General features: G+C 45.8%; 3 protein-coding genes across 5 annotated transcripts; 2 read left to right on the forward strand and 1 right to left on the reverse strand.

Annotated features, from left to right (window-relative positions):
* Nucleotides 1-1,407: 1,407 nt before the first annotated feature.
* Nucleotides 1,408-135,189, forward strand: Trpc7 (transient receptor potential cation channel subfamily C member 7). Its single transcript, XM_052727609.1, is given in 14 exon segments — nt 1,408-1,760; nt 8,987-9,764; nt 45,497-45,679; nt 73,805-73,969; nt 82,814-83,030; nt 94,773-95,006; nt 102,492-102,595; nt 102,597-102,737; nt 102,739-102,758; nt 118,399-118,594; nt 124,111-124,332; nt 125,134-125,214; nt 132,124-132,199; nt 134,321-135,189. Coding segments are annotated over 14 exon segments (2,589 nt in total). The 5' UTR covers nt 1,408-1,758; the 3' UTR covers nt 134,491-135,189.
* Nucleotides 135,190-154,200: 19,011 nt separating this feature from the next.
* On the forward strand, nt 154,201-158,238 carry Smim32 (small integral membrane protein 32). Its single transcript, XM_052727086.1, has one exon. It carries the CDS (start codon nt 154,960-154,962, stop codon nt 155,269-155,271), a length of 312 nt encoding a protein of 103 aa, XP_052583046.1. The 5' UTR covers nt 154,201-154,959; the 3' UTR covers nt 155,272-158,238.
* Nucleotides 158,239-166,206: 7,968 nt separating this feature from the next.
* Nucleotides 166,207-208,565, reverse strand: Smad5 (SMAD family member 5). Of its 3 annotated transcripts, none has more exons than XM_052727083.1 (8): nt 208,436-208,565; nt 202,554-202,729; nt 189,435-190,004; nt 184,163-184,414; nt 182,967-183,086; nt 175,616-175,837; nt 172,836-173,092; nt 166,207-171,442 (listed from the first exon to the last, which is right to left on the reverse strand). In XM_052727083.1, the coding sequence occupies exons 3-8, from the start codon at nt 189,835-189,837 to the stop codon at nt 171,299-171,301; spliced, it is 1,398 nt and encodes a 465-aa protein (XP_052583043.1). In that variant the 5' UTR covers nt 189,838-190,004; nt 202,554-202,729; nt 208,436-208,565; the 3' UTR covers nt 166,207-171,298. The 3 variants fall into 3 exon arrangements, with proteins under 3 accessions (XP_052583043.1, XP_052583044.1, XP_052583045.1); XM_052727084.1 differs by lacking the exon at nt 208,436-208,565 and adding an exon at nt 207,773-207,873; XM_052727085.1 differs by lacking the exon at nt 202,554-202,729 and having other exon boundaries at nt 208,436-208,564.
* Between the last annotated feature and the right edge of the window lie 13,940 nt (nt 208,566-222,505).

Consider the following 222,505-nt stretch of genomic DNA (forward strand, 5'->3'; position numbering starts at 1 on the left):
ATGATGATGAGGATGTATCACAGTGATACATCCAACTTTGTGGTTGTGTAAGACATTTCTGCTAGCTTCACATATATTGTTCTATGCATCAGTAATATTAAAGAGTTAATAAAATTAGCATTTTATTCAAATGATTAAGCCTACTTGTTTGAGTATAATGAAAAATTAAAATCCTATATCCTTTAGAATCATAAATATTTTAAAGAAAAATATCCTAATTTTAAGAAAAATTTCTTTTAGAAAAGTATTTTATTTAAGAAAACCATCATTAATATTGGAAAGTTTGTGTGGAGGCTTACAGAATAAAATTAATTTGTCATCAATCTTAGGAAGTTTTTCCTAGAGGAATTCCCTAACTTCTTTTGAACAAAGAAGGGAGAGAAATATTTAAATGTGTCTACTACTGCAGGAAATGCCAACTCTCTTGGGTACTTTGCATATGTTATTTCAGTTAATTATCACCATAACAATTGATAAAGGGCACCATTAACCCCACTATCACCCACAATTTGCATATGAAGGAGCTAAGATTCAAGGAGTTAACTATTTATTATATTCAAGGTCATATAGTTAATAAGTAAATTAACATCCTAGGGTCTTTCTCCACACATCTCCAGAGAAAATGCTAGTGGCATATTGATGAGTCAGTGTGATCTGATTTGCATATAAAGCTAGAATGGAAGTGTGCAAAACCCACTAGAAGCCAACATTTTCATCTTATGTGTTGCACTTGCACATAAAGGCACTTTTTATAGGGTGGCAGTTATTACTGATCCTTGAGTTCGTTTCAGAGAATAAACACCCTGAGTCAGCAGCCAAAATAGACCCTGGAAACTGCCATGGCATTTCAGGTAAGGATATTTCTCTCCCATGATGTCATCAAGATACCTTGGTGTTTAAGAATCAACCACTGGAAAGAATGAGGACTATCAGAGAAATGGACTTGTACACTGGGAATTTCCTTTCAAAATATGGGAAGTTACATATAAAGTTAGTCATCGTAAAGTGTCTTTTACCAATGTCAGAAATACTAAAAGATCAAAAAACAAGGGTCAAGTTAGAGAATGCACCACTCTCAGAAGAGAAAGTGGGTGTGTCTTTAGGATTACAAAAGGTTTTAGTTTTCTTCTTAATCCCCACCCCACCTGTGTACATACCTACAAACCAGCAGGTAGAAGTCAACCCATTCCCCAAGTTTCACTTCTTTAAGCCCATGAAGACTCTTCATTTTGCTTTACATAACTGAAGTGGGGTGTGGTGTGTGTGTGTGTGTGTGTGTGTGTGTGTGTGTGTGTATGAGTGTATGTGTGAGTGAGTGAGTGTGTGTGTTACGCACTGTTCTAGGAGGAGGGGCAGGAAGAAACCCTGAGGGGGGCCGTGGTAGAAAAACAGAGTTACTCTCTCCCTTTCAAAGCTACGTCTGGAAAAGGGGTGGGGACTATACCAGCCCATCATCACGCTGCATGCCAGTCTCACACACGGATGCTTCTCCTCCACATTCTCTGGGAAATTTCCCCCAGATTAGGAAAAGGACAGGAAGGCAAACCGGCCACAAAAGGCGAGTTTTCACCATTACCGCACAAAGGAAAGCAGAGTGCGCTTCCACACAGCAACTCCGCTCTCTGGAGCAGCTCTTGACTTCAGCACCACGGAGAGCGGCACCTCCTCCTCGGCCACCCATGGGGAGCCAGATCCCCGCGACTCAGCGCAGGATTTGGGTCATCTAGAGGAGGGACAAGCCTGCGTGTTCTACTCTCGATGTAAGTGGCTATGATGGTTGGTTTATATTGATTTTTTCAGTAGAGACTGCTTTCTCCCTGAAACATGGACTTGAACTTTTATTTATTAGCCTTTCGGAGACATTGCTTAGATTTGAGGATCTAAGTCTGGAGCTGAAATCTTATCTACTGAGTTGGTAGAATATTTCCCCCTTTATCGAATGTCTAAGTTTACAAGCCATTTAGAAATAGGAAACCCAGCCTGGTATCCTGACCCTTTCATGCTGGAGTAGTACAGTTCTATTCCTAGAAGAGAGCATGTGTGTTGTCTCAGCTTCTGCACGACTGAGAGCGTCTCTGGTTTGATTTTAATATAAATATGGAGTTGGGAGGAGAACCATAGCTACATTATAAGAGACTATCACCATTAAAAAACTACAGGTGGTGATTTTTAAAAAGGTTGTTTTTTTCTGTTTTCTTTCTTTCTTTTATTTTTTTTTTTCTTGTTACAAGTAAGGTCCTGGCGGTACGTTTCCTTTAGGCATTTATTTCAAATAACAAATATGCTTTTAATAAAAAGAGATGTAAATCTGGGCAGGGCTTTGGGCATAAGCTTTGACACTAGAGATCACAGAGTCTCCCATTTAAGTTCAAGCTGTAAATTCACTTATGTAAGGCTGAGTAGCTATAACCAAGATGCTGTGCCATTAATTGTCATTTAATGGATTCAGGGTAGATCTGGAAAAGGCAATAATGACTGACCCTGTCTGGTCACAGTCAGTAAATTTTTGCCTCAGAATGCCACCTGCTGGTTGGTCCTCTTTCTAAAGCATTGGGCACACATCAAATTTATGAATGAATTCACATAAAATCCAGAATATCTATTATGGATATCAAACAAATCCACTCCATAAAATCAACCATACAGTAACTTCCCAAGCTTCTATGTCACAGTGCAATTTCATATTGACTTCCCCAAACATTTGCTCTTTAGCTTAAAAGTATGTAGACCAGCCAACTCCTTTAGGCAGTAATTAACCCAGAAAAAAAAATCAGAACTATGTGGTACCTCATTGTGGCTAATTTCAGAATGCATGTGGTATCTTGGATGAGAACTACCAGGAACTGTTGCTTATGATAAACAGTCATCCCCCTCTTCTGGTAAACAAGTCATGGGTTTCTCTTTTGGTTCCTTCCAGACTCTTCTCACAGAGGCAGAGGAACCCACAGAAGATTGTGCACATTTATTTCATTCCAAAACTAGTTTTAACATTATTATTTGAGCTGGTTATTTCAGCTCTACCTGGAACTGTGTAAAATATGAGACAAACATCTAGTTTCATATCCTCTGCAGTCAAATAGGAAAATGAGGATTTAAAAAAAAAGACAAAGACAACAGGCAAAGTACTAGTTGATTGCTAATCCATTTTGTAGATACTAGGAATAAGTTCTTCCCAAATGATGTTATTTTTGTGAAAATGAATTACTGATGGAAGCATTTGACATTCAGGAATACTAGATGATATTTTCCAATCCAAGACAAAATGGAAACCCATCCCTTCTTAGCAGAACTGTAGAGTAGACCTTATTATAAGTAGCATGAACAACAGGGGTGGTCTGCTTGTCCCTTGTAAGGCCTGGCTGCAAAATAGATGAACTCACATACACAGTGGAGTAACTAAGCAGGTATCTGTTTTCTTTTACTCAGTATTCAAACTTCACTCTCACTAACTTAGGCCCAAACCCAAATGCCTTAGATCCATAATGAATGCACTAAGTTTGATGATATTCAATGACACATGAAGACTTACTGGCTACAACGGAATTTATATGCATTTTTTTCACCTCAACTTCAACATGTTGGGAAGATGAAACTCAGAAATAAGTGGGATACCTTTGGAAATCCACAACAAATTTCAGGAGTATGATGAAAAATGGCAATGTTTCAGTTTTCTGTTCTAGTCATTCAGAATTTAATAGATAGAACTTTTGATATTATCTGCTTCTTCTATCAAACCATTAATGTCATTTACAGCAGAGCTAGTCCCTTGGAGCTCATTTCCTTCAGAATTGGTACCTTATTTTTGGAGTTCTCAGTGAGAAACAAGAAATAATAACTATAGGACTATCTGGGTCCTGTATATGTAAGATAGTGGATACTGATAGCCATCAATACCATAGCTTTATCATTTAAAAAAAATAAAGACCAGTCCAGATCAAGTATTTGAGAAGTGACCTATCTGACTATACACCACGTCCTATATATTGGGAACACTGGATACCAGGTACACATGCACTATAAATGAGTAATCCCTTGCCAACAAGGTTCCTGCACCCTAATAGGAATGTTTACATACTGAATAAACATAGAAAAATGCAAGAGGCATGTGTATGATAACAGCATACCAGCTGAATGCAAGAACTAGAAATCCAACAGAGCACACACCTAACAGAGGGTGCCGTGTCCACACCTTGAATACCTTAGGATATGCAGCTAATGCATATCCCAGCTAATGTACTGAAGCCTCATTTCCTCATTTGCTAAATGGGGATGGAAATAGCACCTATATAATATCATACTTTCTTAGAACTTAAAATGTTGATTCTTGTAAAGTGATCAGCCTAAAGGCTAACATGTGGTTAATACTGATGTATATTAATTGTTATGATTGAACAGTCATTTAGGAAGATAGCTAAGCTTATCATATGATAATTTACAACAGTAATTTATATGAAGCACTTAACATGGTAATTGGCACATGGTAAATGTATGTGTGTTTACCATCTCTATAGTTCACAGCCATTTGAAACAATAGCTGATTGTATCAGCATAGATTAAGTGTACCTGTGCATAAGGTTTTGATCATCATCGTCTCTAAACTGTCTAGGACACTTGCTACAAGTGTTACTTAATTCTCGGTGAATACTGACAAAAGCACTGGTTTCGGAGAAGACTCCATGGTATTGGCTCGTTCCTCACTTTGTGGACTAAAACCCAGAGCATGTTCATTAGGAGAGGAAGCACAGACCCAAGCTGGCTTCCATGGGCGCCTGATCTGAATTCTGGATTTTGTTTGGTTCTGCATCCAGCTGGGGACTGTTACAGACTGAATTGATTTCAGGCTTGGATGATCTGTACAGAGACCTTTGGTGCATGTAGCAATGTTAGAAAGGAAGAAAAAAGACAACATATCTCTCAAAAGACCTTCTTAAGTGCCTTTTCTTCATTGGTAATTAAGATCAACCCTAACTCCAAATCCATACCCATGTGCAGCTGGACTTAGTTAGGGTGCAAGACTGCTACCTTCATGGTTTACTCACATCTGGCTTCCTTCAGACTGGCTGATGCATTGGTAAGAGCAGCTTGATAAAAATAGTTTACTGATCATTCCTCTTCTCAGATGGTTTTGTCTCCTCTGGAGTTCTTCTCAATGACACCAGTGTCAATGTATGCATTCTGGAAAATGAAAACCACAGTATCTTAGCTGAGATGTTCCGATCACTCATCTCAATAACATGTGTAGATAAGAGGCATCTATGTGCAAAGTTCATTTTTAAGGAACACATTAAAGACAACCAGATGCCAGCTGCACTGAGGGGCAGCCCTTTCCCTCATCAGCCCTACACCTGGGATGGGCTCCAGCGGGACAACACATTGAGTTCTCAAGCTTGAGCCCGACCACCAGCCACTGAGGGCTGAGTGACTTTGTGATAGGTTGTCTTTTGTGGATGTTGTCCAACCCACCTGGTACCATGTCTCAAAGTCTGAATACTGCAGTATCAAGATTAAATGGCAAAGACATGGAAGTTAAATATACTCATAAGTGTACAGAGGTTTAAAAAGACCATCATGAAAAGGGTGCTAGGACAGGGGTCAGTGAGGTTTAAGGGCTCTACCAGTATTTGAGTCCTTTCCAGGTCTGCTATGAAGCCCTCCTGTTGGAAGTGATCACACTGAGTAGCACATCCCATGTTATATGTTGCTAGCAATACATGATCAGAAGCCTCATAAGATCTCATTTTTAATTCCAATTTCAACTAGAAAAAGAAGAGAACTGATGATTTTTGAACATCCAAATGCACCTCAAAGCTGAGGCTTTAAAGGCTGTGAAAGACAGGATTGTTTATCACCTTATATCAGCTTTCAAGGTCATTTGGAAAAATGCATGGCTACCAAGGACAGCAAGGCTGTCAAATCTCAGCCATGCACTCACATACATGTTCACATGTGCATGCCCCACCTCTCTCTCACATACACAGACTATAATTATTATAGAAACATCATATGCTACCAATCCTTATTGCCCTGAGATTCAGACTTTTTATTTCACCTAATTTAGTCTGTTCACTTAAAAGATGAGCACATTAATGTTTTGACTTTTTTCTTCTGTTTTGTTTTGATAATGAGAAAAATGAACAGAAGGCATGTGAGTGTTCCTTAAGTTTGTAGGCTTTGATGTCTACAATATTCATAGTCTGACTTTAGATTGGGTATTTCTGTGTTCCCTGCAAAGTGCTCTCTGCTCTGACTTGGTTCAGTGGTTATTCCATTTCCTTTGAATTTACTCCCCAAGGCTTCTGGCTATATAATAGCTTGGTACCCTTGACCTTGTAGTCTGAACTACTGTCCCTCTTAGACATACCTCTAATGGAATGGGGAGAGAGAATCAAGTGTCATGCTTTCTTTTTTGAAGACAGCTGCTACTTCAACCCTAACACATAGCTCACATGTTCTTCCTAGGACGGCTCTGCCCAGGGTTGAGTTGTGATGACTAAGTCCGGACAGATGCTCCTGAGAGGGACAGAAATGTATCTTGGAACAGGCTGCATAATTCTATGAGAAAATTACTCTTCTGTGGTTTCAATTTTCACAATGTCTGTGTGTTTGTGTGCCCAGATGACAGGCCCCGAAAGCAAGCTCATTCAAGCCTGGACGAGGGTCAGGAGAGACAAAGGAGGTGACAGTTCTCCCTCTCCTGAAGTGTATGTAGTAATAAACCTGCACACTACTATTTGTGACTCCCTCTCTTGTGGAATGACTGCCCTGGGATCCCCTCCTAGGATCTGCCTTTTGCATGAGGGAGCAGCCTTCTCTGTAAAATGATGGCACTTTGGGAAGAAAGGGCTCAGAAGAAGCTTGTAAACTTGAACCATGACACTCTTTCCCCTGCATTCTTTTACCAAAGCACACTTTAGAATGAGGCAGCTTGGATTCTCTTCCTGAATCAGCAGGGCTCACCAGCCAGGATGGATAGCCTGGAGCTGTCTCAGAGGGGGTTTCCCATGACTACAGATGAAAGAGCTGCCCCACCTTGTGGTACAGTGGCTTTCCCAAGGGGAGTGTGACCCAGTTCCAGGCAGGATTTAGCATACCAAGCTCTGACCCCCAGTGCTCTACAGCAGAGACCAGGCCCCAAGGAGCTGGAGCAGGTCATAGGTTAAATGAGCAGGAAAATAACAGAGCTCAAAATTCCAAAGTCTGCCCAGTCACTAAACATCAAGTTTGATTTAAAAGCTTATTTCTTCAGACAGCTTGAGTGAAGAACCAAGCATTCTGCATGCTGCAGACACCATAACAACAAGATGGTTCTCTGGGACCGTGGGAAACGCTTGGGTACTCACTCTGAAACAGATACTCTTTGGGTTATGCTATCCTGAATCATTTAGACAAGATGAGTGAGAACAGATAGGAAAAAGAGAAATCAGGCAGGAATAACTGGGGCGGGGGGGGGGGGGGGACAGGAAAATTCAGTGGTGGCCTGGAGGTACATGTGGTCTAACCCCTCTATTTTACATAATCTGGTACCTAGAAACTGGGTACCCATTCAAGGTCCTGAGGCCAGCTGGAAAGGCCTGATTTGAGTTCGAATTACATTATGGCTGTGTCTTTCTAGTTTGTTATCTTAAATTTTTGTCAAGGGCCAGTGAGACGGCTCAGCAGATAAGGCCTTTCTCAGCAAGCCTGACAACTTGAGAGTCTGATGCCTGGGACTCACACGGTAGGAGAAAAGCCAACTCCTTCAAGTTATCCTGTCCTCCAAACGTGTGATCCCTCCCCCACCACCACCACCCCACACACAAATAAATAGACAAAAGTAAAGAAAAGGCAAAAATCCTTGGCAAACTCTTAGGTGACTTGGCAAAGCCAAGAGGCCAGTGCCATGTGAAAGTCAAAGATGGATGTTCAAGTCCTCTTCTGTCAGCACATCTGAGGATAAAATGCCTTTGCTGTTGCTTTGATGGAGGAACTCCACAAGCTGGTGTACTTATGTACTCTTAGCACTGCCCCTGGGACATGATAGGTTCTCAGACAATGTTACCCACTACTACCAGCAGATTCGTATTAACTTCTGCTCTGTGCTACAAGGGAAAGAGCGACTTAGAAGTAAGCATGGCATGTAAGCTGAGCTGTTTCTTCTCCTGCAAGATTGAATGCAGGTTGAACTGAATCCAGTCTTAAGGAGATGTGGCTGACTTCCCTAGGAGGCTGATCCCTGGCTTTCACAAGAGGCAAGATCTCCAGTCCTGCTTCCAGGCACACCTTGCCTTTGAGTAGGTGCCTGATTCTCCTGAGGACCAGTGGACAAGGCCCACATAGAGATTGTCAGCAAATGTAGGAACAGTCCTGTGTGTCAGACCTCAGTGGAGGGTGAGAAATGGGAACTAAAGGCAGCATTAACCATGAGGCTGGTTCCACTGTACCACCCATCGAATCTAGGCACAGCAAGAGGCAGGAAAGGGCAGATGAGGCCAGTCGTGAGAAGGCTCTAGGCTCTACAGGCACCTTACACCCACACTGTGGCACACGAAACTCTGTCCACACTGTACAGGTAAGAAAACAAGAACGCAGAGGGGTTGGGGGACCTGCTCTGCTTTACACAGACGGGAATAAAATGGACAATCCACCTATTTCCCCACAGCCCTACTGCACACACACACACACACACACACACACACACACACACACACACACACACACACCACTTCCTGTCACAGGGCTTCTCAATCTGCTTTTCCACCTTACCCCACCCCTCTAATCCCAGGGACAGTAAGTCAGTCAGTATTCTTCCAGCTGAAAACAAAACAAAACAAAATACAAAACAAACAAGAACAGTACTTCAGGCAATTCAGCTAGTCTTGATGTCAGTGTTAAAGACAGTGTCTAGCAGGATTCCAATCACGATATTCTTAACTCAGTTTTTGTTTGTCCTTCCGAAGTCCCCAGATCCCCAGAGAAGTAACCAAGCTTCTTTGCCCTCGTCCTTCAGGTTGGGGAGCAGCACCTTCAAAAACATGCAGCGCAGGCACACCACCTTGAGGGAGAAGGGGCGCCGCCAGGCCATCCGGGGTCCTGCCTACATGTTCAACGAGAAGGGCACCAGCCTGACACCTGAGGAGGAGCGCTTCCTGGACTCGGCTGAATATGGCAACATACCAGTGGTCAGGAAAATGCTGGAGGAGTCCAAGACCCTCAATTTCAACTGTGTGGACTATATGGGACAGAACGCACTGCAGCTGGCCGTGGGTAATGAGCACCTGGAGGTCACGGAACTGCTGCTGAAGAAGGAGAACCTGGCACGTGTGGGCGATGCGCTGCTGCTGGCCATCAGCAAGGGCTACGTGCGCATTGTGGAGGCCATCCTCAACCATCCAGCCTTCGCGCAGGGTCAGCGCCTGACGCTCAGCCCGCTGGAGCAGGAGCTGCGGGACGATGACTTCTACGCCTATGACGAGGATGGCACGCGCTTCTCCCACGATATCACGCCCATCATCCTGGCGGCGCACTGTCAGGAGTATGAGATCGTGCACATCCTGCTGCTCAAGGGTGCGCGCATCGAGCGGCCTCATGACTACTTCTGCAAGTGCAATGAATGCACCGAGAAGCAGCGCAAGGACTCCTTCAGCCACTCGCGCTCACGCATGAATGCCTACAAAGGACTGGCCAGCGCTGCCTACCTGTCCCTGTCTAGTGAAGACCCTGTCCTCACTGCGCTGGAGCTAAGCAATGAGTTAGCCAGACTGGCCAACATTGAAACTGAATTCAAGGTAACCCTCCACTCACCATCCTGTGGGCAGGTGGCCTGGGGGCCCTACCACGTGTACCCAATAGCAAAATGGGTTGTGCGCCCATCTAAAGCGGGGTGAAAGACCTTGGGTTCTTGTCTTTGGGGTTCACAGTGGGGAAGGGTGGGTCATACAATCGGCTTCAGAATGACCATGAAAAGAATTTCAGCTTTTGAAAGGATTTTGAGATAGAATCTTGTTGTGTATACCAGGATAGCTTCCTAATTCCCCTGTCTCAGTCTCCGTGGGACTAGGCTTGCAAGTATGTGCTACCATACCAGGCAGGGTCAGTCTTTCTTAAATCCAGTGACATCCGGCTGTTGTTCTGTCAATCAGCTGTGGCAGAGGCACATGAGAGAGAAAATCAAACTCTTCTTAGATAAAGGTTGAGTTGGTCACTCCAGTGAATTAGGTCCAGGGTTGTCCCAGAATTCAGCCACCTTGAGAACACCTTGGCCTACTAGGCCAGCTCCGGAAGTTGGAGACCCGCCCCCAACGGCTATTCCTGAAGAGTAAACTTTCACTTTTACTGTCAACTGACATTCGCCCTAATAGAGAAGATTGGGCCCAGGTGTAAGAATTTCTTTTGACAGAATGTTTAATAAGAAGGGCAAACATTCATTACGTACTTGCTGCATGCGAATTACTCACCTGGCTTACCTATGAAACCTTGTTTAACCTCAACAACCACGTGTCAAGGGTACAGCACCCTATTTTGCATGACAGCACAGGGCTGAAAGCACACAGCCAAGGGAGCAGCAGACCCCAAACCCGACTCCTAACCACTGCAGCTAGCAAGCACCGAGCCTCGTCCACGGTCTCGGCTTCCCAGTTTTACTTGCTTTACAGAAACGATGAAGGGGGTGTGGCCAGTAGAGTGGAAACCACAGCTAGACTCAGTCTATCTCATTTTGTCACTTGCTAAGAGCATACTGTGTGCTGGGTGCCATGGGAATACAAGGGGGTGTCACACACAGAGCTGGCAATCAAGCTGAGGAAAGATGTCACATACAAGTGAATAATTCATTGTCCGAAAGAGGTGTCCCTGCATGGGGTACAATGAAGTGGTCCAGAATGAGTCTCGCCTCAGGCAAGGGAGCCTCTGGCCAGGCTGCTCAGGCAGGAGTCAAGGAGGGGCTGCAGTAGGACTGGGCCCAGATGAGACAGGTGAAGGTGAGAGCTAGAATGGTCCAGAGGAGGGAGGGGCCAGAGAAGAAGTTCCCTGTGACTGTGCTTCCTGGACGGGGTGGGGGGGTGGGGGGGGACACAGGGACGGAGGGGGGGGACGACGACAAAGAGGTATGGTGTGGGGATGAATGTGGGCGGAGCAGAGCCCACAGGACCCTGCTCATCAGTCTGAGCACTTCACATGTTATCCTGTAGGAAATAAAAAGCCACTAAAAACTTACGGTTAAGGGACTACAACGATGACAGCTAGAGATTTGGAAATTTGTTTGACAGGAAAGAAAGATGAATTAGAGGGTGCAGATGGAACTGGAGACAGAGGCAATCTGGTTATGCAATGTGAGACTAAAGACGCCTGTCTGCTGGGAGAAGCTTGTCCCACAAGCCAGGGGTAGCTGAGCTCTTCTAATAGGAGGTGAAGGCCCCAGGCTGTGACAAGGCCACGGGCCGTGACAACGGAGTCCTGTAATTGTGCTTATTTTATTCCATCTGCTCCAACTCAGCCCTGTCCACTGGACCGGAGCTACTTCCAAGATCCTAGATTGCTCTTGGCCTCATTTGGACAGAGGTGCAGAACCCAAAGAAGCTCCGAAGAAACAGCTGTTGCCTCTTTCCTTGTCTGTCCAGTAACCTCGGTCTCCTGAGGCCAAGGACAGCCCAGCAAAGGCCGGTGGAGCTTTGCTTGTTGCCCAGCATTGAGTGTGGCAGGAACGGCTAAGCCAATTAACTCAGTTATTAATTCTGGCCAAAGGTGGAAAAGCAGGCAAAAAAAAATGTTATTGGATCAGATTATCTGGATAATTGCATGGTTCTCTACTTATCTCACACCTGAGAGTGTGCCGACCTAAATAAAGCAATGCTAGACAAACATTTGGAAATACATCTGAGGCATTTGTTTCTATTAGTGAAATCTGAAGTCTGGCATACTTCAATATACATAATGTCCAAATTTGGAAGATTTTTGAAAACATCTTTTGAAAGCAAATAAGGTATTTGATCTCAAAAATAAATAGTGAAAATTGTGGACAATTAAGAAAGGCTATGAACAGTGAGAAACATTTTCTACAGTAGTGGTTCACTCTGAGTGAAGAACTAGCTGAAGGACATTTACTGGCTATTAACACCCTCCTAGTTAGCGCATGTGAAATAATGCATTTCAGAATGCAGATAAATGGCCCATTATAAACTAACCTAACTGATCCTTTAGAACTTACTACTCATTCACCCGCCTCTGCACATGCATTCCCCAGCACCATAAATCTCAGAGAGCAGCTTCGCAGAAAGTCTGATTGCAACAAGAGGAAAAAGAACATGTAAGCTCATTCTGCAAAGCCGTTGATGAGTCTGTTCTGTTTTCAAGGGACTACGTGTTGCTGTTTAGGTAGCCACTTTATAAATATGACCAGATGTCACCAATTACATAGAGATATCAGAGGATCACTGAAAATATGTCATATGTCACCCTTCATGTCCTTTAAAACATTCTAGAGTGACTTCTAGAAACATTATACTTAATGAGCCTGAATTCAGTTGCCTTGGCTGTTGTTTTTGGAGTCTTGTAATTTATTAACAGAATCAAGTATAGTAATGAATAAGAAGTATAACCAATGTCAAGGTCTCAGAGTAAATTGTAGTTGAAGTCAGATGCAACAAGCCATTATTTTGGTGAGGATGTATGTAATCACACAGCCACTCAAGGATTGTCTTAAGTCTACTTATCTTGGATCTAGAAAGGTATTAACTTGATAGAGTCACTAGAGCCAATAGTTCCTCAGATGGGACCTAGTGAATTAGTAGGCATTCTGGAAATACTTGGTGAAGAGAATGAAGGAATTCCCCAAAGGAAAAATCATTCTAGCTACTGAGGCATATGATTACTTGGTATGTGGTTTAACCTTCTCATACGTGTGCATTTATTTAATGGAGGCATTTGATATGCATTGTAAATTTGGGTAGTTCTAACAAAGGCTACAAGCTTGGTGGGTATTCTAGTTTACATTCTGTTGCTGTGATAAACATGATGACCAGAAGCAATGTGGGGAGAACAGGGCTGTATCAGCTTACTGGTCACAGTCTGTTATAAAAGGGAAGCCAAGACAGGAACTCGAGGCAGGAACCAGGGTCAGGAACTGAAGCAGAGACCCTGGAGGAATCTTGCTTCTGGCTTGCTCTCCCTGGCTTTCTTAGCTACCTTTTTATACAGCCCAGGAGGCTTGATGCCACTCCCAGTGGGCTGGACCCTCCCACATCTATCGTCAATCATGAAAATGCCCCACAGACACGCCCACATGCCAATCTGATGGACACAATTCTTCAAGTGAGGTTCCCTCTTCCCAGTTACTCTAATTTGTGTCAAGTGACAAAAACTAACCAGCCAGCACAGTGGAGGAATAAAGCCCACACACTAAATAACTGGGGACTGACTATATGCTATCCCGTGTGGCGCGGGGAAGGCAAAAGGTGTAGGTGTGAGTGTGTGTGTGTGTGTGTGTGTGTGTGTGTGTGTGTGTGTGTGTGTGTGTATGTGTGTGTGTGTTTTCCTGGCTTTCCTTAAACTGGGTCTTGGAGACAGTGTTGCCTGATGGAGTGGGGTGCAGGGAGGAGATGATCACTGAATGACGTCAAAGCTTTGGAAGGAAGGGAGGCAGTGTGGATACCAGGACCCTCTTGCTCCTTCACTTTTTGCTACCATTTAGGAGCATCTACGTTCCTAAGTGGCCTGTCAATGTGTCTGTCACTTAGTGTTTGGCGGTCCTGAAGATGGGCAAAGGCGACACTAAGGAAGCTTTTCCTTTTGGTACAGTGCCAGCTCGGAGGCATCCCATGCTTCAGCCTAGAGCTCAGCAGGGAAGAGTAGGAGGCAAGGAGATCAAACCATAGCCTCATCTTGTTAGAGTGTTAATGACCTTTCGGTGCATCAATGGATTCTTAACCACACGTATTATGAAAAACAGATGATGAATTATGTATCGATGTTTGTGCTGTCATTTTAAGATCCCTTTTAAAAAAACTTCTCTGGGCCTAAAATACCTCAAATTAAAAATGCAAATAATGATAAATCAGGCCGATTTACCACCTGCTGTGATGCAGGCGAGCCCACTGTGGAAGGTAAGGATGTTGAGATGATAGTCTGCAATCTGCTGGGAAACTTCTCAAAGGGACAAGGAAAAGAAGGAAGCACTGTCTGTCTCCTGATGCTGAGAGTCCAGAGGACATTTAAACTGTGGCCAACTGGAGCCTGGGATCCTAGAAGCTGAGTAAAGGCCCAGCCTGGGCCCGAGGCAGAGAGGAAAGCTGAGCAAGCCTCCAGTGTTTGAGTCAATTTCTCACATGCTTTGGATTTTTAAATTGTATAAACCAACACCCTAGGAAAACACATTTCCTTGAAGCTGGCTGGTAGTATAAACAGATGTCTGTTTAATATGCAGGGAACAGCTTGAAAATTGTTTCGTTTTCCACTGGGGAAATATTTTTTTAAGCTGTGAAGGCTGCAGGTGTTAAAGGGAAGGTGTTCTTTGGGGGTGGGCTATGTGTGGAGGAGAATCTGGCAGAAAAGTTCCCAAAGTGCTTGCTTTTGTATCATCCCCGATACCCCTGGGGATCTGAGGTGCCACACCAGCCCTGTGCAAGAACATCTGATAATGTACAATCTGAGCAGAGAGGAGAAAGATCTCAGGTGTCTGTCTATCAACACGCTGCCCCTCAGTAAACACAGACAGGTGTGGTCCCACACGCTGTAAGGGTAGACCCAGCATATTTAGGGAAGGTGCAGTCTGAATGTGCTTGTCTGTTAGCACTCTACTCCTGGGAGTGCTCATAGCCCCCTGTACTTGAGAGCAAGATCTAGGGAGTGGCTTAGTGTGAGAAATAAGAAAAAGATAACTAACTCCCTTAGGTGGTGGTCTTTGTCCATTTTACTATCTGAGTGTCTGGAGGAGCAGTTCCACAGAGCATGAGCTAATGAGGTAGCATCACAGGCAATCAGCCACTCAGTGTGCCTTTTAATGACAGTTGTTCACTCACTGGCTCATGAACGGCACCTAAAGTTAGAAGCCACTGCTCTTCTAGGTTTGTGATGTCGGGGCATCAGGGACAGGAGAGTGTGTGGGTGGGTGACAGGTATTTGATTAAGACAAAGGAGGCCACTCCACTTGGGAGAGTATAGGAAGGGAGGCTCCAGTGGGCACCCAGAGGGCCATGCTTTACTTCTTCAGTGCAGAGTAAGAGCCAAGAACTCGGTCCTGAAGTCAGACTGACCCACCTTCTATGTTCCACTAATCACAGTGTTTCCAGCACCATCTGAAAGTTCATTTTCTTTTCTGAAAATGAGTGGGGGAAGGACTGGACACTTGTCGGGTGGATGCTGACTTCGCCACCTAAGCAGTCCCTCTCACTCTGAAATGTCCACTTCATGATCATCAATCTGCAAAAACGTCAGATACCTCATCCCACTTATTGTCCAGAAAATCCTCACACCCATTAGTTGCTCACCAAATATGACCTCAGTGACAAGTAAACAAGCTGAGGGAATTCACTTCCCCTGAGGAGCTGGCAGTGTGGGGGAGGGCTCAGTAACATCAGAACATACGACATAAAGCTGTCTGCAGAGAGCCTGACACAGTGGCCGTGATAAAGGAGGTTCCCTGTGGCTTCCTGCTGGCTCAGCACCACAGCTCTTCCTTCCAGTGAACACAGCTCACATTTCAGCACCTCCTCTTAGAGGGTCTCCCCAGTTTTAGATAAGCCTCCCACCCCCTTAGCAGATCTTTGCAGAACAAGAAAAAAAAATCTAGGCTATACATGTGAGCTTCATGATTAGAAATGAGCCAAGGGAATATTTTCAATTGGAAAAGTTCAGACCACTGAAATTGGGTAAGCTAAGAGTGCTGCTAAAATATTACTGTGAAAAGAAATTATGTGGGCTGGAAAAAGACAGCAAAGAGGAGGGAGGCGGAAGTGGGCAGGCAGCACCCCTACCAAACACACATAGATTATTTTTTGAAAAATATCTCCATGGAAAATATTCATCTCTCTCTCTTTCTCTCTCTCTCTCTGTGTCTCTCTCTGTCTCTGTCTCTGTCTCTGTCTCTCTCTCTCTCTCTCATACACACACACACACACACACACACACACACACACACACACACACACACACACATCATTTCCCTCAGAAGTGCAACTGTCAGTCTGAAATATCAGAGATCTAAAGAAAATGGCGACGGTTCTTCAAGGAAATCAGCCAGTGAGAAGTGACACAAATTAAATCAAATGGATACACAAAGAGTTTTCTCTGAAAAGCAAAGGTCACAACACCATGTAAAAGGATCATCTTATCTGCACAGACTGTCAGGATGGAGGCACGTGTTTTATTAGCAGTTGATTATTAGTGTTTTGTTAGCAGTCGATGCACATTTACATTAGATGTAAAAAAGCACATGCTGGATGGAAAAGAGACAGGATCTAGAGACTCAGGGATGACCTGTAGTTACTCTTTGAAAACTCAGCCTCTGTTCCTGAGTCTGAGGCACAGGCTATAGGCTGGGGGGCAGAGATAAAATGATGGCATTGTCTGGGGAAGAGATGGGCATGCTTCCAAGAGTCACAAAAATAAGCCCAGCATTCCAAACTGTAAAGTGAGACTTGGTTAGTTAACTTGGTGGGGCAGCTGACTCTGTGTTGGGAGATGGTGCATGTTTAAAAATTTCTCCCAGAAGGCAATGCTTAACTAAAACCCAAGAGCATGAAAAAGAGTAATGGGAGACTAGAAGAGGAAAAGCGTTCCCAGACCAGAAAAGGCCATGAGCTAGCACACCACAGAGAAGAATAAAGAGGCTCGTTCCAAGAATGTTAACATCTTGGAATGAAGCTACTATGAGTTAAGGGAGATGAAGCAGGTGACAGGGATGCTGATGAGAACCACTGGGGCCCATGATGATGATGAGGCAGGTAACAGGGATGCTGATGAGAACCACTGGGGTCATGGTCAGAGCTGGGCCTGGCTGTCAGGTGGACAGTGAACCAATGGACAGACACTTCAGTAGGTGAGTGATTGGTTCATATCTGTAGCTCGGAAGGATCCAATCTTCTTGATGTAGAAAAGAGGTATGGGAGAACAGGCTGGAAAGTATTAGGAGACTGCCATTGATAGACACACTGTTTCCTGGAAGAGGGTGAATAGCATATGAGTGAAGTATGACCAGCACACCTCAGTGAGCAGGTGAGTCATCACAGACAGAAGAGCCACACAATGGAGGACATGGCTGCCTCTTGGACATCTTTGTCAGGAGTTTTTCAGGGCCATGCTTTGGTCCCTGGGACCTCTCACTGCTGGGAGAGGCACAGGGAAGGGAGGCAGAGTAGAGTCAGCTCCTTGGCTTCTCCTCCAAGACAGAAACCCCACAGAGCAGGGAGCAGGCTGCCAGGACGGGGGAGAGCTGTGTTCCACAGCCGGCCACACTGGTGGGAAGCACGGGGATCATGGGCCTAGGAGAGAGGAGGCTCAGAAGTGATGGCTCCAGAACAGGGACTTTAATCCACGCATTTTAATCTTCCCGCTGGATCTTTCCATCTCTCGGGACACTTTGTCCCTCTGCTGCTTTCCTGGAGCAAACAAGCTTTTTGTTGAAGGAAGGTTTGAACCTTATCTCTGATTTGTGTTAACCCACAGCTTGTACTAGACTACTGCAGCCTGAGAACCAGCCTCTAGCAGCACAGCGCTCGAAGGAGATCCACAGAGTCAGTGAGGGGGTAAGGGAAAAGACACACACACTCTCTTGACTTCCTTCTGACTTCTTTATTCTTCTACTTTTATTTTTCCTCTGCATCCTTCCTGGTGATTTCCTTCTCTCATTCTTTATCTTTTCCTTTTACTCTCTTGATGTTTTCCTTCAAACTCACTTTATTTTTTTTCCTTTACAGCTTATATACCCAAGCAAAATCTTTCAAGCAATATAAAAATTACAATGTGGTTACAATCTATCTTTCAAGTGAATCATTACAATGAACACAAGTGAAAAAACAGCATGTTTTCCCTTACATGATTAAACATTTTACGTATTACAGGTGAAAAACAAGTTGTCCCAAGAACCCGCATATATTCATTTTTGGTTGTGAGCCTAGCCTTTAACGGCTAAGCCATCTCTCCAGCCCCCACATATACTCATGTCCAAGCAACTTGTTATAGATTAACAGAATGTGAGCAAGCAAGGTATTTTTCTCAGTCAGTTCTTTTACTGGCAGGCTGCATTTTGTGGTTACAAAGAAAGGATCAATTATTTTATTATTTATTGCAAAAGGTAACATTATAAGAAATCTAAGAAGAATCACAAATCTAAACTTTTATATATGAAGAAGAACCAGTCAGCTTTACTTTAAACCTTTGGCGTGCATACCCATCATCAACACTTTTTATATCAGGAAGAGGAGGGCAGAAATGGGCACAAGGAATTAATCATCATCCCATCCTAGCAAGAAAGGCAGGTCAGCTAATGATAACTGGGCTGCTTTGTTTTTGATCCCTGACCTTAATGAGTCCTTCACTCAGTTATGTGCCTTTCCAAAACTTTGGATTGTCTTCTTGGGTTTTTCATCTCAAAGCTATTTGACAAAAACATCTTAGTCTAATTTTAAGTTATTTTCAAAGCTTTGTTTCAGCTATGATGCACTCTGAAACCTGTGAACACTTCTCCCAACATAAGGTTAAAAGAATTTAAGCTAGTTAGACTAACTGGGACTCAACTGTTTTTTGTTTTTTGTTTTTTTTAATCATTAACCGAAGCCACAGTCTATACGGCTCCTCAATAGAAACTCGTGTCTTCTAGCTGTGTATCACTTCCTTGTTTTATTTTTTATCCTCTGAAGCCTCTGCTTTATCAGGGGCAGAGGCAATATTTAATCTCACCTTTACCTATGTTAATTTTTCCACTAAACTAACCTCTGCCATAATCCTTTACTATATTTATTAAAACCCTCAATCATCAAAGTCCTATTTGAACTAACACTATTATTGTATAAAATCATTGCTTCAGTTCAGCAGCACAGCTTAGGAGGAAATCATCTTCATAACAATCCCCAGGTAAAAATGCCCAGTAGAACAGGATATTTCCAAGAGATGATCACACCGCACTCAGGGCAGTGGGGATTCCCCACACCATTCACACCACACCATTCATACCACACCATTCACACCACACCATTCACACCACACCATTCACACCGTGCCAGATCCCAGAGGAAAACAGCAGCAGCAAACAAGCAAAGACACAGCAGTAGCAAGAGACATTCTGGGGCCTGGGCTCTCGGGGCCTCGCCTGCCTGAGATTCACCATCAGGATTTGGTGAACCGATGCCCTGAAGTCAATTGCCACCTGCTACTCCTCTGGCAGTAGACATGCATTCCTTCCTTCCTTGGTGGGGGTGGGGGGGTGGTGAAAATTGCAAGCCAACAGGAGACTGAGCAGAGAAAGGCCTTTCTGGACACCCAGCAGCTTCCTTGAACACTCAGTTGAGCCTGAGTCTTCCATGCTGCCCTAGCCTAGTGCCCAAAACACTTTGGTTTACAAGAGAAGTTTATTAAACCGTACTACTGAGGCTAGCAGTCCAAAACACGGTGTGAGTAGAGGCTTCCTGTCACTTGTCACTGGTAGCTGCTACCAATTCTTAGCTTGTCCCTACATCACTCACATCCCTGCTACTGTTGTCACAGGGAAAGTTCCCTGTGTGCTTCTGTGTCTCTTTTCTTCTTAAAGGTATGCCATAATTGTGGAGTGCAGGCTCACCCTTCTGTAGTAGAGCTTCATTATAATTAGTTCTACCTGCAACTACCTCATTACAAAGTAAGGTCACATGTTCATGGTCCAGGAAGGATGTAAATTGGGGGAATGTGAAATTCAACTTCATACACTGGGGAAAGACCAGGCTGAGATGAACTAGAGGAGGCCAAGACCTAGAATCCAGGCTGAGCTTCACAGGAGGGCAGAGAGAGGCAAGTCAGCAGCACTCCTGGGAAGCCAGAGCCAGTTCCAAATTAGGATGTCAGTCTGAAGGAAACAGAGGGCTACTTTCTGATGCTTTCTGTCAACCAAGCCAAATTATGAGAATTTCATAAAAGCGCGCGCGTGTGTGTGTGTGTGTGTGTGTGTGTGTGTATGCCTGTGTGTGTGTGTGTGTATGCGTATGTACATGCATGTCTATGTGTATATGCATATGTGTGTACATGTGTGTATGTGTGTGCACGTATATGTACGTGTGTGCGTGTGTGTGTGCGTGTGCGTGTGTGTGTGTGTGTGTGTGTGTGTGTGTGTGTGTGTGTGTGTGTATGTGTGTGTTAGGGAAGAGGGATGGTAAAGGTGAGACCAAAGCTGGCAGAAGCAGTAAAAAGAAACTTGGTTCCAAGGCACTGACCCTCACAAGAGTGAGGAAGTCATTTTCTGGTTTGAACTTGGAGATAATAAAATAAAACACTATTCATTATAGAAATGTTTAGAAACATGGAAAAGTAGGCGGAACCAAGAGTCACAATTAATCCTACCATCTAAAAATACATAGTTTGATATTTTCAACCCAGGTTGGTACAAATACCCTGTGCTTGACTCCCTTCATCCTGAGCATTATTCCCCTCCCCAAATAAACACCTTCGACTTTGAAACCAGAGTAGCAGAAGGATAAGACAACATGGGAACCCAGGAGTGATGAAGACCGGAGTGGGAACCATCTTTCTTTTGGTGACCAGCTGTGAGACATAGAGCAAAGCTTAATGACACTCCTGGGCCTTGGTTCCTACTCTGTTCTTTCTAGACTCCCTCCTCACCCCAAGTGCAAAGATCTGAATGACTACGATGAACCCCACTAACCAAACGCCGTAAACATACTTGTTGCTCCTACTTTGCTCCCATTTGCTATTTTCTCATCCTCCCCAAAGATCTCCCTTCCAGTGTTTACACAGGCAGGGCACCCATAGCTCTCGTGTGTTTGAGAAACACATCTCTTGTATCCACTACATTCCTTCTGTCTGTCCACTTTCTAGTGTAACAGTCTCTGTGCCTGCAGTCTGTCCTCTGTCCATTCCCATGCTCAGTAAACAATCCCTTCCTGTTTCACCCCGAGAACACTTTCTCCCAGGCTGACACCTGTCTCTGCAGAGATGAATGGTACATGCCTTCATGTCGCTGCCGAGATGAAATGGTACATGCCATTTTGGTCTATCACAAGGACCACAGCTAACATTCTTACAATAAAAGAAGTATGCTAAATTTAGTTTTTAAAGTTTCATGGACACTGGAGCCTTCAAAAATAAGTTCCTATTCTTTCCTGCCTCATAGCACTCCAACATCAGGACACAGACATGAGCTAGTCACTTAAGAACTATGTCCTTTGTGTCTACCTGAAACAAATCAGAGAAAAATGAAGACACCATGGCTTTGATTTGGCGTTTAAAGTCTGTGTATGAGAACTCCCTACCTGGGATCTGATGGGCAGTTGAGTAACCGTTTTCCCCACCTGTTTCCTTCATGTTCTCTACTAGACCCTGCCTTGATCCCTGAACTCCCACAGAAATGCTTAGGTTGGGAAGCTATTGGACTGTCCAGATTTGTTTTTGGTGATGGTGATGTTTAAGTTTTCTAGGGACTGATGTTTATTGAGTGATGACCTACTGAGGGAACAGAAAAGACATCTGTTTTTAGGCATGTTCTGTGGCATGTGGAGAAATGTGGCCAAATATATGGCCAAGACCTATAGCAATAGGCTGAGGAGGCAACCCAGCAAGGCTCTCTAAACTCCTTTTGGCTTCTGTGTACACCACCATTCTGCTCCTGGCTCTGAGGCGGGGGTGGCGGGTCAGTCATAAAGCCTCTCTATAACTATTCTCATTATAGACCGGAAAGGAGTAAGTAAGAGAAACCTTCCTGGTTGTGAGTACTTTGGGGGAACGCCTTCTGAGACATAAAATCTGTTAAATGTGTCTGGGGAACTTTTGTAAATGCTTGGCTTTGAAATAGCTTGAAGGTATAGTCTTGCTCAAAAAGACATCTTTCCCTGTCTCCTAAAGTCCTAAATATTCTCTCCTACCCTGTTTTTTCATGGACTTAGCGGTCATGTTTGTCTTCAGTCCAAATGAAGCTTCCTTTTATATAGAGAGGGAGTTTCTAACAGATTTTACTTTTTCTAAACAAATGGTGTCCTAGCATCATCCATTAAATAATCTGCCCTCCGACTTCACTGCCGTCATCATCATACACCAATTCCCAAGTTGCACATGCTTGTTTCTGGGCTTTCTAGTACATTCTAGTATTCCCTCTAGCTGTCACTCCATCCATTCCTCCACTATTTCACCCTAGGAATTTGATTTTTGACCAGTTACTGTGGTGATATAGTGTGTATCCTAAAAAAATTTACCTGAAGATCAGAGAACACTTCAGGTAAATTTTATTAGGGTACACAATATGTTACCACATTTCCCCTTTTTTGTCTAAAATAATAAAAGAAGGTTATAACTAATATAAGAAAAACTATACACAATAAGTATATACAATATATACAGTCAAGAATTACATTAACAATGTCCAGTCCATTAACATTTGACAGATTCAGAGAAAATACTCTAAATAAAAATATTTTATCCTATTTTGGTGAATCTAAAGTGTACCCAATTCACATTCTATCCTAACTTGTATTAACCCAAAACTGTCTTTTGATGTCTTTCAAACTTATACACTTTACACCTCTTTAGTGAGTTTCTTTTCTGAATTTGTTAACAAGGAAAACTATAATTATAACTATCTAATCTTCAACTCTGTCAGAGACCCAAGAAGGAAATAATATTACCTAAGTAAGCAGGAAGTACAAACAAGCGACTTTCAAAAAATGTGAGAAATGATAGAAACAGCTGGCTGCCTGGACAGTCACCCAAGATTTCTCTGCAATGTTGGGGCATCATCTTCAGTCTACAGGCCTAGCATATCTGACAGACTCATCAGTGAAGCAAGATTTTTTTTTTTCATTTTTCTTTATTAAGAAATTTTCTACTCACTCTACATGCCACCCACAGATCCTACCTCTTCCCTCCTCCCACCCCCCAGCCCTCTCTCCCAAGCCGCCCCACATCCCCACATCTCCCAAATCAAAATCTCCCATGGGGAGTCAGCAGAGCCCAGCACACTGAGCCTAGGCAGGCCCAAGCCCCTTCCCACTGCACCAAGGCTGCGCAACGCGTCACACCCCAGGCACCGGATTCCCAGAAGCCTGCCCATGCACCAGGGATGGATCCCAATCCCCCTGCCTGAGTGCCCCTCAAACAGTTTGAGCCAAACAACCATCTTCCATATCCAGAGGGCCTAGTCCAGTCCCATGGGGGCACCACAGCCACAGCCACTACTCTACAGTTTATGAGGTGAAGCAAGATTTTCTAAAGGGCCTTCCTACCTTGCCTTGGCAAGGTTTGGCAGTCCTTTCTTTTATGTCCTGCTTGTCCATTTGGACAGCATACAGTTGTAGTAGGTTCCTTATTGTTGTTCCCTTTGGGGGCGGGGCCAAGTAGGTGCAGAGTCAAACCACACAGACTCCAGGAGAATGTCAAAACAACAAGCTCTGTTTATTCAGGAAGAGGTAAGCCTTATACACCCTCTACCCCACACTGGGGGGAGGTCTGATGAATATGCATCAGCTGGTGTGACATGGCTGCCTCTCATTGGTCCAGGTCATCTCCTGATCATGTTTCAGCTGTTGTTGCTAAGACCATCAGGCAGACCCAGGCTGGCTCTCAGAAAGTATCTTATTTACTTGTTTGGGCCATCTGGCCCTCAAGCCCGAGAGGGATGAGTCATCCCACATATCCACCCCTTTTTATTATTTTATAGGACATGCTCAGTGGGAGCTAGGGTGCATTGCCCTAACCTTGTTGACCCCACCTCAGGAGAGCTCAGCATAATGAACTGTGCCTGTCTTAGACTGGCTTGCCAAACAAGCTCGTATCCATCATTGACTACCAGCCCTGGAAGAGCATCAATCCTGGAGAGCTGTCCGGGTGGTGGGCTTTAGGCAGAAGCCTTCTGTATCTCAGTGAGCCATATGTGCATTATCTCTCTAGGAGGACTCTGATCTAGGTGTCTGAGTGCCAATAAAACCTGTAGGGTCACCTTTGTGGCCACCTTCTGTTGGTGAACCTGTTGCAGAAGATATTTGAACAAGAGAAGGATTAGTCAAAATTTCAATCTCAAGGACATGGATGGGACCCCAGTCATTTTATCACTCTCAGATACCTAGATCAGAGTCCTCCTAGAGAGATAATGCATACATGGCTCACTGAGATACACAAGGCTACTGCCTAAAGCCCACCACCCGGACAGCTCTCCAGGATTGATGCTCTTCCAGGGCTGGTAGTCAATGACGGATACGAGCTTGTTTGGCAAGCCAGTCTAAGACAGACACAGTTCATTATGCTGAGCTCTCCTGAGGTGGGGTCAACAAGGTTAGGGCAATGCATCCTAGCTCCCACTGAGCATGTCCTATAAAATAATAAAAAGGGGTGGATATGTGGGATGACTCATCCCTCACGGGCTTGAGGGCCAGACGGCCCAAACAAGTAAAAAAGATACTTTCTGAGAGCCAGCCTGGGTCTGCCTGATGGTCTTAGCAACAACAGCTAAAACATGATCTGGAGATGACCTGGACCAAAGAGAGGCAGCCATGTCACACCAACAGATACATATTCATCAGACCTCCCCCAAGGGTGGGGTGGAGGGTATATAAGGCTTACCTCTTCCTGAATAAACAGAGCTTGTTGTTTTGACATTCTCCTGGAGTCTGTGTGGTTTGACTCTGCGCCTACTTGGCCCCCGCCCCCAAAGGGAACAACAGCAAAGGACCCTGCTACATACTGTCAGCAGTTGAGGCTAAGGCAATTTCTTGTCCAGTGGCTAAATTTTGCCACAATGAAAGTAAACTCCATATAGAGTTTCTTTGATGCCCATTATCTTCTCTGAAGTTGAATGGTGCTACCAGGAGCAGACATGTCTCATAGTCATAAAAAATATCTATTAAAACATCTTAAATGCCATATTCTGTATATCTCTGAAGTGTTTGAAGATGACCTATCTAAAATATATCTCTGTTTGACCTTGAAAACATACCTAATATGAGTACAAATTTGATTGTAATAGGTGTCTAATTACCAACCAGCATTTCTTTATATCCTAATTAGTTGGTAATAATAACTTTCAAGGAATAGAAATTTGCATTACATTGTTAAATGAGCTGTATAGGTACAATACCTTGAACAAGATTAGAAGTGTATATACTACAGTATGTCCTAACAAAATTAATCTCAAATTTGTATCAGTGTAAAAAATTTGTATACAATATACAAAAATCCAATCTATTGCAAAATATTTAAAACTGGTAGTTGCTTTTTTAAAGTAGATTCAATAATCTACTTTTTATCTATCATATCTATATTCTCTTTTTTTCTTTTCAGAGTAGATTTGATAATATACCCTTTTTCCTATCATTTCTCTGTCTTTTTTTTTTCAGAGTAGATTCAATAATCTACCACTTATATCTATATTCTCTTTTTTTCTTTTCAGAGTAGATTCAGTAATTTACCCTTTTATCCTATTATTTTTATATCCCTTTTTTTTCAGAGTAGATTCAATAATCTATCTTTTTATCCTATAATTTCTATATAATACATTTCTATATCAAATTACCAAGTTGGAGGATCTAGTGGTGGTGATGGGGGGTGGTGATGGTAGTTTTAGATGCATAAATTTGTCTTCTACAATTGTGTCAGGAATATATAAACAATTTATGATCCTGTCTTTTTCTCGAGTACTATAACTTTGGCACACACACCCCCCCTCAAGTTAGGACATCACTCAATAAGTATCAGTTCTTAGGAAACTTTGCCATCAGCATCAACAGAACCGAATCTGTGTCAGTCCAATGGCTTCCCAGGGACTGAAGCAGGGTCAACTCCATGAAAGAGGGGTCACCTGAGAAAATACCAACAAAGGAAGACAGCAGAGGAAATAGTTTCTCATCTGTATATCTCACTGCAGGTAGGGAGTTCTCAGACACAAGTGTTAAACAGCAGATGAAGCTGTTTCACTTCAAATCAAACTATCCACTTCATTTTCTTTAGGTTTGTTTTCAGTATTTCACTATTACTACAGAGTTTGGATTTTGGACTATATGCAGATAAGAAGTCATGTTTTTATGTAGCCCATGAATCATGAGAAGCTGGTAAATGCCACATCAGCCCCTGGATACAAAAGAGTCCATTTTACGCCAATCAAGAAATCAGAACTGCAATTGACTGAAAAGTAAAAACTCTATGCTACTCAAATGTAACAAGCCAGAATTCTCGTTTGGTATTGATGAACTTCACATCTTTCTTTTTTCTATTTATAAACCATGTAATTAGAATCAACTGTACATGTCATACAATCAAACACAGATTAGGAACAAGGTACCCTGAAATAAGTGTACCTCAAAATCCTCAAAACTGGAGAAAAGAAAAGGGGTTCACTTTTCCATTTATTGAGTAAAATTGCAGTTGCCTCCACCTGCACTGTCCTCCCACTGCAGTTACAGTTCCTCCACCTGCACTGTCCTCCCAGTGCAGTTACAGTTCCTCCACCTGCACTGTCCTCCCAGTGCAGTTACAGTTCCTCCACCTGCACTCTCCTCCCACTGCAGTTACAGTTCCTCCACCTGCACTGTCCTCCCACTGCAGTTACAGTTCCTCCACCTGCACTGTCCTCCCAGTGCAGTTACAGCTCCTCCACCTGCACTCTCCTCCCAGTGCAGTTACAGCTCCTCCACCTGCACTCTCCTCCCACTGCAGTTACAGTTCCTCCACCTGCACTGTCCTCCCACTGCAGTTACAGTTCCTCCACCTGCACTGTCCTCCCACTGCAGTTACAGTTCCTCCACCTGCACTGTCCTCCCAGTGCAGTTACAGTTCCTCCACCTGCACTGTCCTCCCAGTGCAGTTACAGTTCCTCCACCTGCACTGTCCTCCCAGTGCAGTTACAGTTCCTCCACCTGCACTGTCCTCCCAGTGCAGTTACAGTTCCTCCACCTGCACTCTCCTCCCACTGCAGTTACAGTTCCTCCACCTGCACTGTCCTCCCACTGCAGTTACAGTTCCTCCACCTGCACTGTCCTCCCACTGCAGTTACAGCTCCTCCCCCTGCACTGTCCTCCCACTGCAGTTACAGTTCCTCCACCTGCACTGTCCTCCCAGTGCAGTTACAGTTCCTCCACCTGCACTGTCTTCCCACTGCAGTTACAGTTCCTCCACCTGCACTGTCCTCCCACTGCAGTTACAGTTCCTCCACCTGCACTGTCCTCCCACTGCAGTTACAGTTCCTCCACCTGCCCCCTCCTCCCACTGCAGTTACAGTTCCTCCACCTGCACTGTCCTCCCACTGCAGTTACAGTTCCTCCACCTGCACTGTCCTCCCAGTGCAGTTATAGTCCTCCACCTGCACTGTCCTCCCACTGCAGTTACAGTTCCTCCACCTGCACTGTCCTCCCAGTGCAGTTACAGTTCCTCCACCTGCAGTGTCCTCCCAGTGCAGTTACAGCTCCTCCACCTGCACTCTCCTCCCACTGCAGTTACAGTTCCTCCACCTGCAGTGTCCTCCCAGTGCAGTTACAGCTCCTCCACCTGCACTCTCCTCCCACTGCAGTTACAGTTCCTCCACCTGCACTCTCCTCCCACTGCAGTTACAGTTCCTCCACCTGCACTGTCCTCCCACTGCAGTTACAGCTCCTCCACCTGCACTGTCCTCCCAGTGCAGTTACAGTTCCTCCACCTGTACTGTCCTCCTAGTGCAGTTACAGTTCCTCCACCTGCACTGTCCTCCCACTGCAGTTACAGTTCCTCCACCTGCACTGTCCTCCCACTGCAGTTACAGTTCCTCCACCTGCACTGTCCTCCCACTGCAGTTACAGTTCCTCCACCTGCACTGTCCTCCCACTGCAGTTACAGTTCCTCCACCTGCACTGTCCTCCCACTGCAGTTACAGTTCCTCCACCTGCACTGTCCTCCCACTGCAGTTACAGTTCCTCCACCTGCACTGTCCTCCCACTGCAGTTACAGTTCCTCCACCTGCACTGTCCTCCCACTGCAGTTACAGTTCCTCCACCTGCACTGTCCTCCCACTGCAGTTACAGTTCCTCCACCTGCACTCTCCTCCCCTGCTCTTACACTGCTAGTGGCCGGGTGGTGATGCCACAAGCTCGGGTCATAATAGAGGCAGTGGTAGAAGATTCAAAAGCTGTTTCAAAAACTAATAGTATTTCTAGTCTCCCAAAATTACAGTGACCTAAGAATGATGGCGGTCCAAACAGAAAAGGGCTGCCCAAATGCTGAGTCGTGTATTCGTGTACTACATCACTCTGCTCTTACACCACCCTCACCTCTATAGTGTGACATTCACAATACTCAGTGGCTTCCCAGGCTCCTAGGAAAGATTGCTAATTACTGATGGCAAAGAAGATCCTCCCTCTTTCCCACTCCCTTCCTCTCCTTCTCCCCTTCTTCTGCCCTCCCTGTCAATTTTGTCACCTCCTTCCTGTCCTTCTCTTTCTCCGCTGCCTGTCATCCCTCACCTGCTTGAACCTGACAGGCAGGAGCCATCAGTCTCTTCTTGGGCACATCAGCCTACAGCCACCAGTGGTCAGCATGATGGGGTTTGGTGATTTGTCTGTTAGGAGCTCTCCACAGCTTCTCCTGCATGTTGTGTGACAAGGCTAGTTTGGGCCTTTTCCTGTTGTGCCTAAGACTGCTGGAACAGTCTCTGGGACTGCTGGGAACAATGTCTCTTCTCAGGTGTTTATTGGATTGGAAGTTCATTCTCCAAAGTGTCCACTCAACACTTTGGCACAGCACATTAGAAACTTGATGTTTTATGGGCTTAAAGCAGATATTTTAACATAAACATGGAAATGAGCTCCAGAAAATGTGCAAGAATAGAAAAAAATTCCAATGAGGCTGAAAACATCAGGAGCCAGAACTGAATCCTTTAAATAGTAGCTCCCCTCAGCAGACAGATTGGAAATCCCAGAACTGAATCCTTTAAATAGTAGCTCCCCTCTGCAGATGGGTTGGAAATCAGACCTGAAGCAGTGCTGGGTCTGTTCTTCACTCGCACATGCCATACAAGTTTTACTGAGTGCTCACATGGTAGTTGCACTTCAGACATTACTGCAGGGAACTGAACAGCTTGGAATCTTGTGGTCAAACTCTCCCAGGTCATGCCACATGTGACAAGTGATGTTAAGTCATAAAGGAGTGGGACAAGGTGTGGACAGGGAGACAACTCCAGGAGATCAGTTAAGAACCAGGTTCTGTCACATGACCTTGACAGAGTCCTTCCATTGATCAGCTTCTTATCCTCATTCTGAAGGGCCATGTTCTTGGGCTACATCATCCCTTAATAACCCCCAATGCTTGGCGCCTTTTCTGCTACTAATTTCTGTAGAACATTATCATACAGAACACATGCACACACAACTTTGTGAATTATAGAGGATTAAACCCAAAATACTAGGCAGCTATAGATAGTTTCTTAACTGAAATGGAAGAAGAAACTATTGTTCCCATTTTACAGATAAGGAACTATCTAAGTAGTTAAAACATTCATAGGCAAAGGGTAGCTTCCCTCTTTGTGCCAAGTCCTGTAGCAGGGACTAAAGATACAGAAGGAATGAGATCTGGGCTCTGTCCTCTAAACAAGGGAAGAGGCTGAAGGGTAAGGAGAAGTCACAGGATGGTTCACGGTAAGGGGAAAAAAGAACCAAGAAAGCACAAGACCGACAGTGAACTGGCTAAGCCAGCAAAGGCTTCAGTGATCTGAAAGGAAAGGAAAGTGTGAAGATGAGCGTGTGAGTGTGTGAGTGAGTGTGTGCAGAGGCAGAGTGGGCTCATAGGATTTGGGACACAGGTGTGTCTGGAGGAAAGTTTGGTTTCTGAATAGGGGCTGATGGTAGTAAGGTATGTCAAGGCATACCAGGACACTGAGTTTCCCTTGTACTCTGGTGTCTGGGTAGATGAACCTGTGGTTGGTAAACTGGCCAATCAGCAAGCTAGCACATAAGCCAACACGTAAATGATGAGGGCGCAAATCAAGACCATGACAGTGGGTATGGGTTCAGCGGTCACAGGGAAGAGACATTTTGGTTTGGATCCATAGGTCTTCGTAAGAAACTGGCAGAGATAGGATGAGCCTAGAACACCAGCTCTGGAGGCCAAGCAGGTGGACACAGAAAGCAAATGAGGCCTGAGGAATCCACAGAAGAACCATGTTGAGTTCAGGGTGTGTAGACTTTGAGTTTTCTGCTTGGTTGGTTTGAAAGTGATAGTCTAGTCAGCTCCTTACATTTCAGGCTGGGTCTGAAGATAAAAGCCTGGGAATAAAAGCTCACAGGTAAGAGCCAAAGCTGTGGAGTTCTAGGAAATCATGCCACGGGCTCATTCTCTTAGTTTACAGAACAGATATAACATTTATTTCTGTGTTATCCACTCATTAATTAGACAAGTCAGTTTGCAACAAACACTAGAATCTTACTTTTCTGATCACTTATAAGCACACTACACACACACACACACCCCCCACACACACCACACCACACCACACATATACCACATACCACACACACACATACCACATACACACACATCCTGTGTATTCCAGAACTTCTGGACAGTCACTGCATCCATCTATACCCAGGATAACTGCCCTTCTTAACAACAGCTCTGTTTCAAGGCTTAAACCAAATGTTCCCTGAATGGTCTCAGATCAAGTCAAGGGTCCACACACTAACACCTACTACCCCCAACTTCTCACAAACAAAGATATTCTCTCTCTCTCTCTCTCTCTCTCTCTCTCTCTCTCTCTCTCTCTCTCTCTCTCTCTCTCTCTCTCTCTTCTTTCTGTCTCTCTCTGTCTGTCTCTTTCTGTCTCTGTCTCTCTCCCTCCCTCCCTCCACCCCTCTCTCAATCTCTCTCATATGTATGAATGTTTTCCTCATGAAGTCCAGGCACCACATCACACACTATGGACTGGAGTTACAGACAGTTGTGATCAGTCATATTGGTGCTAGAAATAGAACCCAGGTTCTCTGCAAGAGCAGCCAGTTCTCTTGATCTTTGAACCATTCCTCCAGCCCCTACAAACAAAGATTCTTTTTTTTTTTTTTTTTTTTTGGTTTTTTCGAGACAGGGTTTCTCTGTGTAGCTTTGCGCCTCTCCTGGAACTCACTTGGTAGCCCAGGCTGGCCTCAAACTCACAGAGATCCGCCTGGCTCTGCCTCCCGAGTGCTGGGATTAAAGGCGTGTGCCACCACCGCCCGGCCCAAACAAAGATTCTTAAGCCAGACTGTATATGTTCAATCAGTTCATTATTTTACAAGTCCTATAGGATGTCATTCCTGGGCTGGAATATACAAATGAATAAATTTGATTTGTTAAGTGTCAAAACACAGAGCAATAGGCCAGAGTTACTTAAATGCAAAGAAGGAGCTGCTGTAGGAGCCCAGGGCATGAAATGGAGGGCTTCTCCAAGGATGCAGGGCAGACATCCTGGAGTTATCCTTTGGCGAGTTGTGAGAAGGGCAGGGTCTTAGCAGTGGCGAGGAGGAATGCAGGACACAGAGAGTGACAGTGCAGAGGAGGCGCAGTGAGGCCCTCAGCCGGGAAATCACAGCCCTCATTTGCCTAACCTGATTCTTTGCTCTTTGTTTTATCATCAGGAGGTTCCGCATGTTTTAATTGCTACTTTGCCATCCAGCTATTAGTCCTTCTTAATCAATAGCATTTTCAGCAATCACAAGCAATTTCCAAATGTGCTTCTATACATATACTGCACCTAATGACTTCACAACAAATCTCATGCTCATTTCTTATTCTGAATCTATAATCAGGGAAGTCATGACATAATACTCTCTCAGGCTGTCACCTGGGTCATGACCTAATGCTCTCTCAGGCTGTTACCTAGCAATGCCAATTTCAAATTAGTGCCTCCCTGAACCATTTTAACAAGGTACAGTTAGTATATGGCACATAGGCCATATTTGCTCTAAACTTTTGGGTTTTCTTTTAATTTATCTGAAAAAAGTCTCAATTTGTCAGATTCAAGGCACAAACAACTGCAGCCCTAGCTAGGAAAGCAACACAGGTGAGTTCCCATCTCCACAGGGACTTAGTGTTCAGCACATGCATTCCAAAGCAAAACAGGAAGGGTTTAAAAACCATAACACAGCCAAAGATTTTTTTTCTGGTTATACTAAGTGACACATTATTAATATAAAAATGCATTTGTGTGGAAGAAAAATCATTTATAATCGTATCAGCTGTCAGCATGGTTAGGAAAGTCCCTCCCCAGTGTTAGGTCTCAAGCACATCACACTCTGAGCTCTGTGCTCTGCACTTTCAATCTTAGAACAGAGATGTTTCCCAGGCATTTCCTGAATCCACACCACCGCTGCGACCTGATGATCCTGCTGCTTCCCACCCCATCACTCAGACAGTCACACCTAAGCTCAAATCGGAGACAAGACCCTGCGGGTAGGGCACCATTGAGGCTTCTCAGGGAATAAGACCTCTCTGTGGTCCAGTTTCTGTTTGCTTGCCCTTGTCTGCCTTGCAGCACAGCCTGCTGCAGATTCCTGTGCTGTGCTTTTCTGCCTCGGTGCGTCTGTTCACCCCATGCCCTCAGCCTGGCTTCCTCCACCTCTAAAACTGGGTGACTAATTTCTCCTTCTGGGCTCAACCCTCTACTCTTACTTCATCCAGGGTGTCTTCCTTGACTACCCAAACATGACAGAACCCATCTCTGATGAGGATATGCCAAATCACAGTCTATCTTTATCTGTCAGCTATTGCCACATAAGACTGTGTAACTGCCACCTCCAAACTCAGTCCTCTGCAAATGAACATTATCCCATGTTTACAAGTCGGGGGGAGGGGTGTCTTCTGGGTCCATGGTGGATAGCAGTGGGTGATGCTTAGTGTTGAGGGACTAAGACACAGCTCCATGCTGTCACCCTCAACAACCTGAGACATTTGCTTAGATTTGAGGGACCTTGACTCAGCCTAAACTGGGGTTTGTTGCTTCAACACTGTAAAGAAGTTCAGGATTAGCCAGTTCAGTGAAGCAGGGCTGGCAGTTTTATCAAAGATAGTTTAATACAGGCTTAAGCATGAGTGTTAAGGAAGGGAAGACCCTCAGAAAGAAAGACACACCTAAGCAGAGGCGTTGGCTTCCTGAGAGAGTACAAGCAAAATCAAGACAACCCACGTGTGTGTATAGGCTCCTATGGAAAACACTAAGCAATCAATTGCCTTAGTGTTAGCCATGTATACATCTTTGGGCACTCTTGAAGTACATCTCAAAAGCTTGCTAAGAATCCCCCTACCCACCTTATGTCAGGAGAAATGGATAAGGTGGCTTCAGAAATGCCTTGGGTGGAATTATAATTTAATAGAGTGACATATGAGGGGTTAAGTATAGGTCCTTTCCCTGTAAATAGGGCCTCTGAGAGATGCAGAGACAAGAGCAGGTTTGTGGCTGGACAGAGGAGAAAAGCCTCGGGCAACTGTTAATTAGACTGCGATTCTGTTCTGCTGCTGGGCAAAGCCTCAGCCGGATTCCAGAGTGGGGGCTTCTTGCTCTATTTTCATGTCCCCTAGACCTCCCCACCTTTCTATTCTGCCCCAAGACCTAGGGCACATCATTCTCTTGGAAGCAATCAGCTGCTTGGAGGGATAAAGGAGAAGGCCTGGTGTCCCCAGGCCTAGGTTGGAACCCCCAGATTGTCGTTCCCACCCTCCTGTTGTCCCCACTGACCACAGTTGGTGTCAGTGGGAAAGGAGGGGGCTTCTCCTGAGACTGGAAGGGGGTTTCTAAGTGCTGCTGAAGCCCCAAACCTCAGAGTCACCTTGACTCTCCTTTCCCTATGCTCTGTATCCAACCCATCAGCAAACTCTCAGAGCATCATGCACAGACTTCTGGAGCTCTACACACCCTAACTCCTGGACTGCTTTTCCTGGCCCTGGCCACCTTCACCTCTCCTCTAGGTGACCGGAATAGCACCCTAATTGGTTCTTCTGCTTCTGCTCCTGCTCCTTGCAATTCACTCCATCCTAGCCACCAGACTGATCTCTTCAGTGCATGAATCAGATGGTGCCCGAGGTCTTCCAATGACTTCCATCTCCCCAGAGGAAGAAGAGGACAGTCCTCAGAAGCCATCTGCTCACGGCTGCTCTCCTGGCCTCAACTCTTCTTTTGCTCACTTTGCCCCAGTCACTGCCCCTCGAGCTCTTCCTCACCAACCCCTGACACTCTCCCTTTTTGCTCTGCACTCTTCTCTGGAGACCATCTGGAACATATCACAAATTTGCATCGCTCTCTCCGCCCCCTGCCCCTTCACTCTTCATTCAAAATCACCTCCTCAGGGAGCTCCTGCCTCACCATCTGGATAAAACAGTGACCTCCCTAGGCAGCCTTCCTCCTCTGTCCTCCCACCCCCCACCCCCTACCCCCCAACCCTCCATGAAATGCAAGCTCCACAAGAGTAGTGACTACTTGCTTTGCTTATAGTTGCATCTCAAAGACTTAGCGCAGCCCCTGGCACGGCATAGGTACTTAGAGGCTCTTTGCTCAGTGGCTATTTAACACTCATCACATATATTAAAATCATCTACCAGTGTAACCACCTCACTCCCCCTTGTAGCTCCAGTGCGAGACAGCTCAGTGAGCACACACTTTCTAAGGGGAGGTTCCTGGAAGTCACTCAGCCTTTGGGGTAGCACATTCTTACCCAGTTTCTACATCTTACCAATAGTGTTTGTTGGAAAGGAAAAGTTTTTCCAAGGATTACTACAGGCTGAGTGTAGACTTGAGCTCCAATTTCACAAGCAAGAGAGCCCACCATCTAACTCAGCCCAGGGCTCCCACTGGCATCATTGGCTTTGGGCCAGCAACCTCACAAGGGAAAGACATGCCTGACCCACTCTCCATGATGTCTTGGGGTCCCAGCTAGTCCCGGCACCACAGACTCATGATTCACCTCTGATGATTAAATGAATGAATGAGAGAAGCTGCCATCTTCTGTGGTAGAGCCTGTGGGTGCATGTGGCTTGGGTGTGCTTAATGACTGGAAGCTTCGGAAGGAACCAGGAGGGGGCTCTTTTATTTGGCAGTATCTGCAACTCTATCCTCTGTTTCAGCTACAACAGGACAAAGAGACCCCAGAACTGTGCTTGTTGGAAGCCATGTGCTGTGACTGTGACTCCTCTGGGACTGAGTTGGCATAGGTGATGTTGCCACACTGTGCTAGGCTATGTCTCTGTGTCCTGAGGAATGAGCTGAAGGTCCTCTGAGCCACTACAGGGGACTCTGCAAGCCTCTTGCTTACCTGCTGAGTCCCATAACTTTCACCATGCACACAGGATGTGGGTGGGCGGGGACCCATTACAGAGAAAGGATGAGTCATGAGATCACAAAAGGCGTGGGGAGTGAACGCAGTGGGCAGAGTATCATCTAACTCTCTACCTTTCTCCTGCCCTTCAGGGCAGTGGGTGAGGTTTGGGAGCACATACCATGGCAGTTTTATGGGAGACTTGGGACCTTGGGAAAAATAAAAACATCTTATTTCCTTAGGGACAACTCCATCTGTCACACAGGTCAACGCACATCCTACTAAACCAAGTATGAAGTAAATTCATCCATCAGCTCTTCCAGTCTCACCTCCCAGCCTCCCCCGGGTCTGTTAACACACGGCCCTGACTTAGTTCCAGCACCGCTGCCCTAACAGCAGGCCCTCATTGTTCACTTCCTTTTCACCTGTGAAGACCCTGCACATTCCTCCTTCCTCTGCCTCAGAGTGGTGCTGGGTTTAGAGCACGTGCTAGGCCAGTCAGTGCTATTACCGGATGAGTCCTCACCTGTACTAGGATACCAACACCTGAGTTTGAATCCTAGCTGGAATCAAGTCTCTAGACTTCAGTTCCCCAGCCAGGAAACAGAAAGGTCAATAGGACCTATACCCCAGGTTTCCCATGAGAATGTGACAAGCTGAATATGTATGGCAGCCCAAGGCTTGCACATGGTAAGCATTCAATAAATGATAACTAATAGTAATGACACTTGCAATAACTGTACCTCTTAATATTCTGTTTCTCGTAGTCTCTTGTATATGACTATAGTAGAATATTACAGATTGGATGAATTACAAAGAAAAGAAATTAACTGAAGGTGGGGAAGTCCAATGTTTAGGCGTCTGCATCTAGTGAGAGTCTTTTCCTGCTTTATCCCGCAGTGGGAGGTGGAAGTACAGGAAAATTAAAAAGATGAGAGAATTCATCTTGTATTCATTCACCTTTAGCTCTTGTCATAATGAACCCACTCCCCTGATAATGACTCTAGTCCAGTCACCAGGTCAGGGTCTCCTGACTTAGTTACTTCTTATCAGGCCCTAATGCTGCTGCACTGGGAGTTAAGTTTCCAAGATGTGAGCTTTGGGCGACACGGTCAAGCCATGCAATTCAAGCCAATCATGCTTAGGCCAACCCCAGGTGGAGGCAGGCTGTGAGGATAGAGGACCCTTTGGGAGTTTCTTGTTTCAACTTACAATCCAACCAGATATCCTCAGTCACAGCTTAGAAGAAGCATTCTGTCAGAGTGTGGAGACATATGTTTACCAGAGGAGAGTGTTTGCACAGTGGGGTGTGGGGTGTGTGTGTGTGTGTGTGTGTGTGTGTGTGTGTGTGTGTGTGCAAGTGCATGAATGCACAATAAAGGGCTGCCAGGACAAAGAAGTGGTCAAGGAGGGACAGTTGGCTGCAGGGACTGGGTAAGGTGCATCCAGGTCTGGTATCACTGCAGTAGAAGCAGCAGGGCAGGGCAGGGCACTAGGGAGAGGCCCTGCTGAGGACTCCACAACAGAAAACCGAGCAGCATCCTTGCTCTGGGTAGATTTGAGGAGTATGTGGGCCCCTACAGACACAGGAGCAAACATGATGTGCTGAGCAATACACAGTCCATGCACATGACCAGACCCTGGTCAGAGTCACTAACATCTTGCACAGCTTACATAGGGCTCAATGCCCTCTCCCAACAGGGCTTTGAAAGCCTCTCTCTCTAGAATGTTCACCCCTGCTATGTCTTGTACCTGCCTCAGCGCCCCCTAGCTTCTGCTCATCTGCAGGTCTCAGCTCATACTCTGCCTCCCCCTTGAAAGTCCCTGCTGTCTGCAGGTCAGTGGCATGCCCAGCTCTGTCCCAGGGCAGCTCCAGCACCTTATGATCTTCATTTGGTTGCTTGTAACTTGCATGCATGGGCTATGTTTTATTTAGATCTGTATTCCCAGAACCTGGCACACCATGGCTAATTAAATATACTTGCAGAATTAGTGGGTGTGACACCTGAGTTTCCCAAACAGTCCTGGAGTTGTTTTCTTGAAACACAGCTCTGTCCCTCTCTCAGCAAGCCTCTGACTCTGACAAAGGACCTGTTAAAAAGATCATCAAGCACAGTAATCTGGAACTTCACAGATGTGTCGCTGTGCTGAGCCCCCTCACAATGTCAGCAGCTGCAAACTAAGTAAACTAAAATCCAGGTGGGAAACCAAAGTGTCCAGAGAGGCCTTCGTCAGCGCTGTCTGGTGTGGAAGCAGTACCCCATGCCCAGGGTCCTGCATCAGAGTGTGAGTCATCTGAACTCTGCCCCATCCCCATGCTCCAAGCTTCTGTCCTCTGCTTGTAACGCAGAGTGAAGCTCCAGGAGTGAATCCAACGCAGGCGTTTGTAGCTCCATTCAAAGAGGTACTGGAAGAGCTACACCAAGGTAGTTATGTATCCATGCTGAGGTTCCCTGCAGGCTCCAGAGCATTACAATGTTGGCCAATTCTTGTCACTTGCTGTATTAAGTGATTTACCCAGAATCCCTACTTCAGCTTGCTTTTTGCAAAAAAAAAAAAAAAAAAAAAAAAAAAAAAAAACAAGCAAACAAAATAAAACAAAAACCAATAAAGTACAAGTGTTGAAGGAGCTCTACCTTGATGAGCTTTGTAGCAACATGGGCTTACTGATATGGTGAAGGAGAATGAAACAATTAATTGTGTGAATGAAAGCAAAACCATGGAATAAAGCTTTTCAATTTTCACTGTAATAATGAGCACCAGACTTGGGTTCTCGCCGAGCATTTCACATCCGTCAGATGATTTCAGTTATAACGATAAAAACTCAGCCATGCATGCTAAATCTTAGCATACACATCCATCAAGCAAGCGAGATGTATGCAGAAGGAAATGCACTAGGGCAGGTGCAACCTGGAGTCCTGTGTTAGCTATAGAGCCCTGTGTGTGTCCCGCATGCCCGGTGTGGAGAGCCCTGTGTGTGTCCCACATGCCCGGTGTGGAGAGCCCTGTGTGTGTCCTGCATGCCCGGTGTGGAGACCCACAGAGGTTTCCTAGTGAGAACTTACTCAGGGCCAGAGAATCTGAGCTTGCTTTACCCAACAGGGTTGCACAAGGAGATGATTTGACCACCGACGTGTTTACCAGGTATTTGGAAGGGTCTACACTTGGCTGTATGGTGTGCTTTGATCTTGCAAGGGGGACTTCTTTTGCCTCTCCCCTTGGCATATTATAAAAAGCCCTTTTCAATAAAGGACGAAGCTGTTGGGTATTGATCCAGGCCCTCCCGAAGCTATCCTGTGTTTCTGTCTTTCTTCTCGGTCTCTCTTTCTGTCTGATATTTCCTCATTCCTCTCTCTTCCACCTAAGAACCCTTCAAAAGGTGAGAGCTAGACCCCCACAGACCTTTAAGTTATTAAGAAGGGGGACCCATGGGAGCCCACAGAGGCTATCTAGTGAGGACTTACTCGGGGTCAGAGAATCTGGGCTTGCTTTACCCAACAGGGCTACATAAGGAGATGACTTGGCCATGGGCGTGGTTACCAGGTGTTTGGAAGGGTCTACACTTGGCTATACGGTGTGCTTTGATCTTGCAAGGGGGAGATCTTTTGCCTCTCCCATTGGCATGTTATAAAAAGACTTTTGAATAAACCTTTAAAGCTGCTGAATATTGATCCAGACCCTCAGGAAGCTATCCTGTGTTTCTGTCTTTCTTCTCGTTGGCTAGGTCTCTCTTTCTATCTAATATTTTCTTATCCCTCTCTCCTCCTCCTAAGAGTCCTTCAAAAGATGGGAAAGGTTGGAGCTGGACTCCCACAGCCCAGTACCACACTGCCTGTTTCTCCTGTCTTGGCTCACAGAATCCTCACACCATCATGTTAGGAGTCTTCTCTGTCAGCCCCAGGGGAAACAGTGTCTTCACAGCCACTTAGAAACTGCATCTGACACTTCAGGGCCCTACCAAGTTCCCCAGCCCATCCTCACACCTGCTTTCTTCATCTCCAGTACTTCCCACTCCATTAGCTGGAACACACCCTTCAGTAAAGTCCTGTTCCTTTTTCTGAAGAGGATCCCCCTAAGGACACAGCTGCCTAGTAGCCCTCTCAACTAGGACAGCTTTTGCCCCTGACGATGTTCACAGCACTGGTCCTGGGGTTGAAGCTGGTACCCCTGGCTGCCCCTTGCCACACCTGGGCCTTACTCTGCCCCTCATCCCAGGACTGTCCATTTTTGAATGACACTTCATCAGATCATCTCACCCATTATTCGTCATTGTCGTTACCGTAGGATCGCCCACAGTCACTTGCCCATGGTGTCAGTTACTGCTGTTTACAGCCTTGCTGTCTCAGCGTGAATGCATCATCACCCTTGCAGCACTCTGACTGGGTTCTGTGAACTCTCTTCTTCCAGTGGTCTTAACCTCACCCTCTCCTAGTCACCATGAGCAACCTGTGCTATTCATATGTCATAATCAATAAACATAAACCCTTCACAATCAACGCACCGCACACCATATTCTGACTGCGACTTCCGGTGTTTCCATGTCCCTTAAGTCCCCAACTCCACCATGTCTTGCTTGGGAACTCCAGACTCTGATGTAGTTATCTTCCCCCGTCCCTCTAAAGTCTCCTCTTCACTTACTCCAGCTTCGCTTCCACAAGCTGTCGTTAAAACTGCCCTTTATATATTCCTCAGCTCCTTTGCCCTCTGGGCTTTCTGTTTGGAAAAAAACGACTTTCTGTCTACTCTGTGTAGGCACCCGAGAAGGTGAATGCATCACATTAGCTGACCTCATCTTAAATTTATTACCATAAGCCTCAAATGAGCTCTTTTGTAGTGTTTGTTTGTTTTCATTGCTTGTTCGGTAGGGCCTTGTTTCTTAGCTGCTCTCTAACTGCCTATGCAGCCACAGGCTAGCCTTAAACTCTGCTCCCTCCTACCTGCACCCCAAGTGCCCCTGATCCATTCATTCCCTGTTCTCCCCAAACTGTACCTGACCTCACATCAACCTACCACCTCCCTTACTAGCTCTAAGCTAGTCGCTTTTGTTTATATTTAACTTGAAAGGGAGGGAGGGAGGGAGGAAGGGAGGGAGGGAGGGAGGGAGGGAGGGAGGGAGGAAGGAAGGAAGTTACTTTACTTTGCTGTTGCTGTGACAAAGATTCACTCTGGCTTACAGTTCCAGAAGGACATCATGAGTGGCGGCTGGCAGGACACAGCAGCAGGCAGGAAGGACATGCTGTCAGGAGCGAGAGGGAGTCTGTGCTGCATACTGCATCCATATTCAGGAAGTGGAATATGAGCAGAACCTGGGGCTGGGCTACAATGCCACAAGGCCCCAACCCTAGTGACTGAGTCCTCCAGTGAGTTCTGTCTCCTAAGGTGCCCACCACCACCACCACCAGCCAGGATTGAGTGTTCAAACAAACAAGTCTGTGGGGGACATTTCTCATTCAAACCACAAGGAGGGATGAAGGCAGGGATGGGGAGGGGGAGAAATGATTCCCTCGACCCTACTTCTCATGGCAGCCGTTTATCCCTCTTCTCTCCTTCGTAACTCTAAAGAGCCATCTGTCCCAATGGCTGCAGCACTTCCTTTCTCAACACTCTGTGGCTACACCCCTCATGAGCTGTTCCATCAGGTGCCCATGAACCCCAACCACTAACTTCAGGAATGAAATCCCAATCCTCTTATTAGGGTTAATGAGACTTCATGGGAGAGCGGGGCCTGTGTGATGACATGGTACCATGTCTAAAGCACTTCTGCTGTAACTGATGCTACAACCATCTCAGAACCAGCTGCATGTCAAGAACAAAAGCTCCTTCCAGGCATCCAGCATGCACATCTCTGCTAACTGATTTCCCTTTTCTGCTCTAGAGGAAGCTTTCAGTAAATATTCCCTCCCCATCACTAGGTCCCTGAAGGGAAGCATGTGGGAGTATATTTGAAGTCCACACTCTTTTGAAATTCAATTTCTAAGATTTCCATTGAGGAATGAGTGTTAATTATCCTGAAATGTGTGGGCGTCTCCACAGCATCGACCTGAGAAAGTCACTTCACTTTTGCCCTATCTGGTAATGAGCTTCTCTTGTTTTCTTTCCTGATTTTTACCTGTCAATCACTTTGACAAGTTGGAGTTCTTCAATAAAATCAAGAAAACTAATAACTTGCTAAAACGGATGCTGTTAAAACAGTAATCTGAGCACCAGAAGTTTACCACATCAATACGCTTTGTTGCATGGTTTCTGTTCGCTATCTGTGTTGGGACCAGAAATTCACCTATAGATTTAACCCAATATCACTAAAAAAATCCCCACATAGTTTCCTAAACATATGAATAAGTTTGCTATTAAGTTTATGTAAAAGAGGAAAGAATTTAAAAAGCAATATTTAAATATATGACAAAGCTAAGGGATTCAGAGTGCCAAGCCTTGGCATTTAATATAAAGCTACAAAAATAAAAACAAAGGATCCATGAAAGGACAGGCCATATAAAATGGGATGCTTATTCCAGAATTAAATTACTAATCCAACAGGAGCTTGTCACATCCTCAGCCACCCAGTCCTCAGTATTTACTCTAATGGGTAAAAACTTGAGTTCACACAAAAACTCGTACACTGACATTTACAACAGCTTTGTTCTTATTTGCCAAAGGCTGGGAACAACCCATGGTTCATTGAGTGAGTAGAGAGACAAACTGTGGTACCACCATACAGATTCAAAACAGAAAGAAAGGAACTTTTAATACACGTGACAACATCGATGATCTGGAAAGAGACTATGCTGAGGGAAAGAGGCTGATCTCAAAGGGTTATATACTATGTTTCCCATTTATACGCCATTCTACAAAAGGCAAAACTCTGGGGCCTCCTTCTTGTCTGGCACAGACACAGTTCATGGTCCAAAGAAACACAGCTGCATGCAGTCATCCAAAGCATGAGTGTCAAGACAGCTCACCAGCATCCACCAGTCCCCACAAGGTCCAAACCCCTTCCTCATCACTTTTCTAAAGAGCAGACTCGAGTGTTCCCTAACAGGAGACGCAGCAAAACAGGTCCAGGCCTACATAGCAGCTCACTAAGATTCCAGCAAGGTCCACACCTGGATAACCCACCTTTATGGACAGCAGAGTCTTTGAAAAGAATGCCATCTGTCCCGAGGCACCAAGGGACACTGTCTTCATTTCTTATCCTACTGCAGCGGTAAAATGCAACAAAGAAACTCAATAGAGAGCGGGTTTGCTATGGCTCACAGGTCATCATGGTGGAGAGGTCAAAGTACTGAGAGCCATGACACTAGATAAAGGAGGTGGCCTGGGACTGGACATTTCTTTAAGACATTCTAAAATAAGACATAATGAAAATAAATCAACACAGGATGCAGAAAGTCGTTATTTGGGAATAAACAACATATGGCGGTAAGGCAGGCTAGAAACCAAGTGAAAACGTGTGTGGAGGAGGTGGAGGCAGGCAACCGTGTCAAAGCTGTCCCCAGGTCAGAGTGAGGAAGACTGGGAGCTGGCTACTGGTCAGAACAGCCACTATAGAGCCCATGCTGTAAACACGTTATTAAATGAGACAAGAAGACAGACAAGAGGACAACTAGAGACAACGGATGGAGACAACTCTGTTCAGAGCTTTGCTGTCAAATAATACAGGAAATTGGAGCAGTAATGGAAGTCAGGAGAGATTTATTTTTAAGACACAGAAATAATGGCATGTGTGTATGCTGAGCCAGTAGGAGGCGGGAAAGCTGGCAGTGCATGGGAGGGAAGGCTGCGGAGTGTCCTTGAACAGCTATCTAGCATGATTGGAGGAGCCAGCTTAGGAGGGAGCAGAGGTGACTGGTCCAAGGTAAGAAAGGAACAGACTTCATGAGTGCAGAGGCACGTGAGACAGACTGTGTGCTGCTGTGAGCACGGAGAGCTTCTCTTCTGACAGACAGCAAACAAGGTCCTCTGGGACCCAAGGGAGAGAAGGCAGGACTGCACAGAGCAGACATGTGCAGCTCCCTGAGTTCTCATGGTCTCAGCTTCCTTAACTTTCAACTGGAAATGATGATAGTTTTTCCATTACAGGGTTCTGTTATGGGACCCCACAGAGGTTTCCTAGTGAGATCTGAGCTTGCTTTATCCAGCACGGCTGCTTAAGGGGATGGACTGACTGCATATGTGGGTACCAGGTGTTTGGAAGAGTCTACACTTGGCTGTGCTGGGGGGGAGGTCTTGGCTCCACCCCTTGGCATTCCTTTAGAAGAGACAGAAGTGACCAGTGGATAGGGATCCAGGCCCGCTTGAGGCTATCCGATGTTTCTATCTGTTTCACTCTCCTCTATATTTCTATCTAAATCTTTCCCTCACTCCTCAAGAGTACCCTGGGGGAAAAGGTGGGACGGGTCCCCCCACATTCTGTGATGACTAAGGTGATTCCTCTGTGTTGCCTATTGGCATTGGGAAACATCAGCATCCAAGAACATGACCTTTGAATGATTTGGGCCAGGGTAGGCTCTATGCATGCTTCACTTGTCATCCATTGCTCTCCTTTGGAACTGAGGGTAGATCCCCAGCTTCCTTCACCCCCACAGTACTCAGAAGCAATAGTTATACTTCTCACTGGTAACTTCACTACCTGGTATGCAGTAGATTGTGGAGAATGAATGAATGAATGAATGAATGAATGAATGAATGAATGGTGAGTGGGTGAATTCTAGGGATAAAGAAAGACAGAATGCAGCTTTCTAGGGCTCGGCCTAGTGCTGGATGCCCAAACCTCCAGCACTTTCTATGGACCCTGCACACCAATCTGCCCAAGCTCTGTGGCAGCCATGTCTCCACTGAGTTTCTGAAACTCCCTTTTTCTACCTAAATTATGAATAAAATGGAGCACGCCATTCTTGTCTGAGAATATTCTCTTGATCCTTTCCCTTTCCCCAGCAAACAAGCACTCGCTGAGCTTTTTGTCTAATGCAAAGTGACATTCTGATGCAGCATCCAGGAAGGAGTGAAAATCATTAACTCAGGAAAATGCTGCGCTGCTCCTCTGCCAGGCGACTGCCTGTTTGCTGAGGAATCCAGGCTTCAGGAGGGCAAAGCTGTCCTGTTTGCCAACTGCGGGTTGTGAGTCTGTGGGCTGTTGGCAGTGATTAACATAGCAACATTTGACATGTGTGTGATTTCAACTAAGAAATCAAAAAGGAAGCCCCAGGGGAAGATATTTGGGGGGAAGGTGGTGTGCAAGTGACATGGAATATTCTTTTTTCTCAATATTTTGGAGCATTGTCTAGAATTTGACCTATCCCTTAGGAATAAAGACAAGTTGAAGTGTCACTAGGAAAGGAAGTAAACCTCCCAAAGACATTCAGAAAGACAGGCCTGGGGAAGGAGAGATCCAGGAGCAATTCATTAAGACAAGGGAAATGCTGGTGAAGCGTCAAGACCTAGAAGTGTCTATTCAACAGGCAAGGAGCATAGGAGCCATAATTTGCTAGACAAATGTGTGTGGGGGAAAAAGCATCATGTTAGATGTGAATTACAGTTCATTTTTTAATTTAGAAGCCAGTTTTCCGGAACATGAAAAAGCACACCTGTGGACATTATGTTTTCCAGTTTAGCCTTCCAGCCATAGCTTTCCAGTAAAGCCTTGTGAAGACATTCACCAGCGCACACAAGAGTGACATTTCCCTAGTCTTAGAATTGACTCAGCCTTGGGCACAAGTACCTGTTGCATGGAAAGAGCCTGGGGGTGGGGGTGGGGAGGGATGTGGCAGATGCACAGATCACTTGGGGCAAACTTACAAGACAGATTCCTGGGTCCAATCCCTGGGAATTCTGGCTCAGTGAGTAGGGAGGAATCTGGGAATCTGGGACTTCTGCATGCACCTGAGGTGACTGATGCAAGTGGCCTATGAATCACAAACTCGGCAAATCTAGCTTAGAGAAGACAGGCCCAGTTGAGAGCCTTGCATTCTGGATCCAGCACAGGCCTCTGGCTCCAAGGCCCTCCACAGGTTCACTGTTGGTGGCCAACGCTGAGCCTCGTGCTATACTGCACAAGCCACCCTGTGGGGCTCAGTGTGATGCACCCTGATTTCTCTTTATTCTGTTAGAACGATTACAGGAAGCTATCTATGCAATGCAAGGATTTTGTGGTGGGAGTGCTGGACCTGTGCCGAGACACAGAAGAGGTGGAAGCGATTTTAAATGGGGATGTGAACTTCCAAGTCTGGTCCGACCACCACCGTCCAAGTCTGAGCCGGATCAAACTCGCCATTAAATATGAAGTCAAGAAGGTAAGCTTCCTCACCTTTCCTGGCCTTCTTGCCTGGCTTTGCAGGGCCACTGGCCTAGCTTCATGCTCATGCATATTCATGTTCCCACAAAGTGACTGTGATGACATTCAAATTCTGCCTAGACAGGGAACTGCCAGTTTTACAGAACTGCTCGGATTTCACCCCCCCTTCCTACCTGGGCTCCCATCCCCCAACAAGAGGAAGCACAATCAGTCCATGAGCGGGCCTTGAGCCTGGAGAATCAGTCTCCAAACTGCTGTCAGAACACATTCACAGGAGAGCTCTCACAGGCTAGCAAGCCAATCCCAGACTGTGCTGAGAAGCATGTCACAACTGAGCTTTCTCTCTGCGCCTAGGAATAGTCATAGAGAAAGCAGCTTGGAGAGAAGGGAGGTGAGATCCATGGACCTCAGAGGCTTAGAGGCAGTTCACTCCAGAGTCTCATAAAAGTTCTTACTACAAAGCTCAAGTAAGTGCCCATGGGAAAGCGCATCCCTTCGTCAATACACACCAAAATGTCTTCAATGGCCACTGTTACTCAGTATCCCTCATGTCCCTAGCCAGAGCTACACTGAAAGACCCTGTCTCAAATTAACTAAATGGTATTTCGATGCCCCAGTTTGGGTTCTGGGCATTTCTCCTCTTCCTTGATTATCCAAATGGGGGCAGGCAAAGGGCACAAACCAGCCATCAACAAGGCACATAAACCCATGAGACTCATCTAGGGGGCTTCCATGTTTCATAAGCTTTTCTGCTCTTTTACTTTAATAATAATCATAAATCCTGAGGAAAATGTATTTCTTCAAGGCTCTGAGCCCTAAAAACAAAGCAGAGTTTTGCCAAGTGCTGGGGGAAGTCAAGCTTCAAGTTCAAATCTATTTTCTTAGCTTATGGAATGCATTTGTAACCTAACCCTGGAGCTTACCAGGTTTTCATTTTGCTTTGTTTTTAACCAAAGCACACAAGGCTCATTCTGGAACCGCTGAGACTTCCTCCAGCCTTGGCTTCAAACAAGCCCTGCTGTGGGGGCCGTGTGACATTGGGGAAGAAGAGCTTGAAGTTCCTCCAAGCTTTCAAGCACCCCTCTCTTCGCCAGCCAGAGTAGCTTCCTGCCCTCCACAGGGCAGGATGATGGGGTTTGAAATAGCCAGGAAATAGGAGACACTGCGAGTCTGCAGTTTATAGTCACAGAATTTGACTCTTATAAGTAATCACAACCATGCCTACCTTATAGACAATGCCCTTTTCCCCCCTGAAATGTAAATTCATATCCTCTAGCAAAACTGTAATTGAGGGTAGAGTCACCTAATAAGCCTGGATATCTGGCCACTTCCTCACAGCCCCATCCCTGTCATTGCCAGCTAAAGGTACAGACGATCTGACAGAAGAAGACAGACAGGAAACCAAGCTCCCCATGGTCATGATGGTCGGGGTCAGAATCAAAAGGTTCCATGAGGGAAATTATTTGCCCTAATGGAATTTTCCAGTTAAGGGAATCATAAAGGTCTCTGGAAATATCTACCATGAATGTCAAGTATCTGCTGCCTCCATAGGTGGGGAGATGATAAAGGACCTGTGTGGAATGCTAACCTTGCTGATTTCAAAGACCTCCAATGGGCAGATTCTCTCAGACCATGCATGCCATCATGCAAAGGCAGACAGCCCTGTAGTTTTTCTTGACATTTGTTCTATTGTGAATTACTAATGAAAATGCCTAATATTAGAAAGCCTTATGAATCATATAATGGACTTCCAGTTTTAACTTAGGAAATTGAGCATACTTTTATTAATACAGTCCTACCCTGGACATTTGAGTTGCAAATGACAAATATCAAGGCCAGTGGACAAGTACATTGCCTTTTGTACCTGATATGGATAGATGATAGGCAGGCAGGCAGGCAAACAGACAGACAGACAGATAGACAGACACACAGACAGACACACAGAATATAGAGCCTAAAGCCCTGCCCATGTGCTATCAGATTAGCCCATTAGTACAGAGATCAAGTCAGACTAGTTATTCTTGGTATTTTCACAGGCATCTAATCAGGTGTGACCATTAAAAAGAGAGACAGAGAAAACGATTTTATGTTCAAATGCATTTAGATACCTTGAGTTAAGCACAATCCGACAGATGCCTTTGCTTCAAGACACCACAGAGCCCTTAATATGTGTTACCACTCTCACAGAAAATACAGCACACCTTACAAGACCCCAGAGCTCTCTGTCTCATAGTGAAAAAAATTGTCCATTTTACCAGTCTGAGGAAGGTGAACACAAGCTCAGCCTCTCTGTCTAGAAAACGCTTGCACATGAGTGGCGTGGGGCCACTGTGCCTCGTCAGACACAGGGGTGGCACCTCTCATCTGAACAGTTGCCTCTTTGCAGGACTCACCCCTAACATCCAGCCCAGTGTTCATTGCCATTAGATGAAGACAAGGGAGCCCCTGGTAAATAGGACAACCCTGAGCTAGTGTGTCAAGAGACAGATGCCGAGCCTGACTCCCATACTATAGCCTTGTGGTCTCTGAAGTGATTTCATGTTCTATATGCAAAAGTGGATGCAGGAGCTTTTTCTTCATAGAGTCTTTGCAAATCTACCCTGGAAATGATGCAATCCCCTATAGGTCAAAGGGGTAGCACCATTACCATTCAGTGATGACTACGCCCTAGTGATGCCTCTAAATGTCCTACTGTCCCCTGAGACATTCTCCAACTTGTCCTGTGATATCTCCCCCAAGAATGCTAAAAATGGTTCCATAGTAAGGACATCATCTAGTATAAAATTCCTCTTGGAGCAACCAAATGTCTTATGGAGCTGCAACTACCCTCCATGACTTCTTCTTTAGGAGTATAATTCAAGCCAGGCATGGTGGTGCACACTTTTAGTCCTTGAACTTGGGAGGCAGAGGCAGATGGATCTCTGTGAGTTTGAGGCCAGCCTGGTCTGCAGAGTGAGCTCCAGGACAGCCAGGGCTGTACAATGAGACCCTGTCTCAAAACAAAAGAGGGTGACCCAGGCTCGGAAATGCAACACCTAAGAGACAGTGTTGGAGATGTGGCTAAGAGTGTGCCCAGTGAGGTCAGTTCTAGGTCTGACCATTTGTTAATGGAGTCCTTGAGCAGCCACTTAGACACTGTGTGCTTACTTCTCTCATCACTAACGGTAGAATAATGAGATCACAGGCTCTGATGAGCCACGGGTGGTATAAAATATGTGCACCTCAAATATGTCCAGACCTCAGCCACCTGTGGGTATAGAGGGGGTAGTGTTAATAAGCTCCTTGCAGCAGCTTACAGCCAAGGGAATACATTAAGGGCTCACTTGAGAACCTATCTGCTACCTGCCTCAGAGAGCAACTTCACCTTATTAGAAATCAGGTGTTTCTAATTGTTGCCTCACACCAAAGCTCTAAAGTGACTATGCCTGTACCCTAGAGCTACTCAAAAACAACCCCCAACTTTGGCATATAGCTGCTCAAAATGCTTCATCATCTTCTTGGGCCATAAGCCAACTGAATAAGCCAGCTTGTTGTCTATCTCTGTCTCAGATATCCTTCTCAAAGACCTTCCTCTTCCACAACCTACTGACTCTAAATAAACTTAGGACATTTCTAGGCACACCCTCTAGAAAGATCCAACTACCCTAGATCTCAACTTCAGCTCAACTGAGCCCAAGCTTCATCCATAAAGCAAACCCAGTATTTGGCATGTGGTGACTGTCACAGAGACCCAGAACCCGCCCTAGTGATGCACACAATTTGTCTAATGGAGAACACAGACTCACTCCTTTTCCTCCTCTTTATTGCTTCATGGGCTGTGAACTTAATGGGGTGATGTCTGCCTTCCCCAGGGAAATGTTTACCCAGGGTCACTACACAAAGGCTGATACAATTGTGGTTCAAGGCAGCCAGATGACTTCCAAAGCTGAGAGCAGAATTTGGCAACATCATGCATGTGGTATACTGGTTTTACAAGTATAAAAGATGCAAGAACAGGGGGGCCATGGAGGCTTGTGCAGTGGTTCCCAAAGGCTGCTGGGCCAGGCATTTGCATGAAGCTGTGGAAACGAAGCCCAGTTTGCAATAGAGACCCCAGCATGTTGGAGATGCCAGGATCTTGGGACATTTCCCTAGGTACTTGTTTTTTAGCAGGAAACTCAGTGACACTTTTAGAGTAGGCTTTTCTCCCCTCAAATGAACGTGGATTTTTCTCAAGATGAACAAGTCTTCCTGTCGGGGTAACTTTCCTATTGTTCCAGTACATAGTGGGGAGACTATCTTCACTAATCACAGCTAGCCCTCTCTCCTTTCCCTTCCAGTTCCCACATTCTTCAAATATTTTTGCTGCATTTACTGCGCTCTCTCTCTCTCTCTCTCTCTCTCTTAACCACAGACTTGAATAAAAGTGGTCAAAAGTGGCCCTTGCCTAGCCTACAACTCATGTCTTGAGATTTCTTCTGACAAACAATGTAGCCCATAATTCTGAATTGAGCTTCCTTAGAGCTATCAGATCACAGGCAGAATATAGCCAAGTACTTTGCCAGGGAAAAAAATGGCTTTTATCCCCTTTTCTGACAGAGTTCTTATTACCCTATGAAAGCTCATTAACTGGGCACCCCCTGTTCATTCTGTCCTTCTAAACTCCCACAGAATGGTCCATTAAGCTCTTCTTATAGCTTTTTAGGGCTTTTCTAACTCTAAGTTACACACACACACATACACAAATTAATCCTAAAAACCAGCTCAAAGGCCTACACACCACATGATCATCTTTGATACAGCAACAACCCCACTCCTAGTACCAATTATCTGTGTTAGTTTTTCTCAGCTTGGGACAAAAACACCTAACAAAAGCAATTTAAGCCAGGCGGTGGTGGCACATGCCTTTAACCTCAGTACTTGGGAGGTAGAGGCAGGTGGATCGCTGTGAGTTTGAGGCCAACCTGGTCTACAGAGGGAGTTACAGGACAGCCAGAGAAAAGAGAAACCCTGTCTCTTAAAAACACTTAAGAAAGAAAGAGTTGACTTTCGCTCAGTTTGAGTGTTCAGTTCATTACAGGGAAGTCAAAGACGCGGGGCCATGAGGCAGATGGTCACTCTGTATCCAGTCAGGAAACAGAGAAGAATGCTGGTGGACTCAGCTTGCTTTCTTGTGATGATTCAGTCCAGGACCCCAGACAGTGGAATAGTACAGCACACATTTAGGGTGGGCCCTCCCAACTCAGTTAGCACCCCCTAGGAACTCCCCAGCAGAGGCAGAGGTTTGTTTTCTAGATGATTCTACACTCTGTCGGATTGACAATCCATATGAACCATCGCACACACCATGCCAGCAACCTCTGTAACTCTGTTTCCCTGATGCTACCTCCTTTCAAGATTTTCTTATAAGCATAGTAACAGAAACTTGTAAAAATGTGTCCAGGACTCAACACCATGGAAGTCTTTCCTCAGCGGAGAATGCTGGGGGAGAATAGCCCAGGGGGAGAGTATCTGGCTACAGGAAAGACTCACTTGGTGATGGAGGTGGAAAGCATTTCCACCCACATCCTTCTACCTAGATTTGGGCCAAATGAACACTTTGTGCTCACTTTATAGACATGGCATAAATGGGTCCATTTTTCTACTGGAAAAGCTGCTAGAAGGAAATAGTGCTTGCTGGACAGCAGCACTGCATTGTAGTTAGGAGCCTGACTGCACACTTCTTGTTTCCCAGGTATATGGATATAGACAGACTCCTTCACTTGCTAGCCTGGGGGCTTCCCAGGTACATTATGTGCTGTTCTAACCTTCTAGAACCTCACAAATAAAAAGAAAAAAGGAAAAAAGTGAGGCCCAGCAGCAGTCCCAAGCAGTTGGCATTGTCTCCCTTGTGCATCCTCCATGGACAGGACACTGGGGAAAAGGCAAATGACCTCTGTTGAGTCCCATTTCATTTCCTCTGTCTGCACAAAGCACAGGCAAGGCCAGTGAACAAAGGGGACCTGGGGACACCAGGCCTTTCCAGAGGACATCTGAGGGGTCGGTCAGACAGGCACATGCTTGGGCAGACATTCCCCCACTGTGCTTCCCTGCAGTACATTGTTCTAGCAGATGCTCAGAGCGAACGTGAGAGCAAGCAGCCTGGCTGGTCAGGCACTACCCCAAACTGCACTGCATGATGCTGCTCACTGCCAAACCATGTTGGTACCAAAGCATCAATCATCAACCTCTTTGGGGATTTCTTTCCTCACTGTGGCTCTAGTCCAACCACGTGGCACCAAAGTGACCAGTGTCCATTCATCACCTGGCTTAGAAGTGCTGTCCTTTACTCAAGGCTTTCCTAAGCAGGAAATGTTAATGAAAGAAGGAATAATCTGAATAAATAAACGTGAATCGTGATCCCTTTTCTGCCTAGAAAAACCCCTAAGAACAGCAGTAGGGAAGTGCTGGCAGAAGCCTGCCTCCCTGTGTTGAAGTCTCAACACCCTGGCTTTTTAGATATGTGACTTTATATGTGCAATTTCATCCTAGGACCTCAGTTTTCCCATCTATATCTGAGAACATAAGACCTAAGAAACAATCTTCAATCTTTATTAGCACACATAATCTAAGCAAATGGTATGTACATAATAAATTAAGCAGTGGACAGTATTTATCATGTTGGTTTATATGCAGAACTACACCTCCAACTAGATAAGCACCTCTCAGTTCAGTTCCTATTTACAATATTTGGGGCCAGATCATTTTTTGCTGTGAGGAGTGTCCAGAGTAGCAGTCCTAACCTCCACCCAGTATCACTTCCCCTCCATTGTGCCAACCAAAATGCATCTGACATTTCCAATCTCTCTCTGAAAACAAAGGGGACCAAAACACTCTCTGTGGGAAAATTCTGGACTCATTTCCAGACTCTGGGCCACACAAACCCCTTAATTCTGAGCCTTCAGGATAGAACTTTATCTATGTCTTCCCTAACAGAGCCACCTGGGAGCTTTGTGACAGAGGCCTATCCCTACCGTTTCCTGAGCAGCTAGCCTGAAGGGGAGTGCATCAGTTAGTATTTTTAAAGCTCTCAAGAGAGTCTCAATTTTGGAGCATGAACTCACAGTAGGTGGGGTCCCTCTGGAAAGAGTATACATCCTGCATATCATGTGCCGAGCAGATGAACAGACAGAGTGTTCAGTGGGAAGCAGAGGCCTTGCTGCTCCTCCAATATCTGTAACTGGTACTTGTGATTAAAAACACATCTATCAGAATCTAGATGAAGTTCAAGGCTGGTCCCAGAGTATGGACTCAACACCTCCAATACCTCTACTATCAACTGTGTCCCTCTGGGTTTGGAAATCTAGGGAAACATCTTGCTATCCAGGAAACCCTGGCAGTTTCACAGGTGAGTCCCAGGGACTCACAGTCAGAGAGAAGCGACGGGGACTTTGCCTGAGGGTTTCAGATCATGAAAGAAATCACTGAATGCTTACAGCTCGTCTCAGGCATGCTCCCATCTCAGTAACCTGAGTTATTACTGCACCCCCACATTCTACCCTTCCCAGCTCAGAAAAAAAAAAAAAAAAAAAAAAAAAAAAAACAGTCCGTCAGTCCCTCTACCCTTCTGCAGGTTGTAAAATGCCTGAGAAAGTTTTCTCTGATAAAAAGACACTACTGTTAATTTGCAGAAGGGATCCCGTGGGATCCCTGGTCCTGGCTGTGAGAGCCAATGCAGAATATAGCTGTGGTTTTTTACCTATTTGCTCTATGTAAACAACTGTGTAAATTGTTCACAAATTCTTCAAAGCACTTTTCTCTTTGGTTATCATGTTCCCTGAGCCACATAATTTTAATGTGTTCAGTTCTATCCACTGGGTGCTGTGTTTATTGAGATATTCTGAGCTTGATCAGGATTACATTCTGATTTGAGGTACTAGCAAGTAGGAAAGAATCTGAAGGGCATTTACAACAGGAACATAAACTCCTCAACATCCCCAAGAATACATGCAAACCATTTACTATCACAACATGCAGAAAAAAAAGAACTATTTTCAAATTGTCATTTTTACCCCATAAATCAAAAAGATCTTAGTAGTCTCCCCTAAGGACCTCTGATAGACTTAATGCTAAAGACCAAATGTACATTTTGATCACATTTTTGGTTCAAAATTCTCATAGATTTAAACTTTTAATGAGGAATTGATCTTTCACAAATTCCTTCCATTATGTCCCATAATGCACCATTTTTTAACATTCATCTGTCTAAAGACACTTGCAAATATTCTTTATGGAAGGGGAGTTTTGCAAGTATAATTTCAGATGAGAAAGTTTGCTTAATATGGATGCATTAGTTAATGTACTAACTGTCTGAGCCACAGTTGACATCATGCCTGGATGGTATTAGCCTCTAAGTGATCATCATACATCTTCTCTCTCCCTTACACACACACACACACACACACACACACACACACACACACACACACAAATGCACACACACATGTAAACACATACATGCACACACAAATGAACTCACAGTAATCACATCAGGTTATGTCCAAGCTTCAATCTGCTACCTCTATATAAGCAAGCCTGACTGCCTTTTTCTTAGGAGCTCAGTCTGTGACCATCCCTGAAAAGCAGAGCCTGAGGCTGGGCTCATGTGCTCACAATTGTTCACAGGGTGATGTCAGGAGAAACCTACAGAAGTCGGATGGAGTAGAGAAGTGAGTGATGGCTTCCAAGAAGTCTAGGAGAGTGACTAGCACTGGAGATGCCCGACAGGAAGGCTGGAGCACTCATCTTTCACACAGCTCTGTCAGTGCTTAGATGCAAACTTCCTGCAAGGAGAGTCCATTACCTCCCAGGCATCTCTGAGCAAAGTGGCTCCCCCGGTGGGGATTCTGAAAGAGTGCATCTCTCTTTGAGTGAGCCTTCAGCAACCCAAACTCCAGCAGCCAAGGATGGGCACTCTTGCCTGGTTGGAGATCCTGGAAGGGTGGCAGCATCTTTCCCCACAGAACTTTAAACCTAGCCATTCCCCAGGGCCCACAGGCTACTGCGTGGCTTGGTTCCTGCCTTCCTCACTTGCACATCACACTGAACTCCCTCCCGACCTCCCCGATTGCCTGTCCCTCTTCTTTAAACCCTCCACACCCCACAACAAAGTCCCTTCAGATCTCCCCTGACTCAGAGGGCATCATGATATCACCATCTATCCCTTCCACACAGCCACTCTCCATCCCAGTGCCATCCTTTGTGGAGAACATCATATGTTTCATATTTATTTATTTACTTTTTCACTCAACATGTAAATCCTGTGGTTACAGTCTATACTGTATCCTTAACTTAGGGCAGACACAGGCAAGTAGCCTCAAAAATATTGTTATCACTGAATAAATGAGTGAATGTTCACATCTGAGCTTTCATCCAGTCACTTTTTTCAATGAATACAACAGAACCTCAAGTTCAAGGTGAAATGCATTCCTAAAAGCTGTGGGAGAGACTCATGGATTCTCTTGAGGCTTTAAGGGGAGGAGCAGACCACAGTCGAGTGTCTACATTAAGCATCATACACCTTAACTCTCAAACTCCCAGTCCCTGGAAACCAGTTCTTGCCTCAATGGCCTTACTGTACTTTTAAAAAGTAATTTGAACATAAAATTCCATTTAATAAAAAAAATTAGTTATTTGAACTCCAAATTGCATCTGAAGAAATCAAAAAATTAGTATCTAGTTATTATGTACTTGTTAGTATATTCAAAATAATAACCTATATAATAAGTATGCTGATTATAGAAATAAAGTCTTACAAATCACCCTCTTACACTTCTTATTCCATTTACTATGGGATCTAACTGGGTGCACCCTGTGTGATTTCTCTGGCTGCTCCCATTTTCATGGGTGTTAGCAGGTAGAACAAGCTGGGAGAAGAGGTCTGCTCAGCTGTCTGAATGATATGACAATAAAGAGGACCCAGGATGTATATGATAAAGGGCTACACACAGGAATCTGAGTCCAGACTTTCATCAAACAGTAAGAAGAGGCTAATTCAGACAAAAATGCTATGGGAAAGTGTCATGGAGAAAGAGGCAGCTTTCTAAGTCTAGCTTTGAAAGGGGGAGTCAGAAATGAAAGGAGGAAAAGGCTGTCCCCAGCACAGGAAACATGGGCTTGCAGATGGTCTGGGGGAGGGGGGGGCCTGGGGAGCAGGAGGCGACATGAAACGGGGGAGAAGCCTGGAGTGGGAAGATACATGGCTGTCTGGTGGGGAGGGGCTGAAGAACAGTCTACTTTAGAACAAGGAGCGGCTGTGAGGACGGCCTCTCCAGAGAGGAGTTTTTATATCACTTACTTTGTTTATTATATGACATGATAAAAATAAGAAAGATAATTAAAAGTAAGACAATAACATTCAATCCTATACCTCAGACATCAGCTGTTTTAATTTGTTTTCAGTCTAATTCTTTCCTGTGTGCATACATATATTAACATACTTTTAGCTTTAGAGTAAATAATTTTATAATTTGATTCATTATTAGAATGGAAATGTTTTTCTGTATTTTTTATAGGTCCTCTTTCTGTGTTAGCAGATGACCAACATACTGTTATATACATTTTCTCTATTGTTCACACTTATAATATACTTGTATCTCACAGCAGTATTGTTACATTTCTCATTGCTGTGATGAAGTACCTAACAAGGGGCTGGAGAAATGACTCAGCAGCTGAGAGTACTCACTCTTCTTGCAGAGGAGCCAAGCCTGGCCTCCAGCACCCATGCTGGATGGCTCTGTAACTCCAGCTTTAATTTGACACAGCCTAGACTCACCTAAGAAGGAAGTCTCAAGCAGAGGAATTTCCAGCTCAGATGGACCTGTAGGCATGGGGCATTACCTTGATAGCTTATTGGCATAGGGGGCCAGCTTGCTGTAGAAGGGACCATTCCCTAAGCAAACAGTCCTGAACTATATAAGAAAGCTAGCCTGGGTCCAGGAAAGAGCCAGCAAGCAGCATTCCTCTGTGGTTTCAGCTTCAAGTTCCTGCTCAAGCCCCCGCCCAATTTCCCTCAAACATGGGCTATGAGCTGAACGCGTAAAGAGGAAAGAAACCCTTTCCTCTAAAATTGTCACAGCAACAAAAAACAAACCAGAATAGATGCTATGAGACAAAATAGAGGGAGTGGAGTCTGTGGACAATACTGTGTCCGAGGAAAGAATGTGTGTTGCTATAATTTTGGAGGTAGAAAATATCAATTTACAAGTCAAATACAAAGTCAGTCTAGAAACTTCAGTGAGAGTCTGGTCTACCAATCATAGGATAAATTGCTCAGATTCATAAATCACCCCAACAAAAGTATAATTCTGGTGAGGGAAGTAATGGAGGCCATTTTACGAGCATGGAGGAGTTGCTGGTAAAACCGGGCAAGGCTGAAGGAGGCCTTGGGGCCCCTCACAAATGGGGCAAGACCAGAGCAGAAGACAGAAGAAAGTAGCAGAACTTGAGAGCGGCACTCAGAAAGAAGGGAGTGGAGTAGTCCTCTGACAGGTGCCAGCAGAGGCCACCCTCTTCTTCACATACAAGCCACTCTGTTTTCTAACAGAGAAGGGAGCATGTCACCTAATGTCATTGAGCTAGGGAAAAGCCATGCAGAGACCCAAACTCACACACATACAGTTCCAAGCTCTCTATTCTGAACCCTTTGCCACCATACTGCACGGCCACACTGTGCTGGCACCAGGGTGATAGGAAAGCCTTCCTTCCCAGGAGGCTGACAGAGTCCCTGTGGTGACTGACTTCCCAGAGGTCTGCAGAGATACCTCACCTCTCACTAGTTCCTCCCCTACCCTCCTCATCCAGTTCCCCTGGGTCACTTTCAATTAAAGCAGCATCATACAGGTTTATCTTTTTTTAATTATTTGTTTGTTTATTTGTTTATGTGTAAGGGTTTTTTGTCCCCATGCATATCTGTGTGCCACATGTGTGCCTGGCACCTTCAAAGGCCAGAATGGAGTATCAGATCCCACGGGACTAGAGTTCCAGACAGTAGTGAGCTGCCATGTGGTGCTGGGAATTGAACCCAAACCTGGATTCTCTGCAAGAGTAGTAACAGCTCTTAACTCCTGAGCCATCTCTCCAGCCCCATGTATGGCTAAATAAGGACCTTCATTCTGAGGGCAAAAGGGAAGTGTTACGGTGTTGGCTGACTTGGAAGCTGCTTTTGGTGACTACCAAGCTGAGATTTGGTGAAATTAAGATCCTTTAGAGTGGGTTTACAAAGACAGATTTCAACAACCAAATCCATTAGCATCCATTCCGGCTCCTGAGCTATTAACAAACCACCACCCTGAGAGAGCCGAGGGCTCACTGCAGGGACAGGGGACACACACAGGCACATAGTGTCCCTCATAGTTGTAATCTATCATATTTGCAGACTGTGCAGTTGTCCCCAAACCTCCTTACATAGCTGTTAAGAGATTTCTCCCTAAAATAATTGAATACTTTCCCCAAGAAACGCATGTCTCTGAAAGGAAAAAGAAGGCCCTTTTGACATGATGTGGAGAAAACCTCCCCATGGAGCAACCACCGGGACCCCAGACCCTGGTGGGATGACTCAGAGCCACCTCGAGTGGATCCTTCAGCATTGTTCTCCACAGCTCACCCAGTGCAGGGACAGCAATACTTTGCTCATAAAGTTCTAGTGTGCAGTAAGTCCCAGACAGAAGTGGCACATGGCACCTTGCAAGTGTAATCTTTAATGAACTGTCCAGACCCAGTCAGTGCTCATTAGGAGACAGGCTGTAGGCCGTCTGAGCGGCAGGTGAGGCACTGCCACTGTGGTACTGTGTGCTGCCAGCAGAAAAGAGTTCTCCTTCTCACCTAGACCTGTTGTCAGAATTATTTTATTATGTCATGCAGTTCAATATGTTATCTGAATACGTTTATATGTAAGGTTAAATAGACAATGGGTGGAGAAGCAGGCATAACCAGTAAGAATCTGCAAGGTAAGAAACTTCCCAGTTCAGGACTATTGGTACAGATCCCAGGGCGGCAGCCATGTCTGGGCTCACATCCTGGCTATATGGCCTCAGTTTCTTCAGTTGAAAACCAAAGCACTAAAATTACACTTATGGCATAAGGTTCTTGCAAAGATTAAAGTAATCAATACATCAAAGTCATTCGAAGCATTTTAAATATGCAATAAATAGTGAGTCATTCCATTTTCTGCTTTCCCTTGAGGATGTGGATCTGACTCAGTGTGCCCCACCAAGTTTGCCAAGAAATCCTGTCTCAGTCTGGGTTGGGCATCCTCTACTTGGGTCCAAGGATTCACCTGTATCCCCACAGGAGGAACTTGACTCGTGCTTCCTGTGGACACCTTAGCCACTACAAATGCTAATCACCAACATCTGGCCTAGCTATGGCTCCCTGTTATCATTCAACTATTTTTAGAACATCCATGGAATGCTAGGACAGCAGGTACCAGGAATGGGTACAAAGCAGACAGGAATCCTTCTCTCCAATATATTTCAGTGAAGAAAACCCTCTGAGTCAGATGGTGCTGTGGCCCTAAACTTCCACAGAGAACATCCTTGGCCCTGCTCTCCAAAACAGCATTTAAATGAAACCTGTGTGTACCATCCATGGGAGTCTCCCAAACCCTTCTCCCTTCCCTGGGTCTCAGGAAATACAAGCAAGTACTCAGTGGGCCTGCATCACCTGAAACACCCCGTGATCTGAGCTGCTTTCTGCTCTACAGATACGACTGCACAGAGCCCTCCTGTCCGTGCCCCAGGAAACCAAAAACCAAAAGCCACCCTATCTTTCAGGATGTGTCTTCAGCTGGCAAAACAAAGCAAGCTTGTCTCCCAAGCAGGGTTTTTTTTCAGATGCCAACCACACACAGGGGCCAAAGTAGGAATGCTCAGGGCAGGGCCAGCAGCAGCAGTATCACACTGCTGTCTGACGGAAGAGAGACTAGGAAGAAATGAGCAAGACTTGAAGAGAATAATTGCAGGAGCCACATTTCAGACAGAAGGTGGAGAGGGGGAAGAACATGGACCACAGGTGCTGTGACAGGGAGGGCACAGGGGAAGGACAGGACACAGGATGAGCCTGAAGGCAGAGACCAAGTGAGGAGGAGGAGGGAAGGATCTCTTGCCTGAGCCTCCTAGAGTGACAACCTGGAATGTTGGGCATGGAAACTGAAGAAAGGTGCTCCAGTTAGCTATGAGGATATAAAAGTTAATGGCTTGGGAAAACAAGTCACCGCATCAGCTCACAGTTACTCAAGTCAGTAAGTCAAGCAGGGCTCAGTGAGGAAGTTGTCCAGGTGGAGATCATATGCTCAGCCATATTCACTGGCGGCTGAACTGAGTGACCCTCCATGGCAGCTACCTTCAAAGGAGCCTTCCCAGGACTGAAGGCTGGTGCTAAGGATTTCTATGACCCCTCCTTGAGGCCTTTACAGCATCACACAAAATACAGCCACATCCCATTGGCCAAAAGCGATCACTGAGAGCTAGACCAGCTCTCAATGCACAGCTGTCAGGATGACACTCCAGGGTAACCAGAATGGGAGATACTGACACACCACCGTCTTTAGTAAAATGCTATCTATCTCAAGAGAGGCAATTCAGGACTTCCTTTGTTGTTGTTGTTTTGTTTTTCGAGACAGGGTTTCTCTGTGTAGTTTTGGTACTTGTCCAGGATCTCGCTCTGCCTCCCGGGTGCTGGGATTAAAGGCATGTGCCACCACGGCTCAACAGGACTTCTTATTTTTGAAGTGTACCAGATCAGTAGAATGAATCAAAAACTCATTATTGAGGCCAATTGTCCTATCCCTGAGCCATGCCCTGAAAAATCCACATGTGAGTTAAGTATTTAACAAATATTTGCTGAGAGACTACTCTATCTGCTAGAATTTAATGAACAACCCTTGCTCTTAAAGATCTTGGATGTTAGCATGGCAGTAGATAATAAATGCATAACCAATTCTAGTAGCAGCTAAATGCTAAAAGATAAAGTGAGGGAACAGGACTGGAGAGATGGCTCAACAAGGAAGAACACTCTTCTCTTGCAGAGGACCCAGGTTCAGTCCCCAGCACCCACATAACAGCTCACAACCATTTGTAACTCCAGTTCCATGGGATCTGATGCCCTCTCCTGGCCTCTATGAGTACCAGGCCCAAATGTGATGCTCACCACACACACACACACACACACACACACACACACACACACACACACACACACACACACACGGAAGGAAGTTAGGAAGGAAGGAAGGAAGGAAGGAAGGAAGGAAGGAAGGAAGGAAGGAAGGAAGATAAAGTGGGAAAAGACAAGAGGGAGGGACTGAGTAGAGGAGGAGTAAGGTCCCATTTTGGACAATGTTGAGGAAGACTGTGTGCATGTCAGGTTTAGGGAGGAGGTCAGTGGGGCTGGGTGGCAAGGCATTAAGGAGACAGTGGCAGAGTGCGATGTAGGTAAGTGCCAGATTACCAACAGTCTCGTGGATATGGGAAGAGATAGGGAGTTTTTTCTCATCATGAAAAGCAGCCATTGGTCTGGCCCCTTGTCAAGCTGCATGAGGCCCAGATATGAAAAGAGATGCTTCCTTGCCAGCCAAATACTCCTCCTTTTTTGCCTTGGAGTGGTGGAAAGGCTGGCAATGGCAAAATCTCCCATCAGCCAATGCACCACCTGGCCTTTGATCTTCCCTGCTGGATCTTAGAGCCTTGGGGCAATGTCTGCTTTAGGCTTGATATTATGTGACTAGAGGCCACCCAAGCCATGTCTGGAAAGAAACATAACAACAATTCTGCATAGCTCCAGATGGCTTTGAAAATTCAATTAAACCCACAAGTAGCCCAGGAACCTTCCCCATCATAATTATATTATTGATCATTAACATTTAAAGAGGCTGCAAACAGAACACTGGACGATACAATAAATTATCATTGTCCACTGAGCAAGCTCAATGAATCAGGTGCTTCTGGAGCCTTCTGAGACTGTCTGGTGCTATCATTTAGAGGATGTTGCTCTACTCTTTAGTGCATGGGGTGCAGCAGGGGTGGCAGTGGGGGCAAGTCTGTACATGTAAGAACTTCCTTTCTGGATATCTGGTCCACCCCTGTAAAAACAGGTCTACTGAAGCTTCTCCTAGCAGCCAAGGCACCAACTTCCTGACTCATGTTCAGTCTCCATCTTATCAAGGCATTTCTCAGAGAAGAGAACAATTAAAATTGAATGGAAGACTTGAGTAGTAGAGTAACCATGGTATGTATGAGACAAAATAAACCAACATCAACCAAGTGTCAGTCATGATCTGTGCCAGGTTCTTGGTCTAAACCAGTGTCTCTCAACCTGTGGGTTGCAACCCTTTTGAATAACTCTTTCATGAGGGTTGCACATCAGATATCCTGAATATCAGATATTTACATTACGATTCATAACAGTAGCAAAATTACAGTTACGGCATAGCAACAAAAATAATTTTACGGTAAGGGGTCACCACGACATGAGGAACTGTATTAAAGGGTTGCAGTGTTAGGAAAGTTGAGAACCACTGGTAAGCAATCATGTTCTTTAAGATACTTGAGTATGAAAGGACAGCATAACATACAGAATTACTAGACACTCCTTAAAAACGCCTTTAGAACATCAGCCTCATTTGGAAAGAGGCTTTTGGAAGAGAAGGGATTCATTGACAGCACACACCATTGTTTGCACGGGGCCCAAAGCCACATGGAAAAGGATTTGAACTCTGCCTACACTGGATCTACCTTAATTGGCCAGAATGGTGCCAAGAGGTAAAAGACCATGAAATGCAGTCAATTTTTAAGGAAAATCTGAGAAAAAAAAATCCCAGAAATGCCAAATCTGGCCAAGAAGCAATTGAGGAAGATGAGCAGTGGTTGTGAGGTTAGAGCCCTCAGGCCCTCCTCAGCCTCCCTTCTTCCAACAAGCCACAAGAGCTGCATGCAGGGAGCCAGGAAAACTGGCTCTCTCCAGCCAGCTTCAGGGATGGCTATTTACAGAGTCTCATAAGGGGAAGAGAAATTAGCAATCCCTGCCTTGGATGGTCAGAAGCAGAGGCATAGACACCCTAGCCCTGGAGAAGAGAGGCTGTGAAGCCATGGAAGCTACACTCTGCCTGGGGCGCCATTCTCAGAAGCCGTGTTTATAGACTGCCATTTAGGGAAAATGTAGGAGAGACAGACATTTCTCATTATTAGTAGTGACCTAGAGACCGGAACAAAGGACAGGAAGTGACTGTCTTTGCCCTACAGTAAAGTCCCACATGCCCACGAGCAGTATGGTCCAGAAGAATTCAACAACACCCAGCATCATATGATGCTTCCACCACACTCAGAACTACAGAAAATCAGCTCCTGAAGAGCAGCAGGCAGAGGGCTAGCCACACCTGCCATCAGCACAGACCAGAGTACTAACCTGAGAGCAGCCTGAGCATGAGTGCAGGGTCTTACGGGTTAGCAGAGGCTTGCCTGGGGGTTAGAGCAGCTTACCTGGGACTCTGTAAGCAAAGCAGAGTTGATAGGCTGCACCAGCACATTTAGGAGCAGGTGGAATACCCAGAGATGAGAAGCTGGGAATTCAGCTCAGTGGTGGAGAGCTTAGTCATGTATGAAGGCCTGAGTTTGACCTCCAGCACCACAGTGTGTGTGTGTGTGTGTGTGTGTGTGTGTGTGTGTGTGTGTGTGTGTGTGTGTAAATAAATAAAATGAGAATACAAATACATAGGAGTCTATAAGACTGCCATCCAGTCTGAAAGACTGAAAGGACTTAGTACCATAAAGACTGAGAAGTTAATAAACTTCCCAAAGGCTGGGCCTTAAGCATCTAACCCACTGTCTTCTGTGCCCAGAGCTGTGTGCCAAGTGCCAGAAGCATTTACTGCACATCTGGTGGATGCATGGACAACGCTCTACCAACACAACCAGGTTTATATTCATCAGCAGCTAAGACCTAGAGCATCAGGGTCACACACATATCATTTCTAATTCTTAACCAATGTCTATTGAATTTTTCAACATTTACATCTCAAAATATCACAACATTGGCAAGAGTCACATTTTGTGGTTTGAGAAACCCAAATTTTAAATTTAAAACTGATGGCACTAAATTCCAAGGACATGCCAAATGTAAAACTGCATATAAAAATAAGTATCAAGAGAACTAAATACAGGCAGATATGATATGCAGAAGTTGGCATTATTGTATAAATTCATAGGAGATGAAGGTAATTTTAAAGTATAATTATAAAATAATTACATAAAATGAAATACGATTTTTTCTTTATAAATTCAAAGCAGATCAAACGCATCACTCCTGAGTCACGTACACGCTGATTGGCAAGAAAAATCTGGAAAAACCTAGAAATATTAAGAGATAACCCTAGATGATTTCTCATAGACTCTTTCATCCAGTGCAACTGATCTAACATTTTTTCTGATAATACAAGGGAGTCTTTTTGAAAACAGTGTGTCCACCCACCCCACCTGAGCTCCATCTTCCTAGGCTGGAATTTCTATGCTGGTCGCACTTATGGTTTGTATTTGGTGAAAGCATTTCCAGTCTGTCTTTGTCTTCTTTCATTTCCCTAAACACAGGTACAAATTCCATGCAGACTTCCTGTATTGCTATCAATAACTTTGGGCATATGTTCCTGTTGATAAAGTGTTTGAATTAGACTCAAGGATTACTCTTGCAAGAAAAAAATGCTGCCTTTGGTGAAGATCAAATTTCTTTCTCTACTTATGAACTACCAAACAAAATTTCTCTGTTGAGAAAAGCCAGCTCTGGTTAATTAAAATTGTAATGCATGACAAAAGTGTTTTATAATTATGAAATAAAATATGTCATTAAATATTAAGAATTGCCCATAAATCACAAACTAGATCAATGTTCCTAAGCCAGTGAGAGCTCCTATGAGTGAGCCCTGGTCATGGATGGCCCTTTAATAGACAGAAGAGGTGACTTGATCACTCACAACCCCTGGGACCAAGACTGGCACCTGGCAGACCCCATGCATGTCCCCAACCCCGTGGATCTTTGCACCCACAGGGCAGCACAGCCACAAGAGAGCTGCTGCAGAGTTATTCAACAACCTGGCCGGTTTTCCAGCCACAACCCAGCTGCAGGAAACTCTCTGGAACCGCAGCCCTGCCTAGTAGGACTGTCAGGTGGGATCGGGCAGGGGTCTGAGATCCTAACTAGGCCCCTCACCAAGGCACTTTTAAGGGTTGAGTCTGCGTTATTTGAGACTGTAAATCTGAATGACCTTTCATGAGACTCCAGGCAGAGGACTGATCAGGCACTGGGGCCATCAAGAAATCACTTCCTGATACTCTTGTCTATAAATGGGAGGAAGAGTCTGGGGTTTTGTCTTTAGCATGACAACTTGCTCCTTCTAAGAGGACCAAGTTGGAATAAACTGGCTTTGAGCCTTCCCCTTGCATATTCCCCTTGTCTGTCTGCACTGGAAGTTTGTTGACCAATGAGCAGGCGCAGAGAGACAAGAGCTCTACATCATGCTCAGTGGTGAGGCCCTGCCCATGCAGACCTGGAGAAATCACCCCCCTGCTTTGGATTGTTTGTCTGATTTTAAATATACCTTTTAGAAATGTGGGAAAACAGTTCAAAATAGTGCATTTGAAGTCAAATCAGCCTGGATTGAAGACCAGATCTTGTTATAAACAATCACTTGTGGAACTGGCTACAAGCTAGTGAATTCTGTGTCTCAGGCCCACAGAAACCTACCTATTTGTGACATCGTGTAAATATTTCTAGTTGACTTCTAAAAACTGAGAGACAAGGAGAAGTAGGAGATGGGCTTAATGCTCTGCTATAGCTGGAAAACAGGGATAGAGCGAGCTCTAATAACTTAACCTGTTTCTCTTTATCTACATTTGCCTCGGGCTTTTTACCTTTCTCTCGTTCTGTACATCTCACTTTCACTGCCTCTCATGGCTGCCTGGCTTCTGGCCCTGGCTGTGTCCCTCTCTTTCTTCTTCGTTCTCTCCTCTTCTTCTCCCTTCTTCCCACATTCCTCCTCCTACTTATTCTCTCTGCCTGCCAGCCCTGCCTATCCCTCTACTGCCTAGCTATTGGCCATTCAGTTCTTTATTAGACCAATCAGCTGCCTTAGGCAGGCAAGGGGAAACAAAGCCAACACATCTTTACATAATTAAACAAATGCAGCACAAACAAATGTAACACACCTTTACACAGTTAAATATTCCACAGCATAAACAAATGTAATGCATCTTTGCCTAGTAATATTCTACAACACCTACCTGAATGGGTGCGATAAAATATTTGTGGAAGTAAACAGCCCTCAGAGGTACACATCACCCTTGCTGCCTGGTAGAATACCAGAATGTTCGGTGAGAAGTTGCATGGTAGGACCCTCAGTTTTGGAAATAACCAAGAAGCATGCTGGAGTTGGGTGGGTTAGGGGTGCAGAAGTGGAGGGGAGGGGCAGGGGAGGCTACAGTCAAGTACAGCACGTGTATACATTCCTAAGAATGGAACCTCCCAACCATGAGCAAGATGCCTCATAGACATACAGTCAGGAGATGAAAGATTTTAAAGGTAGTACTATACAACAATATGGGGCAGGCGGGGAGGGGGGCTTAAAGACACCAGAAGTTACAAGTCCCAGACTGTAGCCAGAAATCCCCTGAGCTGAGTTCCAACTCATCCCCTGACTGCTTCCATTTTCTTAGGCCATCTCTCCAAATGGCAGTATGAATTGCCTACTGGCAAGCTCATCAAACTCTGGTCAATGGCCTTTGTGAATGAAGAAGGTTGCCATTACTGTGGCTTTCCAATCTGCTGGTAGTTCTAGACTAAAAGTAAATTCAGTGGAGACATGAATTCAGACATTTGCCTGCTTATCCTATCTGGGAAGAAAGCAAACCTGTATCCTCTTATACACCTGTGCCTCTTCAGGATGTCATGCCATGGCCAGGAGGACTGGTCCTCCCCAGCACCATGGATAGAACCGTGTCTGCAGTGTGGATGCAGAGGGCTTTGGCTGTGCCGGTATTTGTGCCCACAGCAGCCCCTGGCCTTGCTTTTCTGTCCCTTCCCTCTTTCCATCCCGTCGGCTGTTTCCCTCGTCAGCCAGCACTCTGCCATGCTGCCCCTTCCCTCTGCCCCAAACAGTGCCAGTGACGGAAGGAATTAGCACGGCTTCTTCTGCTCATCAGGAGGAGGAGGGCAGAGGTCCCTTCCCCCATGTGGACAGAGCCAATGTTCCTGAGTAAAGGAAACACCAGGGGAGACACCCAAAGGAGACTCCCTGGATGGAAAAGCACTTGGCTCTCTCTGTAACACAGCTCACAGTCAGAGGCCAAGCTTGGCAGGATGAGTGCCAGACTGTGGCCGACCGGGGGGAGAGGCAGGATAAGGATGTAGTCATGACTGGGTAAGCCGGCATCAAGGGTGAATTCCAGCCCTGGCTCAACATTCTTTCAACTGTTTCAATACCGTCAGCTTTAAAGTGAGTGTTACTGTTCCAACACGGGATGATAAGGAGTCAATGAAAAATAACTGGTAATATGCACATCTATCCCAGGGCCTGATACATGGTGAGTTCTCAGTAAATGTTTGCTTTCCACTGTTTTGTGACAAGGCACTAAGATCAGGAGAGGTTAATGTCCAAATCAGCCAGAGGAAGAGAATTCAAAGTGTGTCATAGAATAGAAATAGCTCATGCTTGGAGCCAGATGGGGCCTGGAACCTGAACACTCTCCCAGGGCCTGTGAGCCACTTGTGACAGCCCAGCCTTAGTTTCCTCAACTGAAATGTGGAGAAGGAACAGAAACACTAGACCATGGGAACAGACATGATGCCTCCAGTTTGGAAGGTTGTGAGTACAATGCAGTTAGCATGCCATCTAGAGTGGAACTTCAATAAATAGCAGTAGGAACAGGCTGTGCTGTTCAGACTTCATGTCGCCTGATGCCCATGCTCATGGTCTTCTTGCAAGAACTGATTTTCTGGGCTCCCCATGCCAAGCTCACTACCAGTATCCTCCCTGGCCTAAACTCAAAATGAAGAGGTAACAGAACTATGAAAACGGCCCTGGGGAGGACCAGAGAAAAGCTGCAGTGGACTCAGGAGACATCAGCTGGAAAGCCATGCCTACCTTCAACACACACTGAGCCATTGGCACTGCTGAGCACCCTGCAAGTATTTTCACCTCTCTCCCAGACCACAAAGCTGAGAGCAGGGTGTTCGGGGCCAGACATCTAGGAGAGGTCAGATCTCGACTTTGAATCTGGGTGTTCCCACCTGGAATCTACACACTTAACCACGAGACAATGCAGACAGCGTCTGCAGGGTAAGCGTGGAAGGAAGCAAAGCAGCGAGATTCCAGAGCATGTGAGGCGCAAGATGCCAGAAATACAGAGACTTTCTCAAGAAAGAGAGAGAGAGAGAGAGAGAGAGAGAGAGAGAGAGAGAGAGAGAGAGAGAAAAGGAAGCCATGAGAAATGGTATTAGGGGCATCCATATGATCCACGGTCTGAAGGCAGCCTGCTAGGAAACTGGAGGGCGTCCCCACTGAGCCACACTCCACTTCTAGCCACAGAGCTGAGCTCTGCATGGTCCTGGTTGAAGACCAGGACTCCTTTCTCTGCCCCCAATACTGAAAACAATCTCCAATGAGAGGAGTCTCTGGGGAACGGTCGGTTGAAAGAATAGAGAAATGAGCAAACCGACAAACAAAAGTAGAAGTAGTGAATTATGAACCTCCGTGTCTCTCTTTCCCTCACAACTTCCATGACTCAAGAGTGTGACCAAAACCTTCCTCCAGAATGGGAGGAAAGAACATTGTTGACACTAAGCCCAGGACTGTGCATGTTCCAAGTAGAAAGTAGCATTGTAGATGATTCCAAGTCCCATCAGCTAGCCACACTGAGACAGAGCTTGATGGCTGGTACCATGTCTGTCTTCTCTCAGTTTCCAGAACAGAATTTTGTGATTAAATGCTGCTGCATAAAGGGATTTTATTAAAGTGGGGACTTTGGTGGCACATCTGTATGAAAGAGAAGTATTTTCCCCCACGAGGTCTGAATCCATAAGATTCTTCTCCAGCTAAGTCACTCCTCAGCACATCACAGCACATATTGTCAGACCTCACTACTGTGTAGATGAGGCCTAGGATCAGAGAGAAAAATCTAGCCATAGGGATGTGGAAAACACACAGCCTCACCTCTTTCCCTTCCCTGCAACACATGGAACTTCTGGGTGGGAAGGAGTGGGGTGTGGAGGGAGGGACACAGCAGTTACTTACAGACAGAGGGCTTCATGACCTGCAGCAGGAATACCTATGTGTCAGATGAGTAGACTCCAGGGCCCTCCTGCCTGCCCCAGCAGGGAACAGCTCACTCATAAGCTCCACTTTCAGGGGAGAGAAGCAGGAATGACAGAGGAGGGGCCTAATGTACCCATTTAGTTTGCATGGGTTGCATGTATTAACACCTCAAGAAAATATCTGATGAGACCAAATCAGAAGTCAAAAATAAGGGCAGGAGGATAAGGAAAGGACCAAAGAAACAAACGGGGTGTGAGGGGAGGAAGAGCCACTGTGTAATTGGCTTTTTCTACTCTTTGGGGCCTGCCACCCAGCTCCCAAATAAATACACAGAGACTTATCCTCACTTACTAATGCCCAGCCTTAGCTTGGCTTGTTTCTAGGCAGCTTTTCTAACTTAAATTACCCCAGTTCTCTTTAACTACATTTTGCCTCTTGGGTTTTTACCTTTCTTTATTCTATATGTCTTCCTTCCCTTCTTCCTCCATGGCTGGCTGGGTGGCTGGGTGGCTGGGTGGCTGGCTGGCTGGCTGGCTGGCTGGGTGGCTGGGTGGCTGGCTGGCTGGCTGGCTGGCTGGCTGGCTGGGTGGCTGGCTGGCTGGGTGGCTGGCTGGCTGGGTGGCTGGGTGGCTGGGTGGCTGGCTGGCTGGGTGGCTGGGTGGCTGGGTGGCTGGCTGGCTGGGTGGCTGGGTGGCTGGGTGGCTGGCTGGCTGGCTGGCTGAGTGGCTGGCTGGCTGGGTGGCTGGCTGGCTGGCTGGCTGGCTGGGTGGCTGGCTGGCTGGCTGGCTGGCTGGCTGGCTGGCTGGGTGGCTGGGTGGCTGGGTTAACTGGCCCCTGGCGTCCTCCTCTCCTCCTTTTCTCGCTCCTCCCTTTTCTTCTCCTGAGCCTAGATTTCTCCTCCTATTTATCCTCTCTGCCCACCAGCCCCACCTGTTTCTCTCTCCTCCCTAGCTATTGTCCGTTCAGCTCTTTATTAGACCCATCAGGTGTTTTAGACAGGCAAAGTAACACAGCTTCTCGGAATTAAACAATACATCATAAAAGAATGCAACACATCTTTGCATCATAAACAAACATTCCACGATATAGACAAATGTAACACATCTTCAGCTAATATTCTACACACCACTGGCTTGTTCTGATTTGCTGCATTCTAATGTAACGCCAGGTCCTGTTTCCAGCACTCATCCCATGACTAGACCCACTTTAGAGAACACAGCTAAGCATGGAAAGAACCAAGACCAACCCTCCAGCATCCAGCCAAACTTGACGCCCGGTCAGCCCAGCCACAAGCCCTCTGTTTCCCACCACCACCAGGAGAGCCTCAGGGCTTGTCTGGGCCTTTTATCTGGGCCATGGGAGTCAATATCCCAGAGAACACCCCCTACTACATATTTAATAGGTAGCTAAGGGATTCTTGCAGATCCTCTACAGCTATTATTTTTAAACATTGGCCATTTCCTTATGGGTGAATTTAAAGCAGGAGAGAGAATGAGCGAGGGGGGGTCCTTTGAGGTATGAAAGAAAAGTAGACCACAGATTAATTAAAACTAAAGTGCAGGTCAAGGGTTAGCCCATATGCCAGGAGTCCTTGAGAACTACCCTCACAGTCTCAGCACATCAGCAGCACCAGGAGGAGGGGGATCACTTTTAAATGAGGCTTTATTAGAAACTAGCTTTGGATACAAACATTATATTAACCATGAGTGTGTGAGGACAGGCTGCCAGGATGATTGGCTTGGGGTGGATCTGAGAACTAGACCATGCAAATTTGGTCTTTCATACCTTGGGGTCTTATTTCCCAAGCTAGTGAATCCCAGTCCATTGTAGAGAATTTGGCCTCAGTGTCACAGCCTACCTCTCCTTGCAGTCTAACTTCTCTTAGCTCCCTCCACCACCCACTCACCGAAGAGTTCATCCAATTACAGATCTGGCTGGATTTCATTTCTCCCACAAAGCTGCTTGGCCTTATGTAAACCCACCTTAACATACTCAACTGCAGCTCATTACAGACTCGGCATTCACTGGAAAAGTCAAGGCAATCCTATCAGCTCTTCCCCTGGAGGGCTTCCCTAAAAGCAAGCCATGCTCTAGGCCAGAGTGGCTGGGGGCAGGAACGGCGCGGTCAAAGCTCTTAGGATCTGCACCTTTTGATCATTCCATCCTCTGTGAGCTAGATAACAAAGAAACGAGCCCAAGACAACACCAATTTTCTGAGTTCCGTCCTGGTCTAGTCCTGAGCTTTTCTTCCATGGCTCCTCTCTGGGCTCGCTTCGGAAGCTCTTCTTCCTGCCTCTGTCCCTTGATTGTGTGCCCTCGATATGGTTCTCTTTGTGTCCTGGTGGTAGACTTCATTTCTTACTCTTACCCTCCTTGGATCAAGGATGTTATTTTTCTGGGCTTTAGAATAACAGAGGAAAATCCTTTAACCCACACTGAACTATCTGTCACTGAGTTATCTTCTGAGGACTGCTACAAATGTAGAAAAGTGCCCATGGACAGGCAGACAGCAATTCGGCTTCAGCTATTAGCTACTGTCAGCTTACTGGGAGCGGATTATAAAGTCTATCTACAGATAAACACAAAATTGGAAGCTAGGTTGTTTTACTGTGGGAAAATAAATGTGCCTGTGAAAATCAGAAAATCTGCCCTGTGGTCAGGGCAGAGTCTCAGAAGAGCCCCCCTTCTTTTAGTTGAGACCACTGTCTTCCTCTTGGGTGAGCAAGGGAACATGGGGATAGATGGTTCCCACTTATTCTCTCAAAACCTTGCTGCCCAATCACAGAAACTATGAAGTAGGCTCTCCCTGCAGAGAAGCTCATGTAACCATAGTGAGAGCCTTCCAGGGGAGCAACAGTGTAAGAGAGAGCCATAGGGGAGTCAAGTGGTCCTCCTCTAGTCTCTCATCGGCCAAAGTCCCACTTTCTGTTCGGACTGAGTCTCCAGAGCAGGACCATTTCAGCACCCAGCCAAGGCTGAGCTGAAAATGACTTCCCCTGTGTTCACACAGCATTCCACTCTAGATCCACGTTAGGACTAGACCCAGAGAATTCCAGTAACATCTACACGATTTCCTGTCACTAGTTGCACTTTGCTGGGAGGAAAGGGGTCAGGGTATGAGAGCACATGCTGGCTCAGGGTTCCTCCCTCAATCAAGGAGAACTTTTTGGAGGGAAAGACCACAATGGCTGCTGTAAATCTACAAGCCACGCTGCATCTAACACTCAGGTAGCAGTATCATGGGGGTCAAACAACCACTGCCAGTATCCTCACAGGTAGTCTGTTGATACTGTAAGTTCCCAAAGATAGAGACATGTGCATGCTGCCATCTGCACTGAGAACTTTCAAAAGCTCTATTTATATTGTTCTTATAATGAAGAGGGAATGCTTTGCATTTCTCAGAGTCATTGTGCATGATCCCTCAATACCCAGTGAGGCCAATGAGAGGAAAATGGGCACCTCATGCTCGGGCTGAGCCGCAGGAAGGCTTGTAAACGGTCTGTCTTCTCTAGCTCATGGGAATCCTCAGGGGGCCAAAGGACAGGCCTGCCAGAAGCAAAAAAAATGCCTTCTGTCTGCCATGGAGAAAATTAACAAGTACATCAACTTTTCTCAGATTTAAACTTTATTCCCACAATAATTATTAGCTTAAATATTGCTTACTATCAGTTACTCTGGCCAGGATCCAGGATCAGTTAAATAGATGGCCAGGTAGCAACAACTGTCCACAGAAAAAGGATAATTTTGGTTACAGCAACTCAAGTGAATGTGCTAGATCAAGCAGAATAAGGAAGATTTTGTCTACAGAGACACCTAAGGATAGTCCAGGAGAGCCCCAGACAGGGACATACATCATCATGGCCCTTTCTGCACATCTTCACTCCTTTTCACATCTTTCTCCTCTTAACTGGCTTATTTGGAGAATGAGTTTACAAGGTAAAAGAGCTGTCCATGTAACTCCAGTTAAGAGGAACTGCCTGCTAAGCACACCACTGCCTCTCAGCAGAGCCCCAAATACCTGAGAGACAAACTTCCTGAGCCCTGGTCCATAACTGCGCCAAGTGGGGATAAAATGGCCGCTAGGGGTTCATTTGTAACTTAGCCACTAGAACCAACAGTTCCAGAAGAAGGAGATCATGTTGAGAGAGGTGGCTGATGTCCCCAAAGGAAGGTCCTACATGGAGGCACACTGTGTCAATGTTCCAGCACAAAAGCACACCACAGGCCCTCGCCCAACACGGGATCAGTGAGGAAGCACTGTAGAGTTCTCCCAAGGTTTCTGGAGACGCTGTAAGCATTTTCCTCAGCTACACAGGAAACATAATCCCTAACTTAATCCCCCAGATGGTATGATAAGCCCTGCTTTGTCTGTGAGAATATTAAGGTTAAGTAGCCTGTCCAGGGGCACCTAGCTAACAAACGATAAGATGCAATTCAAACCGGAAATTCTTACTCCCAAACCTATTAGTGACTTCACTGTGTAGTTTATTGATGAGCTCTATGCAGAAATAAGTCTCTCTGATCAGATGAGCAGCCTGGATTGGAGACAAGCATTTACCCCAAAGCTGCCCTTTCCTAAGTCTGAGACTTCTCCAGGCCCCTGTTTGAAGCAACAATTCAGCCTCTCTGAGGAGGCCTTGGCCTCAGCCTCGGCATGCCCAGGTCAGAAGTCCTGCCTATTCTCACTCCCTCCCTCCGGTGCTTGCCACAGCTTCCCTGGCTCCACTGTTCCTCCTGGGTTGTGTACTGTTCAAGTGCTATGACGCCATTTTCCTGTTTGCATTTTGTTTTTGTTTTGTTTTGTTTTTACAGTTCGTTGCTCACCCTAACTGTCAGCAGCAATTGCTTACCATGTGGTATGAAAATCTCTCAGGCTTACGTCAACAGTCTATCGCTGTGAAATTCCTGGCTGTCTTTGGAGTCTCCATAGGCCTCCCTTTTCTCGCCATAGCCTATTGGATTGCTCCGTGCAGCAAGGTACAAACTGCTCGAGGTGCATGTCATTTGCATTATTTCCTCTCTTTTCTTAGCGCTTCCTTCCAGTCAGCAGAAGAACTTCTCCTGGGTTATTCAAGGATTCCATTGGAGCTGGAGCTGGGTGAAACACTTGCCTAGCACACGCAAGGCCCTGGGTTTGAGCCCAGCACCACAAAGAAGGATAAAAAAAAGAAGGAAGAGAGGGAAGGAAGGATGGGGGAAGGGAGGGAGAGAAGCCCTGATATACCAAGCCCAAATAGAAGATCCACAAAAAGAGAAAAATCTCAAGATCTGTCTTTATCAGTGTTTAAAGAGAAAGGAGAGTGGTGAGATGGGGTATCTTAAACATGTAAGGCATCTCCGAATAAAGAAATAGCGGGATAGCAAGTAAACATACCTTTCCTCTACACACTGCAGTGGCTGAGCATGGCCTCCAGCTCACAGTGACTAACTATCATCGTGGGGTGGAAACAGCTCTTGCTCCCTGAGCTCTCCCTCCCTTTGTTATGTGTTCTTGCTGGGATTGTCCATTTTACTCCCTGGTTACATTAGAACATGTGTGCTTAAGGAAGCAGTTCAGAAACAGGAAACCCCGAACAGCTGAGAGTTGAGCACAGCTCACACCAGGCCCTGCAGACTCGCTGCAACATCCTTCCAGCCTCCATCAAGAGGTTCTGGTCCACATGGCCAATTAAATAGACCACAAGAAGAAACAGGGGGAAAAGAAGAAGCATCCAGACAGTATGGGACTGAATTTTCGCCCACGGAGGAATATGGGAAAGGCAGGAGTGACAGGAGGAATGGACCCTATAGGCACTCTGACACCTGCGCTGCTGTGGGCTCCACCTACCGCATGGCCCAGACATGAGGACCAGAAAGCACCCATACCTCAGCTCCCAAAAGACCAAACCATTAAGAAGTCTTGAAACATGTCCCATGCATGGGTTTAAGATTGTCTTAAAGGCTCTCAAACTACATTTATCTAGTGACATATTTTGAAAGGAATTGAGCTTAGGTGACCAACACTCAGTGGAGAAGAACATGCCTTCAGGGAGACTGGCTTCACAGACAACTTGATCAGCTAATGTGGTTAATGTAGTCTTGCCACTGAGTTGAACCTCCTGTCAAGTCCACTAGTGGGACACTCAGATCAGAATGATGAGTCCAGACCTGCTGCCACAGCCACCAAAGCAGCCATGAAAGAACTTAGTGCCTCAGTGGAGGCAAGCAGTCCCAGAGAGGGGCAAGCTCCTCCCGTGGCAAGAGAACTCCAAGACTGGCTGTGCTTGCTGCATCTATAGCCTTGGCATCTGTTGAGAGCTCTGTTGTTTCCATGGCAGTCTCGAGTCACGGACTTCTAAGTCAAAATTCTCCAAATGAGACGTATGTAAGCAAGGTCAGGTTTTATTTTGTTTTGTTTTCTGTCCTTTTTAAAAATGAGCTTGAAATGTCAGAGAGTGCAAAGAAAGTAAGCAGACTGGAGCTGGACTGCTGTGGGCCATAGGATTCGGGCACATGTCTTCATGCTGCGTCTCGAGGCTGCAACCAAGGAGTCTGTAATGGATTGAAACATACACAAACACACACACACACACACACACACACACACACACACACACACACACACACACACACAACACCTGTGTGGTCAGGGACATCTGCCATTACTCTCTTGGGTCTCAAAGCACACTCATGAGAGTTCAGTCATTAGACTAACATGATGGAGGAGCTGCTATCAGCTCCCTCCACTCCAATAAAACTGATGGTGACAGCTTCCAGGAGCCTAGGTCTAGCCAACACCAGCAAATGGCTGTACCTCTGTCTGCCCTGTGCCTTGGGAAAGATGCTAATTCTTCTTAAACTCTGGTCTGTCTGAGAAGACTCAGCAAATAGCACATATGTCCTCAACCCCGCCCCAAAAAGGGTGTATATATGGAGAGGGCATTCTGGGATTTCCAGGCCCAAGGAACCCAGAAAGCTAACACACCCATGGACATAGAGGTCAGACCTACAGTAGCCTTCTGGAACACTACAGAGGAAATTATTGCAGTAAGATTTAGCACTTGACTGGGGCTTCCTTTCCGCTTTTCAAAAATTTGATCGACATTGGCACTCCAAAGTTTTTCAGTGAGACTAAAAAAAAAGCATAAATAAATAAACATAAGCTGATTATCAAGCCACTGTCCCTTCAGCACATTTATTAGACTCCAAGTCTAAGCATGACTTGGAAGGGGGACAGTGAACAGGTGACTGATGGGGACAGTGAACAAGTGACTGATGGGGACAGTGAACAGGTGACTGATGGGGGTGGACAGTGAACAGGTGACTGATGGGGACAGTGAACAGGTGACTGATGGGGGTGGACAGTGAACAGGTGACTGATGGGGACAGTGAACAGGTGACTGATGGGGACAGTGAACAGGTGACTGATGGGGACAGTGAACAGGTGACTGATGGGGACAGTGAACAGGTGACTGATGGGGACAGTGAACAGGTGACTGATGGGGATGGACAGTGAACAGGTGACTGATGGGGACAGTGAACAGGTGACTGATGGGGACAGTGAACAGGTGACTGATGGGGGTGGACAGTGAACAGGTGACTGATGGGGGTGGACAGTGAACAGGTGACTGATGGGGGTGGACAGTGAACAGGTGACTGATGGGGGGACAGTGAACAAGTGACTGACAGGCCTGAGGCTGTTACAAGGGATGGCTCTCAGTGGCATCACTCATTACAAGGAAAGAGTCCCTCATTAAAGCGCTTGTCAAGCTTGCTTTGAGGCAGCTAAGGGACAGATAAAAAGAGTCAAGATATTTTTAGTCTTTCCTTCTATCACTTAGAAGAAAATCTTTTCAAGATAGGCAGAGATGTTGCTGGGAATTACAGAGAGGTCAAATCTTGGCTGTGACAAAACCAGCCTGTTCTAAGGGCTCCTGGTGTGCAGAATACAGTGTCCTCTTAGAAGGAGGGCACTGGGAGGAATCTAATAGGCTGATCTTCCAGTGAGGTCACTGCCTTGATAGCTAGCTATTTCTGTAGTCTCATGGAAACGCAATGCCATTCCAGGGATTCCATGTTCCAATGACATTATCATGTGCCCAGATAAGATATTAGACCACCATATTCATTTATAGATGGACTTGTAAAATGTCACTGCCAAACTTCATTAACTGGCTCATGTCCATCCACTTCTAGTGACTGTTAGGAGGTTCTGTTCCCAACCTAATGGTGCCTTTTCTTCCTAGCAGCTGATGTCCTAATTTAGGGACAATGACTACCAACACTGAGGTTATCCGATTAGCCTTCTGAGATGAACTCACTATTAATTCCCTATTGAACTCCTAAAACTGACTTTTCTACTATTCTATTTTAAGTTTGGGGGTCCCTAAGAAAGAGAGTTAAACAGAGACTACAGCCAGGCAAATCAATAGGAGTTCAGCTCATTAATTTGTCATCTGAAGAGCATTAGCAAGTGATAGGTGTGTACAGGTGAAAGCCAGCGTAGACGTGGCAAGGGTCAGGCATTCCAGGATCAAGAAAAAATAATAGAGATTTTGTTCATCATTACTCACTGTCATCACCAACATGGGTATGGCCAGGAAGGCCAGTGTGAAGCCAGTGGGTTCTTAAAAATGGTGGCATTGAGTTAAATCATTTCTTGACATCTGTATCCTCTTAGCAAGGGCTCCTGTGCAAAGGGCCTTCATTGCTGATTAACCAGCTTTCCATCCTTTGTGAGTCCTAAGCTAGGTTGCATACCTGTTAAAATCTCAGGCAGCGTCTTATCAGCAGCAGGTGGAATCAAGAAGTCAGCATCATGGCAATGTCAAGGGGCTGCACAAGGCCAGGTGAAGGAATGCTATTTCCTCCATCATCCATTAACTGTCATTGCTCAGTAATTGCCAAAAGTAGTCCCAGAAATCAGACAGCGGAAACTGTAAACAACTCCAGAATCCAACCTGATGTCTTTGCAGTGTGCAGTCTATCAATCCTTCCTGTGGTGTATCTTCTGTTTGGAAGATTACCCAAGTGTTTGTAGGCACTCCCCTCCCTCACCCCAAACAAGCATCTAGTGAGGACAGGGTGGTTGAATCAGCAGCTTTGAAGGATCTGGGCTTTGCTAGACCAACTTTGTGGTTAGAACAGGAGTCCCCAGTCCACACATCCAGGTGCCAACCAGAAGAGAACAGGGACTCCAAAGGTCTCATCTCCCTCACATCTGTCTCTACCACAAAGCAACCCTCCACTACAGAAAAGCACATTGCAATTCTCTGGTCACAGCAACGGAGGGAACATTTGTGTCAACTGACTGATTTTCCTCTTCCCCTGCCTATACTTCTGCCACCAAGTCCTGAGGGTAGTTCAGCTGCAGGCACCCTGCTGGGACAGGACTGGGACATGCCAAAGGCTAGTCACTCCACTGCAGACACAGTCTGAACCCTGAACTGTCAGTTCTTATATAGATTTTATCATCATTTTTATCCTGTGCCTCCCCACTCGGAAATCAGTAGCCCCACTCGGAAATGAGTAGACCAACTCTTGAGGGCTCTTTTGTCTCTACCCCCTGTAGTGTCCACACAGCCAGCACTCCAAACAGGCTCACGGCATACACAAAGATCCCATGTGGGTCCTTCATGAACCTCTGCATACAAACTCATCGAGACTCGGCCAAAGCACTCAAGATGATGTAGTGGTGTGAACACTCGGTGCTGTTGTAGAAGACTAGGGTTCAGTGACCAGCAACCACATGGCAGCTCAACTTCCAGGGCATCCAACACTCTCTTCTGACCTCTGAGAGCACCAGACACCCATGATGACAGACATACACACAGGCAAAAACTTATGTGCATAAAATAAATAAGTCTAAAGACATTTTTCTAAATGAGTCAATCAAGTTTCTTAGGTTTCCCACTAGGGGAATCGCTGACCCCCAGTACCCTAGATCAAGAACTCCCTACAGGTGAGGTGTTGTTTCATGGCTGTTATATCAGTCACCACTTGCCTCAACCACAGGTGGATTTCAGTGGCAACCATGTGCCAACCCTTGGTGCCTACTGTACACATCTTAGTTGCTGGCTAAACTTGAAATAGGCTTGATTCAGATATTTAGAGCTGACAAGATTTTCTAGAAAAGAGAAATCAGGGGCTGGAGAGATGGCTCAGAGGTTAAGAACACTGGCTGTTCTTCCAGAGGTCTTGAGTTCAATTCCTAGCAACCACATGGTGGCTCACAACCATCTATAATGAGATCTGGTGCCCTCTTCTGGCCTGCAGGCATACATGCAGACAGAACACTGTATACATAATAAATAAATCTTAAAAAAATAAAAAATAAAAAATAATTTTAAAAAAAAAGAAAAGAGAAATCAACCTACCACAGGCCAAACACTGCCTGATCCCTTTCCCCTCATTAGAAACCCTACCTTGTAAAAAGCCACCACCACCTAGTATTTTCTTCAGTTCCTAAACCGAGTGTGGTCTCACACTGTAATATGAGAATGCCCCAATTTCAGACTCTAAAACGAATCCACTATCGTAAAAGGAAGATACCTGTGGCCTAGATTTTTATTTTTGGATTTTGTTGCTTTTAAACTGCTTTTAAATGTGTTCATGTGTATGTCCATGTGAGCAGATGCCATGTGGGTGCAGGTACCCATAAACCAGAAGAAGGTATTGTTTCCCCTGGAGCTGGAGATACAGTTGGTTGTAAGTTGCCCAGATTTTTGTCTTTAAGACAGCCATCTCCTCCCAGGGTTTACCTGGAACTACCTGTGAAACTCAGAATGCTCTCAAATTCCTGATCATCCTGCCTCATCCTCCCAAATACCAGCATAGGCTCACAGCAACCACTGTGTTCCATTCACAAGACCGAAGCATTGACTGAGCTGCTCCAGCACATTTCCAGACTCATAGGCTGGGCACTGCAGGCAGAGGGGCCCACACCTCCCAAAGCATCGGCAGCAGCTTTAAACCTAGAGCTGTAACCTTAACTCGGCTCTAACAATTCCAGAGCTGGGAGATTTTATTGAGTGGTCTTTTGCCTTTTCTTGGCTCATCAAGTAAGCTTGAGGTAAAAAGTTCCTCCCCAAGGTAATTTGCTTCAGAAATTATTGTTGTGGGTAAAACAGGAAATTTCAAGCAAGCAAGCAAGCAAGCAAGCGCGCACGCGCGCGCGCACGCGCGCGCGCACACACACACACACACACACACACAAAAGAGTTGAGGAGCTGAGTGCAGTGGCCTACCCTTATAATCCCAGTACTTGAGGCAGAAGACTGCCATGAGGTTGAGGCTAGCCTGTCTCAAAAAGGAGAGAGCTGAGGGCGAGAAAGAAGCAGGAAAAGGAAAAAGAGGAGGGAGAGGATGAGGAAGTAGAGAAAGGAGGGGAGGGAGAGGATGAAGAAGAAGAGAAAGGAGAGGGGGAGGAGGGAGAAGGTGAAGAAGAGGAGGAAGAGGAGGAAGAACCACTGAGATGACTGGGTCTCATCTGCCAGTGGTGTGCCCATGGGATGCTTTCAATTTCAGAAGACCCATCAATTCCTAGGCTCGACTTCCCTCCCTATTGACTACATCAAGTGAAAATTGAGACCAGGGCAGCCTTCCAAATCAGGGCAAGGCACTGTCAGAGTTTTTTGTTGCATTTTGCAGTATACATAATCATTTTTACAGGCTCATCTTCTGCTAGAAGATAATACCCTGAAAGAGGTAACAAAAATAACATAAATTTGCTGCAGCAGGGACTCCAAGAACTCTACAGCCACCTTGGGTCTAGTCACACACATAGTGAGAGTCGGTACCTCGCCTGGGCGGGGGAGATGGAAATGGTTCTACCCCATCATGTTATCACATGGCTCATCAGTGGGAGACCCCATGTAGAGCCCACAGGGGCACTGGCCAGTGATCTTTTAAGAGCTGTGTCTTTCTCAAAGTGTCTCCATCTTTCTTTGATGGACTTTCCGGGAGAGATGGATCTCATAGCCCCTGTCTGCTCCTCAACACCTCCTCTGCCAGAAGTCATCAGCTTCCCTTGTTGCTTATGAAAACTCAGACAGTAACAAGACACAATGTGATGGCTACTCAAGGATGTCCCTTGGATACAGAAAAATGCCCAAGGTCATAAGGTTGGAAAATGAGTCTCCAAGATGGCAATACACTAAAATGTTGAAAAATTCAAATTGATACCTGATGTGTAACAAATCAAAATGCAACATGGCTTAATTCAGATATATCTTGATTCTATTGAATTCATGTGAGATACTTCGTTTATCCTTCTATTCTGCATTATCAAATTAGCATATTTGCCTATTGTCAAAAATACCATAAACTCAATAAATGCAGACACATATACATAGATAAACTTAAAGCATTAAAGTATAGAAATGTTATATGTAAGGTGTTTGTGGGCCTATGATTGTCAGACGAACATCTCTTTACACCTCTGAAGTTGTTCCTAGTGTGTCTTATGGAAATATATATGTGAGCACTAGTGACTTTCTACATGATTAGGGACTCCTAAATGTCTGAACCTCAGTCATGAATGTTTTAAAAAGATAAAAACCAGCTGTGTGTAAAATTCCAATCAATGTGCTCTATGTTGTACTGACGACTAGAACAAGGGGTGGTTACAAACTGAAAGACATTAGAAGAACATCATCAAGCCAGCTGACATACAGACATTATGCTGAACACAGCTGTAATTGGGGAATCTTACCTTAGAGACCCTGTGGTGGACATTGTCAGGCCAATACTCAGTCTCCCAGGTGACACTTCACTCCAGGACTCCTAAATGAGGTAATGTGTGAAAGCCACTGGTTATAACTGAATCCACCCTGGAGGAGCTGGGCAGCCGAAAAGGTCCCCTTCTTTTCAGTATGTCTGGGGGAAAGGTCAAACTTGGTAAGAGTGACGAAGGAGACCTAGCAGGGATGTATGTGATCTCATTGGCACAATGAAGTTTAGCTGGAGTGACATCATGAAGGGAAGATGCTACTAACACTTGCTTCCCAGGGAGGAGGATTCTGGGTCATTCTAGACTCACTGGAAATAATCACACCAGCTAACAGGCCACAAGGAGAAACCAGTGAGTTTTAAGATAGTAGCATAAATTCTGTGTTCTACAAACACGCTACTGTAAAATTATAAATGTTTTTTGAGACAGGGTCTCCCTGTGGAGCTCCAGCTTCCTTAAAATGGTGACTCTACTGCTTTGCCCTACAATTTTTTTCAAGCAAGAAAGTAAAGCAAAAAAGTCCCATGTGACTGCAAAGCAAATAATCCCTGAGTTGAAAATGAATCAAAAAGAAAAGTGTGAAAATACACATATCAAGGTGCATCAAATTTCATGGAAGTGCAGCTAAAGTAATACTGGGAACCAGGTGGTTCTAAGTAAATTTACCAAGATACAAGAAAGATGGAAAATGAACCATTTAAGTCTGAAGCCCAAGCAAATGGGTAAAACCCAACATGCACTTTTAAGTGTAGTTCTGTTTAGCACTGTGTTCTCAGATTTGAAGAGTGTAAAGTCACACCCATGAGGCTGAGGTTACCTAGGCCAACACTCGTAACTTGACTTGATGTGTGTCTGTGTGTTCTACTCCCATAGCCCCTCCCCCTGAGAGCTGTCAATAGAAAAGAACCCTTTAAAGTCAGTACATAGATTTAGTTAAATAGCCACTCCCGTGTAAGTACAAGAGAAAATGTCTATGTTCCTTCTGATGTCTGTCCAAGATGGGAGATTCTCTGGTTAAATTGTGGTTTTATGAAATAAAGCAATGTGTTACAGAGAACTTGTGCCCACCTGAGCTGCCATTTTAACATGTCCTGTGCACACTTTGCCTCCAGCTAGGACGAACCCTGAGGAGCCCCTTCATGAAGTTCGTAGCTCATGCGGTGTCGTTTACAATCTTCTTGGGACTGTTAGTTGTGAATGCATCCGACCGCTTTGAGGGGGTTAAGACTCTGCCCAATGAGACCTTCACAGACTACCCCAAACAGATCTTCAGAGTGAAAACCACACAGTTCTCCTGGACGGAGATGCTCATCATGAAGTGGGTCTTAGGTAAGCCAGCCACTCTTTCGCCCCCTGCTCTGACTGACATCACTGGCTTCTAGACCCCCCTGCTGCTGTGCTTACTCTTGGCTGATGCAATGACCAACACAACAGTCTAGATGGTGTACGAGAGGCCACAGAAACTCCAGTTTTGAAAGGAGATGTTTAGGGGGGTATCCACTAGGTACTCTTCCATATAGGTGTATTGATTATGATTATAAGGTGGTTTTACCTCGGAAACATGTTGATCATTTAGTTCCCTACAAGTCTTAGGACAAGCCTGTTCTATGAAGAACAAAATTTCATAGCTTAAGGGAAAGTTGTGTAAATCCAAATATATAGAATTTGTATAGTAAATATTACCTAAAATTCAGGCAGTATCTTAGTTTCTATCACTATGATTAAAATCTTCACTAAAGGCCGGGCAGTGGTGGAGCATGCCTTTAATCCCAGCACTCGGGAGGCAGAGCCAGGTGGGTCTCTGAGAGTTCGAGGCCAGCCTGAACTACAGAGTGAGTTCCAGGGAAGGCGCAAAACTACACAGAGAAACCCTGTCTCGAAAAAAAAATCTTCACTAAAGGCAACTTGGGGAGGAAAGGGTTTATTTGGCTTACATATCCCAGGTCACAATCTACTGAGGAAAGTCAGCACAGGAACTGAAGGCAGGAACCTGGGGGCAGGAACCTGGAGGCAGGAACTGAAGCAGAGGCAATGGAGGAGTGCTGCTTACTAGTTTGCTTCTCTCAGCTTACTCAGCTTGCTCTGTCATATAAGGCAGGACCAACTACCCAGAGGAAGCACTGCCTATGGTAGGCTGGGACCTCCTAAATCAATCATTAATCAATAAAATGTCCATAGACTCACCCACAGTCAGTACAATGAAGGCATTTTCCCAGTTGAGGCTCCCTCTTCCCAGATGACACTAGCTTATGCCAAGATGGAAAAAAAACTATCCAATACAGAGAGTGACACGTGTTATTTGTTTAAATTACATGCTAAAGGTTGTGAAATTCCTATCTGTGGTGATATTTTGTGCTGCTAAGGTTTGCCACTAGAATTTCCTAGGAAATGGCTCCCAATGTCCCCCATTGATGAGCTCAGAAGAAAAATAAAACAAAACTGGAAATGGCTAAAATTTAATGTAGAAAATTGCTATTGATTTCTTTTTCTAACAATGAAAATTGCAAATAGATCAATAGGAGGAAAAAATGTCTCAGGGGAAAAAAATGAAAACCTGCCAAAGCTATTATCAATAATATAATAAATAAGCAAAACCTTAATAAACTGTAAGCTTTATATTTCAAAGATTCAAATTTAATGGGGATATTTCTAGTGAAATAAAAGTTTAAAAATAACTAAAATAAATTTATGCAGTAACAAAAGTTGATCAATTAATTAAATTGGTTTAATGGTATTCACCCAGATTTTGCTTTGGTGGCAAATATTTAACATTTGTATAAATGTCACTGTGTTTATAAGTATTAAGTCAAAAAAGTTTTCAGGATCAAAGTGTCTGTGCCATCAAACAGCAAAATCATGAACAGATGGTAAAACAATTATACAACACATACCCCGTACTGACACGTAGCCTAAGAAGATTACAAGAGATGAATGAACTACCAGAGAGCATCATGGGTGCCCAAGCTGAGACCAGCTGGAAACATGGACCCTAGATAGTCCACAAAAGAGGATCTTTTGACCTGGAGCAGTCAGGACAGCACACCATGCCTCTCAGGGTCATGTGATCAACGGGAAAACCTGTGGCCAAAGAATTGCTTAGTCAAGTCATTGACCCTAACTCAGGAAAGAGACACTGGAGCCTGGTTTGGGTTAGGTTATGGCCTTTCACAGTTCACAATCTTTTCCAGTTTTCCAGTGTTTACAGTGTAAATCTTGTATTCAACCCACTTTCCTACTTGTACCCGATTGTAGTGAGTACAAGATCCCTTCCTTTAAACAAATGCAGTCACTATGCGCTAAGTCTCCTGAGCTATGACTTCCTCCTGAGGCCTCTTATGGCTCATCCCAGGTGTCCGAGCATCAGAGCACTAGGAGAGATGCATCTCCAGCCATCAGGCCTCTCTGACTTACACAGTCTGATTCCCATCTCTGCCATCAAAGCAGAGTGAGTCTTTAGGATTTGCACATCTTAGGTTTTGGAGAAGACAAGAGTCTCTCATAGTGCCCTCTTTCTGACCAAGTTGAATACAGAATAAAGGCTCTCCTTTCTTACTAAAGGGGGAAATTACAAAATGTTTATTACAGTTAACTAAAAATACAGAACTCAAGAGAGGAACAGGATGAACCCCATGTGCCTATAATAATTAGGGATTCATGGCCAATCTTGCCCCTTCTCCTTTTTTCTTCACCCTATGAAGCAAGATCAGAGATCACAAAAATTTCATCTGTAAAAAATCTGTATTGTTGCCAGGGGTGGTGGCACATGCCTTAATCCCAGGAACTGGGAGGCAGAGGCAGGATCTCTGTGAGTTCAAGGTCAGCCTGGTCTACAGAGTGAGTTGCAGGACAACCAGGGCTGTGTAGAGTACTGCAAAACAGCGAAGTCTTGTTTTCTTCTTTCCAGTCCCATGCCCTGTCTGCTTCATATTACTGACTTCTTCACCATGTCTGTGAATCTTAATGCCAATGAATTGTTTTTGTTTCAATTCATGGAATTTATATTCTTTTCCTATTTATCAATTCTTTTTATATCTTTATACTACCCATTTCCTTCCTCAATGTGTTTGCATTTCCCTCCTTAAATACATTGTATATATTTATGGTACCTTTTAAATCTTGACTGTCACTTTTGTGTAATTTCCACAGACTGCTATTTCTCTTATAAATTGACATTTATCAATGTTGGTCAATAGTACTTCACATAGTGTGTTGTTGAACACCTGAGTTTTGCTGCCTGAGTCCACTTCTGTTGCTATAACAGAAAAACTAAAGCTGGATAATTCATAAAGCAAAGAGATTACTCTGGCTCTTGGTTGTGGAGGGGGACACCTAACACAGGCAGTTGCATCTGACAAGGACCTCATGGTGGAATGTGGGAGGAAAAGCCAAGTGCGTGACTGTATGACCCCTGACCTCGCTTCAAAATAACACAAGGCAAAGGAAAAGGGGGAGCAGGCAGGACTGGACATGAACCCTTATGCAGGAGGAAAAGTCAAGTGTGTGACTGTATGACCCCTGACCTCGCTTCAACATAACACAGGGCAAAGGAAAAGGGGAGCGGGCAGGACTGGACATGAACCCTAGTGTGGGTGGGAAAGCCAAGTGCGTGAAGGATAGTGGAGGCAACTTCACCCCATGAGAACCCTCTTCATGAGCCCCGCTTCACGAGACCCCCTTTCACCATTCCTCCATGGGAGCAAGAAGCCACTAACGTGAGGAAAACATCAACCCACGCCCATGACCCAACACCCGCTGCTGGGCCCAACCTCCCAACCCTGACACACTGGGCACCGAGCCTCAACCTGAGCTTTGGCAGGGTCAAGCGACTGTCAATCCACAGCAGTGATCTTCCTCCAAAAGAGTGGCTTTATGCAGATGGGGTATTAAACTATTGCATATCAGCTGGAGTCATTTCTCAGGTTTTCTCGGAGTGCATCTCAGGAACTTTACCATAGGACTATTTATTTCTGTGCTGTGGAGACTCACTTCTGGGGTCTTTATTGTAGGCTTCAGGTGTCAACAAAGTCTTTCGGTTCTGGGTGGTCACAGCTCAAATGTCTCCCCACCTGTGTGAGCTCTCTGGCTGTCTCTTGTGGAATCCTACTCCGTGTGTTCGTGGCTCAGAACTCAGGCACGGACTCTACCCTGTTTGCTTTGGGGTTTGCACAGCACCCTTCTCTCTGGAGCTCTGCCACATGACATGTGACCACCTCTGCCTCTTCAGCCAGTGACCCTATGCCTACACTCTGAGCACCACAGATGGGAGGTAGGCTTCTAGAAAGAATACAGGCCATGCCACTGGCCTCCCTTCACTCAGGGCTACACTCCTGGGCTGCTGCCTCTTCCTGATGTCTGCAGATGGTTCTTCATTTTATTCAGTTTCTGGGAACAGAAATCAAGACACATTCTCTAGAACAGAACCAAAAATTTTATCAAAAGCTAAAGAGGTCAGGCACAGTAGCACATACATGTAATCTTTGTAACTTTGGAGGCTGAGGCAGGAGAATAACCAATCTGAAGGCATCTTAAGTACAGAAGAAGACCTGTCTGAGGTAGAAAAAGGGGGAGGGAGAGAGGGAAGTGCGGAGAAGATTGGGGAAACAGAGAGACTCGGGATAAGAGAATAAAGGAAATCATTTCCTTTCTATCTCCCTACATCTACTTAGCAATCGATCTTCATTAAGGGAGAGGCAAGTGGACTCCTCTCTCCCTTCAGGTCTTCAGATTCCACTGAATAGCTGAGCAGCTACAGAGCCCTGTACCCCCACTGTGGGAGGCTGAAAGCTTCTGGGACTGAAGGGATTGTGTGCCCTAAAGCCTGGACTCAATAGCAAATTGAACATGTTGCAAACAAGTATTTCTGAGATCTCCACATTTGGGGAGAAGAGAGGTAATGGCAATGGGGGAGCCTTTGTAGGTCTGAACAGAAGTGGCATTACATGGCTTCAGTTTTTCCAAGAGGGGTGTGTTAATAGATGGCTGTGGGACAGCAGCAGAGCAGGGTGCCGGTTACAAAGCTCCTACAGAAAGTCGCACACCGAATGGTCCATGAGAACAGGTAGCAGAGGGTCACACTTTGAAGGTAAAATCAATATTTACTACTGAATTACATGTGAGATGTGAGAAAGGAGAACTGTCAGGGACAATTTCTAGTGTTATTGCTTGCAAAATGGTATCAAAGAAAGCCATTCACTAGGATGGGAAAGACCGGGCAGAGCATTTTGGAAGGGAAGAAGAGAGGCGAATGCGGACTCTAGTTTGAGATATATACTATAGATTTTTTTTCCAAAGGGCAAAGATTTATACCATCTTGAAATAAACCAGACACTTAAGAGAAAATGTCAAGTAGTGAATGGATATGCGCATCTGAACTTTGGAGGGGAAGCTGGGGGCTGGAAACAAATTTGAGCACATCAGTATATTTAAGCAAATTATGCTATCACTCTGATTTTGAAAGTGGACAGATAACTAAAGATCAAGCCATAGGTCACAGCAATGTTAACATTTAGGAAGCTGAGCATTGTCTAGCAAAGGAAAAGGAAAATCCAGAGAGTAGTGAAACAAGCCAGCCAGCGTAAGAGGCCAGGGAGTGCTGCAGACAGGGTATGGAATGCTGTGTCCTCAAGTCTGACCATCTGGAAGCAAAGCTCCCAAGGAGATGACAAGAAGTGGAATCTAGTGTCCATGTCCAGGGCTTGGCCTTACTAGGGGCAGAGGTACTCTATTCGTTATTACAGGAGGCAAGGTCAAGTGGAGGGCATGGAGTAAACAGTGTGCCTGTTTAAACAGTGGTGGAAGTGTGTTGAAGGTCTTGGCCGGTATTTTCTACCTCATCACTTTTTCTAAATAGTTACATCTAAATATTAAGCATTTTATTATGTTTTAGGCAGCCAAGTATTAGGAAAACAACAATAAATATTACTAGTGTAATCTTGCCCTAAATAACTTCTGGAGATCTTTAATTATTGCAAAAGTAATGACTTTGAAAGATCTGATCATCATCTAAGAAGGTTCTTTGAGCTGACATGCCTTGAGATCCTGCATCAAAGCCACTCTCCGCTCAACTATTGAAGAGTATGAAGTGCGTTATCCCCTGCTGATGGCCTTGGACTTCTGTTCCCTGTCACAGCCAAGAACGCCTTTAACTAGCTGCCAACAGAGATGCACAAATCTGTGCTCCAGTGGCACACCAGATGTGTAACTGTAGTACGCTGGGCAAGCTGGCTATAAAGCTATCGCTCCCTCCTTACCAGAGGCAGCCCATGAGGTGAAAGGGACTCTGGGTCTTGAAGGAGCCCAGTCTGCTCCTTTCAGATATGGAGGTCTTAGCCACTGAGAGGTGAAGGGGGTCCAGACCCCCTGCTTCTGCCCTCCCCTTTCCGTGGCTCAACACAGAAGTGATAGGAACCCATTTAACCCCCAATCATGTCTTGTCGCTCTTCTCAAAACTCTCCTAGCTTTCCATCTCCTTCAGTGACAGCTAGTGCCGTTACAATAGCCTATGACACCCTCAGCGAGCCACCCACTCTCTCCAGCTTCTCTTGTCTCCCACCATCTTCCACCTCGCTCACTGTCGGCCCCTCTGCTCTCCTTGTCTGTTCCTGCCTCTGAGCCCTTTCTCAGGCTGTTCCTCCTGCAGGGATCTACATGGTTCTTGCTCTTACATATTCAAGTTTCTGTTCAGGTCTTTGTGTGAGAAGAATCCAGGGAACTGACCCCAGAGCCTCAACACACTAGGCAAGCAGTCTACCACTGACTTGGACCCCCAGACTCTCAAAGGTCTTTTTCACATGAGGCCTTTATAATCAACCTGCTCAGAAACCCAAGTCCTCTCCCTCCCAGCCCCCTCTCTTTCTCCCCAGCACCGAGCACTGACCATATGCTCTCCTTTCCGACTCACATTTCTGCAAGATGCAGCTGACTCATCCTCTCCATGGGAGTGGGGGATCTGGTTTCCTCAGCGATTTCCTTCAGTGGTCACATGGCATAGCAATACTCTAACTTACTTCTCCACCATGCTTCTCCTACTGGGCATAGTATTCCTCTTCCGCAACATGTTCTGTGGAACAGTCAAAATCAGAAAGGCATTCTTCTGTCACTGCAAATGTTTTACCAAGCTGTCATCAAAATATAAGAAAGTTCCTGTGGGGGAAGTCAAGCCATAGAGGCTAAGAAGGCAGCATCAGAGAAAAGGTGAACACGCAGGAGAACACAACATGGAGGACACACCTGAGAAGGAAGGACAACCTTGCTGGTAAACCCTGCAGTCTACAGAGCTGCTGGATGAGTGTCTTTGGAGAGTGGAGCATGGACCAGCCTGGAGGACACCCAACAGCTGCTGCATGGCTTCACATTAAAGCAGCAACTCTGGGGTGCTGGAGTACTCGGAGATCATCAGCCAAAGAACATGTCTCTAGAGATGCTCTCAGGGAACTATGAAGTCCCAGAGACCCACGAAGACTAGGAACACTCTCCTAATACGTGGTTCTTATCTAGGAATCTTTTTGTGGAAGACTTTCTCTCCCTGGTCTCAGAAAAACCCGGCATTAGTTGTCTGTTTTGTTTTTTTTTTTTCCCATCACAGTTATTTATTCATTCTTTCCTGGCAAGGCAGGCATGCGCACATGTGAAGGTCAGAAGCAGCTTGCACGAGTCACTTCCCTCCTTCTACCATGTGGGTTCTGGGGATTGAGCTGGGGTTGTCAGGTGGCCAACTGCTCTGACCTACCGAGCCATCTCTCCAGCCCTGGTATCGTTTTCTTCCACACTTGCAAGCAGTGCTGAAAACTCCATTGAGGGAAGGAGCTGCAAATATCAAGACAGCGTAAAATACATGCAAATGCGGCAAAGAGGAACAGGACTGGGACAGCACGTCAGGAAACCGTCCCGTCCACCTTCGTGCACTCTCCTCACAGGCTTTCGGTCTCACACCCGCTCTCTCAATGCAACCTGCCAGGATTGTAAACTCTGAGGGCACAGCTGAGTCTGAGCTCCTGATTGGGAGCTGTTTAGTCGAGAGGGCAAACGTACAATTCTGTTTCCATGACTTCATCCTGGTTCTTAACAAATTCACTCTTTTAATGGAGCCTTTGTATGTTTAGCCTGGAAGTCCAAACATAACACCCCAGATGATTTGCCAGTTTCTTCTAGCAGGCCAAAGCATGTTACTGCCCTGCTCATCATGTTTAAAGACTATCCATGGGCTTGGGGTGAACCCTCGCCTTTTCAACACACCTGGAGGAGGGTCTGTTAGATTCTGAAGGACTCTCGTCACCCTTGAACTTGAGTGTACCTTACGGTTCCCTAGAGTGACCTACTCTTCCACATTTCCAGTGACCACCGCCTGGAACACGCTTCCCCCTAACCTGGCTAATTTCTTGTTCCTTAGCCTAGTAGCCTCTCTTCCATGAATTCGTCCTTTCACTGAGTCTACAAATACACAGCACACAGGCACTCTACTTGCTCCCATGAGCATAATGCTGACCCTCTTGTTCCCGTGTCTCCCTGTATAACTGTGATGACAGCAGCTGTACTGCCAAGTGGCAAAAGGATATCTGTAGCAAAGGGCTATCACTATCTTGGTGGTTTCAGCCCCAGATTGGTGCCTGAACCACATCTGCTCAACGGATGACTTCTGACCAAACAGTCTGAGCGTGTGTCTACTGAGGGGCATGGTGGAGATGGCACTGTAGACAGCAAAGAGCCTGGACTGCTTGTCTGCCTTTGGACACCTGGCTTGCCAACTCTGTGCATGAGTTTCATCTTGAAAGTAGAGATAATTACAGTTGCTGTCAGTCAGCATATTCGGAAGAGTCAGTTGGTAGATGTAATGCTGAGCCCAGGGCGGGGTGCCTGGAAGGAACTCAACAATTGCTGGCTGCTGCAATCAGAAAAAAGGGGGATAAAGAGACACAGACAAAGTCTTAGGAAATTATTAATACCATCCTTCTGCCTGCCAAGCAAATAAACCCCTAACATGGAGACAGAATTGGATACTAGGGCTGAGTGGAGAGCTTCTGGGTGTATTTCCTTCCTGTGAGTTCACAGAGCACTCTGTGCTGGCCCAATGGTGAGAGACTGACGGAAGGAAATGGGTTAAACATGGGACCCTGGCTTACAGCAGAAGCAGCCTCTGACTACTTAAGAAATGTACATATTTCTATCTCAAGACACACTGAAAGGGAAGCCCTTCTGAGTACCACAGAGGCCAGAATGGGAGCCAGTGCCCTTCCCTCCCTCTGTCAAGCCCCTCAGCATAGACTGCAGATGTTACCCAGAAGCTGTGGTGTATCAAAATTCGGATTCCCTCTGAGGCTTCCTGGCATACTCTAACCTCCTTCTCTGCTAGGAACCTTTCTTAATTATTGGTGACCTTGTTCTCTGAGCTCCAGGCATTCTTGAGTAATGGGAACTTTGCCTGGAGTCATCTCAAGTACTAAGCATCCTTTACCCCTTAGGCCCCTGAGCTCTAAACATTTTTCTGATTGACATGCTGGGGGAAAAGACCTGGGGCTCAGCTACTATAAAACATCATACAGTATCCTAGCCTCTTGGAAGCAGGAGGCCCAATTTCCCTCACTGAAGTACTTAATTTCACACACTTCTGTTTTCATTAGGCATTCCTGCTGCTCAAACCCTCACCCCATGTTACTTTTACTTATGGCCTTGGAATGACTTAAATTAACCTAGGTGATTAATATTTAAATCTAAGAAGACTGACAAGGACATCTGACCATGGAGTCATTTTCAGTGCCTAATGAAAATAATTTGCATTTCAGATTCATAGAGCTCTTAGTGTTTGAAGTTCCTCCAAAACACACTCAAAATCAAGAGACTTATCCAATGTCCCACTGCCAGTGAACAGCCAGGTGAGAATTTGAGCCCAGTGTTTGCTCAATCCCAGACAGTAACCTGCCATTCTCCTTAAGTCTAGCTAGAAGCAAGCCTACTATGAACTGGTCATTTTAATCTTGGGGAAGAGAAAATAAAAATAAATACATAAATCCACATTTTTCCCCAGCCTGTAATGGGTTTTCTAATAACATTTTTAAATAAACAGATAAAAGTCTATTTCTGTGTTAAGAAGCTTATGATCCACTGAATTGCTGCCCAAAGTTTGGTAGGGTAAGTTGAGACATGGCTCTGTTAAGAGAAAAATAAGGAGGGGCTGTGAGAAGTCTTGTAAACAGACCTGCAGGGGTAGGGGGCATTTCTCACTGTGGGAACTCCAATTCAATCTTCAACAGAGATAGGACTCTTCTACAGACAGCTGCTCTGACTGCTTTTGGCTTTGGAAAAATAGCTCAATTCCTTTTATTTGATGGGATCGAAACAGTCCCTGGGCAGAGTCCCTGAGGACTGAAGGCAATCAGCCCCTCACTCCTCACGTGCTCTAAGGTGGGTTGGAGACCAAGGCAGCCACATTCTGGAGGACAGAACCGCCACCATCATCTACTGCCAACATCATCTTTGATTCCAGGCATTTTCAGCAGCTGAGTCCTCAAAGAGGCCCGTTTTGTACTATGGGCAGCTGTCAGTGGGCTTGTTATGCAGTCTGGGGAAAAGCAAGAGGAATCCATGCAAATGTCCAGGGCAGAACCATTGGGGTCTGTTGTGGGGACCATTCTGCTGATGTATAGAGATGGTGGAAGACCACAGGAAGTTCCGACAGTCTATCTTTGGTGTGTGGCTTTGCCTTGGGGCTATGATACACACACACTGCAGGTGTCAAAGAAAGAAGTGAAGGAACATCACATGACTTGTTGAAGAGGTGAAGAGTTGAAATTTGAAAGGGTAACATGAAACTGAAAGTCCATCAGAGGAGCTGCAGACATGTGGTGATCTCTTGTGACTGTCTGCCAGAGGAGTCAGGAATGTGAGGAGTACCGGGCAACGGGAGCCAGGGAGGGTGGGAGGATAAGGATGCCAGCTTGGGGTATGACATTTCCGGCACCAGCAGTATATTCACTAGCTGCAGTTTCTCTGCATGGTGGGAATTTCATTTTAAAACTCTTAACTAGCCAGGCAGTGGTGGCACACACCTTTAATCCCAGCACTTGGGAGGGAGGCAGAGGCAGGCAGATCTCTGAGTTTGAGGCCAGCCTGGTCTACAAAGTGAGCTCCAGGACAGCCAGGGCTAGACAAGAAACCCTGTCTCAAACAAACAAACAAACAAACAACTCTTAACTAAAAGTAGGAATATATTCACCTGGGAATGTTTACAAGGTGGCCACAGTACTAGACAGTGACAGGTCTAGACATCTATACACCAAAGCAGTAGCATAGGCCAGCATTTCTCAACCTGTAGGCATGACCTTTTGGGGTGTCAAACAACCCTTTCACAGAGGTCGCCTAAGACCATCAGAAAACACAAATATTTACATTACGATTGATAATAGTAGAAAATTACAGTTATGAAGTAACAACGAAAATAATTTTGTGGTTGGGGGTCACCACAACATGAGGAAATGTAAAAGGTTACAGCGTTAGGAAGGTTGAGAACCACTGCCTAGGCCATCTCACAGAGCTGTCTTGGAAGAAGGGTGGAGGAACCTGTAACATTTCAATTACATACCTCTATCTCTACATTGCTTACTGTGTAACAATGAAGATATATTTCTTTAAAATCCAATTAGTTATTTAATTACTAATTAAAAGTGAGAAAATCCAATAACCTTAAGCTTAAACTCACTGAAACAACCACAGAGACAGAGGACTCTGTAACTTGGGTTAACTGAATTCCACATCACATGTGGGACCTTCAGAAATTCCTCATCCTCAGCTCCTTGCATTCCTAATTTACAACTACTCCATATTAAAGTGTGGGTTCCTGCAGACGTATCTCCCATACACCGCCTCCAAAGTCTGGCCGTGGATGGGGACCCTCTCCTCACTTTCAGAGACGGTTATCTCATAATGTCAGGGACAGAGGCATGTCTCTTCCCAGGGGTCTGTCTTTGAAGGTGTTTCCGTCTCTGTCTCCAGCTATCACACAGCTGACATTTTCGTTTCTACCTAGTTCCCTTGGCGCCTGCCAGGGAAACTGAAGATGGGCCTGACCTTCTCCCACAGGGATGATCTGGTCGGAATGCAAGGAAATCTGGGAAGAGGGGCCGCGGGAGTACGTGCTGCACCTGTGGAACCTACTGGATTTCGGCATGCTCTCCATCTTCGTGGCTTCCTTCACGGCGAGGTTCATGGCCTTCCTTAAGGCCAGCGAGGCCCAGCTGTACGTGGACCAGTACGTGCAGGACATAACGCTGCACAACGCCTCACTTCCGCCGGAAGTGGCATACTTCACCTACGGTGAGTTCCAGGGGCAGCATCTTGGGTGGGTCTGGGCGGGCTCTGGGATGGGAGTGTGCCAATGGCTTTGCCTGGTCCCAGGACCTGGGATTTGGAATCTGGCGGGTCAAAGCCCACGGGTGTGCCAAGTTCTCTGTGCCTACAGCGCTTACAGAATGTGGAATTAATTTGTGACTTAGAAGTGGTTCTTTTGTGTTTGGAAGAGTGCGTTTGTTTGGGAGGGGTTCTTGGAGCATTTCTGTAGATTTTTTATTTTGATTTTGAAGAAGAATCCTTTTTTTTTCCACTGACGTGAGGAACATATATACTGAAATTTTTCCGTCCATACTGGATACTCTGTTCTGCACAAAGGTATGTCCTGTTTTAATTCAGCATTCTTTGTCAGGGTGAGATAGGTTCTTAAAAGAGGCAGTCATACATTGATCATACGAGTTTGAAACGGGTTTCATGGGAGTTGGTGACACTTAAGGCTGCTGCCTCCAAGAATCCTGAGGTCTACAGAGAGCTCCACTCAGGTGATGCTGGCATTCTTGACTGCCCTGCAGAAAATAATTTCAGAGTGAGCCAGTATGGGTGAAAGTTGGAGTTTATTTAGAAGAGATTTTTGTGGGGCTGGAGAGATGGCTCAGAGGTTAAGAACACTGCTTGCTCTTCCAAAGGTCCTGAGTTCAATTCCCAGCAACCACATGGTGGCTCACAACCATCTGTAATGAGATCTGGCGCCCTCTTCTGGCCTGCAGGGATATGTGCAGACAGAACACTGTATACATAATAAATAAATAAATCTTTAAAAAAAAAAAAAAGAAGAGATTTTTGTAAGTAACCCTACTTGAGCCCATTGACTCACCTGCCCCCCCAAGACATGAAAGTAGAAGAGGGACTAGTTTGGGGGTGGGCGTCAGCGGGAGTGCAAGGAGAGCAAAAGACGTAGCTGAGTGAATGTGATCAAAGTGCATACGTGTATAAAATATCAGCACGAGACCCACTGTTAGGTATAATTCATATGCTAATAATTATTTTTTAAAGAAGAGATTGTAACATAGTTCTTGAGGATGAGCATTAAGGGAGAGAGAATGAAGAGAAAAATATCAGGCATCCAAGTGTGGGTGTGAGATTCTAAAAAGAGTTGCTTTTCTTTACAATAAGGTGTGTGTGTGTGTGTGTGTGTGTGTGTACCACATGTGTGCATACAAGTGTGCATGTGTACACACACACACACACACACACAATTTTGAAGTTGTATTTGGAAGGGTTGCTAACGAGCATAAACAAGTCCTAGGCTGGCTCCTGTGATGTGTGGGATGGGATTACAGCTGCTAAGGTGAGACAGTAGGTCACAGAGTTGCATACTGGAATTAAAATATTTTCTACTATAACTTTAGAGTCTTGTTTGTGAGAGTCCCAGATATTTGCAGGCTTATACCTTGGAACGGCGGAATAAGGCAGTGCTCAGAGGTCCTATATATCATTGCTATTTTACCATTTGTTGTGTAGAAATATATTTGTTTAGAAAGAATGTAGGCAACCTCCACAGCCAATTTTAAAAATATTTTGTTAATTCTTTGAGAATGTTAACAATGCATTTTGATCATATTCACCCCAAGACTGTCTCCCTAACTCCTCCCTGATCTACCCTTGCCTTCCCCCCCAAGTTTGGTTCCTTTGCTTTAAAAAAACAAAAACAAAAAACAACCCATCAGCTCCAGTTTGTGCTGCCCATGTACTCCTGGAGCATGGTCAGCCTCCTGAGAGCCACGTCCTTAAAGAAACTGGACTCTCCCTCCCAGAAGCTATCAACTCTCCGTAGTGCCTCAGCTAAGTGTGGGGGCTCCTGAACCCTTTCCCTCCATGCTAGAATGCTGACTGGCCTGAACTTGTGCAAATCATATAGGCAGCTGTAGCCATACTTAATGACTTTTTGGTTTTGTTTTATTGAAATTTTTTTTCCACACAATACATTCTGATCATGATTTCCCTCCTTTCTCATCTCTCCCAGGTCCTCCCCACCACCCCACTGGTTCAACTCCAGGCCTTCTTTCTGTCTCTCTTTAGAAAATGAACAGGCAAATAAAAAACAATCAAACCAAAATGAAATGAACAGGAGAAAAAAAAACAAAAACAAAGAAAGAGCACAAGAAACATATACCCATGCAGACACACACACACACACACACACACACACACACACACACACACACACACACACACACACACAAAAACAAATCCATAAAAACATAGAATCAGAAACTGTATTTAAACAAAAGACCCATAAGGGTAAAAAGAAGACCAAACAAAGTGTTATGAGACAAAACATCTTCAAAAGTACCATTGAACACTGAGTTTGTCTTGTGTTGGCATCTACTGCTGGGCATGGGCCTCCCTTAACTGTCGCTTGTATACCCAGTGAGACTCCACTGGGAAAACACTGACTTTTCCCTTGTCAATTGGAGATAGCTTCTGGGTTAGGTTGGGGGCTCTAATCTAGTTCCCCTCTCGGCGCTGGGACTCCATCTGGCTTGGACCTGTGCAGGCCCTGTGCATGCTGCCACAGTTTCTATCAAAGGCTTAACAACTAACATCCACATATAAGAGCATACATGCCATATTTGTCTTTTTGAATGTATGTTACCTCACTCAGCATAATTTTTTTCTAACTCCATCCATTTATCTGCAGATTTCATTATTTTGTTCTTTTAACAGCTGAGTAATATTCCATTGTGTAAATGTACCACGTTTTCTTTATTCATTCATCTGTTGAGGGACAACAGCTAGGCTGTTCACAATTTCTGGCTACTATAAATAGCACAGCAATGATTATGGTTGAGCAAGTGTCTCTGTGGTTGGATGGAGCACCCTTTGGATATATGCCCAAGAGTGGTATAGCTGGGTCTTGAGGGATACTGATCCTCAATTTTCTGAGGAATCTCCGTATTGATTTCCATAGTGGCTGTACAAGTTTACACTCCCACCAGCAATGGAGGAGTGCTCCCCTTACTCCACATCCTTGTCAGCATTGAGCCATCATTCGTTTATTGATCTTGGCCATTCTCACAGGTAGAAGATGAGATCTCAGAGTCGCTTTCATTTGTATTTCCCTAATGACTAAGGACATTTAAGTGTTTCTGTCATTTGTGTTTCATCTTTTGAGAACTCTTTGGGTACTTGGGTACCTCATTTTTTTTGTTATTTTGTTTTGTTTTTCGAGACAGTTTTTCTCTGTGGCTCTGGCTGTCCTGGAACTCACTCTGTAGACAGACCAGGCTGGCCTCAAACTCACGGAGATTCACCTGACTCTGTCTCCTGAGTGCTGAGATTAAAGGTGTGCACCACCACCATCACCAGGCTGAGTACCCCATTTTTAGTTGGGTTATTTGTTTTCTTAATGTCCAGTTGTTTTTAGTTCTTTATATATTTTAGATGTCAACTGTAGGTGGATTGTTCTGTACCATCAGCCAGCTCCCAAATAACCACATGGTGACTTCTTATTATGAAGGCTCAGCCAATAGCTTAGGCTTGTTTCTAACTAGCTCTTATAACTTAAATTAACCAATTTCTATTAATCTATGTGCTGCCTCAAGGCTCATTTACCTCATCTACGGACTGTCCATCCTGCTTCCTCCATGTCTCCTTGTGTCTCTGCCCTTCTTCCCAGCATCCTCAGTGCCTGGAAATTCTGCCTTGCTATTGGCTATTTAGCTTTTTATTAAACCAATCACAGTGACATATCCTCACACAGTGTAAAGGAATATTCCACAACAATTGACTCTCTATCAGATGCATAATTGGTAAAGATCTTTTTCTATTTTGTAGTCTGCTGCTTTGACCAAATGATGACATCCTTTGCCATACAGAAGCTTTTCAGCTTCATGAGGTCCCATTTATTAATTATTGATCTTACTACCTGTGCTAACAGTGTTCTGATCAGAAAGTCTTTTCCTATGAATTCAAGACTATACCCTACTTTTTCTTCTATCAGATTCAGGGTATTTAGTCTTATGTCAGCATTCCTAATATTTTAATTGTGCTGAAATTCTTGACTCTCAGATTTTAACTAGACCCCACAGTGAGGGGTTCTTTTCCCTTCCTTTGTCCTATTAAAGTTTTCCATCTTTCTATCTTACCTCAGTAAGGTTCTTATGACATTACAAGAAAGACAGTATTGTTTTGTGTAAGAGAAAAGTCTGGCCTCCAATGAGTTGAAAACCATAGCCTGTGAATTTTTTCATTTTACTTTTGTGTGTATGGATGATTTGCATACATGTATGTCTGCACCCACATGCATGCCTGGTGCAAGCAGAGGCCAGAAGGGGGCATTGGACCCCCTTGAACTGGACTCACAAGACATTGAGAGCTATCATGTGGACGCTGGAAATGGAGTCTGGAAGAACACTGCTCCCAACCACTAAGCCATCTCTCCAGCCCTCTATTAGCTAAGTTTCTCCCCAAGCTTTGAAATTAGAAAGACCTGTAGTCAAATCCTAGTTATAGAGATCACTGGATTTGCAGAAATCACAGAGATTTGCTGATTTATTTAACTTTCGTGTCTCCACTGTCTCATGTGTAAGAGGAGAGTAACGCATATGTCAAAAGGTCTGTTTTGGATTAAATAAAATAATGCAGATTGAAGATGTTTGCATTATCCATGAAAATAGTAAAAGCTCACTAAATAGTAGCAGTTATTATCAATACTACCTCTTTGGCCGGTTTGTTTGTTTGTTTTGTTTTTTTTTATCTCAAACATTGTACTCCATGTTATTAAAGAGAATGATGACAGGGTGAGGCTTAGCAGTCCGGTGGTGGTGGTGGTGGTGGTAGTGGTGGTGGTGGTGGTGGTGGTGGTGGTGGTGGTGGTGGTGGTGGTGGTGGTGGTTAAAAGGTACCTGTTCCTTAGTATTAATTAGTGGCACATCATTTAAAGGATTTGAATGTAATGTGTCCTTCCTGATAGATAAAAACAAATGGTCCTTGTAAACATAGAACATCTATGGTCAGGTACAGCCATGATCTTTATCGAACTGAACACATGCTACAAACGTAAAAGATGAGCAGGCGTGTGTTACAGCCATTGCTTCCTGGCCCCTGCTCCAGCATTTGTTAATGTAAGTCAGGCTTTCTTGAATGGCTTATGATTCCTGCTTTATGCTGCTTGGGTTCCTTAAGGAAGGATGGGCGCACTCATCTTACTGTCACGGTACAGGCTGCAGAACTGTCCCCGTGTTGCCGTCTATTCCTTTGTGAATTGTATCAGGTCCCGGCTCAGGTCGCAGCACATCATTGTCCTTGCCTTTTCCGGTTCACCTTAGGGCCTTGGAAATATTCCGGAGCTTTTTTTTTTTTGCGCGCTTGTGCTCCAGCTTTGGGCGCCGAGCACCCTCTTGTGGTGAGACTTGGAGGCAAGCCTTCCAACCGTTTCAGCATCAAAAAAGTAGGCTCCGAGGTTTTTTCAGGCTTTGAAAAGCCTTTTTTTTTTTTTTTTTCTGGTAGAAACAGCTCCAAGATGAAAGTCCCTTTGTCTGAATCACACGGTGCAGCGTGTTTTATGTCCACCCATCACTATAGCCCTGACAAGCCCATTCAGGCAGAATGTCCACACCGGAAGTCCAGCCTCGGCCTCCAGGAACAGACAGGATCTACTAGGAGCAGTTATCACTGAGGTTGAAGATGATGCATTGTAGCTGGTATTTTAACAAAAGAATTCATTTTTGTGTCTGTTTAACAGAAGAATCTACTTCCTATTTCATAACACTCAAATGTGTTATTTATTCATAGAGTGGCAGCAGATATTTTAGAAAACACATACTTTGTTCTCTTGATTTGCCCTTCATGGGCTTCTGAATTCTGACCTTGGTAAGAACATAGAGTCTATGTTAATGTATTCCAAATGTAATTTGGAAAGTGCTACATGAAACTTAGGTGGCACAGCTTCGCTTACTAAAGGTTTCTATTGTAATTATTTAGTAGTCTAGCTTTGAAAATAAAGAATAAAATTCCTCCCCCTCCATCTCCCTTGGGGTGCCAAGAACTGCCATGTAATATGCTTTCTATTTGCACTTACCGGCTCTGAAAAGGGACCCCATACCCCTAAATCCAATCTTCAAAATGGCAATAGTAATATCTGCTCTACAGGGCTGTTGTGAAAATCACAGCTAATTTAGTGTGAGCGGCTAATTTAAGTTTGTCGATGTTTCTCATTTAGCTTCATTCAGCAGTTCTCAACAGGGATGCTCTTGGCTTTGTCAGCAGGAGGCCGTTTTCACTGTGTGGTGCAGTCTAGGACATTATGGGATGTTTCAGCATTCTGAGGGGGTGCTCCTCCCCAGTCACTGTGACAAGCAGGCACCTTCCCAGGAGGGAGGTACTGCCCTCCCCTGAGACTCCCCTAGTAGGTAGCAGGTCTGCCATGGATGCTGTTCCTTAGACTTTAGGCCTGCAGTAGTGCGGGCAGGGGCCCAGTGCAGGCTCACTCTGCTACAGGAATGCTTGAAAGGCAGCTCAGACCTCAGGACTCACCAGTAAACCCCAGCAGAGTCCCTCCAGTACTGCTCGTAACAAATCCCTGTGAATGGTCACCACCTTTGAGACCCTCCCTCAGTCAGGAAGAAAACCTGTCAGCACACACTTTCTGGGGTGGGGGGAGGGGGGTGAAGAACAAGATTATGTTCTCAGGCAAACCCTCAGACTCTTGGTCCCCAGAGGAGCTTATTTGCTCTGACTTGTGGCTATCTGAACTTGTGGTTAGAATAGTCACCTCACAGACCTTTATCAGTGCCTGCTCTGTACCAGACCCTGTTCTGAGCTCTTTGCATGTGTGGCTCAAAGGCCACAGTGATTAAGGCTCATGAGATTGTCTGTCATGATCACAGGGGACAGTGTGGCTCAAGAGAGCCAGTTGACTGATTCTAGGCCCATGTTCCTCTCCACTGCCTCCTCCTCGGGTCTTCCCTGAGTGAGTGGCTCTGCTCCTGTGTGTGGAGGAGGGGAAGCTGAATGGTAAGCACTGTGACATATGTCTTAGGAGACGTGCAGAGGACACCATGGGAGCTCACAGGGGCACAGGAGTCCCACCCAGCCTACAGGAGGGCCCAGGCAGCTTGAATCTTGAAGGATGGTTGGAATGAATCAGACCTGAAGTAAAGGAAGCGTGTTCCAGGCATGTGAGCATCTTCTGTGTGCTGGGGACTATGTAAGAGCAGAGAGGGACTGGAGAATGGAGAATGCTAAAGGCATCTAACTGGGTCTGGAGAAATGACTGGGCAGTTAAGAGCACTTGCTTCCAAAGGACCTGAGTTCAACTTCCAGCACCATGTCAGGTAGTTCACAACCACCTGTAAGTCCAGCTTGAAGGTTTCTAAAGCCCTCTACTCTTCTTGGGTACCTGCACACGGAGACATAAAATAGTAAAAACAAATTGTTAGAGATGCCTAACTGGGTGCTCTTCCGAGCAGACCCCATCCCCAGTGAGTAACCCAGTTTGTTTTCTTTCAGCCAGGGACAAGTGGTGGCCTTCGGACCCCCAGATCATCTCAGAAGGGCTGTACGCCATTGCTGTCGTACTCAGCTTCTCTCGAATTGCCTACATCCTGCCAGCCCAACGAGAGCTTCGGGCCCTTGCAGATCTCCCTGGGAAGGACTGTGAAAGATATCTTCAAGTTCATGGTCATTTTTATCATGGTGTTTGTGGCCTTCATGATCGGAATGTTCAACCTGTACTCCTACTACCGAGGTGCAAAGTATCAACCCAGCATTTACAACGTGAGTATCCCCGCACTCTCCCTCCCTGAGGGCCTCCCCAGGTTCCTGGGAATCCTTGGGAACCTCTTGGCCAGTGGTTTCTTGAAGAACTCAGGTTTCCTTGAGGTTAATGTGAGTTTCATTCTAAGTAGTTTAAGGTTTAGGTTCTGAAATTAGAAGAACAAAGGAATTAAGTTCTCACTTTGCCACTGTGTAGCTCTGGCTGCCCCAGAAACTCCTGGTGTAGATGAGAGGCTGACCTTGAACTCACAGAGATCTACCTGCCTCTGCCTACTGACTGCTGATATTAAAGACATGAGCCATACCCAGCCATTTCTTCATTTTTAAAATGGGGATTTATTAGTTGCTTTTCTGTTGCCATGATAAAATACCATGACCAAAAGCAACTTAAATAAGAAACTGACTTTATTTGGGTTTTACAGTTTCAGGGGGGTCCATAATTGCAGGAGAGGCATGGCAGCAGGCAGATGGATCAGTAAACTAAGAGGTCACATCTTCAACTACAAACAGGAGGTGGAAAAAAAAGAGAACTGGAAGTAGGGTAGGGCTGTGAACTCTCAAAGCCCACCCCCACCCCCATCCCACCCCACCCTTCCTTCAGCAAGGCCTCCCCACACAGTGCCACCACTGGGGACCAACTGAGCCCCTGAGGGACATTTCTCATACACACCACCACAAGGGGAAACAATCATAATGCCTGCTTCATGACGATAATGTGAGGTTCAGTGGGATGGGGTAACCCAGAAAACATGCAGTACATGGCTGGAGAGGTATTACCATTTATGATTTTTATAGCAACATACTTAACCTGTATTACTTAGGAACAGAACCTGGACAAAACCCGCATGCCAACATGCCGTTAGATCCAGAGAATTATAACCCAGGGGAAGTGAGCCAGAGGTAAAAGGAAATGGGAAGAGAGCGAGCAGGGTGAGCAAGAGATGAGAGCTGGGAAAGGGAGCACAGGCTGCTACCCCGACATGAGCACAACAGACTTCTCCAAGAGACAAGGTGGAAACATCACGTCTCCGAATAGCCTGTTGGAGAGACAACGAGAATTGTCACTCAGATCTCTGCCACCTGCTGGACTGCAGCCAGAGCGGAGGCCCAGGCAAGAGCCAGGAGTGAAATTGCTGCTGTGAGGGCCTCAGCTAGCCAGACGCAGAACAGCACAATGACTCCACACACCACTGCACCCCCAAGAAGATAGAGACAGATCTCATGCAGCCTGTGTGCCAAAGATCCAAAGCTCCCCCTCTCTGTGAGGGACAGTGGAGTCTCCTGGAGGCCACCAGCAGCCCTGAGCTGAGTGTAGTGAATGGATATGGTGGAGCCAATTTCACACCCTGACAGACATTCCTAGCTAATGACCATTAGCCAAGTCATTGGGTGTATCTGAGCTCTTGTGTCCACAAATGCACCAACACAAAAACTCTTTCCCTTTAAGCTCTCGTCTTAAAGGGAATAAGACATAGTTTATTCCAGAGCCATTTTAAGTGACCATGGCCCAGGAACACAAATTTAGGTTACCCCAAATTCCATGTTTCTACGTGGAAGCAGTTTCATGAAGGTATATAGTTTTACAGACCAATAGAAGTAAGTTTAAAACACATTGGTGGGTACATCCGAGAGGCAGGTACAGTGAGATGGGGGAGGTCCTCTCCAGGCTCACATGCTAAGCTCTGGATTGGCAGAGGCTGGTGGTCTGCTAAGTTAATGATAGTAAAAGGTTTGTTGTTGTTTTTTTTTTCTATTATCACAAGATGTTTGTCCTAACACCTTTGTGTGGACAAAGAATGGCTGTCCTGGAGGGCTAGAACTAGCCCAAGATAAGGTAACAGCCTTTGGACCTGCAGCAATCCAGTCTTGGCACAGAACTGAAATTCTAATCAGCCAATAAGTCTCCACAGACACAACTTCTTTCCAGGGGTTCTTGTTCACATCTGTAAAGAGGGAAATGAGAGTTGCCCACCTCACTCAGAAGTACCTTCACCCTCCACAAAGTGTCTGGGCACAGTATCTCCAGTTACGGTCTTTCTCCAGATGTATCAGTTCTAGAACTTGCCTTCATCGACCTCTGGCCAGAATCTTGTAGCAGCTGGGACCAAGAGCATTAGGAACCTCCTGAGACATGTCCCCAGGAAGGCCTGAGTAGCTGACATTTCAGTTTGCCAGCCACTGGAAACGACTGGTCCTCTGAGCAATCCCCACCTTGTAACAAGGCCTCAGCTGGCCCTGCTTCCGGAGAAATCACTCATCAAGGGGAGATACATATATCTAAGAAAAAGTAGTTCGACCGCCATACTACTTACCTCAGAACTGTGGGTTGCCCTGCCTGCTCAGCCGAGCAGCCCCGCATACTGCTGACTCACAGGGGTGAAGTGCCCACAGAGAGTACATGCCAGGCCCAGTACTGAGGAACAACGGACGCCTGAGTGTTGTAGGCTGTGTTAGAGCATCAGCACCCTGGGGTCAGAAAGACTAACTCTCCATCTGCTCCTAGCTGGGACTCACTGTGCAGCCTTGGGCGGGTCCTGGATTGCTGCAGCTCTGACAGAAGAGGTGCGAAGAAGGGCAACCTCACGGGACTATTGTTAGGATCCAGAAAGAAGCAAGGGATGCAGTATCTAAAGCCTCCAGTGATTGGCAGGGACAGTGATGGGTATGGGACGAAGCTGGCACTGTAGGGCCTTCTCTGGACAGTGGCCTAACTGACAGACTGGCCTCCAGCACATGATGTAGTCAATCGGACGGTTTTTATTTCTCTATTGAAGGAATAGAATAAGCCTGACTCACCCCAAAACAAATTTGCTCTGAATGTTCTGGGAGTGTATATAGAGACTGGCAAGATTGGAGGATGACAGGACAGGATATAGAGGCATCTAATCAGCAGGAGCCACATTGTCAACAGATGTGGGGAAGATGTCAGCCAAGAAGCAAGGGCTCTGTGTTTCCAGCCTAGCACAGGGCCATGCTCAGAATATTTACCCATCAAATGCTTCATGATCAAGAATGGGGAATGAACAGGAGCAATAAATCTAGATTCAAGACAGCCTAGTAAGCCACTGGCCAGGTTATCTACAGTTGGGACATCTGTGTTGTCTTTGTCACACTGCCTATCCTGGCAGCCCCTCTCCCCTCCCCTGAGCAAGTCCACAGGAATGTGAAAAAGGCCAGGGCTAAGAATGGGGCTGGTCCAGCCACAGTTCTCAGCTAAGTGCAGCACGGCCAGTCTACAGATGGAGTTAGAGCAGGTTGCCTGAGCTGGAGTCGGGTCGTGGAATCAGGGTGAAAGGTAGAATCTGGAAGGAGAGATAGTCAATCCACTCCCATGTGCTGGGCACCAGAGACCCCAGAGACCAAACCCACAATGACCCCAGGCCTTCCAGTGTGGGGATGAGGAACGAGCGGCACGGGAAACACGGTGAAGGAAGGACAGAAAACCCTTCACCTTGGCAGTTCCTGAAATGGGATGTGTAGCTGCGCGTGGGGTTGATTGAATGGGAAAAGTCAATAGAGTAGTGAAGCAGAAAGAGGAAAGAATGGATTTTTGTAAATGTCATCTCTTACCTTTTGACTGCTTGCTGAAGCATGTCGCCCCCAAGAGATCAGCCTTGGCATTAAAAATGCCACAAGGGAATAAAGGAGGCATGTGTGTTTGGGGACTCAAGGTTGCATTAGTGCTGCTATTCTGGTGCTAAAGTTCGAAACCCCACTGGAGTGCATGCTGCTCCAGAGCAGGCACCCCCAGGCCGCCCACCCAGCTGGGTCTTCCCTCTGCACCCACCCCCCCCCCCCCCACACACACACACACACGAAGTTCTTTCTGTAGATTCTGAAGTTGCAGGCTGAGATGGGTCTCCTCTCCTCTGCGGTCTTCAAAAGCCACAATCCTATGGAAGGAGATCTGGGTTCAAACATACTGCAAGAGTTATCTCATCCTCAATTTTGAACCCGACCCCGAGTTCTACACCTTCTGTGTTCAGGGGAAAAGCTGGGCTCCCAACAGATGCCCAGGGGGTCACTTCAGAAGGCAGCTGTTAAGAGCCTACAAGGAACCTTCTTACAGGAGCCCTGCTGACCCTGGGGTGAGGTTCAAGGCCAGCTCAGAGCTAGTCCCAACTGACTCCCACCAATGTCTGTGCTGTCCTAAGGCAAGGGTATGACGTACAGTCTGAGGCAACTGAGAAGGAAAGGTAAAGCGAGGTTTCCTGGGGACTGTAGTCCCCAGCCCTCAGCCAAGCCCTGTTCGGATTCCCAGGGTACTCCAGTTCCTGAGTCAAGGACCTCTCATCCTTCCCCTAATTCCCATTTTCTCCATCCAGCAGACCTCAGAGAGGGCCTAGAAGAATGTATTTTGGTTGAATGAGCCCATCTCCAGGTATGAACAAGGACCGAACATCTTAGCTGAGATCAGTAGTCCTCAAACCACCTCAGGATCGCCCAGGGGCAGTGGCTAAATGTAAGGTTTCCTAGACTCCACCTCTTGGCACCTAATTATAGGAGCTGCAGAGCAGGACCCAGAACACTGCATGGACAAAGCCTGCCCCTCCCTGGAGAAGTCTGCTAATGGGCACAGGGATGGGGGGGCAGTCATTGCCTTCAGGGGTGATCAGTGGTGAGTCTCATATGCCCCAGCGGATTGCTCTAGACCTCTGCTTATGTGGCCATCCCTGGTTAAACTCAGTGCGCCAAAAGCAGATGAAAAGATGTGAAAGTCTTTTTGTAGGGAGGATCAGGGGTTAACTGAGGTGAGGGAGGTAAGAGGGAATGGGGGTGTGAATGATCAGAATGTGTCATATATATGTATGAAGTATCAAAGAATGCATTTATTCTTTTTAAAGACCCACTGGGATTTTGATACAGGATTAGGCCACAGGGTTTTGGTTTTGGTTTTTAATGTGAATCTAGAGCTGGGGCGGGGGGGGGGGGGGGGGGGCGGGTAGCTTGTGAGGACCTGTGTTCAGTTCCCAGAACCCACGTAAAAGAGCTGAGTGAGATGAAGAACTTAGAAACCCAGAGACAGGGAGGCACAGACAGGAGGGATCCCTGGGGCTCCTGCAGCCATGCTAGCCCAATCCACGAGCCCAGGTTGGTGAGAGACCCTGTCTCCAAAACCAAGGTCAACAGCCCCTGAGAAACAGCACCCAGGTTATCCTCTGGCCTCCACATCCATACACATGCACACAGAAGTGTTTGTATGAACATGGACATGTGCACATACAGACACACTCACAGTGTGGATTCATCCAGGATTATCACCGATGCACCAGACACCATCTGTGCTCTTCGTTTCCAAATGGAGGAGTCTGGTGGACTGAATATCTGATTGGCAGCTTGGACCATACAGGCATGTTCTTCTCAGCACAGGCATCAAGTCGGTGCAGATCCAGCAGGAGTGAGGCCTGGAGACAGATCCTAGGAGCATTTCCAGTCTCCCAGCCTTCCACTCCAGAACCTAGGGTTCTCTAGGTCTCAGTGGGTTTACAGAAGCACTTCTGTGGCAGTGGCTTTTTAAGAGGGAGGAACAGGCATGTGTGCCCTGCTGGGACTGGTTGGACATACTAGAGAGCATGGCTGCTGGCAACTGCTAATCTGTAAACCACCCCTGTTAAAAGCTGTGAATGGCCAAAGAGGAGGAAAGGGGACTTTTAGACCAGGCATGTGCTCTTTGAGTCTCAGAGTATTCAAGCCATGGATGAGGACAGAGAGAGGAAGATAACCTGAGAACACGCCTCCTTTAAGAAATCTCACTTTAGAATGATAGGAATTTGTTCTCATTGGGGATATATATTTTTGTTACATCATGGAAGTGAACAAAGTTAGGCTTGCTTTTTTGGAGATTTGTTTTATAGTCAACTTTGTCACGAATTCCATAAAGCAAAGACATTCTGCTTAAAGATTATATGGAGATGTTGGCATCCTAGCACTCTCGTTACAGAGTTAGAAAAAGAGAGACAAAAGGTTTTGGCTCACGAATGAAATTCTACTGGAAGAGACTTCAGAGAAGATATGTGGCCTCCTTATATAATGACACATGGATTAATGAAGACACATCCTGAGCACTGGGCTATTGAGTCATTGTAGCAACATCACAGACTGTACTGACAGACAGCAGAGCCTCCTACTTGCCTGGGCTGTATGTCACCAACAACGGATCTGCCATTATGCAGCTTATGCCCAGACAAATGCTCAGCTAGGAGGGGCCAGAGCCATGAGTGCCTCCGAGGGAAGCAGAGGGCTCACTCACAGAATGCATAATGGCTCAATTGCCTCACCAGTAGGTAAGCTTGGCTCTCTCCACTTAACCCTGATCAGAGAGTAAGGGTGGGCTCTGTCCTCAAAAAAAATTAAATTAAAAAAATAAAATAACCCTAGCCAACCTTTTCTATAGGCTGCTGTGGAAGGAACATCGTAGCATATTCCTCTAATCAAAAACAGCACCTTTGTTAAATTTGTTCTATCTCCCCAGGAATTACTTTTAATGGAAGGAACTTTAGAAGTGCTGGACAAAATTAGAAGCTCTTGTTTTCCACCATAGCTCTAGGAAATTTCCACACTCCTTAATGGGAGGATTCATATGTCCCACCTCACCCCAGGGGCAGAAAGAGCTGACACACGCCTCCCAACGGGTCCATCCTGCAATCCTGAGGGGCACTGGGCAGATGGAGGGACTCTGGAGACTGCCACATATGCCCACCACACCTGGAGACCACTGTCCACCCTGCCTGAGCCTGAGCCACATGGACTCTGGTTCCTTCTGTAGACATTAAGAGAAAGGGATAATAAGAAATGCCATGCCTTAAGCAACTCCTCACAGTCACCGACCTTTCATTTAACTCACATCATAGAAAGACAGATGCCAATGAAAAAGAAAGAAAGAAAAGGAGGCATTGGACCTACCCAAGATCACAGAGCCAGGAAGTGGATATGAACCTCGTTCTTCATGACTTCCAGTCCACCTTCTGACCAGAAATGAATACAAGTAGAAACCCTACATCCGTATGCTATAGGGTGGAGGTTGTCTCTTTGCTCTCCTGTGGTGCTAAGTTCTTAAGACTAATGTACCATGCAGGACTTTGTCAGTGAAAATCCAACAGTTTTGCACATCAACTCCCAATGTATAACACAGGCATTGCTATCATTTAATAGACAGTTGTGGGACAACCACTGCATGTCAAATTTTACTTTAGCCCTGCAGCCCTGGGGTTAATAAGAGACTTTACCCTTTACCCCTAAGAACTCTTACGTGAGTGCTGTTGGGAGAGGTGGATGAGCAGCAGCTGTGACACTATGTGATCATTGTAAATGATGTTTGGGCAGCAGCTGGGAGGAGGTGTTGGATGCTGCCTGTAGGGGTCAGGGGATGCTGTCTAGCAGGGATAGCTCTGTGGAGGGTTCTAGGAGAAAGCTAGAAGGGTGCCCTAGCCTCTACAGGACATCTCCAAAGAACTGCAATAGCCAAGAGCCTGTGGGAGATGGAAAAAGATTACACAAGGGACTCAGGAGGAAACTAAGTTGTGGAAGGTCTTCTGAGTCCTGATGGAGGTTGAAAATCTCCAGTAAGGCCTATTTAAAGATTAAGAAGTGCTTGGAGATGCCTCCTGAAAGGATGTTGTGGCAACTGTGTGAAGGATGGGCTAGAGGGGTGAGGATGGAGACTTGGACCTGGCCTGGGCCTGCTGCTGGAGACTGGATGATGAGTGAGGAAGACAGGAGTATAGAAACATTCTTCAAGAAAAAACTGTGACAGATGCAGTTCCAGGGCTGGGGGGGGGGGGGGGGCGAGGTGGGGGTGAGGGAGGCAGAGACAGGCCGCAGTGGTGCTGGGACAGAGGAGAGATGCAAGGATCTGGTCATGTGGAGGTCCTGTGGGGCAGCCAGGACTGGATTATGTCAACCAGTGGCCTGTTATAAGAAGCCAGGGAAAGGTCCCCCTATGGCACGCAGATCCTTGGCTGCTACCATTTTCTCTGTACAGTGCACATTGAATTTACTCGTAGGTGGGCAACACGGGAGAGAACCAACATGCCTGGCCTCATGGGGGGCAGGTGCTTCCCAGGATCTTGGCCAGTGCTGGAACACGGTGTATCCAATCTAGAAGTTCTGGGGGCTGAGTTTTAAAATGATACCTTATTGTATTTCCAAGGTTATCATCGTCTCCCTTTACTTCACAAACTCACAGCAAGTATAAGGTGTTTGACACATAAGAGACTATGGGATAAGTTCTGAGACCCGATGGGAATGTCACACAGTCAGCCATGGGGTTCTGCTCAGACCCAGAGACTTTGGGCAGTACAGTTAACTTAAGTAAAAAAAGTCTTACCTCTACATGCCTCACTACCACATAAGAGAGTCTTCCTCTTGGACTACTTTAGAAGGCTAACAAAGCTTTCTAGAGCAAACACTCTGTCATTGTGGAGTGTTGGTTTGGAATGCTCCTCTCTGCTGCTCTCGTGTTTATTCATGACATGAAATGTTAAAGCCTCTACAGCAGACTAAAAGCTGACAGGGTTTGGGGGGTGATGCTGTCATTTTGCCACACTAGAGACTGCTAGGCAAGCGCTCTGTCACTTAGGTATATCCCTAGACCAAGTTCAAGGGAAGAGCCCCAATCACACGAAGAAGGTATCCCCCATGGCTGGTGTCTTACCATTCAAGCACTAACCAGACCTTTACCTTGCTTGGCTTCCAGGGTTAGATCTCAGGGTGGGATGGCCACAGGTCCTTGATGGCTGTCTTTGTGACATCGTCTCAAGCACAGGTCCTCACCTGGTTCTCACCCTGAGTGGAGGCCTCTGCCTGGGAAGAATGCTGACCTTTTTAGTCACTAAAATTTCATTCTAGCTGTAGAAGTTGAATTTAAACTCTCGTTCTCTAAGTGACGATATAAAAAGTCACTGCGCATGCCTTTAATCCCAGCACTCAGGAGGCAGAGGCAGGCGGATCTCTGTGAGTTCAAGGCCAGCCTGGTCTCCAAAGTGAGTTCCAGGAAAGGCGCAAAGCTACACAGAGACACCCTGTCTCGAAAAACCAAGAAAAAAAAAAGAAGAAGTCACTGGCCTAAAGCAGGGCATCTTTCCAAGTGTGAGGAACTAAACTGCACAGTGCCTTGAAGACCTTGGCCAAGTGATAGGTTTTGACAGCTCCAAAGCCACTAAAGGAGAGGGCCTGGATCCATTGTTATTGTAAACTCATTGTAAGTTTCCCGAGACTTCCACCCAGATGTTACAACTTACTGCTATTAAGGAAAAAAAATGAAAGAAAAATTGCTAGTCCTAAAATCGGTAACACTTCTGAACAATTGATACTTGAAACTGTTTTGTGCCCCTCACAAGAATTATGTTAATTCACCTGGACTTCACAAGAACCTTACAAAATGTAGACTGTTGTTTTCCCATCTTATGTCTAGAAAGAAAGAGATCCAGAGAGCCTAAGTTATTTGTCCAAAATCTTAAGCGCCAAAGCTTGGCTGGCTCCAGAACCTGCCCTCTGGTGGCTGTCAGCAGGAGGCCAGGCAGTGAAGACACACGCACAGCTTCATCCATTCGCTCGTGACACACGTTCAGTTTGTTGAGTTCCTTCCTTCTCCTCAGCTAGGTAGATTCCACCCACCTCAAGCTAGACTCTTTTCTTCTGGGTTTTCTAATCCCAACTCCTCATTTAGGGCCCAAGATAGAATCACAAGGTGATTCAGAGGCAGAGGCGGAACTCTGGGTAGAGCAGCTTGGCAGGCATACAGACTTCCTTGGACATTTGACTATCACCCCTCCCCCTCCTCAAGTCTGGTGATTGTTTTGGGTCCCTGAGATCCGGGTGTCAGAGAAACAGCTTTCCTACAACAACAGCTTTCTCCACTCCACACATCTTCCTCCATCAGCTGCTGGGATGGCAAGCGGGTGTTGCCTTCTGGCAGAGCTCTACCAGAGCACAGCTTTTGTCTTCTTTACTTGAAGAACAGCCCTCTGAGCTCTAGTCCTCTTGCTTAATTTTAGCCTGCTAGCTGCACATTTGGGTAGGTAACTAAACTGATCTGAACGGTGTGGGGAGGGTTTGTGGCATTCTGAAGAAACAGCAATTTTCACAACAATCGCCCTAAACTGTCACCTTGTTGATCAGTTTGTTCTCTGAGGCACATGCAGGCTGCCTCTTCAGGAAACCTGTTATTAAAGTCTCATTATCCAGGCGAGACAGACCTGGTAGAGAACTGATTACCTCGTCTCGGCTTCCTGCATGACAGATCAGCCCCAACCTTCCCACACACTCTCCCGCCCAGGGAGACAAGGGTGAATCATGGTCTATTCAGTATTGCTCACAGGCTCTCGCTGCTTCCACTTTGCAAAGAGTATTTCTCATGCTACGGTGGCCTATTGACTCATTTCAGTCCCTTCCACTGCAAGCCAGGGACCAAAAGGAAGACAAAGGAAAAAGGCTGCCTGGCTTGGAGGAACCAGAGGGATAATTGGCATGAAATCAAGCATCTGTAGTAATCCGGCAGATAGGAGGGAAACAAAGCTTGTTCAGGAGAATCAATAGCCTAAATGATTAACTTCCCTCAATGGGCAGAGGCCTTTCGAGCTGATGGGGCTGTGTGTGCCACCAGCCAAGACAGAGGCGCCCAGCAGCAACTGGCCTACAGCTTGACAGCATTCTCGCTCACACCTTCTAGGTTTCTTTGAGAGCTCAACATACCAGAAAATGAATCCAAAGAATAGCAACCATTCGGGGTACACTTACTGTATATGTTAGGTGAGTTGTTCATTTAATCTTCCTAGCAACTGGGCAATAAAGCACCATTCTGTTCTTTTAATAGTTGAGCAAACTGAGACCCTAACAGGCTTTGTAACATGTTTAAACACACACGCATCTAGAATGTGTTTGGGGGAGATCTGGACCCAGAATGCCTCTCTGCTTTCCCCCACCTATCTCTGAAGATTTCTGTGACTGACACAGTTGAGGAACTGTGGCAAACTCCAAGCCACTGGGGTGAGAGGAGGCTGGAGAGCCAGCAGCTGCCACCTTTGACAATGAGGAACCCCAGATGTGGCCTTAGAGGAGCCGGTTGTCAATGGGATCTTTTGTGAGAGGCTTTGTGGTAAAGATCAATTAAATCAGTCCTAAGGGGTTTCTTCCTGAAAGGCAGCTCCAGATGCGACGGTGATGAGGATAGACCTTTTGCCTCCTGTCCTGGGTCTTGTGGGTCCTGCAACTTCTAGGCAGTGATCCAGGCACAAGAGCTCAAACCCACAATACCAGTGCTCAGGAGGCCGAAGGAGAAGGATAGCCATGAGTTCAAGGCCAGGCTAGGTTACAGTGTGAGACCCTGTCTCTACCAATTAGTTAAGTAAATAAATGGTGGATGGTGATTGAGACACCATCTTTTCACAGGACACTAGGGCCAGCTGCAGGGCCCAAGCCCTTGGGATCAGTGATGTTTTACTGACTTGATTCTAAGACCACTCTCTTTCTAAGAACATATTACGTAGGCTTCCTAGATGTAGGTAACACAAACCTTTTCCCACCGAGGGCAAAGAGACTGAGTTTCTTTTATTTTTTTTTTTATTCCTGCCACACCCTAGACTGGACGATACTAACCTGGCATCTCACGGTGTCTGTAAAGCTCTTGCACTTTAAAAGGCGGACATTTTTCATTGACATTTCCCCCAGCCAACACATCCTTTGCTTTTTTAGAATGCTGCTGTTTTCATACTGATTTATAAAAGTGTTTATGAAGCCAAGTGTGTTGGCACAAATCTTTGATCCCAGCACTTGGAAGGTGGAGGCAGTAGGATCAGGTTCAAGGCCACCAGCTTTAGCAACGTATTGAGTTCAAAGCCAGCCTGGGCTATGAGAGACTGTCCCCAAGACATTATTTAATGTTGACTGTATGGTTTGAATTTAAATACCCCCACCCACAGGCTCATGTGTCTGTGTGGATGGGTTATGGGACTTTTAGGAGATGGAACCTAGTTGGAGGAAGTAGGTCACTGAAGGCAAGCTTTATCTGTTATAGTCTGGCCCAGGCTTCATCTGAGCCCCTACCTGCTTCCTGGCCACTGAGACATGAGCAAACAGCCTCATTCTCCTACCACCATGATGTTTCCACTATGATATCTTCTCAAATCACAAGTCCAAATACAGCCTTCCTTCTTAAGGGGCTTCTTGCCAGGCATTCGGTCAAATGGACAGAGAAGGTTCTGAGTGTGGCAGCATCTCTGGCTCACTGTGCTTTTGACATTCGGGAGCTAATTTCGTTGTAACTGGATCTCTCGATGTTTGTTTGTTTGTTTTTTCAAGACAGGGTTTCTCCATGTAGCTTTGGTGCCTATCCTGGATCTCACTCTGTAGACCAGGCTGACCTCAAACTCACAGAGATCCACCTGGCTCTGCCTCCCAGGTGCTGGGATTAAAGGCATGCGCCACCACCGTCTGGCTCTCTTGTTGTTTGTATTCATAGTTTCTGAAACTTTCCCCAAGTCAAGATCAAATAATAAATTCTCAACAACATCATATGCTAGTTTTGGTCATAGGAATTTTTTCCAATTTTAACTTTTTAATTCCACTCAGAACTTACCTATTCAGATTGTGTCAGTCTAGATAAAATATGATACCACTCACAGTTTAGCCTAGATAATCTGCCATAAATCAGGCAATAATAATAGCAAACATTAGTCTATTCACAGTGAGTACACTGAATGCCCCTGGGCATCAGGCTGGGTCCAGATACAAAGCCCAGCACCTGACTGGGGCTCTAATGTCCTGACTTGGTCAGTCAGCCCACCTTTTCTTTGAAAGAGGATCTGTTGCTTCAGCTCATCCTGCCTCATACAAAGAGAAGACGGAGCCACAGACTTTTTCCTCAAGAGCCTGGAAGAGATTGTTGCAGTCTGACTAAGAGCCCTTCCCAGACAGTCAGGTGTGGAGGTTTTCTGGAGAGGAGGCTTTCACTCTGGCAATCTCTCCATCTGGGCCTCTTGTAGTTACCCTCTAGAGCCAAGGCTAAGTGAAAGTTCAGAGGTCAATCTTTCCATTGTAGAGGGGATGTCAAATGCCCTGGGTTGGGGTCAGGCTGAGAACTGAGCTGTCTCTTTATAGAGACCACACTGTGAACACACCAACAGACCACACTGTGAACACACTTACCAAGAGACAACCACACTGTGAACACACTTACCATAACATAGTCTGCCAGATGGGCCGCTCTGCTTCCTTCTTGTTATAGACAGAATGCCCAAATGAAGGAGCTGGGAATAGATGAGGGCTCAGAGGCAGACTTCACAGTGATAAATCCTACACGCTGGATCTGAGCCGTCTTCCCTAACTGAAATGGAGATGGTTGGTCCTGCATGTGTTCCATGTGACCTCTTTGGTGTCAGCCGGGGACCTGTGGAGTGATCCAGGGTAAAGAACGGAAGATGAGTTTGGGTGAAACATCTCATTGTCACAAGTATTAGCCACCGTTTCTGCTGTTCAGGACAAGTGCACAGTCCTGGGCCAGAACTGATTTCCCAGCTCTCCCTCACACAGCATGCTTGGCACTTTTCACTGGATCCTATGAGAAGGGGACAGATGTGCAAGAGATGGAGAGCTGCTGCCTCCTTCTAGTGTGGGACGAGGCTCTTCCCACATTTGGACCTCTCTGGCCATTGTTCCTTTCCACAAGGAGACAGCAGAATAATCCCTTCATGATGGGAGATGGTACCTCAGTGAATCTTCTTCACACACAGTGACACCATGTTTTCACATAAAATGGATTCGACGTCTTGCATAAGGAAACCATTTTCCCTATCTAGAAGAGCACTGGGACCCAGAACTGTGCGGAAATGGCTCTGTGTCCAGTCTTCACTTCAACCCTGCTGCTGAGCCAGGCATGGTGGTCCATGTCTTTAATCCCATCCCTCTAAAGAAGGAAACATAGACAGGCAGATCTGTTTGAGTTCAAGGCCAGCCTGATCTACACAGTGAGTTCTAGGCCAGCCAAGGCTACATAGTGAGACCCTGTCTCAAAACAAAACAAACAAAAACAACAACAACAAAAAAAAAAAACCTGCTACTGAATTCCTGATTACATGTTACAGACTCACAGCTTCAGAGGAAAGAAAAGACAAGCAGCAGCAATGCGAACTCACTTCAGATACCAGCTTCTCAGACTCTGCGATGTGCAGGGAGTGAGCCATGCAGCTGGCTGTGCACACCAACCCCCACCCCACACACATCGACACCCCCACATTCTCACATGAAGGGGAGCTGTAAATTCATGCAAGTCAAGAGTGGATTTTTAGCCCAAGTTGGGAAACTCACATTTTTGTACATTTTCTCAAATAAATTTCAGTGCTTAAGAAACACTGGTGGGGGGTGGGAGAGATCAAGTTAATCCTGGTCATTTGTGGGGAAGTGTTGAAAATCTGAAATGTTAAAAGAGGAAAAAAGAAAAGGTCTGTCTTATAATGGCACTGAAAATTTGGATGCAGACTAAAGAGTTGAACTTTATGTCCCTTCTAAGCCACTAACCACAATCTAGCTTTTTAACTGGATTCTATGTAATAATATACAGAGTCAAGCCAGAACGTTCGGACTGTGAAATGTGCTTGGGGATTGAAACTGCTGTATTTAGTAACTTCAAAGGGTCAAAGAGCAATCTACTAAAGGCCAGGTCTTCCCTGAACCACCCTCGGAGCATGTACGGCACCCACCAGCTGTGGCACCTGCAGAATTAGAACAATGTGGACATTGCCCTCAGCCTCTTTTCTAACCAACTGTCTTAGTTAAGGATTTTATTGCTGTGCAGAGACACCATGGCCATGGCAACTCTTTAAAGAAAACATTTAATTGGGTCTGGCTTACACTTTCAGAGGTGCAGTCCATTATCTTCATGGTGAGAAGTATAGCAGCATGCAGGCAGACATGGTGCTGGAGAAGTAGCTGAGAGTCCTACATCTTGGCTTGCAGGCAACAGGAAGTCGACTGAAACACCGGGTGGTATCCTGAGCAAAGGAAACTTCAAAGCCCACCCCCACAGTGGCACACTTCCTCCAACAAGGCAATGCCCACTCCAACAAAGCCACACCTCCTAATAGTGCCACTCCTTATGAGATTCTGGAGATTGGTTACATTCAGACTACCACACCACCCCACCCTGGTTTAGAGGTCTTCATTTGTTGACTGACCTAGGGTAATAAATGGAGATAAACAACATGAGCCTGCCACTGAGTACCATGAGGCCCACAGTGCCAGGCAGCAATGTCGTCTCTGTCTGTTGGACACAGGTCATTGCCAGGCTGTGCAGCCTGAGAAGAGCTGTTTGAGAGTTCACTGAAGGAACAGTGTGCTTTCTTGAGGTTCAAGGGCAAGCATTTGCCCCGTGTTTAATTTTAGAGTCTGATTACTTACAGCAGGATAAAAACAGTGTCTCAGCCAGGAGCCCCGGCAAAATGGAATTTAAAAAGGAAGCAACTGCCATATAAGAGTCTTTCTGAGTCTGCTTAGAAATCTGAGCGTTTCAGCATTTCACAATATAGGCATCAGCAGCTCACCACAGCCCCCTCCAGGGGACCATTAAGGCCTGGTAATGGAGGGGCAGCCTTCATTTTGAATGTGAACTAGTTCAGACTTCATGAAAGGACTGTCTGTTTCCTCCTAGAGTTGAAGAAAGCTTTAAAACCTTGTTTTGGTCCATATTTGGCTTGTCTGAGGTGATCTCGGTGGTGCTGAAGTACGACCACAAATTCATCGAGAATATTGGCTACGTGCTGTACGGCGTTTATAATGTCACCATGGTGGTCGTGCTGCTCAACATGCTGATAGCCATGATCAACAACTCCTATCAGGAAATCGAGGTAAGTCAGCAGCTTGGTGCTCTCCCTCCTTGGCTAATCATGGCACTTCAGCAAAGAGCAGGCATGCCTGTCGTCTCACATAGGAAGCTAGAACAGTAACAGATCATACTTCTTCCTGGACCGTACTTCTCCTGCCAGTCAGTCTGCCATGGCCCTGATGCCACCACCTCATGGAAGGGCCCAGTGAGAGCAGCAGGAACCAGGACTGCGCATCATTCAGACAGCTGCCCATGCACATGAGAGGGGCTGTGAGCCTGTTTCCCTTCTGCCTGTCCTCCTGTGTTTCTCATTAGGAGCCTACTGTGTGGCGAGCCTGTGCTGAGCACCAGCCAGACAATCACAAGGTAAATGAGTCCCCACCCCCAAGGAAAACAAAGAGTGGGCCTGGGGAGATGGCTCCGAAGGTGGGTGAAGTGCTTGCTTAGCAAGTGTAAGGGCCTGAATCTGGATTCCCCAGAACCGATGTAAGAAGGCATGGTGGCATACGCCTGTAATCCCAGATCTGGGAAGCAAAACAGCAGGCTCTTGGGAGCTCTCAGGCCAGCCAGCCTAGCTAGTCAGTGAGCTCCAGATTCAGTGAGAGACCTTATCTCCCAAATAAGGTGGAGAGCGACGCAGACAGATTCCCAACATAAATTATGGCCTCTACATGTAAACACATAAGCACGCACACTCGTATATCCATGCATGCATATCCCCCTATACATATACACATGCAAAAACAACAAACAAAACAGGTAAGGGCTGGTGAGATGGCTCGGAGGGAAAGGTACTTACTATGTAGTCCTGACAACCTAAGTTCAATCCCCAGAACCGACATAAAAGTAGAAAAAAAAACAACTTCACAAAGTCGTCCCTTGACCTCCACATGTGCACCGTAACACATGCATTCCCACACCACACACACACACACACACACACACAGAGTAATAAATAATGTTTCAGTGTTAAAACACCAGGTAAGGCAATCATCAAATCACCGTGCTCTGGGGACAATGCAACCAGGCCCAGAGGATGCAAAGCAAAGGGAGAGAGACCGACTGGAAGCTACTTTGCCAGAAAGAGAACGGCTATGGGAGAGGCCGTGGCAGAGCATGTACCCAGCATGTGCAAGGCCTTGGATATGATCCCCAGTGATGGTGCAAAGAGAGGCGGGGTGGAGAGGAGGAAGGCAGGGGACACTTTTAAGTAAAGAAGTTGGGGTACAGCTCAGTGGTAGCATTGCCTGGCAAAGCCATGGTTCAATTCCCAGCACTGCAAGAAAACAGGAAGTATCAACAGATTCTTTTTTAGGATCTGAAATGCGCAGACCATGAGCAATTGGTTGAGTCTTATTTAGAACATCAAGAAATTAAAAGCAACACAAATGAGCAATAGTAGGAATCAAGGTAAATGGATTATGATGAATCTGAACAAAGGGATATTGTATAACTTAGAGAAAAAGAAAAAGAACGCATGGTGGGGATGGGCAGCAAGACGGCTCAGTGGGTAAAAGGAGCTTGATGCCAAGCCTTGACCTGAGTTCAGTCCCAGCACCACATGGTAGAGAACTGACATCCACAAGTTGTTCTCTGATTTCCACACATGCACCATGGCATGTGCACGCCAAACACATATGCACACAAAATAATAAATAAATGCAATACATTTCCTAAAAGATCGGTGCACATGCCTGTAATCCCAACACTCAGCACTCAGAAAGATCAAGCTGAGCCTAGGCCAAGACTATGTCTCAAAGCAAATGAGCAGAAAAGTTGAAGAGTTTACCCAAATGATGGTAGTGAAGACCCCAAGCCTTAGCTTTGAGAACAGCAGAGGCAAGTTGCAGAACAATATTGATCGTGCACTCTCCTGTGGAAGAGGAGACAAAGGGAATGTACGGTCATCCCCTTTGTGAATGTACTTGTGTTTAGGAAAGAAAAACCTTCGCAAGGAGACCATAGGAAAGACATGGCTGGGGCTGCAGAGCTGGCTCGGTGATTACAGGTGGGCACTATTGCAGAGGACCCGGGTTCAGTTTCCCAGCACCCAGGGGATCTTACGCCATCTTCTGACATCTGTTGGTACCTGCACTCACATGTGCACATTACACACATACACACACACACACACACACACACACACACACACACACGTTTTTTAGGAGGTAAAAAAGTAAAGCCCCACTGGGATGCCAGCCTGTTAACAGGTAGAGTTGGGAGAAACGTGATGGATAGGGTCCCTTCAATTTATACCTTCCTGTGCTTTGTAAGTTAGGAGGAAATTTGTCAGATATCATTAAATGAAAAAATGCAAGTTGTATTTCTCCAAATGAAAACAGGCAAATCTCCTGTTTCTATGATGATACAGTTGCAAACATGCATGGGAAAAGGGTAGAAAAGGATCGCCAAGGATGGGGGGGCACAGTCTTCCTGTGGGGCAGGGAGCTGGAAGGAGGCTCAATCAGGGCCTGTCACATTTGCTGGTAAACCCTGGGCTTAAATGATAGAAAATGATTATTTCCATGTTTCTCATATAGAAAATTAAAGAAGTTAATTTAATATGGCTTTCATTTAAGAAAAAAAAAGTAAAATCAGACTGTGTGGCTTAAATGTCAGGCATTTATTGCCTCACAGTTCTAGAGGCTAGAAGATCTAAATGTCCGGGCAGATGGCTCCCTATGAGGCCGCCCTTCTTGGCGTACAGACAGCAGCCTTCCAGCTGTGTCCTTACGTGGCTTCTCTACCAATCCTGTTTGATCAGGAACCTCATTTAACCTCAAGCACCTTTTTAAAAGGTTCTGTCTACAAATACAGTCCCGTCCCCGAGTGGTGGGGTTAGGGCTGCAGTGAGTGGGTTTAAGAGGACACTGTTTGGCCCATAACATACTCTCCCAGCAAGATCATTCCAGACTATTGGATCAGCATGTTTCAGGACAGAGAGGGGCAGACAGAGTGCTGTGCTTGGCACTGCAGGAGCCCAAACTGGGCAAGGGAAAGGCAAGAGGCTAGAGGAAGAAGGGGCTGGTCCTGAAGCATCAGCTGCCCATCCCCTCACCACCCACCCCTACTCCCTGGGAAATGCAGCACTCACTGTAGGGATAGACCAGTTGACCAGTGACATCTTTTTAAGAAGCGTTTTTTACATATTTGGTTACCTATGCAAATGAGCTATTACCAACTAGTCTTCCCATCCTTATGGGCCTCAATTTCCCTGAGTGTAAGAAAAGGCGAATGGAGATTGAAGGAAATCCATGGGTCTTTTTATTTCCCATGCAGAGAAGTCTGCCATATCCTAGCAAGCACACCGTGCTTTGGTCCTCACAACTATGGCATGAGAATGTCGGCTGAGTGATGCCCACTGACTTGGTGCAAACTAGGCAAGCTCATAGCTCATGGTGTCAACAGGATGATATCTGAGGTGGGCAGAACACTGAGGTGCCACCCCTCCCCTCTGGCCCTGAACAACTGCTTGGCCAGGTCAGACTGCTGTGCCTACCTGTCTCAGTGAGCCATGAACTGTTGGATAAGGCAGGGTACTCATGAGCACATTGGGCTGTGGAGAGTGAATAGCCAGCCATACGCCTTCTACAAGGACACTGACTGACTGATTCACTAGGTCTGCAGCACCTCTTGTCAGAATCCACAGGCTCGCCTGCCCCTGCTGCTCCCTCTCTACTTCCTTCGCTGGGGCGGTCCTCGCTCTCTCAGGAGCCACTGAACATTGTCTCCCTCCCTGCACCCTCACCTCCTGCTCTCCACCACATTGTCTCCCTCCCTCCCTGCACCCTCACCTCCTGCTCTCCACCACATTGTCTCCCTGCCTGCACCCTCACCCCCTCTCCACCACATTGTCTCCCTGCCTGCACCCTCACCCCCTCTCCACCACATTGTCTCCCTGCCTGCACCCTCACCTCCTGCTCTCCACCACATTGTCTCCCTGCCTCCCTGCACCCTCACCTCCTCTCCACCACATTGTCTCCCTGCCTCCCTGCACCCTCACCTCCTCTCCACCACATTGTCTCCCTGCCTCCCTGTACCCTCACCTCCTGCTCTCCACCACATTGCCTCCCTCCCTGCACCCTCACCTCCTGCTCTCCACCACATTGCCTCCCTCCCTGCACCCTCACCTCCTGCTCTCCACCTGATCGTTTGTGTCAGCATTTAAATAAGTCCCTTGATCAAACAATTTCCTCTTAAAAATGAGAAAATCCTCTTTCCACTGGACTCTCACGGCTCTCTGCCACCAGTGGTTTATACTTCTCAGCACCCCTCCACAACTGACTCGTACCCGTTCCTCACTCCACCTCACCCCCTCAAACTGGTTGAGAACTATCCAGTTCTAATATCAGCCATGAACAGACTTTGAACCCCAGGTTAGGCCAGCCCCAACACAGATCCTCTCTCAGCTCTGGCACATCTCTTGATCGAGTCCAAGGTGAGCTGATGGGTGATTTATCCCGCCATGCCATTGGCCAGACGGTGTATTCCAAAAGACAGGCTTCCTCTTTTAAAAGTATGGGGTAGAATATGTTTGCTGTGTGGCTGAAAGCTGACAGCAAGGCCTGTGCCCAGCTATGGATAAATAAAAGGAATAAAAGATATTCCTAGTCAGTCCTGGCATGGTTAAATGTCTTTTATGCATAGTTCCTTTAGTTCTTCTAGCTACCTATGAAGCAGGTAATTATTATGTATTCCCATTTTATAAATGAGACAACTGAGATCCAGAATGGCTAAGTCAGATAGCATAGTTTCACAACTAATAAGGACCATTACTGTGGACAACTGGCCAGGATTTGAACCCATGCCGGCTCCAGAAGCCATATTCTTACCAGTATCCCTGTTACACCAAGAGTGACCCCATCCTCACAAAGCTTGTCGTGTGTAAGATCCATTTGTCGTGTCCCATGTCACAGGTCAAGTGTGGAGCTTTAGCAATAGAAAGCAAAGGACAGCCCGCTGCTTATGGGCTCATACCCTAGGGGTCCATCCGAGCAGGCTCGCATAGGCGCATCCTTGACGGGCTCACAGAGCCTTGGTGTGTAGCCACTGCCTGTGCAAACAAGCATACACTTGATGCCTGCCTCAGCACAGCATGTCGGAGGCAGTGGAACCCACACTGTGGATTCACAAGCTCGAGCCACAGAGTTAATAAGAGACTTTTACACCAGATGTATATGATTCTACCCCATCACCTCAGGCTCTTAGTACATTTCTGGGTGGCTCTCCTTTACGAGATGATTAACTTGACGCCATAGTGGACAGAGCTGTGAAGTTGGCGGACAGAAGGATGAGGGAGTGGGGGCAGAGGAGAGTGCACAGCCCTGGCTAGGGCTTTCCCACCCTGATGCCAAGGCAGGAAGAGAGCTTTAGAAGTGATGCTTGCACACAGCCTTGGAGATACCCCTGTCCTGTGCCATCACAGACACCAGTCCTGTCCAGCGATCTGCTCAAACGCTGTGGACCTGGTCCCTGTCACACTCTGCTCAGATGTTAAGCTGTGGCCTCTGGTGTGTGACTGCTTCCTTTGTTTCACAGGAAGACGCGGATGTGGAGTGGAAATTTGCTCGAGCAAAGCTCTGGCTTTCTTACTTTGATGAAGGAAGAACTCTACCTGCTCCTTTTAACCTAGTGCCAAGTCCTAAATCTTTTTATTATCTCATAATGAGAATCAAGATGTGCCTCATAAAGCTCTGCAAATCTAAGGCCAAAAGCTGTGAAAACGACCTTGAAATGGGCATGCTGAACTCCAGATTCAGGGTAGGTAGCACCTGGTTTATGGGATGAGAAAGGGCAGAGGGGGGTGTGGGTGGGGCTGCATGTTTGACTCCTGGCTTCCAACAGCCCCTGGTACAAAGCAAGCCAGCGAGCTAGGAGCCATTGCCTTGCCGGATCCACCAGGCACCTCGGCAAAGCACCACCCAGCAGAGCGTCCCAGAGTCCCTTAGAGATGCTTTCAGTTCAGCAAGCTGCCTGGAAAGAGATGACCCCATCAAGGGAATTCCCTAGAGCAGTGGTTCTCAACCCTCCTAATGCTGCGACCCTTGAGTACAGTTCCTCATGGTGTGGTGACCCCAACCATAACATTATTTAGTTGCTACTTCATAACTGTACCTTTGCTACTGTTATGAATCATAATGTAAATATCTGCTGTGCAGATGGTTTTAGGTGACCCCTGTGAAAGGGTTGTTTGACCCCCCCAGGGGTCCCAACCCACAGGTTGAGAAACACTGCCCTAGAGCATGTGGAGGTAGAGGAGCTTTTTACAGACAGTGGCTGAGGGTGATCTGAGAACAGAGTCCCCTGCTCATTCTCTCCCACTTCTGGGGGCCCAGTGTCCGTTGGCATAGCAGAATCTCTGAGGAGTTCTAGAAGAAAGACACAAAACTCAGGGCTTCCTAGATCAAATGGGCCAACAACGATCTGTTACTATGACAACCCTACAGAAACTCAGTTCAGCTAAGCCATTTCCAAATCCATTTCCAGAAGGTTCCCCACACCTGTATATAGATTACTCCAAGCCCTGCCATGCATGTATGTATTTTCCTTTCTTTGGTCTAGAAGGCTCGCTACCAGGCTGGCATGAGGAATTCTGAAAACCTGACAGCAAACAACACTTTCAGCAAGCCCACCAGATACCAGGTAAGCGCCCCTTACCTAAGTGTGGGCACAAGTAGATGCCACATTCACAGTTACGTGGCTGTGAGGACACAGAACACAGCTTCCTTCTTTCAGAGTGCCTTCTGTATGGCAGCCACTATGAGGATGCAGACAGGGTTCCGACCTCGGTGGCACCTCCAGGCTACTTGGGGGAGAGACAAAGAAAAAACACATGGATAGCATATGGCACCAAACTGATAGAAATCCCAAGAAATAAAGAATAAGGTTAAAACTGGAGAAAACCCAGAAGGCCTGGCTAGGGGGTGGGGAGCATCTTCATGGAGAGGAGTGTTGGCCAAGACCTCAGCCAGGAAAAGGAAACGACCATGGGGCTTTCCTGATAAAGGTGGAGCATCCACAAAGTCTCGAGCTACAGGGGAAAGCAGAAGATAAGGTCAGAAGGAAGGCAGAGTCCTGCCACTCAGGATGGGAATAGTATCCAGTATTCTCTGAGGTCCAGGAGAGGAAGGTAACTTTGCAGGGGACAGAAGTGATTGCATTGTACTCAGCATCAGTGACCAGGCAGACACCGGTAAGGAGGACACATGATGTGCCTGTGATTCAGATTGAAGGGATGGCCGCTTCAGTTGGGGTATGTGAGCAGGCAGTGTGCAAACACAATGCTCAGCAGGTAGGGCCTGATGCTAGGTGGGGAAAAGAGAAGGAATAGCATCTCCATGACTCCCAGGGTGTCCTCAGTGGCTAGGTGGATCTTAGGATCGTCACCTTAGACTGCCAACCTGCAGAGATAGTTGCTACAGAAATTTGGGGAGCCCTCTATGCTTGCAATCCTCATATCCCTCCTGGAAACTGGGGCTAACTCTCTGTTCCAGTTTGAACCGGCTCCTAGCAGTGATGAATGGTAACTACAGGTTAGCTGTTAGAACCTGCAGGGCGTTCTTTCCTCCCACTACCCACAATGAGCAGATTCATCCTTGTCCATACTTTCTTCTGGCTGTAATGTGATGTTATCCTGGGTGTCACTTTGGGCAGAGGTGAGAAGGTAGCGTGTCCCTGGGTATCACCTTCCCACAGGGAACTGCTGCAGACCTGGCATCTTCCAGACATAGGTCTCTAGTTGAATCTCCTCGCCGGGGTTACAGAAGCCAGCTGCGCACTGGAGAGAATTTAATTGTACAATTAAGAAATAGCTCATCCTTGAAAGCACTTAAGTCTTATCAGATGACATGAGCTCAAAATTGGCAATGGGCAAATCTTGAAATTAATCGTGCACAGAATCGGGGCTGCCCAGTTTGATCTGCTTTGAGCTGTTTTACAGGCTAAATCCTCTGCCAGAGAGGGGTTCCCGTTTCTCAGCTTCTCCAAGAGCACAGATTTTCTGTGTCACAGAAAAGATAGCAACTCCTAATAGAAACTCCTGGTCTTGGACAGAACCAGCTACCGAGATAAAGGAAGAATGATTGCCTGTGAATGTCCTGCACCCAGATGAATCACAGTCAACCTCACAGCTGTCCCTGGCTGCTACCAGCACCACAGCCTCCATCCATCTTGCCTTAGCGCTCCCAAGAACCCCTGCTGTGATGACAGAGATTGGCCTGTTTGCAGCCTCAGGCTAGGGATGACCTTGGGAAGCTTTGTTCACTTGTATTTTGTCAGCTTGGAGAAAAGCCCCAGGCTACTTATTCAAGTAGTCATCACAGAAAAGCACAAAGGCACCAGGAACATGGGGCCTGAGAGAGCAGCCAGACTGAGAACACCCTGCTCTTTGTACCTGGTCACTCTGGGCCAGCTGGGCAGTGTGTCTAGGCATCTTTCTGAGCTGTAGTCATCTATTCAGGATCTAAATTAACCTTGAGATGACCCAAAAGGTCATCTGGAATGGGCTGGACATTAGTGGTGTCCTTTCCCTCAGGTTCCAGCAAATTTTACAGATAACAGAACCGATTCCTTGGCTGAGGCCTCACAGCAGGTTGTGACCCACCTGTTTCTCAGGGCGTTTCTCTCTCACCACAACACACTACCCAGGCACTGGCCTGTCATCCTGCTGCTTTCCCAGAGTTCCCTCAGTGCCTTGCTGGGGCTTTGTGGTCTCTAGTATGGGATCTGTCTAAACCTCCAAGCCCAAGGTGAGGACAAGGGGTCTTGATCAGTGTCCCGTTGCCAGCAGCAACAGGCAAAGCCAAAGGATGGATCTGAGGCTGACCTGAGGCTGTTTTCCTGCTTGTGGGCCCACTGGGAGCCTCCCAGACTGCATACTCTGTCTCACAGCAGTTTGATGTGCAGAGAACCTGCAGCCTTCAATCTGTCTTCCCTTCCCTGCTCTCCAAGCCCTCCCCAAGCAGCCAGCTCACTGAGAGTGTATTCTGTCAGCCTTGTACACTCTGGTCATTAGCAGAAATCCTGTAGCATCACAGACGACAGCGGCACGCTTTTTTATCACAGAGATCCTGAGCCTGTCTCCCTCTGTCTCTTCTTTAGGAGGCCCCTGGTGGGTAGTATTCTGTTTTAAGCTTTTCAACGCTTCTGCTTTGTGTGGTGGGGAAAGGTGCTTCCTACAGATTGGAGCAGCCACCTGGACTTACTGGTCCCCTCAGCATGAGCTGCTTGCTTTAGTTTGGCCTTTTCCAAGCTGGGCTCCCATGCCCAAGAGACCAAACAATGGAATAGAGTCATGATAGGGATGGGCTGGGCTAAGTGCATCTCCTCTCAGAGTTGTCTTGTGGCCTGTTCCAGGAGTGTATTAGTTAGGGGTACAGACCCCAAATACACACTCTGTGGGGAGCAACAAGCTGCATCCTGAACATCCCGTAGAATCCAGGCACAGTCCACTGTCCCGAGCTTAGTCTGCATGACAGTCTCCCGACAGTGTGTCGTTGTGGAGGGAGGGGGTTAATTTTGTTGTTATTTGAGAGCAGTGGTTTGGTTGTTTCGTTTTTGGTTTTTGTTTTGACACAGAGCCTCATGTAGCCCAGGCTTGCTTTGAACGTGAAATGTAACTGAGGCTATCCTTGAACCCCTGTCCCTCCTGCCTCCACTTTCCAAGTGCTGGGATCACAGGCATGTGACACCACACCTGGCTTCCCCGGAGGTGGCATCTGCCCTTTCATCTTCCAGCTGGCCTGTGCCGGGAAACAAAACCCAGAGCTGTTGCAGACAGCTACCGGTGCTGCCTTCTTCGTACCGGGGTCTCACAACATGACCTTCCTACGGCTCCTGATGAGCTCCGTTCGCCCTCCTTCCAAGGCTCCTGCCTTGCTGCTCCTGGAGAGCAACGTCTCTTCCATCTGGCTACCCCACTTCCTTTTTCCAGGAGAGAGCCTCTGTTCTCCCTGACTGTGTTCTTGGCCACCTTGGCAACACAAAGCGCACTGGTCCCCAGGGAACAAGGATCGTGTCCCCTCCCACCAGTACCCAAAGGCCACTGAGCCGGGAGTCTGTGCTGCAGAAGTGTGGACCTTGTGCCGGGTTGCACGTCAATGAGACAACCCAATCGTACTCATTGTGCAGCTCACTTGCATCCGCTTGAGAGTCATCTCTGCTGAGTGACATCACTAAATACACTCACCTCTGCAGCTGGCTGAAGGCTTGGGGGCGGGGCCAGGACCCGGGGAGCTTCATGAAGTCAAAGGACTCCATGGAAGAAAACAAGGAGCTGTCTACAATTCAACACAAAGCAGCACCCTACACACCCACACACACACTCTACCCCCACCCCACACACACACATACTCCGTCCTCACACACACACACACACACACACACACACACACATCCCACACACCCATACACACACTCACTCCACCCCCACACACACCCACATACACACACACACACACACTCCACACACACACACATACACACACACACACACTCCACCCACCCACCCACACTCACACACACACCACCCACACGCACACACACACTCCACCCGCACCCACACCCACACCCCACACACTACACACACACACCCCACACACACACTACACACACTACACCCATACCCACACCCATACACACACACTCCACCCCCCACACACACACCACCCCCACCCCACACACACACCCACACACACACCCCACACACACTATACACACACACTCCACCTACACACACACACATTCCACCCCCACACTCCACCCCCACCCTTACACACCCCACACACATAATGAAGCAGAGGAAGCTTTTGGTAGCCACCTTCCCTAGAACTCTCCAGCCTGTATGTCAAGGAGAATACCTTCCCACCAGTCCATGCTTCCTGGGGGCAACCCCAGCATCTGGTCATGGCAGCCCCCACATTGCCTACCATGTGCAGACCAGAGAAGCTCAGCCTATGAGGAGAGTCAGAGGCCCTATTACTCCCCTAGAGGGCGCTCATTACCACGGGTGAGGAGCAAGGTCAAAGCTCTCCCCCCCCCCCCCCCCCCCCCCCCCCCCCCCCCCCGTGTCTGTCACCCTAATACCGGTCTGTTTGTACATGAAGGTGCCATAACCCTGATGTATATTGAGGGCCTCAAAGCAAATCTTTGATTTCGACCCTTTGAACCCCAAGACCATAGAAACACCACTCAGATTAAGCACTTTAGTAACCAAGAATGAGCCATGTGTGTTCAAGCCCAAAGTATCTGGGGCCAGTGACCCTTTCCCTCTGCAGAGCCACTGTGAGTTTACCATCTGCCGACATAAGGCTGCCTTCTGCGTGAAAGAGGTACTGAGACCGCCACGTAATGGGGTCCAGTTAATGAACAATGGCTTCTCTCTCCCCAAGCCATCAGGAACCTGACCTTCTAATGCAGCTTTGGTTTCCATTTTGGAAACCATTTTGCATTGCCCTTCTCCCCATGTGTGGCCTCGCACGCCTCTGGTCCCTCACACCCCGAGCCTACAAGTCCTCATTTGTAAGTAACAATCCCTGTCCCTGAGTTTCTGGGGAGATTGAGTGAGAGCATTTTTGTGAATAAGACTAACACACCATGGTCTCTAAGATGCAGCATGCAATGTCTGAGTTGCTTCTGCTGCTTCCTCCTCCTCCTCCTCCTCCTCCTCCTCCTCCTCCTCCTCCTCCTCCTCCTCACCAATTCCAAACGGAGCTTGGCACACATGTTTTGGAGTGGTCATAAGCATAGCCCTTTGTAGAGACTGTTTAGTTGTGTGGCTCCATCCAGAGCAGAGTGGATACTAGCTACTATCTAGGCAGGACTGTGATAGCTGCTGCACCCACAGAAAGGTGCCATTCACCTCCCTTCACTTTCAGGCTCTGCCTGGTCATCTTCCATCAGGAACAGCAAGACTCCTTCACTCATGAGACCAGAAGTGGAGAAGCCATTCGCTTGGTCCCCTAAGACAGGGTCTCCCCGTGTAGCCCAGACCTGGAACTGGCCCAGGAACTCACTATCCTCCTGTCTCGGACTCCTGAGCGTTGGCATGTCAGGAGTGCATCCAGCAGGGACAATTACTGAGGTCTGCCTTGAAAGGCAGCTAGCTTTAACTAGCTCCCTTTCACTTGGGTCAGCCTAAAAATGTGCAGTAGACGAATGTTCTTAATTTCTTAGAATAACAGGTACATAGGTAACTGCCATTCTATGAGAACCAATTAAGGACAGTTTTTATTTTTGTGTTTGTTTGGCTTGCTTTTCCTTTGAAGGTACCAGGGGGTGGGTACACACTCCTGTGGTGTAGGTAACATGCTTCCTGGACTAGAAGAATGTCCCAGAGAAAAGTCTGGGCTACACTTCAGACACTGCTGAGCTAACACCCACCACATGAGGGCGGACAGGGGGCAGCTTGCTAATGAGCTGTTCTCAGCGCCCAAACCCCGGAGCCCATGGGGAGGGGACCTGCAGGCTCGGGCAAGGGGGGCTCACTGGCCTTAGCTCACCCGGGCCGTGCTCGAAAGACGCTTAGCCAGGACATGTAAAATCTTGGGACTGAAGTCTGGAGACATCTCCTTGGCAAGGTTGTCCCTACCGAGGGCATAAAGAGAGCCATCAGCCGACAGGAAACGCAGTGCAGCCTCCCGCACTTTGTGTACAGCTCACTTCCATTTCTCTGTAGTCAGAGAGAACACTAGGACTGAACGCAGGTCCACTGCAGAAGTCTGAACTCGACAAGATGCCGCCATGTCCTCTTGGGTGTGACCGGGGGAATGGGCTGCTGGCCAGGGCAGCAGGAACTCTGGCCCCTCTTCCATGCTGCTCATCTCGCAAGAGTCAGAAATCTCAGCTTTCAGAATATTTTTAGGCTCTGTGATTTCACAGGAACCTGGAACAACTAGCTAGCAAAATCCAAAGTTCAGCTCCTCCAGGCTTCCTGACACTCGGCGCTATTCTTGGTGTCCCTTCAGTGCGGTTCAAGCTTTGTTCACTAAGGAATACTCACCTCCTGCTATCGGGAAGCTAGGCCAAAGTCCCTGCTCCACCATAACTGGGGGCACAGGTCAGACCTGCGGGCATCTGGGGAAGTGGTTTCTCCATCAAAGCCCAGAGGCCCAGCTGAGAGTGTGGTTGGTGGACGCTGGCAGCAACTCTTCAAGGTGCAGACAAGTTCCTTCAGCCTGGCCCTGGATGCTCTCATGATCAACACACCACTCCCTGTCATCTCTAAGGGCTGCAGTTACCTGAGCTGACCTGCTAAGATTTCCCAGCATTCCCTGTCTGGCCAGGGCAAAAGTGGGCCTAGGGCCTCAAGTGGAGCCATGTATCCAAGGATCCTTCTCTCTTTGGCTTGGCTTCCTGTCAGTGGGAAGTGTTCTGTTCTCACCTCCTAAGGGTACGGAGGCTAGGCAGCGATCTGCCAGTTCCCTCCACTGGGCAGAGCACCCTGGGAGAGAGGCACTAGCCTGCTAGTGTCCAGTGCTGACTCCTGGGGTACATGAGAGAAGAAGACCTTGTTGGCCACACCGCCTCTGAGCCCTTCTGTGCTTTTCATTTCAGAAAATCATGAAGCGGCTCATAAAAAGATATGTGCTGAAGGCCCAGGTGGACAGAGAAAATGATGAAGTCAATGAAGGTACGTGAGGGCCCTAGGGCAATTTCATTCTAAATATTGCAGGTCAGGGGTCAACTCTGGTTCTCTCAGGACCAAGACTGTAGTGCTGTTGGGGTTCTGTGTCATTTTTCGAGAACTCCTTGCTCTTCAGTGTGAGGTAGGAGACCAAGGTCTTTATTTCCTCGCTGCTACAGCAGCTGGTCCACCCTGAGCCGAAACCCAGAGGCCGCCCTGGCTCTCTGCCCTTGACTCTCAGTTTCCACCCTGCCTCACCACCTCCTCTCCTGCCTGGCCGCTGTCACCTCCACCCTGACCGGTCTCCTTCCCGCCTTCTCCTTCTCTCATAAGGATGCCTGTGATTAGATTGTCTCCTGGACCATGCAGGTACTCCTCTAAAGTCAGCTGGTGAACACAGGACTCCACATGTCACCTTAGTTCCTGTTTGCTGTGAGACATAACTCACCCTCAGGCCAACCACCCGCGATGACAATATGGTTGTCATGGAGGTGTGGGGCATTAGTCTGCCTCCCACAGTGATGGCGTCCTTGGTTGGCTTCAAGTCCTTTGAATTCGGGATAGCCTAGAAGCCCACCATTCAAACCTTCCTGTGTGGGCAATATACAAAAGGGTCAGTCTGAATTCCCAAAACCCGCCACTAGCTCAGCCCCAGCTGCCCATCCTGCCTCTGTTCTGAATTCTGAGACTCGTAACAACAGCAGTGTTTCCCTGAGGATCTCCGTCTTCAGTACCCGCTGATGAAGGTGCTGATCCCAGCCTGATGCATCCCTGCATCTGTGGCGAGGCCTGCGGTCTCCATTTTTAGATAATAGCATCAGGTAATTCCCATGCACACTGGAGTTCCCATCTACATCACTCTCGTTTGAGTTATTTTCAGTCTGTTTTCAGCAAGTATTCTTAGGTAAGAAGCAGATGCCTTATACCAGGTCATTAATTATGCAACACCTCGGATAAATACTTGCTACCCAGAAAGGCCCTTGTCCATGACTGGAGATACTCTCCCTCCCCTCACTGGGGCCACAAGGGCTACCAAAAGAGCCCGGCTGCTGAGTGACACTTTGCCTCATCTTGGGAATCCCAGCATACAGCCTAAAAAGCAGCAATGCCCGATCTATCTGCTAAGCTGACAGAGCTGAGAGGCTGAGTGGCAGCCTACTTACTTACCTCTCCTTTGGGCCCCAATTATGAGATTACCAGGTGCCGTATCATCCATCCTCACAGGTGTGTGACTGTGGTGGACATGAAGGTAACTGATACACAATTTGTGGGTGGGTCCCCCAATGTCATTTTAACCTAAATGATACCATGAGCCTGGGGCTTAGTGAAGCCCCCTAATAAAAATGGGTGGGTATAATTGTGTATGTAAGATCTCTGCACTTCATATATTTAAGCATACCTGTGTAGGAGATAGGAATAATACACCCACAAGTGGTGGACTCCTGCCAGAATTAAGTCTGGTGTCTAAAACATGAGGAAAGAACCTTCTACTCCCCTTTGTGCTTAATAAAGAGATCCCCACAGGCCAGACCCCTTGGCCTTCTAACCATGTGGGTCACTATGGAAAGTGACTGCTTGGTGGTCCCCTATTAGGGGAGGAGGCAGCGGCAGGCATCAGGGAGTCTGGAACTGGGGGGGGGGGGGGTTCAGGCTACTTCTAAGAACAAACTGAAGCTGCTCCATGCAGCTGGCCAGCCCTGGGGCTGCATCCATTGTGCAGAGAGCCCTGCTCTCAGGTGCACATATCCACAGAGCATCATGAAAATGAATGTTCCAGCTAATGAGCATCTTGCTCACTCTTGACATCTACCTGTTATGGCTCTGAGACCAACACTGGAGCCAGCAGTGTGTGAAACAGTTGTCAGAAAATGTGCAGCCCTGAACTCCACCTCTCCAAGCTGTGAAAGGAGAGGCTTTCCAGGAATGGGAGGCGGGGCTGTAAGTGCATAGTGGGAAGCCAGGTGGGGGGGCACTTTTTTCCCTGGAAATCTGTGGGCACAAGGACCTTCATGATCCCATCACCTTCCCCCGCCTCATCCACCCCAGGGGGCTGGACCTGCACCCAGAGCAGAATACCTCCTTCCTGCTACATGCTCATCCTCAGGAAGCCCTCTTCTGTCCTTGCAGGTGAACTTAAAGAAATCAAGCAAGACATCTCGAGTCTTCGCTATGAGCTTCTCGAAGAGAAGTCGCAAGCTACGGGGGAGCTGGCAGACCTGATCCAACAGCTCAGTGAGAAATTTGGGAAGAACTTAAACAAAGACCACCTGCGGGTGAACAAGGGCAAAGACATTTAGTGCCTGATGGGCACCTGTGACTTCTACCAGCATTCCAAAGTCAGGCTGGATGTCCCAGTCGCAGCCCTGTTGGGGAGGGGTTTCACTCCACTCCCCTGGATATAAGGGGATCTACTGGGTCTGTTCTGGGCATGTGGCTGACATCTTAGCCCAGGACCTGCCTGGACCCAGGATGGTGAAACTAGGCTGTTGGGAAAGAAGAGCTGCCCCAAGGAGTGGGGAAGTGCCATCCGACACACAAGACCTCCCAACCAGCCTCAGTGGCCAAGACAGGAAAAGGCCATCTTCAATGCACATATGTGTCCTTCCACCCCACTCAGGACTCCAGCTGTGTCCTGGGAAGTCAACCCTCCCCATCCTGTGAGTCCCTTCTCATTCCTCCCTGCCACACACACACACAACCGGGAGGTGGCCTGTGATCTACTCTTAAGTGCCAGATGAGAACCCAGAACTGGGAGGTGGCCTGTGACCTACTCTTAAGTGCCAGATGAGAACCCAGATAGCCTAATAGCTAAATAGTTCTATTTGTTTATATAAAAAAATGTTTAAAAACACTAAATCAAAAATTGTACTGTAGAGAAAAGTTGTCATTGTTTAGAAAACAACAAAAAACAAATAATGTATTTTTACCTTTATTAAAATTATCTTGTATTTACTATTTTTACCTAAAATGAGAAGAAATAAAATTACCTCATAAGAGTCTGGGGATCTCTGTGGATGTGCTGCTGGGCTATCTGTGACCGGTGGGCCTGGCTTTGGGCACCCTCGGGGTTGGGGATGCTCGGGAAGACAGGGCCAAGCCCCAGAGTCCACAGCCACGCCCCTCAAGAAGATCCTGGCTTCTACCTCACTGCCAAGCTCCACTTCCCATTTCCAGACCAGACCCCAGTCTCCCCAAGGTCAGGAAGGAAGTGGTGAGGGGCATGGCAAGTTTGCTCCCTGCCCGGGCATTCCTGCCCTGTTGGGTGTAGAAAGGAGGGCAAGGGGGCCAGGAAAGGGGCCTCACATCCGAGGGACCTAAGTGGGAGTAGGGAGAGCAGCCACCAGGTGGCGCCCAGCCCCAAACAGTGTACCTCACCGCAGGTTAAAGAAAATGCCCTGGGATTGAAGGAGAGTCCGCTGGTCCCAAGGAAACACAGCCAGTGATGCAGACCAGAGTGGGACTGAGTACTTACTGTGCACCGGCTTCAGGATTACCAACTTCAGGATTATTTCAGTGCCCATGCGTCAGTTTCCCAAATCTTCACAGCAACCCCAGAAGGAGGGTCAGGATTCCAAATTCAAATACCTGGAAGAGACTGTGGAGGAAAAAGAGAAAGAGGACAGGTATATATGCTCACACACACCCACACATTGTGGGGGTGCACATATGTATAGATGGGAACCTGTGTGATGGGTGATGTTTCAACTTTGCAGTCTCACCAAAGCTCTGCATTCAGTAGGAGCCATACTCTCCATTTGGGTTTTTCTGGGCTGTTGACACACGGTATGATAGCATCTTGAGATGCTAGGTGGCAGTTGTTGCTAGACAGTCATGTGATCCGGTGTACTGACAGGCAACCCACCACATGGGACTTAGTGGCTGGTATTTTTGGATACAGGTACCCTGTGAGGTATTCCAATAGGTGGCTTTGGCCAACTGAGCACAGGTTAGTCCATACTGCTGTTTGGTAGAGTAGGTGTAATAAATGCATTTTGTCTTAGAATATTTTCAACTCATGATAGATTTGTATGTACTCCCCATAAGTCCAAGAGTAAGCGTGCACACATATATGCAGAAAGATCAGACTTGCATTTCAAGGTATTCAGTTGCAAAAGTTGTTGGCTTAACTCTGATGTAAGAAAGCAGCAGGTAGGATGGAGTGATAAATAGAAATGAAGTTGGTCCCAGCACCAAGGGAAGCGGGAATGGCACACCCCATTTACTGCTAACACAGGCCGTTCTGCCGAACCTGCCCCATTTGGAAGGGCAGGGGAAGTCAACATTTGTTGGACCCTGGATGCTGAGATAGGCAGCTAGAGAAGATGTTGTAATGAATATTCCATATCTGGGTCTTCCCACCTATACTTCAACCCAGGGCACTTTGCAAATATAAATTCCTGTCTTTAACCTGGAGTCAGTAGTGGGATTGTAGGTATATTTCAAAGAACTTCTGGGGCTGAAGAGATGGCTCAGTGGTTAAGATCACTGGCTGCTCTTCCAGAGCACCTGGGTTCAATTCCCAGCACCCACATGGCAGCTCACAATCTTCTGTAAACTCCAGTCTAGGGAATCTGATGCCCTCTTCTGGCTTCCGTGGGTACTGCATGCACATGGTATACCAACACACATGCAGGCAAAATACCCATACACATTAAAATAAATAGTAAGAAAAAAAATAGAACTATCAATTCTACGGGTTCCTTTTAGTTATATGCTGGTTTCCAGAGAGAATTCCTTCCCCTTTGTCATCATCCTTCAGGCTCCCGAGCCTGCACAAGATGAATGAATGCATGCAGCAAGTCTTTACTCAGTCTCTGGCTAGGACCCAGTAGTCCCGTTCCAGCCCAGACTCTGGATAAAGGCATACACGCTTGGTAGGAAGAGCAAATAATCTGACCAGAGAGGACAAATTACCAATGTTTCTGCAAGATTTCCTTTCCGATCCCCCACTTATCTCCCTCAGAATGCTGATAAACACTTCTAAGTTGCAGCGTTCCATTTCCCTATCTGCCTTCAGCCGGAGGCACTTGGCAATCCTGTTTTCAAACTGTGTGACACCCCTTTCCTAAAAAATCTAAGCTTCAGATCCACTCCTCAGGGAGATAGAGGAAAACAAGCCACACGGTAGAATTAGAGCTGGAATGAGACTGGTACCATCCATTAGACTTTCAGGGACATCCAGGAGTGGCCTTGTGGCTGCCAGATGGGCGAGAGGGGAGGGGGAAGCTTGGTTTCAAATGGAGAGCCTGGGACTGAATGAAGCCTGGCAGAGCTCACCAGCCTGGAGCTTAGTGGTAAGTTCCTCATGTGGCCCTTGTTGGGACCCCCACCCCACGCCTGTGACCCTCCCATGTCTGTGACCCCCCCCCATGCCTGTGACCCTCACTAAATTAGCCAGTGCCATGGGGGAAGCAGTTCATGTAAATACCAAGCAGAACAGAAATGGAAGGCAGCACAAGGGCAGAGGGTCGGGACCTGCATGTCTGTCCCCTGTAGCTCGGCCCACTCGTCATCACGATGTCTCATGAAACTTTAATGTGTACATTTGGTACCTGTCACTACCGCCCAAAAGGAAGATCCAGGAGGGACCCGGGCTAGTCTCCGCTACATACTGGACTGGAGCCAAAGAGTGGCACCCAGTGGAGCCCTGCCGGGGGCCTCCCAGGCCCCAGATTTCTGAAGCTCCTGCAGACAGTACCATCAGACCCTGAAAAGCTCCATGCATTTGCAGAAAATGCAGGTCATCTCCAGCTGTATTTTTGTCCAGCTGTGGCTGAGCTATGTGGCCCACTCCCTCTAGCCCGGAGGATGCCTTTCCCAGCACAGTACCACTCCCTGCCCAGGGGGAGGCTGCAGATCAAGCCTCTGGGGTAAGCAGAGAGGAGGTCTTCAGTCATTTGTCACTTTCAATGGCTTCTAATAGGACTCAACAAGTCCTACTGACATTTCCCAGACAAAAGCCCCCAATTAGCGGTGGGGCTGCTGCTGACAGGAGTGTTCTCACTACTCACCTCACACGCTTGAGCAGGCAGCACTCCTCTGCCTGTGGAAGATTACCTCCTTCCCTCCCTCCAGGCCCTGACAGGTCTGACTCCAGGGAAGTTCCTCACACGGAGGTGGCAGGCCTGGGAGGGCTGTGACACCCTGCAAACAGGTAGTCATGGACTGTCACTCCTCCAAGGGCACTGGTGAACTGCAGTGGAGGGGGATGGCATGCCAGGGAGTTCTGACCTACCTGTGCAGTCAGGCGCACCTCCGTGTGCTCTTCCCCTCGCCTCTTGCAGGGAGAAAGTTCTAGAGAGAAGGAAGCACAGGAGAGTCAACTTTCTCTGTCCTGGTACTCAATGAAACCGCTTCCAGCTGGCTCCCAGGCTCAGCAAGATCCTGAGGCTAACCCACCCTCGCTGACCCCAGGAAAGAGCCACAGGGGCTGGACAAAACCATGGGACGAGCACCCACCCACTGGCTGTTCCCTAGCAAGCACCTATTCCTTTGCCTCAGAAAGGAAATGATACCAGAAGAAGTGAGGGAGCTAAAGGTAAGGGGCTGGGGTTCCCAAAGGCTTAAGTCTTTACAGAAAAGAGACCTTTGGAGAAGAACACAAGTTTGGGGGGCATGGCAATGGACTCTCCCGGCTCTCCCACACACCAGAGTGCTTTCCATCAGCCTGGGAGAGACTTGGAGGTCACAGAGAAGCACAGGGAGGCCAAGGCAGCAGGCAGGGAGGCCCAGATGGAAGAGGGGTGTCCTGGAACCCTAGAGATCAGGGCCTTGACTGGACCAGCTCTGCCCAATGAAAGTAGCTAGGAACAGCTCAGCCTTTCCTGTGGGCACCTAGCCTCTGCCCTGACCTGTGGGGAATGAGGAGGAAGAGGATGGGGAGGGGCCTCCTCCAGCCCTTGGTGTTCTCTTATCAAAGTAAATTTAAACTCATGGATCTCAGATCCTCCTGTGTCTGAGTCAGAAAGAGGTGAGGCAAACACAGCCCACATTGACAGACAAAAGGCCCATGTGTTCTTTGGGCAACTGACATGCAGAAGCTGCCTGCAGGGCCACCAGCTTGTGTCAATGGCTCCCACCTTCCCAGGGCAGGCAGGGAATGGGGGAACACGTCTAGCCAAATCACGTCCATGCAGGATTCAGGTAAGATGTGGCAGGTGCAGAAACCAAGAAAACAGACATTGAGCATGGGATACTGACCTTACACAGGCAATGAACGGCTCTCACCCCAGCCAACAGAAGCCAGTACCTGATGCCAGCACAGCCAACCAAAGGCACAGTCCTCCTGATGCCAGCACAGCAGACCAAAGGCACAGTCCTCCTGATGAGCACAGTCAATCAAAGGCACAGTCCTCCTGATGAGCACAGCCAACCAAAGGCACAGTCCTCCTGATGAGCACAGCCAACCAAAGGCACAGTCCTCCCACACTGTCAAGAGCTGACCAAAGCAAGACAACATGGAGTTTCACACATACATGTGACCACAGGGTGCTGAACAAGAGAACATGCACCAAGTTCCCCTGGCATGTGGAGAGGGGCTGTCTGCAAATGTACTAGAGGGAAAGGAGCTGTAGAGGGGACAAGGAGAAGGAGCGAAAGAGAGAAAGGAAGTGGGAAAGGGAGGTAGGAGTGGGTGCAGAGCAGTGGGTCCCTCAGTGATACCACCCCTGCTGCCTGCTTCCTCCAGCTCTTCCTTCCTGGTGACCTGTTACATGTGACTTCTTATCTCACCACCAAACAAATGCCACTTTTGTTCAAGCTAATTTGCAGTGGGTGTCCCTCAGTTATCTCTTGAGTCTGGCTAGATACAGAAACATCACCCTAAGTCCTTTGCCCACCCAGTTAGAGACATCAAGGCTGGAAGCTGTTCACACACACTATTTCTCTTGAGGTCTCACGATTTCTGAGCTGACAAGGAGAACCAAGTTAAAATTCAAGGAGAGTATTCTCGGAATGGGGCCTGGTGGGGCTGCTCAGTGGCCCGGGTATTTGGGCTCCTCAGGATTAGGAGAAGAGTTGTCTTGCCCTGCCCAGGCTTCTGGCTCTGGCCCCTGTGGAAGCAGCTGGAAATGGAGGTGTCACACAGGACGCAAAGCAGAGAGGTCAGAAATGATGCAGGCATGGTGACCACATTCTTACCCTTGTTTGTGGGGTCAGTTCTCAGATATTCCAGAAATAACCAGTAGACAGACACTGCGGATGATCAATTTCTAACTGGTAATGCTGTTGCTATAAATAGGACCTATGTAGCCTCATTTTGTACAGGCTGGTGGAGTTGACTATTGGCGTTACATAAATACAAGTGAGTATTGGATTCTGGGGACATCTGTAGCTCCCCATGTGCACAGACCATCAGGAGCAGAATTACAGCCACCATACCTCTGACTCGCTATTTTTCAGATGCCCAGACCTGAATAAGCAGAGGAGGTGGCTCTTTGGATCATTTCAATGATAGCAGAGAACGGGGCCCCAGGGTTTCAGCTCTGCACCAATCAATCCCAGAAAGGCACTAGCAAAGTAGACCCCCTAGTGCCTTCCCGATTATCTGTCCCCAAGCCAGCGGAACTGCTGAAGGTGAGCATTTCATCAGAGCCTCTCTGGCTCCTCAGTGTCCCATTAGAAGACTTAGTGTTATCATCGTCTGTCACCAGCAACGTGAATACAATGAATATTCTGTGCTTCAGAAAAGGCCATGCATCCCATGGTAGTTCTCATCCAGAGATGCCGATGAGTTTCATGTCCTGGGTGGGACTCCTGAGCCAGCCTGCCTGCCTGCCTGCCTGCCTGTCTGTCTGTCTCTCACAGCAGTGCAAGATGGCATGATCTAACTTGCCCTAAGGCTTCAGGGAGAGGGAGGAAGAGATGGAGCTTCCAGGCACTGAACACAGATTCTCAGTGCATCTCCCAAATGCCAACCTCGCCGTCTGCCTCCTGCCCAAACATCAGATACAGAGGACTTGTGCTAAGGTGGAACACCAACAGCTCCTTGGAAACAGGAGAGCACAGACGTGTGAGGACACCAAGTGCATCAGATTTTATTGTGTAAAACATCATGACCAAAACAACTAAGGAAGAAAGGGTTTATTTTGGCTTCTGGCTCCAGAGATCTAGAGTTCTTAACAGCAGGGAAGGCATAGCCTCATGGCAGGATCAGAAGTGAGGCTGGATATGAACCCTCAAAGCCCACCTCCAGGGACTTACTCCAGGTTCCATCACCTCCCCGAGCTCCACCAGAGGATCAAGTGTTCCAGTGTATGAGCCTATCAGAAACATTTCTCATTCAAACCACAACACTAAGTGCTGTCAATCTGCACTCAGCTCTTATGCACAGCTAGCCCCAGGTCAAGTCTCCAAAGAGACAAGAAGTGTACCCAAGCCCACTGCGTGCAACTCACACCATGCTGCTCCACTAAAGACACAGGAGGGGTATTGGAAGGTGAGAATGTGATGCTGAGCCCCAACTCAGAACCAGAAGGGGAGAAGAGAGGTGGGCGAGTGGGGAGGGACAGACAAGTAATTCCATACAGGTCCACTTCGTGGCAGAGACCTGCAGGTGACCCAAAGATGTTTGGAGGCTTCATCTTCATGATGGGCCTCACTGGAGGTCACATCCAAAGCCAGTGAGCAAGAGGCAGCATCAGACAGCCCGGGGCACAAGGACTAGTGGCAGAGGAGTCTGGGCATGTGTGACCTCCGGCAAGTCCTACATAGGACATGCGGGGTGGACATCAGCACCAAGTCCCAGTTGAAAAATGCACTGTTCTGAGGCAGCTCCATTACCACAGACTCAGATGCTGCCTGTGACTGCTGAGTGTTTGGATGACTCCTCAAGAAAGAAAGGGGAAATGACTGTGCTGAACTGTGGCATCTATGGCCCCAATAATACATGCCTTCCATTTCTCAAATCCCAAGAATCCCTTTGCACATTCATGCCTGGCCCAACCATGTGACTCGCATTAGCCAATGAGACACTAGCAAATATAGCACAAGCAATAGTTTGATGAGTTCATGATCTTTGGGGCTTGCCTTACAGCAAGACAAGCACCATGTTGTAAATAAGTTCGCATACCTCATAAAGTATGATCACGGAGAGAGACGGGGGCTTCTTGTACTTCCAATCTAGCTCAGCCCCAGCTGAGAGCAGCCCACAGGTGATTCAGCCACAGAGAGCCAAAGAACCACCCAGCAGAGCCTTGTCAGCCACAGGATCCTGAGAATAAACATGTTGCTGCATGGGGGCTAGAGAGATGGTTCAGTGGTTAAGAGTGAGCACTGTTCTTACAGAGGACCTGAGTTCAGTTTCCAGCACCCACATCAGATGGCTTACAACCACTTACAACTGCACTTCCAGGGAACTCAATGTTCTTTGACCTCCAAGGGCACCTGTACACATGTGGTACACATAAACTCATGCAGGCGTACATACATACACACATATAATAAATATGCTTGGAGGGTTTGTTGATTTAAGATCTTGTGTTTAAGGTAGATGATACCCAGGAACAGACAATTAAAACAAAGAGGATGGTCTAGAAACCTCTTCTCAGCGCTGTAGAATGAACCCAGGGGCTCCTGGATCCTAGGCAAATACTCTACCACTAAGCTGTATCCTGTCTCCATGCTACTTGTCTGTGGAAAAGCAATCTCATGACTAAATCCCCAAATAATTATGTACTCATGAACCTTAGCTGCCTCCATTAACATTATCCAACAAGTTCACATCAACAGGTGCTACTGAAACTGTAGTCAGGGCTTCCAACCTACCCAACCCAGCCATGCCTCAGTTAGAAACCTGTCTCTAGACACCAATAAAATCAACACACACACACACACACACACACACACACACACACACACACACACACACCAAGCAGCTTTGGTCATCAGACAGAAGGATGCATACTTTGTTGAACAGGCTGATACAGGCAGTTCACTCCATCTCTACCTCAGCTCACATGCACTGTGTAAGGACTAGCGGGACTGCATGGACTGCTGCTGTCTCACTAGAGTGAGAAGAGCAAGCCTAGGGACAGGTAAGGAGAGCCCTGGGATGTTAACAAGAGCTGTGGCCGCCACAGAAAACAGAGCAAAAGGAAGCAATAATTGCTGTTTGCTGCAACTGACTGAATGTCCCCCAAAGGCCCATGTTTTAAAGGCTTGGTCCCAGAGTGGTACTATTGGGGGTGGTAGAACCTAGGGCCTAGTTGGAGGTCCTGAGGTGACTGGGGCACGTCCTTGTAGGGGCCTGTGAGACCCTGGCTGCTTCCCCTTTCTCTCCTGCCTCTTAGCGCAGGCTGTAAGTGGTTTTCTCTGTCACATGCTCCCATCATGGTGAGCTGCCTTGACACACTTCCTAAGATGCAATCAATCATCCATTCATGTCCTGGAACTTTCCAAACTGTGAGCCAAAATAAACCTTTTTAAAATAAGAGAATCATCTCAAGCATTCAGTTATACTGAATGGAAAGCTGGCTAATGTGTTGTCCGAGAGACAAAAATGATGCCTTCTTAGATTTCCACATGGCATCCATGAGCTTTCCTATCGCTTGTCTCGTTTAGTCCTAACAACAACCCAGTGGAGTGGGCAGGGCAGGATTTGCTGTCCTTGTTTCACAAAAGGAGCTTAAGTAGGGCAAGTGTCCCTTTGAGTGGGACCACTGATAAAATGAAAGTTCATTAGATGGCATGGTTGTCAGGTTGTCCGAGGGGAGTGTGGTAATGAAGGGACCAGACCCCGATCCTGGCCCAGTCTCTAGGCAAACCAATGTGGGGCTGATCTAGTTTTAGAAAAGGGTTTCAGATGTGAGCATGTAGGAAAGACAGGATGAAGCACTAGAAACAGCAAGAAGGAAGCGCTAGGGCTGGGTAGCTCAGCCTACCACCCTTCATCCCCACAGCCAGGGCATTGCTAAAGCCCTGAAGAAGGGGCAGTGTACGCAATTATATAACAGGGGTAGCTGTGTGAGGATTTTCTCTCCCTTTTCTTAGAGTTACAGAGATGTCATTTATCCCCTAGAACATGGGGAGGGTCCATATGACCTTCAGGCCAGGATACCCAGACTGCAGAACCAAGGCAGATGACCTGCCAGGGTTACAAAACAAACTTCCAAAGTGTCTGGCACCTCCAATGGGGGAGGGCAATCTTCATCCCTAACACACTGCTCTGAGGAAGCTGAATGGAAGACTGACAGGCTGGGCAGAGGTGGGGTCTACACCTCTCCCCCCACAACGAATAGGGGAGAGAGGTGGTGAGGAGGGATGGCTGGTTCCTTACCTGCTCTCTCTCTCCTCCTCTTGGGGACTGAAAAGATAGTTACTTCCGATCTGCGTCAAGAGCTGTGTTGTTAAAGAGCACTCATAATTAGAGCAGGTAATTCGATCTTTAATAATCAGCCTGTTTGTCCCTCCAGCCCACTAAGCCCTCCTCCCCCCCCCACCCACTTCTATTTCCATCCCCACCCCTCCCTTGCGGGAATTCCTTAAAGCAACCCTGCAAGCTTTCATGGTCATTTTTTCCCTTTCCAAACAGGCCGGGGCTGATGGTGGGCTTTTCTGTTGCCTTTGCCATTGGGAAGGTTCTCTCTGAGCAAAAGCTCAACAGGGCCAGAGAGAGGCTGGTTGGTAGTGTGACTAGGTGTGAAAAGCCCCTACCCAGTTACCCTCTGGCCCAGCCCTCTTACTGGCCAGATAAGAGGGAACTTCTCCCCAAACCCTAAATTTCAAGGCTCCATCCATCCATCTGTCGTCCTCTCCAGTGAGTGCAGAAGGGAGAAGACTGTTCTTCATGATGAACTGTCTCTGGCATCGTCAGTGAGACTCTTGCCCTGCAGCGCCCAGCCCATGCCAGCCTTTGCCTTCTGCAGGTTGGCAGGAGCTGGAGGAACAGGCACAGATGGGGTACTTAAGGAATGGGGACCCCAGAGATGGGAGAGAAGTGGCAAAGCAAATTGCTTTAGCTGTTCCAGTGTGTGCTGTTTTCTTAAAATATCATTTTCATCAAAAAGCAAACCAAAATTTCCAAAGTCCTTAGCACTCAAAGAAAAAGGAAATCACTCTGAATCCATCCACTCTGGGGTAGTTTCTAGGAGGCATTCGCTTACGGTTGTCTTTGCATATTTATATAAATCTTAATCCATGGAACAATTGGCTACAAGATATAAGGTTTTTTTTTTTTTCTTTCTGTTAGTCAGTCTCTGGCTGGAGCCCCAACTCCTGCTCCATTTCTGAGGAGCAGACACCTCAGCCCAGCTCAGAGTACACACAGCCACTGCCCTGGTACTGCACTAGTCAGGGTCTGACACACAGGCAGAGGACCTCCCACTCATGAACCCCTGTCTGTACCCGCATCCACCATGCCGCTCACTGTTCAGGTGCTTCCTTGAAGTCCCTCCTTCAGGTCACTGCTGCTCGGACCCTCAGCCCCACGGGAAACACCTCAAAACACAGCTGGCCTCTTTCCCACTCCTTCCCAGGCACTGACTTGGAAGCCTCCAAACCACTTCACAGCTAGAGGCTGCAACCAAAGCCCAGTGCTCAGGTAAACCTATGGGATTATCCCAACACCTCACACCTGGTGGGGCTAGGGAGCGCCAGCCATACTCTTTACAGATGGTCAGGAAAAGCACTTTCTTTCTCTGCATCCCGAGTCCCCATACTATCTGGGTTTCTGTTAGCCATCCTAAGGCAGAGAACCCCTCAGTCTCCTCTCACTGACCAACCAATATATAAGGCCCCTGTATCTCCCAACCAACTCTCTCTTCTCGGTACCCTCGCCAAGATCTGGGGAGTGGTTCCTAACTTCAGGGATGGGAAGTGTTGCCATCATTCAGGGCTGTCAGTGAGGTTAAGCAGTGTGTGCAAGGCACAAAGAAACCTGCAGGAAGGTGGGGTCGAAGCAAGATGCCAAAGAGAAGGGCTGCTAGTCACAGCCCTGGCCCTCCTTGCTCATAATGCTCTGACAGTGAAACAGAAAAGCCAACATTTTACCTTCTCTGTCAGCTGAGTGTTGCAACGCTGTCCCTTCCCCTGGGCAGTTGATGTTGAACAGTCTGACTGCTTTCTGGTTACCAGGGAGGATCTTGGGTGTCAGCAAGCACAGGGATGCCCTGGTTCATACTTAACCAGTACCATGGTGTGCACATGCCCTCCCTCCCCTCCAGCCCCCCAGAGCATGTCTGTGGGGGCATTTTCTTGATCAATGATTGATGTGGGCAGATTCAGCCCACTCTAGGTGGTATCACACCTTGGCAGGTGGGCCTGTGCTGTATAATAAAGCAGGCCGAGCAAGTCACGGGGAGCCAGCCTGTAGCCAGAAGTTTTCTCTGGTCCCACCCAGCCCTGCGGTCCTGCAGTCACTTATAAAATAATCATTCAGAGGCTTAATATTATTTACAAACTGTATGGCCTATGGTAGGCCTCTTACTAGCTAGCTCTTATATCTTAAATTAACCCATTTCTATTAATCCATGTTTTACCATATGTTCCGTGGCTTTACTGGTCTGCTGGTATGTTGCTCCTTGGGTGGCAGGCTGGCATCTCTCTAGATTCTGCCTTTCTCTTTCCTGTCTCTCTCCTTGGATTTCCCACCTGCCTCTAGGCTGCCTTGCCATAGGCCAAAGCAGCTTATTTATTAACCAATGGGAACAACATATATTCGTAGAGTACAGAAAGACATCCTCGAGCACCAGCCAGTAAGCAGCATTCCTCCATGGTCTTTTCTTCAGTCCCAGCTTTAACTTGCTCTGTGAATTGTAATCTGTAAGCCAAATAAACCCTTTCCTGGTTTCGATCAACATTTATCACAGCAACAGAGAGAAAACTAAGGCAGAGACCATTAACTTTTAAAAGCACAAGTGATTCTGATGGGAAAGAAGTCGTCCCAGGAGGAGCCACTGTGACCACAGCTAGTGAACACTGGCCCAGCCCTTGGTTGCTCACCTGAGTGGGTGACCAAGAACGGAGGACCAAGGCTGGATGATGGCTTGGCATGTCTTGAATGCCCTTCCTTCCCCTGTTGATGTGGGCAGGCTCAGCCTACTCGAGGTTATCTGCTTGGGTCCCAAGCTCCCTGTTGAAACCCAGCATCATCTATGAGGGACTGTGATCTACAAGGCTCTTCCATGAGGCAGCCCTCTGACTGTGTGATACAGCTCACATTTCCATGCCCCAGACAAGGCCACCCAGCCTCCTTTGGGCAAGGGTGTGAGAAGCCCTGGCCCCAGCAGAACAGGGACACAGGGAGCCACAATTCACTCCCAGGATGGAGCCTGAGTGTCCCTGCTGGGAGCCCAGAGGAGGACAAGGTCCCCTCATCACAGTATGGCAGTACTGGTGGAATTTCAGATTTAGATTTGCAAATGCCACTTAAAGGACAGCTTCTCACTTGCACATTTCCACATTTCATCACGAGTCAGGCCATGGGCCTGTGTGTCCCTCTCTCCCTCCCCGCCAAGGCTAACAGGAAGTATCCCTCTGGTCTTCATGACCCCTGCATGGTTGCCTTGGTCAGGGGTCCTTTTTCTGCCCCTACCCATAGCCACAGTCCCCACAGCAGTTCACCCTAACCTGCAAATTCTCCTTGGGAAAGGACAGTACTGTCCCCGAGGCAGAGTGAAGGAAAGAGGTGAGAGCTGTCCCTCTCGGATCATCGCAACAGGGACGTTTTGGAGCAGAGAGGCATTGGCCCCGGGGAGGGACTTATTGAAACACAAGAGAATAAATCCTTGTATAACCATTGTCCCAGAGGGACCAGCTCCAAGAAGTCTCAGATACTCAAATCCTTGAATGCCCAAGACCTGGTATAAGATGGAACATTGTCTGCATGTAATGCATCCAGCGCACTGCCCTGTAGTTTATTTATAATCTTAACTCAATGTCAATGCTACCTAAGTAGCTATTATACTGTACCGTTCACAGAGTTAAAAAATAAAATAAAATAAAATAAAATAAGGGCTTCACTTGTTTAATACAGAAACAGCATTTTGTTTTTCTGAATATTTTCTGCCCACAGCCAGCTGAACCTGCCCATGCAGATACAGAGGACTGACTGTAGTTTTGTGGGGGACCAACCAAGCTGCTGGGAAACCACAGTTTCAAGTCCTAAATGAATATCCTTCTGCACACGGGCTCTCTGCCTCTTTTTGCCTGCTCTGTGTTTGATGGATTTGGGGAGACTAATATCAAGAGCAGATGCCCAAGTAACCAGACTGGTGTCCACAGTCGGGCTCTGTGGAGGCCAGGCCAGCCACCAGAGGCTCCTACTGAAGAGCTTCCTCTGGAAGCCAGAGATTGGAGGTTTGGCCTTGTCTTCTGGGAGTGATGTGAGGCAAAGGAAGAGGCACCTACCTCTACATCACCAGGACTGTCCCTGAGGGGAGCTCCAGCCTGTCTCCCTGGCACCTCGAGCAGTACCAGCCCCCACAGCTGGCCCAAGTGTGGTGTGGAGCAGCAGAGACAAAGCAGCATGTTCCTCACCCGAGCCTTCTGCTGAGCAGACCAGTGTCTTTCCAGCTCCTGCTGCCCCCAGCCACAGGGTGGGCTGACTGTGGGTCACAGGGACCATCCCAGTACCTCTGGTCAGGCCGGTTACACAGCCTACAGGGATGTCCTCCCAGGTCTTTCTTCTGGGGCTCTATGTTAGCTAGGGTTTCTATCGCTGTGAAGAGACACCATGACAATGGCAACTCTTATGAAGGAGACATTTAATTGGGGCTGGCTCACAGTTCAAAGGTTCAGTCCATTGTCATGCTGGCAGGAAGCATGGGGGCACACAGACAGACATGTGCTGGAGAGATAGCCAAGAGTTCTACATCCAGATCCACAGGCAGCAGGAAGAGAGAGAGGCACCGGGCCTGGCTTGAGCATCTGAAACCTTAAAGCCCAGCCCCCAGTGACACACCTCCTCCAGCAAGGCCACTCCAACAAGAACACACCTCCCAATAGTGCCAGTCCTTATGTGCCTATGGGGGCCGTTTTCACTCACACCACCACAGGCTGTACTAAATAAATGCTCACTTAAAAACTGAGTCCTGAGTCTTATCCTCAGAGTGCACCTCTAAAATGTACAAACTCCAGGCTTTACTCAACTTAGACCCACCCTTGAGAATGGACCTCCCTCGGGGGAGCAAAGGCAGGAAGCTGCTGTGATCTCCAGGCTCAGCCTATGTTGAGGCTGAGCCTGGGCGGAAGCTACCCCAGCAAAAATAGGAGAGGGAGGAAGAGGTGGTCAGCCCAAGGAGGACGCGAAGCCTGAGATTCAGGAGGGCCTGACACTACTGACCACAGAAGTGACGCACTGAGCCAGGTGAGGCGCTTGCCTCTGTAACCTCCCAGCACTTGGGAGGCTGAGGTAAAAGGGCTGTCCCACGTTCAATGACAGCTTGGCTACAGTATGAGACCATGCCTTGGAAAACAAAGACAAAACAGAAAAAAGGGGGAGACACTGACCATAAGGGGGCGCTCACCTTGGCCCAGACACCAACAAGATTCAGAAGGGCAGGCAGGAAGGACAGGCTGGCTGGGGTCAGGGCTGAGCAAGGAGGTTTCTGAGGAAAGGTGAGCCTCTGCCACCTGTCTCTTCTCCCAGAACTCAACAGACCACAAAGGGTCACCAGCCCCAGCCCGAGCAAAAGAACGGTAGCCTTTTGATGAATCAGCAAGCTCAAAACTGCCACTGCATCCTACATCCTGCCTCACAGAGATTCCAGTGGGGCCATGTTTGCCTGGGAACTCCTCACAGGCCTGGCTGATGGCACTTTAGTCTGAAGTGCTTCCTCTCAGGTCCCCCTTTCCAGAGCCCCAGCGCTGTGACTGCCCAGTGGCTTCTTTCACCTACACATCCCATCCCGCATGGTGCTCCCATGCTTCTCAGAGGTCCTCCACTAACAGAATCACATTGGAGTTTTTCCTCTTCATAATCAAAAGAAATCAAGAGATAGAAAAAGAAATGTCACTATACGGTTAGTTGGATATTGTTGAAGCTGCTCCCAGGAGAACCAAACCATCATCCCTAGCAATAGTTAGCTGTTGTTTTATACATAATCTCAACAAGTGTAGTGCCTGGTGACCTTGCTAAGGTGACCAGTTAAGAATGGTCATTTTAAGAAATAAACAACAAATGCCCCCCAAGACTCCAAAATGAAGCAGTTTCCCAAAGGAGACTAGGCAAGTGGCTGGGAGAATGGACACGTCAGCTGTGAGAGGAGTCCCACGGAAGGTGGAGTGTGCTACACCAGAAACACGCCACCTCCTCTTTGTCCTCAGGTTGAATCAGATGCTGAGGCAAAAGCAGTTAAAAAAATAAAAACAGCCGGGCGGTGGCGGTGCACGCCTTTAATCCCAGCACTGAGGAGGCAGAAGGATCTCTGAGTTCGAGGCCAGCCTGGTCTACAGAACAAGTTCCAGGACAGACAGGGACACTCAGAGAAAACCTGCCTCAAAAATAAATGAAAATAAATAAATAAATAAATAAACCAATCCCCAAACCAAAAATATGTTCTGCAAGAAGGGCATCTTCAGCACTCAGAGGAGAAGTATGAGCCCATCCACCCCCTACACAGGGAGTCTCTTCACCCCCAAACTTCACCACCACCACCCCACCTCAGTTTGACACTAGTGATTTCATAGTAAGTCCCCAAACATTGAGAAGAAACAGAAATGACTTCCCCACGCACCAGAGCAGTTTCAGCAAAGTTTACAAAATCCTGGGGCTCCATGCTCCCCATCTTCCCAGTTTCCCCTCAGCAGCTGCCAATGTCTGTGACGGCAGGAGGATGTCCTTACCCCATCTCCCTCCGGTCTCTGCAGACAGGCATCAGGAAAGGCATGCATGCCACTCAATAACTACGTAATGGGAGAGAGGTCTCTGCGAGCTCACAGCCCTGTGACCTCTGCCAGTCAAAGGCGGCCTCGGAGGCCCCTTTTATAATCTTTCCAATGACTTAAATGCGTGAGTACACAAAGCGCCCTTAATGGAAGGTCACTCTGGCTTGTATAAAAAGCTGTGTAAACTTCATCTCTGCATTTACTCAGTACCAACCTTGTTTAATTTCCTGCCTGAGGATGTGCAGGGAACGTGATCAACCCTCTCAGGGTTCTGACTATCTTTCAGAAAATAAACTGTGGCTTCCCCATCAATACCAGATAACTCTCCCAAAAGGGCAGCGTACCCCTCTAACTTTATCAAAAGAAAAGACAGCTTGACAGCATGCTCCTTTATAGACTGGGTGGACACTCCCAGGCTGTGGAATTTGAGGCACCCTCATACTGCAACCCAGCCGTGTGACCTTGGAAGTGACCTCAGAAGTGACGTCTTTCCCAGGTTCCACCTCTTGCCTGGGGGACACAGAGGTACAGCAGTGCTGTCACAGGAACCCTGAAGTCCATTTGTGCTCAGTTTGTGGACAGAGGCATGCCTAGCAGCTACTCCGCCTTGAGAATGGCACAAGTGAAGTCAACTGCATGCCTTGGTGGCCCAGCTCCTGCAGTGCCGGGGGAGGGGGGGGTGGCCTTGCACAGCACGGAGAAGGAGCTAGTGATGTCAGGGACCCCAGCATCAGAGATGACTTTGTCCCCACCATGAGCCTGCGGTGTTCCAGGGACCCTCCCTTCACACCAAGCCCTCTTTATATACCCATGTTCCACAGCCATGTCCCAGAAACACAACCTGCTACCAGAGCAGGGCTAGACATCCGTCTGCTATCAAGTCTCCCTTTACAACCCAAAGGCGTTTTCCTGCCCAGAATGCCACGTAGGACCTCCCACCTGAGTTGCCCACCAGCTGTAGGAAACCCACTGCCTGGGCACTTATCTAGCCAGGCTGGTACTCAATGTAAGTGGACAAAGTAGGCCTCACCACTTCTCATACAGTGCTCAGGAGAGAGTTCCAGGCCAAGCCCCAAACCTAGCCACCCGAGCCTTTCATTCAAGCCACACAAGGACCCAGAACAGAACCTCCATTCGGCCCCAATGCTGACCACCACATGGGTAAGGTGCTGGTGAGGCTTGTTCTGGCTTGGCATGCCTGTAGGACCCCACTTCCCACCAAGTGTGGTAAGAAATGGGTCAGGTCTACAGAAAAAGCAACTCCTACCCCTGCTGCTGCGGCCCTGTGCCAGTGATGGCATCCTGTGCTAACAAGGATAAGTGCTGGCACCTCTCAGAGCCAGCTTTCCCATCTGAAAAGCGAGTTGTTGGTTTAAACAGTAACCAGATGTAGAGGCCGAGGGGCCCGCGTCCTTTACGCACATAGGTTGCTTGCCAGGACTAAGGCTGGCAAGGGTGGCAGCTGAGCGGGTATGGGCAGGGCTGAGTCCTGCTGTATCCTAACTTGTACATGGCCTTCTCCTGGTCCAGGGAGGCTCCCCAGAACCCCTACATGGGACTGCAGAGGCCACTGGAGCACTTTGGCACATTGTTCAACTTGGCACTTGGGACCACCATGTCAAGTCAGACAGAGGGTGCAGAAGCGTCTGCACCACTGAAAGGGGCTTGTGAGAACGACTTCTGGCCTGCCACACCTTGGCCCTTCCTGCAATCCTGCCTGTGGCCAAGAGCCCAGTGTGCAGTGGGAGAGTGGAAGAGCTAGCTCCTCTTCCCATTGGCTCACTCAGCAGACAGCCCAGGGTTTCCTGAGGCACTCACTACTTCATGTGAGGAGGAAAGGGGGCAGAGAGACACAGACATGAGCACAGCTGATTGTGTAAAGCTCTCCCACAGTTGGTGAGGTAACAGAGCTGGCGCTAGGGTGAGGAGTGAGAGAGACATCTAGAATGTGAAACAGAAAGAAGCATCTGCCCTTGCACACCCTGAGGGCCACAGTGCCTCTCACCTGCAGCGCCTGGCTCTGGCCTTGCTAAGCAGTAACTTCCAAGGCCGCCCATGGCTGTTGAGTGTGGCGGCTGTGTGTTCGTTCACCTTGTGCATGAAATGAGGACTTGCCAACACCGCCCTCCCCCAAGTCCCACTGACAGCCTACTTCTGCTGTGGCCACCAAGCCTTTGCCAGGACTATCAATCTGAGCCGCCAGTGGCCAGCTCATGCTCTCTTCTTGCCTCTTTATGGGAGAGCAGAGCAGGCAAGAGTTGCTGAGCAAGGGACCAACTCATGTGGAAGCTGAGTACTCACAAGCCCTGTGTGAACAACTGTTCTTCAGGCACCTTTTGCTCAGGTGTGCCCAGCCTGAGCAATGGGCAGCCAGTTACTGGGGCCCTGCGCAAACTGACCACACCCTGGGGTGTGGGGCAGGGGGCATAAAGCGGGAAAGGCAGAAGGGGAAGGGGGAGGCAGGTGTGAGTGTTCCGTGGCACTTGGTCTCTGAATCAGGCCATGTCAACTCTAGTTTGCTTCTCTGGCCAAGACCTGCTTAGAGAAGGAGAGGGTTTATTTGGGCTTACTTCCTGGTCACAGGCCATCACTGAGGGAGGGCAGGCCAGGAGCTGAGGCAGAAGCCACGGAGGAATGCTGCTTACTAGCTTGCTTCCCATAGCTTGCTCAGCTGCTTTCTCATGCAGCCCTGAACCACCTGCCCAGGGTTGGCACAGCACACCTTCCACATCAGTCATTAGACAAGAAAGTGCCCCCCAGACATGCCCACGGTCCATTTCCCAGTTGAGGTTCCCTTTGGGGGTTCCCAGATGACTCACAGCTCACCCCTCAATTGAATGCACTGCCTGATGGCCTGTGGCTGGTGATTAATTAGCTGTGTTCCACCTTCCCCCCAAAAAAGGCAGACTGGGACTGAGCCCAGGCTCCCTTGCTCCACAACCCGGTTGTGCAACCTTGGCCAGTAACATCGTTCCTGGGTTCCAGATTCCGTCTAGGGTAGGCAGAGGTGCCACAGCACTATGACAGTGTGGGACATGAACCCTGAAGCCTATGTCCTATATTCAACGTGTGGTTAAAGACATGAACAGCAACTACCAGAACTACTCTGCCACGAGAGGCAACTCACTGTGCAATAGCCAGGGTTCAAGTCCCAGCTCCTTCAATCCCAGGTGTGAGGCTTTGCAGACAGGGAGAAGCAGCTGGGAAGAGGAATTAAAAGCCCACTCCCCTACCGGCCTTCGGCCTTCGCCGCCGTTCCTTTTCCTCTCTCTCCCTCTCTCTCCCCTCCTCAGTATCCTCTGGTGAGAGGCAAGGCAGGCACAGTGCTGCCCTCGTCCGTTCTGGTCCTCATCCATTGGTTCGCAGCTTCTCTCAGGGCAGTGCTGCAAATCCTGTCACCTCCCTGCCTCCCGCCCAGGACAGAAGGCGCTGGGAGCCCAGGCTGGCTCCAGCTCAGGCAGGAGCGCAGCGGTGGGAGCGCAGTAGGACAGGCTCGCAACGCACCAGGCATCTAGACAAGGGACTGGAGAAGCGGCGGATCCGTGAGCACCCCGAGTCCAGCGCAGAGCCCCACAGAGTTGCTGCTGCATTCATCTACACCCTTTGCAGCTGCTGCAGCCCAGGAGTGCTCCGGAGCTCACCCCAGCTGAAGAGCGACTGAAAAACGGCGAGATGGGCCAGGGGCTCGGAACTCTGTCCTGGTAGCAACAACCAGAAGCGGGAACGCCCGAGGTGCAGGGGTTGCCGCGGCTAAACATCTGGAGCAGCGGACGTCCCCCTCTCCCACGCCCGGGGGGTCTCAGTGACCTAGCCGCCTGCTGGGCACCGATTCTTCCTCAGGTGCGTGTAGCGGGGCAGGAGGGGAATGCCATGGAGGCGCTGAGCAGCGCCAGTCTGCCGCAGAAGTGAGGTGGTCCTGCCGGGGTTGGCGGGACTCGTGGATCATGTACGGCGACGTGTTCAACGCCACCAGCGGCCCGGAGGTGGCGGGAAGCGGCGCGCTGGCCCCGGGAGCCACCGTTAAGGCAGAGGGTGCTTTGCCTCTGGAGCTGGCCACTGCGCGTGGAGTTCGGGACGGCTCGGCCACCAAGCCTGACCTGCCCACCTACCTGCTGCTCTTCTTCCTCCTGCTGCTGTCAGTGGCTCTTGTCGTCCTCTTCATCGGCTGCCAGCTGCGCCACTCGGCCTTTGCTGCGCTGCCCCACGACCGCTCGCTGCGCGATGCCCGTGCGCCCTGGAAGACGCGGCCAGTATAGAGAGGACTGAGTCAGGGCCTCTAGGCGCTTGGTCTTGGCCTCGCAGAGCCTCCAGCAGAAGCAGGGCAGGGTAGGCTCCAGAGTCGCTGGCCCCTGGAACACTTCGCCTGGACCTAAAGACCCTTTCGGACCTGAAGAAATAAGGGATGGCGGGAGAGCCGTTAAGAGGTCGTGTGTGGTCCTGGTCCAGGTGACTGAAAGTACTCCCCAGGCGAGTGGCGCCTCCATCCCATATAGCGGGCCCTGCCAGGAAACCATCCAAAAAGAGGAGTCCCCACCCGGACGTAGGAGCCTGGCCTGCCTGGTGAGTTCCTGACTTTGCTCGCAGAGGGGCAGCAGGCACCGCGAGTGAGCGCGGGACTATCCAGGAGCTGCCTGTCCGAACTGGACTTCCCGGCCCTATGGCCGGCTCCCCGCAGCAGCTACCAACCCTCTTGCTCTTTGACCCTGGGGATCCGATAGAGAAATGATGCAAGGTTTCATTGTGTCCAGCTCAGGTTCAAGTACCCAGTTTCCTTTAAGAGCAAGGGCCAAGGGGCCCAGTGGAGGGGGAAATGGTCACAGCTGCAGGGTGCTGCGACGGAGAGTCTGCACCTCATGCCACCACGGACCATATTTCTACAATAAAAACTCATCAAATTAATTAAACCCAGCGCTGAGAACACTGATCATTGGTCACACCATTTTGGAAAGGGAAGATGAGCGGGTCCATCCCCAGCAGGCATAGACCCAAGGCAGTCCCTCATTTCCTGCAAGGGCCAGGTTGGTATGAGCATATGGCCTCCTCTCTGGTTTTCCCCAGCATTTTACTTGCTCTGGAAAGTGTTTGTTTTATTTCTTGTTTTCTGGCAGACTCCAGGGATAACTCCCATCTGATCTGCTGAATAAATTCCTGCTCACAGGACCCCATGGAGACCCTCTCTGTGAAGCAGGTCCTTCCCTCACACCTTTGCTCTCAGAATTTTGGGGGGCCTGAAGCTCCTGAAGCCAGGGGTTGGTGAAGGTAGGTCCTGAAGGTGGGGAGACAGCACTTCCTCCCAAGCAGACAGAAGCCAATCCTGAGAACCCCACAGAAACCAGTGCATGGGGGTGAGGACAAAGAATCAGAGGGTGAGGAGCTAGGTCCATGACAACCTTGGCTATTTGCAAAGTTTGCCTAATTCCAGGGAGGTGGTTTGTTTTTGACCCAGGGTCTCACAGCCCTGGCTGGCTTGCAACTCACCGGAGGTCTACCTGCCTCTGCCTCTTGAGAGCTGTGATTAAAGGCATGGGCTACCATGGCAGGCCAGGAAGTTATTTTAATGGGCAGGTAAACTACTTCCAGGAGCCACTTGGCTTAAAGAAGTTCACTTCACTTGAGCTTCAGAGATGTTTTTTACTGAGGAAGAATTAGACATGTTAATCCAGTTAATTCTAAACCATGCTGGAGTCATGGGAGCTTTGAGAATCTGAAGCAGGAAAGCACATTAACCCAAATGCATAGAGAATTCTGCAACATTTATAGGGATTTCAGACATGTTCTGATGGCCAAACAGGAGGCTCTGGGAGACTAAGCAGGGCTCTCCACCACGCCTCCTACGCCTATCCTAGGAAGCTGGGGAGGTAGCAGGAGGAACTAGGAAAGCAGCATGGTTACTCACAGCCAGGATCTAGAGCTCCCTACTCCAAGATATCCTCACAGCATTTTAGATTATTATTTGGAAATGGAGCCAAACATCTCCAAGCCTTCTGTAAGAATAGTCCAGCTAATCCACATGCAACTTGGTTGCAGAGGAGACTCTGTGAGCATAGATATGTAAACCACAAGCCCCTAGCTGGCATACCAAAATCATGGGCATGGGGCTGGGGACTGGGAGGAGTAGGGATGGTATGTAGGAGCAGGACATTCCTCTACTGCATCCCAGTGGTCAGCTTTGAAGGTCGGTGTGCTGAGTCAGAGTCCACACTCCATTTTGACCCTCTGGTTTCATGTGCCAACTTGTCTCTCAAAAGCCATATGATCTTGTATGAACTATTTAACCTATGTCCTGTGGTCTCTTCTGTGAAATGGGTATGGTATCACTTAGCTCTTCCAGGTAGCATACTAAACCAATGTAACAGCCTGAACAATGCTTGCACAAAATGAGTTATCAAATGTTAACTATTCTTAAATTGAGATAGACTTGAGGCCATGCTGCTGAGTGGGAGAAGCTGACTCCCAGACAGGGTGTGCTCACCAGACTTCTGTGGCCACAAGAAAAAGCAATGGCTGGCCCCCTCAGAAGAGCATGACTGAGTAACAGGCTACAAAGTTAGTTACCTGTGGTTCCTGGACCACTATCAGATCACCACAGTGATCCAGTACCATTGGGATCCCTTCATAAAATATTGAGCACAGTGACACATCTCTGTCTCCAGAACATTGCAGTGGCTACTTTCAATAGATGTTTCTGGAATACATTCTCAGATAATTGGGCCTACATGGAGCTGGAATCTAGAAAGAAAGCCGAGTCGGAAAGAGCGGCGTGTGCCAGCACTGCTATTCTGAATAACTCCATCCCATTTCCTAGTGTAGTGGTGGGCTAACTGAGCAGTAATGTTTGTTCCTTATGTTGGACTGGGATTCTCCAGGAGCAGCAGGATGTGGCTGAGTTCCTATCTGTTCTCTGCTAATATGCAAGCAAGTGGTCTATAATGTGATGACTACAATTTAGTATTGTGGACTGAGTGATATTTATGTTCTCCCCAAAGTCATTATGTTGAGGTCCTGATTCCCAGAATGGCTGCATTTACAGGGAATTGGAGTTTCATGAAGACATGGATGAAGCCCTCATCCATCTCTCGTTCCCTGTAGCTGAGGCTATGTGAGCACATACAGAGATGCTGGCCATCTACAAACCCTCATCAGAAACCAACTTAACCAGAATCTTGAAACTGGACTTCTAGCTTCCAGAACTATGGGAAAATAAATTCTTGTTGTTTATTCTACCGAATATGGTATTTTGTTCCGGCAGCTAGAAACAATCACATACACCTTTCTTCCTTTGCTATCCTAATCCCAAACTGTAATGGAAACAATTTAAGAGGCCTGGGTGTGGCAGGTAAAAAATAGGAAGTGACCCTGTCATGGGTGTTTGTGCTCTCCTGCTCAAACAGCCCCTGGAAGCAGAAGCATTAGCAAAAAGACATTCTGACAGGGTGAGGAGGGGAGGGAACATGGGGGTTGGAGAGAATGGGAACCAGGGAGAGACAACAATGGGGACCAAGAGCCTGAGTTCTGGAGCCAGATGGCGACCTGAGTTTGATCACACACTCTATACCCAAATCACATCTGAGAGTCTCCGAAGCCTGTTTCCTCGGCTGTAAAATGCAGAGAGCACCTACCTTGTGGGACTTTCAACAGACATTTCAGGTCAAGTGCTCAGCTTATGTTGGATATATCGGAAGTGCTTGAATATGGGCTATTGTTGTGGTTAGTAGGGATGCTGGCTCCGGAAGTGCTTGCAGCAGGACAAACAAACTGCTTCCCACAAGAGATTTGCAGTCTTCTCATCCACATGGCACAAGGGAGCTAGAGGTCTGCACTTCCAGCATGTCTGCCTAAGTCAGAGGCAGCTGGACCTCATCTATTCTCATGGTTTCCGGTGCTCCTCAAGAGGACCCTCTCCACCACAGCTGAGCTGCTCTGTACCCCGGCTGGGCATCTTACGAGTCTAAGACCCATCACCTTTCTATCTCAATTTAAGGGGTCTTGTTATTCTCAATCTCAATATTAACTGCATCAGCATATGACTGCCCAAGGTTAATTAAAAAGAGAGTGGTCATTTCGTTTGCTCATATGCTCATGTTACCTGCTCAACGCCCTTCTACCCTACCCCATCAGATGCCTCACCTCCACTACTGCCACTCAACCTCAGAGCACCACTACTGATCTGATTACAACATCTGCTTCCAGTCCCCACTCACACTCTTAATGGCTTCTTCTTTCTCTCCAGATTAAAAACAACTTGGCCCACAAGGCCTAAAACCTTCTGGCCCACAACCAGCCTCACTCCCTCATATTCCTCTTCAACTTGAAACCCTTTAGTCCCTAGGAACCTTCTGCATTATGCTGCTTTCTCTTCCCTCTGGCTAATGTCTTCTAATCCTTCTGATTTCCAATCTTTGTCAAAAAGGACATGCCTGAGCTCCCCGGGCTGATCAGTTCCATTCTCGGCTAACCCAGTCATCGGGAAGATGACTTACAAGGATATTAACTCAGCTGAACAGAATGAACTACATTTGTGAAAGCACAGCACTGCCCATTTCCCCAGTGTCCCCCTTTGGGCTCATTACCTCATTCTACACTCTGGAAGTGGTCATTTCCAACTCGGTGTATTTTGACCTCGATTCCAGACTCAAGTGTTTTCTCCTCTCTTATGTCCCTAATGAGAGTTATGACGTGAATATAATCAGCCTGTTTCTTCCCCACAATTGCATGCAGTCATCTGCGATCAAGACATCTGTCTTGCTCACCACTTTTTCCAAATGCCTAGCATTTTTTAAGACACAAAACAGGCACTCAGTAGGCATTTGTTAATTACACTGGGAAAACAGCTGAATTTAACTTATGCATTTATCTTTGATTTTTCACCTGAAACTAAACCTGTAACTGACAAAATAGAGTTGAACTCTCCCTTACCAACTGATCTTTCAAGCAGCCTGTTTCCCAAGGTGGTAATCCAGTGTCAGCAACTAGCATTTCCTGTCTCCTTGTATGTAACACTTGAGTTATTATTATTATCTCCTGTGTATGTGATACTTGAGTTGTTGTTATTATTATCTCCTGTGGAGACTGAGCACGGCATTTATACTTTAGTACATGTCCTATTTTTGCTCACAACACTCCACTTGCTGCAGGAAAGAACAGATCTAAGCAATGTTGCTCCCATGCCTTCTCAACTGCCTGGAACAAAAATGTTCAATCTATGTCACATACCAACTTCCTCGCTTTTTCCTGAATTTTAACCCAAAATTAGCTTTTCACGGAAGCTCTTTCCTGGCTACTACATCCACAGTTTTAATTCCTTCCTCCTCATCCTCCGTCCCCAGCATTTTCTCCTTAGAACTTACCAGTAAACATACATTTTGTTTATCTTGTCTGGTGTCTCCATCGAGAATGAGGATGTACAAGGAAGAATTTTTATCTGGATATGTATCTGTATATCCACATGACACGTAACAGTACTCAAATATTGGTTGAATTATATTGCTCAAGGTCAGAAATACACAGACTGGGCAAAGGGAACATAGGTGTATAAAGGGAGGGAGGTGAAAGCCTGCAGTGTGTTAAGCAGACCACGCAGGACAGTTTCGCCGAAGCACCCTGCAGCTGAGCTCACGGCATCGATGTTTGCATCTCTCCACATTTGCTGGCATCGCTCAGTTGGCCTAACCCAATCTAAGTTAATGAAAATCCACATTTCGCAGAAGTGTGAGGAGATTAATTGTGCACTGTTTGCTGTTAATAACACTTCGGAACTAATGTTGACACAATTTTAAGTTACATAAAAGCTGTCCAAGTCCTCTGGGCCTTTATCACCCACATAACATCCACCAAAACTAATCTAGCTCTGAGGCATTCTCTGCAGCGCCCACCTGGATGTAATGAAAGACCTTTCCTACATGCAACCTTGGGGAAAGCCTGCCTGGCCTAAGGCGGAGTACAGAGATCAGAGCACATGCACCTCTCAGCTCTAAAATAAGAGTTCACGTCTCTTCTGGTCTCCTCTTGGCCTTTTGACTTTCTCTGAGAGAACACAAATGCCAAGAGGTAAAAGCAAGTTACAAGCACCTGATTACATCAGGGCAAAGGCCCAAGGGTTCACAGAGAAAGATTAGGTAGTTATGATTTCTTACCTGAATTTCCAATTGAGATATGGTGATGAGCTCTAATGATGCTGAGCTAGAATCAACTAAAAACAATTTTATTACGTTACTTAAAAGGTGAACTCTGGTATTAAAATCACATCTGGCTTCAGTTCTGTCAACATGTCATATGGCAGATTTCAACATTTGGGAACTGTTCCAGTAGGTGATGCAGGTCTGTCTTCACAAGTGATGACACAGCAAAGTGGGTAACAGCACCAGCCTGTAATGTCCCTGGAGTCTCTTGGATAACCCTGACCATCAACTCAAAAAAGGCCTTCCTATGCCTGGTGTTGGGGGGGTTTCTCAGATGATGGTCTTTGGCTCCTGGAGGGAACAATCAGCCCAGATGAGAAATTTTTGTTGAAATTCTATATTTATACCTAGACTTACATGTATTATAGGTTTTCTAAGGTAGTTAACAGTACGATTCCTTATAATTTTTTCAAACATCTTTAGTTTTTTTTTTTTTTTGGTTTTTCGAGACAGGGTTTCTCTGTGTAGCTTTGCGCCTTTTCCTGGAACTCACTTGGTAGCCCAGGCTGGCCTCGAACTCACAGAGATCCGCCTGGCTCTGCCTCCCGAGTGCTGGGATTAAAGGCGTGCGCCACCACCGCCCGGCCATATCTTTAGTTATTTTACCTCTTTCCCTCTACATTCATCTCCCTTCTTCCTTCCCACTTACCTCTCCCCCTTCCCAACCAGATCACTTATTGCTCCCTCAACTCTGGCAATGGTCCCCTTTTACTTCCTGGTTTCTGCAGTTGTCGCGTCTGCCTCGACCAACAAGGAAGACGCAACACCAGGCTCTTCTCCAAGCAGTTTATTCAGGAACCTTGAACAATCTTCTGACCCCGGGGAAACCATCTTCTGACCTCCGGGGAAAGCCAACCCACGCCCTTTATAGCCACTGGGCAACCAACCCCATAGTGCCACGTGGACAATGCCGATAGGGTCAGACATACGCAAGCAAGCCAGATTCCACACCCAAGCCAAATAAGGAGTTGTTTATCCCAGAGAACACCTGCCATCGGGAAGGCCGAAGCCGGACGCCGGCGCCATCTTTGAGGCGCGGCCATGCACGGCTCTCTACATGCAGTTACTCCAGGATATATCCCATCGATTTGCAGCTAGGAGCCTCCAAGAAGAAAGAAAATGAGACGTTCTTTTTCTGGGTCTGGGTTTACCTCACCCAATATGATCTTTTCTACTTCTATCTACCTGGAAAGCTCGTGATTCCCTTTTCTTCACAGCAGAACAGGACTCCATAGTGTCTGTATCACATTTTCATTATCCAGTCTCACCTGAGGGTCATCTAGGTTATTTCTACTTCCTAGCTCTCGCAAAGAGTAACAATGAACATGGCTGAGCAAGTATCTTTTGAGTCTTTAGGGCACGTGCCAAGAAGTAGTATACAGCTGGGTCATATGGCAGATTTCCCTTTCACTTGAAAATTCTCCTTGCTGATTTTCAGTTGCTGCACCAATTGCTATACTAAAAAGTCTCCCCCAAAATGGCAACCTAAACACGAGCTGAACAAGAAAAACAGACATGCCAAAGTGGATGGATCAAAGACCACGATGCCTCAGCCCTACACAGAGCTCTACAGTAGGCAGCTGGGCAATACTGGGAGTGGGAGAGGGGTCTTACTGGGGAGAAGCACACCAATTGGTTGTCCAGTGCCAGGTGGCCAGCCCTGAAGGCAGGCACACAGGGGGCATTGTACAGGCTGAGCAGGTTGTGTTTGGGAGTACATATGTGTGTGCAACTGCATATAAGCATGTAGTAACAATTAATGAGGGAAGAGGCCACAGTTTGAAGGAAAGCAGAGGAGAGGTTGTAGGACAACTTGGAGGGAGAAGAAGGGGTAAATGATAAAATTATATTGTAATCTCAAAAATAAAATAATTAAAAAAAGAAATTGGCATCACACCAGTTTCTCCGAGAACCCACTTGAGAAGGTGGAGGGCACCACTCATAACCTGGGGCCGGGAAGATGGTACAGTGAGTAAAGTGCTATGCAAGTATGAGGGACTAAGTTCAGATCCCAAGCACCCACATATAGTCAGGGTGTGTGGGGACCTAGTACTGATAGGCAGACTGATGGATCCCAGAGCTTGCTGCCCAGCCTGTCTAGTCAAGTGGTGAGGTCCAGATTTAGTAAGAGATCCTGTCTCCAACAATAAGACAGTAACAAAGGAAAACAGCCAAGATCAACCTGAAGCTCGCACAGGGGAGTGGTCATCCGCACACCCGTGAATACCCCCCTACACACACACAGTGTCACCCGTAATTAGCTATGAAAGGAAGCAGAGGACCAATATCGAGTGACTACCTGAACAGATAAGAAGGGTGCATGCCTAAATGTCTAGTGGTTAGCTACTAGTCTGGGAGTTTTAGTGTGTGCTTTTCTTTGCTGTTAAAATTCTCTGAATTTACCTTGGGTTTAAAAAAAAAACATAAAATGAGATGAGTAAAGTGTATTGAATAAAGAAGAGTTGAGAGATTAAGACAAGGTAAAAGGAACTTTTCAAAATCAATCTGGGGGAGGTATAGTTCAGCTGAGGCAGTGTCTGCCTAACATGCACAAGGTCCTGGGTTGGATGGACACTGCCTGGTGGGCCATGCCTATAATCCTAGTACTCAGAAACCAGAGGCAAGAGGTGCAGAAACTCAGGGTCACCCTTGGTGGCTCTGGCTCAAACAAAAAATAAACAGACAAAATCCATCTCCAAACACGAATAAACTGCTTCAAAACATTACTCTACCAGGAGTCATACATACTTCCCTCTCAATACAACATGGAGACTAAGAGTCCTAAACATTAGCCCAAATCCTCCCATCTTCTCCCATCTAAATACCTTCAAGTCTGGGGGAGATCAAGATGCCTACAGCTTGTCTTCAAGATTTCCTACTGCCCCACTCCCTTAATCTTTTAGCCAGCAAAATGGAAAAGACTAGGCTGAAAGAAAATGAAAAAAAATTACAATCACAGATTTAACAAAAACTAGAGGACACTTTGAAAAATCCTCTTTCCAGCATATATTCATACACAGTTTTAAAGGACTGCCAGCTTGTCAATGACATCATGAACACCACCGTCTCCTGGACTGGCAGCAGCCACTGGTCCCTGTCACTGTATCATCCCCACTGTTTGGGTCCTAGCAACCTGAAAGCTAGCCATGTTAGGCTTAAAGAAACCAGTGTCACAGTGCACTGTGTTTCCAAAACAGCCAGAGGCTGCCACAAACCCCTCACTAAACAAAATAAATAAAATAAAGCACTAAGGACTGGTTTATAGAAACTCCTCTATGAAAGTATTTTCTCTAAAGAAAAGAATGCTGCATTCCTTAAATGTATTCTCTTGGGGTGAAGAATCTAGTCTGGAGTTTTCTCCTTCTGGCCACGGTGCCTGCAAGGGCAGGTGCACACCAGAGGGAGGCTCATAGAAGCTAGTCTGCCTCCAGTTACCAAAGAGAGAAAAGGAGACAAAATTAAAGACAATTAAGATCTAGCTGGGCCAGAGGGTAGGGCATGTGTGCTAAGCCTGAGGACTTGAATTTGATCCCTGGGATCCATGTGGTGGAAGAGAATCCTTAGTTGTTCTCTGACCTCGACTAGCACACTATGACATGACAGCTCATAAACACATATACACACAATAACTTTTAAAAGATTTTTTTAAAGCTTATCTAGTTCACTAAGTAGACCACTGACCAGTTTATCAACCAAGGTCAAGGTCAAATAGTATTAGAAATATTTGCTTTATATCAAAGTAATAAAACTTAACAGATAATTTTAATGATTTTATCCCAAGCAGTAGTCTAAATACTTTATTTGTATTGCTTCATTTCATTTTTCTATGACACAGACCTTTATTTTATAGAATCAGAATCTGAGGCACAAAGTGGTTAAGCATCCTGCTGAAGAGCACAGAGCCATAAGGCCCAGGACTCAAGTACAGCCAGGTACACTCCATAGCCAGCTTTGCTAAGCAAGCCCCCTCATTGTGGTGGTATTGTGTTCCTCAAAATATTGTGCACCCTAATAAACTTATCTGAGGTCAGAGACAGAAGAGCCACTAGATACAAAGGCTAGAAAATGGTGGCACTCACACCTTTAATCCTAGCACTCCAGAGGCAGAAATCCCTCTGGATCTCTGAGTTTAAGGTCACATTGGAAATGGCCAGGCATGGTGACACACACCTTTAATCCCAGAAAGCGAGCCTTTAATCCCAGGGAGTGGTAGTAGAAAGCAGAAAGGTATATAAGGCGTGAGGACCAGAAACTAGAATTTTGGCTGGTTAAGCTTTTAGATTTTGAGCAGCACAGTTCAGCTGAGAGCCATTGGGATGAGGACACAGAGGCTTCCAGTCTGAGGAAACAAGATGAGCTGAGAAGTTGGCCAGGTGAGGTTAGCTGTGGCTTGTTCTGTCTCTCTGCTCTTTCAGCATTCACCCCAATCCCTGGCTCAGGTTTGATTTTATTTATCTATTTATTTATTTATTTATTTATTTATTTATTTATTTATTTATTTATTTTTGGTTTTTCGAGACAGGGTTTCTCTGTGTAGCTTTGCGCCTTTCCTGGAACTCACTTGGTAGCCCAGGCTGGCCTCGAACTCACAGAGATCCGCCGGCCTCTGCCTTCCGAGTGCTGGGATTAAAGGCATGCGCCACCACCGCCCAGCTCAGGTTTGATTTTATTAATAAGACCTTCTAAGATTCCTGCTACACCTCATTTAGAAGAGAGATCTAGAAAACAGTGACTAAAACACCTCAGAATACTCAGAATAGGCCTCAATCTGTCTTCAAAATAAAACACAAAAAAGAAAAAGACAGCAACTCCCACACAAACAGAATGGACAAAACTACCTTTCTGAGCACAGCTCAATGGTGAGAAGGAATGCACACACGTGGCCTATGCAGTCCCTGTCAACAGCACTGAGGACTGTGCATCAATGAAAATCCCATCCTCCTTACATCACCACTGTATGAATCATGAATCAGGGCGAAGTACCAAAAAATAAACAAAACCAGACACCGCACGCAAATTTTGAGGTTTATTAAAATAAAGTATTAGCAAACAATATGCAAAAACAAATTTCTTAAGAGTTATGGCTTTGAGAAGCACAATATAGTAAAACCTAATACATTTTTGTAAGTATCAAAAAGTAGCAGTTGAAGCACGCTCCTAGTTTCGTTTTCTACACCAGGAATAGAAGCAGGACCAGTACACATAAGCAGACCACAGTGTAGCCATCGGCTTGCTCTTCACCATCCACATGTGAGATCTCTTCCTTGCAGAAAGCAGACAAGCGCATACAAGCTATTCATTCTCCATGATTATATTCTTACCCACATTTAAATAAGTAAACTTACAATTGCAACTTTACATGTTAAAGAGTACCACTGCCCAACAATCATGCTTAAGATTCCCTATACTTTAGCTCCTTTATGAGAATGCCAAAGCAGTAGCATTGCCAATGGTATCATAGAGCACAGTTGACTCTAGAAGACCGTCTTTTCCAAGAACCTGGGACTGACTCTTTGGCCTAACTTGAGTGTTGGTATGGCTAACACCAGCTCACAGTAACAAAGGCATGACCTACGGTGGGGCAGGGAGCAGGCAGCTGTCCTACCTGTACACAGAATTCAGAGCTTTTTAAAAAGAGCATTCACAAAAACATTAAATGACAACTGTTTATATTATCTGGACAAGGACTTCCTCTCTCTTTGAGGACAAAGTCTGCTCGAGGACTGGATCTTTGCAAGGTAAGAGGCTACCACTGAACAGCAACTGTCACCAGCTAAATGTTGTCACATGTATTCTCACTTGTTAAAGTGATCACTATGAACTTCCTTTCCTCAGTTCTGGCATACCATCCAGTTGTAGGTGGTCACTTCATTGACAGTACAGATCTATTCTGAGAGCTGTTTGGTTTGGTTTTGTTCAGTGCTGGGGACTGAACACAGGGTTTTCTGCCTGCTAGGAAAGTGCTCTGCCACTGAGGCCAGCCTATTAACCAGGAAGTGAGCTTCTCTCCTGGGTGACTCAGTAACTCCGGGCCTAATGACAGGCACTGTCAAACACTGCTACGCTTATCAGCACATACTCAACTGCGGCCAACAGAGTTCCCAGAACTGTCCAAGTGTCTGTCCAGCAGACAGAAAACTCTGTTAGTGTAGAACAGATGCCTTCAATGTTCACTTCCTATACATGCATCTTATTAAACAAAAAAACCTTCTAAGAACTGGCACCTTCCAAAGGTGAAAACCCTACTGCTGTAAGGAAAATAGCTACCTAACTGAACTATCTTCAAAAGGTCACCCTTGTTACTATCACCTCTAAAGCACCACTTAGGAAAACTCCCTCCCCTAAAATCATGAAATGCGTCTAAAACCACAGGTTATCTACATTAAAAGCTGCCTGCTGATTTAGCTGTGTGTATACTGGGAACACACATTTTTACTGAGACCCCAGAAAGCAGAGGAGTTACTTGGTAAGACAAAGAAGGGGGTTTGGAGCATTTCAAAAATAATAGGTCTAAATGCGCACCATCACCAGGGGCTGAACTTTAAAAACTATCAGAGGTCACTGTACCCAGGGCATATGCCTGTAATCCCAGAACTTCAGAGGCAGAAGCAGGAGAATTACTTCAAGTTTGAGGCTAGCCTACAGAGTAATTTCCAGGTTTGCCAGGGCTATACAGAGAGAGTGTGTCTCAAACAACAAAAACCCAAAGAAATAAATTTAAAAAAATAATTTTCAAGAGTCTTTCATTTTCAGGAAGCAAACAGAGACAGGACTTTAAGTGAGAACAGGAAGCGCTCCAAGAACTCCCAGGGAAATGACTGGGAATGGTGTGAAGACAGGGACCTGAGCCACCTCTGTGCTCTGCAGCCCAAGCACAAAACATACCCCTGACTGGGGTTTCCCTGCATCACTAAGATTTCATTGTTTTGTAACTCTCTTCTCCCAAGGGCTACTGGCAAGGGAAGGAAATGTTTCCATAGGTCCTCTCAGGCAGCAGGGAGGCTGTGCAAGGTGACTGCAGTCTTTCCTCTGACAGTACATTTCGTATTGTAACGTAACTGTCATTTTCATCCCCCAAGGGTGTCTAACTTTCAAACCTTATAAACAATGGCACATTTCCTATCTGCATTATTAGTGTAGCTAGTTGAAATGTTTTATCTAGCAATCTTAATACTGGTCTTACCTTAGCAACCCAGCTCCTTCTACGACCACTTTTCGTATACCAGCAACCATGAAACATTAAAGAAAAAAAAAAGATTCATATTCTGTCCTATTTGTTTGCTGTTTTAAAACTGTTTTCTTGTTACAATTTTCTCTGAAGCAAAGCAGTAATTCTGAAAGGCCAACTGCACCCCTACTAGTTTACAGGTCATAAATTTAGTTTGGTAACAACACCCAGGCCACCATGCTATCCTGCAGATAACTAGTCACATAGACCTCTCAGGTCCTGCTTTTTTCTAGTCGGCATCTTGCTGCTAAATCCATGACTGAGATTTTGATTCTGCCATTTGCAGAATTCGCCAAACTGATGGCAATTTTCATTGTTTGCAAATAGATCTTTTTATCTGGCATATGTTAATATATTTTGCATGCTAAAAATGTGATCACTGAACTAGGGATGTCACTCAGTTGGTACAGCACTCACCTAGCATGCATGAAGTCCTGAGTCTGATCCTCAACACCACAGAAACTGGGTATGATGGTGGATGGCTGTCATCCTAGCACTGGGGAGGTAGAGACAGAAGGATCAGGAGCTCTAGGCCACCCTCAGCAACTCAGCAAGTTCAATGCCAGCCTGGACTACATGCTACTCATCACAGTCATTGAGTCTGTACCAGCGCTGCTGTTTTGGGTCTGGTGGCAACCATTCTTTACACCAAATACAACAAAGTCAGAGCCAACCTTTTCTGAAATGGCCTCTTTAGAAGTACTGCTTTCTGCAGGCCAGAGTCCTGCATTTGGTTTGCTTTCACCTTACAAGCACTTTTTCCTCCCCATAGACACAGTATATCCTCAGACATTACAAGAGCAGCTAGACTGCACTGCTCATTTACAGACCACAGATGGGATATTGACAACTTTGAAGAAACAGGCTGGTCTTCTCCATGAAACTCTAAACAGAGAGGAGCTTCAGTCCTGCCATCTACAGAAGGCCAATCACACAGAACCCTGCACCCCGGAGGGAGGGCTGGGACACGATGACTGTGGAAAAACACATATAACCCACTGCTGAAAAAGGAGCAAGCATGGCACTTGTTTCTGAAACTTCAACAGAGCTCACCAATGTGTACCAATCATGCAACTCCAGACGCTTTCCTACAAATTTGCTCTTAAAGACTATGTCCTGAGCCTGCTAAATAAAAGAATAATTACAAAGTACAGCCCCTTTCATGTGGCTGGCACACTCTGCAAGTCTAAAAATGTATGCTATGGAATACTTATGGTGAAGACTCAAGCTCCTGAAGGCCCAGCAAAGCAGTTCCTCTGAAGGAGTAAAGCCACCCAAATGGCTACACTCTAAAAGGCAATAAATAATGACACAGAAAACAAAAGGAATTATCCCCCCTCCCCCAAAAAGCTCTGTTTTCCTCATAAAGGCAGGAAGGGCACTGTAAAAAGTCAAACCAAAATAACATTTTCAGCAGCAGAATAAAGTGGCACCAGAAAAATCAAGCTTCTCGTATTGACAGGAAAATTAGGTCATTTTTTTCATTATCAAAGTAGTGTCTTCATTCTCAGGCCGTAACTGTCCATGAATGCTCCCTAGAAAGTGGTTACAAGTCCAAAGGCACAGTGAACTAAATGGGTGTCTTAGAGCATTCACATCCTTTGCCTTAGAAAATGGTGTTCTGGAGACTAGCATCACTGTAGGTCTAAAAGGATAAAAGGAAAAAGCAGAGCACTGACACGGAGAGATCAGTCTATATTCTCTGTTACACGACGTTGAAATGAGCTATCCCAACCCCACTGATGGTTCATTTACCAGCACACCAGCAGCCTCATCCTCGGAGCCCAACCACAGAGCCTCTGACTACTACATTGCATAGGTCCTTGTATGAGGAGTCAGGTATAAGAGCAATGGTATTAAGTACATGAGCTTTCAACATTAAAAACACCCATAAAGTTGTAGGGAATTAACAGGCATCTTAGGTGGAGCTATAGAATAACAACTCTACAGATTGAAAATAAAAAGCTAGAAAATGCATCATGTCCTACAACTGTAATCTCTAAATGGCAGTGTTGATACAAAGGTGTGCCAAGGAAGTAAAGAGAAGATCTAAGACCAGGTCACCTGACTGTGTTTTACCAGAGATTACACTAAAAACTGTCACCCATAAAAGTGCAAAATGAAAAGATTAATGTACATTAGAATTAGACTTCTTAAAGCATTGGCCCAAAGCAGCAAACACAGCTGAATAAGGCCGTGCACACACTGTAACTGTGAAGTAAAACTCATGACAAACTTGAGTAAGTGACATCTAATAGAGATGTTTAGAAAGGAAACGTTTTACAAATGATACACAGCACGAAGTCACATCACACTGACGGACACTTGTCCCACTAAACATAAATGGATGACCCCTAGAAATCCACCACCTTAGGAGTGCACAGTGCCCTTCAAATACGAGATTCAATGGTTTCCTTTACGCCCCTACCCCACATGTCTTTGCAAAACAATGTACTATGCTTTTTAAAGGTGGTAGGACAAAGAAATTACTAAACGTATCGTCTAGTACTTTTCACGTTATATGCCCTCTTACAGGATAAATCTTCATTATGTGAGGCACTACTCTGTAAAAAATTAACAAATTAAAAAACTGTTGGGACAATAAACAAAAGCCTGTTCCAGTTTCAGATCAATGCCAAACTTCTCAATGGGGGCAAAATACTCTACACATTGTTTACAATACTTTTGAAAGTTAATCACAATGAACATGAATACAAACAAATGTAAATTCATCACAAAATACAAATGTGTTGGTCACAATTATGTAGAAAAAATAAGCCATAATATCTGTTTTTCCATGTCAGCTCACAGTATCTGTACTGGAAATTCCTCTAAAATTAAAACAAGTCCACTAAAAATATGGTTGAAAAGAATACACTATGAAACAGAAGAAATGGGGTTCAGAGGCGAGCCCATCTGAGTAAGGACTTTATCCAGCCACTGAAGAGGCCCGTGGAGGTGAATCTCAATCCAGCATGGAGTACTAGTAACATCTTGCCGATGGTACTCTGCTCCCCAGCCCTGAAAAGGAACAGACAGCAAAGGAAATCCCTCTTGTTGAACAGTCAACAGTCTACACCAACTTTAACAATAAAAATCTTAACTGTAAAAACACAAAAAGCACACTTAAACTGAACAACTACAGAAAACCAATCAGCATTTACCACAATATTAAAAGAAAATAGTTGCATTATTCAAAGCTATAACCTTTTAATAAATAACAGAATTTCTGATACAGACCCATGGTGCCCAATATATATTTCACAATGTTTTTAAATTTTACGAAGGCCACAGCCTACGATCTCTCACAAAGAAAGTTTTAAGGGTTTGGGGGGCTTTTGTTGTTGTTTGTTTTTTATTTACTGTAGTAATCACATTAAGCCATGATCCTTAAAGGTAAGAAATTAGTAAGATAAAGTAAGTTCCAGATAAAAACTGAAATACACATTTACTTTTCTTTTCCTGACTTATCAAGTTCTGTCTTTCTGATTATAGTCGTCCTTACTCCAGGGAAACTAGGGGGAGAAGAGAAACGGGGCAGACAAAGGAACTGGAGAATAAAGTCTGACAAAAGCCACATTTCAAGAGGGAAGAGAAAGCCAATTCAGATGACTGATGAACAGCAGGCAAACAGTGGGCTAAGATTAAATGCCAAAAAATAAGACACAAAAATAAATAAGCGAGCAAACAGAATCACACACAGCATGTGCTGCTGCTCTTCTTGAACTAAACCTCCAGGACCAGGAGGGCGCAGTGCTGACTCCTGAATTCTACCACTATGTGCTCTCAACATTCTGTTAATGAGACACAATCTTTGGAATGTTCAATAGCAGGCCGAAAGAGTAATAATAATAGTGTCATTCTTGCTGGGTGGTGGTGGCGCACACCTTAAATTACAGCACTCAGGAGGCAGAGGCAGGCAGATCTCTATGAGTTTGAGGACAGCCTGGTCTACAGAGTGAGTTCTACGACAGCTAGGGCTACACAGAAAAACCTTGTCTGGAAAAACAAAAACAAAAACAAAACCTAACTAACAAAAAGTAAAAGACAGGCTTTATAAATCCTTTGCAGCAGGGCTGAAGCATAGTAATTTAATACTATAATTAAATCTCCTGAGTAATGGAATGGAATCTGAGGCACTCGAAATGCAATCTTAGTATTACATGCTTTCCAATAATTTAGTCTCCTAACTGAAATATTTTATAAACCCAATCCTCACCTAGTATCAAAATTGTCAAGGATTTTATGTGTAGATTATAAAATTAAATAACCTGTCATATGGTTAAAATGTTAAAGATTTTACTTAAAATGTATCAAATTGGGTCCAAAGCAATGATTATCTTCATCTAATAATTTTTTATAATGCATACATATTTATAATGACTAAAGTCATGTTATAGACCAAACCACTCACCTTGACAAAACTCATTCGAATGGTGCACATCTTGGTGAGCTCATACACGGCCTCAAACCCATGGTTGACAGACTGAGCCAAAAGTTGAGCAAACTCCTGATTATTAAAAATCTTGAGGCTGCAGCTGCTGGGAATCTTACAGACAGTGGTGGGGTGGAAGCCATGGTGAAAGTTGCAGTTCCTGCTCTGAACGAAGATGCTGCTGTCACTAAGGCACTCAGCATACACCTCCCCACCAACATAGTACAAATGGACACCTAAAGAGAGGCAATGGGAGAAAGGCTTAACAAGCACTGTGAAGAGCCACAGATGTGTGTGGCACAGCCACAGCACCCAGAAACACAGCAAACGCCAACAACCACCACTAGATGGCCTTCAGTAGCCAAAAATAATCAGCCTAACTATAAAGATCCTCAGGGCTGCAAAGGGCAGGGTGATTAAAATGTCTGCTCCCAAGCTTCGTGTCTGCCCTCCAATTGTCATGTGTTTCTCTACCAAAGAAAGGATGCTCTTTAAAAATTCATTCTATGAGTACTTTCAAAGAAATGCCTGGTGCTATCAATCATCATTAAAGTTAGTTAGTGAAGTTTCCCACTGTTTGCTAACAAAGAGGACCACAGCATTTCAACCATCACTCAGAAATCCAAACGTACAAATGTGACTTCAGATTACAGAAAGAACTTCAAAATGACAGACTCATTTTCCTTTCCCTTAAAAAGCCATTTCTTTCTTTCTTCCTCTCTCTCTCCCCGACCCCACTTCCTTCCATGGAACTGGAGTAATGGCTCAGCAGTTAAGAGCACTGGCTGCTCTTGCCCCACGTTGGATTTCCAGCACCCACATAGAGGCTCACAACCATCTAACTCCAGTCTCAAGAGATTCCCTTCTCCTGGCCTCTGAAGGCACTGCATGAGTGTCATGTACAGACATACCTGTAGGTAAAATACACACAAAATAATAAAATATAACTTGTTTTGTTTTTTGGGGTTTTTTTTGTTTTTCAAGACAGGGTTTCTCTGTGTAGTCTTGGTGCCTGTCCTGGATCTCACTCTGTAGACCAGGCTGGCCTCGAACTCACAGAGATCTGCCTGGCTCTGCCTCCTGAGTGCTGAGATTAAAGGTGCACACCAACCACCACCCAGCACAACTTTTTAAAGTTTTCTACAAATATAAATACTGTGAGAAAGCAGTTCTAATAGTAAAAGTGAAGCTCTATTGCTAAAAAGCCACCTCACCAAATATTTCTCCAATACATCTAAGAATTACCTCAAATTTTTCTTCCCCATAAGTCGACACTACTCTAAATTTGGTGTATATCCTTTTAAACTTGTCAAATGCAGCACAGATTAAGTTACAGGTATGTTCCTATACAGTATGTTTGTGTGCTTCTGTGGAGGCTTTGCTGTATTTTTAAATTAACTTGGTGTCACAGTCGGTTGTTGAGAAGCACACACTCTTGCCTCACTCATAAGACAGCGTGCTGCCAACTGCCATATTTTGGATGACAAGAGAGAGTGCTGACCGCCCTCAACGGACAAGTCTCCTTTACTGTCCTGACCATACTTGGTGCCTTTTAGCAAGATCTCCATAGATGCCAATCTCTGCCCAAATATAACGACCAGAATTGTGTCAAAATGTTATAGAAAACTGTGGTTTGCTTCTGAGTAAACAGAAATGGAGCAGGCTCAAAAGACTCCGGAATGGGAATACTGGCAAGTAAGAGAAAAAAATCAATCCTAGCACTGACCAAAGAGATGCCTCTTAAGGTGTCTCCACTGAGTAGGACAGGACTAAAAGTTCAACATTCAAGAGACACATTTCACCAAAAAGGTCAGGAAGGACAAGTTGATAATGAAACCAATACAAACTGTTCAGTTTTTTGTTGTTGTTGTTTGTTTGTATGGTTTTTTGTTTTATTTTATTTTGTTTTTAAAGACAGTCTTGCTATGTAGTCCAGGCTGGCCTTCAACTTGGGACCTACCTGCCTCAGCCTCCCAAGTACTGGGATTACAGGTGTGAGCCACTTCACTTGGCTTCAGCTTATTTTTCTGGATCTTTTCTGTAAGAAAGCCTATCACAATTATCATTATCTGCCACTGTTACCATCTATGACTAACCCTCAAAGAAGCACAGAGCAGCAGGGCTGTAAAAGCAAAACTGCTCCAGAGACACCCAAAGCACTCTCCTGAGGCCCTCCTGATGTGCAACACTGTACTGGCAACTACACTCCATGGTGGACTGTATGTGAACTCCACTGCGTGAGGTTTCTGGACATTCTCCCTCCATTCCCACCTCACAGCCTACTTCTCCAGCACTGTGCTCATCTTACAAGAGAAAACACTTCAAGTGCAGTCATTTCACATTTCTAATCCTTCACCAACATACACAGATTCTGCAAAGATGTTTTTTAATATGTCATGAGCCAAGCATTGTTCTAGCTACTGAGGACACTGTTGTGAACAAGGTAAGTTCCTACGTCTCTTCGATTCCAGTTAGGCCCTGACTTAATTTACCCTGACTGTTAGGGTAAACACTGCAGAAGCTGACAACAGGATGTCAGGACTTCAGTTCTTCAGGACTTGAAACAAAAGCTAAGCAGGATAAAGAAGACAGGACTGTCGTGTCTTTGACTGCATCCTTTAATTCTGCAACCTGAGGCAAAAGCCATGCCTTAAGATTTTTTGGATGTTTCCAGTACCTTATGCAATGAATTATACCCAGCCAGTACAAAAAATAAAAAAGACTTAATTCAACTGAATGAAAAGAAATGACAAGATTACCTTTTCCAATATGCCGCCTAGTGTTTTCAATAGTTGAATTACGATTAACATTTGACAACAATCCCAAGCAGAATCTACTTTTGTTATTTGAAGGGTCTGTGAATCCATCTACTAACACACTAGTAGAAGATGCATGAAAAGCTTCCCCAACACGGTTGTTCAGTTCATAGTAGACAATTGAACACCAGTGTTTAGGCTCTTCATAGGCAACAGGCTGAACATCTGAAAACAGAAAAGAAGTTTAATAATTGCTGTCTGAACCACCAGACCCTTTGAGTATTTACCCTTTAGTCTAAACAAGCATTATGTAACAAAGAAAACAGATACTTCATTTAAATTTCACTGACATTCATGCTTTAGAGTCCAAGGCAACTTATCTTGGCCTGCTCAGACAGCTATAATAAAATACCACAGACTGAATGGCTTAAATTCAAAACAAAATAACAATAACAAAACCACCATATTATTTCTCACAGTTTGTTCTAGAGGCTCAGATATCAAGGTGTCAGCAGATGTGCTGTCTAGTGGAGACTCACTTCCTGGTGTATAAACAGAGCTGCCCTCTTGCTGTGTGTTCATAAGGCCTTATCTCAGGGTAGCTACCTAGTGTGGTGGCAGTCCGAGATGGAAATCCAGAGAGAGCAAGAGAGATCAAGACATCAAGAGAGAGAGAGAGAGAGCGTGCGAGAGAGACAGACAGACAGACAGACAGAGGGGAGCCCACCACCCACCAGGAGAGAGAACGCCAAAGAGATTCCTGCCACGTGTTCTGGCCTGAGTCATGCTACTGGGCCAGGGGCTCTATAAGCACACATGCAGTCTGGCCATGTATAGCTCCGACAGTGTGTAACTCCAGCCACTTGTAGCTGCAGCAGAGCTGGGGCCCACAAGGCCACAGCCAAGTGGCTTTTTTATGAATTCCTGCCCCATGTTGGGTGCCAAATGTAGACGAATTTCTAAATGGTCTAATTAAATAAAAACACGGAGCCAAATATAGGGGGGAAAGCCTTAGAGATCAGGGAAATAGGGAGAGCCACCAACCAACCTTTCCTCACCAGCTCTGCAACTTCCAAATGTGAGCCACTTCCTGTGTTACCTGTGCCTTTATTGCCTTACTATTCTGCCCTCTCACTGGCTATCTTAGCCCAGCTACCTCACTTCCTTGTCACTGCCTGTCTGTACAGACCTCCAGGTCTCTATGGTTGGTACTGGGATTAAAGGCATGTATCACCACGCTTGGCTCTGTTCCCTAGTGTGGCCTTGTACACACAGAGACCCTGCCTGGTAAGTGATCAGATTAAGGGCGTGTGCTGCCTGACTTCTTGTTTACTTAAAATGGCTGGCCTTTTCCATATCACCACAGCTGAGAGTATGTGGAAAAGCAGAAACAAGAGAGTGTCTCAAAACAAGGTGGAAGGCAAGTTTTGTGTGCATGTGTATGCATGCACACACACATACACAGAGTACTGTGATGATATTTTATTTGTGCTTTGATAAATAAAGCTTGCCTGGAGATCAGGGGAAAAGGCCAGATATTTACCAACCATAGAGACCTGGAGGTCTGTACAGATAGACAGACAGTGACAGAGCTGTGTAGGAAGAAGAAGTGAGGTAGATGAACTAAGAGCCAATGAGAGAGCAGAAAAGCAAGGCATATAATCCTGGGTAGACAGGAAGTCGATCTTGAAAACTGTGGAGTTGGTGAGGTGAGGTTAGCTGGTGGCTTTCCATATTTCCCTGATCTCTCTAAGGCTTTAACCTAAATTTCTGGCTCTGTGTTTTTTATTTAATAAGACCATTTAGAAATTCATCAACGCTAAGATCACCCACTTTCCTCTCTCACTGGAGAAGTGCCAAGATCACAGAGACATGCTCTAACTCTGTTCGGTGTTCCAGGGATCTGAAATCAAGTCACCAGGCTTGCCCAAGCAAATACATTTACTCATGAGCTATCTCCCTGGGCTCTGTGTCGAATTATATAATGATAAGTTAACTATCTCGAAGACCCTAACCTTAGGAATTTATTTAAATCTAACTGCCTCTATCTCTAAACAGCATTATACTGAGAGTTAGGGTTTCAACGTAAATTGGAGGGACTAACAATTAGGTCCATTACTATTTCACACCTGTCTCACATGCAAGAAATACATAAATCCTATCTCCCAAATCCCCAGAGACTTAATTCACATCAGCAAAAACTGTAAGGTCCACAGTTAAGCTAGAGAAAATTCCTCAAGGAAAAATCCCTCTTCAGCTACAGCATAGGTGAACTGTGCATTAAGTTATGCATTGTGGAGAGGTGTACTCCAACCATTCTCACCATCCTCACCCACTGGTTCATCCACTGTGGGAGGCCTGCTCCCATCTTTTACATGGTTTCTATGAGGAGCAGAGAGGCATAAGGAATTTGTAGATAGAAAGATAGTAGGATGGGAGAGACAAAAACACAGGTCAGCTTTGAGAGAGCCCTGGGTCTGTACCCAGCCACCTAGGTTTATTCAAAGGAGCTTTTTAAACAATGCCAAGGGGAGAGGTAGAAGACCTCCCCCTTGCAAGTTCAAAGCACACCATACTGCCAAGTGCAGACCTTTCCAAACACCTGGTAACCACACATATGCCATCCTTTCAAGCAGCCCTGCTGGGTAAAGCAAACTCAGATCTCACTAGGAAACCTCTGTGGGCCTCCACAATCCACCCTGATGAAACAATCACCCTCAGGGCCAGCTCTTTTGACCTTACAACCAACTAGCTTAAATGTCCTGACTTGTAAAAGCCTAAAGGTCTTCCTTACCCCTGATCCATCTCTGTCCTCTCAAGTCAAATTAACTCTGTCCCTGATGGAGAGGACTGATTAGGTCCATACTTCACATCCATAGTAATACCCCTATCAAATGTAAACAAAATCCTCAGTTTCTCTCCAAACACACATTCTTATTTACAATGTGTACAAGATTTAAAAAAAAATCTCTTAAATTTTAAATTATTTTTTAAGTAACAGTTCCTTTTTCAATCTTTCTTTCATATTTTACTATTAGCAATCAGGAGAAACCAGTCATATTTTGCTTAAGAATCTCTTCAGCTGATTTTGCATCCCTCAAGTTCTACCCTCCACAAAACACTAGAACATCAACACAATCCAACCAAGTTGCCACTTTGTTACAAGACAGGCCTTTTCTCCATCTCCCAGTGTTCCTCACTTAGGTCTGAAAGTGTAGAAGCATCAACCTCAGCACTTACATTCCCACGAACATTCGAAACACAAAATTAGTATGTTCCTTAAGGAAATGCAAGGATTCTTTCCACCTTTTCATCAGTCACTTCACTAGCCCTTTCTCCAGTCTCTATAGGTTCCAAAACCACACCCATATTTTTAGACATCTGTATAACAGCACCCCATTTTAAGTACCAACTTCTAAGAAACACCACTGATGGAGTGATGTAAACAACAGAATTCTATTTCTCAAAGTCCTGGTGGCAAGGAGTCCAGGATCAAGGTGGCAGTAGCTTCAGTGTTTAATGAGGGGCCACTTCCTGGTTTGTAGACAGCTATCTTCCTGCTTTTTGCTACCACAGCCTTTCCTTGGTTGGTGCTCAAGGACAGAGAGAGAACAAGGAAATGCCTCTCCCTAGAAGGGTACTCACCTCACCAGAAGGACCCCCCCCCCATTCTTATGACCTTATTTAGACTCAATTACCTCCCCAAAGCCCAGATTTCCAAATACGAACATATTGGGACTTAGGGGTTCCATACATAATTTTGGAAAGATACAATGCCAAATGCAGTAGCAACAGCACCTCTGAAACAAGTCTACAATCAACTAATACAGGCTCAAATTAGTCAAGTGAAATTCTTTTCCAGCAACTAAAAATACGTAACTTACGTAAGTATCTGTAACATTATTCCAAACAAAAAGATGAACTAAAGAACTAAGTGAAGGTCTAAGCAAACAAGGACTTCCTGCAGAGGTGTCAGGCTTGCCCTGTTACTGATTTTAGCAGAAAATCTAGTTTTCATCATTAGGTATGGAGTTAGCTGTGGGTTATTATCACAAACATAAAACACACACTGACCTTTAAAAAGGTGTAAATGACAGTATCTTTTTACTTATGTTGTGGCATGCTGTAGTGCATGTGTGAATGCCAGGGACAACCTCAAGCACTGATCCTTGCCTTCCACCTTTTGGGACAGGGGCTCTTTACTATTTGCTACTTGATTTGGAAGACAGCTGGCTCTCAAACTTCCTGGGATTCTTCTGTCTACACTTCCTTTCCCCTGTAGGAGCACTGGGATTAAAGGTGTTATGCGCCTGGCTTTTATGTGAATGCTTGGGATCTGAACTCAGATTCTTATACTTGCACAGCAAGACTTTACTCAGTGGCATCTCCCTAGCACCTAAAATGGCAGTATATGATCTGTAAAACACTTGTAACAATGTAAGGCATTACCACAATGGTAACATCATGGGGGAAAAAAAACCCAAAACCAACCACCACATTCTTTCTTATTTGTCAATTAAAGCATGCATGTAATACACACTGCCATTAGGACAGTCATTGTGAGGGTGAGGAGAGCAAGGACAGTGACACAAACAACAGGAAGCACGCTGGCGAGGACGTGGAGAACTCCACTGGGAACACAATGATGCAGCTGCTGTGAAGAGTTGGGGAGTTTCAAAAGTTAAACATGATTAGCATATAACATAGCAATTCTACTCCCAAATATATACAGCACTCAGACAGATGGATTGTACAAAGAGACCCAAGTAACAGTCTGCTGTGCAGCAGCCAAAAAAGAATAAAACCAAGTATCCACAAATAGATAAATGGATGAACAAATATATAGATGTCATCCAACCCAACTAAGAAATGAGATTTGAAGTCCACCTAGACTTGATACCCAGAACAGGAAAATTCACACAGGAAGTAGACTGTTACTGATCAGGGACTGGAGAAAGGAAAAGGGAGAGATTTCTAATGAGCACAGTTTGTTTGTTTAGGAGGATGACAAGCTCTGGAAACAAACATTGACAATGGCTGCACAATGCTGACTGTATTTAATATTACTGAATTGTACACTGTGACAAGAATCCCCAAATACATGAAGCAACCATCAAAGGAACTGAAAGTAGAAACAGGTAGGTCTGGAGACTTCACTCTTTCACTCTTAATTTTAGAAAGAAAATAGGCAAGGATACAGAAAATTTGAGCACTGTAACCAACCAGCCTAACATAACAAGAGCCAGCATCTACACCACACCTACTGCAGCAGCCTTGAATGCCGCTTGCTGCAGCTTACAGCAGAGCAAAAGGGGACAGCACAGACACTCCCTGTGGAGAGCAGGCAAACAAAGGTGGTGCGCACAAGGGAGTAAGTACTGTTCACCTAAGGAATGAAATCCCGACAAACACAACATACACAGGCCTCCAGGGTATCATGCTAAGTGAAATAAGCTAGTCATAATAAACAAGTATCATATGGCTCTATCTATATGAGGTACTTAAGGGTAATCAAAATTATACAGAGGGACAAGAGAATGGTGGTTACCAAGGGCGAGGGGTTAAGTGAGTATAAAGACTTATTTAATGGGTACAGAATTTCAGTTTCACAAGGTAAAATAGTGCTGGATGATGTCAAAGGAACAGTAATGAGAATGTGACTAGTGTCACTGAACTGTAGACATAAGAGCAATAAGATGGTAAAGTTTATGCTATGAGCATTTTGCCATGATTAAAAAAAAATTGGATGGAAAAGCTCTATTATAAAATTTAGTGCTGGGCGGTGGTGGCGCACGCCTTTAATCCCAGCACTCGGGAGGCAGAGCCAGGCGGATCTCTGTGAGTTCGAGGCCAGCCTGGGCTACCAAGTGAGTTCCAAGAAAAGGCGCAAAGCTACACAGAGAAACCCTGTCTCGAAAAAAACAAAAAAAAATAAAAATAAAAAAAATAAAAAATAAATAAATAAATAAAATAAAATTTAGTAATCAATACTACCAAGTACAGTTATGAAAACCAATTAACAAAATTAAGATCTCTAAACAAAAGCTCAAATTCACAATAAAATGATTTTTAATAAAATGCCAATTAAATAGAGAAAATTGATCTAGAACAAGATTTCCTCATGCAAACAATAAATCTACAGTCACTCACTGTGACTTGGGTTAAATCACACCACCACAAAAAAGGGTAGAGGTGGTTCACTTCCAGGATATACAAAGAACTCTATACCCCAGTAAAGACATACCAAAGCCAATGGGCAAAATATTTAAAATAAATAATACTAAAGAAAAAATTCTTCAGTGTTTAACATCATTACTCAACAAGGTGTAAAAAATAAATACAATGAGTGATTCATACCCATGACATGTAATAATCTTTAAAAAGCTAGACAGTAACGGTACTAGGAAGCATGGAGAAGCTGGACCCTCACATAGTGCCAACAGATATTGGCACAGCCACTTCGAAGAAAAGTCTGGCAATTTTTCTCTAACAGTTAAGCTTGCCATATACAAAGACCTGTACACAATGTTCCTAAGAGTGCACCTACTCAGAACACTAATCAAAACTGCAAATAATTCAAATGTCTGCTGGTTACCACTCCACCACAGGTGACCTTGACAACACTATGTTAAGTGAATAAAATACAATGTAAAAGATTATATTTGCAAGCTGTAGAGATGGCTCAGTGGTTTAGACCACTTACTCCTCAAGGAGGACCTAGATTCAGTTCCCAACACCCACACAGTAGCTCACAACTGTAACTCCAGTTCCAGGGCAGCTGACGCCCTCTTCTGGCCTCCGCAGACACCAGGTAAGCATGTGGTACACATACATACATGCAGGCAAAGCATATACACAAAAAAAAAAATCTTTTAAAAATATTATATATTTATCTGGAAGGGGTTCCTCTTCTACCATGTGGCTCCTAGTAAACAAACTCAGGTCACCAGTGCTCTTACCCACTAACCCATCTCACTGTTCCCATAACTATTTTTTATGAAATATTCAGAAAAATATCTGTACAGAGAACAGAAGTATGTTGAGCCCAGGATGGGGTAGAATCTCTTGGGAAAGGTTATGGCAGTGTTTTTAAACTACATTTTGAACCAAAACTTCATATATTTGCCAAAAACCACTAAATTGCATACTCTGTGATTTTACAGCATTTTATTCCATTCAAGGTGTTTGCGCAAGTGATCAAGACTGGGATATTAATTCAGTGGGAGATGATTTACCTAGAGTAGGAGGCCCTGGACTGGATTTCTAGCACTGCAAAAAGTAAAGATAAGTGGCCAAGAAATTAAAAGAAATAAAAATAGCACCAACAAAAGAAAACAATGTGCACTCTTCTCACCTCTGCTGGATATGCTGGGCATGATCTGAGGAATCATATTATTGCTTGTATCCATAGGCTGGGAGTTATCTTGACCCATCTGATCATCGGGAGGCATATAAGCAGGAGGAGGTGTGTCAGCTAAGAGGAAGAGAATTAGACATATTCATTCCTCAAAGAATACGGTCTTCATTCTGCTTAAAGCTATTACTCTAAAAGCATTTTTAAATCTACAAAGTTATCAGCAGGGTTCATTACTGAACACTGCACACACGGATGTAGGACACTGTGCAAGAGCAGAAAAGACAGCACATACAACATCTCCTGCACACCTATTACAAGCCTACTTAGACCCTCGGTAATCCAGGATACCAGGATCAACAATAAAATGGAACCCAAGGTCAAGATTTTTCCTTTATCTTAAAGCAATCTATGTTCAAAGAAACTGCAGCTCCTGCACAGTACTCTGAGGCCACGATCACCCAGGACAGTACATTTTTAATTACCGTCTTCATCACATACTGCAGTGTCATTTAAAACTATGTCCCTTCAAAGTTCACTATAACAGTAACAATGATTATTTCATTCTTTGGCGATGCCCCTAAATAACCATCATGCCCCATTAAATGACTGAATAATTAGCTTAGGAAACTGAATGTTAACAAAATCTTTGGCACTCAGAGTTGTGAAGCTTTGCAAAAGCTATGGCTAGACCTTTTTGTCTCAGTAAATCTAAAAGTGAACAGAAGTTGTCTTTTGCCTCAAGGCTTATATGGGATATACAGAGACAGAGTTACACACAGCACTGAATCTAAGATGAAATATTCAAAATTTTTTGAGACAACTCCTAACAGCAAATTAAACACACTTAATTCCCCTATTTCCAGATTTTTTAAAACATAATGGAACTTGAAAAATAAGTTCTAATTCTTGTGGAAATAAATTCCTAAAGAAAATGCCATCAAGAGCAAGCTCACTCAGAAGAGCAGCACTTAAAACAATTCCCATTCTTGCCGGGCGGTGGTGGCGCACGCCTTTAATCCCAGCACTCGGGAGGCAGAGCCAGGCGGATCTCTGTGAGTTCGAGGCCAGCCTGGACTACCAAGTGAGTTCCAGGAAAGGCGCAAAGCTACACAGAGAAACCCTGTCTCGAAAAACCAAAAAAAAAAAAAAAAAAAAAACAATTCCCATTCTCAGAGATATCAGTGACGTCTTACCTGGGAGCTGAAACGGGCTTCCTGGTGCAGAGCTTGCTGGGGAGCTGGGATATGTGCTGCTAGCAGGGGAAGGGGGGTAAGGGCTGTTAGGAGACAAGGGGAAAGGGGTGCTGTTGGGCTGTTGGAAAGAATCTGGAAACGTGGCGTTGTGTGGCATGTGTGGCTCATTGTGGCTCAGGTTCCTAAACTGAACCAGAAGGCTGTGCTGTGGATTGAATTCGTTGTGGCGAGGCACTAACACTGGAGGTAAGACTGAAAGAAAAACAAAAATCCGTTAAGGGGCTGGTGGAAAGACCCAAGTAAGCTGGGATTACCACTTACTGTTGAGGGAACTGTTTTATAGAATGTGAATTCGAATTTACATCAGAACCAAACCCTTCAGCACTCAGCCTGTATTAAGGACTCTGGAAGCAGAAATTCAGAAAGGATGCCATCCCCATGTAAGCCATTTAAAAAGCAGCCATAATAAGAAGCATTTAATGCAATTAATGAGAAGTCAAAAAATGAGCATGCCCAGCCAGCAGGGGACCAAACAAATACGGTGGAAATGGTACCACCTGATTGGACCAAGAGGATTTCACAGGAGGAGGAAACAGTCAGTTTAGGCACTGACCTAGCCAGAGGTCAGACTAGGGAGGAAAGTTGAGGTCAGTGTGGTACCTGAGAACGGAGCATGTCCAACTTTGAACATTCTCAGTTAGTCAGAGACTCATGTTTAACACTTAGAGAACTGGTGAAGTTTTCCTCCATTAAAGGACAATCCTCCAGAGTGAAAAGCCTTCCGTTAACTATCAGTTCTCTAAATACGATCATGAGGACACACATAAAAACCTCTCAGCATTTCAACGAGTATTTTCCTTTATTCCACTTTCTCTAAAGACCCCAACTACAATGACTAGTAGCTGATTATTTTCCCCTGTAGGAAACTAAACATACCAATTCATCTCTTTTACAACTTTCTTTCAGTTGTCAATGTAACTCCATTTCAGGGGAAAAAAAAAAAAAGAACTGAATGTGATTCTGGTACCATGCAGCATGAACAAAATCAAATATCTATGTTAACCAAGTCATACGTCCCCTCTCTGAAGTAAGGAGACACATAAGAAACCAGAGCATCTTGTTGTCAGTGTTTTGTGCTGCTATTTGTATTTTACTGAATTAGTATATAAGTATGTAAGTCACCAACGATTATTTTGCTCTATTGTGTATATAACTGCTATTGTTGGAGAAAAATGAGGCAGCTGCCATTGGAGAGTAGAGCAGAAAATATTAAGGATTTATGCTTAGTTATCTAGCAATCTGAAAAACTTAGTAAAATAACTAAAGAATTCGGTTCAGCCAAGATATTTTAAGGTACAGTTAAAACCCCTGTTTTCCCTCTCATTTGTATACTATCTATGCAAATGATTATAAATTTTTTATTTTCACATAAAGTATGTGGAGAGTTAAGAGACAAGATTGTACTCTTAACATATTTAGTAAGAGACAACAACATGTGAGCAGTTTCTTCTGGATTCCTCAGGCACCAGGCACATACACATACACAATGCACGCAACACATCTACCCACATAAAACCGTATTTTTTTTAATTGGGTTCAGTTGGTATCTAGTGTTCAATATATATACATATCTTATACATGCTCATACCTACATGCTATATATTCCTAAAAAATACATACAAAATCCATTGTGGAGCCAAGGATATTGTCCATTTTCTCCCCAGCAGTGTTTTTATTAAAGTTAACTATTTCCTTAATTTCAAGTACATACCACTAATATTTCCAGTGTCCTAACACATTTTCCAGAGCCTGTCAATAGTACTTTTTTCAGATTTTATAAATCAAATGATTATGGACTTCCTGTGTTCCTCTGGATTGTTCAGTCCTTTGCTCTAACTGGTCCTAGTTGCTGCTTAGGACCACTTCCCTGGCTAGGTCCCCTTTCCTTGAATTTGCCCTCTTGCTTCCTAAGAAAGAAAAGGGAGATAACTATGCATGAAGTTATCTTCCTTTTCATTTCTCTACATACAGAAATCCAGGTCATATATCCCTTCTGATTTTGAAGGCAATCTTCTAGGATTCAGAATTGCATTAAGAAATTCAATAATTTAGATTTCTAGGTTTTGCTACTGTTTTTTATGTGCCCTGTATTTTCTTTCTGGAAACTTTCAGAATATTTGTATCCGTGATAAATCAAAACTCCATCAGTAGTAGGTCTTTTTCAGTCCTTTATTCTAACTATTTAGCCACTTTACTCTCACAGTTTTCAGTCCTAAGTAGCTGCAGTAGTGTTTGCTTGAAAATTTTCTCTCCTCCCACTCCCCATATGCTCTATTTCCAGAATGGATCCAGAATGGTCCTTGATTTGAAACTGACTGGGGCTACATAATGTTTAACATACACACCGACTCAATCAATTTCCCTAACAACTCTGTAAGGTTGTTAATAATAGTATTATCTATCCCCATCAAAGTGGACACTAAATCACAGAGAGATTTTGTAAACTGCCTGAGGTTACAGGTAATAACTATATAGTAAAATCATGACTCCAGATCCACAACCTTAGCCACCAGATAATACTTTCTAGTCAATAAAATACTGGACCATTTGTGCTAGCCTTATTTTTCTATGATCATTATACCTCCCATCTTTTTCTTTCTGCAACACTTTCTCATTCCAATATATATTCCTTGTGTGCTCTGGTAAGTTAAGACTTAGCTCCTTTGTCTACATAGTTAGCATATGTCAATGCCGTGGAAAGTCAGTGTTTTCTCTCTCTTAACTCTACAATAAAAGAATTCCAGAGTTAGAGAAGCATTTTTGTCCATGAGCACTCAAAACTGTGCACTCTCACCATACTCACCAACACCCTCCTTTATTAGCAGTAAGTGAGGCATCTATTATCCTGACTGCTTGGTCAAGGGCGAACACTAGTTACTCCTCATGAGCAAAGCTGCCCCTTCCTCTGAGATGTGTGGACTTGGGACCAAGCACATGAGCTTTCTACAGTTTCTTTCTAGTAGCTGAACTAGTAAGATATTTCTGAAGTTATTTTAAAATATTCTAACTTTTCCTGTCCCTCATACAAAACGATAAAGTGGATTAAAAGAGACAACTCTACTGGCCACTGTCCATTACACCCTCACTATGAGAAGAAACAGACAAAATTCTTAGATGTATTGCTAGCAAATACCTAGCTTGAGAATTTTTCAGATAGTATTTCTCCATTAAATCTGCCTTGTTGTTTTCTTCAATTCCCTCACACTATGGCTCTCCTTGGGCTCCATAAGAAACTGAGACCCATCTCAAATATGAAGCAGCAACTTGTGGTTGAACTGTAACATACAAGTCTCCACATTCAACCACTCCAGGCTCACAATTCTTCCAGTATGAAGACACACTCTGGGTGTTCATGTGCTTGGACAATCCTCTCCCTTCAGCATATGACCTAGGACTTGCTTCTAATCAACAGAATTATGGCAAAGTAATGGGATGTGTGTGGTCATACTCCCTAAGAATTCAATGCCCTCTTGCAGAAAAATGCTCTTACTGGCTCTGAAGACACAGCACCATAACAAGCATGCATGCTATCAGAAATAGTCTGGAAGAGAGAGAAAATGTAATACTGTGAGAGGGAATGACAGTGTAAGAACAAATATAAAGGTGAACTACTGATGAGCAAGGCCACGCAATAAGCAAATGAAGGCAGTCTGTAGCCAACAGTCAGCAAGAGTCTAAGGGCCTCTACAGGAACTAAATCTTGTCAATATCATAGTGAGCTTGAAAGCAGCCTCTTATGTATCTGAACATCTGAGAAAAACCCAGGCCTGATCAACACCTTGATTAGAAACTCACACAAGGTTCTGTTAAGGGCAACTAGATGCCTGACTCCCAGAAACTAGAAGGTAATAAATGTGTGTTGTGTTTAAACTACTACATGTGTGGCTATTTATTGTGTAGCAACAGATAACTACAAAGACACAACTAGTATCTCAGCTGCTGTGGGAAATCTACCTTGCCAAGTTTATGGGCCAGAAACTTAATTCCCAACATGACAGTGCTGGGAGGTGGGGCCTAACAAGAGGTGATGAGATAGTATCCCTGTGGAGGTGGACTCCTAGTTACATCACCAGGTTGCTTGGGCTGGGGTGCAGTTCCATGGTACAGCCCTCGCCTAAAATGCACAAGACTCTGGTTTTGATCCCAGGCACCCAAGGGAAAAATCAAACTAGGTTTCTTTCTCTATACTCATGCTTCCCTCTGTTCGCTCTGTCTCGCTCACCCATGTGTAGTTCCGTGGTGCAGTCAATTAGAAGACCTACACCAGATAGTCTCTTAGTCCCAGACTTCCTACCCCCCAGGACTTCTGTTAATCCTTAACAACGGCTAATATAACCTTTTAGCTAATAAACCTAGTTATATGCAAATTAGAGAGATACATGTTTTGTTTTTAATTCTTCTCAGTAGAATGAACTTATCCAGTCTGTGGTATTCTGCTATAGCAGCAATAAAAGGACTCAGACAAGCCGGGCGGTGGTGGCATATGCCATTAATCCCAGCACTTGGGAGGCAGAGGCAGGCGGATCTTTGTGAGTTCGAGGCCAGCCTGGTCTACAGAGCGAGATCCAGGAAAGGCGCAAAGCTACACAGAGAAACCCTGTCTCAAAAAACCAAAACAAAAAAAAAGGACTAAGACATCAGCTTATGTAATTCATTCACTTCACAAAAAGCTGACCACTACCTACTAACAACTAGTAAAGAGTGTTATCCTAGGCATTGAAGAATGAGTAATGAGTAAGATCAAGAAAAGACCTCCTGACTCCTGAAAGTTGTCCTCTAATCTCCACGTGTGTTGTGATACACACACACACACACACACACACACACACACACACACACACACACACACACACAGTAAACATAATTTAATGGAAAAGACTCTTGTAGACAGAGAAAATGTAAAGCCAGAAAAATAGTTGATGTGTGAACACAGTTCCCAACTAGAGGAAGCAGGGTCTAATGTGAACATGGAACATGTGTTTACCATGACAGATGTCGACCACAGAAGAGAAATGGGTATTATTAGAGATAGTTCCAACAGCCAACCAAGAGTTTAATGTTCAAAAAGCTAAATTTAAAACCTAGTATTCCTCCTAAGACAAAATTTTTAACAAAGGCTAATGTAATAAGCCTAGTTATATGCAAACCAGTGAGAGATATGTTGGTTTTTTGTTCGTTTGTTCTTAATTCTTCTCAGTCAAGTGAAACTTACCTGGACTTTCCACTCTCTTATAGTGGTACGGATTGATACAAACTTCCTTTTGCTTAGATCCAAAAGGAAATTCACAAATATCCAACGGCTTTAGCTCATGATGACTCTGCAAATCTGGCCAGCGCCAAACACGACAATATATAACGTGGGGTAAGCCTTTTCTGTGAGAAACTTGTAGGCGTCCATCCAAGGACCTGGGGATAGTGACACACTTGCTTGGCTGTCCTGGGCTACTCAAGGCTTTCTCCAACTCCTCCATGGCACCCTTCTTCTTCTTCAGCTTTTTCACTAAAGCATCGACTGCCTTTTCTGCCCATTTTTCTTCCTCGTCACCTTGTTTCCAGCCCAACAATCGCTTCACGGCTGGACTAGTGAAAGAAAACAAGCTGGCCATTGACGTCATTTGATACGAATCTTCAGAGACCTTCCTGTAATCAAAGTCAGTAGATATGAAAAGCGTGGCTCATAGACGCAAAGTCACACGCAGGTCTCAAGCAGAAGGCCCAAGTGGAGAGGGAGTGGCACTGAACTGTAGAGCTGGCATCTATGCTTCTTTCAGTCACACAAGTCCTGAAAGAGAGGGGAAAGGAGCCTAATTCAATCTAAGAACATCAATCAACATACCTCAAAGTATGCTTGTTACCATAAATAAAAGTAAAGAAGCATTCAAAGTAAAACAAAAAGCACAAAGTCAGAAAACAAAAATGTCTCTAAAATTCCTGTAGCCATTTACTCCCTTCTTCAGAACACAAATAGTTGAGCAGCAAAGCAAAGGTTGTAAGAGCCATCTAAGATGGAAAAATTCTAAATAAGAGTTGCCATAAGAAGCACTTGGGAGGCAGGGGCACGTGGATCTGAGTTGGAGGCCATCCTGATCCACATAGTGAGTTTCAGGTCACCCAGGGCTACACAGAGAAACCCTGTCTTGAAAAACCAAAAAAAGTTGTAGATATATCAAACTGTCAAACTCTGCCTAACGCAAAAGTGTCAACTATCTTAAAATGAAGAATGCTAAAGAGATGTAGAAAATAAATGTTACTCAACTGCTCAAAATGTCAGTTTGTACTTTATAATGACTATGGGCTTCTATAAGCGCATGAGTTAAGGAAGATGCTCTATCCAGAAGCCCTTGGAAATAGCAAGAGGATGCCATGGGGCTCTAGTGCTAAGAGTGGGTACAATTACCTGTAGATCACTGTAGCACCAACTACAAATAGCTAAAATAGCAGGACAATGTCTAGAAAAAGAATGTCAACTAAAAAAATGCTTCTTCATGTGCTGTTTAACAAAGAAAAGGAAGGAACACTACAAACTGGTTATATGAGGTCTTACCTGAAACTAAAACCAAGTAAGAGCCTAAAAGAAAAAGAAAACTATATAGACCAATATTCCCATACATTAGACAAAAAGTCTCAATAAAATTCTTGCAAACCTAATTCAGGAATACATTAAGAATGCATGTAGTATCATTACAGGATGCATGATTCAACAACATACACAAATCATTGTGTTAAATGTAACATAGTATACAAACAGACTTAAGGACAAAAATCACACAATCATCTCAAGAGATGAAGAAAGGACTGCTGACAGTCCACATCCCTGCAGAGTCAACGCCTGAACACACTTCAACATAATAAAGACTATAGACGGCAGGCCTTTAGCCAACATCTATAAAGCTGGAGATTTTGAGAGCATTTCCTCTGAAGCTGAAAGCAAGACAAGAGGGCATGCTCTCCACACTCCTATTAAATACAACGTTCAATGTCTTAGCTAGAGCAGTAAGACAAGAGAAAAGAAATGAAAAGGATACAAACAAAAACAGGTCAAACTGTCCCAATTTCCAGACAACATGGTCCTATACTAATGTTCCACCAGAAAAATTCTTATAGCTCTAAACCATCAGGAAAGTAGCAGGATCCAAAATCAACCATGCAAACAGTAGCTTTTCTTTGTATTAATAGCAAACTTGCTGAGGAAAAAAACCATTCACACTAGCTTTAAGAAAATGAGGAATAAATCTACTAAGGAGGTGAAAGATCTCTAAAAAATACAACTATAAAGACACTGAAGAAACTGAATACATGGCCATAGTCTCAGGATACTGTAAAAATGGCCCTATTGCCCAAAGAAATCTACAGATACAACATATTCCCCATAAAATTCTAATGACACTCTTCACAGAAATATATATAAAAAAAAAAATCCTGAAATTCACACTGAAATGCCAAAGATTCCAAATAACCAAAGCAACCATAAGCAGAAAAGGCCACGCTGGAAGTACCACAACACTCAAATCTCAAATGATACTACAGAGCCAGAGGAACTAAATCTCTATGATACTGGCAGGACACAGACACACACGTAGGCCAATGGGGTAGGATACAAGACCCAGAAAAAAACCCACAGAGGTACAAGCAATGATATATACGAAAATAGAAAGGTTCTTCATCAAATGGCACAGGAAATTTACATATTAACACGCAGAAGAATCAATTCAAAATGGATCAAATATTTTTTTAATAATTTATTTGAATTTACTTTATGTGCATTGGTGTGAAGGTGTCAGATTCCCTGTAACTGGATTTACAGACAGTTGTGAGCCTCCATGTGGTTGCTGGGAATTAAACCTAGGTCCTCTGAAAGAGCAACCAGTGCTCTTAACTGCTGAGCCATCTCTCCAGCCCCTGTATCAAAGATCTTAATGCAAAACTTGAAACTCTAGAACTGCTAGAGGAAACCATAGATAAAACTCATCAAGATATAGATACAGGCGGGGACTCTTAAAATGATTCCAACAGCACAAGAAACATTCCCAAGAACTGACAAATGGGATAATGTGAAATTAAAAGGCTCTGCACAGCAAAGGTAACAATCAGCATAGTGAAGAGATAGACTACAGAACAGGAGATAAACTCTTCAGAAAGTACACAGCAGACTGGGGACTGATACCTAGAATAATGAACTACAAATATTAACACCAAAAAGTGGGCTGCTGAAATGATAGACAATTTTCAAAAGAAGAAATACAAATGGCAAATAAATGTTTGATCAAGCGTTCAACATCCTTACCCATCAGGGAAACACAAACTAAAATTACTTGGAGATTCTATCTTTTTCAGACAGAAAGGCTATCATCAACAAACTCTGGGTAAGGAAGAACTCTTGCTCACTGGAGATGGAAATGTGAACGGGTATAGCCACATGGAAAGCACTATGGAGGTTCCTAAAGAATTAAACATTAAACTACCATTTGACCCAGCTATACCACTACAAGCTCTGTGCCCAAAGGGCTCTTAATATGCCAAAGAGGTCAGAGAGAAGAATTAAACATTCATGATAATACAGACCAAATGAAAATCTTATATATTGCAACTCTGGAAAATGTTTAACAGCATCCACTAATGCTAAACAATTATCCTCATGGTCCAACAATTCTATTTCCAGGTATATGTCCAACATAAATGAATGTTGTGAACTAAAGAGACAAGCATATGTCCACAGCATATAAAAGCCCCAAATCATGGAAATGAATTCAAGTGATGTAATATATCACTCCAGACACAAAATACGACTGAACTTCAGATATAAAAATGAAGAAAAAGCCAGGCAGTGGTAGCACAGGCCTTTAATCCCAGCACCCGGGAGGCAGAGCCAGGCGGATCTCTGTGAGTTCGAGGACAAGCTCCAAAACTACATAGAGAAACCCTGTCTCCAAAAACAAAAACAAAAGAAGAAAAACAGTATCATTGCATTTATATGACATTGAAAACTAGGCAAAACTAACAGAGTGCTTTAAAGACTTCCACTGGTCCTAAGAGGGGTCCCAGAAGCTCTCTGTGGAACTTGAAATTGTATCTTAATCTGGGCGATGATATGAAGCTACAGATACCTGTGGTTCTATATGCTTCATCACATGACATACTAGATGTCCTACTTACTGTCAGTTAGGTTAGTCCAAGTTCACTCTTTGTATGCTGACAAGGGACCTAAGTGTCTCCCGGATCAGAAATTAAAGATGTGACCATTCACAGCACAGCAAGCAGCATAGACGTCATGTCAACATGACTGGAGGTTTCCTTAGCCTCTAAGATGCTCACAAGAAATGCCAAAGATTCCAATAGATGGTTTTGACTCTGTCCATATATCTATGAATACTGAGCTTTCTGAGTCTACTACTTTTATGGTCATAAGCAAGCAAACACCATACTCTTTGCAATGGACTCAAGAATAATTTGACTATAAAAAGATTAATAGAAACCCTTGGGGAAAATATATACAGACGCATGTCACACACACACACACACACACACACACACACACACACACACACACACACACACAGATAGCAGTAAGATGCAAGATACAGATATTTAGAATTTTTTTTTTTTTTAACAAGGTCTCACTATGTAGCCCAGACTGGCCCTGGAGTCTTGATTCTCCTGCATCTGCCCTGAGCACGGAGATTACAGGCATGAGCCAGCACACCTGACTCTGGATACATATGTTACACATATTTCTGACAAACAACTTAATGCTAATGCTGTAAATGCCATGTTGAAGAATGTTTTACTAACTATTCTGTGAGGAAAATTAAATCTATTAATTCACTGTTTATCATAACAATTAATTCATGTTTATAATTTAATATTTCCCCCAAAATTGAGCATTTTCTTTTCACAATAAAATCCAAGATGTTGCCAGGCATAGTGGCACATCCCTTTAATTACAGCACTCAGGAGGCAGAGGCAGGCAGATCTCTCTGAGTTCAAAGCCAGTCTGGTCTATAAAGTAAGTTTCAGAACAGCCAGGGCTCTGTTACAGAGAAACTATGTCTCAAAAAACGAGGAAAAAAAAAAAAAGTCCAAGGAGTGGGGGACTGGAGAGATGGTTCAGTGGTTCAGAGCACTAACTACTCTTCCAGAGGACCTGGGTTCAATTCCCAGCACCCACATGGCAGCTCACAACTGTCTGTAACTCTAGTTCCAGGGGACCCAACACCCTCACATAGATATGCAGACAAACCAACAATACACATAAAATAAAAATAAATTTTTAAAATGTTCTACTGAAGGAATATTTCTTAATTCTTAAAAAAAGGAAATCCAAGAAGTGCTGCTACTCTAAATAAGCACTTTCCTGGTCAGTCAGAGTGGTCAAACAACATGGCAGAGCTCTCTCCACGGCTGTCAATCAGTTAGAAGGCATGGAATATGGCACTGCTGGCAACCAGCAGGGTCTTGGCACTCATACAGGTTAAGTTTTTGCACTTTTTAAAAAGAACACAGCTATTCCAAGAATCTCAATATTTTCTTTTTTTAAGAATGTAATTGCTGGGGCCGGAGAGATGGCTCAGTTAAAAGCACTTGCTGCTCTTGCAGAGGACCCCAATTTGGTTCACAGCACATCTAGAGACTCACAGCTGCCTGTAACTTGAAGGACACAGTAATTCAGGCTTGGTCTTTGCCACCAGCAAGCCTGACCATAATCACCTGCCCTTGTGGAAGAGGCAGGCTGATAGAGCTACCACCGCTGATGGACTCGGAGCTCTGAGTTTTGAGTGGGAATTTCTGTGGCAGCCGACTACAAGAAGCAAAGTTCTCACCTAACAGCATCACCATAGTGCACAACGCACCCAGTGCACAATTATTTCGAGACCTTTGTCAGGGTCTAATGCTAATGGGGTACACCACTGACTTCATTTGTACTTAGTTACATATATCAATCTAAGAGGACGGAGTTTTAGAATTATCTTTTGGAGTGGAATATACGTATGAAGAAAGTTAAATGAATAATTTAAAAAAGTTCTATGCCAGGAGTAACTTTGAAACATAATGCTAAATGAAAGAAGCCAGTCAACAAAAGCCTAGACAACAAATATGTCTGTAACCATGATTACATTGCTGGCCATCATATCAACTTAACCTTCAGCCTCTTCTCCTCTGCCAACAGTGTGGGAAATGGGGTTGAAAGTTCCATTCCTGAGAACATGTGATTGAACATGCCTCACTCCAGTGAATTATCTAGCCTCATGGACATCTGAAAAGGGTTGTTATAAGTAATAAAGGCTATCTTTCATATGTATCTGAGATTGTTTCATCAATTATCACATAATGTTTTTTCATACTTAGAAGTTTTGTTTACAGTATGTCCTTCCATCAAGACTATATATAGGTAGCTTAGCCACTGTTCTATTGCTGTGAAAAGACGCTATGACCAAGGCAACTATTGTAAAAGAAGCATTTAACTGGGGCTTGATTATGATTCCAAAAGTTTAGTCCATTATCATCATGGTGGGGAGGATGGTGGCATGCAGACATGGTGCTGGAGCAGTAGCTGAGAACTAGATCCTCCTGATCTATAGGCAGAGAAAGAGTCTCTGGCCCTGCATGGGCTTTTGAAAACTCAAAGCCCACTCCCAATGACACACTTCCTCTGACGAGGCCACACCTCCTAGTCCTTTTAATCCTTTTAAATAGTGCACTCCCAGGTGACTAAGCATTCAAATTTATGAGCCTATGGGGGCCATTCTTATTCAAACCAGCAAATTCCATCCCTGGCCCCCATAGGCTCATAGCTGTGTCATAATGTAAAACTGCTTCAGTCCAACTTCAGAAGTCTCCAGTCTATCAGTCCCAACACTGTTTTAAAGTCCAAAGTCTCTTCTGAGACTCATGGCAATCCCTTAACTCTAACCCCCATAAAATCAAAATCAAAAGCAGACCACATACATCTAACATACAATGGCACAAAATATACATGACCATTCCAACACACAAGGAAGGGAGCATAGTGAGGAAATACTAGACCAAAGCAAGACCAAACACCAGATGGGCATACTCCAAACTCTGCGTCTTCATGTCTGAAGTCAACGCTCTTAAAACTCCAACTCCTTTCAACTTTGTTGACTGTAACACACTTCTCTTTTAGGCTGGTTTCACTCCCTGTTAGCAGGTATCCCATGACTCTGGCATCTCCAATATCTTGGGGTCTTCAACACAACCCAGGCTTTACCTTCACAGCTTCACACAATGGCCTCTCTAGGCCTCTAGGCAGGGACATCACTGACACATGTCTGACTTCAGCAGCTTTCCTTAGCCATGGAGGGAGATTCTATAACCCCTTTCTTGTATCCTTAACTCTAAAGCCAGAGCCACGTGGCTGCAGCTGCCAAGTTCTGCTACTGCTAGGGCTGGAACATGGCTCCTAGTTTAAATACATTTTTGTCAGCTTCCTGTTTTCAATGGTTTCCTTCTCTGATGAAGCTTTTCTTTAGTTCCTTCTCACAAGTTGGAAGCTTAGCTGGTGGGGTCTTGCCCTGAGGTCACCACTCCCTTTATTCCATTTAGCATCAGGTTTTTCTTTAAATGTTTGATCTCCATGAGCACTGAACTTAGCTCCATTACACTTTCTGGTGTTCCTTTTCTCCTTAAACTGTATGTTTTGTACTTCTGTGTCCAGTTTCCTCCTTTTCATTATAGATCTGCTTAAGAGTGATTACTAATAAGCAAAGGACATGTCAATACCAGGCTGTCTTGAAATCTCTTCTGCTTAAGCCATTGATCTAAAATTCTTCAATTAAGCCTCAGGCATTTTATTAGGACAGAGGCAAAAAACAGCTATACTCTTTGCCAAAATATCACAAGAATGGTCTCTAGGCAACTTAACTAATATTCTTTCTCTTTGAAACCCCTTGAGCTGGGCCATCATGATCTACATTGCTCTCAGCACCAATGTGTTCCATACTCCTACTAGTATGGCCCATTAAACCCCACTTAAAGTGTTCAACTGCTGTCCTAATCCACAGTCCTAAGGTCCACATTCCACCAACAAGCAGTATAGTCAGGACTGTCACAGCAATACCCCACTCCTGGTACCAATTTCTGTCTTAGTGCCTGTTCCATTGCTGTGAAGAGATACTATGACCAAGGCAACTATTGTAAGAGAAAAAGCATTTAATTGGGACTTGCTTACGGTTTCAGAGGTTTAGTTCATTATCACCATGGTAGGCAGCATAACGGCAGGCAGGCAGACATGGTGCTGGAGCAATAGCTGAGAGCTAGATCTTCCTGATCCATAAGAAAAGAGTCAGTCTCTGGGCTTGGCATAGGTTTCTGAAACCTCAAAGCCTACCCTCAGTGACACAATTCCTCCAGAGCCACACTGTCTAATCCTAATCCTTTCAAATAATGCCACTCCCTGGTGATTAAGCATTCAAATATATGAGCTTATGTGGACCAAAGAATTCACACCACCACAAGAAGTCTCAGGAGTACTTTAGCATAATCCCAGCAAGCACAGACAGCCAGTGACTGAGCAGACAGAAACATATGCTATTCCAACTATAAAACCATGACCTGCAATAGGCATTGTTTAACTTATCTCTGGCTTATGAAGATATATATAACTTGACAATACAATTTGACTTATGTCTTCTGTTCTTTCTTTTTCTTTTTTCTTTTTTTTTTTCATTTTTCAAGATAGGGTTTCTCTGTGTAGCCCTGGCTGTCCTGGAACTCATTCTGTAGACCAGGCTGGCCTTGAACTCAGAGATCTGCCTGCCTCTGCCTCCTAAAGGCTAGGACTAAATTAAAGGCATGCTCCGCTCTTCTGACATTTCTTAGAAAAAAGAATACCCAGCTGGAGAACAAAACCAGGATGGTAAGATACAGAAACTTCTGAGTGTTAAATTCCCTGAAATTCCTCTAGAATGCTCCTACTACTGACTGAACAAAATTCAGACTATCACTCACAGAGAAATGCACTGGACCCTCAGCCACAAGTGAAAGCCTTCTAAAACTAAAAGCCACCACAGGGCTAGCGTCTAGCACAGTGGTGGAGCATGAAGCCCTGGGTTTAATCTCTGGCACAGAAAAAAAGGACAAAGAGAAATTATATATTCATGTATTACAAAACAATTCATTACATTACAGACACATTACAAAAGTTCCCACATACATCTCTTTGAACTCAAACACCTCTTCTCCAAGAGTCTCCAAGTTATCCTGCTTAAGAAATTCCCCTATCAGACTTAAAGTATCCCATATCTCTCTCATAGCACTTCCATACCTGTATTTACATTGATCTATCCAATCTGTCCCTAGAGAATATATATTCCAGAGGAAAAATAGTATGTTTTCATTTAGGACTATACATACAATAATAAATGTGCACTTGCACACACATGTACATACATACCTGCATGCACATGTACATACATACACACTGCAAGACAAGTGTGCATGTGCACACATGCACATTTTTTTTTTCAAAAAGAAAAGAAATATATTTCTAGACTGGAGATATAGCTTAGCATTTGTACAAGGCACTGGGTTCAATCACTGACTAAGCACCACAAAAAGTAAGTAAATAATTTAATTAAATTAACGTGTGTTTCTGAGAGGAAGGGGAAAAACCTAACTTTTCAAAACCGAAGTACAGATATGCCTCAGCCATATTAAAATCCTCACTAGGAATACTTACATTATCAGAAGACATTCCTATTTCAAAATAATTCCCTCTAATTTATTTAGGGATACATAAATTTCTAGACTAAAATTAATTTAAGAAACATCAGAGAAGAGACTGGGAAATATTTCTGTAAATACTGCATCCTAAATCAATAGAAAAACAGAAATCATGTGCATAGACCTGCTTCAGAAGATATCAAGGATCACTTTAAGCCTTTACTGATTGTCTTATCTACGAGCCACCACTCAACATTTAAGGAATTACCAGGACTATGAGCAAGGTCATGCAGTTTGCTCATTACATAAGGCTGAAGGAGAAAATGAAGGTGCCCTTTTCGATGTCATTTGCAAAGATACTATGAAAGTGAACAGTGCAGGTGGTCCAGAATCTCCTTTCAGAATAAGTTAGCATAAAAGACACCAGTTTATATGTAAACTATATGTTTTATCTGTAATTATAAGATACAAGTGAGGTATCAAGAAACAAAGAGGGACCAAGAAAGAGTATCTAACCTAGGCACACAGCACTCTCCAGTGTGCCTTACTACAGATGAGGGGCTGCACCTCAATCCAGTGTGCCCTTAGTACAGAAAAAGGGTTACTACATACGCCTCAATCCAGTGTGCCCTTACTACAGAAAAAGGGTTACATACGCCTCAATCCAGTGTGCCCTTAGTACAGATGAGGGACTGCACCCCAAGACAGTGTGCCCTTAGTACAGATGAGGGGCTGCACCCCAATCCAGTGTGCCCTTAGTACAGATGAGGGACTGCACCCCAAGACAGTGTGCCCTTAGTACAGATGAGGGGCTGCACCCCAATCCAGTGTGCCCTTAGTACAGATAGAGGCTGCACCCCAATCCAGTGTGCCCTTAGTACAGATGAGGGACTGCACCACAATCCAGTGTGCCCTTAGTACAGATGAGGGACTGCACCCCAAGACAGTGTGCCCTTAGTACAGATGAGGGACTGCACCTCAAGACAGTAAAACTCCAGAAATAATATCCCTGATCCCAATTCTTGAAAAGTGTATTTCTTCCTAAACTAACTATCTTTTGTTCTCTGGTTTTACAAATGCACTTTTTTGCCTGTTACACTCTGCTCAAGCACCAACCACTAAATTCCATCTCTTATCTCAGATTTCAGGTTTGGCAATCATCCCAAAGAAGATAATTAAAAATGAAATTAATATTTAAAAACAAATAAATTAAATCATTCACTTCATAATTACCATTTACTAGCTACATAGTTTATCAAACTAAAGAATAAAACATTAATTAACTCAATATTTATTAAGGCATTATTAGGTGCTGGGAACATAAATATGAAGGGGGTATGGAGGCACAACCTTTAATCCCAGCACTCAGGAGGCAGAGGCAGGCAGATCTCTGAGTTCGTGGCCAACCTGGTCTACAGAGCAAGTTCCAGGACAGTCAGGGATACAGAGAGAACTCTCGGGGGGACAGGGAGGGAGATTAAAAAACAAAAAACAAAACAAACAAAAAAAAACCCTTGCCTTTTTGTGACTTACATTCCAGTGGTGGGAAGCACACAAAATGTAGTTAGTAACATGTCTGCTAGGCAACACCTGGCAGAATATGGTACAAGGCTTATATTCCCAGCAGGACTGCCCACAAATTCAAAGTTGGTCAGATCTACATAGCAAGTTCCAGGCCAGCCAGGGCTACACAACAAAACAAGACCCTGTATCAAAAAAATCCAAAACTGCTATGAAGGGAGAAAAAAATCACATTGTGGGGGAGGTGAGACAGAGATGGGTTAATGGAAAGTGTAAAGAGAGATACTGTTTCCAATAAGATGACTGGGCTGGGCCTCACTGAGAAGGACCAAATGAGCCAAAATTGTAAGGAAACAAAGGGAAAACATTATAAGGCAATACAAAGATCCTAAGGGGGAGGGAGCGCACTCAAGGAATGCAGTGTTACCTGGGAATAAAGTGAACAGGAAAGAAGGTACGGATTGGGGTCAAAGAGGGAAGAAAGGCAGACCAGCCATTGTGGCAATAAGAGATTCAGTTTCTACTGTGGGTCAAATACGGACTGACTTAGAGAGCTGAGGAGGTGCAATAGCTGATTTATATTGCTGAGAATTATTCTGGTGCCAGGCATAGTGGCCCACACCTTTGATCCCAGCACTCAGGAGGCAGAAGCAGGTGGACCTCTTTGCATGAAAGGCCAGCCTGGTCCACATAACAAATTCCAGACCAGCTAGAGTTCTGTCTACACAGTGAGACCCTGTCTCAAAAAACAAACAAACACACACAACAAAAGACTCTGGCTAGTGTGTTGAGAGTTGAAGTAAGCTAAGTGAGAGGAACTGGCAACTACCACCAGGGTGACAGTACTGGTGTGGTGAGAAGCAGACAGAGATACAACAGAATCCCTGATGGAGAGATATGAGCTGTGTGAGAACAGGAGTCAATAATGACTCCAAGGTGTCAGCCTGAGCAACTGGAAGAATGGGGTTTGTCATCAACTGACTTGGGAAAGGCTGATAAGCAGTCTAAACAAAGATCAGGACTTTAATGGTACACGCATGTACCATTAAATAAGTATGAATAAAATGTTGCTTAGATTCAAGACTTCAATATCATATGAAGTCATATTGACATAAATTAGTACTCAAGGGTTCGGCTCTTTCCTCATCTTGACCGACACAGAAACCACTCTCCGACACCCTCCCCAGACAGACACACAGAGTTCATGTTCAGACTTCTAAATTACTGGAAATAGCAGCTCCTTCACTCTTTGCTCCAACATCTCTACTGCTTCAACCCAAGATAAAAGGCAAGCAAAACAATTCAAATTTCCCTAAAGCTTGCAGGCAAAGTAAACTCTTAACAACATCATCCCATGCAAACCACTGTTCATAATGAACCCCAACTCACCATCACAAACATACACATATAAAACAAGTTTCATAAGCATAAAGCCAGTGAGCCACATCCCAAGAACAACTTTTAACAGCTGGGTTCTCATTTTCGTAAGTGATTTGATGCCTGCTGATATGGGAGTGTGGCTGAATGCCTTTTCCATAGCCCTTGCATTTACAGACTTTCTTGATTCATCTTTGAAGAGAAAGTCAGCATGTCTCTCGGCCTTACTGGGTTTCTTATGCCATTTGAGTTTCAACTTCAGCTGAAGGTTTCACATAGACTTGAGTTCAGATGTTACATAAGGTATATGTCAAGTAGAATTGCTTTTGGTTTTCTTGATAGGTAACTGCGCTGTCAGGCTAGCCTTCAACCGTCTCAGAGAACATGTATCACCAAGGATTGGGAATGGGTTGGGAATAAAAGCATGTGTTACTTACTATACCTTGCTAACACATTAGCTGTATACAGTGTCTCACATGTAGTTTATGCTTCCAATGCAGAGCAAAGCCTGACTTCTACTTCAAGGCTTTCTATGCAACTCATTTTCACAGACTCCTTTAACTGTAGTTTACAGATGTGAAATGATGGTTCATTCTGTGACAAAACTTTCCTGTATTCTATACATTCAGAGTTACTCACCCTACATGTATATTCAGATGTCAAATGAGGTTTAACAAAGCTTTCCTACATTCCTTAAATACACAGACATTTTCCACATGTATGAATTCTCTTATGAAAAGCAGCATTACAATACCATTTTTTCCCAAAATTCTTTGTAGGCATCTTGGGGCAGGAGAGATGGCTCAAAGGTTAAAGAGGCATATTGTTCTTGCTGAAGATCCTAACACCCACATCAGATGGTTCACAAACACCTGTAATTATTCCAGCTCCAGAAGATATGACGGCTTCTTCTGTCTCCTCAACAGGCACCTACAGTCATGCACACAGACACACACGAGAGAGAGAGAGAGAGAGAGAGAGAGGGAGAGAGAGAGAGAGAGAGAGAGAGAGAGAGAGAGAGAGAGAGAGAGAGAGAGAAAATAAATGTTAAAAAAGAAAAATGGCCAGATGTGGTTGCCCACGCCTTTAATCCCAGTACTCAGAAAGCAGAGTGATCTCTGTGAGCTTGGGGCCAGCTAGGTCTACACAATGAGCTCCATGCAGCCAGGGCCACATAGTGAGACCCTGTCTCAAAAACAAAACAAAACCTTCCCACATTTCTAATAGGAATCCCAGGTTAGGTAGCAAGTTTGGGAACCAAGAAGTTCAATCCGGTTAATTAGAAGCAAGCCACCTGCAAATACACACCGGAGTTCACTTTCTAGGTTAGTCAGGATGAAGCTTTAAAAGTCTCTCACACTCTGGTTCTAACATAAATAGTAGCTACCAAGGATCACAAGAGACAAACACCCACCACCACTGCCTAGGTAATAAAGCCAGCTATATGATTACTTCAGAACTTGTAGGCTGCAGCTATGATTGCTGGCAGAAAAGTCAAAACAGAAAGCAAGTACCCAGAGCTCCTCTACAGTTTCAGAAATCCAATTCTTTACAGAAGCATCTAAAAGAAAAGGTCATTCAAACTGTTTTCCTAGAGAAAGGCTGGAAAAAAAAAAAAAATCACCCTTTCCCCCAACTATGACTCCCAATTTCAAAACCATCAAAATGAGCTGGAGAGATGGCTCAGCAGTTGCTGCTCATGCAGAGGACCCAGGTTCAATCCCCAGCACCCACACAGCAGCTCACAACCAATACACATAAAAATTAAATTTAAAAAGGACATCCAAGCCGGGCGGTGGTGGCGCACGCCTTTAATCCCAGCACTCGCGAGGCAGAGGCAGGCGGATCTCTGTGAGTTCGAGGCCAGCCTGTTCTACAGAGGGAGATCCAGGAAAGGCGCAAAGCTACACAGAGAAACCCTGTCTCGAAAAACCAAAAAAAATAAATAAATAAATAAAAAGGACATCCAAAGTTCTGAAAAGCTCTCAAAGGTGGGTGATGAGCATGAGGTCTTGACACTTTTCAAAGCATTATCTTGCTCATTCTCTTTGTGCCCCCAGATGTCACTCCTTTGAATCGCCCACATCCAGACTTCTGTTTCCCAGTTTTTAATCACTCTTTAAGCTTCAGCTGCTTCTCTGAGTCCTTTAATTAAGCAGAGCCTGATGATCCTGCAAGATTCCTTGCCTTGCCACCAGAAGTAGACTGTGCTTGTACAGGCTTGCAGGCACAAGGCCAGAAACAGCGCTGGCCAGTCTATGTCAGTGCTTTCCTTTGAATTAAACAAAATCACTGCTGCTCTTCATGATCTCTGAAGCACAGAAAGCTAGCTGATGTCTACCACATCCACTCCAATGTCTGCTATGCTGTCCTCCAGCACCTCATGTGCACCTTAGAGTATAAGTACCCCACTTACTAGAAAAGAAGAAAACAAAAACAAAGCAAAACAAACAATTCTGGCTAGCTTTTCTGTTCTGGCCATCATGTTCTGAGAAGGTGCAAAGGACACTTGATGTTTGTGGCTGTTACTGTTTTCATTATGTTCAGTGTAACAAAGCAGCACTTAGGAAATCAGTAGGAGAAGCTCCAGTTAAAAAGCTCACAAGAGACCAAAATATCTCTATAAAATGCCAAACTAGAAAACACAGACACATACAGGCAAAAACTGTGGTCACCAAGGATTCAGAACAAAACCTATTTGCAAAACTCATAGTAACAATAATAACTAGTGAAGTAAAATTATAGGATCACATAAGAGAACTGTCCTAATAAGGAATTTCTTTAAAAAAAAAAAAAACTCAACAAAATTAAGACACAGTAATTAAAGACAGGGAGAAAAGCAAGCTACCGAAAATACTTCTCGTAAAATTGAACCAAAACCTCCAACCTGGGTGGGGAAAAAAGTGTGTGTTTGTGTATGTGTGTGGGCATACTCACACATCTATCAAAGCTACACAAAGAGCCCAGAACTAATTAATTATGAAAAGTATTACTGTTCTATAAGTACATCTTCCCAAGTAATGAAACAATAAAGACTTAAAATATGTGAACTATGAGATTTGAAATTAACCAGTGGCGCACGCCTTTAATCCCAGCACTTAGGAGGTAGAAGCAGATGGATCTCTGTGAGTTCAAGACTAGCCTGGTCTACACAGTGAGTCCTTGGACAAAACTGCATAGTGAGACTCTGCCAGAGCTACATAGTGAGGTTCTGACTCAAAAAAAAAACCCAATAAAATAAAATTCTAACAATCTAGTTTTTAACAATTCTTCTGAAAGACTTCTAAATGTTCATGTTCCATTTAGTAAACATAGTAAACATACATATCACATTCAAGTTTTGGTTGGAGATAAAAGATGTATGGTAGTGGCAATAAGCTAGATGACCCAGCCCTGAAAATTCCAATTGCTAATATTCTACTAAGTTCAGAAGGGGAAAAACAAGGTGTAAAAGGCACAGATCAGCTCCAGGGGCTTGAGGGGAAAACCCTGTATCATCTTTTCTGGTGAAAAAGGACCGTGAATCTGTGTAGCACAGTTTTCTTGGATCCTACTTTCTCAGTTTTCCTCCAGAATGACACCTAGTGAAGATAAGAATCATTCCTCAGGCTACTACTGTCCATTACAAGAAGGGAATCTTCTCCAGTATCTGACCTCCTGAAGGCATGCTGCTGGCAAACCATAGAACCTAAGGTGCCTACACCACCTGAAGAAATACCATGTTCTTAATACAAAGCACTAACAGGTAAGAACATAGAACAGAAATAAATACAATGTGGAGATGAATAAACCAGGGAAATGAAACTTTTAAAATTAGCCTTGATGTGGGTCTCACTGTCCAACCAACTATATACATCTGGTAATAATAAACGCTGATAAATTATAAACAACAAGAGAGCTTTCTTGATTCACACTACACAAGTCATTATAAATTAACTTATACAACAAAGTATGCATATGAAAGTGATTTTTATATTAAATTTTGATACAAGCTACTAAGAAGTGAAACACCGTAATTTTCTGCCTTATCTTCAAAACACTAAAATGGAATTTGTTCAACTGAGCTGCCAATCTGTTTTCAGTAGGGAAAACATGCTGCCTCTGTTTAACACAATGGACGAGAGCTCATCACAGCAAATCATTCTGTTTGGGTCCATCATGAAAACAGGAAACAGGCTGCCCAGGTATAATTACAGCTGTAGACTAATGTGCCTTCAGTCAGGTTCAGCCAGGAATTAAAGCCCAAGAAGAGAGTAAGCAGAATGTACTTGCCTCTCTTCCTTGCTACTGAAGGCAACTTTTAATAACACTCTCACAACATGTTACATAACCAACAGCACACAACAATCTGATTCAAACCTCATTAGCAACATTCTGCCGCTGTCTCACACTGCAATTAATGGCTGCCTTTGCCAGAGGGGTGAGAAAGGCCATACACCCATCTACCCATTTCTGTGGTGCCCACCTCAGTGAACCAGGTTAAGCACAGATCTGTACAGAACATACAAAAACATTTTACTTTCCCCCAAGTCCATTGCTTTCTTCCTTCCCACCATACCATATGCCACGGATGCATGGAAAACCATCTGAGCGTTTGGTGCCGTAGGGTGTGCAAGGCTCCAGTCAGCTAAAGAGCAAGCCAACCAACCAAAATAAAAAACCAGGTGAGATGGTGCAGGTCTGTGAGCCCAGCATTTGGGAGGTAGGGGCATTCTGGACTACATAGCAAGTTTGAGGCCAACCTGGGCTACCTGCCTGGGGAAGGAAAGAGTGAAGTCAGTTGAGAAGATTCATCTATGACCTAACTAAAGTTACAAAATGATGAATGGCATTTGCAACAAAGACACAGTAAATCTTGAGTGGTAACGGTGGTGACCACCAGGATCATGTGTAAGCAATCATAAACAAAATGAAATGTCTTTTCACACAAGGCCTCACTATGTAGCCCTGGCTGGCCTAGAACTCACACTGATCTACCAGCCTCTGCCTCCCAAGTACTGTGATGAATTAAAGGTGTGAGCCAGCATGCCTGGCTACAAAAAAAAAACAAAAAACAAAAAACAAAAAAAAACCCTGAGCATAATATACAAACTTTATAAAGGTTGTATTTTGATAAACTGTTTCTTCTGAGTTGCGTTGGATTTTTATCATTTCAGGGTTCATTTTAGAGGGAAAAAAAAATGTTACCAAATGGGTAAAAGAAAGAACATAATTTGTTACTACTGACCCACTAACAACTCTTTCTTTATAAAATCTGAAACATAATCTCATGACAGAGCAGTTGAGTGTGAAACTGTCCTGTCTTGCTCCAAACAACAGGCACTATGGGCTGGCATTTAGCAGAAAATTAAACTACTCTGCGTGTGACTAAACTACTAGGTTTTCAACTTCAAGTTGAAATTAAAAGCTAACTGGCTGATGGTAACTCTCACACACTAAGGAAATCCAAGCACTCTTTGTTTAAAAAAAGAAGAACAGCCAGACTGGTGATGGCTTGCCACTGTAATCCCAGCACTTGGAAGGCTGAGGCAGGAGGATTGGCCAGAGTTCAAGATCTGCACTGAAAGACCCTGTCAGAAAGAAAAGAAAATCACGTGTACCCTTTTCTCTCAGCTCCTGTAAAGCCAACCAACCAAGCCCACTGATCCCAGTCTCTGTTGCTAGGTAGGAACACACTTGATAGCGCTAGGCAACAGGCATGATGTGACAAACTCCACCAGACTTCCAAACTTTTTCCACAGAAAGATAAACAAGATATACTTAGCACCACACCCATTTAAACGCGAAAGCAGCCAGGAATACGCCCCCCACCTCCAGCTGCTCAGGAAACATTGTCTTTACAATCAAGATAAAGATCTGGCCTAGAGTGTTCGGCCATTCCTGGCTTCCAGGTTGGCCTGGGTTCCATTCGCCGGTGCCATCAAAACCGGAGTCCGGACACACGCTACGGATAGCTGGCACGCCTCCAAATACCTCGACTATCCTCGCCAGCTCTTTCCGCAACCAAAATGTCCCCGCTACTGAGCATGCTCCGACCTAAGACGGGCGCCACCGGGGAGTTTTCAAAGCTCGGGCTCCCAACGCGGGTACAGCAACAGCCTCAGAAAAGCGAAAAGCAGACGGGGCGGGGGTGGGGGTGGATGCACTTGGGGAACCACCGGGACCGGACGAAAGACAAAAGCTGCTTCAGTTCCTCACACAAACTTGAGCGAGGCGCTAGTAGCTCTGCAACGTCCCCAAGCGTGCCGGGCGAGCGGCGGGGGGCGGCGGCGGCGGCGGCGGGCGGCAGCCGGGTGCAGGGGCGGGTCGCCGCGGGCCGGAGTGTAATTCCCCCCGATAAGCGCGGATCCTTATCTCGGGCACACAAAGCGGCGGCGGGCCGCGGGCTCGGCCTAGGCCGTCTGCACTGCTCAACCGGCCGGGACGTCGGGGGCGCGGCGAGGTGTCAGGGGCCTCGTCCGGCCCGTGCAGGGAGCGGGGCCTCCTCGGCACCCAGGCCTCCCCCGCCGCGCGGCGCCCCGTCCCGTCAGGTCCCGCGCGGGGACCCGCTAGGCCTCCGCCCGACCGCGGGCCGCTTCCGCCGCGCGCGTCCCTCCGCCCGGTCCCGAGCGCCAGCCCCGGGGGCCCCTCACTCACCTCCCCGCCGTCCGGGCGCGCTCTCCTCACGCCGTCGCCGCGCTGTGCACGCGCCGCAACTTTATTAGCAGCCCGGCCGCGGGACAAGCGCACGGCGCCCGCTCGCCCGGGACCCGGATGACGAGGGGGAGGGGGGGCGGCGGAGGGCCGCTGCGGCCCGCGCATGCGCGTCGGGGGTAGCCGTGGCCTGGCTTCCCCTGTCCAAGGCAGGCAGGCCTGAGCGTGGCACTGGGCGCCAGGCACTGCACTAACGAAACTAACCCGCCTTATAACAGAACAACTATCCTCGCTGTGGGTAACTGGGGACCTTTCTAACCTATATAACGCGTTAAAATGTATCTTCAGCTACAACTCCGCCTCTTTCATTGACTTGTAATATAAATCCTAAATATCATGCAGCTTACTAGATGCAGCCATAACATCGCGCCCAAAGGAAAAAGCCTCTGCAGATGGAGACAGTGCTAACCCGGAGCTCAGGAACACTGCCCGTTTCTCAGGACACAATTCCAGCTGTTTAAGGGACACTGCCCCACATCTGAAAGCAGGGAGTGTCTTGGGCGCTCAAGCTTTAGCAAGTAGAAGTGTGGAGGTGCACACTGTTCACAGGCTAGCCTTAGTAATCGGGCTGTCTGGTTTCTTTCCGTCCTAATTCACCACAGGGTCAGCATTCCCAGAAATACGATCTCTGTACTAGGGCACCCGATTTGTACAGCAAGGGAAAGCTTTTAAATAATTCTGTTTATTTTTTAAAGTGTTCAAAATTGATTGTACCGTTTTCTTGTTAAATAAATTGAAACTATTTTTAACCTTTTCCAATTAATCCCATCCTCCAATACCATTAAGATTCAAAATTCTGTGTACCCTAAATCTGACCATTTCTCATCACCTTCACTGGCCCCTCTCTGGCCTGAGCCGGGGTCACCTCACTTGACACACAAACGGGGCAGCAGATTCTGTGCTGTTCCAAGCTCCAACGGCTTGTTTCCATGCGGAAGAAATGAAATAAATGCTGTAATGATGCCGCATCGAAGCAGCCATCTCAAATGTGATAGAAGCGAATTGGGTAGGAGTTGGGGAACCAGAGAGCATCGATCAACTCCTACACTAAGAAGGGTAGCTGCTGTTGACTCTAGCCAGCCATCATCAGGAAGAGGTATGGGAATAAAGGACCAGTATTTCCAGATCTTCTGGCTTTGCAAAGAAGCTTGGAAATTTGTCTTTTTATACAAAAAGGAAATCGCACATTTATCCAGTCAGCCTCTTTGTCCCTTTCCTGGGCTCCCCTCCCCCTTTTCTTTGTCGTTGAGAAGATTCACCCTGGTACAAGACAAACAAAACAAGCCGGTGTTCCCAATTTAGCCTGCTGGCCGTCAGTTTGCAATCTTGGGTCTCCATCTTAAACTTCTTTACTACATCATAAACTTCGTGAATGAGGACTCCATGTGCACTGACTCTCTGTCATGCTTACAGATTCTTTGTTGTTATTTTTAACGTTTCCAGCCCTTGGAAGGCATGGATTCTGGAGCCTGGCATGGATTTACAACTCTCAGACGTACCTATAACCATACCAAGAGAATGCCCTTTTTTCAGAATTGATGTTTGCAGAGGACCTCATTGAATATTGAGTGTGCCAGCAACACTCCTCACTTCAACTAGTAAAAATCCTTCCACAAACAAACGTGTGCATATTTGTAAGGACAATTTGTGAGGCTTGGAGTCCTTTCCCGAATCACTTGTATGACCCTAAAACCAACAGTTTCACCTCCTCAGCTGTGTATCTGCACAGTGATCAAATCAGCTAGACTCCAGGCTCCAGCTGGCTGTGTGCACTCAGGCTAGGCCTTCTGTTGCAGGAGATAATAAATAACACAGAAAGGAGGAGTGGAGACTGTAGCAGCCAGCAGAACTTCACAGGGTGTAGAAATCAGAAGGCCCACTGGCCGCCCAAGTAATCAAGACGCCAGGCTTGCCAGAGGCAAAAGGAAGTCTTGCTTTGGGTAATCAACTGGATCTAAAAACAAATGTAGGACAAGGTGATCTGAACAGATCGATATATGCAGTGGGACATCAAGACTCGGAAAAAACTGGTTGAGTTCAGACAGTCACCTGATCAAGAAGATCACCTGACACTAGCTTCAGTGCTTGATTTTTCTTTACTGGGAGAGAACTCTATTTTGGAATCATTAAGGCCTGCAGTTGCCAACCAGGAATGACTGTCCCCTTAGGAAACACTTGACCGTTTGAAGACTTTCTCTGTTGTCCCAGGCAGAACGGCCATGGGAACCCAGCAGGTAGAGGCTGGAGATGATATAAGGGCCCTAAATGTCTAGCATGCCCTCCTTCTGCTAAGAATGACCCAGCCTCAGCGTTAAAGTGCGGAGGCAAGAAACCTCAACCCCAAATGGTTTGTGTTTGATTTAAGTTCATTTTAGGAAGATATTGGGCCTTTCTTTCCAATTATTTTCAATAACTGATGAAATTAGTCATTTGATAAATAGAATTAGCTTAAAGGGTTTATCAATGTCTACTCCCACCTTCAATTTTTCCAGACCCAAGAAATAAGAAATTTTCAGGAAAATCAGGGAAACACACAGATCATATTTTCTTAAGTTTTATTTTAAAGTGTAAAACAATTAAGGCAAGGTGGGTTTTGGTTGAAAATCATTAATAAATGCTTCAAGTCCACATTTTGCTGTAACTCAGAAGAGTGTCACTAATAACACCCACACACCAAGTGGGACTAGAAGAACTCAGTGTTTGGAGACGTCACCCAACAGGAGCATCCGTGAGTGACATCATCACAAGCATCTTCACAGCCCCAGAGACATCCCCCTTCCTCACGGACAGTGGGCATCAGAGGAAGAAATGTCCAAGTTTATATGCAATCTCCAGACAGGGTCCTGAGATAGAATAAAACCTCCATTTCAAACTCCGAGAGTTCTCTGTATGTTCTTCCACTGGCAGACTACTCCCAACCTCTGTCCTTACTTCTAGAAACAGTGTAGGAAGTACAGCTAAATCAAGCAGAGTTCCAAAACCTGCGAGGCTCCAAAGAAATGACAAGTGAACGCTGCACAGGCCAGAGGGGAAACAAACAGCGATACATAGAACAAATGGTCAAAGGAAGCCTCATGGCTGGAGAGGTGGTCCAGCAGTTAAGAGCACAAGCTGCTCTTCCAGAGGACCAGAGTGAGATGCCAGAACCATTGGGGTGGTTCACAGTCACCTGTTACTGCCACTCCAGGTGAAGCAATGCCCTCTCCTGGCCTCTGTGGGCAATTGCACTTACATGCACAAACCCACAATAGATGTGCAAATACACACATAATTAAATATAAAAATAGACCTTAAAAATGACAGAGAATAAAGCAAAAGGCCACACCAAGAGGAGATTACACTAAAGTGATTTTTAGAGAATTTTGTTTTGTTTTGTTTGTTTGTTGAGACAAGGTTTCTCTGTGTAGTTTTGGTGCCTGTCCTGGATCTTGCTCTGTAGATCTCCCAGAGATCCGCCTGCCTCTGCCTCCCGTGTGCTGGGATTAAAGGTGTGCACCACCACTGCCCAGCTATAGAATATTTGAAAATATTTTCCAGAAAAATTCTAGTGTTCTGGTGTGGGAGGCGTCACGCTAGTCAATAGCCAGCTGGACAGGCTGAGAAGGGAGGATAGTGAGTTCAAGGCCAGCCTGGACTGCACAGTGTGCCACTGTTTCAAAAATCAAAAGGAGCCCATAGATAAATCTATTTCCATAACTTGGAACTGAAACTATAGCACACACTAAGAAGAGGAGGAGGAAGAAAACGAAGAGAATGACAGCTGTGTCCAGTCAAAGCCCAGGAAATATCAACCGCACCCTCTTCGAAGCTTCAGGAATGACAGCAGAGAATCCACCATGGGCCCCTGCAATTAGTGAGCATAGCTTTTGTGTATACCTATATACTACTTTTCTGAAGAAAAAGTCCATGGCTTTCACCGGATTCCTGAACGGCTTCCTGACTTCCACATGCTTACAGACACTGAAGACAGTGACTGCTTTACACATGTAAACAACCAGAATGTCCATGTAAGTTATAGTCTCTCTCCTTTTTCACATCAGCATAATTAGGAGACTCCTCTCGGGGAAAGGCAGCTTAATGTAGGATGTAAGAACCTGGTTTGCCTGTCTCCAGCCATCTGCTACATTAAAGAAGACTTTCTATGGCTGGAATCCAAAACACAAAATTAAAAGGGTTGCTTGCACCCAGAGTCATAAAACAAAGAGGCTTTCCACAGCGGGGCTTGGGAGGACACAGTCTCTTCCTGGTTGAAGCACCATCTGCTGTCTCCTGCTGGCGAACGCTCCCGAGTTAACTCCACTAACTCCCATGGTTCTGCTTTCTCAGTTTACATCCTCAGAGACTCCATTTCACAGGAGTCAAACCACATGTGTACCTCACTTCAAATCCAGAACAGCAGGTGAAAATCTGGGCTTGAAGGGAGGGAGGGAGGAGACCAAAGATTCCTGTCCCCAGGAAGGTCTTAGACTGTGTGGAGCGTTAATCACAAGAGCTCTGAAGCCAGAATTCTGATTTGAAACACGGCCGCCTAACTTCTACCTGTGTGACCTTGACCAGGTTTCTTAGCCAATTCCATCTCTTAGCCTATAAAACAGAGATAACGGGAGTAACAACATAATAGAATTATCCTGAGGATTAAACTCACGGTGCCTTCAAGGCACCCAGAATAGCACCTGACACAGAGCAAATGCTAAACGGTGTTTGTTTTGAAAACATCCATTTCCTGCTGATATGCCAGAAAATTCCAAAAGATTCTTATCAAATGCATTAGTTACATGAAATGTATTCACTTTATAGGATAATAAATTGTCTTTTCTCTACACTATAATAGGTAATCTCATTCATTTGAATGATACCATCTATTACAAAGAATGCGCGCGCGCGCGCGCACACACACACACACACACACACACACACACACACACACACACACAAGGCAAGTGTGTATTCTTAGGACTCCACACATGCTAGGCAAGTGCTCTCAAAGTAAGCTATTCAGTTCCTAAACTGGTGTGTCCACGTTTGAACGTGCGGCTAATGAACTCCAGACACTTAAACCCACCTTCCCCTCACAACTTCCCTACTGTGGGGTAGCAGCTGCAGGGCTCGTTTTGGCCTTTTTACCTCCTGATGCTCTTTCTCCTGTCTCCTTTGTGACATCATTTCCTTCCTACTTTAACCACAGGTGCACACTGCCTACCTAAGAGCTGAGGCACCTGACCCAGGGAGTTACCATAGTACCTTAGTAATCTAGGTCCTTGTGACTAGCTCACTGATGGACAGTAAACTAATGGACACATAACATCCCTTAGGTCGATGAGTGATGTGTGGATGTCAAGAGAAAAAAGTCCTGCCTCTTACTGTGAATGCTGTTTCTGGGGCTAACAGGGACCATCTTGACACCATATGGAGGAAATCTGTTTGGAAACAAAGCCGACAGAGAGAAGCAGAGCTGAGAACAAAACACAGTAACAAATTCCTGCCAGGTTCTTTGGGTTTCTGGATCCAGCTTCACCTGAGGCTTCTGAAGACCCTCCTTAGACTTTCCAACTACTTCAACCACTCCAGTCTGTTCCTGTGTGCGTGTGCGTGTGCGTGTGTGTGTGCGTGTGCATGCATGTCTACCTTTGTTTCAGCTAGTTACACTTCTACCCCTTGTAACATCTCCCATGGCAGTCTCACTGGACGTGTTCGGTGCAGCTTTGATCTTCTGATATTGGCATCCTGCCCCTGCTGCTTGGTCCCGCTCAGTCTTCCTCTATCAAGAGATGACAGTTCTACCACACAGTCACTCAAGTGATACAGACATACGCTGATGTCTTCACTCTCTCTGTGCAATGGATGCCTGTGGCATCTTCCACTAGTGATGATGGGATTTGGTTCCTGGCCTCTTTGGAGTCAAATTTGCCGTGATGACTTTGGCAGCAAACATGATACAACTATTCGAAGTGTTTGATGCTTTTGAGTGGTCTTTTGCTACCCATCTTTTGATCAGCCCAGAGCCAGGCATCATGACTCTCACTTGGAATCCCAATACGCAGGAGGTAGAAGCAGGGACTTCTCAAGTTTGAGGTCGGCCTGGCTACCATGGTGAGGCCCTGTCTTCAAATAAAACACAGTGGAGTTGATACCAGCAGGTCCTCATGTGGAGCCTCTCAAGAGCTGCAAAGCAGATTCACAGACCCACGTGGGAGAAAAACAGAGACTGGGGTGTTGTTGGTTGTTTTTTGCTCTTTGGGCTTTTCGGGGGGGGGGGGGCTGCCACCCAGCTCCCAGATAAATCACACATGGAGGCTTATTCTTAATTATAAATGCCCAGCCTTAGCTTGGCTTGTTTCTAGCCAGTTTTTCTTAACTTAAATTATCTCATCTACCTTTTGCCTCTGGGTTTTTTCCTTTTCTTACTTCGGTATATCTTACTTGCACTCTTACTCCATGGCTGGCTGTGTGGCTGGGTAGCTGGCCCCTGGAGTCCTCCTCTCCTTGTTCTCTTGCTCCTTGATCTCTTTTTCTCCTTTTTATTCTCTCTGCCTGCCAGCCCCGCCTATCCTTTCTCTACCAAGCTATCAGCTGTGCAGCTCCTTATTAGACCAATCAGGTGTTTTAGACAGTTTAAATAATATAAGCATCTGTGTGTTTATTTTATAAGTGGGCTGTCGGACTGCTGGGACTTGGCGGGACCTGGAGAGAAAACTCTCCAGCTACAATCAGCACTAGATCCAAGCCCAGGTCACTATCATGTACCTCCTGGACTGTCTGCTGCTTCCAGTGTTGAAAATTAAATAAGAATGTCACCCTCAATTGAAAGTCCTCCAAGGCCCTTTCACTGTATTTAAGATCAAATTCAGACCCTTCCCACAGCCCACACAGAGGGGCACCATCCCACCATTTCTAACATCCTCAGGTGCCACAAGTTTTTATGCAAATCAGAGTCTTTGTGTGTGTGGTCCCCTGTCTCTCCACCTTGGAAACTTCTGGAATGCTATGCCTAGTGCTATTGTTCCTCATCAACCAGCATCACAACTTCAATGTGTAATTCCTCTGAAGGCCTTTCCCTGCCACATCTGCGTTCTCTTCCTCTCTTTCTACCACTTCTGGATTGGGACTCTCCCTTCTGTACTCAGAGAACATCCAGTTCTTGCCTTGCTGGGATTCATTTCTCACAGGTCAAGACTTGATCAAAGTCTGCATACCCTACTGTAATTAAGCTCCACTTCACAACTAATGCAGCCCTCAATTACTGTGTATGAGGGTGTGACTCCCTTCTTCCTGTGACAGAAATTCAGCCCTTAGATTTAACATTTGTTCACTCATTCATTCATTCATTCATGCATGCAATATAAAAGTATGTATGCATGGGGGCTAGAGATGGCCCAGTCTATAAAGTACTTTCCACACAATCATCAAGACCCAAGTCCAGATCCCCAGCACCAATTAAAGAATGAGGCATAGCAGTTCGTGCCTGGAATCCCAGCACAGAGAGACTGAAGACAGGAAGATCCCTAGGGCTTTCTGGCCAGGCAGTCTAACTGAATCAGAAGCTCCAATTAATTGAAGACCCTCACCTCAAACAAATAAGGTGGAGAGTGATTGAGGAAGGTAGCTACCCAACATCAACTCTGGCCTCCACACCTTCAAACACGTGCACATACACCAATACACACACACAGACACATACACACACACACACACACACACACACACACACACACACACACACACACAGTGTGCCTCCTATGTACTAGGCATCATGTTAAGCAATGGAGACTGTGCTGAATGAGGTGTCCAAAATCTGGCACACAAAGATGCTTTCCCTGCCCCAGTGACACTCCCAGTCTCTTGGTCTCCCGTTCTCCCAGTCTCCAGTTCTCCCAGTCTTCCAGTCTCCCAGATTCCTGGGCATGCTTGCTTATGTGTTGTCTTCAAATTCCTCAAATATTTCATGTGAGAGCTGGAAAGGAGAAAATCAAACCTATCATTTCAGTCTGTCAACTGTCCACTGTGAATGAGATGCTTGGTCCTGATAAGGAGCTCCTTGTTTGGACCATTCAGTTGTGAAAATGCAAAGGAATAAACTTGTCCTGAGGTGAAGATTTTAACCCAAAATGATGAAGCTACTCACTGTAGTCATTTGAAAGCTAAGTATAATTAGAATTATCATAGGTAACTCCTCCTGAAATATGAATTTAACAAAGGACCTTCAGGACCTGGTGTGATGATACAAACTAGTAATTCCCGAGGCAGAAACAGAAGGACCATGAGTTCAAAGCCAATCTGGGTTTGTTCAAAAGGAAAGAAAAAGAAGGAAGACATCAATCCTCCCAAATTTACAGTTTCATATTTTCTGGAGAAATGTGTATTTGTTGAAAACTTTAAATCCTAGAGAAAATATAAAATTACTTGAATTCCTATGAACAAAAATAGCTATAGTTAACTGATAAGGTAACATCTTGCCACATCCCCATGCGTGTATCAGTGATATCTCACACTGAGCAAGCACACACATTTTGCTACCTCGTATACTTCATGAAAAAGCACTGGAAACTTACAACTCCGTTACAATTATGACATTGTCATTTTTATCTTTTTAAAATAAAAAACTATAGTACAGCCGGACAGTGGTGGCACACACTTTTAATCCCAGCACTTGGGAGGCACAGCCAGCTAGATCTCTGTTAGTTCAAGGCCACTCTGATCTACAGAGTGAGTTTTAGGACAGCCAGGGCCACACAGAAAAAAAACTCTAGCACAAATCATTAGGAAACTGCCAGTGCCACCACATTGATATGACTAGGCTCACAGCTCTATGAAGTAGTTTTGGCCCTGCCATAAAAGGTGTCTTTTGGGGACTGGAGAGATTACTCAGTAGTTCAGAGTGCTGCTGCTTTTCCAGAGGACTTGAGTTTAGTCAAGCCTCACAACCCGTTACAGGTGGAGTAACCACCTTTAGTTACTCTACCCGTAACTGGAGTACCAGGTGACCCGATGACTGTCCCAGCTCTTGACCCATCTCTTTCCAGGTCTTCTGTAAGGACGGACTAGTTCTTAGAGGTCTTCTCTTGACACTTGGTATTCTGGGAAGTGTTTAAAAAGGAAAAGCAGCATGTTGTGTATGGCAGTGAGGGGTTACACAGCCATTTCACAGACACAGAAATGGGAGCTCAGTGAAGCCAGTTCTCAAATGTATCCAGGTAGTCAGCAATGGATCTAGAATTCACAGCCAGCTGAGTCTAACCACTGCACGACACTGCCTAACCTCTTGGCTCAATGAAACACAGAACCATATTCAACTTTCCACCCCAGCCACATGGTTTTTATGCATCGTATGACAAATGTCAGGGAACCACAATACTCTGCAAACTGAGCTGGGAAAATAATAGGTTACTAAGCAAAAGAATAAATAAATAAATGTGTTAGTGCACATAATTGCAATTTGTAGTCAGAATCCATGTCATTTGGTGGTGGCAAAGTCATACAGAGCAAGTAGGCCATAAAACTTTATTCTAACAGCCAGGCCAGGGCCCTGAGCAAGCTTTAGAGGCCCTCACTGAATGGAGTTTGTGTTCCAACATGTTTATCTCGAGGCATAGTGAAACCCATTCACTCCCTTTGCTCAGTGGCTAATGCTTCTGTGGGTGTATCATTGACAATATGAGGGTGTTACTATCATGCCACATTAGAGGCAATTTGGACTGACTGATGAATCAAATCAGGGAAACTATTCAAAGGCAAGCCCGGATTCTTGACTCATGCAGAGGAGGTGTAATGTTTCCACAGCAAAGAAAAGCCACCTGCAGCGGCGCGGCCTGGCTGTCATAGGTTCACAAACGTAGGACATATGTGCACAAACCTGACTTCGCAGAGCACTGCTGCACTGTATGCGAAACACTGAAGTTCAGATTTTTGAAAAACAAAATAGTAAGAAGCTCACAACATGTCTGCACTCTGACGTGTCATGATGGAGAAGGAGCCCCTGTCAGGTTATTTTGCCAGACTCAGAGAATCTGTGTGAATTCAGAAGACCAGCGTGGTCCTGGCTTTAATGACCCAATGTTAGAACAGAAACCAGCTGGGGTCTGCTTCTGGCTGCAGGATCACAGGAAAACAACTGCTTTTCACAAATTACAAGGTATTTATTTTACTTGTTTATGGTTGCTCGATGAGATTCTATTATATGCCATAAGCTATAATGATCATGAAATGGTGTTGTATATTCCTCCATTTATTCATTAAAAACTAAGGAAATTCAGAGGTATTAGATGTGAGTTAAAATGAGCATCCACCTCTCCCCTTGAACCTTCCTTCCCATGTCTTCCTTCAGTCAGTTCTCTATTCTGGTCTATGTATTGCCATTTCCTTTCTGATTCACTATTCCCTCTGAAACCATTTGATTGCCTTTACGGACCAGGTCCTAGGCTAGACACTGGCATGACTCAGAGAACAGTCCATTCAGAAGTCCTGTTCTCATCGACTACAAGAAAATGCAGGCACAAATCGTTCTATGATCCCCCAACATTGTTTATTCTTCTATTCACCCTCGGCTGTACTAAACTTTTCAACTATAGAACTTTCCCCTTTTCTCTACTCATATTATTGTCACTGAGATAGCTAACAGACAAACTGGAGTAACTAGAAGCCTGAGTGCATGTGTGCATACACACACACACACACACATACATTCATGGACTCCCTAAGTACTTAGGATGTGAGAGAATTGGTATCATTGACATACAAGCAAGCCACACATTCATAATGACGTGATGTTTCAACTTGAGGACCCCAACAGCGCTGGACCCTCCCACCCCAGCTAGACAAATAGGGAGAGCGGTTTCTAGATTCAGGCTCACATGATGGCACGCTACATTTAGAGACTCATAGAAGCTTTAAGAAGACATCAATAACAACCTCTTATTCTCACACTAGACTGTTTTTTACTTCTTAAAATTGAGAGAGAAGGGTGAACATGAGCTCCTGATGGCAAATGTAGTACATCACAAGGATATCCAGGGGTGTGGTACGGCAATATGTAAGCTTCCTTAGCCATGGAGTCCTCTGGTCCCTGACATTGCTACCAGGCTTCTGGAATGACAACAATGGCCTCCCTGCTCTTTCCCCACACGCCCACTCAGAATTCTTGGTAGTTAGAACTCCAAAGAGAAACTCTGTAGCTCATCACCACCCCAAACAATGCTCTCTATTGGGTAGAAGTTCATACCAAACCCCTCAAGAAAGCAGTGGCTCAGGTACCTCCTATCACTCACAATTTGGCAGGAAGAGCACATCCATCCTCACTTAGGTAGCTGTGGCCAGAACTGTAGGCTGCTTCTACTTTGATCACATGGCCAAAGCCAACCACTGATGCAGAAAAGAAGCGCTCAGGTCACTTTCTTGATGAGACGGTTGTGAGCACAGCAGACACCATGGGCTTTCTGAACCCCACCATTGCCAGACCAGCACCCAAAGTCAGAGCCAGGAGATCTGCTCCATATAGGTAGCTCTCCCTACACAAGGCATGCATTGACTTGCAATTATCTCCACACTGGACATACATTTATTAATACTCTACTACGTGGCATTGTGATTACAAGTAACACAAGACCTGCTCACAAGGCCTTACATAGCTCACAACTGTATAACCCAGTTGGAGGAATGGAGCAATGACCAAGAGCCACACTGTATAAATATGAGCATGGGACAATGAAGCCACAAAGCCAGGGGCAGGTACACTGCTCTGATAAGGGGAAGAGCTGAAATGAACAGGAGGTAAATTAAGTAAGGGGAGTGGTTGAGTGGAGTAGGGATGAACCTTCCGAGCAGAGTGATTACTGTGGACCAGGACCCCAGCACATGAGGGATGGTGGTGGTGACTATGAGAAGCCAAAGGAAGTAGGGGGTGTAGGACAGAGGAAGCAGAGCAAGGGAGCTTGCAGAAGTGGACAGGATAGTCAGTCAGGGCTTTGAGGCCAGCACAGGGTTTCAGAATTGTCCTAACGGAATCACGTGTCATCAGTGGTCACCAAATTCTTTTGGGCCTTACATAGCTACTTTTATAGTGAGAAGGAAGTACTGGAGAAAGTGGCCATGGAGAGGGAGTTTGCAGGAAACATAGTGACTTCAAGACAAGCCTTCATCCAAACTTTCAGGGGCAGTGCCACTGTCTTACCTGTGACTTCTACTCAGGGCCATCTCAAGACCCTTCTGTCACTTATCAATCACCTAGCAGGCCTTCCTGAAGGGCTGCAAAGCTCCTCTGCTGTGCTGTGGTCCCCTCCTTGGCCACTTGCTAATGGGCAAAGCATGGATGAGAAGAGAGAGGAGCAGGGGAGGCAGGTGGGGGAGATGCCTCAAGGAAGGACTGAAAGGCTATTTTCATCCTTCTGAGAGAATAGCCTTGAAGGAAAAGTCCTGGAGGAACACCCCTAAAGTTAGCTGCAAAACAACCTCTGTGCACAGGGTGAACAGGGGCTGTACGAGTTAATTACAAATACTATAAATGATAAGATTTGTTCGGACCGACATCACATACTGATTTGTTTGCTTGCCTTTTATTTTGACCACAGGGGGCTTTATTTATTGAACTCAGGTCAGTGCTTCAGGATGGCTGGAGCCCAGGTATTTTCCCTTGGTGTCTGTACCTGTGAAAGGATCCTCTTGTCCACAGTGCCCTGTGGGACATCCGTGAGTCTGACTTGGGAGGGTTCCTGGGTGAGGAGTCAGCCCACTCTAGCTGAGGTTGGGACAGACTCCTCCCTTGGGCAATGTTATAAACAGCCCTTACTCACTTGTGACCTGGAGGGAAACCCCAGAGAGTCCAATTTCAGCTACAAGAGTGAGAAAGGGCTCATGTTGATGGGACTGCCTGAGAGAACGACAGAAAATGTACTCATTCACATGATTGTTCCCTTGGCCTGGACCTGGGGATTACACCCTGGATGAAGCCAGGATTCTCCCACCTTCTGGCATGGAGAAAGGATTAGGTACCTACCTGCCTGCCACTGGGAGCCAAGGTCTGGCCCTCCCATAGTAGAGACCTGTTAGGACACACTAAGCTAGGTACACTTTTACAAGTGTAAATGTTTTTTTATTGAGAGGACCCTTTCCTGTTTTCAGGGTTTATGATTGCTCCCCAAACCTAAGGTTCTCTTATAAAGGGATTTTTTTTTTCATTTTGTTTTATCTTCCTAAACTCTCCACTGAACCTGACGTCATCCCTGCTTGATCCTCTCAGCGCCTATACACAGGCCTGGCACACAGTGCCATGCACGGCACACGAACAGTGGAAGTGACCAGCTGGGAAATGTCCTTGGGAGCGAGAAGGCAGTTCTGCCTAGGCAATAGCTTGCTTGCTTGGAAATGGAACTCACCACGGAAAGCTTCTGACCAGCTAAGTCTCCATCCCTGTTCAGCTTCACAGACCAGACATCTCTCAACTATCAATACTACTGGGAGGTCAGAGATGGAGGAGGATGTGAAGGAAAGGGGACAGAGCCAGGGCTGGGCAGTGGGGGCTCGCTGTTCCTCTTCCTGGAACCTGAGGCTCTTGAGAATGCTTCCTCATTCTCTTCCCATGTATGCAGCCTGGGGATCTGTCAAGAGAAGCCTTGGGTTCGATCCAAGACAAAATAAAATGGCAGCATGGTGGATGCAGCAAGCTGAGAAAGAGAAGTGAGGGAAGGGAGAAGAGGCCTGGGAGGACTCTCAGGGTCACCGTGAGGGAAGGACCTCTGTCTGTGAGGGTGACAGAGGCTTGGGTTCGGTGGCAGAGAGGGCAATTCAATGCTTCAAAGTTCTTTGGGTTGAGGAGGGGAAAGGTGTGGGAGTCTGAGCTGTGTGCAGAAGCCTGGGTTTCCTGAGGAAGGAAGGAAGGAAGCCAGAGAGTCTGTCTCGTATTGAACCCAACAGTCTGGACGCTTAGGCTCCTGTCCAGTGAGAATGACAAAGACCGAACTAGATTGTCCAGGGTACACTTCTATTGTGTTTGTTCGGTTCTCATCATGGTTTTCATTGTTCTTA

This window comes from Peromyscus californicus, unplaced genomic scaffold (genome assembly GCF_007827085.1).
Source record: "Peromyscus californicus insignis strain IS unplaced genomic scaffold, ASM782708v3 Scaffold_8__1_contigs__length_139910024, whole genome shotgun sequence".
In the NCBI taxonomy this organism is placed as follows: Eukaryota; Metazoa; Chordata; class Mammalia; order Rodentia; family Cricetidae; genus Peromyscus; species Peromyscus californicus.

Bases quoted from the DNA above. Each gene is read 5' to 3' on its own strand.
- Smim32 (XM_052727086.1), top strand. From the start codon at position 154,960: ATGTACGGCGACGTGTTCAACGCCACCAGCGGCCCGGAGGTGGCGGGA.
- Smad5 (XM_052727083.1), bottom strand. From the start codon at position 189,837: ATGACGTCAATGGCCAGCTTGTTTTCTTTCACTAGTCCAGCCGTGAAG. The intron at 183,087-184,162 runs GTAAGACGTCAC...TCTTCCTCTTAG, and splicing joins AAGCCCGTTTCAGCTCCCAG to CTGACACACCTCCTCCTGCT. The intron at 175,838-182,966 runs GTGAGAAGAGTG...TTCTGTTTTCAG, and splicing joins GCCCAGCATATCCAGCAGAG to ATGTTCAGCCTGTTGCCTAT.